We start from the raw sequence: 288,358 nt of genomic DNA on the forward strand, positions 1-288,358 counted from the left end.
ATTGCATGTAATGAGAGTAGCAGAGACCACACCACTGCCCTACAGGCTACAAGAGTGCAACTCGGCATGAAAATTAGGACTGGTGATGTTGTTTTCCAGCAGGTATTAATTTGCTGGCTTTGGGTGGTTTGTTCCTGTGAAAAATGTCACAGGTATAAATACTGTTACCTGGAAAGAAACCATCAGGCACAGATTTTTTTTTTTTTTTTTAAAGTATGTGTGTTAAGGCTTCAAAGCTCCCTTAGTCTGCTGAATGGCAATCCCTGAGAATGGATTAGAGAAAATCTGATTACGAAATGTATTATTTAGTTCTGAGAAACCTGATATAAAGAACACCTCTCCTGAGCAACGTAGAGAAAGGCAATGACTCCTTTCTTAAGGAAGGTGAGATACCTGTATGAGGAGGTCACAGCTACCAGTGGTGCATGTGGCAGCCTTTGTTTTCAATGAACAGTCTCCAGTTACAACACTACCCCTCTGGGTATAGTGCCATGCAAATGAGCATGTGTCTTCAATTCTATGTGGAAGCTGCTTAGGGCAAATCTTCAATCAATGCTTTTGTCTTTCAACTTGCTGAAATGGTAATGGTAAATAATAGAAACTATCTGTCTTTCCAACAAATGCATTAAAATGTCTGCATTACAACTGGGTCTGATATTGACTGGGAGAAGGAATACTTGAATAACACCCTGTATCAGACACGGAAATAATTCAAAATGCCTGTGTTGAAGACAGCTAACCTTACTTTTAAAAAGCTGCAGTTAGAACTTGAGCAGTGAGAGATCTTTGAGAAAAGCAGCTCCCATCATGCCATTATTTTATTGCTGTGAAAGTAAATGACTATGAATAAATGCACCAGTAAGTACAAATGTTTTGAACTACATCCTTTTTCTTTTATTGCAAAACAATTGTTACAGAAATCTCAGAAAGTTCTACTGTAGTAATTGCCAACTTCTGCTTTTTATTACATATCTAAACACAGTCTAAAAGTGCATTGTGAATCCAGTAGACCTTTGGAAAGTACCATTTTCTCTAGTGATACACATTTAGACAAATCATATTTGAAAAGCTTCATATAAGTAGGAATTTGTTTAAAATGATGTTTTAATCATTTTTCTCCCTTTATAAATGATTGTTATACACTTACAAATGATAACCCAAATAATAAATGATTAAATAGCTATTAGTATAGTATATTGCAAACACTGTTCCAGACAGCAGTAGCAGCATATAGACTCTCCTCATGTACAACAACTGCAGTGGTGGAAGAATATAACTTTAATACAATTTACTCTTGTGAAGGCATAAAATTGTTTTTCATAGCCAATTCCCACTTCTGTTTCCTCTCCCTCCCTACCAAATACTAAAATAAACAAGAATTATCACTTCCCTGCAGCAGAAACAGCAGCAATTTCATAATCAAACATTTTTTTTCCTAATAATTTCTTAGAAATAAGTACTCTGTGGCTCTGTGACAGATCTGAAAGCATACAGCAAAAAAATTAAAAGGTCAAAGACTTTCACAACCAGTCTGGCTCAGTCACGAGACTGCCCACTTGATGATGATTTAGGACAAGCTGTGTCATGACTCAAAGTAATATAGAGATAGAAAAGCAGGATTAATCCATTCCCTGACAAAAGTCAGAGTAACTCCTTTGAAATCACTGTTTTTTCTTTTCTGCAGATTTTCAGCAGCAGTGATAAGACCATAACTGTCGTCAGTATGCTGTGATTAGTTACACAGCTGCACAACTCTCACCAAGGTGCAGAAAGTTGGTCCCCCCACATTCATTCAACACTTCTGCCTTTACACAAAAGTGTGGCAAGGCCAGTGAACACCATCTAGAGGAACAAAGGGTTTCATTAGATAAGCAGATGCCCCAGTGCTTTACTTTTGCCCAGTTCGAATGATACTGTTCTTTGAAGTAGGCGAGGAAAAAATTATGCTGGGAAGCTTTCCTATTTCTTTTGGAGTACGTGATCTGAACATATCTTTTAAGACACTGAAAATGTGACCTTTTTTTTCTTTTTTTTTTTCTTACTTTCTTTCTTTCTTTTTTTTTTTTTTTTGTGTGTGTGTGTGTGCCTGTTTGTGCAAACATGCAAATATACTATTATTTTAAGCAGGGGAGAAACTAACGAATACCTAGGTGTTCCTAGGGAAATCCAGGAACAACAAGCTTGCATCTTCCCTTCTGGTGATTATCAAATCCTCTTAAGTACATAACCTGAGCAACTTAACAAGACATTTATGCTTGTTCTTAAAATTTGCACCATGAGTTAACAGAGAATTTTGTTTCACTGGCTCACTCCAAGCTCATACCTTCGACAACTTCTGCTCTCAGGACAGAGATACTCGTTTACTCCGACTGCAGTAATTGGACTAAGGCTGTGTGCTGCTACCAGCACTGTTTTTGAGCAGTTATTTTTTAGTTGCATTTTCTACGTGCTGACAGTTTCTAAGAAACAAATCATTTTCTTCTCTTACAAAAAATATACCTAACTAAGATATTTATCCCCTGACAAAAGGTTATCCATTCCACAAAAGTACAAATCTTTTTTTTTTTTTTTAATACCAAAAATCTATAAATGGAAAATGAAAAAAAAAGCAATCTATAGCTGGAACCCAGTGGGCTTTTCTTATGTGCATGAATGGATATTTTGGGTGTTCGTTATATTTTTAAATTATCCCCACACTGCCATTTATTAACTGGCACTTGTGCTAAGAACAATTATGGAGCACCTTATCTCTTCCAAAAAAGAGAGAGCCAAATGTCTGAGGACTGCTGTAGGTTCGCATTTTACATTGAATATTTCAATTTCATAAAATACAATTGTCATTTAAAAATAATAAAAAAATCACTTACTTTGCTAAAGATCAAACATAATGGAAATAATGTAAACATCCAAAAGCTTGGATTCATTCCTAACTGGATTCATCTTTACAGACAGGCAATAGCAAAATGCTAAGTTTCATAGCAGTCCAAAGAAACTCATGGAACAATGCATGCATTTTCATCGACACAAAAAAAGACAGGACTGTAAGGAAGAGAAACTATTCCAGTCATACCACAAAGTTATTGTGAAAGAATAATGTGCTATTATCCAATACCTAGGACAAGTGTATACCCCAATTGTAGAATAGCATCACTTAAACTGGAAACAACAGAACGGATTACTATAGGAAAATATTTATAAAATACTGTACACTGCTTTCTCAGTTGGCCAGCATATGTAAACAAACAGCTAAATTCAGTTGAGTTTCAAAATATTATTAAAGTTCATTTATCTTATAATCTTTTGCATAACATGCCAGTTCATCTTTCACGCTACCACAACTCACCTGTCACAGCCCACAGTGGCTCATTAGAGGTTTATACAGCAGCTCATACAGACACTTACGTGGAGCTATACAGAAAAATGTGTGAAACACACCAAACTTACACACTGTGACCAGAAATGCATATTCCATACGTATGCTAATAATTGGAAAGTGGAACTTAATGCTTGATGCAACATGTGCTAGTTTATTGAATGTTACAGATTTACAAACAAGACCTTATAACGTGATAATAAAATTGTCCTGTAACGTTCACTAATATTATCACATGTCACAACTATACTGTTTATACATGGGAGATATGTATATATGTGTAGATAAATACTTCAAAGCGCTAGCCTCTGATACAGAATATGTCATATGGCACATGCTATAGGTACATGGCATAATGGATGATAAGACTTTTACTCTCACTAAATGGTCATATTAACATTGGAAGTGGAAAATCTGGTCCCATTGCAAGGAATGGGTGTTTGACCACCAAACTGAGAAAGAAGCAGTTTGATGCAATATGTCAAAAGCAGGTGAAGATGAAATAAACTAACATCCATCATATTATATTCTATAGACACCACATCATAGAATAAATGGGAAACATTCAGGAAAAGTAGTCTTCTGACATCTTGCAATCACACTTTTAACATTTGAATTTACATTTTATATATAATGGCAAATTTTAAGAGGTAAATAAAGTGTCCTGTTTCCTTTTTACCTGGAATGTTGCTCCAGATCAATAAAGTGCTGTATCTTAAATATTTATACAGCTTCTGGGTTTGGCAAATTCCTTTACACTGACAACTAAGCAATGAAATCTACCCCAGAGAAGAGCCCTATCCTTTGGACTAATTCACTAATCACTACTGACAAATTTCTAAATAATCTGAAGTTCCTCTAGAGTAGGCCAATTGTATGGTAGAGTCCACAAATTGTTTTAGAAGACATTTGTAAAAGTAACAAAGAAAACAGAGCGAAAAGATCCCCCTATACTCGTCAAGGACAAATAGATTTGGAGAAGCCTTAGTGAAAGGCTGCTAACAAAAGTTGGCACATTTGAAGCAGATTGTTAAACACAAGTTCCTTTGTCCCTGGGCTTTTTGCTATTGTTCAACAATCAGCCTGTCACAAGCATGCTTCATAATGCACAGAAAGGTTTCTGACCTTTCTTGGTGTTGCCACGTGATCATAATGCTGCACATGGACTGCAAGGCAATTGCATAAGCATGGTGTCTTGGTGGAGTCTAGCTCATTGAAAGCTTGGTCAAACAGAATAAAGAAAGAAACACACTGGTGCAGGAAGTACGAAACACATTGTGCTTAGCATCTCCATGTTGCATTTCTTTATTTCACAAGCTTTCCAACGCAGTGACTCAGTACGTAAAGATTTTCATCTTCTTTGCCTCTTGTCTCAAGCTGGATGATTAGTTTTATGTCTGGATTTGTTGTTGCCTTTCACACTTAACTCTCACATGGTCCTTAGGGTCTCCCAGGGTGAGATCCTAGTGAGAAAATGTCAGCCTACATTTTCAAAGCTGCCTTAGAGATTTGGAAAATAATTCCCATTTAAATAAATGGGAAACACGTACCCTACTTGCACGTGCTTTTATTTAATAACAAAAAGGACCTGATTCTATGCAGGTTTTGGTCACTGTAGAGATGTTTTAATTTTTAATAGCACTAGCTTCAACTCTTTTCAAGCTTAAAAGTTGTCCCTTCATAAAGGATGTGAAATTTTGGTCCAGTTGCCGTTTATCATTTTCTAGTATTTTTCTACATCCTGTATACCCTTTCCCCTCTGCCCACTCAGATATCTTTCCATAACATTTCTGAAGATCCTGTTTGTACTGTGGACCTTTGGAAATTAGGCAGGGTCAGTGGAGTTTCTATTGCCTTCAAACCAAACACCATAGGTATGCTATGGATCAGGTGTACTTTATTCTACTAAAATGTATTTTCTGAAATATGATGCTGAATGGTAGAAGTACACTTGCATCTGATCACTTCGCTGTTAACAGACAGCTCCACGTTCACTTTGATTTTTTAACTTACCTTAAAAGCATATATACTTTTCAGTGTTTTCCAGTATTCTGCCAATGAAGTTTTCCTTTAAGCAACTTCAGTCTAAATTTGTTAATCTGGATTAAGACCAGATAGATCTTGATAAATCTTATATAGTTTGGAATGTTCAAATACAAATACACGTCTTCATTAAAAAAAAAAAGAAAAAAGGAAAAGAAAAAAGGCATACTTTTAGGTGAGGGAAAGATGTAAAAAACTGGCAGCTCAAATGGAACAGCAAGAAGAGCCTGGTGGCAACCCTGTGGGTAAGCCTCCCCAGCTTGTACAATTAATTGAACAGAGCAGTGAGAATCTGACAATATTACTGCACTTTGCTCTGATCGTTCTGTTCTTATTATTCTATCACATCCTTTGATTAAGTGAGGCAAAATATTGATGACAAAAGTAATAAAAAAAATAAATATATACTATTCCGCTTAATTACATTCATCCTGAGCTTGCTCAACTGTGCTAGACTTTAGAATGCCCATTTCATCAGGAAATCACCTGATATTTCAACATGAATTCTTCCTCCACTTATGATGCAGTACAAAAGGCATTTCTGTTCCCTTTCTGCTTTTGAGAATACTATTTTTCTGTGGCACTAGAATTTGATACAAAAGAGACAAGAAAATGTTATGGTTGTTATCTTGTTCATCTTTTTCATTTACACAAGTGTAGGGTTGCAAGGTATTTTGGAGACTTTAGTTTTGTTTGCCACCAGTTCCCAGAGAAATAACAAATGTTTTTCACCAGTCATCACAATGGTGAAACAGGTGAAAAAGAAGTTATGGTTGAAATTGAGGATACCTAATCTGTACATCTCTTTTTGTAGATTAATTCCTGTGTCCTAAGAGCTTGTGAATAATAGATTTTAGGATGCCTTCTATTAGAAGGTAAATTTCTGAACTCAGTTATTACTTATAACTTCCTGTGGGGGTCTTTTTATTCCTATTGTTTACTGAAGTCCCTGTAAATTTTTCATCCCTCCCTTTTTCCTTAAGTGCAAATGTCAACTGGGTCAAGATGCAGTAACTCAGTAGGTGATGCTGAGACTGACAGTGTGCTCTTTTGACCGGTGGCTAATGCCAACTGGAGTTGACATGGAATGTCAATATGAAGCGTGGTAATTTTGCTAAGGAAAATGGACTGGAGAGCAGATGATCTTTTGACTGCCTGCAAGATTTGTCTAGGCCTAGCTGTGCTTGCTTTCAAAGCTGCGGAATGCTCCTGTTCTTGATAGTCTCCTCATGGACAGGTTGTCCCCTCTGCTCTCTGGCCTTGAGGACTTACTCCTCTGGAAAGGGTTTCGCAGGCTTGTTGCATTTCGCTGTCTATCAAGTTTATCACTGATTGAGTAGCTCTTCCGTGTGTGCTGTGCATACAGCATGTTGGACTCCTCTGCAGAGTAGCTGTTAGCCCGCTCTATTTTTGGAAGTGGGATGCTGTTGGTCAGAGTTCTTGTGGCATTGCTGTCTTGAGGAGATAGGGGAAGCCCCTTCTTGTCCCTGGCCTCAGTATCCTCATGATCAGAGCTTGGGTGGCTTAATTCTGCTTCTCTCTCTGGGTGACAGCATCCCAAGTCTTCCACCTTGATGCCGAGACTGCCAGGGAAACTCGCCCTCTCTGCAATGGTCTGGGGAGCACTCACACACCTTGTATCTATACAGTCTGTAATACTTGTGTATTCTGCTGTTTTGACTGGTACGCCAAGGCTGCTGAAGTAACTTCGAGATGGAGAGAACATAAAACTGTGAGATTTCACAATTGGTGTTTCCTCCAGAATAAATGGAGTTGTAGCCAGATAACGACTGCTCTTAGATCGCTCTAAAGTGTGGTACAAAGGAGGGTCTGAATCCCAGGGGATTTGGCAGTCTGTGATTTGTGAATAGTCTGAAGAAAATGCTCTTGTTTCTATTCCAGATGTTTCCTCATAATCAAGACTCCTGCCAGAAATTTTTTCACCAGGTGTACTGCTAATATACGCACAGTTGGCTAAAATGGAAGAGGCTATGTGTGCCTGCAGGGCTACATCTCCAGTACCAAGAATATTTATGGAACTATCAAGAGGTTCTGTATCAGAATGCATCTCATCCATTGCAGAAACGTAGATGTCTATACAAGATGAAGGCCTTCTGGAGTCTGGGGCAATTGACAAAGTGCTGGTAGGGGCTAAGGGAATCTTTCCTTCTTTTGCTATTGAGTGGGAACTGCTAGCCCGGTGCAGGCTTGGAGATCTTTCCTTGAAAATGCTTTCAAACTTTTCCAACCCACATTTGTCCTTCATATTTGTTGCATAGAAAGAGTGGCTTCGCATGCGAGGTGTAATTGTAGGAGAGGTTGGGGACATGGACTCCTCCCCTGTAGGATCTATGCTCTCTTGCAGCTTGTAAGTATTTCCTTCTTGACTATTGAAGCTACTCTGCCTTACAATGTAGGCTGCATCGGTACAGTCAGATGAAGTCCTGGATCGTATCTTGGTTGTCTCCCCTCTCTCTATGCCAGTCAGTTTTTCTAATGCTGTCACCATTCTTCCTATCATATCTTCCAGCTGAGCAAGCCTGATGTCAACAGTCTGCAGAGAGGCCTTCATGCAGTGCTCGCGCTCATTTACTTCTTCCAGTCGCATGGCCATATTCTCCACCCTTAAAAAGGGGAAAAATGAAATAGGTTAATTAATTTCTAAAGCAGTGATATTCAGCCAATAGGTCTTTGAAACAAGTGGAAATAAATATGAGTTAAAATTCAAAAGCCATCTACACCACTTCATTTGCACCAAACTTTGCTAAAAGAAGTTCAACAAATAAAACAGTACTGCTTGCTCAGGAAGCTCTTCTATCCCAGCACAGACTGGGGCTATTAGGGAAACGTAACTATGATTTTCTAATACTGCTACTACTTCTAATAAGGTTGTTCCAAGAACTTACAGCAGATGCTACGTTATATCACTCTCAGTTTTGCTACAGGTAGAACTATTGTGGCTAACTTCTAAATTAAATTAAATCATGGAAGATGGACAACACGTCACATTACTTTTGATGTACCCCCCAGACTGTACCAGTAACTGCTGTGTGGACCTAAGGTAAGAGTTTCCTTGTTCTCTGATTCATTTTTAGCTTAGATACATACAAGAAGTTGATCAGCTACTGTACTGTACTGTACATATTACTGTAAGTAAATATGTAGACAAGAATGGAAGTAACATGGAGGAGGTGAACAACAATTAAATGAAATACAGATGTACAATTGGATACACACACCAAGATTATTCTATTCCTATGTTTGTACTTCATGTAGTCTGTGTTAGTAATTCAGGGATTGAAATGATGGATTATGGAGTTATTTGCTAGCTTCCTATCAAAATATATAAATAAAAAGCTAAAGTACTAATACCTAATTGAAAGTGTGATCCTAATTTAAACTTCTGTATGACTGTTCTACAGTCATTTTAAAATGTTTTAAATTGTGAACTATGCACTAATGCATGCCAGTGGCTTCCAGTCATTTCTGTTTGCTTGTCTCTAAAACTTCTCTGCTGAATTTGTATGGACTTCTCCAATTTCTAACAAGAAGATTGCCTTTAGCACATATGAAATTTATTCACATAATAATTTTCTCTGGTAGTAGTTTCTGGAGTAGACCAGGGACTTCTATTATTTGACAAAGAGGTATTAAAAGTGTCATATTAATATAGTTTTCTTATGTACATGACTTATTTTTAGATTTGCACTTTTGTTTTTTCCCTGTTCCTTTAGACTGAAAAATGAACAGAGAATTGACAAATGGCAGGATTTCCATACCCTTCTGAAGTCTCTCATTCTCTACTTGTTTGTGTAATTTATAAGTAATTTTAATATGCACCTTGTCAGTCATAGCCAGGTTTTCTTTACTACTGGTAGATGAACTTATGACAGGACAAATGACCTGAAAGTGGCAACACTAGTCCAAAAAGAAATCAGATTTTAGGCCATAAACGTGTATTGGGCAGCATTAATGCCTTGTATGTCACCAAATGTTAGCCAGTGAAACACTGAAGTCTGTCCGCCCTGTGGTGTTGAGGAGTACCACCCACCTGCAAAAGAGAGGAGGGGAGACTGGAACTGCTCTCTAAAGAAAGGCTCACATTTGCATGAAATATGGGCTTCTTGTGTTGAAAACCATGAATTTTGAAAACAAAAGCACGGCAAATCAAATGTATAGGTTTGAAGCCTTCTGTGAGTGAGAAACTGCATTACTATCATCAGACTTAAATGGATGAATGATCAAGCTAAGACCTCTGCTAAGAAATAAATGTACAGTTTCAAATATTCTCTTTTTACTCAGCTTGCTATTATTCAAACACTTGTTTACCTCTGCTATCAACTTCCTCCAACAAAAAAAATAATGTTCTTACAAGCACAGGATATAATTCCATAGTAAGAGAGCACTTTATATTAGAAATAGTTGAACTCTCCTTCATGTTATTAGTTATCTAAATTGCTCTTTTATGAAAAATATACTCCTGAAATATTTATCAGCTAATAATTGAGTGCCTGACCACACATTCAGTTTTCATAATAGCTTCTTGATGATGATGATGACAGATATAACTTGACAGTTTTAGGGCTGCCAGACATACTAAACAGTCTGAGTAACCTCGTGCTCTAAAGAACAGTATTTTTTTTAACACAGCTGTAATATTTCTGGACAAGCCAAAGAGAGGTTTCTGGGCTACATGGTCTGCTGTTTGCTATGGAACTAATCACAGATTTGATCACGTCAATAGTAGAAGGAAATTTATCTAGAAATTTAGTGATGTAAAAATACAGAAACAAAGGATAATGACATATGTTCATTGATAGCTGAGAGGTTCCTACATGTATTTATTGGGATGACACCTAGCTATGCAATTTTTATTCATAAAAAGAAAGCTCAAGTAATGGTAATGTCCCTCAAATCCAAAGCTGTTAGCTGACTATAGTCAAGTTTTGTTATATGTTTGACATATGTTCACTCCCAGATTCTTTCTAACAAATATACATGCTTTTAATCAAGGATATTCTTTTGTTAATTTAATGCTCAGTTATGCAGTCACTCAGCACATTGAGGAGCAACATGCTCTGGGAATAATTCTACTAGAGATATGGTATAATCACATCATCCAAACACTAAGGGCATAAGACGATCTGGAGGAGCACAGTCATAATCTGGACCTTAAAATGCTTTAATAAGTGAAATGTTCTTTTGTTCTGTATTCAACAGCAAATAGACAGTCAGAGCTAAGTTTCCTTCAGGAACAGTTTTGAATTAAAAGACTATTTCAAAATAAGAATATTCAAGTTTTTCTTTAGATTTTATTATTTTTTTGTGTGTATTGGAGATACAGAAACCTTTTGTCAAATTTCACAATATCCAAGTATGATACCACGACTGCACCTGTGCCTTTCCTTACAGCAAGATCTATCCAATATATGAGAAGGTGCCAAGCTATCCTAGCAGATGGGCATGAGAACAAAAAAAGAGGAGGCTACATCTAACTGCGTACCCAGTGTTTTTTTGAAGCTCGTAAGTTTCTAATAGAAAACGAAAAAGATTAGCTGAACACAACATTCAGTAACTGGGAAAAACACAAACTCACAAAGATGTTACATCTTATGTGACCGACCTTTTTAATTATGATTTGGGAGATGATGGCTGTTGCTGGCATTCACTTTGGTTACATAATGTTTTACCTCTCTGCAACTATTCATTTAGAATTTAATTGAAGCAGTGATTTAGTGAGAGCAAGATGTTCTTTTCAGAAATAGACCTTTTAACTGAAGCAGACCATTAACTGAATGCTAGAATTAAGTTTGCAAGTACCTTTGTAGACCTACGTCCATTTTCCTGGTATCCTTTATGTCTTCAAAATCCTTTTCAACTGCTGCAAAGGCTGCAGACATTGAAAGTCCCATAAAGTGGGACTAAATAGGTGATTGTAAAATGTTTTTCTCCTTCTGAAAGCAGTTCTCAAGCTTCTAACAGAGTAATGATACTTGCCCCGATGTTTTTTTGACAAGGCATTGCTTGTTTAAGTGGCAAGCCACTTTTCCCTGGCATGATGGTTTCAGTAGATTAAGGTTATCAAGTTGTCCTGGCTGCTTTCCCATCTGAAGCCTAAGATCTCCAAACTGTGACTGCAGAGAGACACAATGAAATTCACAGATCTTTCCTAGCCCTGCTTTGCATCTGTGATCTGATCTAGTATTGATCTTTTTATCAGTTCTGATCTGTTTTTGTGCACTTCAGTTTGCTGTATGGATGCCATTAATGTAATTGCACTGAGGACTATAAAGTGTTAAGAAGCTACAGTACTGAATACCATACAGTACCAAAGATAATACCATAATGTCCACTCCAACCAGTTTATGTGATTTTGAATATTATTGGAATGAGAACTTGCTCCCTTTGGAGTCAACAAGAGGTCAAGTCTTGGCCATAAGGGAAAAATGCCTGCCAAAGTGATTGTTTTGGGGACTTTATGCCAAATTAAGAAACACAGTGTGGTCTTTTTGATCATATTACATATTATCTTGTCTCTGTGCTGGTCAAACGTGCCACTGAAAGTGGCACACATCACAGTGATTAGTTTTCTATAGAAAAGTGCGATTCTTCTGTAGCATCAAAGTGAATTAGTCCAACTTTGCTTTCCTCTCTGGTCTCCAAAAGATTCTCTAAGATTTGCCTTTCTGACAAATCAGTTAAAGACATCACCTTAAAGTTTTCTACTGCTTCATATATTTCGTCATAATCAATCACTTCCACTGATGTGTCTTGTTAATACAGAGAGTTAATACTTCCATGTGTCCGTGTAAGGTTGTGGCTACCAAGGAAGGACAAATGTCAAGAGTGGTTTCATGTTTTGATCTTGGAATGTGAAAAGTCAGGTAAAAGAGGGGTTCTGTGTGGTGGCACCAGCTCTGGAAAACTCTGTGTAAGAAAACTGGAATACTCTGCAGTAAGAATGGCAAGGCACTTGCTGAATCCACATGGATCCCATAGGATGTCACGGTGGACTGTTCCAAGGTGAGAATGTAAGTTGTTGCATGTTTTAGGTGGCAAGGTACTGTGATCCTGACTCAGCACAACCACAGAGACTGTAGCTGAAATTGCTTATTTACATCCAGTCCACTACAGCAAGAAAAAACGTATCTTGTTCTTTCATTTTCCTGAGCTCCTCCTTGTCTCTGAGACCCATCTAGGCTGATCTTCAAGGCAAGACTATTCCTGTCTCCTTTTTCCCTTCCAGTACTAGCTCCCTAATCCTTCTTCCAGGCTTACTGGGCTTTGCACCCATGGCATGCAGCTGCTCCTCCTTCAGGTAGCCCTCAGGGCATGCTGGTAGATCCAACTGCAGGTAGAAGCTGCTGAAGGGAATGTTGAAAACATTCCTGGGAGCTAAGTGGATCACAGATGCCTGGAAGAGGGGGAAGGCTGTGAGCAGTCTGAGTACAGATATGTAACTCAGGCCTTGTCCCAGTTCCTATTTATCCTCCAGCCTAACAGCATCCTCAACTTCCTACAAAAGGAAGTGCAGAAAAAAACACACAACTTCTCAGGATATTCTGGCTCAATTTTGCACCGTGTAAAGTTGAGTTAATTGGCTAGCTAACTAAGATGATGATCTAATGACTATAATGTAGGTACTGTATTTGCTCTAATAATACAGGTTGAAGACAGGATGTTGAAACAGAAACCGTAGACTGCACATTCTGTCTTTTTTTTTTTCTTCACATCTTGTTAATTGTACAAATACATATCTATGCAGAAACTATGAGGTTGTATTTTAAATATTTGAATGTTCAATAAGTTGGAAAAAATAAGTTTCTTTTTTTAGATTCAAAACACTTTAAGGGATACCATAATTGCAGGAAAAATATCAGATCTGTGAATGTGGTTCTTAAAATGCACGTTATTTAGGACATTTTTTAATGAATTATTTCTCTTTGAGTCTCACATGCTTGTTTTCATTTAGGACTCATAATCATGAACTCTCTTCTGAAATGAGGTGCTTTAAGTCATTCCATTTAAAGTAAAGGAAAGTGCTCCCATACTGTAATAAAATAGGGCCAAAACAAAGTGCAAAGACAGACTGTTATACATTTGTTTTTCAGTACTAAGAGCACTTGCCTAATGTAGAGAAGGTCCCAGGTTACTACTTATTTACAGAGGCTTCAAACGTACCTCGTATTTCCTCGGTCACCAAAAGTAAAGTTATGACTGAACAGAGATCTGAATATGCAATTACCATGTTCAGCTAAGTTCTCTCATTTCTGGTCTATCAGAACACAAGAACCTCAAACCACAGATAAATTTAGCTCACTGTCTTTCTCTGAAGCATATGTAATTTTTCTCCTTTACATTCTCCAGTCTCCAGCCATTTTCAGCTTAGATCTCTGTAGTCCTTACATCATTTCTCTTACAGAGGTTTGTCTAGTCTATGTTTTAATCAGTGAAGACTTTTAACTGACATAATCATCTTCTTTTAGATCCCATCATTTTCACTCTGTTCTATTATTTACTTCATAAAGAAATCACGTTCTCATTTATTTTGAACCGTCTTCTGCTAGATTAATCTGTTGCCCTCCTATTTCTTGTTCTTGTACAGACAGCAATTGATTTCTGCTCACCCCCTCCTTGCACTCAGAGCTGCTTAGGCCTCTATCAATTCATTTCTGATTTGTCTCTTCCAGACAGAATACTGTTGGATTACTTGGACATTCCTTATAAGAAAGCTATTCCATGCTTTATCACACTTCCTCTCTAATACCTTTCCCTAAAATCTGAGTCTGGAGAGTGCTATTTTCAGGAATGCAGATGATTATATTCTGATTCCAACAGAATTCATTCTTCTTCAGCCTGGGTGATTATGTTTGCTATTATACAAATATATAAATAAATATAAATACATTTATAATATAAATATATTTAACAAATTAAAATTATACTCTTTTACCTCTAGGAAACGTATTTCAGGCAAAGCTGCATGTACTAGAAGATTACAGGTAAGCAGAAGAGTGTTACACCTATGTATTCAATTACAAAGACTACTTGCCTGATCAGATTTAGATGCACTCAGGATGAAGTAGAGTATTCAGAGTATAGATTATTCAGTGGTTCTCAAGTTTTATGAATATCTGACAGAGTATTACCCTAGTATATTTATTGGCAGCAATGCCATGCATCAAACAACAAAGTCTGTCTTCAAAATTTAGTTCTGTTGCTTAGCTGCTATATGACAAAAGGATATAAACACTATAGGAGATTAACAGATTCCTGCATTTTAGGACAGTTGAAGACTGGCAACTTTCACTAAACTCATGTTTTTATTAGTCGTCTCTGTGTTTTACTGGTATAGGTAAAATGTCTAGTTCCTTTGAAATTAACGGCAAGATACCTGTTTCTCTCAAAGGAACCAATTAACTTAGCAGGACTAGCCTGAAACAAGGCTCCTTCACTATCTAAGGGAGTAGCAGGTCAGTATCTCAGTGGCTATCTATAGTTTTCATAGAGGAACGCTCATTTACCCTTCCACTGTGTTCTGACCACCTGTGTCCTAAAATTCTGCTTTGTAAACTGAAATAGACGAACTTGCACTTGTCACACTATTCTATTTGTGTACAATTACAGCTGGTTGAATGTCTTAAAGTCTTCAAAACTTTGAGGACCATTTCATACAGTGAAGAAGAAAAAAAAGAGAGAAAATTTCCCCACCTTGTATCATTTTCTACTTTTTTAGTTCAGATTTATTAAAAACTACCTCAAATGTTTCCCTTTTAAAGAAAAAGAAAGGGTAAGAGTGGCAACGGAAACATATTTCTAGATCAACATATGAGAGAACAAACAAAATGCACCTTTCTGAAGTGACGCGGATTCTTTCATCATTGGAAGAATTGAATCTGTCATCCTTCTCTCTAAAATATTCTTCTATGCACTGCTCTTCAAAATCGTGGACTTTTTTCAATTCATCCTCAGTTATGAAAAGTTCTGTGGAAACAATGGAAAAGAAGTGAATTTGGAAAAGCACAAATGTAATATTCAGGACACTCTTCTCACTGAAGAATCCTGAACTAAATTTTCAAAAGTGGGTTTCAAATTTAACAGGTATTTTGGTATGGCAGCACAGAGATGCAGCCAATTACCAAACTGGTGGCTTAAATTATATATGCTTCTGCAGACAGCAATGCTTAAGCAAGCAAACAGTAGTTCTCTGCTAAGAAGGTTATCAAAATGCTGGGCTTAGCCTTCATCCACATCAAACACTAGATACTGAGCAGGGCAATGGAATGTCTGTAAATTGTTGACATCTTACTTAATCCGTAGTCTCTCTCATCCGGGTCGCTTTCGTGTTTCCGCCATCTAAAGCAAAGGTGCTGGAATATCATAGTCATATGGCTGAAAATGATCAGAGGTGGTGGGAGAACTGGCCTTTCATGAAACGTCATGATTAGCTGGTACCTTTGAAACTTCCATACTTGGTTGGATATAGATTTGACTTCAAAAAATGTATTGCTGGAAGGCAAGAAGAGGAAAATAACATTAGATTGAAGCATTTTTGGGTACTTTGCCAAAAATGAAATGACAGTACCCTAATTATACACATTTCACTAGCAGTGGCAAATGTTTCCTTGTCATGCAGAAAAAGGAAGAACAAAAGAAAAGGGCTAAATAAGTTTGTTCTTCAGTAAAGCACAGTGGCAATCAATCATTTCTGAATTATGTTACTACTGTTCATCCTTGCTCAGTGCAACCAGTTAGCCTTATGACAACAAAATGAGAGGAAAATATTTTTATTCTCATTTTCTATATTGAGAGTGAATGATGCCATCACGGAACTTAACATGTTTGGCTTTTCTGCTCTCACTGTCATCAGGTGTCTGTCCTTGGAAATGAGACAATGTGAAGAACTTGGCATTTCCCTCATTCCCTGGAGACAAGCTACTACTTTATACCTTCTCACTCTCATATCTTCTGAAAAATGGCTCTCATTAGAGTCAGAAGCTCAACTGCTTTCTGACACCACAAATAATGCTCCTGTCCTCCCCAAATCCATTCTTTGCAATGTGTCACTCACTTGAAAACAGCAATCAGGAGGTTCACCAAAAGGATGTTTGCAACCAAGAGGTAACAGGCCATGATGGCAGGAACTATCCACGCTCCTGTCTTGCAAGGAGGCAGCTGGATTATCTTGCCATCTTCTCTAGTTTCATTTTGACCACAAGGAGCTGGGAATGAAAACGCAAAAGAGCGAAGTAGGAATGAATCTTATTTTTTCACTGCTTTATACAGAAATATTTAAATATTTATGAAGGTCTGCCTGCCAAAGCAATATCTTCCAAACAGTGGCATTGATGCTCCCCCCAAGAAATTTGCACTTGCTATAGGTGGTGGTGATCACATGCTTGTCAAATTTATCACAGATTTTACAAGCTGAAGTTTTTGATGCTGTGTGTTATTTGCCATGAATATCAAGATATTCCACTCCAAAATTTCAGGACATCCATCTTTGTGAGTAGGCTGCCTGTTCCATATAGTTAAAATATCTTAGGACTCTGTAGTAATTTGTGGATGTACAAATGAAATGATCAAAATTTTGCAGGCTTAATCCTGCAAAAAGCTACATTAGCTAAAAAGCTACTTAATTTTTTTTTTATGGTGAAAATTCAGTCTTTTTGTTATTTTTTTTATTTGTCTTTCAATAGAGATCTGAAAAATAGCGTAAAGAAAAAGACACATGAAAATAAAGAATACATATACTCCTGTGAGCTGCACTGCTCAGAGGCTTTCTGGGAAGTATTCATAATGGCTATTTGCAAATAAGGACTTTAGACTGCATTCCTAATACAGACTTTTGACTGCACTCCTAGAAACTACGGGGGAAATTTTAAAGTCTTCACTGTACCAGGTAAAGGGACATATAGCAGCTGAGTTGTCACCTGTTTCTTCCCCAGATGTTTTGGAACCGAAAAGACCTCCTTATTAGTGTTTTTGAACAGAAGCAAAGAGGAAGAAAACATTATGAAATGCTTTTCTTCTTTTTGCTTGTTTGCCTTTGTGATCTTGTGGACGATCTACATAGCTGCATTTGGAAGTGTGGGTTCTGCTTATCATCTCCTAGCTTCATGCTGCCCTGATGGTCCTTTGTACTTTTTTAATTAGCTCTTCAAGAAAAAAATCAAAGAAGCAGCTTAGATATACAACCATCTTAGTTGAATTTGCTTAGTGCTGTGGCTACCTCCCCCTTGTCCATTTCCCTCTGACATAATGGACAACAAACCTTGCAAATGCTATATGTTTTGTGAAATCTTATACCATGTCAAAACATCTATGATACCCAGTATGAAATATTTTAATCAAAAGAATCCTTCTGACCTTGATTTAAAGAGCATGGGATTCTGCTGTGGGTGACTGTACTGGCAATCATACGATAGTATTTGAGAGATGGGTGCTTGGTTTTGGGCAATATGTACAGGTGTTGTGTTATTACCAACACAGTAATATGGGACAGAAGGGTACATGCTCCATCAGGTATCAGCTACATCCTGAAGTATTCTACTTCCATAAAAAGAAACGGCAAACCCAAGTATTTTACAAGCATTATCTCTAGAGCTTCTTCCTTACAGAAATAAGTTTTATTACTGGAGCTGTGTGAATGTAATTCATTATTTCTCAGAAAATATCACATTGCAGGTCTTTTAATTTTGTACTGATTTTGTGCCTCCTGCTCTGCTCCAACCAGTGGCTTCTAGACAGAAAACTTCTAGAGAGTCCTGTGGGGGGCTACAAAGATGATGAGGTGCCTAAAGCATCTTTTATGAGGAAAGTCTAAGTAACATGCATCTGTTGTCCTGGAGAAAAGAAGACTGAGAGGGGATCTTATCAATGCTTACACATCTCTAAATGGTGGATGTGTGGATGTCACATGGATGGAGCCAGGCTCTTTTCAGTGCTGCTCAGCAACATGACATGACACGCACAGGAAGTTCCACAAAAACATGAAGAAGAACTTCTTTTCTATGAAGGTGACAGAGCACTGAAACAGGCTGCCCAGAGAAGCTGTGGGGTCTCCTCTGCAGATGTTCAAAACCCACCTGGATGCTTTCCTGTGCCACCTGCTTTAAAGAACCTGCTTTAGCAAGGGGTTGGACATGACGATCTCTAGAGGTCCCTTCCAACCCCTGTAATTCTGTTGATTCATTTAGGCATACAAAATACTGCTAGATTTCTTGGGCTAAGTTCATTCAGCCTTCATCCAACAGAAACTGGGACAATCAACACGGTATTGGCACTCAAGGTGAGGCATTTCTGTTTATGTGGAAACATTAACTCACATGCTGATTCAGAGCTACAAAGGCCAACACGATACAGTAATACAGTACCAAAACCTGTCATGATTTCATCAGGAATGCAGCAATCACTTTACAAGTTGATGAAAAATGTTGTCTTTTTGTCTGCTAAATCAGAGAACAAATAATGTCTTTTGTAGAGATGAGAGAAAATTCTGAAAAGCATATTTTAAATTTTAGGTCAAAGATATAAAAACCTAAGCCCAATGTCTAGATAAATTTTATTATTCCAAATTTCTATTTAAACAGCAACAAAAAAGATTTTCATCTATAAAACTCTCTCTCGACAGCTATTAAGACAGAAGTGATTTATCCAAATTTATTGGCCTACACTGGAGTATTTAGAATGCCACTAATGCATTCCTGTTAGTATACATCTCACAGTGATGGCCACAATACACTCTGTATACAGACAAGCCTCCATCGTCTTTTCTGTACACCGATCAGTGTTTGTGCCGTGGTTTGTAAAATTTTTCTCTCTTATCAGTTCTGTTGGAGAAAGTTATAATAGCAAATACTAATTTTGTGCCTTACTTCATGGAGATCTGAGCCAACACTCAATCTTCAAATCTTAGCTGCATAAGAAAACATGTGATGTGTATCCAAAATGCTGAAGCTTGTGTTCTAATGCATATCACTGAAATGAACATCTTATCCCATCTTTAAATTACAACATTAATTTTAAAGGACAGTTCTCCCACCATTAAAGAAACTGTTAAATATATTCCCAGAAAACAAGAAACAGAAGTTTCTCTCTTTGTTAGGGAAAGAACATGGCAGGTGGCAAAGAGTAGCAATGATATTCTTTTTTGATAATGAAGATGCTTCTTTGCATTTAAAAAATTAGAATTCCACTTGATGAATTTAATTGCATTTTGAGAAATGCAGGATTTTTTATAGGATGTACAATAACATACTGTAATGACAAACCTTTTCAAAGAACAGTTTTAACATGTATGGAAATATATTCCTATCTTTCTACATTACAGACTTGCTCTAGCAGAAGTAGGTAGAACACTTAACCTGGTAAAATGCTTTATTAAAAGAAACTCAGCTAGTATAAAACTACATGCATGCTCCAGGTAACTGAAAACTCCAGGCAGACTGATACCTAAAGGATGCTGGATGTAGGTAGGCCATTATGCTCTGATGTCAGGCTTTAAAAAATGATAACTGGTTGGAATTTTAATTTAAATTCCATGTATTAGATTCACTCAGCTTTCAAATACTGCACCCTGACATCTGTGGTTTTACATAATTTTTGTATCTTTTGTTTTCCGTTTCACAGTCTGCCCCTATGCTTATGTTTCCTTCCTGGCTCCTCTTTACAGTTTCCTGTGTGGGCCCTTCCTGCTACACACCTAACCCTTCCTCTTTCCTGGCCAGCAAATTGGTGCAAAGCAAAAAACAGCAGCCCATATATCTATGTGCTTCAGACTACAGAAATAGCAAAGCTTGGGAAGGATTTGTTTCCCTGGTGTAATCACTTTCACCACATGGGCACTGATCATTTTTACTTTGCATTGGGTGGAGAGCTTGAGCAACAACACTTGCAAATTTTTGTGGCATGACTCTTTCCCCAGCTGCAGCCTTCTGAGGTGGTAGTGGTAAAAAATGGAGACAGGAAAATGTGTAGCTGAACAGTTCTTTTATCAAATAACTTTTTACCTTTGATGGAAACTTTTCATGTAAAAATGGATGCCGCTTTCACAGTAGAATTTCATTTGAAATCATGGAAACTTCTGAATGGGTTAATATGATCATGATTCTTAAGAATATGGAAACCAATAAGTGGAAATAACAAATTAATCCCCACCTTTTTTTTTTAATTATTATTTTTTTAATAAGTCTGGGCATTCTAAGTGCGCTTTCATAGTCCTTCCAATTTTGATATGCATGAACCCAAAGAAAATGAAAGCATTTTATATTTTTTTTATTCAAAATAAAACAGTACTAAAACCTGTCATGATTTCACTTACTAGCTTGCCAAGACAGTAAATGCTGAAAAAAGGCCAAGTGAGCTGCCCAAGTTTCTCCTGTTCTTCACTGGCAGAACTCTGAACTCTGGGAACTCTGAATTTCATATAATTACTCTCTTTGTCAGCATTCAGGGAACTGTAAAGTGTCTCATTATTTCAAGAAAGTCACTTTAACTATGGCACTGTGACCTTAATAATTGCTTCTTGCTTTCAGCCACATTGTAATGACACAAAACATCTCTCCAATCACATGATATTTTGATTATTATGTAGAGTAAACCTCTTTACTCTTCTTGTTCTCTCTAGTGCTTTCTCCCTCCTCCTCCCTGCATCAAAACATCCAAACAAATGGAATCTCAGAGGAGTGCTAGGAAGGGGAAGACTGCTGCAGCTCAGGCCAGAGAGACTCTCAAAACTGTGTGTAGGCTGTACAAAATATTATTCTCTGCCTTTGTATAACAAAGTTAAAAATACTGCCTGTGCTTCAGAGTTGCAACACAGATGAAAAAAAAAAAAAAAAGGCATGATTTATTCTGCTTGTGCAAAGCTGCTCTGATACTTCTAATTCCAGAATGATCCATGTAAGCGACAACTCTTACACAAATCTTCTGTAGAGAGAAACAAAGGATGAAACCTTTAAGATTGTATAGAATTTAGTATAAAATTCTCATTTATGCTAAGGAATCTTTCAGAACTGAAATAAATTCTAGGAGGCTATGAAATATAAGGAATTTAGATAAAAATATTTTGTATTAATTATATTTTCCTCTTAAGATCAAGAGCAGTTGAAACCTATGCATAATAACCTGTCTTTCATATTTTACCAAAACAATGGCATTCTGGTTACTTGGCATTGCTCCAACATAAGCAAGCAAGAAAGGGAAGCCCCATCGTAACTTCAAATATATAGGATTTTTCAATGAGGCACATGGGACAAACACAAGTCAGATTGAATCTCAGATTCCAGATGGCACTTGAAATGCTGTCAACTGGAAAGAAAATCCAGATGCAAATCCGACATGTGAGACAACAGGCACGTCTGAAGAAGAACTCAAACCCCCCAAGAGAGAAAAATCTAACCCAAATCCATGCTGGCTAACAGCACGCTTAGTTGCTACATCTTCTGAGTACAGGAAAATGTGTAGTCTACTGCTGATTTTCTCCAAGTGACCCCCATTTCCCATGTTGCCATTTCTGTCATCTACCTACATTTTCAACCAAGCAAACTAATTCCCTGGAATAATCTTTTCCTTTTCAGTATTTCTATGTAATTCTATTATTCTGCATGGGCAGAGAGCTTGACAAAATGAAAACAGAGTCCTCTGCATGTGACAACAATGTCCAGAAGTTTTTGGTTACTACTGACAGCAAAATGACTAAGTGAGGCAAACTGAGGGTGAGATTTTACAGCATTTATGCACAGATGTTCACAAAATCATCTGGGTCCCATAGGGCATAGGGCAGCACAGTGATATGCCTCACTAAGAAAGACAGCCTAAAAGTGACACAATCCCTGAAATCCAGAAGCTATAACCAGCTCCTGATTCAGACCTCTCTCCAATCCTGAGCTAATACAGCTGTGATGAACTTTCAGTCTGAGAGGAAACTACTTTGACAATGGTTCTACTTTTTTGTTGTTGAATTTGCCTAAAAAAATAAGTTGAGTTCTAAACTTATTATTTTTTAATATATCTGGTTGATAGTCAGGAATCTGTAGGAATATTGTGCTTGTGTACACCGTTGATAATAAACCATACCACTGAATAGCGCACTCATATTCCCAGAAGTGAGGATATAATTCTGTCCTCACTTTTGAGTTGAAGGTGGGATCACATGCTGACAAGACACTAATGCACACTCCAATTAACATATGCATTTTAAATATGAAATGTATACAGACAGAATGGGTAAAACACGTAATTGTACAAGAAATGCATTACTTTGGAGAGAAATTCAGTTAATGTTTTAACAATGTAGTGCATTCAGATAAAAATCAGACCAGACACAGTGAATGGACAGGCTTCCAGCTGATGAAATGTACTGAGACATTGCATCTGGTCAGCCTTAATGGCATGCTTCACAAAACAACAGAATGTGAAAGAAAAGAAAATGAAGTCAGAAATTTTACAGAAACATACTGTTTTTTTTTTTTTTTTTGTACATTTCTCAGAAAGATTAGGATAATCTCCAGTACCGTGGTTTAAAAGTATATGCACTTCCAAGATTAGCATTTTTGCTGAATCCCAGACTTGCAAATAATGTTTCAATATTAAGCACAAAAATATAGAGAATATTACAAACAAAAACCTTTTTAGATTTGCTATAACAGCAAGAACGATAATAATCTGCTTCAAGCTATACATTCAAGTGAAGTTTAGATGCAGCATAACAATTTTTATCTTACTTGAGAAAGTACAAACTCTGTAGTACTCTAACGTGAACACGGTGGCTGATTTAGCTTAGAACAACTTGGAAAACTGATAACAATAAATTTCCAAGGAGTGAAAAAAATGTAACCATCTTAATAAAACTTTTTGTGTGCCAATCAGGTAGTTTTGATTGAGTAACTAACATCACTAGTATTTGCTCTTGCTCCCAGTCTATCCCAGTGGTATAATTTCTTGAGACAATCAAGCCTCAGATAGACATGACATATTGCATATAATTTTGCTGAAAGAGTGGCAGATTCTAATTCCCTGCATCATCTGTCTCTCAGGAAGGAGGAACTAGGTGCTGCTTTTCATTCTGGCGTTACCACTTTCACTGCAACTCCTAGTTTCCTTGACAAAGACATAAGAACAGCACACCTACACTTACAGCTGGGGTTGAAACCATTGGGAATTTTGCTTTCTCTAAGCCTCAGAAGTAATTATCTTGCATCTTTTTCCAAGGTTTAAATGTTGTGTTTCTGAATAACATATAAGACCACCCCTAAATTCTCATGCAAGGATATGGAGCCTGCCACCCTCTTTTTATACTTAAAAACCACACTTCATTCAAAGACACTTTAGTTTCTTAGGTTTTGGGGTTCTAAACTATAATCAGCACTTCATCAAAAAAATAGAACTGCTTATTCAGCCAATTGTCATGTCTATTGCACTATGGAATTACTTAGTACAACATCAATAAATGGCCGCTTGTAGAGGGACAGACAGAATTCTGCTTGTGCATGGGATAAACCCTTACTACTGTCTTATGCCTTTGGCACAGGCTGAAGTTTTAAGCCCCCAACTGTTATGTCTTTGGAATGAAATGAATTTTTGCAAAGAAAAAAAAAAGGATAAGGGATAAAAATGAGGGGATTAGGTTTAGGTGAGAAGCTAAACCTGGGGAGAAGCTGTGTGATTTAAGGTACTTTCATGCTTCTATGCATGTCTTGCTGCCTCTGAGAACAAAGTGTTGAAGTGATCATAAAAAAGAGGCATCATCTGTATCCACAATAATGATTCTGCACTAGCCATAAAAAAACAAACATGGAACTGCTGAAATATCAGATGTGATATGTACACCTCTGTCCATCTTGAACTGAGTAATCTGGGGTAACTCATGGTGGTACAGATATGTTTATTACATTAACCAGTTTGGAAAAAATCAACACCTTTTTCCATTCAAGCTTTGTCAATACTGAACAAAAGATAAATTAAGAAAACACTGCACTTTTCTAAGATGGTGCATAGGAGAAAAACAAATACCTTAAATAGTGTTTTAATAGCTGCCATTTGCTGCTGGAAGATATACTTCTAAATGCTGCTGAGATTTACACACATTTAGGTAGAAATGATAAACATCAGTTACATGTCGGTGTTTGTTAGTGATAGACTGTTCCATTTGTCATCTACTGCCTCATTTCTCATGACCACCCCTATCCTTGGGCATAATACACGGGGCAGCACCAGGAGGTTTATTTTAGATGGAAAACTGGCATTTTACTGATCAGCAGACAAACGAATCCTGAGGAGACAGCACATGAAGTATTGGCTTTTGTTCTGTTCGCATTGATGTGAGCACGCTCTTGCCTTCCAGTAAATAAGTAAAGCAAAATAATGTATCTACTCTCCCCAGAGAGTTCTATTACTCAGTTTAGCATTACGGTGGTGGCAGTGAGTAGGTAACAGGGAAAAGAAAACACAGCGGATTAGTTCTTGTGAGGAGCAGGAACTGAAGATCTAATCTTGTACATTAGGTTTGATGCTCAGTATGAAGTTAGGTAGAAAGCATTTACGTCTAAAATCAAACAAATGGATGAAAGGAAATGAAGAGACATTTTATGTCTCAAATATACCAAAGAATTAATCACAGATATCTGGGAGGGTATCCCCACTATCCAACAGGTAAAAAGGAAACATTTAAAATGTTATTTATTTGCAATATAATTTAGCATTACAGACTTCCGGTTAAATAATTGCAGAGTGATGGCAGGAGTAGGTTCTATAATTGACACTCCAGTATTAGCTGTAAAAATATTTGGTGACAGTTCTTTGTGATAAAGGGTCCTCTATCCTGAGCCATTTATTGAGCACATACACATAATCTAATAGGACATCATCTGATCAAAGTTGGATACCTGACTTTGGTGTATGAGAATCATAAACTTGCTTACGGTCTATCTGGTCTGCAAACACTTCTCCATAGATCATCCAATAAGGCATGTAAAAAATGTTTTTTGCCAGCTTCCATGAAGGCTCCTCATTGGGGAAGAGAATAGCTTGTCTTGCAACACCGAAGCTCATCAGAACCACCAACATGATGATGACAAAATACATCATATCTATCATCTGAATGTCATGAGAGAAAAAGAGAGAGAGAAGGGATAAGAGTTGAATCTATTTGTCTGTATTTCCATTACGTGCTGAAAAAAAAGAAAAAAAAAATTAAACCTTAAAAATAGAACTTTCAGAAACAATTTCTTCTCAGTGTTACACACAGCATTTCATTTTCAAAGAAGGAAAATGGTATTCTTGTGTCCTTGGTTTTGCCTACTGTTGCTTTTACGAGCAATTTAAATGTTATGAATAGACTTGAAAACATGAACTACCATCTGGTCACACCAGTTGCCTGAACAATAAATAATACAGGTTTACTGGCATCAATAGCCTGGTCAGAGTAAGGGTTGCAAGTCGATGTATTGTTTATAACTGCCTACTAACAACTGTAGTAAAACAAAAGGGCTGAAATGGATTATTTTATTTTCTGGTACTCATTGTCTTGGTGCAAAGGAAGGAAGCTGCATATAACATAAGGACTAATGGGTGGCAGAACAGCCTGTTATGGCAACATAAGGGACACCACAGTGGTAACCAGTGAGAAAGGAAAGCTACAGGCTGGATGAGAAACCAGCCTGGTGATGGGGACTGACAAATGCCATATTACCAAAAAGAAAATTGCAGCTAACACAGACACTCAGACCTATTTTTCTGCATTGTTGAATACCTCATTAGCATACACACAACTTTAATTAGTGCCAACAAAAAGTGTCTACCCATTCAAAATGTTCCTGGAAAAAGTGGGACATCAGTCCTAGGAGGTTCTGAGTGGAAGCTGAAGATTAGAAAAGCAGCTGTGCCAGCAGTATCAGTAAGGCCCTCCAGAGGGCAGAGCAAAGTGAGGCCCTGGGCATCAAACAGGTACAGCATAGACAGGACCTACTGATTGTGAAAAAAAATGTGAATCCTGTATGGCCTCTGCTAAGCTCCCTCAAGAAGTTATAGTTACACATTTAGTAACAGGCCTTTATTTATAACAAAATTATGACAGAGACTTTTTTCACAGTTGTGGAAGTAACTTTTGTCTCCAGCCAAAGTTCAACCCACAGGGCTCTAAACCTTCTGAGTCCTAAACCCTCTGGCACTGCTGCATTCTGAGTGCCTTGCAGGGCAGGCAGGTGTGCAACCCACGTGCATCTCAAGTGGTGGTGGCCTACAGTCCCATGCTGGGCCTGCTGCAGCTTGAGAGCAAGCTGGCTCATTTCATCTGGTGGATGAGGTGGGGGACTCTTTCAGCAGATGGATCTGCCACTGTTGTGGGGGTACTTCAGCTCTGAAGCACAGGGAGGGAGATAGGAGATTGAAGAAACACTGGGAAACAGCCCAGTAGAGAAAATAGAGGAAGGAATATTCTCATATTAAGAGAGAGACTGGAGAGAAAGAGACCCGCAGAACAGGGTCCTGCTGGAAGGGCCTTAAAAAGCCAGAAAGAAGGGACTGGGGAAGGTGAAAAGAAGCAGGGAAAAATGAAAATATAGAGGTACTTAAAAGAATGCAGGAAAGAAAGACAGAAAGAAAAAAAACAAAACACAACTAGGGAGATGGGAGAGGAAAACAAATGCCTTAAAGAAATATGAATCATATACATTCCTATGTTATTCAGGGCATTCATCTTTCAAGAAAACCTGATTGAAGAGGAATTCCAGATGATTTTATCTCAGATGGCAACCTGAAATGGGAAGCTGCATAATTACACTTAGTTCTTACTGTCTTCAGCAAAGAAATATAGTGATGAAACCTGTATCCTCCCTTCTTCTCTGATGTTTTCAGGTTGAAATATATGATGTAATATGATTTAATAAACATAACAATTATTTGCTGAAAATTTAAGAACATTTCTTACATGCTTCCAAAGTTTTTGAGAAGATTTGAATTCACATTGCAAGACATTAAATTTTCAGTGTTACTCTTTTTTTCAAGCATTTTATTATCTTTTCCCCTCCTTCAGTGTATTCTCTCTCAAAAACTTCACCATCTCAAAATCTGGTGAATTAGATACTTGAGTTTCCACTGACTGTAATGGGCAGTGTGTAAAGCTCTTTGGCCTGCAGGGTAAAATTACAATTGCTGTTTTAACAAGGCAATGTTCTTTTCAGTCATTTTGTGGAAAATTTTAGTCACTTATTTTAAAAAGTGATAAAATAAGGTGCTTGGTATAGTTTTATTAACAAGTTGTCTCTAATTCTTCTTTTTAAAAAAATCTTTAATTTTTTTTTTTAAATTTTTTTCCCATAGAAACAAAAAAAAGTAGGCATTCCCAAGCAGGAAGAAAACTGATATACTTCTGACTCTCTTGGCATGCCACAGTGGTCGCATTTCATTCCCAATAGAAGTGAAGTAAATATACTGTTGTGCAGAGATTAGAAGAGCACAGCATAATAAGCACATTCTGCAGCTGAAATTAGTTGACAATAATAAACTTGTCCATTAGCTTTCTCCTCCTCTCTCAATCTTTACTTCTAAGCCTCTCAAGCCCATTTGTGCCCTTTGCATATTTGTTCATAATGCCCAGAGGCAAAACCTATTATAGCTGCCATATTGGGTGCAATGGAGAGGCAGGTGAAGGGAAAGTTGCTGAAAGAGGGAAGGAGTCATCTGTTCTCTCCTGAGTCTAAAGTTTGTTCAAACAGAAGTCCAGCATACAAGCTCAGTCTGTGGATTGCGTTAAGTATAGTTTGCTGAGGAGCTCAATAGCTGTGATAGGCTTATTCTGAAGAAATATGTAGAAATTGATTGTCTCCACAGTACTGAATGGTACTTGCAAGATGATGAAAAAGAAAGAACCCAAGGAGGTAGATGGGCATGTGATTTAAAAATAGGCAGTGCAGCAGGGAGTGAGCAGGTGCAACTCCCAGGGAAGTCTGTGCGTGTTATAAATGGGTTGGCCATAGCACAGGGGAATAAGATGGCCAGAAAACAGATGTGAGGGGCAAATTTATGTAACTCAAACCAGCTGGGCATTGCATGTGTGGGCAAAGTAGATGTGTCAGAGTTGCTGAGTGCATGGAAAATTGGATGAGGGATGGAAATCAAATAACAGGAAGGCACAAAATAAAACAACTTCCCTCCTTTACAAATGCCCACACCTTCACAGTATTCTGGTAGCTGAATTCAAAACCTTCTGTGTGGGTACCCAAACCTACAGGGGCTAATGATTTTCCTACATTTGTTTTCCAGTGAAAGTGGAGCAAAGCTTAATTCATGTGAGAATGACAAAGGGATGGAAATTATTTTATTTTGCTGTTTTCAACCATTTCCCTTCTGTGTTGGCCACAGGAGAAAAAAAGCCACTGTTTATTCTACTGGGGAAGCTGGGCTTCTATCAGCCCTCCATAATTCTGACTGTTGAAAGGTTGTTATCCATGGCCAATCTGTTTAATATTGAACTGGTTTTTGAATGGCCTTTGCTACCACCACAGCTCTGAAACTTTTGGTCGTGCCATTTGTGAAAATTACTGCACAACAGAAAGATAAATGTTTTTTCAGGAGTTTTATACATGGTGTGCTGTGTAATTCCTAATGACCACCATATTCTCCGATGAAGACACGTGGTGCAACTGGGACAGAAAAGAAACAAACAATAATGCAGTGGTTCCCCTGTGGCTTTGGTCTTGTCACTTGTCCCGCTGTCCTTTTCCAGTAATATATAGCAAGAACTCTGGAGTGTTTTCTCTGCTGCACTCTGGAGCTCTGCAAAGCCTCTCCCATCAACAAATACCTGCTATTACTACTGAAATATATTTTTATTTATATACATATATATAAAGTAAAAATGTATATATCCAGCATCAAATATTGTTTGATTTCCTTTACATGAGCTTACTATTATGTAAATTATTAATATTCCTGCCACACTATATAGATGTGATATGGCCAGGGGATAGAGGCTGCAGTTAGGCACATTGATTTCTCACCTCACAGTGATACACAGGGATACACCTGAACAGGCAGAGTGCAAGGACATGTAGATATGGAACAAAATATAGAAAGGTCAGTCTTAATCATAGCTATTACAATTCTAAACATACTACACCTACAATAACACAATTTCTTTGAGAATCTCGAAGTCTAGAATCTTTTTGTCTTTTAACCTTAATGAAGTTAAGAGTTTGCAACAAATTTGCAGTTAGTTAAGAGTTTGTACCCTTTGGATTTACTGCAAATGAGGCACTAAGATGTAGGATGGCTTTGGTATTCAAGAGAGATCCGGTAGAAAGATAAGCAATATATCATTAAATACAACAAGAAGTGTCTAATTGCCAGTTTTGGGGGATCTGTGCAGATGACTTGAATCAAGAAGGACCTGATTTTTAGTTTACATGGAAATACTAATCTGTAAAAAAAAAAGTGATTTCACTGACAAATTCCAAAGACATTGAGTCAAGAACATTATTGCAAAAAATAGAAGCCAAAAACCAAATTTCCTTACCATTTTTCCAATCATCATAACATATGGTCCCAAATACTTGTTTACTCCGAAGATGTCTAGTAACCGTATGTACCAGTAAATGATGTTCACACAGTATATCACCCGGCCATCGCTCCGAAGTGGCAGATCTTGCAAACGGAGGACCATCCCAACAGAGAACAGGAGGATAGCTATGAGATCTGTAACATTCCAGTACTCCTGCAGCCAAACTTTAACTTTTTGTAACAATTTTCCAGGCTCTGACATCAATATCTGAAGGACAAAGGACATGGAGAGGAGCCAGCTGAGTTGTCTTAATTTAAGCCCGTATAAAGCTAAAGTAAACAGATTGGTGCTACACAAACCAAAATCAAAGCTGATAGCCTCCTAACACATAAATACCTTGTATAGTCTTTGATTTCTTTTGTGAAAGCTGTAACATGAAGCTCAAGTACAGTATAACCCTGTAACTGTATACACTACATATAACTTTTTTCTATAAAAGGAAGAAAACCTCAGTTCCTCTGAAATCCCCACAAAATAAGAAGAAATTTAGGTTTGACTTTCTATTTTTCAGATTGATCTTAATTACTCTTGGAATAGGGGGAAAAGCATAGAAAGGTACTTAATCAATAAATTCACTGTTAAAAAAGCTTTTGATTTAAAGAAAATTATTCTAAGATGTCTGTGAAACTATCAAGAAATAATTTACGACCATAAAGATCTTGATTTTGCATTAAATTCAGTAAAGATTAGCTCCTATTTGGATCAGTTTTTGAAAATTCATTTCCACAGCTGAGAACATAATTCATAAAAATAATTAATCTTACCTTATGAATTTATCATCACTCTATTTGCAAGATCATTTGGGAGAGCTGATTGTTCCCCTGAATTACTGTTGAAACTATTCCTAAAATGATTTCTATGAATAATTCCAAGCTTTCAGTTAGTTAACAAGCTGTTTGTTTTCATTTTCTATATTTAGCCCAAGAACGTTTGAGCAGACTCATACAGTTCCTTGAAGAGAGGAATGCCATTCTTACAATTTTCTTACAGTTCATTTCCAGAATGAATTTCAGGCTCATTTTCCATGAACATCTGGTTAGGAATCCATTCCCACAAAAGTTCTTGATAAACTTTTGTGGAAAGGAGAATTTGGGGTGAATATAAATGGGGTGAATTGGGATGAGATATAAACGGCACACATGATTCCTGCTGGCAGCCTGCCACCTATGGAGCCAGGGGCGCCTTGATTCCATCAGTGCTGCGGAGCCCTCGTGTGGCTGCCGCCTCCCTCTTCCATTTTCTTTCTGTTACAGATACACAATTAATGTATTTTCCTCTGCTCCTTTTGTTTATAAAGTAGTATTAGCCACATGGTGTTTGAAACCTACCTTTGGAGTCTAAGTGGCTGTTGAAGGAGCATTTTTCCTCTAGTCCTCAAAAACATTTGCTGCAGACTGGACACACATAGATGGCAACAAATTCAGCCCAAGGGTACAAATGTGCTGTTTCAGTTGAGGTCAGCAGGACTCGCACCCACTCATATCAGGGCTGAATTTGGCCTCTGGTGCCTTTGTGGAATAAATGCACATTTGGCCAAGTGGAAGTGGCACAGCTGTAGCTGCAGGTTGGAAAGACAATGAGGGGCAGGGGATGACAGAGCTCTATCACTCTGCTGGCAGATCGAGTGCCACGTTTAAATGCTCCTTCTGCTCTACATGCCTGCTTAGCATCTTTAGGGAGATGCATTCTATTTCTTGACATAATTAGGAAGAAATTTCAAAATTAAAAGGGGGAAAACCTATTAGAAATGTGCTGCAATATTCAGCACGGATATAATTTTTCCCCCAGTTACAGCTATTTTTATTGCAGGCCTTTGCATGAGATACTTGGGCAGACAGAATAACTGTGAATTTTGAGTGAACTGTGGAAGCAGAGTTTTTGGTTGGTATATCCCCATGTCTTTGTGCCCATTCCATAATATTGTATCTCCCTTCCCTCTCCCTAAAACATACTTCAGCTCCTGGACAACTTTTCAAGGATACTGGCCAAGCTTTAAGATACATCAGATCTCCATGCCATATTTGTGAATGCTATTTAACACTCCTCATGCAGAAATCTGAATAGAGAAATTCAATGGAAGAAAAGTTTTTATACAGATAAGAAAGGCACTCTCAATTTTTAAATGGAAGAAGGTTGTCAGAGCTATTGAAAAAACCTGAAGCACAATGGTCACAGCGAACACAGATTTGTGAGGGGAAGGTTCTGATTAACTATTTTAATTTCCTTTTATGACAAGGTCACCCATCTAGTTGACTAAGGGAAGCCAGTTAATGTTATCTTTTTGGATTTCAGCGAAGGATTTGCTACTGTTTCTCAGTATCCTCCTGGATAAAACATCCAGTATACAGCTAGAAAAAACATAATTCTATGGGTAAGCAATTGGCTGATGGGTCAGGCCCAAGGGTTTATAGTAAATGGGGTTACATCAAGCTGGCAGATGGTCAATAGCGGGGCTCCCCAGGGCTCCATTTTAATGCTGGTTCTCTTTAATGCCTTCAAAAATGACTTGAATCTAGGACTAGAAGGTGTTTTGAGCAAGTTTACTGATGAAACTAAACTGGACTCCATCAAGGATAAAGAGGCCTTGCAAAGACATCTAGATCGAGTAGAGAGCTGGGCAATTACCAACCACATGAAGTTTAGTAAGAGCAAGTACCAGATTCTGCACCTGGGAAGGGGCAACCCCAGCTATACATACAGACTGGGACATGAGACATTAGGGGTCTTGGTTGACAGCAAGTTGAATATGAACCAGCAGTGCACACAGGCAACCAGGAAGGCCAACTGTTTCCTGAGGTACATAAAGCATGGCACTGCCAGATATTTGAGGGAAGGGACAGTCCCACTCTGCAGTGCATTAGTGTGTCCTCATCTGGAGTACTGTGGGCAGTTTTGGCACCATAGTGCAAAAAGGACATAACATTATTAAAGAGTGTCCAAAGGAGGGCTACAAAGATGATGAGGGGTCAAAAAAAGATGATGCATGAGGAGTGGCTGAGGTCCCTTGGTTTGTTCAACCCAGAGCAGGACAGGCTAACGGGAGGTCTCATGGCAGCCTTCATCTCCTCACAGGGAGTGGAGGGGTAGTCCTGAGCTCTGCTCTCTGGTAATGTGATAAGAGGCAAAGGCATGGAGCTGCTTCAGAGGCGCTGTCTTATATGGTTGGGGTGGCTTTACCTCTCTCATCTTCTCTATTCCCAGAGTGAAAATGTACGAGATGACAATCCATTCCTGTGTGGATGGCCAGCGATCCATCTTCACTAACACTATATAATTGAACAGCATTAAGTAGCCTATATATGCCAGCTGTAAAGAAACAAAATGAAATGAATATCAATAGTCATCACATTTATACAAGCAAGCCAGTTCCTCTTTTATGATTTGATATTCCTAATTCCTAATTCCAGTGTACTCAGAACTTTAAACAGACAAAAGAGAAATCAGAGTCCAAAAAAGGTTTGTGCAAAAAAGCTCACATTAGCACACACAATGTGGAATCTGCAAAGTATACGCACAAATATCCTCTTCTCTGGCTACATCCATCTCTCCAACAGAACTGTATTAATGCAGTCTCCTCAGATTGTCCCATAGTAACAGTCCTGTCACATACCACGGTGCCAAACACCAAACACTAATTTACTAAGTTACATATGTGAATATTTCTTCCTCATTTACTTTCTAACACTCATTATTCTGCTAGCACATCTCCTCTGTGTTTCTTCTCCTTGTTTGTTTAACTTGGACTCACTCTGACATTTCACATCCTTTCTGCACAATCCTTGCCTGGCACTCAGAAAGTTCCACATATTGATAGACGTGTCCTCAATCAGTGCATTGCTGCCTTAATTTCCACTCTGATTACGCCCCAGAAACTGCTACTCCTAAACATACTGATGCAGCAAGTAGCCACCATAGTCATTTATTTATTTGCCTTACATTTTCTGCAAGGTTTTGAGTACAATGGTGTTTTTTTTTTTTTTCTTCTCTGATACATCTACCTTTTAGCCTAATCTTTCATCCAATTGTAAACACAAATTAAGACACTGGTTTCTTTGTCCATTCTGAATATAGTCAAATGGTTGGTCAGAAAAAGATAAGATGAGCAAACTGCATCATCAAAATCATGAAACTCACAGAAGCCCAGGTGTCACACTGGAATGTGGGCTATAGCAATTCTGAGTTTCTGTAACTGGGCTCTGTGGTGGCCTGAATCTAACTTCCTGTCTACTTTGCCTTTCAAACAGCAGCACTACAAGAGTGTGTATCTAAAGCCAAATTTAAATCAGAGAAAAGATGATTCAGTTCCATACATGACCTTTTTATAATTGCTGTTGCAGAAAACTTACTGCACACATCTGTATTTCAATACAGCTCTTTCTTGACTGCACATTACTCACAGTTATTAAGTGTTCAGTATTAGACTTCAGATGAAACAGCCATAGAAAGGCTTGGGACTTTCAGGGTAGGACTACTTAAGCAGTCAACTTCTCACAGAATGGGATTAATGGTCTTCTTATGTTGGCTTATGCTTTGTGTAAAAGTCACAGAACTCTTGCTTTCCTTTCAGTTGCTGGACTGAAGGATACATGGGAGAATTCTTTGTGTTGGCCATCAATATCTGTACAGATAGGGAAACCAATTGAATCATGGCTTCTCATCCACATAAAACAGAGCAGGAAGTGATCACACTGGTCCTTCTGTTTGTGAGTGATGATAAATTGCAGCTCTGCATAATCTGGAACTATCTTGGTTTTTCCTTACCACTCCTGAAGAAAACTGAGAGCAATACTGACTTAGGTCAGTATCTAGGTATCAGCTGAGTCAGCAGGAACTCAATTTGGGTGGGCAGAACTGTACATGCCTGACTAGCTGAAACAAAACCTACTACACTGAAAAAAGAACACCAAAAACCAACCAAACAAAAAAAGACAGCGTCACACAACATACCTCTTAGAACATGTTTATTAGATCTGATCGATAAACACTTCACAGCAATCTTATTAATTCGGTCTGACTCAACAGCCTTTGCTGAGCATTTGTAGTTAAAAGAATCAGGACACTAAGGTGACAGAAGCCATAGGAAACTCAATGTAAGCAGAAGCTTTTCATTTTTATTGGGTTTCATGTGAGCTTTTGTTGTGACTATTTTTTTTAATCAATTCATATTTACTGAAAATTATTGAAATTTTTTACTTAATAAAACAATTATATCTTGATTTAAGAATGAAGTGATGCTAGAATCACATCATTTTCACCCCAAGAAATCAGCCCTGCCGACAAGGGTGACATCTTCCCTATCCCTCTCTAAACCTGTAAATTCAGCCTTCCAGAAGCATGTTCCAATCTCACACTGCTGTCAAACCTCACTGCAGATTCCTATAGTGGTACTCAAGGTTTTTTGAAAGTGCTACTAATGCAAATGACTGAACCCCCTTTATCTTGCTTTTACATAGAGCTTGGGGTTGCCATCTTCACCCTTGAAGCTAGTACATGAAGAAACTAAGCAGAAGAATACTTGTTAAAAAGTTTCAAGGATTTATTCCTCCCTACCTTCCTATGGATACTGTCGTATTGTGTATACTTGAGTACACATTACAATAAAGGACAAACCTGTATATTGCAAGAGAGTTCTTCAAGAATGAGACTACCCTCCACTTTTCTCACTGACTGCAATAATTAAATGATCAAAAAGTGAAGTGGTCCTAAGATGAAAAAATTGGGACAGAGCTGTTCTGATGCTTAGAAGATGACTTTTGCTAGGTGTTCAATGCCTCTTTTAACTCCTCAAGGAGGTAGAAATGTGTCCTCTTAGATCATGCTAGCATTTCAATCTAAAGCTTATATTTAAATGGGGAAAGTCTTCATCTTCTCGGGCACTCTGTGGGATGAAACCTGTGAATCAAGTCTCTCAATGCAACAGTTACAAAAGAGAATAGAGTTGTTGACTTTTGAAACTATTGCATGACAGAGAGGAAGACAAGAAGTTGTTTATAAATTTTCTTACTTAGTACTTACAAAATATTTCTTACTCAAAATCCCCCACAATTAAACCATTCTTGTGTATTTTAAGAATGAAGGTGGATATCAAGACATATAGAATAATAGTACATAGGTAGATGTAGAATAATCAAATTATTTTAAATGGCATGCAGTAAAAACATAGTCACACCTTCCATTTTAGGCTGTGAGATGTAATATTTTGAGGACTGCTTTTGAAATCTAGGATTAACATTTCTGTCTATGTGCTTGTGAAAAGGGAGTTAGGCTGTGCAACTCTAATGCCCATTTGAGTTATTTTCCTCTTGCTATTCAATATAGCCAACTGGTCAAGAACTATAACCTTAATTTGCTCTTGAAACACAGGACAGCCAAGATCCACCTTTAATAAGTGACCTTGGATGAGATCTGCCTCAGGACATAAAACTGTAGAAACAGGTCTAAATGGAAACACAATATTGATCTCTTTCTCCTGTTTCAGAATTGAAATAACAGGGAAAGCCAGGATGCTTCTTTTTGTTTACAGTGAAAAGACTTTTTTGGTTATGCATAATACATATTGCAATTGATAATGAGACTAAGCTGCTGATGAGCAGTTTCTAGATTCATTGTGCTTATTAACATTTAATGGCTACAGTTCAGCATGTAATAACTCCAATTGCTAAACTGGAACTATTTGCTAGAATAAGCAGTCTACCACAGTTTCATCTCTGTAGATGTGAGTTGCTCCTGCTGTCTGTAGACATATTGTTTGGATTTTAGTAATGCATTTTTTCTTTTAAGTCATCTTCAGAAGGAGGGAGAGAAATGCATTATTTGTGATTTGCTGTGCATTCAGCAGAATGATTGAAAATTTAACTGGGAAGGACCACTAGAAATCAACTAGCCAATTCCAGACTACCAAGGTGGAATTAATTGCAATGTGCCATACTGGACATATGTTTTGATAAGATAGACTTAGAAATTACTAACAATGGAAAATGTACTGTTTCCTTACACAGTTTATAACAATATGTCTCAGAACAGGTAAAAGCTGTTTCCTAACATTTTACCAACAACTGTCATGCTGCAGCCCTATTTAGCAAGAATTCTATTCCTCTTTTCAGCAACTCCCATGTATTTGAAGGCAGAACTTCTGCAGTCATTTTATTCCTAAAGAAAATAACCTCACTTCCTTAAGTCTTTCCCCTTATGTTGTATTTTACAGACTTCTGGATAAATTTTTTACTTTCTTTTTTGTTAGTGGCCTTCAAACCAGTCCACATCTGTCATGTGATGAATAAAGTGAAATGGTTTACAGTACTCTAATTAAGTAGATTGAAAAGATTCATTTCGGTGTTTGTTTTACTTTTCGATCTCGTCCTTCTATAATATAGAATATAATACAGTGCCATGTGCAAAACTTCATAATTGAAGTTTTGAGTGAAAATATCAGACAGCACCTGATGTAGGAGAGACCCTAATGGAATCCTTTCCAGTCCATGATTCCAGCTGGATAGCGAGTCATTGATATATACTCCTGATGACCAATCAACAAAAGGCTTTGTATCACGTAATAACTTCAATATGGAAATGATAAGTTTACCTATGAGATTACCTAGAAAAGTTTTTGACAATTTCTTGCTATAGTCTTGCTTAGTTTTTTTTTTTTTTTTCCTCCTATATCATGTGCATTGTCTGCTTCTTTATAACACAGGGATATTGGACTGGTTAGACATAATTTAATATATACTGACTGCTATTCATACCGTTGTTATCTTACGGCTACTTACAGCAACACTTTAATTATAGAGAGACATTTGCAGACTAGTAAAACAACAAAGCAAAAATGTCCCAAGGAAAGATATGCTCTGCTGGTTTCTTATTTTCATCCATCATTATCTTATCTGATACCCTGATTAAAATCAGCCTCCTGCTGGGCTTAACATTGGGAATTCTCCTATTTGGAATTCCTTGGGAGCACTGACTTCAGCAAGCTACTTGTACTTGAAGAATAACCTAGAGTTAATCATTAATTTCATGAATGAACATTTAAAACTCCTAGGTTAGCAAGTGCTAGATGACCACAAAAGATTAAGCTCTTTATGGATAAATCCTCCAATGCAGACAGATGAAGACTCTCAAGGAAATACGCAATATGATCTTAATCCAAGTGTCAGTACTTGTCCATTCTGCCCAATCATAGAATCATAGAATCACAGAAACACCAAGAAGCAGCAGTATAACAAAAAAGCTATCTTACTGTGTAAAACCAAAATTTAACGATGGGAGCATTGTAGAACTCATAAATCTTTCTTCCAATAGGAATCAGTCTGTGCCTGCTCTGTACTTCCTCTTCTTCTTTCTTTCTTGAGGATTCTCCATTCCCTCGTCCAAGCATTGCCTACAAAAATGGACATTCTTATGTTTCTTTATTTCTGAAGGATAAATTAAGCTATTTTAAAAAGAAAAAATTAAAAAGGAAACTTTTCAAAACTTATCTGATTTCTTATCTTTAGACAAAATCTGATGGCCATCACTACGTGCAAAATATTTTGTTCTCAGATTATCTTTTATGGAGGCAAGCTACTGTTTAGTTCCTTCTAAACTGCAACAGTAACACTTTAGCAGTAGTGAACTCCTTGTCTAGTGAACAAAAAATGAGCTGTGGAGAACACTTCTCCTTTTGTATAGACAGAAAGATTTTTTACCTGACAACAGTTTCTTATGTACAATAAACAGATGCACACAGAAAACAGATAAGTTTTGTTTTTAAACGAAGAAAAGTTCAGAAGGTTGATACTGAAAGGGAACAGGAGGAAACATGAATTAGCATTTGCTGGACTGGGAACAATGAAGCTAAGGATTGTTTTTATGTTGATCATAGGATCCACTGCAGTTCATGATCCCATGGACCATGAACTTCACATGGATGTAGAGGACTGACCAGTTGATTTTAGGGCTTTAGATCAAAAGATCCTTCTATATCACCACGGCTTCTTCTATAATGAAGTTCCAGTGCACTCGTGTACTACCTCTGGTTCACCTGACTTCACTGTAACCACTGAACTTCAGCCTTGCTGAAGATCTACAGGGATCTATGGACTCTGTGTTCACTCTTAACGTCTTGTCCAGCTTCAGAGAGAAGTGGAAGGAGTGACTACACTTCATGCACTCTGAAGTTAATGATAATAAATGGTATCACTTTGTATTTAGAGTACAGATTGATCTATTAAGTATTCTTAAAAGCAAATATTTCGTGAATAGTATTGTATAGTGGATTTTAGGTCATTCTGCCCTGAGCAAGTTCTTACTACTTAGTTTGTGGCAGTAGCTATAGATTGCAACACTTCGGCACATGAAAGCAACTGCTTGAATCGAGAGGCAACCACCCTAAGTATGCAGGGATTGCACCATGATGCTTTTATTGAAATGCTTTTCTAATGCTTTTCTACATGTAGATCAAATCATTTTTTGTACATTTATTTTAAATGAAGTAAACGTTCAACATCTTTAAAGGTATGAGTGTTCTCATCACAACTTAAAAATGTGGAAAATTAAGTCACTGAAAAAAGAAATGAGATGCCAGACAGATTATCCTGTGGGAACGTAAGAAAAAAGTGTTCAGGGCAGCAGCTGTGGAGCAGGGGGAGCTGCTCGGAGCAGCAGCTGCAGAGCAAGATAAGCAGTATCAAGGACACCTTTTGTAGAACAAAGAACATCTCATGGCTCTCATTGGATAAGGTTCTTTGTGAACGATTGAAGAGTTTTTTTTTTTTTGCAGAATGCTCTGCTAACATGTATAAATAGAGTAGTGCTTAACAATAAAGTAGACTAATAGCTTTTAATCACACTGGTGTGCTGTTATGTCTCTAGCGCGTCCTGAGAGTCCAGAGACTTCTCCACATTATCTTCCAATGAAAAGATCTCCTTCTTTTATCTTACTCTGTGTTCTCAGATTCAACAGGATATTCAGTGCATTCTCATGTAACTAATCAACTTCAGTTGAGCTATTTCATCTGGTTCTAGTACCCTGCAATTCTCAATTCTCACATTTTTAAAAGTAAGAAATGTAAGAATCGCATCACGATCTTTCTGTTTTTTTTTTTTCTTTTTTTTTCCTCTTTCTTTCTCTTTCTCTTTTATTGTCTTTCTTTTCCCTTCTAGGTCTCATGTGAAGCAATTCATACAAGTCTTTGGTCTCACAAAAGAGCAAGTTGTAATGATAAATCGATTAATTTTTTTGTCTTTCTTTGTAGGTATTTGTAACATTACTGAGACTATCTATGATCCTAGACACCTGCTCGCTACTGTTTCCTTTTCATTCAAATATGCAATTAGTTTTCCTCACTGCTGTTATTACTTTCCGCACAGTCTCTTATATACTTGAAGTTGACCATCAACCTATGTTGCCCTTCAAACTTGTAATAAAATAGAATAAAGATTCATGACACAAGTATATAATACTAAAACTACCATGTTTTGATTAATTTACCCATTTAATTTACCTTTTTATGCCTGCACTTTAAAACCCTTTAAAGACCATGGATATTTTTGTAAGAAAGGAGAAAGATGTATCTACTTAGAAGGAAAGTACTCATTAGATGAGCAGACAGTCTGCAAGAACATGAGATGTACTGTGTATAACTGTAGTAACAGAGGCCATACCACCTTCACAGAAGCCCAGGTATTATTACCTGAAATCTACAAAACCAAACTGATTCCCCACTCTATAACAAGGATTGGTTATTTTTTGTGGAGGAAAAAAAGTGCAATAGAATCCAAATGTTTTGAAAATATTCTATCCCTAAGAAAGCAATTTCCTTGCTTCTCTCTACCTCCTGACACTGTTTTAGAGAAAACTGCCATCTGGTGCTTCAGATATTTCTGCAGCTTTTCCCAAGGCTTTGTCTCTGCTGTCCTCTGGTGCCCAAGAATTTTGCAGGAGAGTGAAAATAAATGCTGGCAGCTTAAACAAATGAGCAGTGCCATGCTTTAGCAAAGGGGATTGTTTTACAGTTCCAGACCTTCATAACTATATATATTTACTAATTCTGAGAGTCCCTCAGTTCTCACTGAAATGAATGAGTTGTGTGTGATTTTAGGATAACGTTCTGTCAGTACATGGATTTATGCACATGGATGCTGATTTCTTGTTTGTCACTGCTTTCTTGTTAATAAATGATGCTCTAATTTTATCTATTATGTTTTTGAATTAACGGCGTACTGTACTGTACTAACCTCTCCCCTCCTCCATGCTACAGATGGGGAATTGCTCTGAGATGGCCAGGGATTAGATTTGACCTAATGTCTCTGTCTGTTAATTATATCACCGTATTAACAATTTGAAAATCCTCCCCAATTAGAGACACACAGAAATAAATTAAGTCACCGTGTTAACAGAATAGCTGCAATGCCAAATGTGAACAAATGTGTTTCCACTCGGAGGAGAAAGCAAGAGGGTGGGAATAACTGAAGACACTGCTCTGCATGGGCGGCATCTCTTTCTCTAATACACAGTTTTGTTCATGATTCAGTATGAGTCATGCAAGGTAAGCCTGACAGCAGTGTAACAGTAAATTACTGTACAACTGCATCACTGTAGCCTGAGGGGGTTGATGCCTGCGTACTTTTTACATGGAGACTTTCTAATCAGGATGCTGGTGGGTTTGTTGTTGTTGTTTCCTCCCCTCCTTCTCCCTTTTGTTTCATTTAGTTTAGGACTGATCGTTGACAGAGAACCAGGGCAGTTTTGGGTTCTGCATTTTTTGCATTAACCTATGTTAATGATCTAGTGATAATTTAATCTTCTTTATAATTAAATAATGGGAGTTTCAGGCCAGCTATTATGACCACAAGCTCTTCACAGTTTATCCTTAGTGAAAGGCACATGCTGCACATAGACGTAACATGAACTCACAAAGAACTGGTGTGGAAATAGTACACAGCTGGGTGGATATACCACCTACCTCTCCCTGCACAACACCTTGTATCCTGCGATGTGCAGCCTCCATGCTAATTGCTCCAGAGCAATCATTCTCTGCACTGAACTACTGGCAAGAAAAAGTGTTTAGTGCCTTAAAGTTATAGGTTTTTCACCTGCTCAGTGGTTCTTTAAGATGAATAGGGAGAGGAGATAAAGCACCAGGAGCTCAGTCCTCCTGAATGCTGACCACAGCAAAAGATGGAGAGTGCTGGAGCAGTTGCATGGCAGAGGCATGTGAAGCTTCTGAGCTTAAAGAGGAGGAAATTCCTTGTTACAGAGAAGGCCAGTGCTGGCCCTTCTGCTGCATGAGCCCCAGCACTTTGCACTGCTGTTTTTCATATGGGCTGCAGGGGTGCCTCACTTCTTGCATGTGAGATGCTACAGCATCACTGTACCCTGATGGGTGGGCCAGCTGGAGGTGGCTTGACTGCACTAGTGTTCAGCCACTCTTAGGGTAAGAACCACTGATTAGATATTCATTTAGTTCTTGCCGTGGAGAAAAATCTAAGCATACATACTATGGGTAAGATACATGTATGCCCAGAGGCCAACATAACCAGCTTTCCTGCTGATAGTCTTGACTCGAGATTGTAAGTGCCCATGGAAATCCAAAGCTTCTATTCTCTGCAGAAAATTAGAACAAATAAGCAAATGAAATATCTTCTAAAGGAGTTTGATAAGTTATTCTGTATTGTGAAGTAACACAGTTTACTGGGAAAATACTGTGAGGGAACAATTAGGCCAAATAAGGATTATGAAGCTTCTAGTTACTGCTTCCAGAAACTGTCATTTTGGGATGTGGCTAGACCACTAGTGTTTCTGAATAGTCAAAAAGCTAGCAGCTAACCACAAAATGTCCCTGCCCTTCAGATTTTTGTGCCCCTCTGCTCTTGTAGGTCTTAATATTCAGGATTAATAACCGGTAAATCCATCCATAAATTGTGGTAAATTGCTTGGTGCTGAGGGAGTGGTGATGAGAGCAATATTTGAGATTGGTTTTGTGAGTAGCTGCTATAAGGAAAGCCTGTTGCCTAGCATCTAGGTGTTAAAGAAATGTGTGCCCAGCACTCTCAAATATCTGCGATGAAGCTAAAAGCAGGTGTGAGTAACAAGTAGTTTATAGTAAATAAACTATTCATCTTTACATAATATAGCCAAATGTTCACCTACATATCAGATTTTTTGAGAGGAGCATAAAATAAACACATACTCTACACCCATGTGGGGTCTTACTTCATTGTTGCTGTTGTGATTGCATTATTCTGTTCAAATGAAGTGTTAAAACAGTGAAAAAAATCACTTTACTTTGTGTATACCTCATCTACACTGCACAAATGCAGTCCAGATGAAGCAAACAAAATTTTAGTAATCTCTTAAAGAATCTAATTGTTAGTCCTGAAAAGGAAAAAAAAAAAAAAAAAAAAAGAGAAAAAAAGAGAGAAAAATATGCACTTTATTTTAAATGCAACTGGTCAAAATTGAAGTTAGTCATCAAACCAAAAGATGAGTTATTAAAACAGATTATCTTACAAATGCTTTGCAGCGGGTGTTACAGATAATCTTAATGGACTGAGTATTATTACCATGGCGAAAGTGGGACTTCCCAAAAGCACTTCCCAAATGGCCATTGAGAGGCCTTTTTATTATGGGACGTCAGTTGGACAGGTAATTTGATTAAGGCCAGGACAACTCAAGTTTTACTCCACTTGCTTTTTTATATGTAGAACATGCTAGTAGGAAAACTCTTCCTGACATAGTTCCTTAAGAGAACTAAGTATCCAACAACAGAAACACATGCAAAGGTCTCTGATTGTTTTATGTACCCCTCCTCACCATAGCTGGTATTATATCAAAACCCATGTGAAGAAGTCTACACTACAGATTATACAGGGAAAATAAAAAAATAAAAAACCATAGGTAAGAAGTGTTCCAAAGATCTTGTTTCTTTACGTTGTGAACATCATGACAGTATTCCTTACATTTACAGAATAAGGTGGGTCGCCCTGAAACTTCACTAGAATGATGCAACAAATTCAAGGGAGTAGAAGGGCAGAGTCAAGGATAGGAAAGAGCAATAGAACTGTGTCAGAACATTGAAAGAGGAAGGGAGGGAAAATCTAAAATTCATCTGGCAAAGAATATACAGTTTGGTGCATCACTTCCTTGTAGCAGGAGTCAGAAGATAAAAAGGAAGACAGCACTGAAGACAAGAAACCAGGAGCTGGGTTAACTGCAGAGAGATGGAAATGAATTCCTCCCCAAATCTCTCCCCAGTGCCAAGAAAAAAGGTAGTTTATGAAGTGCTTATTTGATTTGAATAGGCACTTCATGAGTGGATCAGAAGCCAGGGGTAGTAAATTGCAATAATAGCTAATGAATGCAGAACAGCCCATTGTGGCTATTCTGGCTTCTGGTCCTTCCCAACAGCCAGATTCTTGCCTGCAAACGGGTCCTGCAGGTGGGTCTTGTGGGCTGCTCCTTCAGCTTGCCTGTATATTGGGTCCTGTAGGCAGGTCCTTCTGCCTGCCTGCAGACGGGCTCCTGGGGGCAGCTCCGGCTGTTTGCCTGTGGGAAATAGCCTTTTTTTTTTTTTTTTTTTTTTTTAATTAACCAGGAAAATCCCTTCTACTTCTACTCCTTTATTCTGACCTCAAAAGACTAGTTTAAAGCCTGCCAAAAGACATCACAATCAAAATTAAGTAAACCAAATCAAACTAAGGTGAGGCAGGTCTGACAACTCTCCATAGCTGTATAATTTTCACTCTTGATAATTTTAACTGCTGATACATGTATAATTTTCAGAACTTTAGTTATCTGGTCCTTTTTGTTTTGTAAATCATTAATCTAACCTTCCTTGCAAGGTTCTTCTGAGCTACAGAAACTCTTACCAAGTGTTGAGCTGTCTAGCTACTTGTCAGTGTCTTCAGTTGATTGAAAACTGAATGTCTTAGTGTGAGAGGCACTGACTACAAATTCATGAAGAATTTTGAAAAATGTCTTCATGACCTTTCTTGCCTCTTTGCATGCTTGCTCTCTAATTAAGTTAACTAAAAAGAATAAACAAATCTCTAGTTTCCACACGATTCTGGGCATTTCCATCTGAAAAATAAATGGCGTGCATCATTAATACTAGAGAGGCCCACTCCATTTATCATGGTTGAGTGCTGAAATCTCTTGAATTTATTTCAGACAGTACAGCACCAAATCAAATTATGAATATATTACATTACAAAGTGATGCTTCAACATCACCGTGTGTTGCTGCAACATCAGGACACAACGATGTTTGATTTGCACCACAGAGATGGGAGAGTTATGAGTGACCATCATCTGCCAAGCACATTAAATGACCTACAACACCCACGGAATAGCAAACTGAGAGCAATAAGTCTGGCGATTTGTTGTCAGCTCTTACTGTGAGTTCCATGTCCTCTTCTTCTTTTTCTTTCACTGGCTTTTCTGGTTCCTCTGGCTCCTTCTCCTGAAGATGAATTTCATTAGCCTGAGACATGTAAGGCATATCATCTTTGTTCTTGAACTCCAAGCTGAGGATTGAAGGAGGAAGTAGAATTCCTAGAATTACCTAAAGCAATAATAATAATGACAACAGTAATCACCACAGTAAACAGATTACAATCATGATGTTACTTAGTGTCAAATGGAACAGCTCCCTCTGGACATGTGAGATGAGGAATACACTAGCGAATGTGAGTTTCTATGGCAATAGAGTATATGCCACTTGGGGTAATGTTTTCAAATTTCTGTAGTGAAACAAAGCGTGTAACTTCTATTAACACTAATAGGAGTGCTATGGCTAACTGCCTCTCCTGAATATCTGCTTTCTCATCAGATGTGTATTACACATTAAATGCATCTGCAAAATACTTTCTAGGGTAAGTGACATATGGAACCATGGGTGTGTTCAGACCTCAGAATTGCAGATTTCTGCGTTTTATGTAATAGGGAATGTCACTGTAAATGACATGCAAGAATTTTTCATTTCTGTAGAGAGGGTTAACGCATCCATGTTTAATGTATGCAGGTAGTGAAGGCATAAATGTGTGAATCTGAGGAGATGAGGCACAGCCAGTGATAGCAAATGCTGTTGTACTCAGCTATGCAGTCCCCTTAGATTTGGCTTCACTAGCCTGGCAGCCCACATTATGCTTACGCTAACGTCAGCTCCTTCTTTCCTGCCTTGTCTCTCTTATGCAGAGGGAATGCAGAAGGCACTACATTTCCCTTGTATGGATATATGCAATGAACAACACTTGGCATTAACTCTGTAGAAAAACTGAAGAGATATCATAACAAGAAGAAGCGGATGGTACACACAAGTACAACAACTTCTTCTGTTTATGCTGTTATCTCAGGAAAAGCAATTTTATTATATATCTCTCCCTAATTGACAGTGAAACCAGATATCAGCTTGTCAGCAGGTCAAGGGTGGTGATTGCACGTGCAACACTCGCTGACTGCAGTTAGAAGAATGCAGGCCATGCCCTGCTGTGGACAAGCTGAGTGCTGGGTTACCCATTCTGCTCCTGCACCAACTCCTTGCCAAGGAAGCTTATGGCAGAGCCAGCTCCTTGGGGGATTCAAAAAGCCTCTCCCCTTACTGAAGGTGCTGCCCCTCCCAGTGGGACTCTCAGGAAACAAGGCTCTTGCCTTTTGCCAGTTTCAATACGAGAAAATTGTTTGTGGGAAATAGTCTGTGATTCATGCTTGCAAATTAATCTCCTTGCTGTGCTGCTTTTTGTTCATGTAGCTTGCTTTACCTTTAAACAAGCTCTGCTAATGAACTCTAGTGAAATAAAACACAGACTGTGGACTGAGTAATGGATCCTTTTGAGGCTCTCCTGTTATGACAAGCCAAAAGGAGCATCTGTTACCTTTGGTTATCCACTGTGAGAGGAAGGTCTGTTTTATGGCTTCAGAGCTAAGAGCTGTAAACATGAAAGCATGCTGCGGGAAATGAGGTGCTGCTGGGACTGTACCTGCCCAGGTGGACTATTTATGAAGCTGAACATGAACCAGAGCAGCAGACCCCAGTGAGGGCACAGGGCTTGTCAGGAAAATAGTAAAGATGTCTCCAAACATAAGAATGTTTTCTGTCTGTAAGCAGAATGACATCTAAACACACCTCCAGCGGTAGTGCAGGGAGAATCCTACTAGTCACACCCATTCATAACTGTTACTGGATTAGACCCGGAATGATAATGATGCATGCACTTAACAGCACTCTCACCATTACCGAACAAACTGACTGAGCTATTACCACTTCTCACACACAAATCACGTGGGAAAGAGAAGCCTTTTCCTGAAAGCTTTTCTCTATCAGAGGAAGGAGGAGGCAATTCCTGGCTTTGTGCTGACTGATGAGCACAGCACATTGGTGAAGGTGAAAGAGGCCAGTTCAGGCTTCTTCTGGACAGAAATTTACTTCACAGAACCCACCTTGCTCTGTTAGCAGTTTTGCGGGTGGAAGTAAAGCTTAAGCAGCTTTAGAAATTGGATTATCCTCCAGATCCCCTCGGGTAGTCCCTCTGGGTCAGTCATCAGGCAGAGCAGCTGGGGACTGCAAGAACACATGCTGCTTGCTCTGGCCTCTTCTGTGGAGGGCTGCTGGATCAGCACCTTTTGCTATCAGTTAATTCACTTTCATATCCTTCTTTATTTATGTTTCAGAAGCTTGGCTAACTAACAGCGTATTAGCTGTTTTCTGGCTCTGTTTTCTTTCTGGTAACTCTGACTTGGGAAGGGGTACTGAGAAAGATAATAAAAACCTAAATAATGAACTTTGAGATTGGTTTAGTGACAAGTTGTTTGGTGAAATGATGAACACAGGAAGAATATATTCTGGTTAATGTCGCTATGAATAAGCACCCCAAAATAATGCTCATTAAGACAGTTATTACTGCAAGCCCCATTATCATCTATTAGAATTCCTCTGATAATTCAATTTTAAAACAGTGCTGACCTTTAGGCCAGAATTTTTGCGCATCCGGAGACGACCCATCCACATGTCTGTGAGCAGCATTTGGCTGCAAGTATGAGCAATGAAGTCCCTGTGCTTAGCAGCCACTGCGAGCTGCAGGCATGTGGCGTTGCTCCAGTTCTTCAGCTCGTAGGTCAGCAGTTTCATTGCCAGTTGCTCGTCCTGTTTGTATGACTGGTCCAGCAGCTCCACTGCCAATTGGCCAAAGTCCCTGCAAAAGAGGGACGTCCGATCATTCCTGTTAGTTCATGCAATTTGCTGCAGAAAACACCCCTCAATAACTGGCAGCCTCTGCAAGGGATGCATCACCATCACGCAAATCATGATGTTGACTGCACACACATTAATGGTAGGGATATATATATAAGTGGCCCAGCTTAGCTGTGCTGAGCACCCACACCTACCAGCTGTCTGCTCCCACCTTCCTGCCCACTTCCCTGACATTTTTTGGTTGAAATCCATTAGTTATCTGCAGCCTGGAGAACTGCTTCTCTGCTATTTGCTCATGATGTTATGAAAGAGCAGTGACCAACATCTTTTTCTGAATTCTCACCATTTTCAATGTCTCAGACTTTTAATATTAGAAAGAATTGCTTTGAACTTTAGTATGTCAACTTGATCACCTAAGTATGAGCTGCTGGTTAATCACCACCTCTCTCAGCATATGATGTTCAGAACAATTTCAACAGTTGTTCTGTTTGGGTTGATCAGAATGCCTAGTGAGGGCTCAGAGAGAACACATGAAATATAATCACTTAAGAAGTTATACTGCTAGCAACACTGCACCTTTTGCAGACAGATTGTTTGAAAATCAATTAGACTTTCTCCGAAGAGACTGCACTTTCCCTATAATTTAAAAGTGAAAGGCAAGATCAGCAGCCTCTCACTTTGTTTATTTTATATTTTACTTCACCTAGAAAAAATGTCCATGGAAGAAAATCTACCTCGAATTATGGTTCAGCTCTTGGGATATGTCATCCACCATGTCATTTTCTGATGCTTCATGGGCCATAGCTTTGCAGAGTTTGCAGGCCACCAGTGCTTTAGCCATAGCCTCCTCTCCATGCTGCCAAAAGAAGAGAGCCATCTTCTGGCGCTTCATAAGCACTGCCCACACCATCAGCTCATGGAACGGAAACGGAAAATGATTTATCTCAGGGTCATCCAAATCAATATCAACTTCTTCTTCTCTTTTCTTAGTTGTTTTCCTCCCTCGTCGTAAAGGGACATCGTCCTGTGAGAATTGCAGAGAAATTTTTTTCCTCAGGGAAGGAATTCAATCTATGCACACAATATTTTGGAGTCAGTACAAGAGATGTCAAATATACTACCTGCAGTGCAATCCCTTCAGCTTTTTTTTGGATAAAAAATTCAACACCATAAAACAATGGCTATAAGTACAGATTCATGCACAGTAATTAAGAAGCCAATAATCCTATACCTAAACTCAGGGAAAAAGAACTTTGGACTCTGAACTGCCCTTACTTCCTGAGTACATTAAGCACCATTGAACAATGCCCAGAGACATTTTGAAATAGCCACAATTAAAATAAAGTTAAGCATTCACTTCAATTACAACATTACAATACATCCACCTTGTTCCTCCTCTGGACAACACATATCCAAGGGATGTTCTCATCTTCTTAGAATTTCCTACTTATTCCTAGTATTTTCTCACTTTATTTTCTCAGCAGAGTCAGAATTACCTTTCAACAATCCCATTTTATATTTCTACTACATGTTTACCCCTTCTTTCTCCAGTTCTACTTTGTTTTTACAACTAGACTTTATGCTTTTGTTTCTATAACATTTTAGCCAAATTGGACCATTCATGGATAAAGAATTTGTTAGATGGTTGTAGACAGAGGGCTGTGGCTCTGTGCCTAGATGGAGGCTGGTCACAAGTGGGACTGAAGCTTCAACATCTTTACCAGTGACTTAGACAGTTGGATTGAGTGTAGCCTCAGCAAATTTGATGACACCGAGCAGAGTGGTGCAGTTGATATAGCAGAAGAAAGGGATGCAATTCAGAGGAATCTTGAGAAGTGGGCTCATACGAACCTAATAAGGTTTTAAAAGGTTCAAAAGCCTGGGGTATTGCACTTGAGTAGGGGCAATCCCATATATGTCTATCTACAGGATGGCAGAAGAACTCCCTGAGAGCAGCTGTGTGAAGGACTCAGGGGTTCTGGTGGATGAAAAGCTTGATGTGAGCCAGCAGTGAGCACTTGCACCCTGGCAGGCCCACTGCATCCTGGACTGTATCAAAAAAGGGGTGGCCAGCAGGGTGAAGGGAGTCATTATTCCCTTCTGTTCTGCCGTTGTGAGGCCCCATCTGGAGCACTGTGTCCAGGCCTGGGACCCCCAACACTGGAAGAATGTAGAGCTGTTTGACAGGGTCCAGAGGAGGGCCACTAAGATGATCAGAGGGCTGGAGCACCCCTCTTAAGAAAAAAATTTGAGGGAATTTTGCTTGTTTAGCTTGGAGAAGAGAAGATTCTGGTGAGACTTCACTGTGGCCTAGTACTTGAAGGGAGGTTTTAAGCAGGAAAGGAGAGATTTTTTACCGTGTCCAAAATCAATAGCACAAGGGAGAATGATTTTAAACCAAAAGAGGGGAAGATTAGGTTAGCAGGAGGAAATTCTTTACTCAAAGGTGGTGAGGCCCTGGCATAGCTGCCCAGAGAAGCTGTGGTGCCCCATCCATGGAGCTGCTCAAGGGCAGGTTGAATGGGGCCCTGGGCAGCTGAGCTGGTGGGGCCAGCCCTACCCATGGAAGGGGGTTGGAACTGGGTGATCTTTAAGGTCCTTTCCAACCTAAGCCATTCTATGACTATGATTTTAGGCAGTTTTATTAAACAAGCTGGCCTGTTCTGTGCCACACCTGCAGACAGCAAAATGAAAGTCATAGTACAAAATAAATAAGAAAATACTGCAATCTTTGAACCATCAGATAGTTAGAAATGCCAACAAAACTGATGAAAATTTGGCCCATGTAAAGATTTCTGTCTCATTCAACAGCTCTGAAATCCTTTTTAAGCTACCTAGTGATCTGACTGAAATGTGGCAGAGGCTGACAGACTGTAACAATTTGTTTAATCTTCACCAGAAAAAAACTGATCCACAGAGGGCGTAGAGCCTTCTTTCCTTTTGTCTACCGGCTAGAGTTCTTTTAAGAAATATTTCTAAATCTGAGCCTTGCATAATCAAGTTATCTGGATGAAAAACATAATCAGTATGGCACAAATCTCCTTCACAACTTGAAAGCAGCTATGGGTGCTTTCATTATAGCATACCTAAAAATTATCTTTATTTAACTTAGATTTGTCAAAGAAAGAAAATACATTAAGATTTATCACAGGTTCACTTACCTCCATTCCCAACAGTTTCAGAGCTTTTGGCTGTACAAAAAAGTTAAAAAAATGTTATTTCTCCCAGAAGGGTGAAGAAAAATTACAATTGCATGTGTATACATATATGCTTACGTGTAACATGTAATTAGAAGATATAGGGTATATAATACACAATATATAATATATAATGAAATACTCTCAATATAATGAAATATTATTCAATACAGTCCACACATATAAATAATTTAATTACATGTATGTGTTTAACTCAAATTTGACTCTATTTCACCAAAACTAACAACAGAAAACATACGTTTGGAATCTAATGTAAATTTGGTCAGTTTGGGGGGCTGTTCTCGTAGAAAGGAGACAGGAATTACTGCTAAGAGTCACTGTCACGAGTGAATTTCTCTGGAGTGCTTTAGTATTTTGGCCATTTCCCTTGCACGCCTTTACTGACTGTCATGAAGCTGCTCTGCATGTTGTGCCAGTGTCTGTGAAGTCTCTACTGAAATGATTATCGTGATGGAACATGGAAGTCTCTCCCAGCAGCTACAGTAATTATCCTTACTCTCAATAGTGAAGTATGAATATGTGAGACAAAAACAAACAACTCTTTTCTCATGTGTTTGGCTGCAAGCATTCCACAGAGCTGTTGCTCTTTATAGTATTTTAGGATGGTATTTACTGGTATGTGTTGCTAAAATCTGAACTGAAGCATGAAATGAAAATGTGAAGCAAAAATAGGCTAAGAACTGCAAATCTTACTGGCAACAGTTATTCACACTTTGCTTCAAGCTGAATTGGGTCAGTGGCATTACGGTGACAACAAATACCTTTGATGTTTTTGAAAGATAAAAAATTTACTTTGGATTCACAGTATTGAAATCTATCAAATAAGAAAACTCCAAAAATGAAAATGGTATTTTTGCCATGAACCCAGTGTCTTGCCTGATGTCACATGCAGCCAGTAAAGCCTGTTTTGAGTTATATGTTTCTTTGCCCTCATAGTTTCAGGCCACAGTCTGGAGGATGAGTCCCAAGATAATACATGCATCTCACAAAACACAAGTTTTCTCAAGTCTAACTCTGTTAGTATCCTTTGGCATTGAACCAAAAGACTCTGAGTCTTTCAAACGCATTTGTACAAAGCCAGAGGAATGTGCCCTGGTCTCATCAAGGCAGCAGAACACCCCAACCCAATATTTTTTTTTGTTAAGCTTGTTAAAAAAGCTGATTGACTGCAGTGCATTGCAGTGAAATAAATAACTAGTGGAAATCAATCTGCAGATAGAATAGTGTATGCATGTGGATTTCCTCCTAAGCCTAGAACCATCCAAGAAACTTCTGCAGCTGTTGCAAACAGGTGCAGTCATACAAACGACAAAAAATTGCCCCTTACCCTCTTAGGCCCAAATAAATTGTGGTACAGTGTTCTGAATCGCTTTCGGGTGTAATTGCAGCGATATGCTCCTCCCATCAGGTACTCTATCACCAAACCAATATCAATCAGGCTTATTCGATAATCAGGAGGTAAATTTCCCTGTAGCAAAAATAAGAGGGATCGTGGGGGAGGAAGAGATGATTATTGTTATCATTGTTAAATGCATTTTATAATGATGTTAGAATAAAATAAATTAAAATAGTTAAAAATAGGAATGTATTATTATGCTGGTTAATTAATTCACCTTAAAATAGATCCAACCGAAACCTGGATATTCTCGCTTGGAAAGAAGACATAAGTTAAATAAGAAGGTGAAGAACTTGTAGTAACAGAAGATAGCGTCAGTACACAGTACTCATATTCTTCAGCTGGGGAAACAAGGAACATGACTGCAGAACAAAAAGCATGAGGATCAGCGCACTGGAAAGGTCAGGCACAGTTGCTGAGCTCTAGTCTTGTCATACAGCACCTCTGCTGCACCATCTGTGCTCCACACCTCTTGTCCTGGCATTTCTCGTCTCTGCTGGCATCTCCTCTGCACTGCTGAGCCACTGTGAAGTGACATCATGTGATATTGATTGTTCACAAGAAAGCAGCTCTTGCAAGTGACCTTCCCATCCTCCATATTCCAGGAAAAAAAAGATGGAGGAGAAGAGACTTGTTAACTACTCTAGAGGAATTACACATTTCTTCTGGGAATTATGTACAAATAGACTAATATATCATTGCTTAAATTTCACAGTTATTACAAGGAAAGCACCTGTATATACGAAAGTAAGTATGAAAATTGGAAAAAGTAAAACATCTCTAGTTAATTCCTTGGGGTTTTGGTTGAAAAGAAAAGTATATGCCTAGCAGGTTTCCTAGATGAGCCCTCCTTGAAATCCCAGAGTATTTTACTGAAAACTCTGCCACGTACAGTAACTCTGCTACCTAATTTTCAGCATTGCCAGAGAGTTGTATCCCATAAAGGAGAATTGTGATTGTGGCAAGGGTCATTAGCAGGATTTTTCAAAATATGTCTATTTATTCACTCTTCAGTTTCTGTTCCTTTCTATCAAATAGAATATGAATATCCAGTGACTTTGGCATGCACCTCTATTTTTGAAGGGAAAAGAAACTGTAAATATATCTATGTCCTATTGTCCTCACTCTGTGAATTGCCTTGCACATAACCCTCCCTCATTTTAATGTCAAGCCTAGAAACAGCAACACTAAAGGTATAAGTTGTCATATATATACATGGCTTGCTAAGCTCTGAAAAATACCTCAATAACAGATTGCCTCTTCCTGCATCTTGGCCCAAGTCTGCTTCTGAATCAACTGGACATTTATGTTCTCCAGTAACAGTAGGTCTGACAAGACACTTGGCAGGTGAAGTGCTCCTGGGCTCTCTGATGGCAGAATAAAACCCTGCTTGTTCTTCTGTTTCCCTGTGGAAACTCTGCAAGGGAAACTCTGATCCAGTTTCAGGAGAGAGCTAATGGGAAGGGATTGCCTTCAGGTAAAATTTCCCTTCTTCTCTAAGTCAGTGCTGAATTATTTGGACAACAGTTCATAGTTCAGCAAGCAGTTCCCCATCAGCAAAGAAGCCACAACTTAGAAAACTGTGAATAGGTCACCCAGATCTGCAGATTTCATTAAGGACACTGCAGATTTACAACTCCGTCAAATATTCATTGTGCAAGAAAAGTGGCTACAAACTAAAGGTGGAAAGAGAGGTAAGTTATCCTTCTGTGAATCATGAGTGACAGCTTTGGAAAGATGAGAAAATAACTCTAGTAAAAAAATTAACTCAGTTGTACAGTCAACATTGTAGAAGGACTACAAAATTGTAATTTTTGGCTAAAGAAGTTCAGTCCACTTTAACAAAATAATCACATTTTCTGTAATGATATACAGCACAGATTACAGTTAGCCTATAGCTGTTTTTATGTGATCATCAGAAGAAGGTTAATAATTCACATGGAACAATTTTATGGCAGCCTTGTCTTGTTGGAAATATCTGCGTGCCTGCCTGGCTTCTCTGCAGATTTGCTTATTAGATTCAGAGCAGAGAGGCACTAATGGAAAGCAGATGGCACCTGGCTCTGTAGAAGAGATGAAATGGATGCAAAGATTCTCCTTCCTCATCTACTTCAGCCAGGAAGAGAAAAACTTATTTCAGTCCCTGCAAGGCTCTGGCAGCATGCTGAAAGGCTGAGGATGCAAAGGGGATGCAGCGCCGTGATGCCCTGGCACTGGCACTGGCAGTGGGCTGGAATTCAAACGGATGGAAGATCAAGCAAATCTAGTGGCAAAAGGTGAGCTGCCAATTCCATTTCAGTGCTGTCCCTTGGCAGCACTTCACCCCCTTCCTAATCTTGGCCAGTGTGATGGGGCAAAGAGCACTATGGTTAGCATATGAGACTAGCTTGTTTGAACGCGGTCATTGTATTCTAACCAGTTCTATGAAAATTCAAGATAAATCTAAAAATTAAACCCTGTTTGTTTTTTTTTTTCTAAAATGTTCTCCAGTTTCCAGAATGTTTAAGGCATTTCATCAGAACAAGGCACTGGCAGAAGTGGGAGTAACCAGGAGAGAGCTGTAGTTCTTCAGCTATAATGTGTGACTTTCTTAATACAGTCATTATGATTTCTAAGATTTCATAAACGCATGAAAATACAGTTTTTTCAATACAGTAACTTTAATGGAAGACCTGCCTAAACCTCCTTACTACAAACACATGAAACACCTTACCATAAAAATCTCCTAAAATCACAGCAGAAATACATGGAAGTGGCGCTGTGCATGTACCAAAATGTTTGATACACTAGCAAACTCTATGAATGACCCCAATAGTGGTGGGCTGCCTGTAAACAAAACTCAGTGATGCAAGTGGGTCAGAACACTTCCAAGAACAACAAAGATTTAGATGGGCTAATTCTAGCACAGACGGAGTCGTCAGGAAATACAGAGGAGAAGGTTGGTTCAGGGGTGTGATTGGTGCTACAATTAATAATAAATTAACCTTTTAATGCTGAGACAAACTTTTTAGTGGTTATACATTATTATTTTCCTGGTGAAACTTCAAATTTAAAATATAATCGATCAATTATAATATTTTAATTCAGTTCACACGCATTTTAATTTTTGATGGATAAAATCTCCAATTTTGCATTCTGAGGAACTTTCAAAATTCTGTATAACACCTACTAGTTCTCTGAAACTGCAGACATTCTGAGGCAGTTCAAAATAAAGGACTTAGAAAAAAATGCGTCAACCCACAGTGAGAATAAGATATGTTTATTATGTGCCATTTTTGTATTAGAGAAAGAATCCATCTGTTAATTTCTGCTATTCTTTACCTAATTCAGTCAATAAAGGATTTTTTTTTTGTTGTTTTTTTGTTTTTTGTTTTTTGTCTTTTGTTTTTTTAAGCAACCTGTAGAGGGCAACCTCCACTTACAAAACGGATTTCAGGCACAGCCACTACTTTCTCCTTTCTCTGGGTACATCGGTTTGCGCAATGAAAGAAAAAAGGCAACCCGTATGCTAAATTCTGTGCCCTTCGCAGATGATGTCACAAAAGTCAGGATACAAATGATGCGGGCAGATACGTAGACATGGAACTGAGAGGATCAAAAAGTGAGATGTGCTCAGTCCTCTCCAAAGCAGAGACATGAAAAAGTAATTTGCTTTATTGACACATCAAAATTTACGCCCTCTGATTACAGTAAATTATTTAAAAGTCTTTCTCCAATTTACTCTCTGACTCTGCAATTTACTTCCAAGGCTAGCAGTCTTCACAGCAATTTGGATGCAGAAATCCAAAGAAAATGAAGTGTCCATGTGTGTGTACGTATGTGGTCGCAAACAGGGCATGGGAATGTTACTTCTGTTGTGCAACTTGGTGTAATTTCGTTGCAGTACTCAGCAGACAGGGTTGTCATTCAAAGTAAAAAGCCTCCCATTAATTTTTATAACCATGTAATACAAGGATAGTACATTGAATAATATTCCATAATTTGTAAGCATACATTTTCTATTTGAAAATGTGCAATGACTTAGATGCAAATAACTTCTATAGAATACACTTCTGTGCATACTGTAGATTTTAAAATTGGGATGCAAGAATAATGGACATTTGGTATGCATGACCATTAAGTGTTGTCTCAAGGTGGCACACTACATGTCTTGTATTTCCATTTTGTGATACTGTAATTAAATCTGACAGATTAGTTATTTGGCTTCAATATTTATATATAATAGGAAAAAATCAGCATCAGAGGCAAGGTGTGGTTTTCATGCACAGTGGGTGACTTAACTGTCAAATAGTGATGCCTATTAAGAAGTTATTTCCAAGAAGGTGTTTTTATTTAACCTGGTGTCATATCTGCTGACAGATTTACATCTTGGTTGCCTGGTGAGGGATCTACTGCTCAGGTGTAGGGCTCTGGTGAACTGACACACTTCTCCTAGTGAATTGTGTTCTTCTTCATCACAGAACAAATGAGAGATGTGGCCACAAAAGTGCAGTTCTCTAATCAAGGTGCTGGAGGGCTGCCTCAGCATGCCTGTTTTCATAGCCCCTAATTGTATTCTAATGAGAGTGCTTGTTGTCTTCATATAATGGGAGTTACTGCAGAGTGGATAGAGGGGAAAAAAAAGATGCATTTAAGGAGATATAACAATCATCTTATATTTAGCAATTAGTGTGGACACATACTGTCATTAATGTAAAATGTAAGTACATTTAGTGCCAATGTCTATCATTGTGCACCTAAAAGTAATGATCTTCTTCAACTATTTTCAGGCCTCTTTTTCCCCCAAGAACTCCTTAAAAATTATTTCTTTCATTATGGACTTGGATAAAGATTGATATTACTAAGTTAGTCAATATAGATATTGCTATATCTTTGAGAAAACACTTGGAAAGGTGATGCTGGAGGTGGAAAGGAGTTCTAAAAATCTCTTTTAAAGGAAAGAGACATTTGTTTCAAACTCGTAAGGGCACATAAAGAACGGAATGCTTAATAACAAAAAAAGTCTGTTAACTTGGGCTTTAAAAGAAGCAGTCAGTATAAATGCACTCTAGCTTTTCTCTTCTCCAGTAAGGAGATGTGCTCATAAGAACAGTTTTGATTTCCTCTGTAGACATCTCATATCTTCTGATGCCATTGAAAATACTACATGTAAGTGAACAACAGCACTGCCATGTAACACACCAAACAACAAAAAACATCAGAACCTCCCTAAATGTCACTACTAATTATTCTGTAGCATTATTTAATAGAAATAGGATTTTGTAAGCACTGCCATTCCCCTACCCTATTTTCTTTCAATTCTGGTCAGCTGTAAGTGATAGAAGAAATCACCAAAGTCTGTACTCTTGCAAAAATTCTCCATTCCCTTTTCTGTCTTCTCTTGAACTATTCTCACATACAGAAATCTGCCTTCTCAAGCATGCCAGGCTTGAGGTCCAAGTTATGCAATGATTAAGACTGAAATCTGCACGTGCTCAGGGAGAATATTCAGGATGATGAGGTCAGTTGCAGGGTCAATCTCCTTACTTGATCCATATATTGAAAGGATGAAGATTTTCATTTGTTGCTGCTGCTGTAATGCATTTAATCCCGTGGAACAAATACCTAGAGGTATTTGGAGTCTCCCTGTCACTCTACCTTCCTAAGTTTCTGTCCTACAGTTCTAATGGCTTTTTATGTAATTAAGATATTCAAAATTAACTTGATAAGGGAGCAGAGGAGACTTGTGCTATCTCTTTCACTATGTTTCTTCTCAGGAAGACAGCTACATCATACCACACAACACAGAACAAAGAACCGTTTCAACAAACTATGATCCAACACAGGGGTAATAGCTATTTCACAGACTCAGAAGTTAATTAACAACATGGAAATTAGCACTGATGATAGTTGCAGGTATGGAAGAATACAGATAACAGCATAAATCCACAGGGAATATAAGAGCCTACTATTCTGCTAGCAGAAGCACTATAATCCAAGCATATAAAATCACAGCAAAACCAAGCCCAGTAACTTGCTAATTGTGCATTGTATGCAAAAAGTTAATATTCAGTACATACAAACAAGACATTCTGTAATGGCAGGGGAAGGAGAAGGTTCTGACTGAAAGCTCATGCAATACAGAGATTGTATCTAGCTACAAAAAGCGATCACAACATTCTCTCCAACCTACCGTCTACTGGACTCTTACCTTTTTGACATCCCTGACTAGATGATATAAAGTGTTGGATGGTCCATGTCTCTGCAAAAGACAAACATAGAAGAATACAATAGTTTTGCACTGTCCAGAGGCCATGCAAGACCAAAGACGGAAAAAGCTGCCTTGGTTTAGTAGTTTAAAAATCAGACAACCGAGAACACTTTAAATATGCTGCCATCAATTTTTAATTGAATTTGAGAAATTAGTTTCAAGAGCAGTATTTCACTTGACTTCTTCTTTGTGAGAAAACCACAAGAACTGTCATACTGCCTCAAAATTACAGTCCTGTATAGAAGACTTAGGCACTAGCATGATGTGTAGAGCTTCTGTGAGGGAGTGGTAGGAAGAACAGCATGAATCAGGCTTCCTCTACTCCTTGTAGAAACTCATTTTGTTGTGAGGCACATGTCATCTCTAACAAGAATGCTCAAAGACTTTCTATTCTTAGTATATAGATGTTATCTGATTGGCAAATTTTAAGATAACCAAAGATTGGATGGGATGATCTTACTGTAGGTTGACACAGTTATTTATTCCTCCAGATTTTCTTCTCATATCTGATATTTCTGAAAAACTGACTTCTGGTCACCATCAGTATAAAACATTTCTGGGTAACAGCCCATTGTGGCAACTTACAACAGCAGGGCTTTGAAAAGTACTGGCAAAACAAAAATGTTTTGTAAAGGCCTATGCACTATACCACGACTTCCTTCCTGCGGACAGAACTCAGAATCCCAAGAATTAGGCAAAACTTGAAGAGTTTTTTTTCATACCACTGTGCCAATTCAAACTCTTTGGTTTCTCTCAGAAGGCAATTATGATCTGAATGTTAGAATTTGCTCTTGAGTTGACATATCAGATGTAGTTTTGTATTTATTATAAGGGCAGAGATAAAACTTGGAAACAAATTCTTAGAAGTCAAAACTATAATTTTTGGAATATTCTACAAAAATACATGGAAATCCTGTACTGAAAAGGCACTTGGCCCTCTGAAATCATCATGTTTCACCTATAAATTCAGAATGTTATCACAGTAAGTGTACTTCTAATTGTTTACTACTGTCTGAGTTTGATAAATGTTTGCAAGATTTCTGAAACCAAAGGGGCTTATATCTTCAGGAGTCACGTATCACAATCATACAGGTCCCAGCTTACTAGTTACTGTCTCCCAGACAACGCAACCTGCCTAAACCTGAGATCCACCCTATTGGAATTACAATGACCAGAAATCAGTCAATTTTGTGTGAGGTTTAATTCAAGTTCATGAAGTACATACAACAGATTATGTGGGCAAGAGACACTGTGTTCCATTATGTGAGAGACAAAGCTAAGAGGCAATGTAGACTTCTCATGTGAAAAAAAGTATTCTGCATCAGATGCTGGATGCCTTGTTATATGAGTGGGAGGTAGAATAATGAATATATAGAGAGAAAATTTGCCTTATGTGGCCCTACCGTATTGTACAATTCCTCTAGCCGGGAGATGGTGAGAAAACGATGCATGCTTACTCCATTTTCTATGAGTAATTTCACAAAATCCACTCTGTCCAACACCAGTGCATCCAGCATTGCTTGCTCAAGGGAGCCCACCTGCAAAGCAAGTGATTAATTCAGGGTGTTCCTGGGCACCATACACCATACCCTGCTGTTCCTGACACCCTGGCACAAGCAGGCAAATCTTACAGAACTCTGAGGATTTATTTACTATGCTGAGAATAAGATAATTACAATTTTAGCCTATATTGGTTTCTCAGATTTAGAGCAGCATTCTGGAAATGAGTGTCAGAGCATTAAGATGAACGTGCTTTAGGAAACGCATGTTTGGACAAAGGAACTGAAACATATGAGACTAATGATGACACTTCCACACTATTCACTATCTTATTATCATCCTAATATCTTGCTTTCCTGAAAAAAAATATTTTTACATTGACTATATCTGTCATGTACAAAAATACTCACTTTAATTCTGTTTTTACTAGCTTTTTCCACAGCTAGTGATGTTGAAACTCAGATAAACTCAGACACACAGGAAATTGAAATAATTTCACAAATAGAGTTTCATTTGAAGGTCTAAACGCAAGAGGTCTTCTTATGCATAACCTCTCCTTTTACATCTCTTTCAGTTGGGGGAGAGATAGAGGGATGAGAGCATACTTTGTGCTTCCAACTTCTGGCTTGCAAAATGACTTGCAGTATTTATGCTATTTTGCTATGATGTAGCAATAAAGATAAGAACAGCCTAATACCATTTAAATCTCTGCTATGTTGTGTTGCATGCTTAGGCCGAGTATTGAAAGTAAGGAAAAAAGTCTTATTTACTCCATAACTTAAAAGGTAAATGTCTTTAAAACTAGACTTCAGGGGCAGCAACCTCTAGAAACTATATAATATGAACATTTAAGCAGAAGATGTTTCCTTGTTATAATTTTCTTGTGAGGAGATGCAAATGCTCATGTAAAAATGGGACTAGGATATGAATTTTCATGACAGTGACAAAACAACTGTCACAGGAATGAAAACTGATCTAACAAAAACTTCTGAATGGAGATGTGGGTTTTAAGGGTGAAGATAGGGTCCACCTGGTTTTGCTGGGTGACTTTTACCACTGTAAAAACTGCATCACAAGTTGGGAGTTATGACATTGGAGAATGCTCCTCCACTGCCCCCCACAGAGTTCAACATCCCCTCTTTTTATGGCATTTCTAGAGTAGCTCTGTCCATGGAGGCCTGGTGGACAGTGCTGGTCCTGGACCTCTCCCCACAGCTGGTAGCTGAAGCATAGGATAGGACAGCTGAGAAGCCAGCAGGTCAGGTGGAGCAGCACTAGGGACAATATTAGCACTGCCTCAGAAGCCACAGCTCTCCTGTGGTAATGTCACCTCCCAGTTCTCACATTCCATGTGATGACTTACCACACCTCTGCAGCATCTTTTTGATGTCTGCTCATCATCAACTTCAGTATTTTTAAGTGAAAGACTATAGGATGAAGAGCAGAGATTTTAGTTTACGGCTTGATAATTTAACATGACTGTTAATGGATACTTGTTTTTCTCAGCTTGCAGAATGATTTCTTTATAGTATCGATGTGTTGTTTCCTGTTTTTCTAAAGGTGTGGTTTCAGTGTTGAGGTATCATTAGGTGTCACCATTGCCTTGAATGAATACATTAAAATGTCTGCAACTTTGTCTGTCTGTTGCTGTGTTTGGGAACTTTGTGTTTGATTGGGAACATGATTCAACATAATCCAAACTGTCTTAAAACCACCATTGCCATAAGAATGGACTTAATGTTATGTAAGGTTTAAGGTGTTTTCTGTAGAAGATGTTGCATGTATATACTATACCGGCCACTGCTGCCCGTAAATAAAGATCTGACTGCGAGCGATGTCTACTCTGTTCCAGGCTAAAGCCAGGCTCAGCTGGTCGGGCGCAGATGCGTTAGCTCCTGTGTATACAGAGGGAAGTGTGGGGAGGAAAGGAGGAGACAAAAAAAACAAGACATATTTTAGACACAGCCAAATGCCACCTTGGTAATTCCTTTAAATCAGAAATCTCACAGATGTCACTTCTGCAACTGATCTCATATTAAAATAAAGCCAAACCTTCCCATTATCCCTGGAATTAAATCCCTATTCTCACACCTAAATCTCTCTCTCTCAGATTCTCTCATAGATCTTAATAAGTTCCCTGCAATCTCCTTGAGAATTTACATTTGTGGTGCAGTGAACTGGTTTTTCTCATCTCAGTTGGAAAGCCAGAGAAGAAGCCAGGAGGGATACTGACCTGGTATAGCAATACACATACACACCTACACCCGCATATGTACACACGCACACACTCACGTCCAGCAGTTACAGAAAAGTTGAAATCACACAGGCCAAACCAGTTTAAATAAACATGCAATTTAAGCACCTTTTTAATGCATCCCTGCCTGTATAAGCATAGGAATTCCTCCTCAATTTGGACCTTGGAATCCTGGTGGGACAAATTTCCCTTCACCCAAGTGATATTCTTGTAAAAGAAACCCCACTCAATAGAGCTGCTGTCAAGGCATATCACAAATAATTAGGAATCTATGCAGATGGGCTTGGAGTCATTTGTTTGTGGGAGGGAGTGCATGTTTTCCCCTTAGTTTTAATGGACACTGTGGGACTTCCCTGTCCTGCTGTGCTTTTTTAAATGTTTCACTAAGGATTTCAATGTTATTAACTGATTTGTAATAATAAAGCAGTATTTGTGCTTCAGTGTCACAGTGAGAGCCGGCCTGAGTGAACTGATCAACTGAAAAAATAAGAGGCCCTTCCACTTTAACTACCTACAGGCTCACAGAGATTAGGTGACAGGCTCACTTTTTAAAGGTGTAATACCTCTGCCTTTCTCTTGCCTTCATTATATTTTATGCATTTCAGTACTATTCAAAATCATGTACTGTTCTAGCAGAAAGAGGATTGAAATCAGAGGCATATAAATATATAGCATTATGATACAACTGCTAAAATCCTCAATGTAAGATCAATTCAGCAGACCCTATGGAATCTTAGCCTACGCTTTAATTTCTTAGCTCAAAACTTTTCAGTCAGATCACTTTGCTAAATACTTTGCAATACTTGAAGGAACTACTTAGTACATGGATCATTTGCATTTTATTACAGAAATGAGCTAAGAAGGCAGGTGATGCAAGAGCAGAAAGATAAATAAAAATGAAGAGAAGAAAAGGCAGTGAGAACAGTAAAACACTTTTCTGTGATCAAGAAGGGACAAGAACATCCTTTGGCTAAGACTGAGCTTCAAAAATTCTTATGGGTGATGTCAGTGATATCCAAACCTTCTTAGGTTTCTTATGTAAGTAACATACAGCATTCAAAAACAGTTAATTTGCTGTGGGAAAGGCAAAGGCGTACAGTTTTATTTAAAAAACAAAAAAAAGGGTAAAAATACCCCAATTGGGCATAATAGTATAAAATTAGAATAGAGAGTAAATAATATTCTCCCTCTTTCCAAAGCAAACAACACTACCTCTCAAAACATCCTTGAATCTCCTCCTGCCTGTCTGCATGCCTGCACAAGAAGGGAGCACCTTGGCAGGGTCTCAAATAAGGTCTCTGGAAAGTAGTGGAAGAAGCACATGGGTGAACACCAAAACCCAAGTGCAGTGATGGTGATTCCACCAACCATTCTGCACATATGATGGGGGAGTTCACCTTCTGACTTTGCTAAACTGACTGCATGTTACAGTCTGGGTAGCCAGGGATCCTTCAGGCTTAGAAACCATTTAGAATTGAGAGTGGGTCAGATGGATAGGGAAGGATAAAAGCAGCTCCTTATAGTGTCCTCACTTCAGCCAAAGCTAAAACCAAATCACAAAGACTGCAGGTGAACTTTCTGATCCCCAACAGGGAGCCATCCCCAGTCCGTGCTGAGGAACTTCTGGACTGTTTCATGCTTTAGGAAGGACCCAATTAAAGGATGAGCACAGGGCCCTCTGATGCATAGGAAGGCAGAATTGGCATGAGATACATTCACCAGAATTGCCTTTTTTTTTTTTTTTTTGTAAATGCTTATCAAAGTCCAACTATAATGAGAGAGCAGAAAGCAAGAAGGTGCATATGTGAAATCAGAGGTAAAACTCTTCTAGTTACCGTGGCAGTTCACTTCATGTCTAGCAGAGTGCTGGAAAGATCTAAAAGTTGATAAATACATGGTTTCTCAAGGAGATTTTGTACTTCAGGTCCAAACCAATCTATCAGAGTAGAAGCTGGGGAGTATGGGTCAGGGCTCTGCTCTTCTGAGTGCGAGGTTTTGTTGACAAAAGACTCTTATATCTGTCTCTGTTTTCCCATTTTCCATATATCGTTTTCAGGTCAGTGTGGGTGGTATTAGTGTTCCACAGAAAGAGAATCGAATAAATGATGTTAAACGTTTATACAGAACACCTCCCTCATGGGCCGTGGATGATTGTTTCAATTGATTTTATTTCAGAATGCACCAATGACTTCATCCAAATGAAAAATAATGTATTTCAGCTGTTTCAGGTGAAATTCCACGCAGCGTTTAGAAGTAAAAATAATTCCACTAATAAAAGAAATGCTCTGTTGCATGAACATGAGTGGTACTTTCTTAAAATACTGCCTCATTTCAATCATCTTCACGACTGCATTTGGTGATCCAAAGCATGGATTTGAGTAGGTAAGAACTCCAAAAGTGATTTTGTGAAGATTCGTCTTGGTCATAAGTACCACTGGAATGCACTCAAATAAAAGCTAAAAAACATTTAGGAAATAAAAAGTAAAGTAAATAACATATGTCAGGGGAGATTTAGATTAGATATAAGAAAAAGCTTTTTCTCTCAAGGAGTGGTCAGGCACTAAAAAGTTGAAGAGGCATAAAACTTATCTATATTGGCAGATATGGCTGTTGGAGATTCACTTCCACAAAGCTTTCAAGCACACCAGTGCCCTCTTTGAATTATCATTTAAAGAAAAGAAGTAGACTAGGGGATATAGCAACACAAATTAGCTTTCTGCTCTGCATCTTGGCAGGTCTTAAATTGTCTTCTATCTCACAGACACCAACATCTTTGAAGACAGGGCTGCTTTTCCTGCAAGCACCTTCCTGAAATCTAGCAAATCAATTGGCAGTAATAAAGCTGATAGCAAGAATAACTGTGGGGACAATAACCAGACATTTGGCCTGACTCTGAAACATACTGGACTGAGGTAACATTAATCCTTCCGTGTCAGAGATTTCATGGTTAACAAACTATCATACAATCTTCCAAGACCCTATAATGGCTGCTCAGTGAGCATGAATCATGACTTATTCACAGGCTGAAGGCATCCAGAGACATCAGCTCTGCATTAGTCTAACAAGGCTTACCTCAGAAGGTTACATATGTATACCACAAAGCACCTCTTTTCTGATATTAACGCAACGAAAAGGGTTCTGGAGCACAAGCTGAAATACGAGAGGTATGCTTCAGTCATTGCAACAGTCTCATGGATTGGGATCTTTGATGCCCTTTCACAACACAGATATTTCAGCACTTCTCCATTTGCTGCCTTTAAATTCCCTATCATACACTTTCTGCTCAATTAGCAGGACAAAATACACTACCGTTTGAGTTCCATCTGCTCAAGATAGCACAAACAGTTAAGTTGCATCAATAAATACACTTGCTACAAAATCATGCAATCAGAAATTTACTTCCCACATTTGCATGTCTTTCCAAATGAAAAAAAAAAAGAAAAAAAAGAGGAATTCACAAACCATATGCTGTTGTGACATCTATGCAATATAAATTGATAATCGGTTTGCATGCCATTTTCTGGCTTACTGGAGTTCACTTCCAAGAAAGAGAGATCTGCTGACAAGATTAAACAAGTGACTCACAAAAACAAACAAGGAAATAATCTCACATATTTAGTTCAGAGTCTGGGGCTTGTGGAAAATCTGGGCCAAGAGAATTCCTGCCTTGGCAGTGTGCCTGAGTCAGATTTAAAGAGAATATTTGCTCATTGTATATTTTACACAGCAAGCAGGAAATGATATTATGTGCTTCCCAGTCTTTGTCCTCCTCCTATTCCCTGAACAAATCTCTCACACCAGGGTGGGATCAGTATTGTGTGTCATGAACATAACAGCTGGCAAGAATTGCAAAATCCTCATCAGACTGTGAGGAAGGAACAAATAATCACACACCAGTTTCATGCACCCTTTTCAGATGGTTCTGGAAGGGTGAAAGATATTAATTCCTGAATTTAAACATACACAAATTTCAAAATAATTCAGGTCCACTCTTCAAATCTGCTTACCAGTAAATCAATATGCAAATGGCTCAAAACTGCCAACTCGGATGCCTTGATTGGATGAAAACTCCAACTGTTTATCACCTTGATTTTATATCTGACAGGATATACTCACAGAAAAGCAAGATTTCTTTCAGGTTAGGCCAGAACTTTTGTACAAAGACCTGGTATGGATGAGGACATATGGATTGTCTAAAGACAAGGGATTTCACCTCTGCACACACTGATTAAAAAGTTTGATGGACTTTCATTCCCTGTGATCAAAAATCTCACATTAACAAAATATGAAGTGGAATCTGAGAAATACAATCTTCTTTGAGAAACTCCATAACCAGAAAGTGCTGAGGAGCAGGGAAGAGGAGGCAGGAATTGTAGTTACACTGACTTGAGCAAGATGCTGCTGCCATCAGCAGATTACAAAATCAATTCAGGCAAATATCAAAGGAGGTGTCAACATCACTTATACATTTCCAGGCTCCTTCTGAGATAATATAAGTTCCCTAAGATGTCTTGCATTACTATTATGAAGACAGAAGGAGGTTTGTTTGTTCTGTTGGTTTTACTAAGGAGGAGAATGAACCAGTCAGTAGCAACATGGATACTACAGGTAAGAGAGAACCAGTCACAGACCCAGAAAGCAAACTTAATGCAGCTGCTCATCCAAACATTGCCAAATAATTTTTTGAACAGAGAACAGTCCCTTCAAGGCCTATGATGCTTTTCTTTCAGCTTCCTGGAAGACTGCTTTCAAGGTGGTAAAATTTTTCCAGGGATGCATTTGAATGCTGGGATTCAAATGTTGAGAATATACCTAGAAAAAGTGGAATGACATCTTTAATATAATCTGTATCTGTATGTAATAGGAATCAAAAGCAGTGGTTTTACTGATTGCCTTAAGAACAAATGGCAAGGGAATATGCTTTACATTGAGGATGGCAAAGTAAACTATATTTAAGATAAAGATGAAATCTACAATTAAAACATTTCCAGTGGTGGAAAAGACAAATTTGGTGATGGATGCAATTCTTGTTCCCTTATCTGAATTAGTTCGTTTTTCCTTCCTTCACCTTGTTTTATACTGCTTCTGTGTCAAGACATCCTTCAGATTTAACTACGCAGATGGCTAAAACATATTACTACAGAGTAGCAGCAAAATAGTTGTGTTACTTACAGGCCAAACATTGATATCTTGATCAAAACGAACAAAGAGGAGAAAGTGATACTATTGAAGCCTAAAGAAATAGAAGCCGCTGCAGTAAAATCATTCAAGTTTATTTCTGTGGTGGTATCTATCAGTTTGCAATTATATTTTTAAGGTGGACGGTTCTTGTTTACTCTTCCCATTTAGAATTTTGAGTTAAATGTTTGAAGTGCAATTTTAGAAATGGGATTAAAAATGTGTAAAAGGTAGAATAATAATCTTTCCCCTGGTTAAGTGAAAATTATTCAGACCTTCTCTCTTCTTCTTTTCATAAACTTTTTACAGCTTTCACTGGAAGAAAGTGAGAAGAAAACAGAGCTTTGGAATGAGTAAGATTAGTTTCCATTACCACATCAAAACTCAGCAATTCTATTATTTTTTTGTTATGACTGAAATTCAAACCTGCCACATGGCAGCATGTACCCTTTTACTCCGGCATGGCGATGTCAGCAGGATGATGAAAGCTGCTGAAGAGCCTTGGGAAGCACAACTTTCCCCAGGTACCTTTTGATGTGTACTCCCTAATGATTCTCAGAATGCTTTTTAAAATTGCTTGATATGTCTTGGTCTCTGTTGTTAAAATCAGTACAGCTCGTGCTATGTAACAGAAAACAGTCGACACAACAAGATGACTATGATGACTGATACTTGTAACATGTGGAAATATCATCTGCAGAAATACCATAGAAATAGTTGGGCATGTCCTCCCTGCTCTAGCTTAGATGGATAATCTTTCATCAGATAAGGATGTATACTCCAGAGCTTTAAAAATCTTACCTTTTTCTGTATTTGCACCATGTGATAATATCGTATGATGAACAGAGCGAAGCTAAATGGCATAAGGTTGCCTGACCAGGGTCTATGATGAACTGTGATTAGGAAATATTTTAGCAACAGAAGATTCTTTGTAAGACAATGTTTTAAGAGCATAAATGTAACACTTAACGGCTTAGAAAGCCATCTGAGAACATTAAGGGCAAAATTACTAACACTCCGAAAGCTGAGTTCTCAGCTCTATTTATGGAGGCTGGAGGGAATTCCAGAGCTTCCATACCTTTCTGGGATGACTAGAGATAACATTTTGCAATAATGGTAGTTTTGTCTTAGGAGATAATTTCCACCTGTATTTTCCATTAGCCATTGGACACTATAAACCTGAGAACTTCCTAGACCTAGCTTGTGAGCGCTAATCTTCTGAAGTAACTTCTGATGGAAAACACATTTCTTGTGACACATCAGCAATTGCAGGTGTGAATAAAGACTGAGGAAGGAATAAGAGTAGCTATTTAAACATTAATAAAAGATCTAGATTTGCAGAAAGTGGTTAGAGAATAAAGTATACTTCAATTTCATGGTAGAAATTTATCATCTTGATATGGTACCTACTGCCAATAAATGCAGGTTCCAGCACAGTAGAGACACAAAGTTAATCCATTTGGATTGTCACAGACTCACTGTGAAGTGAAACTCCATTACCTTTCAGTAATGCTGTAAGGATAGCTAAATCAATATCCTGGTGTCCTTCTGATCCCATGCGAAATACTGTGATCTGAAACATTAAAAGACAATACCATTATTGAAACCACAGTAACATTTTTAAGCAGAAATTAAATGAGATCTACAAATCTCAAAATTTCCCCATGGCTACAAAATCATTATCTTACTCAGTTATTTCATGAGAAGCTTGTTATGTGGATTAACATATAACTTTTTTTTTTTTTTTTTTTTTGATGAGATAAAATTCACTGAAGATAAAAGTTGTATTAATGGTCATGTGGAAGAAAAAATTCTCTGTAATACTTACGGGGTGAAATCAGAGATTGTATTTGATTAACATTAGATTTAATGTCCCCACTAGTAGGACGGATTAGGTGTGTTATAGGTTATGGATTTTTACAGTGTATGGCACTGAACAAGATATTTTCAACAAAAAAAATCAACAATCAACATCACGATTCTTATAGCAGAAAGTTATGTACATAATCTGTGCTTCTAACATCTTTAGGCATATGTGGTCAGTGATAGATATTATATATAAGCTTTGAGGCCGTTAGGTAAGATACACAATTCATGAAGAATGAATTTTGTGGGATTGTTCTTTCAAGACAACTTAACTCTTGGTTAAGACTACTCTGAAACATACACAAGTGTAAATCCCCTTGCTCTTTTTGTTCCTATGCAATAGATGCTCCTGGGCCTCTGCTTCTAGAAAGGCAACCAAGACTGCAGTCTTTTGTTACTGTCTTGTCTTTTCTAAGGCATCCTATGTTATCATTTTGATCAGAATAACTGGTAATGTTTTCTCCTTTTGTCATTGTTGACTGCTTCCATAAATTTTTAATTAAATGATACGCTTAATTAGGAATCTTGTAAACATATTTTATACACATATTCAGGAGCATCTGTAGTCCCTAAATTCCTAGATTTCTACTCATTCAGCACCACTGAATTACAGCAGCATCTGTTGGCAACTATCAGTGCACAAAGAACAGTAGAGAGTAATAGGGAGAGAAAACACTGAAAGTGGTCAAGCCTAAGTTTCAGTTTATCGGCTACAATGTTCCTCCAGATTATATTCCAAGAAATTCAGTGCAGCCCTTCTGTTGCACCTATGTTACCTTCATGTGGCCCTGGGAGCCCCACGGTGTTCAGAGGGATGTCATAAATTTTGGCATCGGTGCCTGTAGCACAATGTGCTGGAAACAGATAGGCAAACTGGATACATGGAAACTGTCTTAGATCACTTAATCAACTGATTTAAATGCTGCCTAACATAGTGTGATGCATTTACATCAGGTGCCCTCTCCAGTTCAACTGAACTGGTTTCAAATTAGACTTGGTTTAACCCTCGAAAGAGTTCCTGAGACAAACCTTAAATGCCACCAGTGATATCAGTCATACTTTAATTATTTGCTTTCCTCTCTCCTCCAGAGTCTACAGATGTTTCTGGCTAACCACTTGAAGTCTGTGTTCCTATCACAACTTTTTTTCACCTCGTCAGTGACTGGCAAGAAAGTTTTCCCTGCAGTGCAGTCAGGCTGCTTCTCCACAGTTAGTATGTGAAGAAACACACATTTTTTTCTAAGTATCATCTCAGTACACAGTAACAACATGAGCTGATGAGACCAGCATCTCTTCTGTGTAAGCAAGAAGGAGGAACATCTTCCCTCCCACTGGTAGGTCTGGCAGCTGAGGAAAATATGTGAGCACAGTGTATCCACATAACAGATTGAGTATCAAATTCCTCATCATACTTTGCAATTTCCTATACTATTTTTGCAACAAGAGGCATCTCCATAGCACTGAAGGGATGTGTGGCTGCCTGGCAAGCTGGTGTTGGAAACATGTTGTTTGCAGCTCTGTCCTCCATGGCATCAACACATGGCAAGATGCCCTGCTTGTTCTTTAAGTCCGTATAAAGGAATCTGCCTGTCAGGGCTGAAAATATTGAAATAAGGCAGTTCAGAACATACAGTGGGAGAACAAAATAAATTTCAAACTAAACACGTGCTCAGCGAACTCCCAGCTTAATTAAAAGGCTGCATATAAACTGCAAACACTGAAGAGCTTATCATTACACTAAACCTAAGGGAAGAACTTTGTGTGTACTGGACCATATATAGAACTAAATTTCCAACTTCTCTTTCATCTCTATTCACTTCATCCCTTCCTCCCTCTCAGAAAAAGTCAACCTGCTCTAGCAGAACAAATTGCTGTGGTATGAAAAATAAGATAGAGCCATAAAATTTATTTAAATTTGAATAAAAAAGGTACCTTTAGATAGTAATTGTTACTTTATTAGTATGTGTAAGAGATCTAGCAAAAACCCAAAGGGTAAAATAAAGAAAAAGAAGATAATTAAATTAGAGATGAGCATAGAAAAAGTGTTTGGACTCAAACTAGAGTTCTGATCATTTTGAGGCTTATTCCGAAGACTCAAACAGAAATTAAATCTTAACCAAGGCAAAGTCTCATAGTTATTCCTTTCAAAATGCTCAAAGGTTAGCAGCTCAATGAGTCAAATGATGTCACGGACTTCAGCCTGTTCTGAAAGCACAAAATCTTTCAGGACAGAAACAAGTGTGCTCAGCCTCTCACAGTGGTTCAGGGTAACTCTCCCTCTCCACAACTGCTTTCTCTCCTGTCACAGAACACGAAGAAGATTTATGACAACCTGAAGCATTGTGCTATTCTTATTCACGCACCTTTATTTTTGCAGAAACTTCTCACAGCTAGTTATCTGTCAAATTGTCCCACAGCCTCAACTCAATCTAGAATTTACAGGCTTATCTTTGCCCTGTTATGTTTTCCTACAGTTTGGAGAAAGATTGCTTGTTTCTTCTTTCCACTGTTGTCCTAGAACTTCACCCATGTGTTACTACATTCACAAAGTGGAGAATTTAAAATAGAAACTGCACTGTAGTTCAACAAGTACTGAATTTTCTCACGCATCTCTGAAGATAAAATTTTAATCCTGACCTGCAGTGTTCTTTAGTTACAGTCTTGTTCCCTTGTATCTTTGGAAGTAAATGTTGGAAAGTATTCGAGTTGTCATTGTCTTTGGAATAAATTTTGGAAGATCAGGCTTATAAATTGCAGCATGCTGTCTGATATACCATTTGGATCATCACCACCACTTCTATCTTACCTGGCATAGCCATACTGCTGAAGCTTTTTATTCTTCAGTATCAGGCAGAATATCAAAGCTATGTTTTCAGCCCCCGAACACACTGGAGGAACCCTCAGCATCTCAAACAGACCTGGAATGCATCTCCAATTGAAGCTTTTCACCTGGCTGCTGTCATGACATTCACTAATGAGGAGGGTTGTGTCTGCCCTCTTTCTTTTCTCACAACTTCTTTTAGAAACACAGCCACAAATGCTGCCCCTCTGTTTTTTTGTGTCACGTTTAAACAGAGATAAGCAGTAAAATAAGGAAGCTTTGAAATACACTAAGAGAAAAAGAAAAGTGCACTGCTGGATATAATCCCAGTGTCTAAACCCTCTCTTCACTGTGCCATTGAGAAAGCATGCTTTTACTTAGGAATTCAGTAAGTATGAAGAGACAACAACTGCTCCTAAACCACAGGCTTACTTCTATACTTATGTACCCTTTCTAATTTTTCTAGTGTTCTTTATTTCTTCTAGTTAGAGGAATAAGGATACAGGGACACTTTGTAAAGTATTTATGCAGACTTTGCACTGAGAAATGTTCAGTATCTCCAGGACTCATAAAAAGTCAATCTGTCCCTCGTGCTTGAGGCCTGTTTTTCTGGCATTTTTTTCCTGATTGTAATTTACTCATCTAGTTTCAAGAAACATTAATTTACTTGACATCTTCTGGGTGCCATTTCCCTAAACACTAGCGGATAAATCACTGTTGAAACTGAGAAACAGCACATTGATGCTGTTAAGCCATTTACTGGGGCCATGTTAGAACAGTTTACAGGTGCTACTGCACTAGTGTATACAAAACTGCTGTGCTAAAGGAAAATATCTGGGCCAGTAAACTGAAACCCACTTGATAACACTGAAAATAATAAAACTTTTCATCTTTAAAGAAGAGACATAGTGCCTAAGAGCCATTCATGTTGAAAAAAGATCTGCTTCATGTTTAAGCCAACTGCACTGCTGTTTGAGCCTGTTGTAGTAGCTATAGCCTCCAAAGTATCTTACTGAAAAAAGCAATATAAAAGGCAAAAGAAGACAGTAATTATGCATATGAAATTCAGACCATTACATTATTAAAAACAAAACAAAATACTAAGGCTAAAAAGTAATGTATGCTTAAAACTTGCTTGTCCTAGCAAAAGAAAAACAGAAAAGATGCTGTGGTAGTTAAACTAACGCTAGCCATTCTTTTGCATTGATGTGAAAAAGGGAAGATTAATTTCAGCTCATAAATGTTCTTTACGCTGATCTGATTAAAACTGTTATCTATAAGATAATTTCCTATTTTTTTAAATAGTAATAAAATTTTGGTAGAAAGAAGAACTACATTTGATTTTCTGTTTTTTCTTTTGAACCAGAAAACGATTTCTGCTCAAAGAAGAAAAAACACCCAAAAGTGAAGTATCCTTTTTTTCTCAAGTTTTGGGCCATATTATTACTTCCATGTTGCCAGTAGTTTCAATAGTTGATGCTGAATTCAATTATTTTAGAAGAACATTTTTTGAGAATTGGCCTTTTTTTTTTATTTCCATTTTCCTCCTTTTCTTCCTCAGTGTTCACGCTATTTATTGGCTTGAAATGAGTTTTTCAGATAACTGCCTGAGGCATCTGAGTGAACAAGTGTGACTTCCAATAGCAGCACAAGCATTTTTTAAATATATTTTTTCCTCACATCCTTACAAATACAATAAGGTGATGTTAAAACCCCTTACAAAGAAAAGACTGTTGCACTGTACTGAAGAAAGGGTTAAATCTTAAGATGAAAATGCAACTGAAAGAGGCAAGCAAAAGTGGCTCCAAGTCATTAATAAAGGCTATCTCAACAAATTACAAAAGCAGATCTAAGGGTCATCCAGATTCTTGCTAAATATAGCTCTAAAGTTGTCTTCCTTTTGGTCTGTCCATGGTTATCTATAGGTAAAGTCCAGTAGGCAGCAGACACTTTGTGCTCCTGTGTTTGTGTGAGGCTGAATTTCATATTTACAAGAGAGGGGACCCTCCCGTATAAGATAAGTATGGGAGGAAGATGGTGAACTGGGAGGAGGGGATGACCATCTCTGATGGGCTTCTCTCAGAAGGAGGAGGTTAAGATCCACCAGGCAAAATGTTGTTTTAGTTCTACAATGGAAGGAAAAAGTGGAGGTACCACCAATACAGGAGAAAGCCTCTCATTTAGCTCTGCCAATTCTGCCTCTGTGAAATGGATTTTCCGTTAAAAACAGGAAAAAGACAAAATCAAAATAAAAACAACAAAAATTGCTGGGAAGGTCTTTCCTGTATCTCATTTCTGATTTTATTGAAATACCTTAATGTGAACAGGATTAAAATCCAGGAAAAAACAAACAAACAAACAAAAAAGCAAGCCTAGAAGTGTCCTCATTTTTCCTAAGATAATGTGGTATAGGAAATCACTGAGCTAAAACAGACCTTCTTTGCAAGCACAGAGACTGCGGTACACTGTGCTCCATGTCAGCAATAATTACAGTCCAGCAGGGTAGTAACCTAATTTTCGGGCAAGGCAGGTAGAAAGCAAATAAAGAACCAAAAGAACAAAGGAAAAAGAAGCATGACAGAAAGTGATGGAAAGTGTGGTGAAAGATCAAAAACAACAGATTATCTGATCTGAAACTTCATTAAAAGCAGTCATTAAACTAGCTCTGTTGTATATTTAGTATCATCCTCATTCTCATTTGGCAGATTTCTTTGAATTTCCCTTTTCCTTTGCTCTATGCAGTTTCTTTCTCAGTACGGTCAGTTTAATCTAGCATCATGTATCCTCTTTTTGGTTTACCTTCATGGTGTTATAGCATTGCACTTCTGTGACACAACCAAGCACTACTATTTTAACTAAGAGTGGTAAATATGAACCAGACTTTCAGAAATGAGTGGCACATTGGGAGACACAGATCTTTTACTGACATCCAAGATTTCTCAAGTTTAGTGTGCATGTAAATTTAGAACTTTAGAAGTACAGATCATAGCTGTGAGTATGCAGGTAAGCACTCTTCTCTTGTCAGGCTGGACTGGGCTCCCTGATTCAGCTGCAGGTGTCCCTGTTCATTGCAGAGTGGGACTCAATGTTTTTTAAGGTTCTTTTCCAACTTTAATGAGTCAATGATTCTATGACACTATGAGTATATACATAAGTATCCCCTTAATGGGAGTTGCAAAATCATAAGATCAGCTAAGAAAATATGTATCTAATAGATGCTGAAAATGGAAGATGTTGTCAAACAGAAGTACATGAAATCATAAGTAAGACAACCGCTGGAGGGGTGTGGGCACTGAGACGCTTGGGAGGACATAGATGTGGGTTGTGATGTAGGTTGTGATATCCTAATTGTGAAACTTCTGAATTCTTAGAACCTGGTCCCCCGCCCAGTTTCTGCTGAGCACTGCTTGCACTTATGTGCCTTACAAATTTGGATGAAGCAGAACTATAGAGTATACAGAGGGCAAGACAGTGTGAGGCAGACAAACTGAAGGAAATGAAATCTGACGAGCAATTCACAGAGACCCATGGGCAAAATCCTTGGCACTAAGATATGCTTTACTTTTTATATTCCTCGTTAAACCAGCATTGCTCTGCCATAGTTTGCTGTTTTCAGGCTTAGTTGGATACGTAACTGATAAAACTTCCTTAGTATAAACTGCTATGCACAAACAGGTTCATATTCTGACTGTATGAAGCTGATTTTACCTCTAGAAGGAGAACTAGAGCTGTAGCTAGAGCAGCAGTCACTGTCATCATTAATTGTAAATCTGGGTCATGGGAAGGGAATTCATCTCAAGGAAATTCTTTGCAACTGTTCAAAACAGGATTAGGTGAAAATAATCACGAGATATAAAGGTTATTCCCATCTATCAAAGTATTTGCTTCTTCTTTTAAAGCTTTTTCTAAACAAAAGTAAACCCTCTCTTCCTCGCCCACCATACCACTTTTTTCTAGGACTTATTCTGAAAATTAAACAGGACAGTATAAGGGTCGAGGATTGAATATTAATGGTTATACATCACCAGGCTGCTGTTAGTATTTTAAAATGTACTACTACAGTGAGCACTTTTTGTACAGTAAGGTTAATATCAGCCACTTTAGCTGACTGATGAGAATTAAAATCTGAAATATATACAGGTTTTGGCATTTGTTTGGAGAGAGAGCTAGCAACATCAAATAAGCAAGGAGAATGCACCATTACACTGAGAAGCATTTTACTCCTCTGTTACAGAGACAAGAGATAAAGAAGAAATATCATTCTCTACACCTCAGACTGACAATGCCTGTTGACTAGACAATAGATAGCTGAAGACAGAAGAAAAAGCAGGGTGAGAGTGATGAGAAGAGAGAATGCAGCCAACAACTCTCTCTTTACTTCCTGTATTCATAGCTTCGTCAGAATGCTGCAAATTATTCATGCTTTTAGAGACAGAATTTTTCCTCACTGTCATCTTACTATCACATCAGGAGAAAATACACCATGATTTAAAACTATTCAAAGTGACTTTCTTTCCTTCTATCACCATACAATTTTTGGATGTCCTTCAATCTTACCTACGGTAAACACACTAATTGTTTGTAAGCATCTGGATCAGAAAAAAACACCTCTTTTTCTGAAAAACAAACAAACAAACAAACAAAAAACCCCAAACAAACAACAAAAAACAACCCAAACCAACCAACTCAACAGATGAGGTTATTAATATAATCTGAAACTCCCCTGCTTGAGTGGATAGGTTCAGCAAAACATGCAGTTACTTCCAGAGTATATGTTAACATTTCTAATTTAGTTAGGCCTACCTGAATGTTTTCCCCTGAAAACAAAAATGAATCCATAGTAAAACAAAACATTAAAGGAGGTCAGTTGTTCAAAGCGACAAAACGGCTCAGATAATATGGGAAAACATTTATTTCTTTCTTGCAGTTAATAATCCCGTTTGGCTTTGGGGAAAAGCTGCCTGATTTGGAGGCATAGCAAAGATCAAAGTGAGCGGGTGAGTAGATGGATAATACTAAGGAAGAAAGAGGGTGGCCAAATTGGCTGGCCAATAAGTGAGGAAAGCAGAGGCCGCAGAGACATGAAGGGAGAAGTTTGAATGTGGTCTACAAAGTTTCAAAACTTTTACATTTTCTACTGCTTTGTGGCAGCACTGCGATATTTTACATTTTTCTCTGATCCAATAATTTGTCACAGACTCATTGTCTGGTAACAAGCAAGGAATAAAAAACATCAGCTTATAAGAAAGGCAGCAATTCTGCAAATGAGGAGCCACGTAGGTGCACAAGAAGTCATTTGACAGAAATTACTGTTAGTGTTTGGCTTTCTCTGTAATTGGTAGTTTCGGGCTTTAGTTTCAGACTGAGACAGCTCTGTCAGCCCTTAATGGCTGACAGAGAATGCTATGGAAATGTCAGAGATTTTCCCTGGGTGAAAACTTATATACTTCTTAAGCCTTAAAGCACTGTCAATCCTTTGGGATGGAATATGTTTATTTTCCAGTAGAATATTGATTCCAAGTAGGTTTCGGCAGTAAAAATATTGAAAACAAAGGTCTTTCCTTGTGATTTCATACTGCTGTTACATTAGGCCATTCATCACTCTGTATAGGCAGAGTACCAGTTCCTGATTTTAAAGTTGAAGAAATATGAATAAACATAAATTCTAAGTCACAAAGAATATAAGAAGAGGAATAGAACTTTAGATATCTTCCTTTAGGTTGCTGGGCTGTGCACATCAGCAGATTGTGAAGATAAACACAGATGTGTTTCCACGCAGATTTGCATAGTGAGTACTGTCTGAGAACAACCAGGAAAAAAGAAATGCTTTTGGATGATAAGATGATTGTCATTTTCGTTCACAAATTGTAATCCAACTCCTCCATCACGCCGACCCAGCAAAGAAATGTGGAGTAAATGTCACATTGATCACTATCTCCATCTCTTCTACAAACCAGTGGGTCCTTGATTGGCAAGACACCATATCAAACTATCTTTATAGACTTCCTTCAAAAATTGATCAGTGACTTTTAGGCTGAAAGGGACATCAGTAGTAGAGTGAATAAAACAATAAAGCTTTCTTGTCTAGGTTTTGTTGCCTGAATCCCAAATAGTAGGACTTATGTCAAATTGAACCCTAGTATACTGGAGCATACTGGAGTATACAGGGTCCCCCTTGTTATCCCAAAATTTTGATCCACTAGTGATACAGGAATTGTGCTTCAGTTTCAGCACATACTAAGGAGAAGCCTGAATAAAAAGTTTTTGAAGTGCTTAGCTGCCATGTATACCCATAAAACAACTATTTCTCCCAGAAAGCACTCTTCTTACAAACAGACACCCATGCCATGGACTAGAAAGATGAGAGTCAACTTCTGTCTATGCCTGTGTCTGAACTACTGAGAGAGGCACACACTGGTGGATCTATGTACTCACACAAGTCCCATTAGCTCATTCTGGGAATTTAGCATCAGAAAGCTACTCACAGCCTTATCTCACGTTACTATTGAACTAATATGCCTCTTTTGGCACCTAGCCTTGACTCCGTAGTGTCTTTGCTCTCCTACTAAGCTAACAAGCCTTGGTAGTACAAGTTCTGTGCAAAACATCCAAGTAAGCCAGTGTCATTCTGGGCTTTGACTTAGACAATTTAATGCATAATCCTTCTCTTGCTCAAAGATACTAACTACTGTAAAACTGAATTTTATTTCAAGACAAAGTTTAATTAAAAGCTCACCGCTGAGAGGGATAGATTTAATATTCCGTTTTTTTAAGAGAATGAAATTCCAATTTGGCCATTCCCACTGCTCTATATACTGAAAAATTATGTCTTGCAGGTTATTGCCTTAAACAACATTGTCTGTAAGACATACTCAGATATATATTCTAATGTTAACCTTAAAGAGAAGTGTAGTGATTTGGCTGGATAACTACAGCATTAAGGTTTGGGCCTCTTGGTTCATTTTAAATTTAAATTTCTTATTTTTCTGTGCAGCATCTTCTCAACTGGTCTGACAGTATGTAGGTTCCCAAGCTGCTTCACTATAAATGATGCATGTGTATGCCTATACTGTACTCAGGATTACAATAATATTGTGACAATACACAGAAACCAGGCAACAAAAATATCCATGAATCTTTAGTTTTGCAGCTGGCTTGCTTCTAATACAAAGCAGACAATACTTGGAAAAGGCAGATCAGTTATTATATTTGTAAAGGATGGTAAATTGGCAGATGTTGCTATACGGAGAACCTCCATCTCATGAGGTGAGCTCCTTGTCTATGACTAAGATGTTATAGCAGTAATTAATGGTTCTGCACGCTCCACCTGAAGCTGCAGAAAGTGAAGTTAGAAATTCTAAGAAAGGCAAAAGAAATTACAGCTCCCTAAGCATGACAGAGCTGGGTGGTGAAAAAGGCTAAAGAACATTACATGGTGTGCATACACTGCATTGAATCCTTCCAACTTCCTGATTGCATAAATTAGTCTGTATTATCTTGTGTGGAACTTGATGGTCACATGATAACTTTCTGCCTTGAGTTTCATTATTAGGGTAATAGATGCTTCCACAATCTTATATATTAAGAAGGAAAGAAATGTATTGAATCTGCAAAAAGTTGTAAATTTAAGTAGAAAGTTACATTAGTATCTACAAGATAACTCCATGTGAGACAATTGTGCAGGCAGCATGCACCAAATAAATGAGAAAATGCCCATTTACTGAATATAAATGTAAATAACAGATTAGGAATTTTCTGCAATCCTCTAGATGGTTGATATTAAAAAAGATAGTTGATCTTTGCAGGCTTGTGTGGAAGATGGCATATAATTGTCCAGGATGGATCAAATAACCAAATAATTAAATTGCTTCAACAGTTGGTCTGACATATTTGCACTTTCTGTCTGTAGAAGACCTGCCTCATCTGCCAGCAGCTGAAAAGCAGCTGCTAGGATCAAAAGCTTCCCAAGGCTTCAGTGCAATGCAACAGCTACAACAGTTGCCTTAGTCTTTTTATCTATCTATCTATCTATCTATCTATCTATCTATCTATCTATCTATCTATTTGAGGTAAGTAACTGTTTTGCTTGTTTGTAATTGTTCTCAGAATTTCTAAAATATATACTCTGGCCCTAGTACAGATTTAGTTATCGAAGGAGTCAATGACAAAGTGCAAATAACTTCAGCCGCCTTCTTGGCAGCTGGAGAAATAAAATATGATATTGTCTCCTAAGCAAAAAGGAATCAAATAAGACTTATAGAATGCAAAACTACCTTGTATAATCTTAACACTTACAGCAGAGGTTGCCCTTCATTCTTGTCCAAAAGTGTTGACTCGAAATGACTGGACAGGAGATTTAACTTTCATCACAATTAGGAGAGCTGCCATAGTTTCTGCTGAAGAGGCATTGCCCCTCCATTTGTGCTCAGAGGACTAATAACCATCAGGACACTTCAAATTGGAAATCTCACATAATGTTTGAGAGTTGTTCCAGCAACCTGCAGACTATCAGCTTCTTGATGCTCTGCTGCTCCAGGTACTTACTGCCAAATTACATGCTGTTCACAGCAATTATATGCTTGCAGGAATAATGACTTTTACTGTTTGACAAGCTACCTCTCCCTTTTCTACCTCTTGTATAAAAAAGACTTCATCAGCATGACAAAATCTTAGCCAAAATAATTTGTTTATGAAACTTGATTTCTTTAAAAAATGGGCTAGAATGAACATTCCAACTGTCAAGGACTAAAAAAATAAGGTGGAAATATGCCTGTAACTTCTTAAAAGTCCATTTGATTTAGTTGATAATTAATTCAGAACATATCATATGTATGTTAAACACTTGCATAAGATGCTTGACTAGGATATTACTAATTCTCTGAACCTGCACATCCTGATCAAAAGCGCAAAAGCACGCTGAGTTTTGTAGCCAGTATAGAGAATTGTGAATCATCTAGGTTGGAAAAGACCTTCAAGATCATCATTATTATACAAAATATCTTTTTTTCTTCAAAGTGAGCAACTGTTTTCACAATTCTTAGTACAGAAATTAAAACACACTAGATGATTTTCATAATTTCAATTTATAACATGACCAGGGTAAGCTTTCTCCAGAATCTTCCATAAACATGGACAGGTTTGCGCTCCAGGCTTTTCAACCAGATAAAATAGAAACCCTTCTAGATGAATAAGTCTGGTTGTCAAAATAGAAAAGGAATTGCTAAATCTCTCACTAGCTTCTCAGTATTTTGAGTAAGTAAGCAGGTAAGCTGAATTAAAGCCCTGACTAGTAAGATAATACTAGGGTAAGAATGTTAGCCTTTCAACACAGGTTGCTCATAAACTGCATCTTTGGACTTTGGAGAATTTGGTTCCATCTGTAAAAGTAGCTGTCATGTTCATCACAGTGCACCAAAGCATAAAAATAGCAGAGCACAGAAGAAATGAGGAAAAATTCCCATTACTTGATAACTAGAAACAGAGATGGGATTTTCTTGTTTCTTTTTTAGCAAGAAACTACAAGATCTACACAGAAAGTGATGTCTCCTATTTATTATGTTAGCCCACCATGTCAGAGGTTGACATTGGTGGTATAGCAGTAGAGGCTGGACCTTCCCATCAGTATTCCACTACATGTTATTGCTGTGTGACAGGTGGCAGCAGAGGGGGACTCTGACAGAATGGTTTCTGACATGGAATTGTGTGTGAAGCAAAGGTGTGGAATTAAATTCCTCCATGCGGAAAAAATGGCACCAATTGACATTTACCAGTGCTTGCAGAATGTCTAATGGAGACAAAACAGTGGATGTGAGCACAGTGAGATCACAGGTGCTGCTTTTCAGCAGTGATGGCAGCTGACATCAGAGAGGGGTACCTCTGCTGGTACAGGTTTTTCCAAGTGTGACATGCAGGCTGCTGTACAACACTGGTGAAAATGCAGAGCAAATGGTGGGGACTATTTTGAAAAAAATGTGTTTTGTAGCTGAGAATTTATTATATACCAAAGAGTGTTACTGTGCTCTCAGTAACTGTTGCAGTTTCCAGGGAGACAAATAGAAGGCTTTACCTTCAGAGCAATCTATGTCAAATTGCGCCTGTGGGCTCAATGGATAAACAAGCTCCAGGAATTCACAAGTGCATGCAAACCTATGTCCATTGTCAATACATTCCTTCTGCAAACCCTTGTTGTAATGCTTCTATAGACAAGAATGTTAGTTCAGTTAATGTAAACAGTGAACCTTAAAATATTTAGGGAAATATGTTTAGCAGGCAATTGTCATGTTAACAATAAGAAATCAAACTTAATCAGCATGTAGCACATAGTTAATGTGGTGTTTTTTCATTACTAAGGTATAAAGACTGGACTTGTCTGTTAACTGTCACTATTTAGGAAGCATTAATCTTATGAAAAATCTGTATAAATGCAACAAGTGTGTTTGTTTTCAGTAACATGTACCTTTCCAGCTTGCCAAAGTGTTTTTTCCCCAAAGCCTGCCCAAACAAGCTTTCCTCTTTCTATTCTCTCTGCTCTCCAGATGGACCCAATCTGCTCAATGGAGAGTACATGCTGACTTTTGAGAAATACACATCGTGACTTGGGAACACAGCACTTGAGCAATATGCCAGTCTAAGCTTCAGAATGATTCAATGCTCTTAAAAGAGTGGAGCACCATGTCTTTGTCAGGTAACTCAGAAACCAGAATTACTGTTTTCAAGGGCAAATAGTAAAGCTAATTTATTTATTGAAAGACAGATACTTGCACAGCTCGAAAGAGAACAACAGCCCAACATATTTACAGAGCCTATCAGGTGAAACAAATTTTTTACTATCCTATTCTTTGAGGGATTGCCTCCCCAACTGCTGAGGCACAGCAGAGTCCTCAGGTTGCACACTCATCTGCTCTTTGTATTGCGAGGGGTAACTTCATAACAAAACAAGAGAACAAAACACACTCTTGAAGACTGTCTCTTTCTCCTCTCCTCCTTCTTATTTTAATAAATACGGAATCCAATTTCATTGTGCTTTTGGACTAATGGGTTGTTTTAGCTTCTCATGAGCTGCAGCAGCAGGCTCATAGTACTTCTTAAAAAAAGTGTTAGTTGGACTTTAAAACACTGTTTCCTGCCCCCCTAGGTTAAGTAAGCATTCCTGCTCCTATTTTAGGGACTTCTCTGGGTAAATATTTCTAAGAGTAACAACAGAGAATTACATGCAAGCCATTTTCCTGTCTTTGTAACCTACAGTTATACAAGTCTACTTTACTTGAAATAGATTTTTATACTGTATATATTATTAAGCACGTTGTCCAAATATTTTTCTGAATACAAACTCAGATGCACACAGCACCGACAGCTAAGCTTACAATCTAATCAAAAGTACTAATTAAATAGACTAGTGGAAATTTCTGTCTTGCAAATCCAGGCAACATTGATCTCTCATCCTCTATGGTCTCTTTGCATCATATATCTTGTGTACTCACATTTTTTTCATCAAACAAACTTACTCTTCAGTAAGTAAATGAAATACTAGACATCTAATAATGATGCTCCCTGGGCATACAATTAATTCTTTAAGAGTGAAGTCCAAAATGTCAGAACTTGAGAAGTCTGATTTCCTATAAAGCATGCAGTTTTTCTCATGATTACATTTTTTCCTCTGGCTACTACACTTCTGTCAGATTAAAAATTAGATTGCTGTCTTTCTGTACAATCTAAGTAGGTAGAGTAGGAAAATTTGTTTGCAAGACAGCTTTGTGTCCCTTTTCAGAGACTATATTATGTTTTTTTTCTCCTCTTTTCACATTTTCTCTCCACATCTGCAACTTATCTGTCTTTATGTACTTTACTGTAAGACCATTTTCCTGCCTGTATCTGTTTGCACTTATCTGTTTTGCTGCATACTATAATACTTTATCTGCATACTACAATATTACCAGTTGCTCTCACAGGGCCTTCTATGATGCCTATGAGTTCAGTAGCCTCCAGTCCAGCAGTCTGGCACACAGAACCCATGAACTTAGGGAAACGATCAGTTTCATAGCCATGATCCCGAGCTCTCACAAGAGACAGCAACCTCCACCAATCACATTTCAGACGTAAAATCCTTCTAGCACAATGCTGTTAAAAATAACATTGTGAGTAAAACCAAGATATCAGAGAGGAATATTGTTTTCATGTGTTCTTTTAAATATGGCTGGGTTTGTTTTAAGAAATGAAAGTTCAAAGCACTTAGGGACAAGTCACCCCCTGGCTGATAGCTCTTCAATGACATATGGGTAAAGAATATCCTTATATTATCCTTATCCTTATGCATAGTGAGATAGGTTACATGTCTACAGATAAACTTGTAACAAAGACACAAACTTGCACAGGACAAAATTATTGAATGCAACAGATTAAAATTTCATATTTAACTTTATAGGAGTAAAGGTTGTTCAAAGTCTAACATGTTCTTGTTTAGATGCCTGGAACAGTCCAGAACTGCATTCTTCTCCTATAGATAATTTCATCTCGCTCACTTTCTCTCCTTCCTGTCTTCCTCTCTTCTTCCCTTTTACTCTCCCTTCTCCCTTATTCCAACCATTCAATTTCAACTGAAACTAAAAGACAATGTTGAGGATGAAGGCACAAAAAACTCAAATGGTTTCAGAATACCAAACTTCTGTAAAAAATCCTCACATCCTCTTGTTACCCTACAGAACAAGTTGCAAGCTATCATCAGCCTGGAATTCCAGGAAGCTGCAATAAGAACTGAAAACAAATCTCAGAAGGATTAAATTATAAAAAGGAAGGATGATTTTTCAGATAGTTTGTTTTACTACTAAAAGTATTGGAATTCAATCCCAGTAACTTTAAAATGTGGTTTTGCTTTTGCTTCTACAACAGTACCTTCACAGAGGTCCTGGAAATTGTTAAGAGATCTTATCTTCCGCAAGCAAGTATAGATATGTGTAAATGGACACTCTTGCCTCTGCAGAATAAGAACTTTGGATACAAGCTGTTATCTTTTACTGTCATCTCCGTAATAGAAAAGTAGCCCCAGAGATATTTTACAGTAACTCTACAGTACCCTTAGAATATGGTCCCAATGATATATAAATAATCATGCTTTATTACATTTTCTGTAGTTCAGAAGGGTCAAATTTTAATCACAGTATGTCTAAGGATGACTGAGAAGTAAAAATATTCCTACACTATTATTGGTCATATGCCATATTTTGCCCCGTCAAAGTAAATGTAAGGGAATTTACAAAGTGAGCAGATTTGGATTTATCACTTCAACCAGGAAGTAGATTAAAGCAAACAAAAATCAGTGTAATATAGAATACTATCCTTTAGGCATCAACAGATTGAAGCAATTCTTCAACAGGCATCTGAAAAGCTCAGTCAAACCAATACATTGAACTCTATCTTTGTCCCTTTGTAATGTGTAAACGTACCAGCTCCTTCTTCTTCATGCACTCCATGAGGATAATGAAGAGGTGCTGTGCCTGGGTTCGAGTGTATGTGAAAGTCTTCTGGATGGTAACTAGCAACTGGTCCCGCAAAGATTCATTAATAAGTCTGAAATTAAAAAAAAAGGAAAAAAGCAACTGAATCAGGTATAAGGAAATATTTTAAACTTCAGTTAAGGGTGAAACAAACAGGAGTTAGATAACAAAGTATCACAGGTTGTTTTCGTTGTTTGGGTTTGAAGGATAGGAATTGCTGAAAAACAATTCCCTAGAAAAACACATAGGCCATGTAGGGGTCTCTCATCTCCAAAGTTTTTCTTTCAGTTCCCACACAATGAATGACAGGTCATTCAAGTGATCAGCTCTGTGGGATTTCCTAACAAAAACAAGAAAAACACACAGACAGTTTAGATTTGAGGGAGACTAGCACTTCTTGGCAAACTGTAGACCTCTTCCCATCAGTGAATTAGCAGAAATAAACTCACAGTTTATTCTGTGAAACTGGGAGCATTACTGTTGTCAACATTTTTGATGCTACACAGGACCAGCTAAAAAAACACACAAAAAGCTACTCTATTCCTGAATCCACTCATAGAAGTCATTTTGTTTTTGTGCATTCTGATCTTCCAGAATTTTAAAGAACAACCACTTTTATGTTCCTTCTCAGTGCTAAAGTTGCAAAAATAAAGGCCCAACAGCAGAAAGAAAAAATATCATCTGGAATATTAGAACTTGAACCACTGCCCTTAATATTGGAAAGTCTATTCCTCAGCACCACTCACTCTTGGTGAACTATTATAGTACTTACTCTCTTACAAATTAGTGGGGTCTAATTAGAACATTATCCTTTCATATACGAAAGTTCCTATACTATGGCAGTTTTCTCAACTAAAAACTTCACAATTTTGAAAATTTACTGTTTCTAATTAGTAGAGTTAGAATGTTGTAGAATATAAGTCCATGTTGATCATCTGGTGGAAAGAAAACCAGGAAATCTTCATGCCTCGTATTTTATGATAGAAGTTAAACAAAGATTTAGTTCTGCAGCAGCTGAAAAGAACTACTAGACGTATCACAGTATGTAGAAGTACTGACATAGCAACTGCTTTGGGAGAACAACCAAACTCATCTTTAATTCATGCTGTCACAAGTATGGGTCACTTGTACCTTTCTGGAGCAAAGAAGTGATAATGAGAATGCAGGAAATATTTTATATAGTTGAATTTGAAATACAATTTAAATATCTAATTTTTTCTGTCTACTGAAAATGTGTCCTTAGATGGGATAATGAACAGGAATTGAAATGGGAAAGGAAGTGGGAAGAGGGAAGAAGTAAGAAGTATAACATCGCACAAGAGAATACAGGGACCCTGGCAGATGGTGCATTTGTTCTTCACTCTCTGAATTTGACACTAAGTGTATCTGCTGAGGAGGACTTCCACTCCAAAAAGAAGCAGGCAAGATATATATTAATTCGTATGAATTAAAATGAATTAACATGGCTTTTTAGACGATACTGTGGATTATTGTTCTGTCTACACCTGGTTCTTCCCACTGTCTCTTGCTCTATTACAGACTCCTCTTGAATGAAGAAGAGTCTATACAAATACTTCCACTTTTCATTGAGGAGCAATATGGCCATAAATGTGTTACTCCCTGTGATAGTGGAGAGACAGTAATAATGCATTTACAGCTCAGTGTGAGCATTCCTTCCCCCTGCAGTGTGACCTACTTCCCTTACAAAAAGAGAACATACGATAATTTAAGTAGATACAACAACAGTTTTGGTGGGTAGAAGTGCGAGCCTGTAGCAGGGAATTTTATATCTGGGGACATAAGGAAAATAACCTGATCTTCGTTATGCCATAAGGGATGTTACAAGCATATAGGAACACAAAATAAGATGTCAGATCACAGGCAGAGATGTCGATTCTCTTCATGTTAAAGAGAATCAACTTGGAAAGGCTGACACTCTGAAGATCATTCCTTATAGTTAAGTTAGGTATCTTCAGTCTAATGTATGTTGCAGATTAGTAGATCACATGTATGAAAATTCTGAAGTCCTTCTGTTTTTTTAAGGGTTTTTCGAAAAAAAAAGCAACTAAAACTCACTTTAGTCAAGATTGCTGATCTTAACAAAATGGTGCAAATATGAGCTAACATTAAATGTAGAAATGGCTCAGTACTGTTCAATTATCCTACCATCAAGCTAAAGAAGAAGAAAAAAAAAGAGTAATCAGAAGAACAAATTACCTGAAAATATGAAGTGAAGAGACTGAAATGATATGAAGTGTATGAAAAAACCACGCACTTGGAAATATCTGAAATCAGAGTCTTGCGGCATGAAAGAATTTTACAGAGCATTTCTAAAGATGCTGGGATGAAACTCACATCATTTTCTCATGGAAATTTAATTTTCTTTTAAAAAATGTGTAGAATCCAGACCTGAATTTTTTTTCATAAATTAGCTTTCTCTCAATCTAAAGCAAGACAAATTTACTTTCATAAGCATTGAGTGAAAGATTAATTAGGTCCTCAGGACTTAATTTCCTAAGCAGTCATTATTTTTCTTTCCTGAATTAAAGCTAGCAGATACCACCACAGTGTAAGTTTAGATGGCACATAAGGCAAACTTCATGTGAAAGCTGTGATTAAAGTTTATTTTTGAGTTTAAAAAAAGGTATTAATAATGGCTCCCTAACTTCAGTTGAACACATCTTTCACAGTACCACTGCTCAGAAACTTGCTGATGTCATTCAAATCTTCCCAACTTCAGTGGTCCTCAGTTCTAGAGCAAGTTCTAGACAGAGATCTTGAAGTAAGTATCCTGAAAAAAGCACATGTAGCTAATCTGAGCTTTGTGTAAACTGAAATTGATCATACTGCGTCTATATTTCTTTCATTCCTTAAGGTCTCAAATAAAATATTCCAGTTGTCTTGTTGTACTTGCTCTTTTTGCGTTTTTTTGACCTGGCTAGGCTGGAGAGTTGGGTGCAAAGGAATATTACTAGGTTCGGTAGGTGTAGAGTTCTACACCTCAGGAGTAAGAACTGCATATATTTGTACTTGTTAGGTGTTGAAGTGACCTACTGGAAAGTAGCTGTGCAGAGAAGCATTTAGGGGGTCCTGGTGGACAACATGTTGGCCATGAGTCAGCAGTGTGTCCTTACAGCCCAGAGGGCCAGTGGTATCTTACAGTGCATTAACTCGGATCACCAGCAAGTTGAGGGAGGTGATCCTCCCCCTTTGCCCTGTTGAGACCACATCTACAGTACTGTGTTCAGTTTTGGGCTTCTTAGTTCAAGAAAGACAGAGATCTACTGTACACTATCCAGCATAGGGCTATGAAGATGATTGGGGCCTGGAACATCTCCCTTATGAGGAAAGGTTGAAAGACCTGCGACCATTCAGCCCGGAGAAGAAAAGGCTGAGAGTGAATCTTATCAATGCTTATAAACTTCTAAAGGGCAGGAGTCAAGAGGATGGGGCCAGGCTTTGTTCAGTGGTGCCCAGCAATAGGACAAGGATCAATGGGCACAAACAGGAGCACAGAAAGTTCCATTTGATGCGAAAAAGAACTTGTTTATTGCAAGGGTGATAGAGTACTGGAACAGGCTGCCCAGACACGTTGGATTCTCATTCTCTGGAGGTATTTTGAAACACACTTGATCATTTTCCTTTGTGATCTGCTGTAGAGAACCTGTTTTTGCAGGGGGGGTTGGCTAAGGTGATCTCCAGAAGTTCCCTTCAACCCCTACTGTGATTCTGTGACTCTGTGATTCTATGATTCTGTGTCAGGCTAATAAAATATATGTAGATGGGATATGTACACCAAATCCAATGCATGTAAAAGAGATAATTTCACAGAACATTATGAACAAAATAACGGAGACTTACAGTGATGTGCTGACTTAGCCACAGAGTAAAGAAATTTCTGTTTGGTATGCATACAATATTATTAAACACTTCTGGAAATCACACATTTCTAAGAATACGCTCAGGGGAGAAGAGATGGCTTGTGACAAGGACTCTAATCTGGGATACAGGAGATTCTCAAACACTGACTTGGGAAACAGTATTTAGTAGCCTCTGTCATAGATTATGAAGTCTTGATGCCTAACATTCCCCAGTCTATCAGACTGAAACTCTACAATTATGGCTTCCTGCAACGTTAGCACACTCTCACCTTAACAAAAGCTTCAAATTTAAGTACAGGTAGTGTCAGAAGAAGATAACATTTTTATAATCTTTCTGGTAGGCTTCAGTATAGAAAATATATTGCAACATATTGATAATGTCCTGCTAGGAGCATCTTGATGGTGTAATTCCCCAAACTTCACATTATTTGCCAAGGCAGTAATGCCCCATGTAAGCTATTCTTGTCTTCTCAAAACACCTTACAGACAATTTGACTTTTTCTCTTACTTCACTCCCCACAGAGGTAAAGCCTGTTTTTCATTCCTTAAGTACCTAAGATAATTTTCAGGAAACAGATACTCGTGTGTTTCTTCCAGAGAAGCAGGATTGCTTATATAACTTATGTTTTGATGGAACATACATTCAAAAATCTGGCAAGAAGCATATCTACCTACATTTAATTTTAGAAAAAGAATTTGCTTATAAGGGTGGCTATGAGTGATCTTTTAAAAAATTTTCCTAAGGAATACCTAATCAATATTAGTTTTGATTTAATAGATTATCAAACCTGATCTTTATGATCTTATCACAGGAAAAAAAGGAGAAATATGTCTTGGATCCAGAGAGAATACAATTAAAAATGTTGAAGTGACAAAGTAAATGAAGTGACATTCTAGTTCTGTTCAAGATATGCTGGAATATTAAACAGCAAAGCAGAACTTCCTTCTTTTGGCTGATCCAGAAGAGAGAGATGACAGCATTTTGGCATTCTCACACCTCGTAAAGAAATTTTTTTGAAGTCATGTCTAACATATGAGGAGATAATAAACACTGTCCTCAGTAACATCACAGTCTTTCAGCCTTGTGGAACGTGATTTTGTAGCGAACGCTGGAGGAGATTTGAAAGATCTGGTCCATAGCCAGCTCCCTAAATTATTTAGTCTTTTCACTCCAGAGCTTTTTAGTACTGAAGTTGTACAACATACTAGCATAATTTCTATCACCCAATTTCAAATATAAGTTCATTATAGATTTTTAAACTTTTTGTAATCACAGTGCTTTGAAATCCTCTAATTGATACACTTCCTTTTCACTGAACTTCACACCATCTGTTTCTAGCTTTCCATTTTTGTGAGTTCTTCCTTTTTTTTATTATTCCTTTTGTTAAAGATAAGGAAAATATATACATAAAATATCAATGTGATGTGAAAACTGCTCCCTGCTGTCCTCTATGGAAAGTCAAAGAGATTTTCTGTTTTAATTATGGCTAGCACTGCAGACAATCACACCATATGTTAGAAACATGACCAGGGTCTCTGCTGATTTTTTTTTCATTGGAATTGCAAATAAGATGCAGTAGTGCATGGACTCCATGGGACAGACTAAATTTCTTATACCTTCTAAATCCACATATTTTGTATAGCATTGCAATGAGAAGAGACAGAAGATAAATATAATTATTCCTTCATTCTATTCAAATGGGGACAATATCTGGGTGTTTTCATAAGGAATCAGTGTTACTTGCAGCTCTCCATTGGTGGTAGTTCTTCTACACCATTTTTCACTGATTGTGTTTATTGAATGGTTGCCCTTTCATCTGAGAGATGGTTGTGTTTCAGGAGAGAAATGATCTGCTTCTATCCAGTTTTGATCTGTAAGGAGCTTTAATACAAGAGAACATCAATGACACGAAAGTGTGCAATGTGAAAAATTTTTTACAAAATAACTCAGATGCGACAGTAAACATCATGAGGGACACAGAAGAGTCACACTGTTCTTCCATTATGATCCTTTATGCTTAAAATATCCCAACATTTTCTCTACTCTCCACTAGAAAGAAAGGCATTTATGTCACATACTTCAGTTATGAAGCCTAAAAGCTATGCCACAGTGAGACAGATCAATCCAAACACAAGATTTAATGATTCTCTTGTGAGGCTGTTCATTCAAAATAGAGAGAATCTTTTATCTGTTTCCCTATGAACATTTGGCAAGAAGTACATTTTTGTGGCACTGAACTGAATTCCTTAAGGGTTTCATACTTGCAAGAGCAGAACTGATGAGTAGTTAATATGCTGTAAACTCAGCTGGGAGACTACATTCGAATACTGCAAGTAATTCCTATTCTGTAAGGAAATATTTGCCTAAGAAGTGATATAGTTTTAACCTAGTGTTTCATTTTTCTCCTTTTAAATTCAGCATTTAATTTAAAAAATCCTTGAAGATTAAAAACTACTACTAACTACTGAATGATTCTATAAATACTGCCACTGTTTTACTTCCAGTTAGTGAAAAAAAAAAAGTTAAATGAGAAGGCATGCTTCATTGTGCATTCAAAAATACTTTGGCGTTATGTGAAGGACAGTTATTAACTACTAGGACACTGTCTTATATACTGTGGGGGCTTTTGAGGAGGCAAATTTTCATGCTTATAATTGTTCCTATTTTCCTGACCTTCAGAGAACTTCAACACATTTTCAGTGTTCCAAAATTTAAGAAATCGAGTTTTTCAGGGACTGTAGAACTTGACCTTTAAATCAGTGAAAACACCAAGAAGTAGCCAAAAAATTCTTCCAAGTCATATCAGAGGGAAGCCTGCAATTGAGCCTTCCTTTAGGTTTTCTACTGTATATAATTTGTAATTAAGATGTAAAAGGTACTGGGAACTCACTAGGTTTATTTGCTTGTAGTGATAAAATGCTCTGAAAAAATATAGCTCTTAAACACTCTGTTCAATGCTTTTCAGACCAAGGTAATATGCAAATGTTGGTATTATAGTTAAGGTAAACTTAAAAAACATTTTGCACTAATACTGTACGACTAATATCTATAATGCTCAAATCTCAGTTCAGTGGAAACTTTCTATCTGCCTTGGCTTCCCCTTGATATTTTGATGGACTTTTTTTGAGAGATGTGAGACACATTTACATAAAGTTGTGTATCACTTAGGGCTGAGTCTGCTGCTACCATGAATGTGCTATCATCTTAGCACATCATGAAGTCACAGGAGCACCTCCTGCACGTCAAGGCAGGCACAGCAATCTGTGCTGTTCTGGCAACCTTATTTCACTGAAACTCAAAGAAGTCTTGCTTGTAGCTACAATAGGCACCCAACGTCAGTCTTAGGCTTGTGGTATGTACACCTCTTCAGGAAGAAAGCCTATTATCAGACTTAAAAACAATGTAGACCCAGCTTTCTCTTTCTTGTCTGCTCAAGGATGTGCATTGACATCCTTGACAATTGACAAAGGGATACTGGACCATTACTCATATCAAAAATTGTTTCTGCTTCTGCTAAGTAAAATCAATTAGAAAGGATAAACAATGAAGAGGGAAGGCAGACACACCAGAACTCTGTGCGACCCAATAGAAAGGGCCTTCTGGGCAGATGAGCAATTGCCCAACACTTAAGGATCTTTCTGAAAGGATGGATTGGTGCTGCATTGATGGAAACTCAAGCAAAGAGCTATATTTCATCCTTCTTCACCTCCAGATGCAGTGATGCCTTGAAACAAGTTTGCAAATGAACTTACAAATGTACAGACATGCTTAATACACATATACATGCATACATACTGTATATGCAGAGAATGATTCCATTTCTTGTCTGCAGTGAATAAAATTTTAAGGTAGTGAAAAAAACTGTGATAATAACAGCACCCAAGGGCTGAGTCTGCTGCTACCATGAATGATGTGGGTTTTGAATACTTTAGATCAGACATCTAGTGCACAGCAGTGAGAAGATATGCTGGGTCTTGAAGAAGACTAATTTGCAGCCAGAAGCTGGAATTAAAAAAGACTTCTGATTGCAAAGAGGACTTCAGAATTAAATTCTGGACACAAATTGGATGTGCTACATTCATTTTGCGTGTATTAGACACAGTTCTGTGTAACCTACTTAGATTCTATCTGAAAGAAAAAAGCTAGTAGCTACAGTCAGTGAATGTCCCAATTATTCTGTATTCTCCTCACATTTCTAATCACTTTTCAAATCTAGGTTAATATAAGCAGAGAGGAGTGAGTGGGGAGACATATTCAGTTTGCATGTGAACTGCAATTTATTTGGGTAGAAAAGTTTTATGAATATACATATTATTGATGTTTTGCTTTTGGTATTCTTGAGAATATAATTGCACTTAAGAGTGATGTTTTTGGAAGTGGGGCAAGTACACAGAAATTGCTTTAGAGATTTTCTAGCTTGTGCATTATGTTAAGTGCAGAGTGAACAAAAACAAAACGGCTCTATTGCAGGAATCACCTGAAACAGAACCACAACAGAAACAACACCTATGGTAAGTGAGAATAACATCTTTAATGAAGCAGGACTTGAGTGTCTCAGGTAATAAATGGTTTGCTTGCTCTACTTCTAGCAGCCAGTATTTGTTTTCACTTGTTTTTCTTATATGTCAGAGTTTGTGATGATGAAATAAGTTGCATTCATTCTGTTATAGCTGTATTATTTTTTCATGATGACATTAGAATACAGACACGGTATATAGAAACTGCATTGGTTCACATTACGCAAGGAGATAACAGGTGTTTGAGTAAGGTTACATTAAATATATTAGTAGAAAGACCACGGAAAACAGAGAAATAATTTCTCACAGATTCAGATGAAAAGTAATCTGCTTCCAATGCATGAACCTGAATACAAAACTTTTCAGTATTAATATTTCACTTTCATTGGTAGCTTTAGGTTGAAGAAGTTCATAATCACATTAGTTTTCAAGCAATGCAATATTGTTTGGTCTAGATCTTACTGTTTATGTATTTATGTTTCATTATTCACATAACTATGGTGGGTGTGAATACATATCTTTACTAATACATATCTAACACTAAAAAAAAAAAGATCCCCTTCTCACTGAATCTTAATCAGATTAATGCAGCTAATTAGAGAAGAAGCATGAAATAGCTTCTAGTAATTAGAATCCGAGGGGGATTTGGTGCCACTTTTATGTTTTGTCCTAAAATTATTAAATCTTGTCTTGTTTTCTTTTTCTTACTGTGAGCAGTAATCTCTGGGTTCTGCTTTGGAAACTTCTGGGGACAAGGTCAGGTTCATCAGAGAAACCTTCTGAGGGTATCTGTTGCTCCAAGTAAAGACGCCTTAAGGGAGTCTACAAGGGTGTGGGGCTGAGGAAGTTGTAGATTATAACCACTGAAATGGGCTACTGCTGACCCACGGTGCCTGAAAATTTTGTTTCAGCTACCCCCTGCTACTGTATGTGGAGTGTCAAGCACCCTTTTGGCCAGTGCCAAGGGGTCTATAAGGGACCTAGGGCAAGAACATAGCTCCCAGAGTACTGCCAGTAGACACAGCAGTGTGTCCAGTAGGTTGTAAAGAAAACTGCCCAGGTGAATGTGTACCAGAACAAACAGTCTCCAGTATCGTAGTGACAAATTCGGTTTCCCCTTTGAAGACCCAAGCAGGTCTTTCAAGACCAAGGTCTTGAAAGCAGCTGCCCCTCCCAGGGAAGAAGTTTTCATGCAGCAAAAAGTACTGCAGCTGAGGAGAAACAGCCCCAGATACCTGTACATGCTGGAGGCCTCCCAGATGAAAAGGAGCCTAGCAGAAAAGGTTCTGGGGGTTCTGGTGGTCACCGAACTGACCATGAGCCAGAAATGTGTCTTTGCAGAAAACATGAACACTGTTCTGCGCTGCATTAGGAGGACTCCTGCTAACAGGTCAAGGTAAAGGGGTTCCTATCACTCAGAACTAGTGAGACTAATCCTGGAATGGTGGGTCCAGATCACAGCTGTCTAGAACAAGAGAGACACAGGCATACTTGAGGGTGTCCAGTGAAGATGCAAGAAACTGATGAGGGGACTGGAGCATCTCTACTCTGAGCATAAGCTTTAAAAGTTGGCACTGTTAAGCCTAGAGAAGTGAAGGCTCAAGATGATCTGAACCACAAAGAGAAGGTGCAGAGAAGATGGAACCAGACTCTTTTCAGTGGGACTCTATGACTGTACAAGATGCAGTGGGAACAAACTGAGACATAGAAGGTTTCCTCTAAATATCTGGAAATATTGTGAGGGTGATGGACCACTGACACATGTTACCCAGAGAACTGTGGAACCTTCTTCTTCAGAGATGCTCCAGAGCTGTCTGGACATGGTCATGGACAACTGCCTGACCAGGGGATTGGACCAGATGACCTCTAGAGGTCACTTTCAGCCCAACAACTCTGAGATTCTGTGACTGCATATGTAATTACGGGGCAGGGGAGAACAAAAATAAATCAAAAAACCCACAAAACAAAACAAAACAAAATTCAGGCATAACATGCATGTTAGAAAGTATGAAATATACTTTAAGCTTCCTTCAGCAAAAACACACTTGAATTGTCTATAATAAGTGTTAAATACTATCCTTGCTGCACTTCGAGTCTGCAATGAAAAGTGGAACCGTGTGAATCCAGTGTACAAGCAGTTGTGTGAGTACAGGCAGATGTGTAGAATTATGCCCAAAGGGCAGCGCAAACACAAACTAGATTATATGAACATTTGGTATTTACATGCTGATTTATGTAGGACCGAATTAAATGTGAGGATTGTAGTACACTGTTACAGAACTTCTGGAAGCCAGTTTTGAATAAAATGAAACTATGCATGTTCTGTGAATCTCTTGACCTGCAACTTCAAGATAACATGTTGCACTTGTCCATATGGTACATCTCATGGCACATAACTATCTGAACTAGCGAATGACTTACCCTCCTTCTTCAGAGTATTTGTGACCAAAGGCAAGTATGTCAGATGCCCGGCCACTGCCATCACATATCACAACAGGAACAGGAGGAGTGTCTCGCAGGTACTCCAGAACGATAGAGATAACATTGGGACCTCCTTCCACAATGAGGGCCACCACTGGAACTCCTTGACCAATTCCTGGAGTAAGAGAAAGAAAGAAACAAAAACAACAAAACAAAACAAAACAAAAAGAAGCAAAGCCAGCAAAGCAAACAAAAACAACGGAAGACAGGAAAAAAAAAATCAAACTGAAATTACTGGACAGTGACTGTATAGTGTCATATTAGAGAAAACGCCATTCAGAAAATCATAGCTTTTAAGGTCAGAAGGGATCACTGTAGTCATCTGGTCTGTTTCATTACATAAAGAAGATTTCACAGAATTATCTTTCAAATGCCATATTCATGGTTGAAATAGACCACACATATTTTACAGAATCAAATCTTGGTTTGAAAACACAGAGAAGTTACCACAATTCTTCCTAATATACTTGAATTGTAACATAGCAGTTTACTTGTAATCTAGATTTTGCATAATATTGATTTCCAATCATTGGTTCTTTCTGTAGCAGTTTTGAAAACACCTCTACCATGGTATTTCCTTACTGGATGCATCTGAAGGTTGCAGCTGGATAGCCATGTAACCCTCATTTTGACAAAATGAAAATACTTGTTGCAAGCCAATGGAACACTTATTTTCTAATCCTAGCTGGTCTCACAGTCTTCTAAATCTCTTCCACTTGTGAAGCACATTCTCTGAGCTGCAGATCACATGCTGGACAGTGCTACTGAGAGTTGAGTTAGTACTTAACTAGAGGAGAAACATACTTATTTTCAAACTGTATTATAATTAGGTGAGCCTCTTCTGCAAAAGTTGCAAGAGAGAATTTGCCATGAAAGTCTTAAGGACTTAGAGAAAGACAATTTGACTGATGTTTAGGTGACTAACAAACTCTTATGCTTGCCACTTCCTGATGAGACAGAGATATCCCAAAGGACTCAGGCAGTAGAACTAGCTGAGAGCTTTCTACTAGCTTTTCTTGAGAATACAAAGACTATCTTTTCTTGTAGACTAACTTTTCCTGAGTATAACTATATGACACAGTATTTTGATATTTCATTGAAAAATAGAGTCCTTCAACCTGCCAATAGTTGGGTAGGCAAGTATGTCTATATATGGTGCTGGACAACCTGCTTTAAGTGCCCCTGCTTAAGCAGGAGGTTGGATCTGATGATCTCCAGAGGTCCCTTCCAATCTCAACAAGTCTGTGATTCTGTGATTCCATAGTTCTAGCAATCTGTGAAAGATCACAGCAGTAATATTCTCCACTGAAACACTGTTTATTCTAAAATTCCAGATTATCGTTCTTAGGAAAGAACAATATGCATTATAGCTATTTGCAAAGCCTTGACCACAGGTGGTGTTTCCCAAACAAATAAAAAGGCAAATCATTTTCAAAGATCTAGATGTTTTTCTGTTTCAGAGAAAGCAGTAAACAAGATACCATTTAACTTTGCAGAGAAAAGCTCATAATCTTTTAAATGTCTAGAAAATTGTGGTTACATGGACGATTGCTATTAAGTTAGCTCAGTTTGGTTTTCTTTTTTGTGGCATTTTTTGCATGAATTTAGGTTGTAGCAAATCATTTGCCTTTGTCTTTTGGAAGGAGAAAGAGCTTTGTTGCCTAGTAGCATGTACATTCAGACGTGAGAATGCTGAGTATTGTATAAACACTACAAGGTTTATTACTGGGTTAACTGCACTCATTTCAAGACAGTAAAAATTGATGAAAACCAAAGGTCTGTCTACTCAAGGATAGTCACATATTTTTTTTATTTTATGCTATTGAAAATAGTTCAAGAGCCAGTAAGAACATTTTTCTCAAACTTTCAAAGGAAACATCCAACCTGTATTCAAGAGCAGATGCAAAGCACCTCTCACAAAGTTGCATATTACTATTTCTCATTTAATAAGATCTCCATGTCATACTTCAAATTCCTATTCTCCCTGCTATAAATACAAAAAGAAAGACAGTCTCTCATGACCTAACAAAAAGAAAACAGAGAGAACAGCATTTTTATTTCCATTTCATACACTGATTCATCCAAAAAGAAGAAATAGTAAGGAAGAGTTAAGGTCAGTTCTTGGAGGCTCATTCCTATCCTAATTTCTAAAACAATAACTTTTATTTAGTGAATTACAAGTATAGATTTTTGCAGAGTAGATTAAATTGGTGTTTCACAGAGTCATTATGTATATGGTTGGAGTAATATTGTAAATTAAACTGCAATATCACACAAAAGATTTATACAATCAACCTAAAGGTTTATTAGTGTGTTATTGCCATTATTACCAGCAACAGAGTCATTGAGATCCTTTCTGGCAATTGTGATTCCATGCAGGTATGTATATATCAGAATATTCATTCTGATGTGCACCACTGGCAATATCTAACCACTAATGTTATTATTCAGAAAAATAATCCTATTTTTCTCTTGACACAGCGGTGCTGCATGAATTTGTGAGTTAAAACAATAAACTGGAAGAAATGAATGAATTTGAAATTGGAAGCAAGAAAATATTCTGCATAATGACTGTGTAGTGTGAAAAGAGATTTTAAAAAATCTGTTTTGCACAAGCTTGGCATTATTTTCCCATTTCTTGGAAAACTATTAATATTTTATAACGTGAGCATATTTATAAATAATCTATAGCAGTCTTATAAATTATTACCGGTTCTTTTTATGTAAAGCTAAACATGAGTTACCCATTGCTATCTAGACCAACAAATGAATAAAATACCTCATTTACTACAAAATACATTTACTACTCATGTATGCAAGTGTGCTTATAAGAATAACTGTAATACATCAGAAGGTTATGCACTACTTATAAGTAGTGCAGAGATCTGTGCAAAAAAGCCAGAGGCTCTAGTTCACTGTCTGTGACAGAAATATTCTGAGCCTCTGCATCTTATTGTGTAGTGGCATATACAGATGTGTTGATAATTTGATTTCTAACTTGCTTATGTCCTGAAAGAGGTTTACCATTTGAGGGCAATGGCTGTATTTCTATCTGCAAAATTCTTTCAAATGCTTTTGAACAGGGTAAACACAATGCTCTTTTTTTTAATCATCTGACAAGCCATAAAAACAACATCCAAAAATTTAAAAATTTAAGTCAACAGACATGCATATGATAACGCCTCCAAGTGCTTGCAGCTGTACAGTGCAGTCAGAGGCATGCATATAAACCATATTGCACAGATTGCTTGCAATGACCACATACATCTGAAAATGAAGCCTTTCTACTCATTTATGTGAGGCTGAAAAATTAGTTTGCATGCAAAACCTGACAGTTTTAAAACTATCCCATAATACACAGTTTTATTCAATAAGGGTCTTCATTTTTTCTAGATTTTCTTCCCTTCTTGCTCCATTTTATAGATAAATCTTTAGGTTGTTCCAGCAAATAGAATATGTTCCTTTATTAAAATATATGAATCAGTAATATTAAGAAGAAATTCTCTCTGACCTTTACTCTTTTAATTCCTTTTATTCTGAACAAGTTTCCTTTGTACATATGACAAGAGGAACCTCATGGCATTTATACCTCTGCAGTAAAAAACTGCCTGAATTCCAGAGTTGTTCTGAACATCCTGCACTGATGTCTCTCCCTTGGTAAATTGCTGTTCTTGCTAGCCTGCAAGTGCTCGTGTTATTCTGAGGCATGACCCAATCCCACCCTTGGCTGCAGCCTGATCTAGAATTTATAGGCCCAGATCGTGGTGAAGAGCTGGCCTAAGTATTAGTCAAATGTAACAGCAAATGTGAAGGCAAATAGTCAGCATAGTAAAGTAAGTAGGAGTATGTTTTCTTTTCATGTACTGGAAGTAATCATCCCTCACCTTAAAGACATGATATCTCTCATACACATTCACACAGGACTACAGGATATGATGAGCAGAATGGGAAACTTCAAAAATACAAGGGCTTAAAATGGTAAGCAACTTATACTTCAGGTAAAACTTGGATCCAGATATGTGTCTAATCCTAACAAAATGCACTCTGAGCATATGCAGTACAACTCTACATCTTGCATAATTTGTCGAGCACTGAACTACTCATCTGGTTTTGGTTTTCTTTCTACAGATGTTTCACATATGAGACAAAACTGACTGCATTTGATTGTCATGTGGATGAATACCTACTACTTGAAAAGAAAAATTCATTAAACGTTCATGAAAATACCGATTTATACATACAATTCTAACTAGGAATATAAATAAAAATTAACCCAGCAACAATGAGTCTCTAATCCTAACATCAGTGCCAGCATAACAAGTCCACAACCATGTCAAATAGATGATGTGTTTCCTATAAGACTACTTATGTGACAGATAAGGTTTCAGTTCAAGACTTTTTAATGCAAGGAATGTTTTTCAGTGACATTAGTGGAAATTCCATTTAATTCTGAATGAAAGACTCATCAAGTACTGTGAAGCTCAACAAAAATGTCCTTGTGGTCAGGGACTTCTTGACAATTTTGAACTAAATTTTTTAAAATCTGATCTTAACTTAAGCCTAAATATGTCAGAGAAAGTATGATTCTTTACTGAAAATCAACTAATAACCTTTAATAATTTATGTCTGAAACAGAAAAATAAGATCTCTTATTTTTTGCACTGTTTTAGGCTTTTGGAACATTGAAGCTTAAGTTGGAACCTCTTTTCTGAGAACTTACATAAAGAAAATTAAACAAAGCACTCAGTTCTACAAAGAAATCAATCTTGGAAGGTCAACATCTTGCTCCCACTTCATGGGGTTAGCAGAGTACGCAACACTGTGTTGCATCAATAAAGATGAAAGAAACACTCCACATGAAACTTGTGGTTCTCAGAAGCATGTTGGACCAAGTATTTGCAAGTGCTTGGACATCACAGTGAGAGGTACTTACACAGAGTAGATAAGCAAATATGCTCTGGAATTTTAATGAGCAGGAGTCCACTCGGCATGAGCTTAAGAGTTTGAGGGAAGTAATTTTAAATTTCTGAACTAATATTTGCCTTACAGAAATACTGAGTCAACAGACACTGCTTTTCTTTCACTTGTTAATAGAGCATCTAACCACAGAGTAAATACTGTTTAAACAGATTTAAAATGGTATTGGATTTTAAACAGTCTTTTAAAAGCTTGCCCATATAAACAAATATGCCTTTCTCACCTTTAGACTTCTCTGTGGCACTGTGTATGGCCCTAATTGCCTCAAAAAGCTTCAGTGATAACAGAGAACATCCTGAAATAATCCACATCCTGCCTTTTAGGTTAGTTTTAAAGCACGGTTACAGGTTTTTTTTTTTTTTTTTCTTTTTTTTTTCTTCAGGCTACAGTTTTCAGCCTTCAGGCCCTCTGAAAGGCCTGAAAATGCTTCTAGATGTATATGAAACAATTTGGGCTAAAACTCAGTATCATAAAGATCACCTGCATTATACAAAGATCTACTTCTCTCACCTCTACAAATCACAGCAGCAGGCCTTGTCACTCCTAGGTCTCCAAGAACCATTAGTTTAAAGAGGAGCCTTTCAGTGTTAAATCTGCACATAAGATAGACTAGCATTTTTTGAGTTTGCCCTTCCTCTATCTGCTCCTTCCCACAATCAAATCAATTAGATTATTAGCTATTAAATGAACACGACTGGAAAAAAAAAAGAGCGTAGCCTTCACAGGATGATGGAGAGGGATACTGGATCTTACTATGCAGAGAGGCACAAACATCCCTTAGCTGCTATACCCAACTCAAACTTAATTTCACATAGCTGCTCTTGTTGCAGTGAGCTCTCCTTTTCCCCCACCACTTATTTCTGGAATCCTCCCCAGGTGTTTACTTATTCCTGTTAAGGTAAAGACGAGACAGATTTCATTTAATCGTCAAAAGGACAATAATGCAATAATGAGAGCACATACAACTAAAGACTCTTTTTTTTTTTTTTTAAAGAACACAAACTTGTAAAATTCTATCCGCTTCTGCACAACTTTAACAAATTTCTATTATAATAAATTAATAGATCTTCCACTTGTCTGGAGATTCATTACATATCCTATGTCTAGAGAAATCAAAGTAACCTGGTAAGCCAATACAACAAATTCTGAGAATATGTGCTATCTTTCTCAGATTCGTGAAACTAAAGGATTATGTGTAATAGTGTAAAGAGAACCACTGTTTACAAAGGAAAGGTCAGAAGCTTTGACTTATTTTTGCTTTTCAATTTATGTTTCGTCTCTTCTTCAGCCACAGTCTCATTCAATCTCATTTGTTATCATTCACTTTTTCATGCTTCCCAAACATATTTTAAAATAACTAATACAAATTTTATTTTGTTCAGCTTTATGGTTTCCTTTGTAGTTTGCACTCATTCTCCTTGTTTTCCTTGTTTTGGTCACTTCCATTTTATGTTACCTTTCTAATTTTCTTTTTGGCATCCCTTTCACATTTTCATCTTTTCTCTGTTTCTCTGTGTGAAATACATTATCCCCTTTTATGTCCTCTATATTTAATTCTCCTCTTTATTGATAATACGATCTCATCTCATTTGTCCCTTCTTCTGTTCTTCTTTCTCTTCTGTCCTCATTTCATTTCTTTCATTCTCAATTGTCCAGTGCTCCTTCCTCATCAATCTAAACATACTTTGTGATATATATGTGACATATATAAGATACATGTGAGATATCTATGTGATGCACTAGTAATTATTTCCTCATTAATTTTTCCTCATTATCTCCTCAGTAATTTTTTGTCTGTCTCCACTATAGTGTTCTTTCCTCAGGATCAGACTTGCAGCTAGATGGAAAGAGAACCCTGAAGGCTTATGTACTGATAACTGCTTCTTGTTACAGGTACAAAGAAGTTAGTAAAACTTGTACCATACAAGCAGCTACACCCCCAAAAGAACTTTTTTCAGTGGGAAGACATTTTCAGAGAATATGTATAGTCTCCATCTTTATGGGCAACTGAGCTAGATTTCAGAGAATTATTAGATAGGATGCTTGTAGGTCTCCTCCTCTAAAATTCAGTACCTCATAAATAGTGGGAAACATGTTCCTCATGCAATATTAGCCATTTTGGAGAGAAAAGCAACCTGGTGTGGAACAAAATCAAACACTGTCATAGATATCTATCAACCTAGCAGATGTGGCATTGACAGACAAGGCTGTGAATGGTCCAACATCTGGACCATACCTTCATTTAACATGGGCTTGATTCTTAAAACAGACAATAAAATAGAAACATTAAAAAATGATGTAAAATTTGTGATTATTTATTTCCCTTTCCATTCTGTCTTTGCAAAATGACAGAAAGCTTAGTAAGTCCTCGAAACGGGCAAGACAGTGAAACTAAACCTTCAGATTTCTGAGCCTCACAAGCCCAAAACAACCAATTTGGTTACTTTCTGCTTTTTTTCAGGATGGCAATAAATATTTCAAAGTTGACATTAAGTTCAAAGATTTAGAAAAAATTACAAAAATATCAAAATATATCACATTTGTTATAGAAGCCAAACGTTCACTAGGCCAGTACTACAGGATCTAACTTGTTTCGCTCTTCTAGGAGCTCATCAGCTATAGGTAAGGGCCTACATGACTCAAGAACAATTGCAATTTGAGTAATTTTCACATTGTCTTCTCTTCCCTCAAACTTCCCATGGTTCCCTTGCATATAATCATCATCATGTATTGAAGCCATCTCTTTATAAAAATAATACACCAGCATAACCAAATTTTTCACTATGTCAGATTAAAGACTAGATAGTTTTCCTCATTATATTTTGCACATAAGTCTGTATGCTGGACACCATATAATCTCAGAAAACTCTCTCTCCTTTCACACTTGTTCTGGAAAATAAATAGCAGAAATTCCGCTTTTTGCTTTGTTCAATGTCTTTGTTCTTCTAATTGCAACAAATTCAGTGAGTCTAAAATCTCTAAATGCTGTAGAACTGAAAAGATCAATTTGCTCTTGCTTGTATATCAATCATGTGAGAACACACATGTTTTCAACAAAAACGCTGAATATAAAATCTGTGAGAGGATCATCCTTGTACTCTATCACTTGTACAAGAAGATTATCTTGTACTCTATCACTGCTTATGTATCTGTGCCTCAAGAATAGCTTTTTACTGGTATGTGTTTTCTCAGACCTTTTTGAAATATTTTTTGGCTCCAGTGCCTCATCTACCAACACGAAAGTTTCAATGAAAAAGGCTCATTTTTCTGACCTCCAACAAACCTCAAACCAGTAAATCTTCAAAGAGTTCTGAGGTTTCCTCAGATTTCGCCAAAGATTTACAGCAACCTCCCTCCCTCAGAAAGAAGCTTGTACCTACATCTTCCTAGCCATGCAGTTATGGAAATGCACCTAGAGCTGAACAGAACGTGAAGGAAAAATCTGAAACAGATGAGAATTCCAATGTATTTGATGATGGTGCAATGATCAAAGAAGATGCCAGTGATGACAGTTGAACGTCCCTTTGCCTTCCCAGCCCCCTTCATATATTCTCAGGCATAGGATGACAAAGGGAAGTCCACGGGTCACATGAACAGACACTGTTGACATATTACCCTCTCCAAATTGCCTCATTTATCCATCAAACTACCCAACCTTTTGATCAGTTCCTTACCAAGGAGTAGTCTCTTCTCACAAAACTCCCAGATCCAAGGGTGGCATCTACCAACTCAATAAGAATGACACGAGCCATTAGCAAAACTGCAGTAGAGAATTTTTCTTTTTTTAAGAAAAAATGCTTTCACATGAAGATGAAGCATAATGTTAAGTGTACAAGTCTGTGAGTCTAGATGATATGCACCTCAGGATTCTGAAGAAATCAACTGATGTGGTTGTTAAGCCACTCTCCAGCATATTTGAAAAATCATGGCTGCTGGGAGAAGTCCTTGGTGACTGGAAAAAGGGAAACATCACTCCCATATTCAAGAAAGCGAGAAAGGAAGATCCAGAGAACTACAGGCCGTCGTAGTCTGTGCCTGGGAACATCATGGAGCAAATCCTCATGGAAGAGATGTTAACACACATGTAAGATGAGATAGCCAGCACAATTTCACCAAAAGCAGATCATGCCTGATCAATTTGGAGGCCTTCAATGATGGAATGATGGTATCAGTGGACAAAGGAAGGGCAACTGATGCAATCTACTTGGACTTCTGCATGACCTTTGACATGGTCCTGCACCATATCTATACCATCTCTAAACTGGAGAGACACGGATTTGAAGACTGTACTATTAGGTGGATAAAGAATTGGTTGAATGGCTCTAGCCAGACGGTTTTTGTCAATGGCTCTATGTCCAAGAAGAGGTTAGTCACAAGGGATATCCCTCAGGGGTCCATCTTGGGACCAATGTTCTTCAACATCTTTATCAATGACACAGAAAGAGGGATTGAGTGTACTTTCAGCAAGTTTGCTGACACTAAGCCAAGTGGTGCAGTTGACACAAAAGAATGGAGAAACATCATTCAGAAGGACCAGAACATACTTGAGAAGTGAGTACCTGAAAATCTAATGAGGTTTAACAAGGCCAAGTGCAAGGTATTGTACTTAGGCCAAGGCAATCCCAGATAAAAGTACAGTCTGGGAGAAGAACTCATTGAGAGCAGCCCTGTGGAGAAGGAGTTGGGACTTCTGGTGAATGAAAAACTGACGTGAGCCCGCAGTGTGCTCTTGAAGCCCAGGAGGCCAACTGTATCCTGGGCTACATCAAAAGAAGAGGGTTCAGCAGGATGAGGGAGGAGATTGTCCCCTTCTGCTCTGCCCTTATAAGGGCTTACCTGGAGTACTGTGTCCAAGCCTGGGGCCCCAGTACAGGAAGGATGTGAAGCTGTTGGAGTGGCTCCAGAGGAGAGCCATGAAGGTGATCAAAGGGCTGGACCACCTCTTCTATGGAAAAAGGTAGAATTGGGCTTGTTTAGCTTGGAGAAGAGAAGGCTCTGGGGAGACCTTATTGCTGCCTTCCAGTACTTGAAAAGAACCTTCAAGCAGGAGGGAGACTGATAGTGACAGAAGCAGGAGTAAAGGCTTTAAACTAAAAGAAGGTAGATTTAGATTAGAGGTTAGGAAGAAATTTTTTACTTGGATGTCAGTGAGGCACTGGAACAAGCTGCTCAGAGAGGTTGTGGAAGCCCCATCTCTAGAAGTGTTCAAGGCCAGCTTGGATGGGCTCCCGGGCAGCCTGATCAGGTGGCTAGCAACTCTGACTACAGCAGGGGGTTGGACCTAGATGATCTCTGAAGTCACCTCCAACTTTAGCCATTCTATGAATCTATGATCATGTAGGTAACACTTAAATGTTAATGTTACAGCAAAAAAGTAGAAAATGAAAATTAGTATTGAGGATCATTGTATGTCTCTGTTGTGTCACGTTTAATTTAAATGGAAGATTTACTTCAACATAATTGTACAGCTTGTCCTTCAAAATACTACTATTCCAGGGGGGTGGCCAATTACATGTAAATCAATCTCTTCTGTTCTATAATCCATACATGGCTTTGAAGAAGAAATCACTTTGTCCATTTTTTGATTCTGAAAGCTTCATACGTGCTAAAAGAGTGTGCTGATTTAAGAAGTTCATGAAAGATATAAACCAAATCTGTCTACTCAAAACATTCTGATTTTGGGATCCATTTGCAACCATTAAACCTCAATAAAGGATTTATAAAGGATTTTCCCCTTTATAACAGTTCCTGAAAAAGAAGCTAGAAGGCACCTTGTTTTAAGAAGAATAATTTCCACAGTGAAAAATATCATCCTCTCTCTTCCTCCACTTCCCTACATCCCCCTATAAAAGGCTAGTCTCCTGCCTAGTTGACATAACACCTTCACATTATCTTCATTCTTCATGATAGTGAAATCCTTTTGCCTTATCACTGCTTTTCCCTTCCCCAAGGTTATATTTCATGCTGCAAAATGGCATATGTGTAAGTAGTCCAGCCTGACAAGCAAATAAGCCTCTAGTAAATCATTAGAGCAATCAGTAGACCTTTTGCATTTAAATTCTTGAGGGTAGCTGTTAGACCTAATTAGAACACTATTGCTACAATGCTTAGGCTCCATCTATTTCCAAAACAAGTAAAATCTCTGTCAGATAGAGAATATACTACTACTACTAGTCTTCTGTTCAAGATGTAAATCTTTTGATAAATGAAGTTTTCAACATAAGAAAGATGTCTGGATTTCGAAGAAAAATGACACTAGCACAAGATCAATATGCTTTCAAGGCTATTTGTCAAATTTGCAGATATCACACAAACCTCTTATTCTGCCCTCTGAACAACTACTGAGAACACATTACTTCTTCCACATGCTGAACACAAATTTGATTGACACGTAGGTACCGATTCTGCTAACAGATGTATGTTCTAAAGAAAATCTGAAAATATTCCTAATTAATTCACTACCTCTTTCATGAATACTTTTAAATAGATTATATTTGATTATTACATAGGTATAAATTATTTGTAAATACCTTTCTCCACTCCTCCAACAAGTACACTTATGTGAAGGGAAGCTGTGCATTCAAGATAGAAATGCTTGGCAACCATGGAGAAAGCTCTTTAAAGATTTAAAGCTTTAAAGGTATTTCAGTTAGTAGTAATAACTCAGTTAAACTACAGTTTAACTGTACATAATTCAGTTAAGTGATTCAGTAGAAACTAAACCATAAAAAGCTCTTAGTGTAAACAGCAGTAATGAATGGTGTATTGTGTATCTGGAAACCTTAGTTCAGACTAAAAAGGGTGAAATTTGAGGTAGGAAATTTGAAGAGAGATTCTGTAAGCATTAGTGTGTAATCTTCGTGTGTAATATGAATTATTTTTATCTTTGATGATAAGAAAGTATTACTCTATATATTCACAAAATGGGTAAAATTAATTGCATGTCTATCTACTATAGTGACTTTTTGCCTGAAAAAGGGTAAAGCCTTCAGCTCAGGCCTATTACCAGAATACTTTCCAGCCCTCAAAGGCAGAAGGAAATGAGTCACATATGGGATTCTAAAAAAGTAAAAACACACTCAATATTTTAGAAGAAACATAGAACCCTATTTATTCTAAACAAATGTTGATGTTGAAATTTAAGCTTTAAAATGATTTTTACGAAGAAATAATGTAGGAGCTTGAGGGATGCAAAATAATTTTAGAAGAGTAATAATTAAATATGAGCAGTACAGTATCATAGCAGAATATCTGTTGAGGACCAACGCCTATTAAAAATAAGCAGTAAGGCTAAATTTATATAAAATTTTGAAAAAGAGTAATCCAGTATCTGTTTACACAAATCTAAAGGGGCATTACAAAGGTGTTAGAGTCAGACTCTTCTTGCGTAGTCCCAGCAATATAAGATAAAATGGCCATAAATAGCTGTCTGGAAGCTCTTGACATCAAAGAGGGTGGGGAAGGTCCCCACACACTTTTTGCAGAAGCTCAGATAGGTGGTTGAGTACTCATTGTTGGAAGTTTTCAGACTCAGCTTGACAAAGCTATGGATGAGCTTATCTAGCACTGCTGATAATCGACTTTGAAAGAAGACTCATATGCAGAACCTTCAGAGGTCTGTTCCAGCTCATAACAAATCATTCATTCTTCAAATATCTATAATCTTTTTGTGTTTAAGGCAGTGAGAAAGAGGTTAGTATTTTGAGCACTTCTAGAAACAGAGAATCAGAAATTAGTAAACTGAGCAATGAATCAGCAAATTACGACAGACTGACATACTGTAGATTCCTGTCTGTCAAGAAGCAGGAGTATAAGCAGAGCATCGTGGCTGGAGTACAGCTGCTGTTCACTAAGTAAATCTTGAAAAACCAAATATTTTGAGTGGCGAGATGTTATTATGCTTAAAATTTCTTCACTTCCATTACAAAGTTTTTGCAATATTTTTGAGCTAGGATGAACTGAAAGTGTTTTAATGTCATGTTTCTATGTAAAAATTTTTACAGAGCTGTCAAATGATCCATGTAATGCTGTACAAATAAACTATATGGCTGAGATCACCACAAAAATATTTTTCTTCTGTACTTTCCAGAGTACATTTTAAGACCTTCCTACCTTCAAATTCCAGCTAGAAGTCCAGGACTCAAACACTCATTTTGAGTGAGCTGAATATGAGAAACATTTCTGTTCAGATCAGTTTCAATATTTACTTTTGAACACAAAGCAGTTTTTGAGAAGTTCAACTTACATTTATCATTTCTTACTGCACAATGATTCACTTTGAAACTTTATGCTTCGAGAGAAATGGTGGCTCACTGTAAGCAGCAGTTGCTGAGTTGTGTTAAGGTTCTCTTCACTTGTGAAAACAAAGACCTTCTCTAAGTGCTGAACTGTCAAAGTGACCTCTAGCTAAATGACAACTGGGTTACTCTACTGAATCTGCTAACTCAGACTAACCTGCAAATGCACTCTCTGCTTATCTGGGAAGCATTTTTGATTTTTGGGGGCAGAATCAGAGCTATAGAAGTGGTAGGTATAAGTTGAATAGATAGAGGGGAAACAGAGATTTCAATAAATAATAACAAATAATAAATCATCTTTCTTTTTCGCTAGTGGTCATAAATTCACAGGGATATAAGCCAAGTTTTTATTATTATTATTTAACAGTGACATTTATTCAGTAAATTAGATGCTGTTGAATGACTGCAAGTGATGCCATATTAAAAACAGTTTTTTAAGAATTGTGTGGGATATTTACTGGCCTGATTTAAACTCAGTTTTTATAAGAAGGGAGACTGCTACTTTCTTAATCTATTTTAGAGGAATACAATTTTGCATGTCTTTTATAGGCAAGTAGTAAACTTGAATTTTCACGAATAATGCATGATTCCAAACATCTAGAGAAACTATAATTGTACTGAAATATGGCACAGTTGAAGCACAGAAAGGGAAATAAGAAGTGACAAGCCTGGCATGCAAAAGTCAGAGAGGCTTAAAAATAATAATAAAAAAATCTGCTTTTAGCAGATTGTCCAAGGACAGGCTGTGAAATAAGAATTTACAAACTGTTTGTTCCAGAATCTCTTTTTTTCTTTCTAGTCTATTCACTTATCTATCTATCTATCTATCTATCTATCTATCTATCTATCTATCTATCTATCATCTATCTATTTATGATCATTAATGAATAATTATACTTTCCCAGCCAGAGAACAAAAGTTTGACGCTGCCAGTGTTTTAACTCCATTTTAATGCTTACCACTGTAAAACAGCAAACAAGGGCATGTATGCACAGACACAATCCTGTTCAGATAAATATCCCATTGCAGCATTGACCCTGCACACACGAGACCAAGAACCTCTTCTGCTCTGCTAGAACCAAGGGTAAGGAAGGGCATCAAAAAGTGACCATCTGTTTGGCTGACCTAAGAGGACAGGTGGTCCTTCTCTCATCCATATGGTCACCTTTCCATTAACTAGAGGCAAAACAGCACTAAATCACCTCCTTTAAAAAGAGAAGAAAGTGAAACAAGGCATAAACAAAGAACTTCCTAATCCTTGCCGTGCTAGTAATTTTGCTTGCTGAAGCTATAATGTCATTCATAATAGAAAACATAAAAATTCTGAATGTCACAGAGACAAGCTGTACAAATATCACCTGCAATCCTCTTTGTCTGCAGTTCTTTCATTTTTCTGATTTTGAAGAATTGTTGAGATCTGAGTATTTTTGTATTTACAAGAGAGTGATTTGGCAGGAAGAGGTTAAATGCTAGAGTCAGTCTGTCGCATGGGAAAAGGCAAAAGAAGAGGAACACACATACTCTTGGGCATGGGACCCAATGGGGAAGGGGGGGTTGCAAAGAGAAATCAGAAATGAGAAAGCCTTCCTTTGTTGTAGGTTTTGGATGAGGTCAAGAGTGCTAACAAGATTTGGAGTTTAGCCACTTTTCAGTAGATAAATGTTTCGCGTAAGTCTGAATTAAGTTAAATCTCTGAAGAGATTTATTTTTTTAATATGAAGCTTCTCTCAACAACAAAAAAATTATGCTGTGAACCACATATGCTGACAATTTTCTTATAAATGTCCCATTTATAGTCCATTTTCCTACAGTTTTACAACGTCATATATACCATTTTCAAGTATGAATCTCCTGTTAGCCTAGGCTTAGATCACACTATCTCCATCTGCTAAGAACTCACAAAGACACAACTTAGAAAACATACACACTTGAGCATACTCACAAACTACTGAGAAAAAGAAATTTTACACTGATATCATAAAACTAAAAAGCCTGGACTGCTTTCATTTTGATTTACTGCTGCCTCCAATCGATTCACACAGTGGCGTTAAAAAATCTAAGTAGAACAATATTTTAGTTTAAGCAGAGTTTGCATTCATGATACAGAAAGCTTTATCAAGCCCTGCTGAAATGCTAGTTTTTGTGCATCATGTCGTGCCCGCCTATAATTCATTATCCTCTGATACCTGAGTAATTAGATGTGTTTCCTAATCTTGTTCCAATTTCAAGTATTTGTTTTACAAAAAATATCACCTTTTTTAGCCTCAAAATTGCACGTTTATGGAGAGTTTTGAAAAAAAACTGTTATAGTGCCACTTTCGAAAAATGAGTTCTGTTTTCATTCCTAAAGGTACTTTATGCAGGTACAATGCTGCTTGCCTGGACTGAAGGTCTTTTCCAACCTAAATGACTCCATAATTCTAAGACAGAAAGAATTCTACCTGTCAACTGTGGAGCTGAAGATTTACTCCCTAAGTAAGTACTAACTTCAATTTACAGAACTGATCCTTTTCTCTTTTGCTAGCACTAAGTTTGTACTAAGTAGAAGGAAATAATTATAACAAAAATAAAAACATCCTAAAAGAAGTAAATGTCACATCTAAATTAAGCTTTTGTAACATTACAGAAAGAATAATATCAATATTGAGACATTATATTTTATTTATTTACAGGATCACCTGGTCTTATATTCTGTCTCTGGCTGTAGTCAATGACAGCTGTCTAAGAGTAGTAAATATAGTGCAAACACGGAGTAACACTTCACAACTTTACAGGGTAACACTCTCTGGCTCTAAATATTGATGACTCTGGGCCTACTTGAGTTGTACAGTCATTTCTCCTTCAACTTTTCTGTGTACCACAGAATTTTATACGTCTGTTCATCTACAGACATTCCAAATTTCAAAGATTTTGTCACAAAAAGCTCTTTTTGTCACTCTTCTCTCTATCTTTACTGGATCGCCTCAGTGGTCTTTTCCAACCATAATGACTCTATGATTCAGTGATTATGAAATGAAGGGACCAGAATTGCATATAGTTTTGAGGAGATGGGGGTTACCAACCATTTAAGTCAAATCAGAAGAGTTTTGTCAAATACTGTTTGAAACTTATCAAAAACAAATTCATTTATATTTTTGTGCTGCAATCTTGCATACACTACTCCAAAATCAAATTGTATTAGCTTTGTTCATCATTACTTGCTCATCCATCACATTAGCTAGTAGATAGTGCTCCCTGAAATATACATAAATTACTGCCTATTTCTAATTATTTTTTTATGTAATTGTAATTATAAAACAGTATAAAGAAAATGTTACTCACGTGTATTTATCTTCTGAAGTGAAATGTGCTTTTCCAGCTGTCTACGAAGTTTCACCTCTGCTCCATATTTGCCAGTAGTGCCATTGTCAGCCAAAATGAAATGTGAATGCATACTGTTGAGTACTGTCAATTTACTCATGGGATTGGACATTGTCTGGTATGGTCGGACCACCTGCAATTTGGAGACAGAGTGAAAAACAGTACTAAACAGAAAAGGTCTCTGAATTGTAGGAGTTATCACACGCTAGTTGACAAGATGATAAAAACAAAATTGTTTGTGAAAGACCACTGAATTTTTGTACTTGAACACTGCAGTCTTCTTTCTGCAAAACAGAAAATAACATTTGCACTTAAACCTTTCCACACTTACAGTGGCAAATGATGACCTTTTAGATGTAGACACTGCTTAGAGAGTTTCCCACTGTAATCTGTTTCACTGGTATCAGTGGACACTGTTCTGGAAGCAAGTCCAGCTAATGAATTCCAAAGGTCCCTATGAACATACACATGATGTACACGCTCTTTGCTCCTGCTTTTCAATAGTGCTTCCATTAGTCTTCTTGTCTTCCAGTTGAGGTCTTTGATTCTTTCTTCATAGGTCCCAGAAGTACTATGTCTCTGTTATAGGTCACTGAGAGCCACCAGCACTGGAAGCCGTTCACAGACACTCCAGAATAGGTGAGTGCCACTCTTAAGAGAGGTGTAGACATGACATTACACCATATCTTCAATTTCTTTGTGGAAAAAAAAAAGACAGCTCATGACAAGACAGTTAACTGCATTGACAGTAACTTCATAAAGTTTTGATTCAATGGAGAATCTGCAACACTTCCTTTGATTAATTTGTGTCAGAAGAAGCTTTTTTGTAGATAAGCAGATTAAATTGCTGCAATTCTATCCTATGTATGGCTTCCAGTCAGAACAAAGCTGGTCTATGTTTGGTTTTCAGCTACCTTCGTGGATTTTCAGTGACATGTATAAGGATGCACTAATGTGACTTAAGAATTGCCGTTGTGTAGAGGGCTTATGGCTGATCAGTCAAAGACATTTGATAGAAATACATTTCTCCACAGTTTTTACATGTCTCCATTTTGAAAGACAAAATTCCTTGCAATCTGTAACATGAAGCCCTGGCTAAAGAAATGCTGACCTGACATGTTATAAAACTTATCTCTTCTATGCTTCTTCTGCAAGATATTTTCTTCAAACTCTAGCATTGTACTTTAGGGAAATCTAAAAAAATCTTATCCTATTCAATGTACAAAACTATTTTATCATATTTTGAGAAGAGACTACTTGCAGACAGAAATAAATTAACTTACTATTTTTTATAAGATTAGATCCCATTTTGTTGTTCAAAAGAGTTATCTAATTGAGAAATAATTCTTTATAAAGATCATGTATTAGATATTCTTTGGTCAGAGATACCTTTCTGTCTGTTTCACTTGGGATTTGTTGCAGCACATTGGTCAACTCATTCATGGCAAGGGGAAATAGACAGATATATCCAAAACTGTTGCACTCAAAATACTTACTAAGCTATCTGTCCTGAAAAGGCTCTGAGAAGACAAGAGGGCAGCAGCAAGGCTGTGTGCTCTAAGGCTGCGGGAACAGGTGTTTCTTTTGTACTTTTTCTTTTGGTATCCCATTCATAAAGCATTTATTCTACAAGGCAGTACAGCTTAACATCTATCAGTATGCTGTTAGAAGATGCTTGTTAACTAACTTCTACACACAAAAACCATGTCTCACATGCTACCATCAGAAAGATGAACCAAAGGTTCTTTCTCACACAAACAAAATCTAGCTGAAACAATTACATGCTAAGCAGTTGATACCTGCTCTCTCAAAACGGAGGGACAAGGCAGCAAGATCTGGCAGAAGAGGAACGACTTGAGTTGCCAGTTTATGTTTCAATCACACTAAGGACAGTCAGCTGCTATGAATATAGTTTTACTGAAGAGCTGTGTTTTTTCCCCAAGAGCTATGGCTCAAGATTTTATACAGTATAGCTTGACTTGATTTTCTAATGAGCTGCAGCACCAAAGACTCCACATACTGACTTAGTAATGCTCCTTGAGGGCAGAGTAGAAGGTTTTGCTTTGGCTTTGTGTTTGATGATTAACTGCAAGGTGAATCTTATTTATAAAATCTATTGATTGGAAAACAAGAATACAATTATTTTCAATTGATCTGTTCACAGCATGTATAGTTGAATAGCTGAAAATCCTTTTTTAGTACTGAAGTTCACAAACCACGTGATCATGATTAAAGGATAAGTAAAATCCTCAGGAAGGCAACAAAATCTTAAGCTTTGAGGTAAACCACTTTACTGAAGCACTCAGCAGACTTTCAGTTTCTCACTCTTGCAGTTCCCATACGTTTGTTCTTTCAAATCTCTTCCATTTTACAGGCAAGATAAAAGGCTGGAAAAAGTTTAACTTTAATCTCTTCTCATCCTCTTTGCAGTCTGAGAAGAGAGAATAATTTTCATCCTCTTTCCACATGAAGAGGTGGGAATAATGTCCCCTGGCAATTTTTCTGCAGAGTTAAAGGAAGCGTTTATGCTCAAGACAACCCTTCTAAGAACAGGATAACAACTGTGAGAGCAGCATGCTGTGATGCAATAGCCACACTGCTCAAGGTGAGGACTCATTCCCTGTGCTGTCAATAGTTGAGGAGGTGGACCAACTGCAGTGCTTGTCTCTGCCTCCTGAGGAGACAATAAGCTTGGAATAAAAGCACTAGTACACTTCTTTTACATTTCCCACAGGCACATGATACTGAGCATAGAGACAGTGCCTTCAGGTATATCAAAAGGGACAATGACAAAAAATGTAATACAGTAATTAGTGGCGGAAGAGAAATGAATCAGGTGCTGGGGGGCCCAAAGTGGGGGACAAGGGGAGTCACTGATATTGACTGGTAACCTGATGCAGTAAAAGACTCCCCTGCTTGTGTCTTGGCCTGTACCACACCTCCTAACACATTTCTCCATCAGTGTCGAAGCATGCATGTGTCATGCAATCCAACACACAAATCTAGATGCAGATAAGGCATTTACAACAAACTCAGTATGTTCAGTATAACGGTGCAAGGAGAAAGAAAGATGCAAACTTTGCTTCTGAAAGACTGAGCAGGAGTTGTTCAAATTATGCTTTTTGTGATGCCCCACTGTTCTGGGGTACTCCAGGGAACAGAACAGTTCTTGGTTTAATTTAAAGGATCCCAGGAGAATCCTTGTCCAAAGCCTCTGTATATGCTACAAATATTACTGTCCCCAGCTTTGCCTCAGGCATGCTTCTCTCACTGTAGTTTGCAACGAGAGCTGAATCTCCCTTCCCTACACTTTTCCTTAGGGTAATTATCTTCTGGCTCAAACCTGACATGAGAAAGAGACTCTGATGCTTTGACACAAGACAAAAGTCATAGTGAAATGAATTTGTAAACTACTGATGGTTACCTATAATCTTTTTCCAGAATTCTATTTAACTACAAGTAATGTATTTCTTTAAAAATAGAAAAATTATCTACCAAAGTAAGTCAGATCTTGCCTAAAATTTGTAACTTTCACTGTTATTCTGAAATCTGCAGAGTAGTTAAAGCAAAGATGAATCTTCCTTATAGTATAAAACAGAGATGTGTGAAAGCGAAAAGGAAGTCTCATGCTGTTTAAAAGAGTTTCATGCTGTAGTCTAACATTATTTTGCAGACGTACTAAGTAAAAATGAAAACATGTAACCTCTTTAATGCATAAATGAATATTTTTTTCTGATTTAGATAACCTTTAGTCATCTCAAGGAAGATGGTGTTATTCTGAAAATGAAAGGCACTTGGTTCTGGCACAGTGGTACTCAGCTGAAGTTATTTATAATGGGGTATTTACAGACGAGATCAGTTAGAAAGGAGTGAGCAGAACCTGGTGTGATGGTGAAAGTAAGTCTTTCTCAGTCAGTCTGGCTTAAATACCTAGTAAAGAATCCCAGGTCTGTAAGTTTTCCACATCAGACACATTTTCTTCATTTCCAGTTTGCGCTAAACTTGTCATATAACTACAGACATGCCTTACCCATGTCCATTGTTATACAAATAAGTGACTCTGTATGTTGTATGGCAATCTCATCTGTAAATTCCAACATAATTCTGAAAAAGCGTTCTGTTATTAGGCTGTAACTTTCAATAATTAAGTTTTAAACTTTCAGTAATTTCCTGGTGATACACTACAGTAAGTAGTCTTTGTCTTTCCTGAATAAGCTGCCCAGTCAGTTAATTTATTGTCCCAGTGATTTTGAGAAGTTCATAACACTTGACTTCAGACACTGTTGTGATGCAGCCTTCCAAAGTGCACACAACCTTCCAGCTTTGAAATATCCTCTCTATTCCACCATCCAAATGAATGCTGAAAAACTTAAAATATTAGCAAGTAGAGCAGGACTACTGAGATCTGCTATACTGTTTGAGCACTCTACAGAAGACTTTGTTGATGACATGCTTTCACATCCAGTTAAAGTTATAAAATCCAACATCTGTGCTGATATAAAAAATGGTGGTTATGAAAGTACAGTTTTTAATAATTCTAGACACAGACTGAGAAAGTCAGGTTCTATTTTTTAGCAAGATAAATACGTAAGGTTGGATTCAACCAAATATAGGTCCAATATAGGCCTTATATGAAAGGAGACCATTTTTACTTTTCATTTTTATGATGTCAACTGTACAAGAGAGTAGACTTCAAGTAACAGAATACTCACTTGTGTACTTTTTATTTTGTGCTTTTTTTTCCCTTAATGTTCTGAACAAGTCCATAAAGAATATCTACTAGTGACAATGATGCCATTGTAAGCATCTGAATTCTAAAGAGTAAAAAGTATAATTTATTTTGGAACATGAAAATGGTTGTATATATATATATATATGGTAATATTTGGTAGAGTGTTATGTACATACGTAGTAATCTGCTGTGTGAAAGTATTTTTCTTTCTGTTAATACATTTTTGCTTAAATACAGTACTGTTACTTATTTATGCTACAAGTTTAAAGAGAAGGCTTGTATTTTGCATTGTGTGCTCTGCTGCAGAGATTTCAGCTGACCACAGATACTTTCTCTTTACTGAGTAGAGCCTTTGATAAAAATTATAAGTATTCTACCTTCTCCAGAACCTCTGGTGAGTTTCATTTTGTGCCATGCACTCACTGCTGATATTCAAATATATCTCCTCTGATATTCAAATATCAGAGGAGAAATATGGGAAGAGAAACTCATAACTCACAAATGAAATGCATAAAAAAAAGGTAGAAAAATTAGGAATTTCTTCTTACGTTAACCTGCTGAATCTACACATGAAGAGATTCTTATAGCAGGCATGGAAGAGTGGGTAACAGGTTTTGGAGTGATTTGGCATGGCAGCACAGGAGATCAATTTTACCTTTTAATGAAATCAATAAGAAAAAGGCTTTTTGTTTTCAAACCTTTAATCACTAATCCAAGGCATTCTACTTGAGGTCATATACTAAAGCACTGCTAAAGATCAGTGACATATCATATTGCTGGGGAAGTTTTTTTCTTCACTAAGTTAAACAGTAAAAGCATATATTGATTTGAAACTGAAATAATAGCTTCTCTGGACTAAAAAATGAGACTTAGTTGACTTCACAGAGCAAACAGCAAGTAATGAAATCAAAGCACTCCTAATCCAGACACTGTTCCTACTGTGGTGATGAGCAATTAAAGGGCTGAACAGACTCTGCAAAGGAAGACTCAGTGACATGCACACTACAGAGACTCACAGACTGCGTTTCTTTAGATGGAAAAATGGCTCCATGTGTAAAGGGAAAAATGGCTGTAATAGATTCCACAAGATTAGCAAGCAACATTACTTTCTCAGCTTTTGTATTAGAAAATTGGAAATAAATCAACAGTCTAACTTTCTTTTGAGTGCTTTGTTTTTAAATTAGAATCTAAGTGTGTTAAGCTAGGCACCATTTTCTACTGTTTTGCTTTTACCATATCAGAGTAAGATTAGTCTCCTCTGGGACTTTTAGCTGTCAAAATAACAAATAACAAACAACAGTAATATTTTGCTTAATTTACTTGCCCATTTATCTTCATGAGTCTGAAGAGAACCCTTTGGCTACCCAAGAGGTGACTGATTTGGCTGGTAAATGTAACAAAACTTCTCAGCTATGACTTCAGTCATGACACAGGCCAGAAAAGTGTTGGAGAATTAGCAGAAGCACAGCTCTGCTGATCAAACCTGTTGTGCCACAAAGCATGGAGAGGCAGCATGTAGTGGGGCATGTGCACTGGCAGAAATAAACTCCTCCTCTCCACTAATATTCCATGATTATTTTCTGTATCTGATGCTGTTCCAAGCTGTGAGGGTATGCTTTGACAACACCCCAGTTTTGATCATAATTTAACCAGACATAGAGCATATAGGCATAAAGCCATGTTGATGCTGAAGTTCAACAGGCATTTCACTATTGCCTGACAGTTTTTTTCCCCCATGCAATCTTTTGTGCCTTGTGTGTTTTGCTTAATGACAGTTCATTTTATATTCCTGTGGTAATTTATATTCCCTCTTCTTGGTTCATTTCACAGCATTCACCTCTAATGAGCCAGTCAATACAGTGCACTTTGATTTTCAAAACACTTGCTCACCAAGTGTTTCAAAAGAAACTGCATACACTGAAAATTCTTTGAGGGTTTAGTAACTGGAAATTATAGAGAAAAGGACGGAAAGTGTTATGAAGGAAAGGTTATTTTTTGCAACAACTAATCACTAAGAAGATTTAGTAACAAGTAGCCTACCTCAAAATGAGTCATGTGGAGTTTTGAGGTTAATGAGTGCAAAAAGCTTGCAGACAATTCAGTGATCTATGAAGAGTTTTATAATGTAGCCTACGAGATTATAAAATTGAAGACGAAATGCAATATTAGTAAGCATAAAGCTTACATGTCTAATAGAAAGCAGTAACACTCAAGATGCCTCAGTGTTGCGTTATTCCACCAATCAACCTTTTAATGGAAATATCAGGGGTCACAGAGCTCAAAGGAAAAAATTCTATTTTGTCCACCATAGATATATTTTAGTACTGTTCTTGTTACTGGTGATAACTCTCTAATTGTAGCTCCAATGATGCAATCATGGCTGCACTCATGGAAGACTTTACCTAAAAATGTTTGCTTCACTTCTTTTTTTTTAACTGTTATTCCTTTCTCTATGATGATAACACTAAGTATTTTTGATTTATCAGAAGCCACTTCAAATGAAGGTAGTTAATTTTTCTGAGTGACAGAGAGATGGCCTGTTAGAAGGTAACTGGTGTTATGATTCACTGAGGTTTGATCTCATGGCCAACATTTATAAGATTTTTCTCAGTTGAGGTAATAAAAAGTAATAGGATGGAATATGTTGCATGGGAGACTGTCAGTAAGCATGAATATAACCAATACATTATAATACCGCTGCAAAATGGATCCGACTTCAAGCTTTCCAATGCATAATGATTGAAAGATGAAACTTTAGTACATTTTCTTTGTGATTTATTTTAAAACAAAATATATGTTCTAGAAGGTACTGCAAATTTCTATTTCTTGACCTCGTTATTTTTGTTGTTGCTATGTCAAAATTGTTATTACCTATAGTGGAAGCTCTGGGTACCTACTGATTTTCTGTTGTTGCAGACATTAATTCTATAAGAAGTTCAGGATGGAGAAAAAAGGAAAATAACTGCAAAATTTATATATATTCAAGGTTATCTCTGTCCACACAGGACTTACATCTTTGCCAATCAGATCTTCTTGATTTTCCACGATCCCCCAGGGAGCTATACCAATGGTGCAGATCTTCCCTCTGGATTTTGAGGCATGATCTTTCAGTGCATCTCCAACATGTCGAATGACTCCTGGGGGAAAAGGCATAAAACAGAGATTTAAAAATAATGATACTTTTGCTCATTTTGGTATGGATTTATATGTTATGATATGGTAAGCACCCTAGGGATCTCCTATGCAACGGATGAAGACAACTTAATGCTTGTCAGTGAAGATATGAATATTTTTTCACTGATAACTGTTAAAGAAATATTATATGTTTGTTTTATCTAACCTACAAAATTATTAAATGAGGTAGCAGGAAAAATATTTACGCAGGCCTAGAAATAAAAAGAGAAACAATGAGAGCTGACTGTAACTTGCTTATCTGTACTTGTGTTCACAAATGCACATGCACGCAAACAGACTGTGTATCCTTCCCAAACATAGAAGCAAGCACAACAATGAAAAAAGAAAAGATTGCTTGTATGCTTTTGATGCACTTTGTCAGTGTTCCAGATGTATCCTAGTGCAAAGGACATAATCCATTCCTCCTTCATCTCCACAAAATCAGTGTTTGATCCGCATATCAATAATTTATTTGTTTATTTATCTATCTGTCCATCCATTTGCTTATCTGTTGCTTCCAAACGCACTGCGGCAGACCTTTGGATTTGCTCTGGTTGTTATCTGTTACTCCGTCTCTCCATTTGCTTCTTTTTCTGATTCCATGAATTCCAAAATAACTGGATTGTAAATGTAACAGTCACACAGTAGGTAAAATTCTAGTCAAGCTTATCTGCACTTTAAATGAACCATATAAAAAATAAAGAGACAAAACATTGAAGTCCTTGAGCACGTTTCCTTCCTGTGGTTTAAAAGGAAAAAGAAGCAACCACTCTCTCCTAATGAATCAGCTATAATTTAAACTATAAGCCAGAGTATAAGAAATTCAGCTATTTAAGATAATCAACTTTCAATATAGGATGAATATTCTGAGCAGCTTGTTGAAGTTATGTACTAATCAGGTTTATAGTTAGATAAGTACCATCCCTGGCACACTTATTCACAACATGACGGAAGCTTTTCAGGATTTTTCACTTCTCCTTGAGAGAAACCTGATGTAAAAAATTCAATGTGAACAGAACTGACTAGATAGAAAAAATCTTAATTTTTTACAATGTCACATAGAGATAAAACACTTAATTTTCACCTATGTAATTTTAAAACCTAGACCTGAAGCAACCTGGTATTCTGCAACGTGATTCAGAAGTAGCAACCGGAGGTATTCAAGAACACAAAATTATGCCTTTTTATAATAACATATCACAACTTGAAGTTAATTGTTTTGAGTAGGTTGCTTTAGATTACACGAAAAAAAATTCAAGAGTGACAATGTTGACATTTCTGATTTATTTGCACTGTTTTGGCATTCACAACTATGATGCTTTGAAAAATTAGTATTATGCAGTCATGTGTTTGCTAAATGCAAATGCTGTATTTGGTTCTTGCTTATAAAATTTCTGTAGGATGATTTCCAGTGTTTATGTGGTGTGTATGCTGCAGTGATTGTACAATTTCTACAGTTTTCTAATATGTTTTTAAATTAAAAACTTGTCTGTCTTTGCAATGTCATCACGACAGTATTGGGCAAATAACACAATTATCACCACAGTAAAGTGGTAAAAATTTAACCTGATTTTCTTCCTTGTTCTGCAGAGTCATGAGGGATGTTGCCTATACGTGTATAACACAGATATTTATTTATCTAACAGACCAAAAATTATGTCTCTTCTTTTCTATTTATATTGCTGATGTTATAAAACCTACTATTGTTTTAAATAGTAAGCTAAATAGCCCAAGACTTTCATTTAGCACACATATTCAAATACATAGCATTTGATTCCCAGAGTATTAAAACTAATGCATAGAGTGATTACAACATATTCCATAGACAGTAAGAGGATACACTCTGTGGGATTCCTGAAGTAAAAATTATAGTCTTGCTGTAGCAAATAAGAATGGCAAGAATTGACAAGTACATCAGTCCTGGCTCAAAACTTTTTGCACTTATCTTTAGCAGAAATCTTTGTTTTTCTCCTGACTCTCTTCTCTACTCTGTCTCCTTGCAGGGAGAATAGCTGGGAAGCTAATTCCCAACATTTATTTATCTAGGGAACTAGGTTTAGCAGATTATTCCCCAAATTGATGTGCTGTCTCACAGAAGAGTTGAGTCAGCTGCTATCTTGGGTTCTTAGAAGGCCCATATGGTATGTTACAGATGTATTTAACTTTGAATACAAATGGCAATATTATCTCCCTTGCTCCAGGGGTAATAGGAAAATATAGGTCTGCAGGAAAGGAAAAAGTAATACTTATTCACAGTAAAGTTTTCTATCACAACAACATTTTTTTCCTTTAGCATTTCAGATCGTCTTAAAACAGAAAGTGAAATATCTTTTCTGGACAAATGTTTTTTGTTTTATGCAATATAAGTTTGGCTTCTTGAGCTTCTGGTTAGTATTCTGTCTCTGTAGGTGACTGTTGATCTTGTCAAGTCTTCACTACTAATATAATTGCCTTACAGGAGGTTTTATTTTCATCTCCCCAGTGTGTTTACCTGCTTAAGTAAACCTTGTATTCCTTGGTAGCTACCAGACTGGTATAAACTTGGCATTTTCATATTTACACATAGTACCATCAGCACTAATAAAATAAAACATGCCATGTTTACCTAATCTGATCAACCCTATTTTTTTTTTTTCATAGATGCCACTGTGACTTCATTTCAAGGTTGCTGTTACCTGTGTTTACTCCTCCAGTGAATATCCATGCTCCAGTTGTCATAGCAGCCTTAATGAGGCCTTTCCCAAAGACTTGCTTGAGCTTTGGCTGAAGTTCAAAATTCTGAAGTCCCCCATGCACAGAGATGAGAAGTTTTGGGAGCTCAAGCTGCCACTCTTTGGTCATCAGGTGCAGAAGGAGGTCAGGTTTTGTGTCAAAAGACACGCGTACATACTGCAGAAATAAGGGCAGTAGTAAAGAAAAAAAAAGACTGGTTATACTGAGTGATGCCTAATGTATATTAGCTATGCTCAATAGAACACAGAAAAAAAAGGCAAACTTCATGATAAAAGCATTAACTAATTGCAAAGTTGGTAATTTTTGCAGATTTTTGTAGAAAACTAGGCTACTAGGAATAATGGAACACTCTCAACTCACAGGCTGGATGGTTATCCTTTTAGGGAATTGTATCTGTATGCTTAACATTTAATAGGTATATGTCTTGAAATTAATGATTCAGAAAATGGAAATATTTGAGTAGTCTGACAAAAACAACCCAGTCACAACTAAATTTGCTTGTATCTTATTTTGAAATTAACGAAATCAAACACTCAAAACAGGAAGTAACAGAAACAAATTTGGTTATTCAATTACATACAAGTTTAAACTGAGCAAGACTATGAAAAATGTACTTTTCAAATGAAAAAATGCTGTCTTATGACTTACAGACTAATTTGCACATATTCAGAAATTTGCCTGACAAAGCATAGGCCCCTTAAAATTACTCTAAAACACACTTAGACATTTCCAGATCTTGGCTCTTCTGTATTGCATCTGCATTTTATCCCAAGGGAGAATATGTCCATCTGTGTGCGTGTGCTCAAAGGTAGCAACTGCCTTCAAATTCTCTATAGTCCCACTACAATGCACACAGACCGTTCTCTGCCTGGTAAGCCCTTCTCTTTTGGGTTCTTTTCCTCACTCTTTCCATTGCTGATGTATGAATAGTTTCACAAAACTTGTACCACAGCAGATGCTTTTTTGATTTTTTTTTTTATAGAGCACCAAAGGCTTATAAAAGATGATATAAAACCTTTCTATAGCCTACAAGATTTAGAAGGGCCACCTTTACCAAAGTAGGATATCAAAAGCCAGTAACCTATCAAATGTCTCTTTGAACCAATACGTATAGAGTTATTTCAGGATTCTTTCCCCTGATGGTTTGCACAGCCATCAGGTACATTACACAGGGACCTTTGTTTTCAGCTGTAGGAATACCCAGATTTATATTACTCATTGCAGCATGACAAATAACATGATATCCACATATATATTGTAATTCCTTTGTCCCTTTTTATCACGTCTAATCATATTTATAACCATAAGATTGTTCTGCTTCAGTAAGCACATGTTAGTAAGGTGGACATCTTTCCAGTTGAGTAAGAAATATGGACTCAACTTTTTTTCCAGAAGAAATTGATAATATCCAGGTTTCTTTGCGAGAAAAAACGAATAGCCATTTTCTGCTTCATTTCTGGAAGCAGAAGCCTATTTGTGCAAATCACCTGAGGAACGCAAGTGGGACATAGCAAAACTGAAAGATGAATATGAACTTGTGAATCTATATTTGTCCCAGTACATCAGTAATGTTTTCTGTAATTGTCATGCACATTCTTAACAGCTGCAAGACAAACAGCATACACTAATGATGTTTGACATGGTGTATGGTACTCCTGAGCTTCTATACGCTAACTGTACCAGCAGCAGCTACCCATACAACTACCTTCATGGGAAAATCTCACTGATCAGATCAAATGGTGAGAGTAATGGTTTTGATTAGGATTCAGGGGCTGCCAAAATTTTAACACACGGGAGAGGTGTTAAGTGACTTAATCCTTATTCCCTTTGCCCTGACCCTAGGGACAACCAACCCTGCAAAGTGCTACTACTCATTAAACTGCAGGCACTGACAGAGAAACATCATCTGTGTACAAAAACACTATCCTGGTCTAAGTATGGAGATTATGTTGTGGTATCATTGCCACTTCAGTGTGTTTCTGGGAAAGTCAGACTGTGAGCTTTAAGCAGGTAATTAGACAAATTGAATTCATATCAGTAATGACCAAAAGAAACTTTTGGAAAGCACAGGTCACAGCGTCATTCTGTCTGCTACTAAAACGAAGGTACCAGTGACATCAATTGTATATTACATAATCCATCTAGTAACTGCTTTTTTGACTTTTTAGTGTCTTTTTATACCCTGACAGACTTGACTGATGTCAACATATGACCATAAAATGAAAGATCACCATGTTTGTCTTGCCCACTCAATACCAAAACTAGCATTGAGGCTGTCAGCAAGAGCACCATTTAATGCCAACACTTGTTTCTTTTTTTTATCACATTGCTTCTTGAAAAATAACCATGCCTACTGCCCATCAAACAGCCAAATGTTTGCAAGTTGGACTCCAGTGCCTTAGGGTAAAAGTCAAGGTTACTGAGTGGTAAAAATATGACTGTTACTCAAGAACTGCCATCTTCTGAAAGTACATGGTGCATAACAGCTGATGAGAGTCACAGGAAGGAGAAAGATTCAGAATAAAGCCTGATTTTATTTTATTTCATCAATGAAAATATCTTCAGACAACATTCTGTGATCTGGCAGGCAATCACACACTGCTCTTCTGGTTCTCTTTGATGCGAGCAAAGACTGGGTGGATATTTCCCCTGTTTCAGATAAGATTCCAGCACTGCAGGTAGTTCTACAAGCTAAAGATTGATCTCTCAAAGTGTAACTTTCACAGAAAATAAGTCTGACCTTTTTCTCACTAAATTCAACAGCAAAACTGTAACTTAGAGCAAAATCAAACTGGCTCCTTGTAAGTTAATTTTCTCCTTAACATCTGAAGGCTTCTCTAAGTTTCACTAAACAGCCAGTGGAAGGAGCATCATTGATTTACATGGCCTTTGAACAGACGTCTTTCTGTGTTATTCTCCATTTTTCTTCATATATGACACCATCTTTTGAATTCTGTTAAATGCCCTTTGAATATAAATTCAATAACAAAAAAAAAAAAAAAAAAGCTTGGTACTTTTTTTCTGAGTTACACAATTTAAAGGATTATCTCTACATTTTCACAACACTCATGGCTCTTAATGTGCTTTTTACACAGCCTTGACAAGACTCAATACATTTGAAAAGCAAAAATACACATTTATGTTGTTGATTTCTTAACATCGTTATTAAAGTATATGTGTGAAAAATCCATATATAAGAAAGTCTATGAGAGAAACATATGCTTCAGAATTCTATTTATGTACTTTAATGATCCTGTGATCCATAAGAAACATTAAGCCCAAAGTATTATTGGAATGGATTTGATTAGGAGGAAGTTATTAAAAAGTACAATGAAAGAATTTAACTCACTGAAGTTCTTCAAACAACCATCTTCTAGGTAACCTTGAAAAACCATTTTAAAGGAATTTTAAAGTTATAAGAATATTATGTAAAGCTGTTTTTTTTTTTTCCCCCCTATGGAAGGGCAGGTGCTAACTTTTAAGAACTAGTTAAGTTTGGTCATAGGTTCAATGCAAAATGCATCACAGCAAAATAGCCTAAGCTAGTGAACTAATGAGCAGAATGTCTCTGTTTTGAAATCATTCCAATTATTACCCATAATTGGAATGCATTCTGTCATGTCACTTTAATAATTACTCTCAGAATCAGGGTAATAAATTGCTAATATATGGTTAGAGGAAATCATGCGTGCTATTTCTTAAACTACTAACTGCCAAGTGATACAAGAGGATTAGATTTTATTAATCACTTTTCTCTCTCATTTCTTTTAAATTGACTGATTTATTGCAAAGGCTATTGAAAAGGTTTGTGTATCCCCATATCTTTCTCTGTTCTCACCTGTACATGAAGATAACTTTTTACAGTTGCCAGAACTGAAAGTTGGCCATAAAACAATGAAACATGAACAGCAAAGTCATTAAATGTTTTTCTTAAAAGTTAATGGGATGAGCCGCTTGTAAAGAAAGCAAGAGATGATTGATAAAAATCTTAAACTCTTAAAATTTTTTGCAGGATCATCCGTATTTACAGGAAGTCTGAAAGAAAGGCCTCTTCAGTAGCTGATCTCATTAACAAATATTATCAAACCTCTGCTATATGCTTATAATCTGTTGTACTCTCATCTGTTTATTGATTTAAATATCTTAGTGTAGTCTCTCTGGAGATTAACAACTCAATTGTATTAGCAGAATTCATTCTGTTTGAGAATTTTTGTTTTATATGTTTTCAGAATCAAAATCAATGGCATAGTCAATCCTACTGGCAACAGCAATCTGAAATTCTCTTCACTGTTTCATTCCAATCTATATCTGATGTTAAAAGTTTTTCCCAACTAGAGACATTATTTTTAGTAGTCTGGTGTCAATTGTTATAAGTTTGTACTGCCCTTTAAGCTTGAAAGTATGTGTGCAAAGTAATATATTTTAAATGCAAAAAAATGTATATTTTCCATCAAATTCATATATGCATTAATAAAATCCAATTCTATTATTTTCAGTGGAGGAAATAATTATCTGTCGGTCTTATATCTACTGACTTGTTGCATGAATTAACTATGGGTACTAGTTCCCAATTGCAAATTTGAGGTTACGGTTGGTTCTGTTACAAAATACCATCTCATTTCTTGTAGCCTTGATTCAGAAAAAGCTACTAGATTTGCTCTTTACACAGAACAAGATGGTGCTCTTCTGTTCTGTGTTTATCATGCTTAAAAATTTCAGGTATAGGCATTCATTTCAGGATAATAAATAAATAAATTTCTTCCCTGAAGCTCTGCTTGATCTTGGTTATCTTGCTAAATCTTGCTCATTTATAAGTTTATTCTTTTAGGCAATAGGCATATAATTAACCTACTTCTTAATGTGAATATTAGGAAAAATCAGCTTTTATGCTATAGTGATATTTGATATCCAGTAATTAGAAAATAAATAAGTAGTCTATTTTTAGAAAAGAACAAAGATTCATTTTTCATGTTGTGTTGCGTCCAATCCTTCCCTCCCTCCCTCCTCCACTTATGTTCCAAGTTTACTGCTTTTGGGTTTTGAAATGTGGACAGAAAAAACATTTGTTTGGTAAGTTTGTTGCTTATTATGGGAAAAATCTTGTGTCCAGCAAATTCAGACAAAAGTCATCTTTTTTTCTGTTAATAAAACTGCAACAGCTAGCTAGCCAGCTCCTTGACTAAAATCTAGCCCACAATAATGTGTGTGGTACTGAAATTATGATTGTAAGGACATCTTCACACTATTTTTAGTGATAAACACATTATAATATAACAAAGTTTGATTTTTATTAATATTATTATTATTAACCAATTAATTGTCATTATTGTTCATTATTCACTCCTTATTTGTGCTTTAGACATCACTGATGTTACCCAAATGGGATACCCTCTCAGAGATTTTTAGTGAATTGCTAAATTTGAAGCACTTTTCCTAATATCAGAATGACTGAATTTCTGGAGCTTTTGAAGAGATACTTAATTTACGAAGAATTCTGTTCCTACACTTCAGGTGTAGGATCATAGATACAGCCATCTTCCTGATTCTAGAACTATTAAGATAAATCCAGAGTTTTTCAAGCAATAAATGTTTCATCTATAGCTTTCCTTGAATTTTTAGTTATTTAGATCTCTGATACTTTTAACCTGCTTCTCTTCTCTTTTCCAAATACTTCATGGTCTTATTTTTCTTTGTTTGAAGTCCTGACTGCACTCTGCATCAAGGTTTTTCTGTTGTTCACATTGACTTTGTTTTATTTCAAATATATTTGTTTGAGCACATGGCATATACCTTGAAGCATCTCCCGTTCTCTTATGGTACCAGAATCCCAACAGACTGTAACACAATTAATATCAACACCTTCCCTAAACTCCTGATTAGTACAAAGCTACTCTAAATGCCTTGGACAGTTTGTTGCTTTAAAGAGCTCTTCATGTATATCACTCAGAAAGTTCTACTGATTTCTCTCTCATAAAGCACTTATAGTAATGTAATCATATACAGATAATAGCATGATGGCAACTACTTCTCTGAAACTATCTCAGTTTTTTTGAAAAGCATTCTGTTTTATTCTCAGTCTTTGTGAAGATACTAACAACATAGTTTGTTTCATATTGGTGCCAAGGAAGTTGTCAATTTGTTCAGTCTAAATGTTATTTGCTCAATCATATTCTCTTATTAGCAACAGCCTTGCAGATTTTTAGGTCATTATTTACCAAGTGAACATAAGATGTCTATGATACTTCCAAAAAAATGACCTAATTTGCTATTTGTTTCTTAGGTCAACAGTGTTTTCTGGTTTGCAATAGCAGAATCCATCCATTTGGGTAAACAGAACTAATCATCCAAGTAATATTTCCATCTCTATCCACCACATACACATCTGAGCAAAATACCAGGCTCTTCATAGTGCAGTATGGAGCCTGCCATCTATCTAATCCTTCTAATTACAACAGTCCTGAGAATTCTGCAAGGAACTACTCACACAAAGAAGATAGCACCAGGTTGCTGGGCAGGTTATTCTGGAGAGCACCTGTGGGTTCTGGCTCTCTGCTCACAGCTGCCCAGAGCTCTGTCTCAGCCATAGTATGCTAGATACAGCCTTGCTTTTGATTCCCAAAGCCACAGGAACTGCAGTTTAGTTCTAGCCAGATACTTCTTTTCATGTAATGCTATGTAGAAATACATGCATAGGTCATTGTGGACCCTGCAAACTTCTCTCACTTAATGGAAAAATGCATTCAGAATAACTTATAACTTTGTATTACTTCATAACAATGTATTAGGAGTGAGTCACAATGCAGACCTCCTTGATCAAGGAAACTTGTAGCAGAAAAAGTATTTCTCAGTTCTTTGCTTAGACACTGGTAGGCCTCTTATTTCACTGAAAGATAAGCAATTAAGTCCAAATGGTCTATCCTTCAACATATGTCTGGAGGAGCTCTCTGGAAATCTATCTCAAATTTGTCAGCCTTGCAGACACACCCAGCAATGGGAAGCCACAGCTGAATTCTAAAACATTCAGAAAAAGTTAGGTAGGGAGTCACTGAAAGAAAATTAAGATAGCTGCATGCTAGCATGTCTTTAGTTATTACAAAAGTAGCCCCTTTTATGCTGCCCTCTAGCTCTTACAGCTCCTTCTGTTAACCAGTTGTTTGGAACACCATACATAATAACGTATCGTGTATTCTAACACTAAATAATAATTCTAAGTGAATTATTTGTTTAATATTTGGGAATGTTTTTTTTTTTTTTTTTTTTTTTTTTTTTTTTTTTTTTATAATTCAGCTGGCAGCGTTATTTATCTAAGAGAAAAGCATGATTACCATGGCTTTATTGGAGTGGCCTCCTCCTTGGAACTCAATGGTTCCAAAAGCGTCCGTTGGGCTGAGCTGCGTGTGCTTGCTGATGGACCACTTCTCTGACTGGATGTCATTGCGAGTAAACCTGCTCTCATTTTTCTCATTCTGGATAACGGAGATACTTGGAGTCAGTCCAACATGTTGACCGATTAGACGCCCACAGCAACACCTATGATATTAAACAAGCAGAAATCTAGTATCACATGCACGTATACAAAAAAGGCATAATAAACAGCCTATAATCCCCTTAAAAAGCCTTTCAACTCTGCTGATCTCATTTTTGCTATCCCAAACAAATATAGTACACATATGAACATTTCTTTCTATATTTTGTTTGCATTATCATATATTTCAATAACATTTTCTATGTCCTAGAGGACATTAGGTCATCAATAGTCTTTTGCATGCACTAGCAGATATTCAAAATTAGTAGTTCACCACAATTTTCTGTATATATATTTTTGGCAATATTTTGTTCCAAATATTTGAAGAAACAGAAGGTTCTTTCTGAAGTTCAGGAAATTCCTGGAGAGAATGGCTTCAACTTGCACAGGAGAGATTCACATTGCATGTTAGGAAATATTCTTTTCTGGGAGAGTGGTCAGGTGCTGGAATGGGCTGCCCAGGGAGGAGGTGGAGTCATCGACCCTGGAGGTATTCGGGGGACATTTAGATGTTTTGTTGAAGGACATGGTTTAGTGGGAAATATTGGTAATATCCACCAACTAGATGATCTTAGAGGTCTTTTGCAACCTTTGTGATTCTATTATTCTAAATTAAATACAGACACTGATGACATTTCACGTCTCTTTTTGATGAAATATGTTTTGAAATGTAAAAAAAAATAGTGCTCATAGGAATCCATCTTTCCATCTGTAATTCAACCAATTATTAAATATCACATTATGAACTATTTTTATCTACATACAAACACATGTGTATGGATAAGACACTTCCTTGTAACTGACTTGATTTTCATGCAAGTAGCATGCAATTACCTATGGGGGTCTTTGGTGCTGGGTATGATATGAACACATTCCCTCTTGTAAAAAGCTCTTTCTATCCATGATTTCTGTGCCTAAAAAGAGAGAGAAAATGCATTAAGTTCTGTTTGCTAAACACTGCTTACAGTACCTTTAAAGAGAAAATTTAAAACATAAAAGGTAGCTGACTTTGCATTGATGTACACAAGTACACAAATGCACAGTACACATGTTGCACGGAGTAAGCACTTTCTACTAAACTTGTGGTTTCCTCTATAGCACTCAAGAGAAGGTCTTGCATTTTTTTCATCTTCGCTAGCCAGTTGACTTTTATGCTGTCAATGATATTCTCATAAGGGCAATCACTGGAGGAGAATTCCATCAAACTGTAATTTTGCACAGGAGAGACAATCACAGCTGTTTATCAAAAATACTTTTTAAATATAGTGACACAACTCAAATAAAAAAATAATCTTAGAAACTAGAAAAAAATCTCAAAATAAAATCGATAGCACCATGATTCCATTGTGATTTTTAGTATCGGCACCAGTGTGGCTGTTTAACATAGAGCTAGAAAATATAGTTTAATACATGGACATTCAAACAGAAAAAAAAAATCAAAACCCAAAAAACAACAAAAGAGATTCATTTTTAAAACACAGTACAAAAAGCTCTGATAAAGTAAGAGAATACATTAAGAGTTAGATGACCAGTTTGTGTAAGTTATGAAACTAAGTTAAAAGCAGCTATGTTGGTTAATTCCATGTCCTGATCTTGCCCAGATACTTTCAGGAAATTAAATAATTTCCCTCAGCTCAGTCTCCATTGTTAAATTATTTCGTTTAATAAGCAGATACATTGGAATATTCCTTTAAAAATTTATTACAAAAAAGGAGATTTTATAAAATACATTTAAATAATAAAATTACCTATTTAATTGCACAGCATAAACAGAACTAGAGGAACTATGAAGAAGCCACTTGGGAATTAAGAAAAGTGAAATGAGATCATTTAAATGAAATCTGAGCACCTGCTTTTGTGAAAAAATACAACAGCCTTTATAAAATTCCACACCAACTATGTAACATTTTTTTGTTAGATAGATCTGTAGCCAACTATCATTTTTAAAGACAGAAGCATGTTTTTCTGGGATTTTTGGAAATCACTGTGAACTGTGGAAAGTTTTTGGAGTCAATTAACACCAGTAGCATAAAGTACCACACTAACAATTCATAACTACATTCCTTACATCTCAAACATGGTACATAAAAAAATTGATAACTCATGTTATATAACAATATTTTATCTTCTCTCAACTCTCACCTTTATATGAAAAGTCTGCTCGACTTCATATTTTGCAAGAAAGGCAGACACCTTAGCATGAAAAATGTCTACTAAAAATATTAAATAGAGCCATATTTGACTGTTCTTCCTTACTGTAGCCAACAGAAATTTAACCTGTTAGAGAATGATACAAGATTTGTATCATGTTTTAGCAAAGGACAATTAAATGAAAATTCTAAAAAATCTAAAAAGTCACAGTATGCCCAGGGAAGATTACCTTGAATTTCAAAATTATCATAACTTCAAAATACTGGCAAGCCTATAGCACTAATAACAATCACAACACTGCATACTCTATTGAACATTTTTTCAATTTGATAGTCTTCAGGCAAGGAAAGGCTTCTTAAAAACTAATTTTCTAGATTTGTCAAGATATTCAGCATGGACTTCAAGAACTTGACTTAACCTCTTACTGGAGAACATTTGAAGCTACGTGGGAAAACTCAGGTTTTTATTATTCTACTGTATCGTACTGTGTATGTATAGAAAAAAGGAAGTTACAATTATTATTCAAGCATTATAATGCTAACAACTGAAATTACATTCTTTCCACCTACCTACCTACCACCTATTCTTGAAATTTCCCCCTACTCTCAGTTTCTAGAGTACACAAGTGTTCTATATTACCTTAGGAAGGCAATGCTAAGAAACTGCATACTTATGAATCTCCTTTGTTGCATGAATATAGTAACTTGATGAGAAGATGCTTATTGATAAGCCAACTTAGCTTGTTGCATGTTTGTTTTAGCAGTAACTACGTGCTTATGACATCCTTCATCTTCTCTAGGAAGAATGAGCAGTCTTTATCCAAAAGTAGAACTTCTACACCATGATTCTCATCCATGTTGCAAAGACTCCATGAAAATGTCCTTCATTAAATGTATTAATTGAACACCTTTCTCTGCAGTTTACCTTGGTGAATTTACTTGCTACACAGACCTAATGCATCATTTTAAAAGATGACCACTAACTTAATTTATTTAAACATCAAAAGTATTTGTAGAAAGGTAACATAGGAGTTGCACTCTTTCATACTATCTGTCTATGCAGAAAAGAAACCCATATCTGCCTAACGAAATAATTGGAATCTTCATCACATTTCTTCAAGTGAAAAATTAAAAAATAATAGCCTGATTTAAAAAAATCCTTTTTTTATGTCAAAGGAAAAAGTCTTCTTGGGTTTTAGATTTCAAAGAATCTACCTGACAGTTAAAGCACACCAATACATGATTTTCTCATTTCAAAGTTATTTCAAACTAAAAAGAAAGCATCTAGTTTTACTGCTCCATATCAGTTACTGTTCTGTCATGGAGAACATTTGCAATGAAATACAAGGCTCGCAGGTATAATAAATTTTGTCACTTCCAGTAGGGACTTCATAGAGGAATTAGAATAATTTGAGGAAATTAACAAGTTAATTATGAAACAATCTGCATTAAACTCTTGTTTATCATTTGAATTAATAAAGCAGTAAAAAAAGTTTAGAAAAGTATTTGCACTAACAGTAGAATAAAAAGCTTATCTTTTGTATCTGCTTTTTCACAAGCATGCCTTCAACATTAATTCATAAAAAAATAAGTCCACAGTGAATTCCTGAAGTGTATGCCACACTTATATTTGGATTTAGTTTACTTCTAGCTTGGATCTCTCAATAAAATACCTCTGTCAGATATGTGTAAAATCCCACAGACATCATTTTTGCCCCCCCTTTTTTACCTGGTCATCACGCTTGGTGTCTAAGTCTATCCCAGAGCAAACTCTGTTGTAGACATTTTGCTGCTGCTGGTCATTGCTAACAAGACTTCTGTGTTTGCTCCCTGAGCAAGGCGTTCAGCCTGTCTGAAAGGATGGCAGCAGAGTGGAGCCCTTGTGCCCACTCATTGCTGCTTGCAATGTGCTGCTGTGGGATTAGCCTTGTTAAGGGTCTGGTGGACATGCGCTCACGGCCCCAAAACACCCCTTCATTTGAACATCTGATCTGACGCCAAAAGAAAAACAAATCCCCTGAGAGCTTGGATTCGACTGGCACAAGCTGTGACAGGCTTTTTTCCTCTCATCGTTCCCCCTCAGAAAGCAAGCTTATGAAAGTGTGATAAGGTGCTCCGAGTCCTTAAAGTTCAACCCAGGAAAATAAATCCTTCAAAAGAAACAGTGTACTAAGCTAGAGGGAACCTGAGCACACAAGAGGGATTGTTAATCTCCAAAGAATGAAAGCAGTGTGTTTACAGGGTAACTCAGAAATCCATACACAGCTGAAAGATATTATGATTAATCAACAGTGGCAGTTTTCCAGAGCAGCCAGGGTTTGTCACTATTTCTCACATTTGCTATACTGTAATGAACATAACTTTTCAGAAAGTTACAAACATAAATCTTTGTCTTTCAGATACAAGCATTGCTTTCAGCTTAATTAAAAATCAGTAATATAAAATACAACTTAAACATACAAAAATTCAGGGATTAATTAAGTGACCCACATGACTGAGTACCCGTAAGTACCCAAGTGATATCAACTCTGAAGAGCATTTTTATATGAAAAGCATTTAGTTTTTTTTTTTTTTTTTGGAAGTAATTTTACATTTTAAATCAATGACTATTTCAAGCTTTGAACAAAAATCAGTATTTTTACTTTTTTTTTTTTTTTCCCCTGTAAGTTTGGATGAATTCCTTTCTACTTCTACATGTCCTCCTCTCCTTTTCAGTGAGATTTCCATCTCACACATATAAAACAAGCTGTCCACCTACTGCACAGTTAGATACAAGCATTAAAATATCCTGCGTGAGCTCTTGTGGACCCAGGATGCGTGAAGCTGAGTAGATGCACAGTGGTGTAAGCTTAAAATTTGATATAGGTTGAAAAATGGTGTTTTGTAGCTGATAATTGGCTCTATGGAATTGTTATTGTGCTCTTTATATCTGCTATTGATTCCATGGAAACAAGGAGAAGACATTGCTTTTGGAAAACCTATGCACATAGACATCTGTTCCAACAAAACTATGACCCACGAGTACTACTACTGCACATCATAGAGCAAGTGAGTATGAAATGCTTCCAAGCACATCCTGGATGATCTCTTGAGCAGAGAATCAGATCAAAATGGTTTGTGTAGAATGTAAAAGGCAGAGGAAGTTGCAGCGTCAGGAACACAGCTCATAAGCAGCTTACTGAGGTAGAGAATGTAACTGGGGAGTCAGCAGAAAAAGACTGCTAGCATTTTAACACAAAGGAGTTGGGTTTGGTTGGGAGAATAGAGAAAACAAGAGGGGAGAAAAGACTTCAGATAATTTGGATAATTCAGATCCTACTATGAAGTGAAATGCTTGGGATAGAAGACACCTCTTATCTTCAGAAATTAACACAAGGAATTCATTTGCATATATCACTCAGCAGCATCATTCAGGATGCTGTCACTGATCGCCATTGATTTGCAGGACAACTGTCTTTGACATGGTACTTTTAAAACTGCTTATATAATTCTCTTTGGTGATGAAAATACTAATACCATAGAAACACCAGTATTTTGATAGGAAGTAAAACAACAAACAATAAGCAAAGACAGTTATGTAAAGCAAAGATAGTATATTTTCCTATATGGCATGACCTAAAATATGGACAACACTTTTAGAGAAGTGGATGTTTCACATTTAATTCTGCAAACTTACGAATTATTAACATATTCAACCCAGATCACTATAAATGAAACGAACTGAAGCAGTAGTAGGAATGAGTTCAGTAGTGACCCTTTATGCTGGAGAGCAAATATTAGAAATGAATACAGAAAATAATTTTTTCAGGAAGATAAATTCTAGATATTTAACATGTTTTGTAGCTGGAATGCTTAACTGCTGACCTCTGAATTAAAGCTATTTTAAAAAAGAATACTCTCTGCTCTGCCCTGGTGAAGCCTCATCAGGAATACTGTGTCCAGTTCAGGGCTCCTCAATTAAAAAAATACAGAGAACTATTGGAGAGAGTACAGGGGAGGGCAACAAAGATGACTGAGGGACTGGAGTATCTCCGGTACAAGGAAAGGTTGAGAGATCTGGGACAGTTCAGCCTGGAAAAGAGAAAGCTGAGAGGGGATCTCGTCACTGTTTATAAACATCTAAAGTGAGGGAATGAAGTCAATGGGGGCAGACTCTTTTTGGCAGCATGCAACAATAGGACAAGAGGCAGTGGGCAGAAACTGGAACACTGGTTGTTCCATACAAACATGAGGAAGCACTTGTTTATTGTGAGAATGACAGAGCACTGGAACAGGTTGCCCACAGAGGTTGTAGAGACTCCTCTGGAGATATACTCGTAACCCACCTGCACACTTTCCTGTGCAACTTACTGTAGGCAATCTGCTTTAGCTAGGTGATTAGACTCGATGATCTCTAGAGGTCCCTTTCAAACCCTACAGTTCTGTGGCTCTGTGACTCTGTAATTTTAGATGTCTTTGCTTTTTTTCAGTAGGGCAGAAAGGGGGTGAGTTCTAACCCTCTGCTTCCCAACTTTCTTGATTTCCAATTAACCAGGTTATAAGACAGGTTTGGAGTAAGAGAAATGTTGCAAGCTACCTCACAGTGGGGCAGAGCAGCTGGACAGACAGTGGAGTATTACTGTGCTACTGCAATCTAATGTGATTAGTATACTTTAATTAAAAGGGTACTTTTGGAAATCTCGCTGTCTCTGAGTAAGGACCCTTTATCAGTAAACTTTTACAGCTAGGTTAGTGGAAAAGACAGCGATGCTTCAATACAGACTTGTTACTAGTTGTGCTCAAGCCAAAATTCTACCCTTAATTCCAATTATGAGCAAATTAACCAGTTCTGTGTCTAGCTTCAAGCATTATGATTTGATCTCTCTGCACAATAAGCTATATGGATCATTAGATTGCCCAAAATATTTCTGTTTCTAGCAGCTGTTTATTACTAGTGGCATCTTACAGGCTGTATATCAAGTCTTAGACCAACAGAGCTACATTTATATGCAATTTGTTTTTATGATTACATGAACATTTTATCACCAGAGTTGTTCCGAGAACTGTCTTGAAAATCAAGCAGTATACAGTACAGAATGGGAGGACATAGAATGCTGTCATTTGTTACTACAGACTGATGTTACAGAACTGAACTTTTTCTTTATTTATTAGATGTAACTTTTGCACTGTACTTAGAACAAACAATTATCAAGAACTTTTCATTCAATAGATTGTAATTTTAACCATTCTATTTTTAAGCATTCTTAGCAGAAGTTAATAAAAAAGTGTACATCTTTACTAGCAAATATGTATTTGTGCTTTGTGTCTTTTAAAAATATTATATATACCAAGCATATGTGATCAAGCATCATTATCATGCTATTGGATAAATAAGCAGAAAGATAAAATATTCTTCAGAAATACCCATGGAGAATGCTTAGAATCACAGAATCACAGAATTGTAGGGGTTGGAAAGGACCTCTAGAGATCATCGAGACCAACCCCCCTGCCAAAGCAGGTTCCCTACACCAGGTTGCACAGGTAGGCGTCCAGGTGAGACTTGAATATCTCCAGAGAAGGAGATTCCACAACTCCCCTGGGCAGCCTGTTCCAGATCCAAGTTCTTAGATCCAAGAACTGATGTAGACATCCAAGCTCTCACACACTTCTTCAAGACCAGCAAAGTCATGGATGTTCAAGAGGAAAATTCTAGAGAAAAACTGATTAAAATGAAGAATATACTATAAAGAGTACATTTGAAATGTTTTCTATTGCCTTCTTATGGCTACTGACATCTGGAGAAAAGAATTAAGCCTATTGAGTTTATTTATGATGTTCCACTGGAAAAATACTTAAGATTTTACCAAATTTCTCATGAGGATAAAATTATTTAAATAATTAAATAAATCTTTTTAAGCAATAGCAGTCCAAATGGATCACATAATGCATTTCCCTGACCCACTGCTGTGTCACTTGCAAATACCATATACAAGATCTTGGCAAATGTATGTAGAACTTTTCCTATTTATCTCTAAGCTAGCAAGTATTATTTTCCCTACAGACTTCTTGCATTATTGCGCTTTCTATGTGTTACATTTGCTTTGTGGGCACACACGTCTACTGATTGATGCAAACTTTCAGCATCTATATTGCCCTCCTCTCTGCTGTAAGTGGAACTGTCTCCTCCTTTTTGAAAGGAAATGCTCATCCATCCTCTTCATGCCAGTCATAGTTTTCAAAATAACTTTTTTTTTCTTCTTTTTTTTTTTTCCTACAGATGAAGCATTTGTGAAATATTTCGTCTCATGGAAGCCATTTATTATCTTTTACTATCCTTGCCGTCATTCCCCAAATTATTTCAATATCCTTCCTTTTGGAAAGAACAACTATGTAAAAACTGTAAACTATAGATTGATAATGTGCAATGTGGACATTCACTGTTTTGGTATTTACCCCTTTAGAAATAATTTATATTAAAAATATACATGGTTTTCTCGACCACCACTGTGAGTATTGAGTTAATGCTTTCACAGAAGTATCTAGCATAACTTCAATATTTCACTGCAGTGTGGTGTAGAATTCATAATAGTAATTGTAAAAACAGCTATAAAGATCAAATTGTTTAAATCAAAATCCAACAGAAAGCATCTATATATGCAACTCCAATTTCTGTGAAACACAGACTAACATATAATGAAAAATGGCATCACAGTAGTCTGCAAGTGCACACATACATAATTGGAAATTGATATATATAAAGAATATTTTTATGCCAATTTAACACATGCCAGACTATCTTTTAAACAGTAATTTTTCTGCTGTCTTCTTGAAAAGTGTGACACTGTTACTAACATATCAAGTTAAGGAAAGAGAATAACCTTTATATCAGGACAGATCTCACAGCTCTGTAATGAATACACAGGAGTTTAAAGTGCACATGTAGGAGTTTTGTGCTGAATCTAATTTTGATCTGAACTAATCATTCTTGATTTCTGAAGTTCTCATTGTACATTACAAATACATGACAGCTATAATATTGACTGTTTTTCAGATATAGAGAGTGAGGCAATTTTGGTAGCCACTCTGTGGGGGCTGACATGAAGAAGCAATTAAATTGTACATAATTGTATGAAAAGGCCTGAAGGAATGGGGATTCCACATGTTCCCCAAGCCTAGACATTCATAAGGACCAAATCTATGCCACTGTTCACATTTCATACAATCTTTCAGCCCTGCAACAATTCACAAGTCCCTCCTGAGCTCCTGCATAATGCATCCCTACCGGAATTCTTCACTAGAATGCCTTGGTGTATGTTCCAGTTTCATGATTCTCTGGCTTCGTCCAAACACAATTTTAGAGAAATGGAACAGGAGAAAAGCCAATTATGTAAAACAAGAGATGAGACAACATTGCTGATTAGCTCTTCTGGCTGTATCCTGCTCTGCTGAGCCAAAGCCCTAATTTTCTCAGATGCTATTGAGAGAGATTCCCTTAGCTGAGAAGTAAAAAATTGAGTCAGTTTCCTGAAAGAGGTATGGAAAACACTCAGAAAGCAAAATACCCTTCTGGGCAGAACAGCATCCTTTTCTCTATGATCTTCTGTGCTTCCTCACTGCCCTCCCTTCTTCTAGTGATCCTCACATGCAGGTATTCCCTCCTAGTCATTTCATTTATAACCATTTTCACTCACCAAACCAAGAATAGTATGATGCTGCTTTCTCTACATCACCTTATTGATTAACTCCCCTTGGAACAGCATGAGTAGACAGAGAGCAACTCTATGGGGGAGGACATGGGGCAACCTCTGAATGAAAAGCTCGATATGAGCTAGCAGTGTGTGCTTGAAGCCCCAAAAGCCAACTGTGTTTTGGGCTGCATCGAAAGAAGCATAGCTATCAGATCGAGGGAGATGACTATTTTTTTCTACTCTGATCTCCTGAGACCCACCTGGGGTCTGGGACCAACAGAATAAAAAATATAGGGAACTGTTAGAGTGGATGCAGAGGAGGACCACAAAGATATTCAGAGTGCTGGAGCATCTCTCTTATGAAAAGATGTTGAGAGAGCTGGGGTTGTTCAGCCTACATGGAGAACAGAAGAATCTGAGGAGAACTTACGGTGGCTTTCCATTATTTAAATGGGGTCTACAGAAGAGGTGGAGAGGAATTATTTACAAGGGAGACAGAACAAATGGAAATGGCTCTAAACTAAATAAGGTTTAGGCTAGATAAAGAGATGGAACTATTTATAATGAGGATGGTGAAGCACGGTACAGCTGCCCAGATAAGCTGTGGATGACTTTCCCTGGAGGTATTCAAGGCCAGGTTGGATGGGGCCCTGGGCAGTCTGAGCTGGTAGGTGGCAGCCCTGTCCATTGTAGGAGGTTGGAACTGAATCATCTTAAAAGACCCACTTAACCCAAGCCGTTCTATGATTCTGTGAGGGATTAAGATGTGGGCTGCTGGCATTAGGAAGAGACATGCCAGCACCTTGCCCAAACAGTCACGAAATGGACACAGACAAAAAATACAAGGAGAAGCACTTCTCACCATGGCAGCATACTCTGGTGTAGCAGTGATTTTTCTTAATCTGAATAATGGGTGGCAGTTCTTAATTCTGCTTTTAATTAGCATTTTGGAATTATGTGAAACTTGATGTTGATTTGGATTATATGAGTCCTTACTATTCAGACACAATAATGTCACTTGTCTGGTAAAGAATAAACTAATATCACTTTGCTTTCATCAGCTGATAATCAGACTGCTGAAGCTGCAATTACAGGAATGAAACATATAATGATTTCTGGTTACGTCACATCACTAAGCAAATACATTAAAATGGAATTTGTATTATTAACTTATAAAAAATGAACCAGTCTTAAATCACATAGGAAGATTTAACTGTACAGTCTAAATCCTATTACCTCCTTGAACTAATAATTTTAAGTGGACTTCAACTGTAGCTGAAAGACATCTTGAAGCATGCACTTTCTGTCAAGACTTAGCTATGTAACCATAGCTCTTCTCAGCCACAGGGAAAATTTCAAAGATGCATACTTAGCATAAGTAGAACAATCAGATTAACCAACATCGCATCTAAACTAAGGAAAAAATACTATGGAACTATTTCAGGTTGATAATTATGAGGTTTTTCTTTAAAGTTCTCCAGTGGAAATTTAACTAAATGGTCTACATTTTAAAGAGAAAACAAAGCCACTGCTGCAGGTTTTTTTCTGAGCCATACTAGACTAATGTGACATTTTCTGAGCTATGCACGGTTGTTACACGTAGTCTGGCACTGTCTGTCCAAGTTGCGCTTTTTTGCGCAGTTTTTGCACATCTATGCATGATAGTTCATTGCATATGCAGTAGGATGAATTTCTGCAAGGAAAGAAACTAGAAGAGACACATTTCAGAAAAAGCAAGTACAAATACTGAATATTTAAAACATTACATAGTATTAGATTTTAGTGAGATATAAAATTACGCTAGAATTCCAAAGCATAAAATGAAAGAAACTTCTTCATAGCAGATGACTTTCCTGAACAGTAACATCCTTTATACTTTTCCCCCCAATAATGCAATAGATGTGCTTGTTTTTCCAAATGTCTGTTAATAGCTTTATAAAGTTCTTGTGAAGATGTTCTTGATTTACTATAATAAGCTGTAAACTGCTACTGAATGAATTGAATGCTACTGGGAGAGAGCAGGACAGAAGAATGTGGGAGAGATAATTATAGATGACTGGTTCACAAACAGGGTATAATAACTCTTCAACTGCATTTATATCAGTCAAACATTGTGAAGGAAAAAGGGCCGAATATTTCATGAACCACAAAAATTACTGATGTGCCTTCTTTAAATGATGGCAGTCTTATAGTTTCCTTACATTTATTTCTAGTGCTAATTAAGAAAAGGAGAAGAATCTCCATGTGTATGAATTGCACGTGAGTAAGAGACCAGAAACACACTGTCTGAATCAACTTCAGATTGCAAAATGCTAGTAGACAGCAATGTGAGATGGCAGAAATGTCTACAGAGTTCAGCACAGATGTTCAGTGAAGCCCTTACTGTGACCAACAATGACCAACAAACTGTGGTTTACGCTGATTCACTGAAGTCTGGTGCTAAATTAATTCAGGTCTTGTGTGAAGAACAACATGGCTGAACTCACGGAGATTAACTTCATGCCACTAGTCCTCCATTGTGGTGTGGATGCAATGCATTACAAACAGTGGTTGTTTAGTTTTCAGATTTTCCTTGATATTCGCTAAAATCTTGTGGAAACAGAGAACAGGTGATATTAGTGCATGGAAATTGATGATTAGCACCGATATTAGAAATTACTCAGAACACATACATACATAGCAACCCTAAGTTTTGGGACTGAAATATGGTTCCCAGTATGCCAGATGGAGAATTTTCTCCCCAGATTTTGCCAAGACTTCAACTAGGATTTCTAAGCTGTTCTTGTAACTATCATTGTTCCAGATTCAAGGTGTTGGAAGATAGGATGGTCTGCTCCTTGAACTTTCCTCTCAAGTTTCCAGCTTTATTCCCCAAAATAAGAGGTTTAAATGGAACAGTTGCTAATTTCATGTTTTATAACCTGCATTTCTTACTTGTACAAGAGATGCTCCAAAACTGATGACTCCCATTTTATTATGTCAGCCCATGGCATTAAAGGTGGATGCTGGTGGCATAGCAGTAGATGTTGAATCTTCCTGCCAGTATTCTGTTATGTATAGTTGCTGTGTAGCAAATGGCACTAGAGGGGCACTCTGACAAAATGGCATCTGGCATGGAAGTGCATTTGAAGCAAAGGTGTAGAATTTAATTCCTCCATGTGGAAGAGAATGCACCAATTGATATATGTTTGACCCTTGCTGAACGTTTATGGAGCCTAAACATTGGATGTGAGCACAGTGAGATGGTGGGTGGTGCATTTCAGCAGTGACAACAGTGACAGTGGATCACATTCACTGGTGCAGATTTTTATGAGTTTGGCACGAAGGCTCTTGTTCATTACTGGGAAAAATGCATAGTTACTGGTGGTGCCTACACTGACAAATAGTGCTCTGTAACTGAAAATATGCTCTATCAAATAGTGTTATTTTGCTCTCTGTATCTATTGTAGCTTCTACGGAAAGAAATAAGAGGCATTACTTTTGTAGAGACCTATGTATTATGTGGTAAGCTGGAAAGCTCAAGCACCAAACCTCTGCTTGCTGCCCTTGGAAATATCAAGTGAGAAATATTTTAGGTAACTGCCTAGCTCAGTATCATTTACAGTGTAGCTAAATAATGGTATTGAAAGCAAAATTGAAAGATTTTTATATGAGCTTGCTTATTTATGTTCTTGTAAAGAGTTAGTGAATGTATTCTGAACGAAGTTACAATAGCACTCTCTCTAATTTGCTATTCAAATGAAAGTTGAAACAGCGGGTCAAAATTTTGCTCACTACAGGTATTATTTTGCATTATATGATCATAGATTTGTTAGAGTTGGAAGGGATCTTTAAAGTTCATTTAGTCCAAATCCCTTAATGAACAAGGACATTTATAGCTAAATCTGTTGCAGCCTTTTATTACAGTGATATGTGGAAGTGAAATCAAATGTACTACTTTAGCTAAACGTTTAGTAGATGATGCCAGTCACATACTACTTGAAACCAAGCTGGATAAAATGTTAGTGAGCCTTGATTCTGATGTCAGATAAACCTAACAAAAACATGTCTCAGCAGATTGGGTCAAAATGGATATTTGGACTGTGGTTCATATTTTTCTTTCACCAAGCACACAAGTTGATGTAGAAAACAAAGACAAGTTATTAAGCTTTTGAGCTCACTTCTGTGTCACAGCTACTAGTTGGAAGCTTTGAGTACTAAGCAGGTATGGGAAATTATTCAGACACATAATGTATTGCAAAACGTAATTACTTCCTTTTTGTTTTTTGCTGTTTGTACCTGCCCATATTTGTTCAGAACAAAGCGAGAAGATGCACTTCCAGGGAGACGTTGAAAGCGCTGCTTGCCCTGCAGTGATTCTGTAGTCATATGACAACTTTCCCTCCAGGTTGTACTTGGAAGGTTTGGATCCTTCCACACCATTGCACAGATTTACTCCTTTCTTCCTCATGCAGATCCTTCTTCTTTGCTTCATCTGAGGTTGTGCAGTAGAAAATATCTGAGAAAGTCCTGTGCTGCCTGACAGATCTTCATCCACACAACCTTCAGGAATTTTTGTGTGAGGGGTAAAGACAAAAAAACCCCACAACTTTTACTCATAAGAAGTAGTCCATGGACAGTCTCTTTAGCCAACACTGAGCAAATCCAAAATGGCTATTACAAGCCTGTTTCTGAGAAAGGAAACTTGTTCCCTGAAGTAACATTACACTTCTTTTAGAAGTGAAGTTGGACATTACAGTATTTCATTTCCTACAGATTTAGGCATTATAATATTTTGGCATCATTAGAGTCTAAGAGAATGTGGTTTAGGAATACAGTTAGTTCTTTTTTTTTTTTTCCTTTCAAGAACCCAGAGATTGTTGACATTTGATGTTACTAAAAGATAAAATCCAAGTTTCAAGTGTCAACCTAACATAATATTTCAGTCCAGAAATAAATACATAAGAAAAACAGAAAGAAAGTATAACCTAATAATGAAATTTCCAAATTCCTCGGGAACATTACAATATCTTATAGATATTTCTTCCCCATAAAAACTTCTACAGCATATTTGCATAGCTAATAATGAAACAGGTGAAAATATCACAGGTGAAGAAAAAAATCTTGAAAATATAAGCATTTGTTCTGCCTTTTAAGTGAATGATCAATTTGAAACACTGTCAGATAAACTCTGATATAGATTTTGAGTATAACTGTACTTTAATGCACTTTCCGTAAGTTTTGAGCACATAATGTTGTTATGGGCAGAGCGCATGTAATTGTGTAATGATGCATGCAACATATTTAAAATGTCATAGTTCAGCAATTCTGATACATTAGATGGTTCCTCACAGAGCTACGCAGTTTTTATTCTTGTTTTTAGGTATATTTCTACTCCATTTTTTTAATGGCATTATGTAATTTAATTTTTTTTTTTTTAAAGGTGCACATCAGATGTTTTGGAAACTCAGTGCTGCATCAATGCAGGAATCAGTCATGCAAATAGTAGCGGCATATTTATGGACTTCTGATATTATTTAGCTGATTAAAATTCTATGCCATGCACACATCTATAAGGGTCAGGAGACAAGTCAGTATTGTGCCGTGGAATTTTCATTATTTTTCTAATAATTGTGACTCAGTCAGAATCATAACTACACTGGAGAACTCAAAGACCTGTGTTACACTAAAATCTTTTTCATCCATGTTGTATGCTTCAGTTGTTGCTCACGGCTTATTTACTCCTTCTGTCAATGAAACTTTGCTTTTTTTTTCTTTGTGCTGCCTGTACTGACTTGGCTTCAATTAAGAAGCAAAAATGACTGTGAATTGTACTACTGGCTCTTCCCCTTTTCAGTTTAAAGGAATCAGACTTTGTGATCCAAGAACCTTACAACGTTCCAAAAAAGGGGACATTTTGTAGAGAAATTAAAAGTGCGTAACTCCACCGCTTAATTTTTGAATGCTACTGTAGATAAGCACGTGATGCAGGATTTTTTTTATCATGTAGCTCCATGAATACAATAATAAGCATTTGTCCTTGCAGCCTGTAAAATTTCAGATTGTAATTTGCTATGCACTTTTTTAATTGGCAAAGAAAGTAAAATACAATCATGTATCCTCAGATGTAAATGCATTCATTCCCAAATGTTCAGTGATTATGATAGCACCCTTTCTTTTTTTTTTTTTCTTCTCAAGAGGCATGTAATAAAGGCCATAGCATAAGATTCCATTATGCATTTTTTCTCCCTGATGTTTGGTCCTGAATATGTGGTTATACTAAAGTAAACATGTGGTATTCTTAAATAACAAAAAAAAAATTACCAGATATGTAAGTTATGTTTCATGACTTCCCGGGCCAAAGCAGAAGGCAAAGGATAGTTTTGAGACAGAATTTCTTATTAAATCAGAGAGCTCAAAAGAAAATCACAGACAATATAATTTAAGTAGGTTCTTTCACTGTTTCTTGTTTGATCTGAACTGAGGGTCTAGCTTTAAAAGGACTTGAAAAAGTCAGCTGTTATTAGACTCAGGAAGTCTGAAACTTGGTTCAATCTGAACTCAAGCAAGAGACATAATAATACAAAATCACAAGCAGGATTTTACTTTTAATTTCGTGTGTATTAAATAGATTTAAAGATTATCTATATCAGAATTTAATCACATTAATCATCACTTGTATTAACGCATAATTATGACCTACAATATATATAATAGAGAATACTTCACTGGCTTTTTCATCCTTTTTTAATTTATGGATTTAGCTTTGCCTGATGATTGAAAGGTTTACTGAAAGGCATTCTTTCAACCTATTTTGACTGTGATTTAAGAAAACTATTAAGCCAGTTCTATGATTTGATTTCTAATCCTTGAATTAATAGTGGGTTTACTATTTTATAGTGAACACGGGTGAGCCTCATTAAATCCAAAATCCTTGTAAATTCTTCTATCTGGACAACCCACATGACTGGAAAATCTGATGGACTGGAGCCTAAAACTGAGAAAAACAAGCCCGAGTCTTTTACACTGCTGCCATATTTGAGAGACAGACAATAATCTTTGCGAATGTATAAAACACAAATGGGGCTTGTTGAGGGGTGGGGTGGGGATCTATATTTCCTCTGTCTATAAGTAAAATGCAAACAAGAATATACAAGGTGAATATTTGGAAAGAAACTCTGATCCCTGGGTGAAGGGTTTGAACCTTCAACACAAATAATCTTCCTCTCCAGAACTGTGAAATGTACAGTTGTGATAAAGGCAGTTTATGATATCCACCTGCAGATGCCTGAGAGTTATTTTAGTAAGTTTATAATTATTGCACCATTACAGGACATTTGAACACGAAGGCAGGAAGAAGAAAGCTCTCTATTCTTTTTAGTAGATTTTATCCTGTTTTTATTTTTTTTTATTAGTTTATTTTCTGTTGAATCTTTAAAATATTTTTACATGAATGGGCACATTTTGTAGAATAACTTTCTACAAAGTATTGAAACATTTCCTAAGGGCTAGTCAATCCTTCCTCCTTCTCTCTATTGTAGGCTGGATGGCTTTCTTATGGAATACATGACCTCAGCTGCAACCATTAGGCTCAAGAAAATGAGTTGCTATGCAGTTGTCACATTTGGTAGTCACAGCTGAAAATGTATATGAAAAAAAGCACAGCTGAGATGTAGGACACAGTTTAGACCATGTAATGTAAGACATTAATATCACTGGAATTGGAATTATAATTTCAATTCTATCATCCCACAAAGACTAAGGTAGAGCTCAGTGTTACTGAGTGGTAAGAGAGAACTAGCAAATGGATGGTCTGGTTATCCCCAGAAATCGAAGTTGGAATTTAAGTTCATACAAAGAGGTTGATATGAACATTCAAAATGGACAGCAAATTGGTTGATATGGACATTAATAATAGACAGGGGTAATGTTTTTTTATTTTTAACTTCTGCTTGCTGTAAGATCTACACAGAAGTTTCCAATGACAACAACCAGAATTTATCCATGTATGAAGACCCTTATTTTGAGCTGAAACTACTTGAGAAAGCAACATGGCATGGGACTTTCATTCAATTTATACCACTTGAATATTTTCTGTTGAATGACATTACAGTGCTAATATTAATCACCTTGAATTTTACAGTGTTTTTCAGTTCTAATTCCTCTCAAATGTACACATGTACAAATTAGGATAAAGAACATTACTGCTCTCCAGCACTGTAAATTAGACAGTTTGCAGTGCTACCAAGGATTCTGGAAGGAATTAAAAAATGCTAATTGAGGCTAGAGAGCCAGAAAACATGTGCTTAGCCCTACTTTTGGCAAACCTGTATGATGAATGTTATTCACAGGATGGGCAAGTCATTATAAATTTCATTCTTGTTTTGACTTGACTTTTCAATAGGGATTTTAAGGTAATCTTTTAGAATATGTGGTTCTGAGTATGCTGGATATTAAAATCTAGTTGGAAAAAAACCCCACAACTTTCACTACAAACAGTTCTGGTCTATTCCTTCCCCCCTTCTGCCCTTCCGCCCTTCCCCCCTTCCGCCCTTCCCCTTCCCTTCCCCCCCCCTCTCCCTTCCCCCCCTCCCAATCCCCTCCCATTCCCTCCCTCCCCTCCCCTCCCCTCCCCTCCCCTTCCTTCTTCCCTTCCTTCCTCCTTCCTTCTTCTTTCTTTTCTTTCTTTCTTTCTTCTTTCTTTCTTTCTTTCTTTCTTTCTTTCTTTCTTTCTTTTCTTTCTTTCTTTCTTTCTTTCTTTCTTTCTTTCTTTCTTTCTTTCTTTCTTTCTTTCTTTCTCTTTCTTTTTCTTTCCTTCTTTCTTTTTCTTTCTTTCTTTCTTTTCATGTTAATGTCATGGAATTTGATTACACAGCGCATGCTACCCATCTGCTGCAGCAGGCGGCCCTGCTAGCAGGACTGGCTGATTACTATTTATGCATTGGTTCAATGTGAGCCTTTGAGGGATTTCATTTAACAGAGATTAGTACCTTTATTAAACTGTGGTTAATTGAAGCCTCTGAGCTCTGTTAAGCATTGTTCAGTGAAGTGGATTAATTGTTTTAATTTGTTGCTCTCTCACAAAAAAACTCCACCCAAACACTGAATTAAATAACTACCTTTTCCCACTGAGCCATTAAGGGTGACATTATATCAGGGCTTGCAACTTACATATCTTCTGATATACAGTTTCCAAATTTACAGATGCGTAGTGTTCAACAAACTTAGAAACTGACTTGATCCTCAGGTACTCTTTTGGGAAACTGGAGAACATTATAAAAGTGTAGAGAACAATCTTGTACTTACTACACACTGGGTAAAGCACTAATTTAGAAGAAGATTTTTTTTTTTTTTTAAATTTTAGATTCTAAAAGAAGATGTCAGTCCCATTATTTTTCACTGTTAATTTCTTAGGAAATAATAATTTAAAATTCAAGTGAAAATAATATGTCCTGTAGTTGTTTCTGTCTGTGACTGATTTGCACTGAAATTACCTTATTTTAAGAAAAAATCTAATTCTTAGCTTGATCTGCAAAAGGAAAGAAAAAACTTGTCAGAGGCAAATGTATCTAGATCATCTGGAAAAATATCTCTGCTTCTATGAAAGAGATGTGCCAACAAAATTACCCTTGCTTTTGCCCAGCAGGAGTTCCTACTAAACTAAGAAGAAAAGTGGGGAAGAGCAAAGCACAGAGTCATAGAGGCATGCCTATGGCTGCTTTTGTAATGCAGAACTCTCAGTAGATTTGCAAATTTGTAAGAGTGGAATAAGGTTACTGTAGCAGCTGCACACTGCAGGTATAGTCTATACAACTGTATTTGCATAAGTTCTGCACTTGGGTTGGTGTATAAGTACACTTTATTCATGGCTGTTACTAATTGTTAAACTTTGCTTTGTTTCCTATATCCAAAATTATTTAAAACAACTTGCTTTATTATAGCATATAATTATATATATATAAATAATATTATTTATATTTTTATTATATATATATATATATAATTAAAAATTTGCAGTAGTGATTCCTGATATTTTACCTTTAGGTAGACAGTACAGTGGAAAATAAACATTTTAATAGAAATAAATTAATTGAATTTAGGAGGCAAACTAAAGATTTTACTTTCATCTTTTGAAACAATGTGAGATGAGAACTGTATTCAGCCAGATGTTTAGTTTCTGACAGGCAAAACTACTAAAATTAACAGTGTAAAAATGTGATTATCCCCTTTTACTGTACTGGACTGCTAATGGGCCACCCAGCTTCTTCCATTTCATTCACACACACAGAGCTAGCTACGTTTCTAAGAATTTCATTGTTATTGCTCTACTTCCACTACAGCTTCCTCATTACCATCTCATACATCAACAGTAAAGGCTGCTTCAGTGTTGTGGGAAAGTATAAAGAAACAAAGAGGAAAAGAGGATATTTTACAAAGAGATATATGTCCAACAGACTTGTTCTGTAATAATGTATTTGCAATTGGAGAAATTTGTTCTCAGTTAATCTTTTCAACAATGTTATCACAAAGCACATTTTGTGATATTAACATGTTAGCTAACAGAGGTGAAAACTTTAAAATAATAGAAGAACACAGTAGCAGCATTTTTGGAGATTACTGTTAAGCAGACTCTCTCTGTGACAACAACTTGATAAAAGGTTAGTTCTGTTAGTACAGAATAGGTGCTGCTGAATGGTGGCCCTCTACACATATATATGGCTATAAAAAATGACCTCTTTCAGTTCCTGCACTCCAACCTGAAAACAGCCACATTTGCAAACATGCCAGAGCGATCTTTCAGGGCCAAAATCCTTTAGCTAAAAGCACAAAACCAGAATCTCCAGAATTTGTTTCTGCTAACCTGGGATGGAGTTCATCTCTGGAAGGCAAAGCAAACAAATCCTGTACTTGCCTTTAAACCTTTACCCCAAATGCTGGCTCACCAGTTCCCATCTACCCCATAGCAGCTGTTCATTGAGAATTCTGTACTTTAGAGGCAGTGAACACTGCAATTCCACCTTCTCTTTGGTGACTTGTTTCTGAAATCACTGTCTAGTTGCCACTTTTACTTCTTAGATGCAACAAAGGAGCTACATAAAGATGGATGCCTATTGCCACTGTTGTGAGCTTTTCAAACTGAGTCACAGAAATAATCTAGATGCTCGCTTACATTTTAGTTACACGTTTTACCTGTGCTAATATTATAGAGAAGTAAGATAAGGCATGAATTTTAGTAACAAAATTTGTGTCCCATGGTATGTTTACAAACAACTGCTATGTAGATTTCTCTGATTATTATTCATGGACTCAACTTCCCCCTTACTGCAACAATACAACAAGAACAATTCCTCACAGTGGTGTGATGAAATCTCAACCTGTTAAAAGGCAAGAAATGATTAAACATACATGCCTGCACACCATAATCATAAATATCAAACCCACTATTATTCCTTTAACATGCATCATTAACTTTGATCTGTAGTTACACTGTACTTTAAATCAGTAACTTGTAGTTTTTTAATTACTTTGTTTCTCATAACTTCCATAGCTCTGTACAAATATAAACGTTTCAAATTTCAACACTAGCCTCACATAACAGGATCTTAAAATTGGACAGTCTGTCTACTTGATTCTTCTTAATAGGAATGCATGCAAAAAGAAAACCATTAAATAAGCAAATAATTAGAGATTTGGAGAACAACATTCCTGCCCATGTATGTTTAGCTTTGTTAGGACTGAATAAGATATTATTGGTACTCTGACACTTATGATACTTATTTCCACAGAAAAGTAAAGTCTTGGGAGAAGATAAAGAAGACCATCTACCTATTATAATAAATGAAGAATCTTAATCATATATATATATATATATATATATAATTATAATTAGCTTGTAAATAGAAATTGCATTGTTTAGCCTGAAGATATTTGGTGAATATTCAACGGCAGAATGCAAAGTTTGTGAAACTCCACAAGGGCTGTGTCTGTTTAATGCAAACTCCAAGAACCACTTAAAAGCAGTTAATTTTGCCACCAGGGTGAGCAATTTCCAATAGACTTCCACAGGCTGAGAAAGCGTGACTAAATACTGCATGTGGTGTTTAGGGCACGTTCAGGAGAAAGATCAGGGCTGTGATTACTGTCTGAAGATGTCTGCACAAACACAGCTGTACATTACAGGGTTGACCACCAGCACAGGTTAAAGGTGGTTATTTATTTCCTATCTGTTACAAGCCTTTGCAGACAATAGCGTGAAGGAGCTTAACTGCTTCATGGAACAAAACAAGATAAATACTAATCAATTTTATATCTAAAAGGAATTTATTAATGCTTATTATTTTGGATCCGTATGAAATCTCCATACTGAGATTCCACAATTTTTTTGAGATTGTAGCCCACGGGTTTAGGAGTAGTGCTTTAAATTTCAGTGGTCCTGAAGTTGTGAAGGTTTGTAAAATGTTAGAAGAAATAAAACAAGTACTAGTAGCATGGAAGATGATAAGATGAATGTATTTACTAGAAATTGTCATCAAGACGTGTAGCATCTCCAAATGCAGAACAATCTGTAACTTTTCCTATTATCACCACAGCATTTTCAGTTATATTCCTGAGAAGGGCTTCTTAGTAGGAAATCATTGCCAGAGCATTATCTATATGGCAGCACATCGTACACTTGCACAAAACTCATGAATGTTTTTTTGGCTTTTGCATATTCATTGCATCCACATTTAACCACAGGTGACAGAACTCTACATTTCCATAACATTAATGATCATAGATATCAGTGCACAAGGAAGGCAAGATTCTACCATCTCTCAGTTGCAAAGACATTTCCATTTCATTAAGCTTGCAACTTATCACACAATTTATACTCAGTGATTACTTGGGACAGCCTCAGGCTATCACTTCAACTATTTTAATGAGTTATCAATTTCACTGCATTTTAAAAATATTTAGGGTAGTGAGTTGAATCTAAGCCATACATGAAATGTTTAAAAAACTTTAAATCTCAATTCAGTGATGATTGGAAAACATGGAAGTGCTGGATACTGCTAACTCCAGTTTCCAAAACAAAGACAACTTTAAAGTAAGAATCAGTCAAAAAGCTGAAAAAACTATCTGCAGTCTTCAATCACAGTTTTTCCTTTGTAAGTGTAAATGACTGACATCTGGATCTAAACATAGTGAGTCAAACTCAGCTTCAGTCTCTGTCAGCTGAAGTGATATGTGTGCACTTACATCAGAGGAGAATTCGATCCAAAATAAACAAGAAACAACTGTTTGCCCAGACAAGCTTAAAATCTTGCAAAGTTAATTTTCATTCTAATCAAATCTACAGTGTTCTTCCCACCGTATTAAATATTCTAGGTCTTGGCTACAACATGAATAATTTATGCCGCTGTTGTACAGGATTTTCCAGGTAATTTGCTAGGAATAAGTAAATAAATAAATAAATAAACATATTTATTCTAACTGCAGTTAGAAATCAATGATCCTTGCTTGTGGCAACGCAGAAAACTGAAGGTAATTTTTAAACCTTCATAGCTTGTTTAATTATGGGGTAGATTTCTCTTTCCCCTAGGATTTTACTTGTGTCAAGGCTGTTCCAGTATTCCATAATCACTGGGAACACACTTCCGTATGTGCAATAAAAACATTAGCACCCTTTCAATACATTGCCACAGAGATCCAAAGGGAATAGTGGAAAACTGTGCTAGAGAGCAACTTGAACACTGCAATATCTATAACTATCTTTGGGACAGAGATTGAGTCCGTTCATTCAAAATGATTAAAAATAAGAGTGCATCCTTAACTGAACCTGGTTCAATATTTCAAGCAGCAAAACAGTTGGGATATTTTTGTTCAGAACTGTTACTTTGGATTATTTTTTTGTATATTTCTGTGAGTATGCTTGTATGTGCATGTGTACGCAGAAGTTTCTGCTGCCATCAACACAAACCATTCTTCTGAGTTTTCCAGAAATCACATCACTTAGAATTAGCTTTCTTTCCTGTATCATTTCAAAAGCAGCATACTAAATGCAGCTCACACACACACACACATACACACACACACACAAACCCAAACAACTACCAAAGCCTTCATTCTGCAGTGGTTCTTCAAAAAGCTATAGACTTCAGATCAAAAATCATGCAGAATTTGTGGAGAACCAAGATGATGTAGCAAAGGTTCTATAGCTGTTATTACAGCAAACTGAGCGTGTTACCAGGATTAAGGGAAAGAAATTTTCCAGTTATGCAGGATGGTTTGCAACCTACCACTGACTTCTCAATTCTGAGTAATGTGTAAGAGCGCTGAAGGTCTTGTGCTCTCCTGATCTGTTGCATTGTGCTGAGCAGTGAGCACTAGGACTGGGAGCTCTCTTGTGCTCCAGAATGCCAGGTGAGGAGGAGTGAAAGTTGAGCACTTTGCTCGGTGAGAAAGGTTAGGTAACGTATTTCTTCTGATAGGCTGAAGTGCTACTTCAGGTATTGGAAGGGATGACGTCTTATGCCTTTGTGAGAACAGTAAGATGATCTGACCTCACACACTATACCTCTGTTTAGTTTATCTGTTCAAAACTGCTTTGTTCATATCTGAAATTCCTGCTCGGGTATATAAATTTAGATAAGTAGGTTGTTTCATATTCTGCATTAAGATTAATTCAACAGCATTTAAGACTGTAATAGATACCAAGTCCCTTCTGGTTCCCTCCATTTTCTTCCACAAGCCTACTCCATCCTACAGTAATGTACTAAGTAAGCCACAGCCCACATCCATTTCTTCTACTATAAATGAACTGCATTACAAATCATTTTCTGAAAGCACTAACACTAATGCAATTACAGTGACATGATCTACTACTTTAAGATTTCATTTGAAATAATAACAAAGACATCTCACATGGAAAAGTCTGATGATAATGATGCTTCTAGAGCTATGTACAAAAAAAAAAAAAAAATCAGGGGTGTATTGTAATTAATTCATCTCCATTTTAATCACCAGTGCTTTATGGAATCACTATAGGTTTTATAACACAGTTCTGTTATTTATCTTATTTTATCAGTCCCACACAGTGTAAAAAAATTGTGTAGTCTTCTCAGATCACATTACTGATAGCTGAATTTTTCCCCATAAAGCCTGAAAATTTATTATAGCGTTATCCTTTTGAGAAAAGGAAATTAGAATAAGCTGAGAAATAATATTAGCAATTTTGCTTATAATCCTGGCAGCTGGATGCTTTATTTAAAGTAGTTAGTACCAAATTCATGCTTGTGAAATAAATAGTCAAAAGAGCAAAATCTCCTGTCTGTAGTTTTTCTGGTTTCTATAAAGGTCTGCATTACAGTTTACCACTCTCACCCTGTGAAAAGGAGACCCCACTATGAACATTAGAAAAAAAGCAGTAGGGAAATAGTGGGGATTACAGTATAACTACTTTTATCCATTATCATCTTCTCCTTATATATATATGAAACAAGATTGTTTCATATAGCTTCTGCAAAAATTGAAACAAATAATTGTGGGCATAGAAATTACACTAGAGTAAAAGAAAAATTAAGAGGGAAATGAAAAAATCAGATAGGAACTGAAAAAGTCTAGTGCAGAAACGAGGTTTTCTTTCTAAAAGCTGCAAAATATAGTAAATAATGGAGACTATGAAGTACATTTCTAGAAAATTTAAATGGGTTATTAAAGATAGATATTGATTGAACAAACCTATTAATTTTTCTGGAAGTAATGAATTTGTCAATCTTGGAAAGATAATGTGATTATTGTGCATATAGTTATAGGATGCCAGAAGCTTTTTTTTTTTTTTTTTAAACAAAAGCTTTGCTAGATAAATAATAAGCATTAAGAAGTTCTGAGCATGAGTCCATTCTAAATGCTTAAATATTTTAGTAGATCACTAGGATGCATTGAAACTTAGAGCAAAGAGAAGGAAAAGACCTTAATCAGCAAAACACAAATTAAGAAGCACCTGAGAAAGCTTCAGACATCTAAGTACACTCATTAAGGAAAACTGAAATCAAGACCACAAGAAGTTTTGTTTTTACTGCTCATCTCTCTTCTGCAGTTGCAGTTTTTCCATTAAGTTGCTTGCACTAACCAGTATGTGAAAACTACTTCATTTTTCCAAATAGGTGTTCAAACCCCCTAGTTTACCTTTCTCAATCATTCTGAAGTCAGCCTCTACATTCAGAGGCTTTTGCCTTGTGAAACACCGATATTAAAAGTCTTCACATGACATAATAGTTCTTTCTGTAAAGCCATTTTAGGGGGAGAAGTGACCGTATCAATTGTGCAGTTGTAGGTTGCAAAATGTTATTTCAATGGCCTGCTAGGAGAGTAAGATGAGTCCTTTCTAAGTAATGTCATTTCTAATACATCATAGCAGTAAAGAACAACTGAATAGCTTACTTCCCACAGATATTTTCAAAGTCTTATACACTGCCATTTGAACAACCCCGTAATTATGAGGCTGCTCCAAAAGTAATTTCATTATCTTGGCCTACAGTGTCAGAGGCAGATGGTGGTGGTATGGCAACAGAGGTTGAACCTTTCTTCCAGTATTCTGTTACATGTTGTTGCCGTGTGACAGATGGCAGCAGAGGGACACTGACACAGTGGCTTTTGACATGGAGTGCATATGAAGCGAAGGTATAGAACTGAGTTCCTCCACGAGGAAAAAACTGCATAAATTGACATTTACCGACTTGCTGGATGTTAATGGAATCCAAACATTGGGTGTAAGCAGACTGAGGTGGTAAGTGACACTTTTCAGCAGTTGTGGCAGGGATGTGAAAGACAAATCATGTTCTAGACAGCCATGCAGATTTTTATGTGTAGCATGCAGGCTCTTGTTCATTACTGGCAAAAATGCATAGTTAATGGTGATGCTTACATTGACAAATACAGTTCTGTATCTTAGAATATGCTCTATCAAATAGTGTTACTGTGCTCTTCGTATCTACTGTAGTTTCTATGGAAATAAATAGGAGACATTACTTTTGGAGCAACCTATGTACATGAATGCTGTAGCTTTTCCATGCCTCATGGAATAAGATTTCAGCTCTGACTTGTTCTGGTGTGACACTGCTAAGCCAGCCCATTGGGCTAGGTTGCCATCACCCTTTTGAGGATAGAATACGGACTGAACTGAATGAACTGAAAAGGACCATAATGATCATCTAGTTTCAACCCCCCTACTATATGCAGACTAGGCAGCCCAGAGCCACATCCAGCCTGGCCCTGAATGCCTCTAGGGATGGGGCATCCACAATCTCATAGGGTCATTTCATCTCCAATGAAAATCCAGAGGACATGTAAGGAGATTGCTATTCCACATGCCAGGTGTGCAGATTAATTTCTTGTCTTGTCTTTGGCAGAACACACAGACTTGCAGCTTTTCCTTTGAAAAGTAAAAACTTTTCCGTTGAGTCAAAGACAATTCTCAAAATATGTTTCTTAGGCCTTCATTTGATAGAGAATTTACACATACTCAAATTCAAAAGTTGCACCTTATTTAATCTTAACCTAAATAATTTGATGAATTTTATTTAAATACTTTCCTAAATAGAGATTTTTGATAGCTTTCTTGAATTAAGGTGTCAGTCTGCCAAAGTAATTAAACAATACTGTAAATACAGACTTGGATTCTCTAAATTGTTCAGCTCTTACAATGCACTGCTTAGTTACAACAGGAGAGAACTGTGTTATTTCAAGAGGGAAGCAAGTATTCTTCGTAGACAGCAGAATAATTTAATGCCATAGAAAATCTGTTATTGCCATGGAAAATGTATTTATTTATGCTGAAAAAACCCACTGCAATAAAAAGTGATGATGTAAGTCACATAAGGAAACAAAAAACATTCTTTCTTGGGAATTGCTCTTTAGTTTTTTTCAGAACAACTTTGGCAAAGCTTTGCTAGGTAATCTAAACCTGACCCAACATCAGCTTGCCTAGCAACAAGCTTGCAAAACAACTGTACTATGGGAAATCATCAGAGGAGCTGGAGTAGCGTGCTGCTAAATAATAAATAAATAAACATCTCATGACAGTTTTCTTTTTAGTGTTGACCTTTTTCCCTCCTCCTGGTTTTCATTCATTCCTTCCCTATTTTAATAGATCATACTATGTCATCTCTATGTGGACAATTTTTATCCTCTCAGATCATTACCTTTACTTGTCTTTAGGTTGCTCTGCCTATCCCCTCCTTTCACTCTTGCCTCACTTCATCTGTTTTGCTCTTTCCTAACTTGCTTTGCCAGCCTCCGAGTTTGCAGCACAGGCAGCTCCCACCTACCTGAGCAATGGCCTCAGACAGTAGTCCCTGGTCATGACTTTCATAAGCTGCTGGAAGGGTAGGAGGCTTCACTATATTATAAGGACAGAAAATAAAGCTTTAGTTAATGACTAGCACTAAGAATGGTAGTATGATATGATCATGGAGAAAGACCACTACTTGACTGGTAAGGAAGCTCTGCATTATTTCTAAGGTGAATCCTTACGCAAGAAGAGAAACAAGACTGTAAGCAACCCTGTAAGGATGTACTGAACCATTTTGAGGCTAAAGGTCCTGGATCACATCATTATCAGTGATAAGACGCCATGTTACTATTATGAGTCAGAGACAAAATGGCAGTCCATGGAGAGGTGAATGCAGCCCTCAGTGGGTGAAATGATGTGCACTGCCTTTTGGGACAGAAAAGTGGTGATTCTTTTGGTTAAACTAAAAGAGTGGAAGGGAACTGAATGGTCTCTGAGGTCTATTCTAACCCAAGTCATTCTATGATTCTATGATTCTGTGAAGACTTCCTGGAACTCAAGCAAACCATCAACTTTGACCTTTACATCATAACTCTGACTAAGCTGAATGATCAAATTTCCAGAGTCAGGCCAGAGAAGAAAACAACCTTTTTGCTGCAAAGTGATAATGCCAGGCCCAATACCTCTTTGAAGATCGTGGAGCACATTGGCAATTTTGCCTGGACAGTCCTACCATAACCACAATATAGTCCATACTTGGTGCCTTCTGTCTTCCATCCATTTGTGCTGATGAAAGATGGACTGCACCAGCAACCTTTTCCTAGTGACACTGTTGTTGCAGCAGCTGAGAACCAGTGGGTCATTTCCACTGTAGCAGATTTTATGACTGTAGCATGTGTGCTTTTGTTCTTAGCGGTGAAAATGCATAGCTAATGGTTAGTGCAATTGTGCTCTTTGTAGCTTTTGTAGTTTTCCACAGAATAGGAGGCATTACTTTCAGAGTGACATGCACATTTGCATGGAGAAGATGCCTTCCTTAAAATAGACTGATAGTGTGGTATTAATTACTACTAGCTTTTAGTAATAGATATTTATTCTTAGAAATCATAAAATTTAGGAAATTTAGGCCTTGGAAGCTTTAATCTCTGCTTGATTCAGCCAAGACTCTTACCAGAGACTGTGGGAATGCATACACAACCACAAATCAAGACTTTGGGTTCAGCAAACAGAATCAATTATATATAAGTGCATATGAAATACAGTTTCTTTTATTACAGGTATATGAAAATGAATAAGCACAGTGAATGATCAGTGCTGAATCATCTCTTTTAACCAAGAGTTTAATTGTCTTTCTTTGCCCCCGATTGCCAGATTGCAGTTCTTAGCTTTGTATATGTGAAAATAAGCAGCGCACGAAGAGTCTGTTTTTCTCAGCAAGAAGCTAAAGGACTGAACACATAGGCTGCATTCTGTTTGCATTGTTTCTTTTACATACTGTTGGTGAGGGAGTTATAATTTGAAATCCATGGCTGAAGTAGCTTGGTGCATAAGAGCTTTTGTTCAGCGTTATCAGTTAGAATCCAAGATTTACAATCAGTCTTTAAAGACTTTCAGTAGGTCAGTGTAGTTCTTCTGTGTGAGAGGACTATCTGTTCAGACAAGGCCATCTCTAAAAAGGATTATTATTTGAAGAGTATGTCTACGCTTAATTTCAGCTATCTTAAAAACTTTCCATCTCATCTTTAGGAGAGGATATCTTCAAAAGTACTTTTAAAGAAAATTTATAGCATCCAAACAATTTCAATTTTTATATTGTTTTTATTCAAACAATATTATTTTTTAACATAATTTTTAACAGCATTTGTCCTGCCACTTTCTCTCTTCTATTCTATAAAATTTAAAATAAATCAGACATAACATGCTGTCTGTTCTGCTAGAGTGTATAAAAAAATATTCAGAATTGCAAATTAGATATTTGCAGTGGATATTTACATTCATCCTTTGCTATGCCCCATAATTTGTCTGCATTTTAATAATGTTGGCTGCTCTGATTATTTTCCCTAGGATATTATTTCTGGGCTCCTGGTTATTTGGATAGGGGACAAGCTGAAGCCTGTTTTGATAGTTCAATTTATTTGATGCAATCATCTACTACTACTTATTCACCCTGGTTTGTCTTTAATTCCTGCCAGGTAGACAGTCATAAAAATTGTAGGTTTGTGCTGCTTTTGCTGTCAGGTTAACTCTTTTCATCTGTAATATTTGACTATCCCATTGTGTAGATACTAAACAGCATATTTCAATGGGAAATTGTCATATCAGTGGTTCTACTGGTTTTCATGACAGTTAGCATTCCAGTTAGAGTAAAGAGGTTTTCAGTCAGGTTAATTCATTTCAGAAAAAAACAGTATTTTCCCTTGGTTATTACAATCTATAAACAATAATTGGATTTAAACTCTGCCCTCAGATAAGTCCTTTCCCCCAGGTAGGGACTATCTTGCCCCCAGTTCCCAACATAGTACTGCTCTGCCAGAACTGCACTGAAAAGTTTCACAAGTAAAGAATTTGCCCTCTTGTCTAGACTGACTAAAGACTGATCTGTCCTTGCAAGCACTTTATGCTTTGTAGTGCATTCTCAGCCCCCAAATTATAAAAAGTGACGCATGGCCTTTCAGTAACAAAAATGACTTATTAGATGTTAGGAACAACTTGACTTTTCATCCTTTGTGGTTGTGAACATCCTTGCATTTTCAGCAATCTGATGTACTGAAAGGGCTACAAGTTTGACAAATGGGATTTATCAATGAGAAGGGCAAAGGCAAACAGTGAATAAGGTTGTTTTTATCCTTTTTGTAAGGTCCAACTACGTGTAGCTCCATAGCTAACAGCAGATTGGATTTCTTTTGCTTCCCAAGGCCTAATTCTTATCCATAGAAAAATATACCCAGCTATAATACAATATAAATGATCTTTTTTTTACAAATAATAGGATAATCTACTGTCAACCTGTTCTCCAACCTCAGTTAACTCCTAGATGTAACAAAAGAAATCTAGAAGACATATTTGACATAATGTGATGATGGTAATTTAGTGGACTATCATTCAAGAAAAGCTTTCCCCCTGGACTTCCTTAGGCAGAAAGACTGAGAAGCAATGCTATATAAGAAAGAATTAAGAATATAATAAATAAAGCTGTTAAAAAAATCTAGTAGCTTGCCACATGAAACTTCACCATCTGCTACGCAGGTGATTCATTTTTCAAAATTAAGGTCTCATTGGCTCTTCTACTAAGTATTCCTGACAGTTCACAGACATTGTCATGAGCACTGTAACCACTTTCACTCTTACAACTAGCCTCTCTTAATACATCAACAGCAAAGTGTCCTCCTAAGGAATTCTGATTCAGACAACATCACACTGTGAATTGAAGACAGTGGAAACTGAATGACTTCTATAAACCAAAAGTATATACATATATAAGAAGCAATTGGAAAATAAGGAACTATTTCCCTCACACACTACTTGTTTTGATACGAAAACAGGAATCTCTGTAAATAATATATTTTTTTGGTAAATAAGAAATAAATTATGGTGGTAAATATCACCAAAACTTAAGTTTTAAATTGTTCTTAGAAGCCTCTTGCTACATACTGTCAGATGGCATAGCACAAATTCTCTATCTTCTACTCTGTGCCCATTTTACTTGTTCACTGCACAAAGCCTTTATTATTGAAAAATCAGGAAATTATTCACTTGAAATATCTCTCATTTCTTGATTTTGATCACTGAGTGATCATTAGTTTCTACTGAAGTACTGCCACCCTTTTTGAGTAAAACCATATTTATTTGCATTGGAAAATTATTTAATTCCTGTCTTCATTATAGCAGTATTATGCTAATGTCATGGAACTAAAAAAAATTTAAGATCCTACTCTTCTTACTGTATATAAAATAGTATTGCATTTGCTGCCTGACTAACAAGAACAACAATATACAAACAACAAAGTATTGAAAACTGAATAGGAGAATTTCATATATTTCCTTCTCTGGTACTGGCCTTAGTGAGCAGAGAATGCTTCTTTTTTCTTCCTCTGCATTTTCATTAGCAAATTCTATTCATACCCATATCTAGAGATGACAGCAAAACTTAAATTTATATAAATAGCTTAAGAAACCATCTATTAAAACTTAGTGGTTTGGAGCTATCGGTGCCTTGTTTACTCGGTTTCTATAATGATTAAAAAACAAATGGCATGACACTTTGCAAATATCTTTTGGAATTTGATTTTACAAAAATAGTTTAATAGAAATTCCTTGCAGAATTTGTAATAATTTTTCCTTCAGTTCTTAAAGAAACTTCCTCAGAAAATGAGGAAGATTCTGTAAGAGAAAACATCTTTACACAGGATCACAGAAACACAGAATGGCCTGGGTTGGAAGGGACCTCAAGGATCATGAATTTCCAACCCCCTGCCACATGCAGAGCCACCAACCTCCACATTTAATACCAGAACAAGCTGCCCAGGGCCCCATCCAATCTGCTCTTGAACACCTCCAGGGACGGGGCATAGACAACCTCTCTGGGCAGGCTGTTCCAGCACCTCACCACTCTCTCTGTAAAGTATTTCCCTCTGACATCCAATCTAAATCTACCCTCCCTCAACTTAAAACGATTTCCCCTTGTCCTGTTGTTATCAACCCTTTCAAAGAGTTGATTCCCATCCTGTAGGCTCTCTTTACGTATTGAAAGGCTGCAATGAGGTCACCCTGCAGCCTTCTTTTCTCCAGGCTGAACAAGCCCAGCTCCCTCAGCCTGTCTTTGTAGGAGAGGTGCTCCAGTCCACTGATCATCCTTGTGGCCCTCTTCTGGACCCTCTCCAGCAGCTCTTTGTTTTTCTTGTACTGAGGGTTTCAGATCTGGACACAGTTCTCCAGATGGGGCCTCACAAGAGCAGAGTAGAGGGGGAGAATCACCTCCCTGTCCCTGCCAGCCACCCCTCTTCTGAGGGAGCCCAGGATACCATTTGCTTTCAGAGCTGCAAGAGCACACTGCTGGCTCATGTTAAGTTTTTCATCCATCAGGACCCCCAGGTCCTTCTCTGCAGGGCTGCTCTCAAGGACCGCTCCTTCCTGCCTGGATTCCTCCGGTCCAAGTGCAAAACCTTGCACTTTGCTATGTTGAACCTCATCAGGTTCACCTGGGCCCAACTTTCAAGTCTGCTGAGATCCCTCTGAATGGCATCCCTTCCTTCCACTGTGTCAACCGCACCACTCAGCTTGGTGTCATCAGCAAACTTGCTGAGGGTGCACTCGATTCTGTCATCGATGTCATTGATAAAGATCTTAAAGAACACCGGTCCCAAAACAGACCCTGGGGAACGCCTCTCGTTACCGGCCTCCACCTGGACATAGAAACACTGATGGCCACCCTCTGTCTGTGACCTTTCAACCAATTTATTATCCATCGAGTAGTCCACCCATCAAATCCATATCCCTCTAATTTGGAGATAAGGATGTGGTGGGGGACCAGGTCAAGGGCCTTGCTCAAGTCCAGATAAATGACATCGGTTGCCTTTCCCTTGTCCACCAATGCTGTCACTCCATCATAGAAGGCCACCAGATTGGTTAAGCATGACCTTCCCCTGGTGAAGAACTATTCTTTAAGAACTGTTCTATTTCCCTTTAACTGTTTTTCATATTATCAATTTAAAAAAAACCTACAAACTTCTTATTTTAAAAAGAGATTTGAAATTACGTAACACTTTATTCATCATCACCATTTGTAAGACTTTTGTGAAAGTTGAAGACAGTCTGTGATGATATGTCTGGTGATACTTGGACTTACAGGAACCAAATGCAGTGACTTATGTTAATGTAATTCTTTAAGAATCAACAAGACAGAAATGTAGATAGAAAATAAAAAGAATTTCCAACTCTTCTTACACCGTATCAAATCTGCAGCAGACTTCTCAAGAATAAATAAAAAGCAGTATCATCTGAAAAGCGCGTCTCTTCTACTTGCCCCTGACACAAATGTGTAGGAAAGTAGTCTTCTTGACTGATTTCTTGTATTACACTGAGGAAGCCAACTCATGTGTATGCATCCATTTGTTTGCCAGTAAACTAAGGATACTTGAAAGCCTTAAAAACAGGAAGTGTAATGTCTGAATTGTATGAGTTCAGCTATGATATATTAATAGAATTATTAATAATTTAGATCACACTGACCCCTCAGATCACCATTTGAAGTCAGTTTAGCTGTTCCCAGTACTTCAAATACAAATTAGTGAGAGTCAGAGCTTAGTCTAAACACCCTAAACAGTGTGTAAGTGAAAATGCAAACAGGTGAAGTTGGTGAAAGGGAACATGCTTTTGTACTTGCAGTACCAAAATGAATACTGTAACTCATTGTCCATCTTTCTTTATTGACATTCTATTTAAAAAATGTTATTTTGCCACTTGGTTTCTTTGCTAACAGCCAACATCTATTTTGAACCACAAATCCCCACCTCAAAGTCTCCCTTAGATCTACCTTTGCTCTCTAAATTTATTCTAATTGCAGCTTGCTTCCTGCTTTCCAATCTCTCTATATTTGGCAGTTGTTTGTTGTTACAGACATTCACCCCCTTAACAGATTTTCAGTCATTCAATTTATTTCTGAGTCTCTCACCTATCCACTGGCTTGGCTGTAGATACTAGCTCAGCCTTCTTACACCAAGAACGATCTTAAGTTAGTCAGAGGCCTGAGGTTACAGTCAATTTACATGACTTCTAGTATGATCCTTATATATCTTTGACATTTATGTCCTGAGAACACAGAAACATTACACATTCTTTTTCATTTGCTGCCTTACTAGAGCTCTGCATAGTGAGAGTTCAGTCTAAAATGGGAGTCTCACTGGTACCAGCATATCCTTCATGTGGATACTTCAGACATTGTGGAGTCTCACATTATGGGAGGCACATCAGAGAATGTCCCTACATGAAATACATGAAATATTCACTGATTTGGATGGTGTTTGTGCAATTTGATCTTTTTTCTTTTTTTTTTTTTTCTTTCTTGAATACTAGACAACGTAGTCATTCAAAAATATCTTAATAGACCTTGCATGGTTTATGATAGCTACTGTGAGAGAGGAAAACTTCCTAGTAATGTCTAACATTAACTGAGTCCCATATGACATCGTTACATCAAGTAGGGTCTAGAATGGGTCCAAGAAGTAGTCTGTTTACATGGCTCACTGATTCTTTGAGCATCTTGTTATTTTCAATGCCTCTAGCAAAAAGCAATCTGTTTTCTCACCTGTTAGTTAGTGTCTCCTGTAAGTCAGTAGGACTCCACTGCTTTAAAAAATTAATGCTGCAGCAGATTGCCACTCAAAAGTAGAGCCTAAATATGTCAGTTCAGTATTCCTTTCAGTCTTCATGCTTCTTACAAGGATCAATATACGGTATATTAATCATTTTCCTTCATTATAAGAATAAATCTGAAACCCCAATACAGCCAGAATTTGTTTACAGATGTTGTACATGTAGCATAAATGATGTAATCACAAACTTCATACTCAAGGGCATTCACATCATGCTTTTTTACTAACATGAGTTGCTTTTGCCCTATAGTCATTTCCTTTCCCCATACGGTGTACATGCCACAAAGATTCCAGTGATCTGAATTGTGTCTCAATTGCATAATGCAAAGTAACATTCATTGTTCTCATATGGTGAATCACTTTCTCGGCAGCACCAATCCATTGCTATGGTCACTCTGTTTGAGGAGAAGGGTTGAACAAGCTGATTTCATATAACCATGGAAACGTTTGAATTGGAAGAAACCTTTAAATGTCATCTAGTTCAACTGCCTTGCAGTGTAAGCAGACACCTACAGCTCAAACTGATTGCTCACAGCCTGGTCCAGCCTGATCTTCAATGTCTCCTAAGATAGGGCTTCCACCACCTCTCTAGGCAGCCAGTTTCAGTGTCTTACCACCCAGACTACAAAAAACTTCTTTCTTATGCCCAGTCTAAATCTCCCCTCTTTCAGTTTGAAACCATTACTCCTTGCTGTCTCACAACAAACGCTGCTAAAGAGTCTGTCCCCTTTCTTAGAGCCTTTCTTTAGATACTGAAAGGCCACTACGAGGTCTCTCTGGAGCCTTCTCTTCTCCAGGCTGAACAGCTCCAGCTCTCTCAGCCTGTCCTCATAAGGAAGGCATTCCATCCCTTGGAATGTCTCTTCTGTACTGAGTATTCCACGACTGGATGCAGTACTCCAGGTGAGGTTTCACCAGTACAGAGTAGAGGAACAGGATCACCTTCCTCAACCTGCTGATCATGCTTATTTTGCTGTTCCAGAGATCTCTTACAACTTTACCTATTTTATAAAAAGCAAACATTTCTATTTCATTTCCGACTGCTGGTGTTTACTCTCTAGTATCAATAGGCTCATAATCACCAAAGCCAAACTAAAGCATGAACTGAAAAGCCATTTTGCACTAGGCAATTCTAAGATCTACTGGCTTGACTTCAGAACTTGTAGTTAGCTGAAAGCTAGCTTGGATACATCAGCATGAGTTGAATCGGGCTTTTTATTACTGTATGCAAATTCGTCCAATTGTATTTGATATTTGAATCATAGGTCAGCAATTTTCATAAACTTTCTCTTCCAATTCTTTCCAGGACTAATGGCCAGCTGTAAGTCAGCAGATTTAAAACAGATAAAATGAATTAATCACAAAAAAATCATCACAACAGACCATTTGTTGCACTTTACTATCTTTTTTTTATCAGCTTTCCATTGCAAAGCTGCTCCTTACCAATTGATTATGCTTAGAAAGAATAATAATTTTAATATAAAACAGAGTGTTGCAGGAGATCCTTCAAAGGAAGCAAAACATGTGTCAAACTGGCTTTGTGCCAGTACTTTCACATTCCCTATACAGAAACTCCTGATATTTCATGTCTGTCTCTTAGTACTGGAGTTTTTTCTAGGTCACTGAATCTGGACAATGCAGGGCTTTGCACTTGAAACAATTATCTAAATTTTCTTTGTTGCCCAGATGAGTTCCTACTCTTCACCAGGCCTTTTAAAATCACAGTACATTATTGTGGTAGAGAATGACTGACAAGTTTGGTGGTGGGGATTACAGCCATTGAACGTATGTGAAAAATCAGCACCATTAAAAAAAATATATGTATTATGATCCTAAATGAGAGCTCAGTTCTAATCACAATTCTGCTCTTTGCTAGCCTTTCTCTTTTCTCTGAAGTTACTGGATCTCATTTTACCTTCAGTTATCTAAAATAATGAGTCCAGAACTTTCATAAGGGAGCCATGAATGAAACTGTTCATATCTATTTTTCCAAAGTGCAAGAGCAATTTAAAGGAAACATTAGGAAGAAATAAAAAAAAACATAAATAGGTCTGAGAAAGCATAATGGAGTTCAGTTGTTGATTTTATGTTGCTAATAGTTACAAGCTTTTTTCTCACTGCCAATGAGGTGTAGTAGGAATTCGTAATACTTTTAAGAAAAGTGGGGGAAAAAAACTGAATAAGCAAGAGTTTAGTTCTGTTTTTCCGTTTCACCAACTATCTTTTAGACCACTAAATATCGACATTATTATTTATGTGAAAATTAAATTATAATTGTGGGGTGAACACTAGCTGTGGTGCATACTGCATGTTTTCACATTTGCCCTGATGAATTCAAATATAAGTCAATTCAGAGCCATAGCATCTGTGTTTCTTTTGTCTGAATATTAAAAAAACCAGCATCTCTCAAGGTGTACAACAGGGGAATTTCCTTCTTCACAACAGCACTCCTTCTTTGTGCCTGCAGAATACAGATCTTTTCTGAAGATGAAAAAGCAATATACAAATATTAAATAACATGTTTTCAGTGCGTTACCAATGGACGGATTTCAGTATTGGGTCTTTCAGTTTATAAGGAAGAACATCAGATTATGACAGTTTCAGAAATACCTTTCCTGTTAGCAATATCAACAGAAATAGCCCTTGGAAATTCATAATCCCAATGGAATGGCACCCTCATAAGTTAATTTAAAATCCTTCCAATATTGCATTTTGTTTTCGATTTCATTAGCAAACAGTGAGCTGACCTCTCTCAGTGTGGAGAAAGGCTATAAAACAGCATCTAATTATTAAATTTAAGAATGTATTTTTTTTTCTTCTAGAAACACACACTATTGAAGGCTAGCTTTGCAAACATTCCTCAAAAACAAAAGCTAGGCACATATTCCTCATTTTGAGACATATATTTTGACAACTTCAGCATTTACACCAGCAGTGAATTTCTGAAGTAAATCCTCATTATTTCTCTCACTAGATTTGAACATCCATCACTCTCAGAGAGTATGGATTTGATTCCTTTTGGAAAATATGAGATGGGGAGACCTTTTCTGCATGTGTGCCACCTGCAAATGGTGACACTGGGCCGATAAGCAGCTAAAAGTCATCCAGAACTATATAGGAGCCAATGGAAGGTGTTAAAGCCCTCCACAGTCACTACAGACAGCTGGAAGTGCTTTGTATACACAACAGCCGAACTATACTATTTAATTCATATTTCATATGATAATCTATGCTATCTCAAGCTCTTTGTAGGGCCCAGATCTCACAAACATATAAACATAGCAACATTCTTGCTGTGCCTGCCCACTCTAATTTCTCTTGCCATCTCAATAACTCACCTATTGTAATCCTACACTTTTTATCAATCTTCCTTTTACTAATGTTTCCCTGATGGCAGTGTCAGTCCCTTTGTTCTGCTGTGAGATACAACTTGTTGCTCTCTGTGGTTCTAAGGAAAGTAATATTTATAAATATGTTTCAAAGGAAGTTCTAAGGCTTTGGCAAGATGTAAATCTGCTGGGAATACCATACAACCACACAAAAAATGATCAGCAAAATCCAGGAAAAGGAATATTATTTATCTGAAGATATGGGACAACAGCCATGTTCTGGAGATGTGCCCTTACTGTTGCAGTTTTGAATATACCTTCCTGCAGAAGCACACCATCAATCCTGCTGCTTGCTTGGGTGCTCATATCCCTGTATTCAGACTCATTGTACGGGAGAACCTGGAGGAGGTCTCATCTGGGGCTTTTATTAGGATCATAGAATTTCCCAAGTTGTATGGGACCCATGAGGATCATGGAGTCCAGCTCCAGGCTTAGCACTGGACCACTCAAACTTAAAACTGTGACAGTTGCCCTGGGAGCCTGTTCCAGTGCCTGATCATTCTGTGGTGAATAATTTTTTCCTGATATTCAGCCTGACCCTCCCCTAATGAAGCCCCATGCCATTCCATTGGATTCTATCCCTGTCACCAGAAAGAAGACATCAGCACCTACTCCTTTGCTCCTAGAGTACAGTTCAGTGGTGCAAAGGTTTCACCAGTGAAAGCATCTTTCTTGATTACTACAGAGAGCTACCCAAAATTTTATAAAAGAGTAGCAAAGGTAAAGCTCTATCTTTTGGCTGAAGACTTCACCTGTGCTGTTCTACATTTAAAAACCATGAACACAGCATCGGATATTTAATGTCACAGGGACAAAGTGGTTTCACCTGAGAAAACTCATTTGTTTCAGGCACTGAGGCCTGTGTCAAGGCAGCTACAGAAGCAAAGGCTCTCAGACATTGTTCAAGATTTTCTTGCGCAAAACAATACTCCTGTGGAATAAGGTCTATTAATTCAGTGTGTGCTTCTGTTATACCTGCAGATTAAGATACTGCCTGACTCATTTTTTTCTGCAGTATTTTTCTTTGGTTTTCTCAGAATGAGCAGGAGGTTGAAGCCAAAGGCACTATGGTGTTACTTTGAAATAAGTAGTGACAATCAAAAATAATAGGAGAAAATATACAGGAACCAAAATAAATGATGCTATCAAGTTGCAGTGACATGCTGACATCATCTACAGAAGATGATGGAAAAGGTAGAGTGGTATTTCTTGGACCTCTCAGGCTTCACAGTGAGGAGAACTATATTTCTTCTGTTAGTTTCAATCAAATTTGCAACAGATATATTCAATCCAGGGGACTGGTCTACAGTTTGGGTGAAGTAAAAAGTCCAAACTGCACTGATTGCTTCAGAAGTGGTTCAAAATTTAGTACAAAATTTTTCTTCCTATTGTAGACATAGCTCAAGGGGAGACAGATCTCTCTAGACTCATGATAATGAAACACTTTCTTTAGTCATTTTAAACTGCCTATTCATGCAGAAAGAAAAGAGAGACAAAATATAAAACAATTTTTGAAAAGTTTCACATTTTCCAATTTACTGTATAAACTATTATGATCAAAATGTATAGAGTACGTGTGCACATTCATCTATGTAAATTGCTTCCTTCTTAAAAAAGCTTAATACAATTCTTCTTTTTCTTGTTTTAATTCTTACTTAAAATATTTGTTAACAGCTGGTGATAAAGCAACATTCAGCTAATTAATGAAATTCCAGACTGAACTATTTCCTTAAGTACAAATACACAAGATTCCCAGATACTCAATTACTACCATATGCCCATTTGTTTTTAGAGGAAAATCAATTCAAACACTTCTCTAAACACAACCATAAAAACAATGATACTATGTTTTGGATCCATGACTAGTTGCGATAACACAATAATCCTTTTAGCTGTAACAGAGCAGGTCTTACACAGAATCAAGCACTCTTTTGCTCCTCACGCTGGCCTGCCAGTGAGGAGGCTGGGGTTTCATAGTAAGACGGGAGGCATATAGCTAGGACAGCTGGCACAAATTTACCAAACAGATATCCCAGACCATATGTTGTCTTCTCAGCAATGAAAGCTGAAGTGAAAGAAAGAGGAATAGAGGAACTTCTGGAGTAATGGAGTTTGTCTTCCCAATAAAGCATAGAATCACAGAATCACAGAATCATGGAATGGCCTGGGTTGAAAAGGACTTCAATCACTAGACCAGGCTGCCCAGAGCCACATCCAGCCTGGCCTTGAATGCCTAGGGATGGCGCATCCACAACCTCCTTGGGCAACCTGTTCAGTGCTTCACTCTGAATGAAAAACTTCCTCCTAATATCTAACCTAAACCTTCCCTGTCTCACTTTAAAACCATTCCCTCTTGTTCTACCACCATGCACCCTTGTAAACAGCTGTTCTCCCTCCTCCCCCTCCTGTTTACATGCAAGTTAAGACGTATATGATGAGGAAATGGCTGAACACCTGCCTGATGGGAAGTAGCAAATTAATTCCTTGTTTTGCTTTGCTTATGCATGTGGCTTTTCCTTTACCTAGTACATTGTCTTTATCCCAATCCATAAGTTTTACCTTTCCAATTCTTTTCCCCCACTCACTCAGAGTAGAGTGAAGAAGTAGATTTTTACGAACAAACAATTTTTGGTTTGTTTGTTTTATGTCTTCCTGCAAAATACAGGGAAATCTTTGTTTTTTTAAACTTCCTGCACTCATTTCATGAATCAGAGTACCTTTACTGGCTGTGCAGGCACAATATGGATTTTAAAGTAAGGAATGTGTCTGAAAAGACAAGCCATACAAACATGGCAATAGAAAAAGAGTCAGAATAACTTTGAAGATGTGTTGCTTCTGAAAAACAGCTATATACACCACAAACTATAAGCAAGCACCTTTTTAACTAAGAAAATATCATCATTAGAAAAATCTAACAATAGACTCAGTAAGCTTATTTTCTAAAGCTTATTTATGCATCTGCACATTAAGTAAGCAAATACTATTAACTACAAAAGTTTCTAAATATATTATACCAAGATCAATGATGTGACATTTTCACATAAATAATAATTTTGACTGGTAAAATCAACTATAGTCTTGTCAGCTGCTGTTAAAATTAAGGCTTTTAAGTAGTTGGATTTTTTTTTTGTAAACTTAGTTGGCCACCACAACAGTACAGGCTGAATTTAAAAAGAATGGTATTTTCTTTGGCAGAACTCTACTTTACTTTATTAATTTGATGGAAATTTAATTAGATTAAATTGTAGTTCCAGTTTATTTCAATTGAATATGATATGTAGCATATCAGTTAAAGATTTTTTAAACTATTGTTCTTAGTTGTTTATTGTTGGAAAGTTGTTGGAAACATAGTTACTAAACTAGTCCTACCATTTTGCCCCAGTAGGCTTAGTTAGAAAAATCTGGAAGTAGAGATAAGAAACTTATTGGTGTGACAAATTCTTTCTGATGATCCATTTTTATGGATCCATGAGCAGCAAAATGGAGTATTATTTCAATGAAAACAACTGAGCAGCAGGCAGGCCATTTTAACTAGCATCACAAAAATACTAAGCTCTGAAAGAAAAACAAATGACAATGAACATTGCTGACACAGCCAATAAAATTAGCCATTTTGTTCTGGCAAAATGCGTTGTAACAATGCTTTAATGCTACAATTGTTCATAGATATTTTGTAGTAACTTCTGCTGGCAAAATGTGAAAATGAATCTCCAGTCCAGCAGGTGATGGTAGGAAAAGCTGACCTGAAATCTGGCCAGCTTGGCACAAATTCACTGATGAACACAAAAGAGAGAGCTTCACAGCTTTCACTGCTCTTATTTCCCTTTGTCTCTCAAATCAAACATGAAAAGGATGTCAATGTTCATTGCCTACCAGAGGAACTGGGACATACATGCCTAGAGTTCATGCAAGTATGCATTTGGTGAGTCCATGTCTGGTGTACTGTGTCACAGTAGAGAAAGAAAAAAAGACAGGGAAATGCTGGAGAGATTCCAGTGGAGGGCCACAATGATGATGAGGAGCACCTCCCATATGAGGAAAGGCTGAGAGATCTGAGACTGTTGAGTTTGGAGAAGGCTGAGAGGGAATGTTAATAATGCTTATAAATGCTCTAATTTAAATGCTCTTATTTAGTGCTCTAAAGAGTAGGTGTCAAGAGGATGGGCCCATCAACAGAACAAGGGGCAACAGGCCCCAAGAAACCAGACACAGAATGTTCCATACAAACATGAGAAAGAACTTGCTTACTGTGAGAGTGGGGTTGGACTTAATGATCTCCAGAGTTCCCTTTCAATCCCTACAATTCTGTAATTCTGTAATGATTCAGTGATTTGCTATCTTTATGGAAATAAAATACATATTTCAAAAAGGGATTAAAACCAAGATCCAGAACTTCTAAATGCCTGTGAGATCATAACACAACTGTTTAATCAGACTGAGCAGTAAGGGCACCACTGAGTTTCACGTGGAATCCTCACTTCCATAAGGCATCAGCATATAGAGATTGTCCCCAAAGACCCGTCTCCACCACAGTTACTGATCTATCTTTGTAAATACAGTTTGTGACTTACTGTACCCCTTCATTCAAAATCTTAAAAGACATTATTATATGCTATCCATGATCTTTCTCTTTTCCTCATGCACTGCAGGAGAATTTCTAACCTCAAAATGGTATTACAATTGTAACAAAATAGACAGTGTGTTGTTTTCTAGTTTTAGAACATAAGTATTTGCAAATTAGGCTTATAACATCTACTGTCCTTTTAGATGCTTTATATGGTGTACTGATTTCTAGACTAATGTACTTGCTGTGACGCATCCTCTGCTTTGACACTTTAACATTTAATAAAAAAAGAGTTTACAGATGTAAAAGTCCAGAAAATCGATTAATTTAATTTGTTGTCAAAAAGCTATAGAGCTATTCTTCCCAATGAAGAGAAACTTCTATGCTTAAATAGTAAATGATCTCCAGAGGTTCCTTCCAACCCCTGTAGTTCTGTGATTCTGTGTGATTATGTAATGTTCTTCTTTGAGAGTATCCTCTTTGAGAGAACTGCTTTCCTTATATACACATTCATCTAAAGTGTTAGATTTTTATATTTTTTATCTAATCATTAGAATTAAACAGAGATTGCAGTGAAAAAAGAAAAGCAAAAGAATTGATTGAATCTGTAAGTCCTTCATTAAGGTTCAAGTATATCATCTAGCATTTGGGTACATCTCTCCATTCTTGTTCTTTGGAGCCATCAGCAACATTTTTCACCAACCTGAAGTCTGCTTTCAAACTTTTCCTAGCTACTGATAAAGACCTTCAAAGTTGATCCCACAGGAATGAAACTATCATTATTTTCAGATTTTGGAAATCCACTAAAATATGCCCCAAGCACCTTTAGGGCTATGCTATGCACCATTTGATGGGAACAGTTATTGTCACCTTCTGACTAAGAGGCTGTGAAAAGGGAGGACACCAGTCTCTGCTCTGCCAGAAGGGCAGTGCCCACAGTCAGACTTGCTCTTTAATACCTGATGTTACACTGGCTGTTCTTCGTTCAGGCTGTAGCTATATCATTTAGAGGAGAGATAGGGATGGAACATCTCCCTTGTGAGGACAGGCTGCGAGAGCTTGGGCTGTTCAGCCAGGAGAAGAGAAGGCTCCAGGAAAACATGATAGTGGTCTTTCAGTATCTAAAAGGAGGCTCTAAGGAAAAAAGAGACAGACTCTTTAGCAGGGTCTGTAGTGACAGGACAAGGGGAAATGGTTTCAAACTAAAAAGGGGTAGAACTAGATACAAAGAAGAAATGTTTCACAAACAGGGTGATGAGGCACTGGAACAGGTTGCCCAGAGATGTATAGTGGTTGCCCCAGCCTTGGAGATATACAAGGCCAGGCTGGACCAGGCTTTGAGCAAACAAACAGAGCTATAAGTGTCTCTTTCCATTAGACCTTTTATGGTCCATTCCAATTGAAATGATTCTTTGATGATTCTCTGATGATGAGTGTGAGGGTTATGGAAAACTTAGACACAGACTATTTATTTGAGGTAGAATAGTGCTTTAATCTAGCATTGATGATAACAAACAAACAAACAAACAAAACAATAACCAAATGGACTAAACCAGTTCATATAAGAAACTCACACAAGTGGTAGACAAGAAAACCAGGCATTTTGAAGAAATCACTCACTGATTCACATTGGCCATTTCCTTATAAAACTACAAGTGGAATATCAGCAAAATTAAGTTACAGAAAGCCTTTTTCAGCTGATTAATTTGAATCACTCTTGTTTCATATCAATTCATGTTGATTTTATTGTTAATTACACTTTTGCTACACAAGGCCACTGAAGTGACAACCTTGATGCAGTTTTAAAAATGAGAACCATCATTAGGTAAGACAAAGTCAAGACAAGAACAAAAGGGTAAGGCAAAAAGATAATACTTATAGATAGGCAGGAAAGTATGTGGTATTTGTTACTGAGCATAGAAAAGGGCATATGGAGATCTCTGTTCAGATACCAGTGGGTCATCACTACTTTTCAGCAGATGGCAGTACAGTGCTAATGTTGGACTTCATAACAAAACCGTGCACAAAACACTTGGACTTTTTGTACTGGATTGTCTCCTTGTTTATGCATCCTGCTTCACAAAGAGATTTCAACACTTCATAATTTTTGAAGAAACAATGGCTTAAGGTTGTCAGCCAGAACTTCCTCTACTGAATGCAGATAATTCTTAAATTGTAGAAGTCAACAGATGTTTACTATCATAAACAAACTACCAAATATTCTGAAAATGTTGTCTGACAATGCTATATGTTAGATACATTGTGAAAATAACAGTGACATTAGATAAATATTGCTAGGCATTTACTAGAACACTGAGCTATCAATCATTAAAAGATACTAGAGAAAGAATAAAATCATTTTGGTATCTTGAATACAAAGCAGATGTGAATTGTGGAGATTGTCTCAGGATCTTACAAGAAAGATCATTTTTAAAAATAACATTAGAAAATTAGATCAGGTAATCTTCAAAATCAACAAGGGAGGCATAGATGCCTGTCTGGTATGCCCCTATGTTGACAACACTGTATTGCAAAGTGCCTGTGAAAAATGTTGATGCTAGTGAGCTTTATAACAAAAAGGATAGTTTTATAAATTCACTCTCCATAACACAGAATTACTGTCTTCTCCTACTGTTATTTCAATCTGTGTCCTCTACATCTTTTCCTGGCAGTGGGCACCACTAATGAGAGCTCTGTTCTGTCCACTTTGCATGAGAGTCCTGCAAGGCCATTTCTCCAGACTGTCCACATTGCTCTTGATGGAAGTTCAATTCTTTGGGAAATCAAGCACACTCACTTTTATGTCAAAATAAAATTTTTTGAGGGTGCACTTTGCTCCATCATCCATATCAATAATGAATATGTTAAACAGGGTAGGATCCAGTATGGTGGCTCCCAACTAGACTTCAAGCCACTGATCACAACCCTCTGAGCTCAACTGCTCAGCTAGTTTTCAGAACACTTCACTGACTGCTTTAACAGCTTCTCTGTAAGGATCTTGTGGGAGAAAGTGATGAAAACCATATTGCCCAGACAGTCAACATCCACGGTTTTCCTCTCACCTACCAAGCCAGGCATTTCATTGCAGAGGTTTATCAGCTTGGTAGAGCATGACTTCCCCTCAGTGAATCCGTACTGAATAATTCTAACAACTTTCTTGTCTTTTTTGTGCCTGGAAGGGGTTTCCAGGAGGAGGATTAGTTCCTCAATCAAAGGATAAAGAAAGTGAAGAATTTTGCTCTGAAACACTGAAGACTTCTAAAAATCCTTCTTTACAGCAGTCTGTATGAATGTCTGCATTCATACCTGAGACAAAGTCTAATTTCAGGATTTTCCATGGAGTTATTAACAAAAATTAAGAAAGAGATTACCTGTTGAATTGCATCAGAACATAGAATCAAGTTACTTGAGGACCACATTTGTTTTCAAAAAACAGATTAAACTGATGGGAATAACCTAAATGCAGATTACAACTGCTATTACTTTACTTCATTTTCACTTTTTTTTTTTTCTTCTTTTTTCTTCCTGGTGCCACTTTCAGCCTAAAAATAGGTATTTTTGTTTGTCTTGTGCAGGAAGCAAGATGTCAATTTATCTACCTCATCACTTAATTTGTAAACAGTTTTATAGATTTAACCAAGCAGTTACTACTACACTACAGTTAACCATATGAGCTATTCAGCATCAGTACTGTTAAGATATCTCTTTACACTCCCATACTGTTTTCTTTACCATATTTCACAGTCCAGCAACCTCTGCTACACTATTTTAAACCCAAAACTGCTGTTAAAATTTCTCTACCATGAGTGAGAGTTCTGTGGCTAGCTGCCTATGGGACACAGCTTGGAACAAGTGCTGCTGATTTTCTATATATACCAGCTAATCTAAACAATAAAGGAAATAAAGCAATTGAAGCAAATGCAATTCTTCTTAGTATTTCAATACTAATTTCCATTGCGCATAAAACTTGAGAAAGATAACAGTATGAACTCTTTAAAATACTTGCAAAATTTGTCAGGTGAACAGTTGCTTGTCACATCAGCAAATGTGTATGGTTAGATCATATTTCTTAAGCCTTAGTCTGGGCATTGTTTTTTCTCACTGAGGTAGCATAGCATAGATAAAGCCAGACAAATGAATACTCTGCTCTTTCAAACAGTCACCTTCCCTGGATTGCTTCAAAATTACAGCTTGCTGCCTTTAATTATTGTATCCTGTTTTGTCCAGTTCCTAATTCACAAGCTAGATCAATAAAATTTCTATTGTCTCAATACTAGCTAAAAGGAAAGTTGAGATCCATTCAGTGCTATAATTTGCCTAGTAAGCTGCCATTGTGAATTATGTAATTCACATTATCTTCTACATTTACTTCTTATCCATTTTCACACAATAATGCTTTATCCTATTTTAAAAAAAGTTTTAGTGCTTTTCTGCCTGCTAGACTGTAAAGTCAGGATGTAACAACATTTACTCATTTGTTCACATCACAGCTCATTCAGGTATTTTTGTTACCCATAGCTTGAGAAAACATTGTTAGCTCTTCACTAACTGGATCACTACCTAAATTACATATTGTGCAATGAAAGAACTCAATCCTATAAGGCATGTATTGCACTCAACTCTTGCCTCAGTGACCTATGCTTAGCTGAAAGATTATGCTCAGAAATGGTAGCTTTTCTGATGTGATAAAAAATAATATGTAGTACAACAGTCGATTTTCTGTGTGGATCTTTAGATATATTCCATTTCTAGGCTCTGTTTGACCTGAAAAGAAGTTCGCCTCTACCTTAGCAAAACATAGCAGTTATAAAAAGTACTCTTGAACACCACTTTTAGACACGCCAATAGAAAGGGGACTCTCCACAAAATAACATAAAGGGGAAAATGCTGGGTCACAAGTCAACGTATTTTAAATAATTGTGCAACCATCTGCAAACAGAAGAAAGTCTTTTGGGTTACATAAGCTCTGCCATGTCTGTTTCGTGAGATGCCAGGAGAATTATGCAACTATCACATTTTTTAAATATACTCTGGATGAGGAGCTGCGAGATATGGTTTAGTAGCTTGTGGTAGCAATGGTAATGAGAAGACGGTTGGACTAGATGATCTTATAGGTTGTTTCCAACCTTGTGATTCTATGATTCTATGATTCTACTGCATTTCTTCTGTGTCTGTCCCGTACATTTGGTAAATAATCAAAAGACTGTTTCCAGTTAAATCAAAAAGTACTGATCTCAATGCCAGCAGAGATTCCAACACAATAAAGATTCAGGCCAAAATTTGCATTCCTTGTTGAAGGCTTCCACTGGTCAACATATTAACCTTCTGGAACTTACCACTACAATGTCTGCAGGCATATTTATAGTTTTTCCTGCAAAAAACTGCTTATTTGCTTTGCCTACTTTTTAAGATAATGAAAGGAATTCTGTAGTTACTTCTGGATAAGATCTGGTAGCTGGAAAGGTCAAACAACAACACTATTGGACTGCCCTATCCTAATTCAAGGACAACCAGTAGCTGTTAGGCACTTCTGCATACTCATAGAAGAAAGACTTTCTCTTACCAGCTAAATATACTTAAGATTTCTGACACTAGTAGACAAGATACAGTAGCCATTCCGCATTTTTTTTTTTTTTTTGCTCATGAATATTCCACAGAGCCAAATGTGAGAAACATCCAGCAATATCTGTCCAGCACTAATATTTTCTTTCACTCTCTCCCTTTGTGCTTTATGGCAGACAACACTAGATTTTTCTCAGAAAGTATCAAACCCATTGTGCTCTGTGGTTGCATTGTAAATCAAAACACTATTTTTTTATTGCACTGAAGAATGTTGAAGGCCCCAGCATATGGCAGCTGGGTAGACAGACCCTTGCAATTTACATAAACATACCTAGGCTGTTTGCAGGATAGTCTCTGCCACAGGTTGCTTAGGCTTTTACAACACATCACTTCCAACTCGTGTGCCTTACAATCTCAGATTTAGCATCATACATAAGTGATCTAACTTCGGGGAAGATCCTTAGTACTTGAAAAGGATTAGGTGGTGACTTTTTTTTTTCTGGAAAGATAGGAAATTGTTGAAGGGGAAAGAAGACTGGCACTATATACAAATACTTAGTACAACCGCTAAGGTAGAGATGATAATACATCTGGGAAAAGAAGGAAAACCAGGAAACCAAGTTAACTTAAAAGAGTAATAAGTAATTTTTAAGTAAGAGCACAATTATGAAGTATGCAAATTAATTTTTCCTTATTTTTTAAAATTATTTACACTTAATTTACACTGAAATTCTTTGCACTCTATTTCTAAAGCTCATTTTCCAAACTTCAGATGTTTACCAGTTTTCCTTTCCAACCATGTTCTTTACTCTTTTGTCTGTTATTAAAATTATCTTTCATCTGTTATTTAAAGCTATCTGTGTCTACCTCCTGATGATAACTGATACAGCTCTCCCTTTTATTTCAGTGTTCTTCTCTTGCAACCTAAGCAATAGAAAACTTAGCTATTTTTAATTCAAAGTATTCTATATCTGTTTCCACTCAGCTATATAAGATCTGTTAATCTGTTGCTGTTCTATATTTACTGATTTTAGCTTTCTTCCACAGAACAAGATTTAAATGCAATCTTCAGAATTTGCAAGGAAAGGGGGTAACACTGGAATTTAACGTTTGCATGCTTACACTTCAAGGCCTCATCTTTACTTTTCCTACATATAGAGAAGTTTCAACTGCATCCAACACACTAAATCCTAAGGAAGCTGCAATACTAAAACTTAGCATCAATGTAATAAGTTACCTGTTTTCAGTTTTATTTTAATAAGAATAAAATGCTCTATCAGGGAAAAACAAAAACTTAGCACCATGCTTGTTATTAACGTTTGAATTATACTCGAGAAACTCTTAAATACATTTTTTTAAAACAAAGTAATTCAGCAGCATACTTACAATACTGACATATGTATATAAAACCTGAGAAAGTTTTTCAGAATTGAGTTAAAGTCTTATGGAATTACAGGATATGAATAAAAATAGGTGTAAAGCAATAGGAAAGAAGATTCCTTCTGTCCAGGCAGAAACTCTGCCAGAACACACTACTTGACCTGCACACAAAAAATTAAGTATAGCTGCTCATGGTCCTCACTGCAGCCAACCAGTTAATAAGTGCCCCATCACGCTGATTCTAGATGCATGGTCTTGAATTTTAGGGAACTCAGGTTTTTCCACATTAGGAAAGTTAGCTAGTATTTTTTTGCCAGTAGTAAGGACAATGGAAGATACTTCCATTAAAAGGGTAATAACGAGAAGTTACTCTGTTCATAAATGACTTCTACAAGATGAAGAGGGAACGGATTTTACAAAACAGAATTACTATGTAAATTAGCCTTTCGCCAGAAGAGGTGGAATTGAGTCAACAATACCTAGCCAGCACAACCTGAACCAACATTACTCTTGCAGGTCATAAATTACTGGTGGGGATTGGGCTATTGGGGTTGGGTGACTAAAATGCAGAATTTGGAATCTAAAAGCCTGCTGTGCTGCTGATGATTTTGATGTGAATTGCAACACTAATTACAATAGATAAGTTCATAGATTTATATATAATAAAGTGTAAAGTATATATGTTTAAAATATAGTACCTGAAAAATTTAAAAAATTGTTTTGAAAATCCTTTTTCTTTGAATGATTAATGAAGTGATCTCTAGTTGCATAAGTAGAGTACATTCTGGTGAAAGACACTCAAAGCTGCTTAGTCTTTTGGTATAAGAGGGAATTACACCGAAATAAACATCACAGAGCAATATTTTTTACTGATTCTCAAGTTATCTGTGATTTTTATTGTTAGCTAATTAATATTTAATGATTTAGCTAATTCCTTGGATAACTTGGGGTAATAATTTTGAATAAGAATACAAAGTACTTCTGTAATTAAGAAAAATTTTCAATTTTCAATTCACTGTATATTTCCCTGTGGTAATTTTGTATGTCAACATATACATAAAAAACAATAAAATAAACCATGGAATACTTAGTATGATCAAGTTGCTCCTTGTAGAATGGAGGGATACTGTGCTTATAAGAAACTCAACCAAAAAATGAAGAAAAAAAATGATAAAGAGAAAAATGGTACCACAGAAATATGAACACTTTTTTTTTTTTTTAATACCAAAGTTATGTATTTGTTTGGTTTTTCTTTTTTTTTTTGTTTATTTTTTTGTTTATTTTTCCATTTTGTTTATTTGTTTATTTTATTTAACTTGCAAACCTGTTTATTGCATTTTCTAAAGAACATAAATACAGACCGCAGGCAGATGTGGTGAATCACATTTCCTGCCTTCTGAAGGAGTGTTATTTACCAGAGTGTTGGGAGCAGAGTTTTTCCATCGTCTCTAGCTGAAATAATTCCTCTCTGCACATGCAAACTGTCATGTAGGATGGAAATGCAACGTTGTGCTTGCAGCAAGTATTTTCACTGATATTCAAATATTTTTCCTGTTGCTCTTAGTATTTGATACTTTGTTAGTCATGGACAACATAGTCATAGTCATGGACAAGTCTGAGTCAAGACCTAAAACATGGAGACAGACAAAAAGGGTTGGAAATTTCCAATTTGCAAGTTTGGTATTTAATTTGCTTTGCATTCTTATTGCCAGCAATAACATATTTAATTTTTATTTAACATTTATTTTTTTATTTAATATTTTTTATTTAATATTCAATCTCACGTCTAATGGAAAAATTTCCTTGTCACAATGCCTTTTTTTTTTCTTCTGCTTGTAAAAATGAAAAAAAAATTAAGTGATGCTTAATGGAAACATTTTTTAGATAAATTTTGGTGAAACCAACACTTTCATTTTTGAGATAATTAATTCTCCTCAAATTAATGCAATATATTAAGCTTAACAATGTTATATCCAAATTAATACATATACATCGATTAAACACAGCGTACTTTCAAATACTGACTTTTTGATATTTGCTTAGTCAGAACAAAGCAGTGATTATGGAGGGAAATTGCTCCTACTGATAAAGATTTCATTTATACTGGTCTGATTGATTTGCTTTTATTTTCCTTCAGAAAAATTTTTGGTTGATAACTTTCATATTTTCCTTCTACAAAAGCTATTTTGAAATCATAGAACTTTCCTCAGTTTTTCTTAAAAATACAATTGCCACCACTGAAAGCTAAGCCTTAAATGCTCATTTTTCATTAATATTATAGATACTACATCGTTTGCAGAACATTTGTGCATGTGACAAAACGTGTTTAATTTCTACACTCAGAAGACTTTACTTAGATATAACATATTAAATAAACTTAATCACCAGCTGCTTCATATACTCAAAGTCCTTTGAAATTAGATTACAGCCTTGCAGTACAAGCACAAATAATTTCTTATCTTCAGTGTATGTTATCTGTCCTATTTATTTGTTTTGAAATGCATCTCACTTAAGTTTCTACTACAACAAATATCTGTGATAGCAGCTCTCTTTCTAAACTCTACTGCAGTGACTTTTCCTGGATATACTGTCAACAGAATTGTTAACTGTGTTCGTAAATAATTGATATATACTGAATATTTGCAATATAAATCAAAGTACTTGTTAGTACTTGGGAGGTTCTGATAATTTCTACCTTTTACAGAGAATTTTCTGTTCAAAAAGAATTTACCAGAATTTACAAGAACAAAAGAGTTTACAGTTCAAAAACTGTTTAAAATAAATCACTGAAAATATTTCCTATGTTACATATTACAAGTGTTGGAAAGTGCTCTCTTCTAGTAACTATCCTGGTAAATTTATTTTTAAGTAAATATTTAGGTCTAATAGTTCATACATTTGTGATGGTTTCTCTTCGTAAAACATTCAGAGCTTCCCTACTCTTCCCTACTTTCCAGCACTGGTTAAGACATCAAAATGTTGTTTTGCCTACTGAATTGTCTGCAGTTTCAAAAGCTGAAGTTAATAAAAATTTAATCACAGACACATTAGGTACTATAAAATATAGTTACAAAGACAAAAGAGTTGATACTGTGTAATAAGCTAACCTGAGGGTGTTTGGGAAAGGGGAAAAGACCCAAAGCTGTCACACTATGGGAAGTAAGGAACTGAGCGTTGTGTGCCAATGGTACGCACGTGCTCATCTCTCACTGGATAACAAGAAGGTCCTGCCAGTTCATTTTTGATGACATCAAAATACCAGAAGATTTGGAACATTGCATTTCCTGGTCTCCTGTTTCGCAGACCAAATTCTAGGGTTTCTTGAAACAGCTTGAGTCTTTATAGATTCTTATTTGTATAAACAAGTATCCAGGATTCTTATTTTAAATTACGCAAAACAATTAAGTGCATAGTATAAAGGGCCAGATTTCCAATAGGAGGTTCCTACTTTTTCACGATCTTTTGCAGATTTCAGCCTTCCTGCTCTGTTAATTTCCTATGTCGCGCTGCCTTTCAGATGGCAAAGAAAAGAAAAGCTAAAAAACCTTTTTTTCTTTGTATTATTTAGGCCCACTAATTAGTATCCCAAAGACTTAAACTAACAGTTAGGTCTGACATCCCATCAAGATACTGGGGAGAGGTTCATTGCCATAATGGATTAGAATTCCCACATTCATCTGGAAATCTGAATGACCCAGGAACGCAGGAGAAATTCAGCAAATATTTTTGTTTAACAGGAGCAGAGAAATGTTACCAAGTAACTCAAGAATAGGAAATGAAGTGATACAGTAACACTCTATTTTATGTCAGACATTCCAAGAGCCGTAAAAAAACCCAAAATATCACTCTCTAGGAAATGGTGTAAAAAAAAACCCCAGTATTTTGGGTTTTTTTATGCTTAAAGGTTGCATACCACTAGTTCCTTATGGCTATTAAGAAAAACAGCTTTTGTAAAATACGGAAATTGGATGACTCTAGACATATATACTTTTGGGGGTACTCAACAGATGCATGCCTGGTCTTGTGTATAATGATTTCTCATCTTAAATAAGCAATATTGGCATGATTTTTTTCTTGGAACATCAATGCAGCTGCCAGGAGAGGCGGTAGGGGACAACCTTGCTCCCTCTGATATACACCTTCTGTCTAGAGCTCTTGCTTCTGAATACAGCTCTGACACGATCCAGAGATCAGGCAACACCTCCCTGTTAACAACATGGCCACCCAGAAGAAAGATGGAGCCATCACAGCAGATACTTTCTATTTAAATATTTGCTTATGTAACATTAGCTGCAGCTAATTTCCTTTGGATATGTGCCAGCTGCCTGTAGACACAAGAACTCACATCTCACCAAGGACAGTTCGTACAGCAGGGCTCTCACGCAGGCTATGCACATATGTTTCTTCCTGTAGGCTTCTTGGGAATGCACAGAAATGCCAAGAACCTGCAGATTTTCAAAACATTCCCTAACTTTACCGCCATTTAGAAATCTCTTGCAAACCTTACAGGCAGAACTCCAATAACATCTTGCTTCCAAGAAGCTGGCGCCCAGTTAGGACTTGTTGCAGCAGAGCTGAGATGGCATTCAGGGGTTACACGCTGTCTCTGAACACTGCAGCTCACTCTGCCATTTAACTATGAACTTGTACAATATAGAATGGTTGGGAAGTGGAAGATACTCCTACTCATAACAATACTGCAATATCTTTCCATGCTTAAGATAGATTCCTTCAAAATAATAGTATTGAAAGGAAATCACTTCTTCTCATAAAGCTTTTTCAAACATACACATTGTTCTTTCATAACTTAATGGAAGATATTTGATTAAAAACGGAATCATTTGAGAAAAGTAAAAATTCATCATAAATGAGAGGCTAAAAGCTTAGATCAAACTATATTGTTACAATTTTACTAGCTCAACCATAGTTACAAAACTGAAAAAACCTTCAAAAATTCCTAATTTCTTTTCTGCCAGGTCTTCAAGCTTATCTAACTGATTATTATTATTCCCATATAAATTAAGTTCAGAAAAGGAGTATAAAACAGAATATCAGCAATTAATGCATTTTGTGGAAATTTATTAAAACAAAATTAATATTTTGGATATTAAATTCAACACAATGAATGTTTGGCATTTGACACAACCAAAAAACCAAACTTTCTTCCTACTTCTGATATAAGAACTACTAGGAAGTGAAATATTGCTAAGACTAAAGAATAGTCAATATTGCAATATTCAATTCAAAATATTAACATAATCATCTGACAGAACATCAAATAAACATTTCTTTCTTCAATCTTATTTTAGTGGCTAGAACTTTCATCAATTCGATTTTGTTTAATACCCCACTCTCAAAAACGGTATTTTCATCAGATGTGCATTAGCTATCTTATATAAGAAGGGATATGGAGAACAGCTAGTTTAGTGTTATCCATGTAATATATAATGTAACACAATAGAGATGTGTAAGGCATCACTTAAAGGTGCATTAAAGTCTATTTTGTTGTTGTTGTTTGTTTGTTTCTTTTTTTTTTTTTTTTTCTGCAAAACTACATTTCGTTGTGCACACTCTCTCTCCTGTTTCAAGGCTCTCCTGATTATGGCTGCACAGTTTATATATTATTAGTGCAAGTAAATTATTCAGCTGCTTTTAATGGCAGATCAATTTACTTTCAGCAGTAAAACAGAAAATCAGTAAGACTTTCAGCTAAATTAAAGAGACCACAAATGGAGATTTCTTAAGCAATGGTCAAGAAGCCTGTACCAGTGGCTCCTGATTAAAAAGAAACAAACAAACAAAACAAAGCATAAAACTCAATGTGTTTTAGAAAGGTGATCACTCAAAGCCATTTCTTGCGGATTACGAGAAAAAAAAATTCCCTGACCTTGCCAGTAATAACATTATAATATTGACACAGCGGTACACTGAGAATAGTGGATGCAAAAGACTATGCTATTGTAAGGATTCATCCCTGTATGCAGTCAGGGGGTTATGTGATGAAACATCTGTGATAAAAACATGACCCCTGAACAACTGGATGCTTGAGTCATTGGCTCCTGTTGCCTGATGTAGAAAACAAATGCACTGCAGTCTTACTGGAGGCAGTTGCTTCTCATGCTCAAGTGGTGAGAGAAAAACGGGCACCTACTACTGGCAAGTCTTGTTAAAGCTGAATGCTGTAAAGCTTTTCCAAATCTTAATTGTAGTGAAAATCAGTACTAACCAGACTTGCAGATTTGAAGGGGCTCTTCAACCACCAGCTCACCTGCAAAGCCAAACAGCAGTTTTGTAAAATGCTATTCGGCAGGGTAGTTCAGGATTGTTACTTTTTTTTTTTCTTTTTTTCCCCACCAGCAGAGGGAGGTGTGTGAGAAAGAGGGAGAGATGCTGAGTGAATTTTGTTTAATTGTTTTATTTTTACTTTGTGATCAATGAGCTTAGGTGAAAATTGTGAGAATTCAGAATTCTTAAGTAGATTTTCTTGAGTGACTTTGGGCCAGTGCTGTGCAATGCCATAGAACAATTTTGTTTAATTGAATTGAAGATGCCACCAAACGCCTGCAGCTCCTACCATGCTGTAGCTGAGAGCTCTTATTACTCAATTATGCGCTTTTACACTCATATGTTATTTCTCCTTCTTCATTCATCACACTGCCTCACCTCATTTTTTACTTTCTGGATTTTCTCCTTGGAATTTCTCTTGCAATCTGTGATCTTAAAATCCACTTCTTCTGTAACTGACTTTTCTTTAGTTAATTTGTATGTTTTCATGGTAGATTACAACTTCAGCAAAGTACAGAATACTAATTAATCAAATCTCAGCCCTAGTATCTGAGGCATCTACCGCAGTGAAGATGATACTTCATGAACTTCCCTCCACTGCCTTCAAAATACTAGTATTTTTTAATGCCAGACACAGAAATCTGGACCAAAACCAGTAAGAACATGGTCTTTTGTTTCATATTCATATCTACCCAAATCTTATGCTGTCATACTTCTCTCTTTATAATACTATGGACTGAAAAAGAAAATCACAACATACATTTTAAAAAGGATCTTCATTTTTTGAACATTAATCTTTGTGATACAGCTTTTGCACTAATACCGAAGTAAGAGATCCTTCAAGTCTCTCACAGCTTATATAACATACTGTTTACTTTTTTTTTTTTTCAAAAGCTTTTTTCTAAAGTTGCATATTTTCTAAGGTCTTACTGAACTATTCTTCCTGTAGCAGATAACATCATAAAATCATGGAATCATAGAATTGAGTTGGAAGGGACCTTTAAAAGCCATCTATTTCAACTTCTCTGCAATGAACAGTGACACCTACATCTAGATCATGTTGCTCATAGCTTTGTCCAGACTGGACTTGAATGTCCCCAAGATCAGGGCTTCTACACCTGTCTGGGCAGCCTGTTCCAGTACCTTATCATACCGATTATAAAAAACTTCTTCCTTATACCAAATATTAACGTCCTCTACTTTAGTTTGAAACCATTTTCCCATGTCCTCTCACACGTGCTAAATAATCTGTCCCCTTCTTTCTTTGATCACCCCTCTAGACACAGAAAGGCTGCTATCAGGTCTTTCCAGAGCATTCTCTTCTCCAGGATGAACAGCTTCAGCTCTCTCAGCTTGTTCTCACAGTGAAGATGTTCCATCCCTTGGATCATTTGCTTGGCTCTCCTCTGGACATGCTCTAACAGGTTGTCTCTCCTGTACTGTGGACACCACATTTGGATGCAGTCAGTAATGCTGGTGAGGCCTTACCAGCACAGAATAGACAGACAGGATCACCTTCCTCGATCTGCTGGCCATAATTCTTTTGATATAGTTCAGAATACAATTGGCTTTTCTCTGGGGCAAGAGGGCACACTGCTTGCCATCTACCGTTACCCCCAAGTCCTTTTCAGCCAGGTGTGCACTATCCTTTCATCCTCCACCTTGTGTTTTGCACATTCCTATTTAGTCTTACTACTATTATTTCTCATTCCTGTCCCCCTCTCTTTGTTCTATGCATGCATGGGCTATTTAAACTCCATTCTTAGAGCAGGAAATCTCCTATTTATAACTTTTCATAAGACTCCTTGTGTTTTGCTTAGCAAAGTACTATGGTGAACACACAATACAAATTTGCTGCAACTTCAGATGCTTTCCATTTGCCTGTTTCTCTTTGGCAACACACTTAAAATACTCAGAGCAAATAGCTGAATCTTGTCATTTTGCAAAATCTCCCCATTTGACAAAATGGAAAAAAAAGAAAAATAAACCACCAAGGAACACCCCAGTTGTCCTTCCCAAGAAGTTACAATTCTTCATTTCTCCAGGTTTTTTGTTGTTGTTGTTTTGTTTTGTTTTTTCCTCTCTGTATTATTAATTGATGGGATTCAATCTTGGCATCTCTCCCCTCAGCATAGTGTATATATCTATATAAATATATAAAATTGCATTGTTGGGGAATTTAATAAACAGGTCCAAATATCACTGGGAGGAAAACCTCACTATGGGTTTACACGTAATACACTTAAGCACAGACTGAAGTTTTGTCCCTCTCAATATGCTGCTCTATCCCTTTGAGTATTATATTCTGTAAAAAGAAAAATAATGTATTGCAAATGGTTTATTGATTAAAAGAATCTTCAGATGTTTAAGACAGAAAAATGAACATTTAATCTGTCAAGTAAAAGATTGCTTATCTTTCAGTAAAAGATTGCTTACATTAATCTCAGTGTTTTTGTACTCTAGGAAATTCTGATCTCCTGGTTAATTACCCTTGACTCATTACCAGAAAAACAGATGCAACATAAATCATTAACTTCCTTTTCATATTGTATTCTCTCTGTTCCATCATCTCTTTGCTGGTACACAAAGGGCTCATGAAGGTATGCCACTCAGTAGATTTTACTTCCATATTAAAACACATATGAAATATGTATAGGAATTGGTGAGTAAAGGCTACTTACTGGCAGCTTATGGCAGAACAACAATAACAAAAACAAAGCAAACAAACAAACAAAAAACAGGATACAAAAGAATTGTGGGTACTTCAAAGCATGTACTCTTTCAGTTCCAGAGTTCTACACTCTCATTCAAAGCTGGAAAAGCAACATGATCCATCACAGGGCAGGACTCTTGAAGTTTGTTGCATAGACTTTTCTTTCCCCAGTGAGTCTCATATGCAATGTGCTAATAACACCAGGAACCCAGAGGGGAGCTTCAGTGAATCTAGCAGAGCACTCGTGTTGAACGTTGCAGAAATTGAAGCTTTTTACATACTTCATTTAAAAGCACATCTCACAGCTGGGATACTTAGATGTATTACCAGAACAGAATCTCAAAAAAGGAATTTCCAAGCATATATAAGAGCTACAGATATTCCAACAGTTTGCAAAGTAATAAAGCAAAGAGACCTCAAAATACAGCTTTCTGTATAGATCAATAACTTGGTACTTCATAAAATGAAGTAGACATGCAGAGTTCAGAAAGCTTTCAGATACTTAGACTGCAAAAGAGCTACGTGCAGTGATCTTGATGAAGCTGTAAAAGAAGAGGCAGCTCTGAATCCAGTCTTCCTGAGGAAGCATATTAACATAGCTGAGATTTCAGCAGGTTGCTTCAGTCTTTAAATCTAGAAGTAGTAGTAGTAGGGTGCACTGCAGAATTCTCTAACTTTTTCACCTAAAGAGGAGCAGATACTACCACAGAAGAAAAAGTATTTCAACCACAGTCATGGAAGGAAAAGTGAAAATACAGGAACAAGCTGCTGCCCACTCCAGCACAAAAAATATTAAACATCTGACAGTCTGGAATTACTTGCTTACTGTCATCTACTAACAAATTTTTGCAGACAAGCCAGTCATCAATCAGTCCTTCTACATGTTCTTCTGGGCACATCAACAGCCAAGACTGCATAAAGTTGGAATTCATTTCATGCAATCTCAGTTTTTTACTAGCAGGGACAGCTGTCCACATCAATCCTTGGATGTAAGCACACTTCCCTGGCAGAACCTAAATTTACAGACTACTGGAACCTTTGATGATGATGTTGTTTATCATTGTGGGATAGTGATTTCAACTTTTTCAACACACTGGCCTGACATACAAATCAATATTTAATATCACAATTTCTCATTCAGAGCTAACAATTTGCATATTCACAGCACTGCAGCCTCTAGCAAAATGACACTAGCAAGACAATGGAAAAAGGCAGGCAGCAGAAATATCCATTTGGTCCTGCTGTAACTCAGGTGCAGAACAAAAGTTGAGTATAATTTCACCATATTTTTACATGCCACACTCCACTGGAAACAGAATTCAAATATGATAAATACAATATATATGTCAAACAAAGTATCCAGAACAGGCAATGATAGATTCGGAAGTGAAAGATAAATCAGCAAACTGTCAAAACTAAGATATTATTTATATCTTTGACTTCATAAAAGCCCTAACTATCACCTTGCAAGCCAATGGAAAAAAACAAAAACAAACAAAAAAAAACAACCAACAACAGCCTTAAATCTATCAAAGTACACATCTCCAACACTTGCTTTCTGCAGCTTCCACCACAGTGAAGCCCTCTATCCTCCCTTGAGAGGATACACCCTCTACAGTCAGTCCAGAAAAACAGATAAATAGATTGCATGAAAGCAATTATGACTCCAGAGGTAAATGGAGTATCTGTAATCTCAAAGAAAACAATTAAATCATCAGTGAAAATAAGTAGACAGAGACAAAAAAAATTGATCAAGAGCATCATATCCATCCTTCCCAAAACCAACAGCAATTATTTTGAGAGAAATAGGAATGACAGAATAGTTCATATAACATACATTCCCAATGGTACAACACTGTACTACAGTCCTTCACATATGTGAAATCTTTAAGGTCAAACACATTCTGTTCTTTTGAATACCTATATGAAATGTTACTAAAATAAGGGAATTAATAACAATGCTAATCCTCATTTAAATATTTGTTCTTAATTTCTTAATATGTTCTTATGTTCTTAATATATTTTTGAAGGTTACTATACTCTGTAAGAGTAGGTTAACATATTTTAAGTGCTATCCAGGTATTGCCAATTACAGAAAATTTACAATCTGAGGGACTGAGATATTAAACTCACTAGTGAGTCAACATTCATAACATAGAGACACTAAGAGTGCTTCAGACAGGTTTGAGCTACCTACGATAGTTTTCCATATGAATATAGCATATGAATGGGGAAATAACTACTTAAAACTGCTGGAGACTTCTGAGAGGAATACAGAGACATTCACCTAGCATGCAGAGAAAGTTTAGGAAAGACAAAGCCCAGCTAGTACTGAATATGGATAAGCTTCTAAAGATGATAAAAAAGAGACTTAGGGAAAATATGGCCATCTCAGCTGCATGAGATGGGGTACCTTGGAAAAGCCTCAGATACCAGAGGGCTTTTGAAGGACTGAAAGAAAGCAAACAGCACTACCTGCAAACAAGAAAAGAAGGGTGGCCTGTGGACTTACAGGTCAGCCACCTTCCCAATATATATAGTCCTAGCAAAATGAGAGAACAGCTAATCCTAAATACAATTTCCAGGCACATGGAGGACAAGAAAGTCCGCAAGATTAGTCAGCATGGATTCAAGAAGGGAAGTCACATTTGGCCAACTAGGTAAGCTTATGTAATGAATTCTACAATGACTGGCTTGGTAGATAAGTGGAGAGCAGTGGATATTTTCTACACAGACTTCAGTAAGGCTTTTAGTGCTCTCTCACAAGATCCTTACAGAGAAACTGTTCAAGCATGAACTGAATGAGAAGACAGAAAGGTGAATACTTGAAACAGCCAAGGTCAGGGGATTCTAATCAGTGGTTTAAAGTCCAGTTGAATTCAGTGCCAGTAACAAGCCTGTGCATCAAGAGTAGTTCTAGGTCCAATCCTATTTAACATCTACCTTGATGATCTGGACGATGAGGCAGAGCATACCCTCAGGAAGTTTGCTGATGACACAATACTGAAAGGAGCATTTTATATGCCACAAGGTCATATAGCTATCGGGAAGGACTTCAACAGGCTGGAGAAATGAGCTGTCAGGAACCTCAAGCAGTTCAGCAAGAAGTGCAAAGTCTTGCAGGTGGGGTGGAATACTTCCAGGCCCAGGTACATGCTAAGGAGCACCTAGCTGGAAAGCAGCTTTGCAGAAAAGGACCTTGAGGTTCTGGTGGACATGAAGTTAAATGTGAGCTGGCAGTGTGCCCTTGACAGAAAAAAAGGCTAACAGAACCCTGAGCTTCTTTAGGCAAAGTAGGTCAAGGGAAGTGATCCTTCTTTCAGCACTGGTGAGATTGTCTCTCTGGAGAGAGTTTTAGGGGCTCTCTATAGAGTTCAATGAAAACCCATAAAGATAATTAAGAGATTAGAACATCTCTCCTTTGAGGAAAAGCTGAGAGAGCTGGTACTCTTTAGCCATGAGAACAGAAGTCTCAAGGGGAATCTTATCAATGTCTAAAAAAACCTAAAGGGATGATGATGGAGCCAGGCTCTTTCCAGTTTTTCAGTGATGGAACGAAAGGCAGCAGACACAAGCTAGAGCATGGGAGGTTCCTTCTGAACAGGTGAGGGTGACTGAGGACTAGCATAGGAAGCCCAGAGAGGCTGTGGAGTCTCCTTGGCCATTTTCAAAAGCCACTGGACATGGTCTTGGGTACCCTACTTTGGGTGGAACTGCTTGAGCAGTAGGGCTGAAATAGATAATCCCCCAAAGAATCTTACAATCTCAATCATTGGAACGAGACTGCATTTCAACAGTGATGACAGTGACAGTGGGTCACATCTGCTGGTGCAGATTTTTGTGAGTGTGGCACGAGGCTCTTGTTCACCTCTGGTGAAAATGCATACCTAATGGTGGTACTGATGTAGACAAACAGTATTTTGTAGCTGATACACTTTATCTTGATAGTGTTATTGTGTTCTTCGTATCTGTTTCCATGGAAATAAATAGGACACATTACTTTCCAAGCAATCTACATATACAAATATACGCCATCATATAAATTTTATCTTTTTAAAGCTATAAATATACATGTGGGCATTCTGCCTAAAGATAAAATATGATTCATAATATTTCTTATGAGAAGTGCTGTCATGTTTTCATACACTCACTTTTGTATAAACACACCAACAGAAAACAGGCATTTACTGTTAAAGAAATACATGAAAATAATCTTTCAAAACTAGTCAACTGTGTACATTCAAAGTGTATATTATGTATAACTTTTTTTGTACAACTCTTCACTGACTGGCTTTGTGTGGCAGAACTTCCTGGACAGCAATGGTGATTCATGTACAGTCAAAGATATATGTACAGAACTTAAATGCACAAAGCCTATAGTGTACGAATTATTTTTCAGAGGGTATCACTATCTCTTTACAAAATGTTGCTCTGAAAACAATGCTTCCTATTTACTTCAGTGGAAACTATACAAATATAGAGAGCACAATAACACTACTATGTTCTTTTTTACGGTTCGATACTTGCAAAGAGATATTTGATAAATTTGTCAAATTCATCAAAATTCAAAATCTACATTTTTACGCATTCTTAAAGAAATCACTCTGTTTTGATTTGTACTGTATCTTGTATAAAACCAGGAGTTTTGAAATCTGCACTTTTCATTTGTATGTGCACATGTAATACAACCTTGGGAACACTTCAACTTAATCCAGTAGATAAATCTCTTATAATCAAATTGAAATAAAATCTCAGATAGAAAGCATAGAAAGTCAGTTTTTTGGAAGAATAATAAACTTTCTATATCCTTTTAATTTTTAAATTAAGGAAAATTTTGGAGGCTACCTCTATCCTTCCTCTCCTCTGTTTTCTTTTTTTTTTTCCCCCCCAAATAAACTTTCTGAGGAGTATTATACACATCTAACATATAAAAAAGTTTGGCTGTCATTCCTACTTACAGAATATATAAATAAAGCAAACCTTTTGTCATACTGGTAAGTAAGGGCAGTTATGGGAATTGTTTTTGGAGTGGAGAACTTGGCTGAGAAGCATGACACAACACATCACACTATGTTCCCTCTAAGAAAGCAGTTTTTCAAGTTATTTTTATCAAAAGTATGTTGATTGTAATACAGTTTCTTCCCACACATGAAAAAGAACACAAGATTGAAGATCTTTCAGTGTTAAGACACAAATGTCACAATGTTCCTGCCACTTGCCTAATGTGGAAAAGTCATCCAACCACTGAATCTCACAAGTGAAGAGACACTTCGCGTGTTCCCTTTCCTGTAGCTCTCAGCAAAAGCCTTCATCAAAAGAAAAGATGAGAGATCTAGAGAGTTTTAGAGATGAGAAAAGAGATTTACTTTGGGATGAACTTCCCAGTGTAACTTTATACTCAGGTGATAGGCTTCCATATACCCTCCATCTACATTTAAGAAACAGTTATTGTGCATGACCATTGGGAATGGTCCTTCTCAAAACAAAACAACGATCTCCTCATCCCCTTTGTAATCCTCAAGACCATATCCTTTCAGATTGAGATATACACCACAATTAAATAAATAAATTCAGTAGTTGCCTGTCATTTTATTTAAGCATTTTTGCAAGCTTTTAATTTGTACTTCGCACTGTGGGTGAAAGACAACAGCAAATAAAACTACATGGGAATGTTGCTAACTTCATATGCACTTTTGCAAAGGGCAGTAGCAGGGAAGTCAGTGACAGTGTCCAAAATTTGTATTTCTTTCTTTCTTTATGACTCTTCTAAACAGAATCTTAAATGACTCTAAGCAGAATCTTAACTTTTTACTTTTGCTAATTGTTTTTAAAGCCCATGTTTATGTGGGTAGACCTGGCCAGATAACATTCTGCCTTCGTACTTGCATGCCAGTGTTTCTCATGTACTCTCTGTTATAACTGGGCAGCTTTCAGGCACAGATTTACCAGTCAGCTCCTAAGTTAAAGTCACCTTTAACTGAAGACATGCTTGATACCTTGATACTCACACCTAGCATGTGGTGTGCTCTATAAGACTCATTGCTTTCGTAATCCTGCAGCTCTCATCTCTGTCAGACAGGACCAATGTGTCTTTGCCTTTCTCTTTTGCACACTATTAGTTTCTACTGCCTTTATAGCATTTCTAAAGTGCAAGCACGGAAGATCTGAAAATCCTCAAGTAGCAGATTATTTTCTATATACTTAAAGAACACTTCAAATAACCTTCTAACAATGCAAATTGAAGTTACATTATCCACGCTAAGAAAGGAAAAGATAGCTGTAAGATAGATAACAGAACACAGCCTTGCTGAAGCTGAAGGACTGTCAGTAGTCACTATTCATTTATAAAGCAAAACAAAACAAACTGGTTATACTGTGACTTCTTTATGTTACCTTTAACATTATGGCTTTTAGAACTGAAGTGATGTGTACTTGGCTAAAACTGCATCATGATTCACAATAAGAGAAAAAAAAAGGCTCAAAACACACAGATTAACTGTTCTGTTTGCCAGGCACAGATAGAAACAGAAAAAGTCTTCTTTCCTAATGGTTAAAAATCACTTTGAAATGAATATTTCCTCAAATTCAAAATAATTGAGGGTTAGTAGAATCCTAGTAGTTTTAGAAATTACTTTAGAAACCCCAGGGTTTTAGAAGAGCCTGAGCTACAAGAGAAATAGCAAATAAGCAAAGAGAAAAAGAGAAAGAACAAAAGCAATTACTACTATCTTTCAATCTCATAAATGTTTTATCAACTTAGCTAAATAGTACGCAGTTATTTTGTATTTGTAATTAAATAATCTTTGTGAAGTTTCTTAATTTTATACTCACGATACCCAAAACAAAGCAAAACTTAGTTGCAATTCCTCTTTATGGATTTAATGCATCTTTCTTCCAATTTTCTGCCCTCTCAAATTGCTGGGAAAAAAAAAGAAAAGCCCACAGAACCAAGCAAATTCAGATCAGGATAATACAATGGGTAACTCTTTAAAATCTATTCATTCACATTAACAAGAATTTCAAAAACCAATTCTTGCCTGTAAGTCCACAGTACAAACCTGGGAACATTTCAAGGGTATATTAGAAAATAAAAGGTTAATGTACAATAAAGTTCACTAATATTTTTCTCAGACCCTCTGTACATATTAAGTTACCTGCATTCAGTTCTAAATTTCTAATAGGTGCTAATATTGTAATATTAATATAGTTATATGTTAATTAATATATATAACATTACATATATATTATATAATATTAATATCTAATAGTATATACCTTTCAGAGAGAGTATGGTACAGTTCTTAAAAAAAAGTATAATCTATATGCATTTTGTACGCTAAAAATGTGCAAGTTTTTCAGAGGATATTGTGAGAAACTTTCATGAGAAAGCTGAAATGAACACAGTTCATCCATAACAACAGGTAGTCTCTATTAAAACTAAATACAAAAATTAGCAGCCTTCCATTAGGAAAAAAAAAAAAGAGTATCAGTAAGAAATTTTCATTCTCAGACTTTAAAAACAAGCAAAGCAACCAAAAGAAATTCTCTTTAACTCTTTTTATCATTATCCTTCTTTCCTTACTTTCCTTACTTCCCTCCTTAAATGAGATGACAGATGAGATGAAAAAAAGGGATATTATTTAAGATCATCTTGCATTCAATACACAATTATTTGCAAGGATAGCCATTATGGCTTCCATATTTAACCAGCCTACATATCAAACTTTAATTACAAATAAACGTTATGTAGTTTCCTTCATTTACTTGTCTCTCTGAAACTTTGAGTACTTCATTCGGTTAATTCCTAATTTACACTGTTGCTAGGGAAAGAAAACTGAGACTCATCAGCATCACCAAAAGACTGAATTAAATACAACATTTGTTCAAAACTTCTCTTGAGATGCTTTTTGCCTGAAGCGAAATTCATGTTTTGTACTGACACTCACTGATCTTATAGAGCTATTATCCATTTTACAGAATTAAAAATGTAGGCACAGCACACCAACTTTTCAAATTATGACTGCAGAAAAAGTGCCCTTCTTCAGAAGATGTTCTTCCAGTCAAAGAGCAGACATGCATGAAACTTCTAGTATGGTGCTCAAAGGTTTTACACAGCAAAGATTCGTTATCATTTCATTGGGTTTGTAATATTTATCTTTTATTCAAGGCACAAAATGAATTATCTGTGTTCATCTTCATAAAGACTGTCCACACCAGTAGATCTGATTTGGCACACAAGTGCATCTTTAAAACAGTACTGTAAGCCCTCTGGAACTAAAATTCATCCTTACACAGGCAAGACTCCACAACATTATTCTCTCACTGGAACTGAAAAATGAAACTAAACTGAGCAAAAAATAAAAGCTGGTTTTACTATTTTTTTAAGCATGCATCTACAGCTAAAACTTCTCTAGAAATGAGCTGAAGGAAACAACTTTCCTTCTCATAACGGAGTTCTCTGTGTTGTATAAAATGTTGAAATTAACAACTACACTTTAGAGGCAGATTAGATTTGCCTTCATTTTCACCAACACTGCATTACACCATTAATTTTACCAAAAGTATTCTTAAATTCTTTCATGGTTACTAACACAGAATATTACTGAAATTTCTAGGCAATTACCATCATTTCATAGTTAACAAGTGAAAAAGATCCAGTGTACACCTTCATAAGTTATTCCTTGAAATAATTATTACTGCCAAGACAATATTGTCCCATTTCACCATGAGAATTTTGCATTTAAAGCATGGGTAACCTGAATCTGTGCAAGTACAATAAGTAAAACATTAAATCTGAACAAGTAACAATTAAAACCTTTCTTTTCATAAGTATATAGGCAAAACTGACATTTCTGCTGCAAGAGATTACTGCATGGACAATGGACTTCAGGGAGTTCTCAGTGCAATTGCTAAAGCAGCACATACATACAGTCTCTATTCTCATTTTACTTGATTCAGCACAGTGAATATCCAGCTGCTACTATGAAGGCAATGACACTTAGAAACACCCATGGAGTTAGCAAGAAAGCTGGGAAATTTTGCTCCCTCGCTCTGTTTTATCAAAGTTTACATTGAGTCATTGACTGAAACTGGAGAGAAGGAGATGACAGATGTAAAAGGAAGCATTTGATTGAACTGGAGATGAGGAATCCCAGGATGAGATGGAAATTTTTAGGACATTTTCTAAAATGAAAAAAATAAATGTGGAATCACATTATATAAAAAAATAAAAATATACAAATAGACATATGAAAACTATTTCCTTCCTACCTTTCTTAAAATTTCATGTGTACTTGTACATGATTCCACACAATCCTTTTTCTTGAGCTCTACTGATTTGAATCACCAACTCAATTAACACAAAACAAGTAGACTGCTAAGAGCATGTAAAATGGCTGTTACTGGATTACTGTTTGATTGTTTCTGTCTTCACTTACACACTGCCAAAAGCTTTCCATTAAAAAAATAACTGTAAAATCTTCCTTTCTTCAGCTATTTGTATTTGCCATTTTTAATGTCTCCATAACATTCCCTGTCATCACATTATTTCTTTCATTAAGCTTTTCTTTTATTATTTCCTTTTCTCTTATTATTCAATTTTCTTGTTATTCCATTTTCTCAATTGTCTCATTTCTTTCCTGTTCTAACCTCTTCCTGTCCATGATTTGCTCTGAACTCAGGATGTTTGGAGATGGAAATAGAAAGCAAGCAAATTCTTTTATGTTTTTGGATTGTAGATCTACTCACCTACAAAAACATCTGTTTAGCATCTGACAGTGGAGTATATCACAAACTTTCATGCTCGAGCATTGGGTCACATTACCTAAAAGTAGGTAGAAGTTCACCCCCGAGAGGAAAGCATCTTCATTAAAACATCATTATTTTCACATCAAGACTATGTGTGCTTTGAAATAGTCTTCTAACTTAGGTAATGGGAGAACTGAAATACATCATGCATTGATATCCAATCTTACAGTATGGTAAATACTATCACCTCAAAAATAAAACAGCAACAACAACAATAAAACACTAAATATTCTCGTGTCTTTAAGAAATTTGACAATTGCTGTCAGATGAAAAAAATATGCACAAAGTCTCACGATGGCAAAGTCACTTTACTCCTCTAAATGAACAACTCAACGTCAATTCCCTCCTGTGAGAAGATCTGAATCTAAATTTGTTATTGATTAACTTTAGGATACTATGAGATCAGAGATTCTGGCATTTATAAATGTTATATTCATAGACACATAGATGTTCACTGAAGTCAGACACTCATCTATCAGGTGGAAGAACTATAACCACTCAATCTGATACGTCTTGCTCACTATCTAGTCAAAAGCACAAAAGGATAGTTGCAAACTGGATGAATTACTGATTCTTCACTGAAGGAAGGAATGAACACCCCTGAAAATCTTACTAAAAGAGGGGAGATTTAGATTTTACTCAGAGGGTGGGGAAGCACTGACACAGCTGCTAAGAGAAACTGTAGATGCCCCACACCTGGAGGTGTTCAGGGGCAGGCTGCATGGGGCCTTGGGCAGCCTGAGCTGGTGGGGGGGCTCTTCTTACTACTTTTATCTTGGCTTCTTAGACTTATATAGCCATATTTTCCATCCCTCACCTATAAGACTTTTGACTATAGTGACTTGTTTTATCCAAAATGGTAACGATAAAACAAGTCACAGAGAAGTAAGGGAAACAACCTGCAAAGAAGAGAAAAATAACCCATAGGTGTTGGTAACAGCAGTAAACCTGCAGAAGCAGTGCACACATTACTTGATTCAGTTAGTCCATGTGGAAAAAGAAGAAAAAAAAGACAAAGTGTTAAATGCCTTCAAAACACGAAAAGTTTGAATTACATTTTGCCTCACTGTGTGACTCAGGAAAGTCACTCAGGAGAAAAAGACAGATCTGGGAAACCAGTTTGCCTCTGCTGCAGAGACATTTATTAAAATGATGTTTTTTCTAGTAACAGAATGAAAGTCCAGAGGGAGATGAAAGAGCAGAAAAATTAAAGAAACAAAATGGGTTTACCTCAAAATATGGACATCCCTGCTTCAAAACAAGTCAGTTATCTAACAACAAAGCACTTAAAAGTACTCCATAGAGACTTACAGTTGTACAGAATTCAGAATGTTCTAAAAGTGCTACATTTCTTTGTCAAAATAGTTTGAACCTTCATTATATATACAATGACTTTCTTCTGTCTAAACGACAGTTCTTTTAACACAAGTACACCATTCACCTCCCTGAAGAAATGCACTGTGGTGGGAAGAGTTCCAGAGGAGATCCCAGAAGACTTCGAACTATTAGAGATTTGAAAATCAGTGATGGGTAAGCAAAATGATCTGCTTACTTTTTATCATCAGTAGCTATCCTCACATTGTCATTCTCTTTTCAGTTTGATGTCTCAGTGCCAAAGTTAAGTGGGTAAAGCTCAAAATAGACTGACATCATCTAGTGTAACAAAGAGTGAAATGAGGCAGAAAAAGCTCAAATAAGATTCTTTTTCATGGAAAAAGCTAGCTTAACAGATTTCAAAAGTGATCTCTAACCCCAGTTATCAGAAGTGCAATAAAGATAATACAAGCATAAGCATCTCTACTGTCTTGTTGAGGCTTGGGAATGATTTATGAAATTCCTTATCTGCTTTGGCTTCAGCCAGAATATAAGACAGTGGGATTTTTGCCCATCAGATGTACATTCAGATGAATGGATATTTCTTTAAAAGCATTTGTGAAGGGAACTATTTATTTTAGTGTAAGTTTTATGATTTCTTGTGAAATTGTATTTGCTTCAGAAATAATATTAACAATATATTTTTACTCATATTTATTTCACTTATTAATATGAATATTTAACATTAATCTTAAATTCTAAGTCGCTCATTTTAGAATGAGTCTTGAAGTCTGCACTGCTCAGAAATTTAGACAATGTCTATAATAGCAAGTAGTGCTTGCTCGCAGCAGAAGATAGCAGTGTAACTGAGGGTGATGCTGAGTTGTTGCTGAGGGTCCAATGTCCACAGTGCATGTTTTTAGGAGCGTATAACTTTGGAATTGCCCTACTTTACTACCAAGGAATGAATGAGCATTAAATGATCAAGTACAACATGTATGTTCTTGTCACACATTTTCCTGTTTAGTTTCAGCTGAAATAAATTCTGATGCTGTGCACTGAGATCCCTCTAGGATGAGACCACTGTGGTAACTGGGGACGATCAGGAGGCTCTTTCCAAATACTTGATGTCTACTTCTGGAGAGGCATTATTAAGGATCCCTAAATCCTGCCTGCTGAACCTTTCTATTTTCCTGAGAAATATGCAAAATAAAGAGGTAACTGTGAAGCTATGTAAAGGTCTTAGGAGCACTTCCCTAGCGTTATTTCCAGCTTTCAGCATTGAAAAGAAAAAAAAAACAAACACACAGAAAAGAACATTTGACTTAAGTATTGTAATTGCCAGCCAACAAGTAATCCTTAAGTAATTCAACTTTGTTTCTCCCTCATTTTCCAAATACCTCTTTCTTTGAGTAATAGTATCCATCTGATCTTCCAGAATTAGTCCTGGAGTAACACACCAAATTCCAATTCTTTCCACAGCATGAGCAGAAGGAAATAAGCACTGACATTTATCTGATTGACTCTGATAGGTTGCCCTGCTTACTTCTGAATCTTGTTTCAAAAAGGTGTTCATTAATATAGGATGGGTGCATCAGACTGACAATGGCATTCCGTGAGCCTGAATGTTCAGTTAAACACTAAATGCATTTTTTGTATCGAAAGCATTTTTGACACATGCACAAATTTAGAAACTGTTAGTAGAATTAACTGTTTTGATTTCTTTTGTGAAAGACATACCTCTTTTCACATAAAGACAGCATTGGTTGTTACATTCCTCCTGCATTTTTGCACACGCAGCATAAAAAGTCTGGTTGCGTTTATTTTCTCAGTATAACTATATTTCACTTTTTTCTATCTATGCTGAATGTGGTAGTTGTTTTGTTTCTATACTTGTTTATATTATGTGCAAGTAAAATGCACCCAATAAGCAGACAGAGATATCAAACATGAGGTTTTCATCATGAAAAATTATACTGATGTGTCAAAATCACAGCTTGGAGTGAGCCAGAACACACATATGCCAACATGCTGGAGCAAACTCAGAGTGGAAAGTTTTTTTTTTTTAGACTATTCATAGTAATAGTAATATCAAGAAAAATGTAGATTTTTAGAGAATGCCTTACAAGTTGCACTGGGAAACAAATGGAATAGTGGTCATTGGAAACATTTAGCTCTACATTTGGACAAACACTGGTCGGGGTGTGGAGCGATGCTCAGTTCAATAGTGGAAAACATTCCTGTGGATTTAAGCTCTTCAGGAATCAGAGAGTTTACTTAAATATTTACCATATTTCTAATTATTATTATAGCCATGATTTTGTAAGACAAATTCAGATGATCATTATTTTTCCTTTCAAATACAGACAGCTAACAGAACATTATGTTAATCATGGACAGAGAAGAGTTATTCATAGAATCACAGAATCATAGAATAATAGAATGTCGGACCAAAATTCAGATCCAATGTCTAAGAGTGCTGTCCAGACCTTTCTTGAACTGCAGCAGCTTGGAGCAATGCTGACTGACCTGGGCAGACTGTTCCATATCCACTGCCCTCTGGTGAAAAACCTTTCCCTGCCACCCAACCTGATCCTCCCCTTACACAGCTCCATCCTTCTCCCTCCTATCATATCACTATCACCAGAAAGCAGAGCTCTGTGCTGCCTTTCTGCTCCCTGTGAGGAGCTGCCATAAGGCCTTGCCTCAGCCTGCCCTGCTTTGGGCTGAACAAACCGAAGGACTTCAGCCACTCTTCGTATGTCTTGCCCTCTAGGCCCTTTACCATTTTTGTTGTCCTCCTTTGAATGCTCTCTAAAGGTTTTATGATCTAATAGTGTGGCACCCAGAACTGCATGCAGTGCTTGTGGTGAGACCACACTCAGCAGGGCAGAGGCACAGCCATTTCCCTCAGATACTGGCAGTGCTGGGCTAGATGCACTCCAGAGTATGGTTGGTCCTTTTTGGCTTCCAGGGCTCACTACTGACTTATATTCAATTGGCTGTCAGTCAGAATCTGTAGATTCCTTTCTGCAGGACTGCTCTCCAGCCTCTTCCTCTCTATATGCAATCTGCATATATATCCAGGGTTGCCCACTCTCAGGCGCAGTCTACCCTAAACAGTAGCAGACTACTTGCTACTTATGGTAGTTCTTTATGAATATCTTGCAGGCAGTTCTTACTCTAAAAAAGAAGAAAACGTCTAAGTTGAGATAACCAATGTACTTAATACTGGACCTTTATTTATGCCTGCTGCTAGGCAGAAAACTTATAAATATTCTAAGAAACTTAAGTTTTCAATTTCTCAGTCTGACTCCGTGTAGACAAAACATCATCAAAATCTGTCTCTTAAACTGCAGGTCATAAAAAGCTAGCAAGCTGACTGGCTCTACCTACAAAGCGTGAAAATAGTTTTGAGGTGTGAGCTTAGTTGTCAGACATGTTTTGCAGTAGAAGAAACAGACTGATTTGGGACTTTACTCCAAAATGGCAAAAATTAGTCTTTCAGGAAGGAATAATGGACCAAATCTACCTCCAACCTATGAGTGTAAGTCACCATAGCAGAGAGTATCATAATAACAATTATGATTGAAAGACATTGAGATTCTCATAGATAAGGCATTTAAAGCTTAACCTGCAAAGAGAGTTCAGTCAGTATCAGTACATTTTTAAAAGGACTACAGAGCTTCTGCTCTGAAAAACTCTTAGCTCTGTCAAATTTAGATTGGAAGTCTGAATTTTTGCCCTATCAGCCAGCTTTGAAAATGTAGGCCAGGTAGACACTCAGATCAAAAGTGGAAGAGTACTTATCTAGTTTCTGGCAAATCAAATGACTTGAATCTCGACAAATTTGGTGGCTACCTCCACAGAACAGAGTCATTTATTTTTTTGATTGAAACTTGACATTTATCATACTATTTAGACAGATTCTAGTGACAATTACAAAAGACATTTGCTGGGCTTTCTGTCAGTATTTCGTGTCAGCACAGAAGACCTCATTAACACAGAACAAGAAAAATCATCCACTGAATATGAAAGAGAGTTAAAAGAATTTAATTTTAATTAACTCTATAAATTTTTCAAAATGTTTTCAATTCAACACGAGACATGAAAATCTAAAGTAGTGGTTTATATACTATTTACCAATGCTGACTTTATAGGAAACTTGAATGAGTCAGCACATTTAATACAGCAGCTGTTCTAAGCCATTGCATATAGTACAGCAAAAATTTCCAAAAATTTTTGATCTACTTCACGTTTCTTTGATTTTCCTAATTTCAATTGATTTAACCTAATTTCAATAAACAGGGAAAAAATATAAGTGAAGCACAGTAAGTACCAATGTTTATGTGAGTGGTCTTCACACAAGCATAATATAACATCTGTAGGAAGAAATCAGCAGAAGTACTGAGCGTATCAGAAAGAACAGAATGCAAGAGACATCTGGTAGCAATGCTTGAGGGTTTGTTCTATCACCAGAGTATTTTGGAAAAAAAATACTTTCTTTATATTACTTAGTGCAATGTCTGAAAATCACTCATTTCATCGGAAAGTATTAAATTCCAGAACATCATATCACAGAATTCAGCATCTTAAAAAATTAGGTTCAAAGTTATTAATGTTTGTCAGACTTCATGTCATAGCTCTTTCAATTCTAGCTAGGACGTAGGTGACATTCAATATTCAGACAAACCTCAGGATATTTAGTGAGTTCAAACAGAAATGATAAAAAAGTTAAAAAAAAATCTCATGCTTGTTGAAGTTTTAGGATGTAACTATCTTAAGAAGATTAGTTCTTTTTTGGGAATCACTAATTTTCACTACTAAAGAAAGACCTGCTGTATTAAAAGGTGAAGGTCTTCCATATATTTGAAGGAGAATAAACATTTTTTATTATAAAGTGACGTCAAAAATGTTACATTACATTGTACAGCACTGCAGTACTCCTTGTTTATTATACATGAACATTACTCCTGCAGAAATATATCAGATACGCATTCACATGAATGACTGCATATGTAAGTGTCATATCCCTGAAGAATAACAGTACTATCAACACATAAACCTCTCCTCTCCTTACATTTTTTGCCCAACTGCATGTTGTCACAACATCCACCGTAATATTTACTTTTTAAAAAAAGATCTGTCATTGTTTTCAGGGTAGATATTACAATTCTTGTTCAGATCATTAGATTTTAATGGAACTTCTAATATAAATGAAAGATACAACATTAAGTTCTGATGGTACAGATTTATAATGATTTAATCCCCTAGACCGTGTTAGGAAAAGAAGTTCTCTGCTTTACCATGAACTAATACTTTGCATACTCTGATTATATCTTGTACAGAATATTCTTCCTATCTCAACTTGTGTGCATTTTATTTAATTAAAAACAAAAAACAAGGAAACAAACATTATTAAAAAGACACCTTGTTGTTTTTTTTTTGTTTTGTTTGTTTGTTTGTTTGTTTTTAAGAAATCTCTAATGTCTAAGGACATTGCTATCAGGTTTATATCTGGCTATTTTTACTCTCTGTTAATTGCCAGTTAAGTACTGTAGCAGTATTTTTCTGGCTTTAGACAGGCCGTTATCTGACTCTCTGCTTTTTCTCTGGAGGAAGTAATCTAAGAAGCATCAAAGTATCAATGAATAAAAACAAAACAGCAGTTTCCATTTTATTGGTCTACAAAGTTCTCCGTAGGGTTTGGTTATAATTCTTAACTTACTTTAGTTGCACCATGGCTTTTACATTTTTTACCTTTCAAAACATTTTGTATTTCTTGGCATTTGTGTCTCTTCTGACAAGAAGTTCATGAGAATGAGCAAAACAGGAAACTGAGATGATATTTTCTAAAGCTGCTATTCATACACTGGATACTTTCAAGTATTCTAAATTAGGCCAGTGAGTCCACATACATCATAGCTATATCAAAGCTCAAGATACAATCAACCTATTTATAAATCAAAGCAGTCTTTTTTGGAGCACAGAAATCAGAACAGCCCAAATCTGTTCTATAGCAGGGAATTCTGGTAATTACTTCTCTTTTTCTTTGCTTTTACCACTTCTGACATCATTTGTTAATTACACATCTACTGTTATCTCTGACAATCACAGAATCATAGAATCACAGAATTATAAGGGTTGGAAGGGACCTCTAGACATCATTGAGTCCAACCCCCCTGCAAAGTTATACCTCATCTGTTCTGTTCTTTTATGACCAAACTGTTTATTAGCACTGTCAATTTATAAGTCATATTTCCATGTACAAATGACTTCAAAGTATAAGAGAATTATTAACAATGGAGAAGTGTTCAGCAGTACTGCTGGGGCAGTACTGTTGGAAAAACTTGTCTAATACAGTTGGAGATCAAGCAATGAAAACTCATGCACTTTCACAATGAATCGAACGTGATGACTGTGACATAACCCTGTATCAAGAGATAGAAATGTAAATCAACTTCACTGTACTTTAATCATCAACTTCATTTTAAGCTGTTGTTTCATCCCAAACACTAAAGAGAATTGAAGAGGTGACCAATTCTGTATAAGATCTAGATTTCAAAACTTTTGGTGCAGAAATGGAGAAAAACTAAATAAAATAACAACTGCAAAATTAATTTTGATAAGACCAAGTAAAAATGTACACAGATCAGAAGGTTCTATTTCCACTATTAAATTGATACTATATGCCACAGTTTTGTGTTTTACTATACTTTAAAAAAAAAAAAAAAAAAGAAGTATATTGGACATTACTACTATTCTTATAAATATATGAAAATGTGCATAGAACTATTAGAATACTATCTCTATCTTCATCATATCATGCAAGACATGAGCCTTCACATAATCTCTGAAAAAAATAGATTAGAATGATTTATTTTATACCTCTAAAGTTTCTGCCTCAGTAGATGGAATTAATGGTTTCACACTTTGCAATTTTTTATAAAAATTCTAGTACGTATTCTGTGAATGTATCTGGATGGAAATCTGAAATGTATTTGTGATCTGTGAGAGAAATCGTCACTCATTTGGGGAATTGAGGGGAAAAAACACAGTGTCTGACATCGAAAGAGGTAGCGGTGCGTGCTTTGACCAGTTTACATAGGAAGGTGGTGAATTCACATTAATACCAACTTCTGGTAGCAATTGTAAGGTTTTGCTTGGGCAAATATTGCTTCAGATTTATTTGTTGCTATTTTGTGACAGAAATGAGTGTTGAAAAGGCTCAGTCCTTTAGCCCTGTGCTCTTAGCCTTTATGAGAAGACGGATTATTATTTAAATACTTAGAGCTGCACTAAGAACCTGCCTTTGATCACCTCTTGAAATACTGCTGAAATACTATGAAACACTCAAACCTTGCAATTGAATTAAGACAATAAGAGTTCTCCTTCATTTTCTTCAGTGGTCTGAACTAACAACTCGATTATTTTCTGATGAAATATTGATGCCCTAACACGTCATGTCACTATGTGCTGTAGTCTTATTAAAAATGTATTTAAGAAAAGGTAATGGGTTGTTATTACTTTCATTTTGAAAAATATCATCAGAGTTGTAAGTTCAATATGCTTTGCTGAGAAAGTTGGCATAGATTAGGATCGTAGGATTGAAAGCATGCTTGTAGTTTGGATGTTAGTAAACCATTATGAACTGCTCAAAGGAATTTCCTTGATATAACTAGACATTTACATAGTTCATTGGAAAGATGTGCATCTCAGCTACTGTAAGTGTACACGTTAATCAGAAAGGAGATTGAAGGGAACTATGCTCCACTGCTGGAAAGGGTTGTCCCATATACTTTCAAAAGAAAGACTAGTGGGTGAAGTTGTGTAAGCATATAGGTCTAGGGTCAGGAAGACAGACTGCTGTGTTTACAAAAGAAAGAGAGAGAAAGAGAAACATGAAGCAGAGCAGAGATCAGAGTCTCAGTAGTGAGAAAAATGTGTCTGGATAGGTAAACATCCTGCAGTGGTACCTGGGGAAAAAAAAAAAAAAAAAAAGGAGAAATAGGACACAATATTCAAGAAACTGCATCTATTACTGGTTTTTTATTTTTTAATTTTGAGGGAAGTAGAATGGCTATTTTTAGACATTAATGCCGTACAAGCAAGCCAGATTCTTTTGAAGTTAAAGAAAGACCAAATAAAAGTTTAAAACTTGTTATCCCAAAGCTAGGTATTTAAAAACATCTCTAAATTTTGAACAGTCAATCACAATGTGTTGCAAACACATAGTGCTTCAGAAAATCAAAGCTTTTTTTAAATTAGGAGTGGACATGTCACTTTAGTGCATAATTAAAAACAGTAAATAAAACTGAAAATTCACCCCCTTTGTTTTGCTGTCTCAAAAATGAAAGGCAAGGTATGAAAAATCAAGGTACACCAGCTACAGAAAATCTTCCAAAAGACACTAACAGAACACCTAGTCTCACTTTATGGCCCACCTAAATTGGGGTCACATTTGAGCTATGAGCTCAGAATCAGCTGGGTCTTTCTACATTTAAACTGTCGTTAAAGCATTTAGAAAGCAGTACCGAAACAGAAGCACAATCATAGTGCCCCATAAACTAGAGCAAACAGCCCTATACATCTTAAATTTCGGATTCTTGTAGCAACAGAATTCACATTAAATATACAGTACTAAGTGACTCGAGAGGAAACAGGCAAGAGGAAAGCAGTATCCAAATAAACGAGTATCACAAGTTAAATACGAGAACGAGATGTCTTAAAAATTATTATGGAAACCTAAAATAAGGTAACAAATGTGATCTAAAAGCATATGAGTTACCTGCTGAAATAAATAAATAAATTACAAATACACAATTGGTTTCTGTATTTGTAAGTAAGACTATTTTAGACTAGTATAAAACAGTGTTTTCAACATAGAAATCTATGCAGGTTATGAAACAAGAGCCCATAAGAGGATCTGTTTCCAAAGAGGAGGATAATTATTTAACAGCCTTCTCCTAGAATATGTTCCTTTTTCTCTAAGTCTGCCTTTACTTCAAAGAAAAGCACTCTCCAGAATTAGTTGTCAGACATCATGGAGACAACATGTTAATTAGATAAATTGAGAGGGATTGCAGTATATCGTGCAAATGGTGGCTGCACCAAACCTTTAAGAAACGTCTGGATCCTTGCACAGATGATTACAGAATATAGAAGCTTTGGTTTTTGATTTTGTTTTCCCCAGAATCCATCCATAACAACTCCAAGGAACAAAATTACCTAGGTTTGTCCAAGATCAGAGACAGTACTTTGCAATTTCAGAACCTGGCTTTGCTTCTGCTCAAATTAACTGAAGGAGACACAGCCACTGACTTTGCGTGTTTGGTACTAGTAAGTGCCAAATACAGAAATGCAGCCAAAGGCCACAAAAATAAAATTTTATTCATAATTCTGTAGAAATGTATTCAAGAATTTTCTTGTCTGTAATAAAATCTGCAGTACCTTCATCTCAAAAATCAGTATGAATTTGACATACTGTAGGTGGTATTATCAAAAACCTAGAACTGCAAAGCTATTTAAGGAGGATTAACTAAATCTCTGTAAAGCCTTTGCAAACTTAGCTTTGTTATGGTAATATTTGAAGACAGTACCACACAATTTCCATGCTACTGATTCCTTCATAAACAAGGTGCATTCTAACTTTATGTTATATCCTGCTTTTATCTTTATGTTATATCCCGTCTGTTCATAAACCAAATGCTTAAATGCAAAGTATTACTGATGGTAAAATTATATGAAATAGTCTATTTTGACTTTTTTCTTCCTAATTTTTTCTAATGTCAACCATGTGTCAGTTTGAGAAACAGATGAAGAAGTATGGGCTACAGTGGCATTTTGTGTACCAGTAAATCATAAAACAGAACTGACAACTACAACCACTAAAGGAAATAAATCATCAATCATTCATCTACTGAGACAAACATCTCACACATTACCTATCTGAATATATTTCTCAAATGTTATTAATTGATATCTTCAGCCTCTCTGATGTGGCCACAAAATGGAATCCTAGTTCAGTGAAGTTAGTAAGTTTGTAACAGCAGTAAGTTGCAAACAGGATGCTCATTTTCATAATCATCATCATATTTGGAAATGTTATGAAACTGGTGTGTTTGTGATCAGTAACAGGGCAACTGGTAGAAATTTTAATGATGAAATATAGTAAGTAAAAGGGTAAAGAAGCTGTATTGGAGTGAAATCAAGACAGCTTTGGAGATAAAAATATCTCAAAAATATGGTAGTGTTCGGTGACAGATTCAAATAGCAGGTGGGTGAGCTGATAGTGTCTAGGAATGTTGTGGGAAGTTATAACAAGTCTGTCATGAAGCCTCCTAAAGAAAACAAATTGTCATGGGAAGAAAGGGAGTCACTTCATTAACCAGTATGAAGCAGGCATCACAATGTGGGATAAATAGCAGGCACTGTGAACAGTTTAGTATATGGGTAAATGACCTGAAAAAGGGGATGCTACCCAACATGGAATTATTCAGAATATGCAGTGCTAAAGACAACTGTAGGAAACATGGATATCTCCTAACACTGAATAATTTGGCAATAAAATAGTAAACGTGATATAAAAACGTGTACAGTTACACCAAGAAGGAAAGAATATGCGTGACTTCTTAATCAGCAAGACCCTTCTGGAAAACATCTTGAAATTGTCATGGATAATTCACTGTAAACACCATTTCAGCAGCAGGTGTAATCAAAACATCAAACAGAAGCTTAAACGATACTGGGAAAGGTTTTGAGAATAAAACATAAGGAGCTCTATGGTTTTACCTAGTTTATTTTAAAAAATATATAGTTTAGTTAGGAAGAAATAGAGAATGACAATGAATATTATTACAAGTATGAAATACTTTTATCTAGGGTAAGAAACAAGGCATTTCCACCTGAAATAAATAAAATAGTATTATCAATTGATAAAGACCATGGAATGGTTATCCTATATTTCTTGTAACAACAGGTAGGCACTAAGAATTTTGATGCTAATTTAAACACAAAAAAAACTCTTTCAGCTACAGCAGAAATTGTGTAACACAGTGTTACAGTGCCCTAAAGGAATTAATTAAAAATGGATGAGTTAAAAGATGAGTAAAGAAGATAATTCAAAGAGAGATCATCAATGTCTTTGAGCAAAGTGGCTAAAACAGAACACTTTCCTCACCCATCATTAGGCAATTCTATAATCCTGAGGGTTATAAAAACAAAAATATTTTGCAGTTACTCTTAACATATTTTACTGTGCATCTATTGCTGACTACCATTCTTTCACAGAACATCCTTCTTGCAGATATTTAAAGGTTTTACAGTTCTGCCAATTATCACACAAATGGAAATCAAGACATTTGAACTTTGTTTCTATCTCTGATCACAAGCTCTCTGCACAAAGGTCTCATTTGCTCAATCAGCTCATTGGGATTTGTGGGCTGAGAAGTGCATATGCAGTTTTTACCTCTAACTCATCTTCATACATCAGTTTGTTCCTTTGTTTTTTTCTCTGCTTTATCTGGAGAAGTTAGTACAATTCAGTGTAAACCACAGGCAGTGCATAGTCTCCAAATTATAAGCACATTAAGATGTTATCAGGTAGAAAAATCTACTCCATCAGCTCGAGTTCAAGAGAGGCTTGTACTATCCTGAAAACCTTTCCATCCAGTAGTAACTAGGTTCAAGTTCTAAAATAGCTAAGAATAGTTACTGAACAGCTATAGGCTTTCTTTACCAAGGTTCACTCAATTCAAATGGATTTTCTTTTTGCATAAAAAGAGATTAAAAAAACAATGAGAGGCAGATGATAGGAAGGTAGAGGTAAGCACAATGTGGGGTGGGTGAATACATTCACTTGTTTCTGGAAGTGCAACTTGCTGACTGTACAACCTCTCTGGGCAACCCATTCCAGTACTCTGTGACTCTTACAGTAAAAATGTTCTTTATCATGTTCAAGTGGAATATCCTATGTTCCAGTTTGTGCTCATTGCCCCTTGTTCTGCCACTGGGCACCAATGAAAAGATCCTAGATCCATCCTCTTGATCCTTGCCATTACAATAATTTTAAGCATTGAAAAGATACCCCCTCAGTCTTCTCCAGACTGAACAGTCCCTGGTCTCTCAGCCTTTTCTCATAAAAGAAGCCTTCCCTTCCTTTCTCTGCCTCCACTGGACTCTCTCCAACAGTTTCCTGCTTTTCTTGAACAAGGAGCCTGGAACTGGACAGAGCACTCTAGATGTGGCTTCTTCAGAGCACAGTACGGAGGGAGGATCAACTCCCTTCACCAGTTGGAAACACTCTTTGTAATGCACTCCAGGAGGCATTTTTAAAGTAGTTCTGTGTAACTACAAGGATCATCCAGGATATTGGATGATCCTTGTGAATCCCTTCCAACTCGAGGTATTCTACAATTCTATGATCAACACTTGGACTTGGTGATAATTTGTGTCTCATCCAAACTATTAATACCTTTGCGAGTCACAGCAATCTCAAATCAAGTCTGTGGGGCTGTGAGCCTGGAGTTGGCTCACTTCTTCTCCCAGCTTGAGAACTAGGCAGACTAGAATGATCCTTGATCCTCACTGCCGCTGCTGTCAGCTGCCTCTTTTCTCCTGGTGTTGTGGTCATCTGTGGGCAGGTAGGAGAACTTCTGCTAACTGGGAGTTATCTTATGACTTATTTTAAGGAGATTAAAAGTAAGAATAAAATATCAAGATATCACCTGCAATTGTGAAGTAGTTTGAAAAAGAGTTCACCTTTATTTTAGATAATAGCTCAAAAATAGTTTCTATACATAGAACTATGCATATGCAGCTAGTGTTAACATCTAAAACTGATTTCAAATAATTCTCACAAAATTAGTATATTGTAGGAACTGAGAAGCAATTCATTATTCATTGCTAAAATGTATTTCCTCAAATGTAGCAAAGCACTTAATTAACTGGTAGGCTAAATGGGACAATGAGATCATAAACCATTATTTTTAGCTAGAGAGTATTATTCAGTTTTAAATGTCAGAAATGACTAATTTTCATAAGGGAATAAGTAAAATTAATTTTAATTAATTAATTATTCAAATAACAAATGTTGGGGCAGGAGGAGTGACAAGTCACATATGTACTTTTCATACTTGTTGTCTATTTACATAGCTGGATTATATGCGGATAAAAATTGAGCCTTATTCTTGAACCTGTTAATTAGAATGTATTTATTACCCTTATTTTTATATTGCAAAGAAGAAATGTTTTGGATGAAATTAAAAGAAACATGGAGAAAACAAATACGAAATATTCCATTTTAAATGATCTCTTCTGTGACCTGTAAAGTTTTAAAGTTCAATTAAAATTTTTAACATATAGTACTCAAAATTGCTGTATAGATTCCTTAACAATTATTTAAAATAGAAAGGCAAAAAGCTGTCTTGATATACAGTGTATGCTTCTCTGTGCCTGAAAAGTCTATTAAGCATTCTCTACTGTTGCCTTTAGTACAAGATTTTTTCTCCTACTTTAACAAGCTTCTCAAAACCCATTTACATCTAACTTCAGTAGTTGGATGTCTGTAAACTGATGACTCACATATCTGAAAAAGGTATCAAAGAGATCTTGTACTTTCATGAAATTATGATATCATCTGACCACAAAGATAGTGTAGGGCAAAAGAGATGTCAATGTTGTAAAGTGGTGTACTGTCTCATTTTGATACTGAGACATCAGAGAGTTCTTCAGGTTACAATATCTTGAGAGACAGCTTACTGCTCATGACAAAAATCTACGTTTACCAGTGTAAAACTGATTCTTCAAAGAGTAAAGTAGGATCCAATCAGTTTCAAGAGTCACACTGGTTTATATTAACCTATTTGCTGGGTTTTCTATACCCAGAGAAACCATTTTCTTGAAAAGTCCTGTACTTCCTCCAGAACTGAAATAAAACTTGTAAATAATAGTAGAGGTGATGAAATCAGTGTAATATTACCAAATCAAATAACGTACTATTATTTCAGTCAGAATTAAGGTGATTAAAACAGACAAGAGAATTTATCTGAGTAGAAAATACACTTCAAATATCTACAGTATCAACAGATTAATCTTACTTTCAATATAGATCAAATCTCTTAACTTTCAGTTTGGCTAAGGGCTGATTACTCTCTTAATGATACTGACAGATTTACAACAAAAATGTTTCTGAAAGGAAACCATTTTACAACACAACTTTTGGAAGCCCTTTTATAACTGTGATAATGATTTCCTTGAAATTCAATCTTTTTTTTTTAAAAGGTGACTCTTTGCTCCCCTCTGAGTATGCACTTTTAAATGGAAGATGCGTTTGAAGTGAGTTTTCCCTAATTCACTATAAATGATTATATCAAGTTTTTTAGGTAACAACAACTACAGCCTGTGATTATGCTTCTTCTCTGCCATTATAGTTAATGTGCCAGCATAAAATAGAATAAAACTGAAGGTTCCTCATGTACCAGAGGGATGAGATACCTAAGAGGTCTCAAGATCATACCTGATTTTCCAAAAGCTAATATTAACTGTTAATAACTATTCACAATGCCTTTACAAATTTAACATCTAATTAAATTTTTACGATTCATTCACTTTTATTAGTTTGGAGGAGCTAAACAGAAAATGCAATTACTTGCCATTATTTCTGTAGTTATAGAACACTAGCTTAGACTTCAAAAATCAGCTTTCTCCTGGGAGAAGAGCAGCCATTTGAGCAAGGCCATCAGCAACATTACACCAGGTCATGCACAGAGGTACACTGTTTTTCTGTTTTGCTAGATTGTGTTTCATTATGCTCCTCATTATACTCCTAATTATATTCCCACTAAATGGCTGATTCTTTTATTTCTACTTCCTAAATCCTTATTGTAATATGTTCCAGTATTCAAATCATCCCAGTATTTAAAGGAGGCCTATAGGAAGGATTACAAGAGACTGCAGGAAGAGTACTGACAGGACAACTGGTAATGGTTTTAAACTAAATGAGTGGAGATTTAGATTAGATGCTAGGAGGAAAGACTTCACACTGATTGTGGTGATGAAGTAGAACAGGCTGTTCAGAGAAGCTATGGATGCCCCACAGTGTTCAAGGCCAGATTGATTGGGATCCTAAGTAGCCTGATCTGGTGGGTGGCAGCTCAAGGCAGGAGGTTAGAACTAGATGATCCTTAATGTTCCTTTCAACTCCAGCCATTCTAATGCATGCAGACATGAATGCATAATGCAGTGCCTGTAGTCTCACAGTTTGAAAAATCCCACCCTGTTCTTACACATTATACAAAAGGATGCAGGTTGCAAGCTGGCCCTAATTAATCTCCCCAGTATGCAGTCAATTTTTTCTCCTCCTCCACATTTCTATAAGATTATGATGTAAATGTTTTAACAGCATCATAGAGTCATAGAATGGTTTGGGTTGGAAGGGACCTCAAGGATCAAGTTCCAATCCTCCACTGCTAAATCAAATACTAGATCAGATTGCCCAGGGCTTCATCCAACCTGGCCTTAAACACTTCCAGGGATGGAACATCCATAACCTCTCTGGGTAACCTGTTCCAGCATCTCACCACTCTCTCAGTAAAAAAAAACCTTCCCTGACATCTAATCTAAATCTTCTTTCCCTTAGTTTAAAACCATTCCCCTTGTCCTGTCAATATCAACCTGTGTAAAAAATCGATTTCCCTCATGTTTATTTACTCCCTTTAAATACTGGAAGGCCACAATGAGGTTTCCTTGCAGCCTTCTCTTTTCCATGGTGAACAAACCCAGTTCCTTCAGCCTAACACGTTCAACAAAATGTGTGAAGTCTCCAGGCACGTAAAGATGGAATTACTGAGAAAGTGAATAAGATAACTGGGAGGGGAAATTCAAAAAGGACTTTCAGGAGCAGGAAATAAATATTACACATCCACACAGATACACTTTGCCATGTGTAATTGATTTTGTGCATATTAAGTCAAGTGAGATGTACTCAGAAAATTTAAGCTTTGCCTTGGTTGCTGTTTGTGGTACTGAGAATGAAAACATCTTGTTCACCAAGGTGGTGAGTGTCCTTATTTATCTGTTCTTCAGTTTGAATATTTGAGCCTCTCTACTGGAACTCTAGGAAGAAAGGACTTTGAATATGAATCATATTTGAATATGATTTTCATTGCATGACATTCAGTCTATGGCATATTGAGTTCACATTGTTACACAACCTATTGCTTTCTTATCATGAAGCCTAGGAAGTTCTCCATCCTCACCAGACAAAAAGTTTCACGTGTCATCCTATGTCAGCTCATGCCAAATTCTAAAAATCTCTCTTATACTTTTAGTGTGAGAAAGAATTTACTTTGCCATCCTAAAACAAATATCACCACATTCTTTGTCTCTTTGCAACTGCACTGCAACATGTCATGCAAGGTAACTTTCTGCCATTACCCTCAGTGATGGAGGCCTGCGTGTTTTGCCAAGTTTTAGCAAGTTAGTTTTTGATATATGCTTCTAATGACAGATGATGTGTATCTCCTTCTCTTAGTGATGAATATAGCCTTAGTACATACCTAGTTTATGAAATGCACTGACATTTCAGAGGATAAAATGTTCACTGTGAACACAGAATATTGCATGCAACATTACAGTGCTGTCATGACAATTATTGGACTTATGTTACTACTACCTTGCATGCAAAAATGACTATTTTTTTTTTGTGAAGTGCAATGAGGAAAAACTTCTAGTCTTGAAGAATAGATTGGGTTTGCAGACAGAAATAATCAGTGCACACTATTTGATGTTTATAACTATCTTCATAACATAAACAGCAGAATACTTTTATATACTTCCTCGAGGATATTAATCCCCTCCAAAAACAAGGGCATTGATTTTTGTAGTTATGTATACAAAAGGAAATAACTAATGAAGAATGCCTAGAAAAAAAATTGCTCAAATTCTTTAGTGCAGTTAAACACAGGGCAGCAAATTCTATTGTCATTAGTGCAAACTAGTGGGAACCAGAAAAAAAAATAATAAAGCAACAGATAAACAAATATAAAATGTAAAATATGTTTTTCCTTGCTAGTATTCACCTCTTCAAAAAGAAATTCAGTCAAAGTCAGAAAAGCAGTTCAACACTCCAACAATTCTGAAAATCAACTAAAATAAACTATATTGAATTAAGTAGAAACAAATACTTATTATTTGTGGCAAAATTCCTCAAACCTTACGAAAAAAAAAGCTAAACAAAATTCTTATTAACAGCTCCTTCTAAATGTGAATTTAGGTATTTAGTAACTTGAATATGCAACCTTACCCTCTTGTTTTTACTATAAAAATTAAATTTATGATATTGGAAACTTTCTGGAGAGCAAAGTGTTTTTCTAGATGCTGAGCTGAGATAGTAGGCTTTTTGATAAAGTATTGTCTTAGAGATTCAGCTATTCAGTTGAAAATGGTTAGTCTCTTATAAGGAAATTTCTACCTTTTAAATAAAATTTACAAAAAAAAAAAAATCAGAAGTACTTTCTACAAACAAAAGAACCTATTCCATCAGAACCAATATTTTCAATCATGCATTTTTTTCTGTGAAAGAAGATTCTTATTTTTAATTCACTGTGAGATAGAACATAATATTAAAGTTCCAACTGGAACTGGGATACAGTAGAGGAGTTGCTGGCAGGTCTGGAGCCCCCAGTTCAAGAAAGACATTGAGCTTTCTGAGAGGATCTAGAGGAGGACCACGAAGATGACAGGAGGGCTGGAGTAACTCTCCAGCAATCAAAGGCTGAGGTAGCTGGACACATTCAGAGTAGAGAAGACTCCAGGGGGACTTCCTTGTGGCCCTTCCAGTACTTAAAGAGAGCTTATAAACAGGAAGGAAACCAACATTTACATAGTCTGATACTGATATGAAAAGGCGGAATGGTTTTAAACTAAATCAGTGGAGATTTACATTAGATTTTAGGAAGAAATGCTTTACTCAGGGGATGGTGAGGTAGTGGAAGACGAATAGTTTGTCCAGAGAAGCTGTGGATGCCTCATCCCTGGAGGCAATCAAGGTCAGGTTGGATGGGGCCTTGGGCAGTCAGATATGGTGGATGACAACCCTCTCCTTGTCAGAGAGTTGGAACTAGGGGTCCATTCTATTATTCTATGACTCTATGATTCAGCAAAACAAGAGGCAGTATGGGCCAAATGGACACTTTCTTGTTTCCTCTCTCAAATGTAATTTAATTTCAAGCCATATACTTAATTGCTATTTATATCATACAACTCAAGTATCCTACAGTTCAAACTGATATGTTGAATGATTAGAGACTAAGAGAATGATTAACTTGGGAAATACTTTTTTAACAGGAATATATGTTACTAACTGAGTTCTAGCATTAGTTGGGCAATGAGCAATATCTTAGACCTCAAAATATCAGCTGCGGCATAAAGAAAAAAAAAATTAAAATGTAAGTCTTTTATCTCAAATAAAAGAAAAATGCCTGTGAATGTTAAACTTCAAATAAACAGCTTGATGATGTTTCATCAGGAGAATTAATGTGAGCTTTTCTCTTGCTCTAAAATACCAGAATTTTTTTTTTTTCTCTTGTGTTCTACAACACTTTTCTTTCTTACAATATGCAGTTTCAGTCATCAGTTTTCTGTGTAGAGAAAAAGTACTAATCATATTTTTTTCACTAGATTACATTATTGTTTAAGGATCATGTTATGCTTCATGCTGTATGGAGAACTTCTCATTTTGGTAAGAAAAAAAAAAATAGATTTCAGGACACACACATGATCTGGAGACCTGAATAAAAGGAAGTTGTAAAAGTATTTAGCAAAATTTAAAGGAGTAAAAAGTCGCTATGGCTGTACTATTTCTATTTGATTTTGTGAATATCTGTTCAGTGAGCTGTACTTGAAGAATTAGACAGTATGTTTAACCAATTCGGAATGAATTTATTGACATATGTGATCTCTTCCAGTCCACATTTCAATCTTCACTAAGTCAATTTTTGTTTCCAAAGTGGATATGAAAATAGTGAAGTTTCAGAAACAAAGAAACAAAGATACCTGAGGAATATGCACACAAAAATATCCGTGGGCTCATATCATTCATTTCATTCTGAAAGATTTAGGAAATTCTGAGACATCTGTTGAGAGTATAGTAGGGCTTTGGACATAGCTACAAAACTGTAATCCATAAACTATGATCAGCAGAGATATAAAGTAACGATTGCAACCAAGGAATTTATATGTAGTACTCATGCCAAAGTGGATTCAAGGGTATAATCCACCAAACAGGTTTTTGAACAGCATGTATTTTTTGAAATCAGTCTTTCCACAGAAGACATTCAGAAAAAATTAGGGGCTAAATTTAAGTCGTATATACTTAGATTACTTAGATTATATAGCCAAGGGAATGAAAACAATCTTGGAAATAAGATAGGTCTGACCACTGGATGTCACCCTTGACTTAAACTTGGTCATATTAACAGTGTGCTTTTGGCAAAAGGAAAAACTTGGGGGGTTCTTTTGATATGTACTCAAAAAGCAATATGGCTGGACATTCATAGAGACAGTGGGAGGCTGAAACTCTTGCTGTTGATGACAACTGGATGACAATGGCTGGGGTAAGCGTTCCATTTCATCACTAACTTCATCACTGAAGTGCAAGTGACCAAATTCATTGCAACCAGAATCATGTAACATGGACAAGGAGCCAAAAGTGAGGTGAAGCAGGGGAACTGACTATTCCTTTCGTGATTCAGCCAATATAGAGAAATACCAAACGTATCAGAAAGCTCTACGTTACCTTCTATATACAAAAGCACCGAAGTTGTTGAACACTCCATTTAACATTATCAGATGGATGAGCTTGTTTTTCCTAAGATCAACCAAAGGACTGATTTTAATCTCCTTAGAACAGCAAAGATTTCCATCATGGCTCATACTTGGCTTTGAGAGCTCATGTAAATTCTGTCAGTGAGAGTCAGACTCCCGGGCAGTAACACAGTTATGTAGATACCATTTGGATTTCTCCAAAATGGCTGAAAAATTCTTGGTTTCTGCCTGTGTTGCAGTGTCTGGCCAATTACTAAAACATGGGAAGGATCTGAGAAGCGGCATGCCCAAATTTTGTAGGTGGCTCTTGCGCTGGATGTACCACAGCTTTCTCAAATTCCTCACTTGCATGTCACCTCTAAAGAAATTGCATCTGCTTGATGTAAATCCACTATTCAACTGAACATGTAATAAATAAATATGAATGCTAAGTTCTAATAATACTGTTTGTTTTCCACAACCATCTATCATAAATAAAAATATCTACATTTGTGCTGTTTTCTATTTGCTAGTGTTGTTCATTATACGACCCATCCTTTTCTGATAGAGCAGAAGCTAAAATTCACCATATGCTGTGCTTCAGAAAGTTTAATGGTTGTGGTTGGCTCCATGAAATTTCATTTTAAATAAATATTACACACGTACCAATTGAGGAAATGAAAAAGTCATAAACAGATCATCAGAAAGCTCCTCAGTGTTTTAAAATGCAAATGATAAAATGAGATGTGACATGAACAAAACTGCTAAGCAGGACTCAGAAATGATGGTAACAGTTATTGGAGAAGATTTAAAATACATTCACTGGTTCTACACATTAGTACTCTTGTATTTAGTGAATTATATACTTTTCCCTGCCAGCTTCTAAGTGGGCTATATTGATTTTATGTTTGCAATTATTTATTCAATACCAAGTAGGCATGGAAATAGAATTAGAAGAGAAGCAGGATCAGGGGATGTATGAAGAATTTGAGCATAAGTGCTGGCTTTCCTATTAGTGTCATCTCAGTTCAGCTCTTAAAACAAAATCAAATTAAATAAAATTATAGCATGCAGCCTATTTTATGCCTATCAGGAAGTTATTAGATAACTTCTGCATGAATTTAACATCAAGTAAACGGCCCAAAATATATTTTTGATTAAAAAAATTCTTTTTAGAATGTATCTGTCATTTTTTTCTTCTTCTGGCATGTTTATTTGTTGCAGAACTTATTTTTAGGAAGGAAAATTCATTTTTTCTTTTCTTTAGGCTACACTAAATTTTACCCTAGTGTTCATGGTCACTTTTACTCCAAAGGATATTAATTATATAACAGTATCAAATACCAGCCATCAAATGAAAAATTATCATCATTATCCTCATCAAAAAAGGCATAAAAAGAATAAAATTAGAAACAAAATACACATAATTAGCATGAAAAGCACTCGTCTTTTCTCTGATTGAAAAAGTAAGGATTTTGGTATAGATCCAGCAGGCATTTCCACTACTAGAATGGAAGAAATATACTTGTCCTACAGGTGAACTCTTGTACTACATTGTAAAATCCAATGACCAACATAGCATTTCTTCATGCAGTTAAAGTTCAATGCACCAAGTTTCATGCAGCTGGGAGAGGCTCTGCCACAGCCCTGTCAGCCACCGCTTGACGCAGGCTTTTTGTTTCTTTTAGCAAGTATCTTTCCAAGAGACTGTAATGGACTTTTAAATTTAATTCTTAGTAAATAACAGTCACAGGAAAAATTGGTGTTTTAATATACAGCTACTTTTGAGTTACATGCACAAGCAGCTTACAAATTCAGGACATATCCACTTTCTTCACAAGTTTCTGAATGGACAGTCGAGCTATGCTAATGGAACTTTTACATCTATCTTTGCTGATATCTGGGAGCTTCACAGACAACAGTTTTCACAATAATTGTCTGTCAGAGGCAGATTCACGCAAACATATATTCTGATTTTGGGCACCCAAATGAGCAAATTACATGTTGGTTTTCATTTCTTTCTTTGTTTGTTTGTTTTTGGAGCACTTCACATCTCAGTTTTCCTATTTAAAGCATTCATTTTCTTGATTCTAAGGGCTGTATATGATCTGCACTCCTAGCTGACAGACCCTAAGTTTTCAAGGCAGGTAGAGAGAACTGCCATTCAAAAATGACCTCCTCTGCTGTGGATTTCTATCCCAAATACTGTTACACACAGGAAGCCAACACACAGTCCCCTTGATTTTAATATTCAGTATTATCAGTCCCGTGGAGTGAGAGTATGTAAGGAGAAAGTACTAGTAAGACGGCACCACAGAAATTTACTAAAAACCCCTAATGTTCAACTGCTGTTTCTGATAGGAATACTGTTCCCTTTTCATGTACGAAGAATTATCTTTCAATTTGAGTAAAGCAAATAAGTTCAAGGAAGCAGTTCATTAAGTTATTCACCAATTCACTTGATGTCAGATGAAATTACACTAACAAATTCTCAAGCATGATTTCATATTGCTTAGTAAATGGACTCTTGTATCAATGAGCACTCAGTCAAGACCTTTTCAGCTTGGCCCAAAAGAATGCATAAATTATATTAACTACGAGTTTGACTAAAAATACTAATTATCAACTACTGAGGACCCTGGCATGGTTTGCCTACTCAACATCTGTTCTGTTAGATTGAAATGTTCTTAGATACATAGGCTGCTTTTATGCCTTATGCAATATTGACTAGACTGTAGTGCATGGTTAGCAAATAAGCAATGTATGTTCTCCTCATTCATCACCGCAAAACAGTTATCATCATAGGGATTTTTTCATCCTTTTGTTTTATACAGCATTATAGATAGGAGTATGGTTCTGCTGTTAATGTTTAATCGGAGAACAGTGATTCTAAAATCTTTATTGTCATGCTTTTATTTTTAAAATCTGGCTTAAGAACCAAAAATGGCTTATCTTCAACTGCATAAAGTCTGTTGAGATTCAACTGAAAATCTTAAAAAACCTCCTCAGTTGCAACACAATTCCACTTACTTTTTATGTTTTTCCGTAAGAGTAACTCTTCAGAGTCAAGAAAGAGTCAGGCAATGTCACATAGCTAGACAGTGAAATAAAAATCCTTTCTTTTTTTTCCAATTTTTTGCAAGCACAAGAAGGAAGAGGATCTCTGTTAGGTGTAGACATGGAACAGAAATTCTGCTGTTCTTTACAGGTAGAATAACGAATTAGGTAGTTCCTGTTGGGAATATAGTTATGACTAAAATGATCAACAAATCTGTGTATACACGAACAGGCATGAGAGAGAGAGAGACGGTAGGTTGGGGATGAAGGAATTTCATTCAACCCTACCTTAAAACAGACCAGACAAGCAGCCAAATGATGGTTCCCTGGTTTGATATGATCTAGTCCTAAGTGACTTCTTCAGCCTTGTGAGTTATTGGAGGTAAAGAAAAGATAAAGGAAGCAAGAAACATGTTTGGCGCTTTGCTATCTTCTATACCCAGTCACTAATGCAATCTTCTTGGTGCAACGTGTATATGTATGTAAATACCACATTTTATATTACACAAAAGTCATATACATCCACCCCTCATTCAGAGGTTATTAATATTGTTTAAAACTGAAGTATAATGAGAGAGAAAAATGTTGGGAAAGTTCCATAATGCTATGACTTAGACTTGAGACAGAAACTGCTACTCCTGGTACTTCCGCTTCTGTTCTTTTTGCTTCTGTGTGTTACAGTCTAGCAATAAGATCTCACTGATGGCCACCTTACATCATTACCTATGAGCAAGGAAAACATTATAATCCACTGAAAACCACTTTTCCATACGCTTTGCAATCTTACAAAAATAAATTAAAATTCAAGGTACTAAATAAATGTGCTTTGTAAGGAGCATCTGACTGTTCTTAGCTTGATTTTCTTTGTTCAAATTCAAAGTAAATTAACTGAAGTTAGATGTAGGCTCTTTTCTAGATTTCTGGACTGTTTCAGATGAGGGCTTAATTATCTGTAATCATATGAAAATTGTAATCATATATGAAGACTGTACACTGACCTAATGGTACTTGCATCAATCAGCTGGCCTAGAAAGTGTGAGGAGATGCTGTTCCACAGAAACTACTCTGCTCTTCCACCTGGGCTAACTATTCTATGTAACACAAGTGTTACAGTTAGAAAAGAACTGCTTGGTATGGTCATAGACCTCATGAAGCAGGAGGAGCAGATACAGCAGATAAAACATGCATACATATAGGCATAACAGAAGATGCAAGTGAAAAACTATGAGAGGAAGAAGAAAGAAATGAAAAGGACAGCTTTTTCCTTTTAAAATCAGTGTTATCTGTGGCTGTAAAGGATACTTTCTTATGACAGTTTTCGTTTTTGCTAGCTAAAGCAGTAGTGACAAGGGATCTTTATATATAGCATTCACATAAATCTACTCATCCACTAAGGTAATTTCACTGCAAGGAAAAACATAAAAAGGTCACTAGAGGTGCATATGACAAATAAGAAATGCATAAGAGAGTTGATTTTTTTTTCAGTCTAGAAAAGGTTAAAGGTGGAAGATAATTGCTAAATTCTACTACTTAAAGTGTCTTGTACAAAAGGTAGCACTGGGTCTAGTGTCAGACAGTGAAAGGACAAGAGCCAGTCATCACAGATAGCAATAAGCACAATTCCAAATGGAAATAAGTTAAAAAAAAAAAAATTAGGGTAGTCAACATTGGGACTTATTGCCCAGCAAAGCTGCAATATGACCATCTTTGAATACATTTCACAATTTAGCTGATCAACCTGGTCTAATTTTCAAATTTTTCTCTTTATTAGGAGTCTCGAGTAGAAGACCCATACAATCTACATTTTAAAAACTATTTTCTTTAAGACAGGAGAAGGTCACAATATGTAATGCATGTAGACAACAAAGACCTCTTTTCTCATGATCAAGAAATCAGACAGAGATAACCTTCCTCATGCACAGGTGTCCAGATGGCTGAAAAGAACAAAGTCTATGGCCTTAGAAGAAGGTAGAAATTGGAATATTGGTGACTTTCATAGAACAGCAATGAAAATGGATGAATAGAGAAGATGTGCTATATGTTTGACCTATGAGATGTTTATCACCAGATGGTTTGAAATCCAAGCATACCCAACACACAGAAGCTCCCTGTGGGGGGCATCAAATTTATCTATAGCTTGTCCAGGGCAGAGCTGGGACAACATGCTGCTCTTGTGGATTTGGCAGGAGCCAAGACGCCTACAGATACACCAGTAAGATTGGAATATCATGATTGGTGCCGTGTGGGTGAGTAGCACTAACCATGAGGAAAACAATTTTTTCCATTCTGAAAAAAAACAAGCCAGAAAAAATAATCTTTAGAGAAGAGTAATGACATTAGTTAGACCACTATAGATCTAAATGAAATGTGAGCACTTACATGCAGATAGTACCTCAGACTTTTTGGTGCTAACACATTTTTTATTCAGTGTTCTATCTTATTTTAAAGAAAAAACAAACAAACAAACAAAACCTCATGAAAGTTATCTCCACAGGATGATAAACATATCATAGGATGATAAACATTTCAGAATGAGCATAGTCTACAAAAACAAACAAAAAATGCGCAACATTTGTTTCCTTATGGAAGATATGCTACAAATATAAATTTGGCTTAAATGTTTAACTGTATTTCTGATTATACCTAATTGCATTTTTAAAGAATAGCAACTGTATTTAACTTGCTGTTTATTTTTTTTCCCTGCTTTATTTCTAAAGACTAACACATTCCTTCATTTATTATTTTGCTACCAATCCATCTAAGACTATCTAGTAGTCTTCTGAAGGGGAAAGACCAAGCTTTTAAGCAATTACAAGAGTATCACATGAATCAGACACTGTTTTCAAATTTCCCACGGCAGTAACATTCCCCTACAATTCAAACATAAGCAAATACATTGTGGATGTTTTTGTTAGTTGTCTCTTCAAGCAAGCAAGCAAGCAAGGAAGGAAGCAAGCAAGCAAAGAAAGACCTGAACTGATTGGAAAAAGAGTGATTTTTTTTTTCTCTTTTTCTCTTCTGTGTCCTTACTCTGAGCAAGATTAAAGACTAACATTAAGTCACTGTCCTGTTTTCCAATCCCTTGAGTATCCTACTTAAGATAATTCAGGTACTGAAAGTGCACAGAAAGATTTTAGACAAATTAAATGAACTGCTGTTTAGTTAATAAGGATGGAGAAGCTTAATAATTTTTAAAAGAAATCATCAGCTTTGATTTTCTTTCTTCTTCTAGGTAATTCTAGAAATGTCACTATTCTCTACCCCTTGTAATGAAGGAAAGAAGTTTTGGAGGAAACTGAAACAGTAAATTTTGAAAGAAACACAGCTCCTCAAAACTCATTATCTCCCTTCCTGCTGTCATAGAAACCAGCAATCCAAGGAGACACAAGATCTACTCTCCCTCTTGATTTAATACCAGCTGTGGTATACAGACATGGTACAAGATATGCACTTTATCGCCATGAACAAAGACACAGTTAAAGGTAGCAAACAAACAAAAATAAACTACAGGCAGAACATTTTATTTTTATTCTTACAGTGAATACTATTGAAAGCAAAACAAAGGTATTAAACATAATTGAGTAGTATTTAAGTTTTGTAACCTTTTGTAATCATTTCAATTGCTTATGTTTCTTCTCTTAGAGACAAAAACCTTTTAATTTTTTTCAGGAGAAAGAAGTAAATTAGTTTTTACTTTCCACTTAATGTTATCCATTACCAATTGCAATCATTCCTTCCCTTGCAAGAGCATTAAAAAGATACAGGAGAACCACTTTCTAAAGCCTTTTTAATGCCAGTTCCATTCTAGGCAGTATAATGACATTAAAACTCTCTGATACACTGCGAATGGGTAGAGATGTACTGTGCTTACCCTGGCTACCCAGGGAGAGTGAAAGCAATACAATATTGATGAGGTGGGGTCTGGCAATGAAGAAAATTCCCTTTTTCTGAAGCAGCCAAGTGTTACAAACTAATTCACAGAGCTAGCTCTTCTCTGACAAGTTCTTTCAGTGTAACTTCCACTGACAAAGAAAGTGACAGGCTGAAGAGCTGTGGCTCCAGCACCACCTCTATTAATGTTCTCATGGGCTACCCTGACCGAATATAAACAAAACATAAGCAGTGACCAAGATTAGATGTTATTTAAACATCCATGTCAAACGCCTATACCTACAACCTTTCATGCACACAGCTGAACTTTTTAATTATTATCATTATTTACTTTAAATGGGGAGTAAAATTGCCTTATGGAAAAACTGGGACCCAAAAAACAGTGGTGGCAAGATGTTCAGGAGTCCCAGAGGAAGATGTCTTCTGGGAGCAGACGGCAGCTGCTGTGCTGACAGCTACCGAGGGCCCTTTGAGCTGGCAGCAGCCCAGGAGTCAGCAGGAGGTCTCCAGTGCTCCCAGTGCCAGCTGGGAATGAGACAGAGACATTATCTCCTCCAAACAGCCTCCTGCACAGGCTGGATAATGAGCTTTAGGCTACCTGTTCTTCAGTTCAGTTTAATTTACGGTTGTTCCTGAATGCAGAATTAAAACAAAAGAACAACAACAAGAAACAAACACAACAAAAAAACAAAACAGAAGAGGCTCCACAAAATATCAGTATTGCTGATGAACTAAGTATGGAGTAGAAGTATTGTATGTAGGGAAGGACTGAGTACTAGAACTGCTTATTTTGAAGAGGAGAGGAAATTAACGTAAGTGCTTATGAAAATTACAAATTTTAGAACTGAACAAAAACAGGGATATTAATAAACCTAAAAGATGAAAGTAATTTGGGATAATTAACCTAAATTTATTCTTTCCACATATATGGAAAACAAGAACTAAATTAGAATTAAAAATCCTTTAAAATATTGCTATCATTCACAGTTCTGTTAGATAGGATAGCTATATATGCAAACCCTTATGCTTATACAAAAAAGCCAAGCATTTACCACTCTAGGTAAAGCTGAAACTTTTCCATATGTTCTGTAGGATACTTTGAGCTTTTGTATAAAGCGGGAAGTTATTAGAACACTGTCCAGAACTTGGTATGGGTTTATGACACTTGAATCATGGTACTTTAATGTGTAAAACCTCACACATCTTTTTTTCTGTTCACACTCAAAATACATTTCAATTCTTCAGAATATACGTTGCAGACACAAACTTTGTTCACAAGAGAAGATATGCATTAGCTTTATCAAAGAAACAGGATTAGCATCATCAGTAGAAGATCTGAGAAACTTAAGCCTCTTTATGCCCAGGACTATCTAGGGCATTTATGCTGTACTTTCATTCCACACTCTAAGCTTTCAACATTCACTTTGCAAACAGGTGGGACAAATATTTTAGTGACATGAAAAAGAGAAAAAAAAAAAGGAGAGATTTATGATCAACCTTTCAAGATACATATATATATATTCTAAGCAGTCATCTCCAGAAATGTGTAGAGGAATTCTCATTAATATCATGAACAGCTACCTGTAACACTTCCTACATGGACCAGTGATCCCTCTGGCTTTTCTGAGCTGTGTATACTAAGTGACATTGTAATCCCCTTGAGCCTGGCTTTTGTTGATGTATATGAGGAGATGATATTCACTGACCTTTCACATCCTCCAAACCCTGTAAGCAGGGTAAGCACCAGTATACCAGCTCCATGCAAAATGAAAAAAATAAAAGCAATACAAAGAAAGGACAATGTACCTTTCCTCCCTGTACATCCAACAAAGCTGGTATTTCTAAGGCAGTGCTTCATCAGTGAGCAAGGCAAAGACGCTGCTCCAGTGCATGTGCACTTGGTGTGAGGAATGGCTGCCTCACATAGAGATACCCAAGAATCCCAGGTAGCAAAAGGCTACTAACTCACCTCACACACACACACATATGCATCCACACCCTGTGGCCTTCAAACCAGAGGCTGCCCTGTAAATCTGTAAGTGCTATGTATCACATTTTTTTAAAATGGGAACTGATATTTCAGACAGTATTTCACATGTCATATCGCATTTGTGAGAGCTTCCCTCCATGGATGGCGTTCTCAAGGAGCTGGAGGCTAATCCTGTTTTTGCAGTCAGTGATTCTTATACAGGGCATGTTTCCTTTGGAGTTCAAAATGTTGAGACAAAAATTTCATTTGAATGTAAAGGTTTTTGTAGTGGGAAAAAATGAATGAAGGTGTAAAGCACATTTTGCTAAGATGCAGAGAATCTTGTATGTGATATTCAAAATGCCATAAAAGAAGGAGAATGAAACTCTGTTGTAAAATATTTACACAACACAGCTTGTCTAACAAAAAAGAAAGAAAAAAAAAAAAAAAGGAAAAAAGAAGATAGGAGTGATGAGATCAGCAGAAATGGTCTGACTGAGGGATGTGTTCCACTATTGCTGGCTGCTATATGCTTTGCATGCTATGAGAGATCATGAAAGATGCATAGACTTGCATGAAGGTTGCTTTTGCAGAATGCAGTGTGTTCACTTCCAAGTCTATCTACTTTTATATATTAGTTCTACTTTCAGTTTTCAGTCACAAAGCAATCTTTTAAAATGTCTTTCCTAATTTTCCTCTTTCTAAAGGTCCTTTAAATATTTATTACCTTTTAATTAATTTATTTATTTTCAACTGGGGACAAAATTGTCAAGAATTCTATGTTGCAATTAAAAAAATATATATTTTCTCTAAAACACACATTTATATCATGCACTATATTTCTCTACTTCTGTGAGAAAAAATCATCACCTTTCATAAGGGTGAAAGAATAGGGGGCAGGAGGAATGCAGAAGCAAGAATTTCAGCAGAGAGGATGAAGGAAGAATATAAAAACAGACCTCAAAAGCAATTTTTGGCTAGAAACCTTGGAACTTCTTTTATAGCTGGGAGAAAGCTAATATTCAGTATGTTTTCTTCACAGTACTGACTTGCACATCTAGTTTTATTTCCTTGTACCGATGATATAAACCTAAAGGTTCCTTGGGTCTTCCACTTCAATTCTACATTCTCGTCTTTCCTGTAGTTCTCCCTTGTACCCTCTTAAAAAATAATCTTTGACATTTCTTTCTTTATCACTTTCACACTGTCTTCTTTTGATGATCCTGGATTTCACATACTTATTCTATTTTTTTTTTTTAATATAATTTTTTTTCAGAATGGCAATGGTATTTCCTATCTAACAGAGAGATATCAGGGTCTTTATTTTGTCATCCTGACCTAAAAACTGTTATCTTTCCACTATAACATACCATAGCAAACAAATATTTTTTACAACACAAAACAGTTACAACAAGAAATTTGATAGTTTATGGTCTTTAGAAATGTATTCTGGCTTTTGGCTCCACTAATGCCTTAGATCACCTGGATTTTTAGAGCTGGTTGTCTTCACAGATCCTATCCTTTCCCCATCTTGCTGGAAGATGCAAACATACATTTTTGAGCTGGACAGGAGTGGAAAGATTGTAGATATTTCACAAGCGAAGTTCTTAGCAGGGATAACATTGAGATACTGTTTTACAACTTTTCAATATAATAGAAATATCATTATTCTGTCTGGTAGGCATTAGTTAGAATAACACTAAGTGCTAAATTCTAAGGATTATTAATAACTATGGCTGTAAGACACTGCACTGCAATTTTGCCTGAGATTAATTAGCAGACAGATTTGTAATAAAGAGTACAAGTCAATTAAATAAAAATAGAATTTCTTTTGACAGATGGAAGCAGAAAGATTTGTGCATGCAGAAGAAATAATTTATGGGATATAATGAGGAAAATTTTCCTCTATTTTCCAATTAAGTAGCTGCTTTTGTCAGCAATCTCTGTTCTTTACTACTGCAGCAGAAGTGGTTCATAAACTGTTAAGAAGAAGGTAAGCAAAGGAAGATGACCATTAGGGATGAGGAGTTCTTCAATTTAAGCAAATTTTCCATTCCCACTGCATAACTACTAGACTGCACTTTACTTTTCTGGAAACTGCCTGCCATCCTCTCTGTTCCTGTCTTTGTTGCTGGCATTTCCTCAAACAGACACAGCAGTAACTCACCGTTACACGTACAAAGCATCAGACTGGGTTCAAAAATGATTTCATCTACGCAATGTGGAAAAGATCCAGTAGGAATAATTGAGAGAGACCTTTGAATAGTCATGCATATAGCATTTGCAGCTCTCAGCTAGGATGGTAGAACCTGACCTTCTTTTCCAGTTTAGGCAGAACAGGGACTGAATTGTCAGCCCGAATACGCAATATTTTTCTTTCTTTGATCAAAAGTACTTTCCTGTAAAAGATACTAAATAGTTGGAAAAAATTGATATGGGTTTTAATTAACAAAGACTTTTCTTTCTTTCTCCTTTCCACCATGCAGTAATTAAAAATCAGAAAATGTGTGACCTGCCCAGGATTACAGTTCTCTTGCAGTAGAAAATAAGAAACAATCCCTTTTAATCTGAAACCTACTTATGCACTATTCAAAGTTTTTGCTTGATTGGTTTGTTTTTCACTTTCCTTAATTTCCACAAAAACAGTTATTTTTGGCAGAGAGTCAGTTCTTATGTTCGCACATTTAAAATAAAATAAACTAAAATAACTGTTGGATTTACAAAGTAGCTCAAACATCATTACTATAGATTTTTTGCTACACAAGAAAGAGACTGGTGACCTTTTCAGTGAGACTAGTATTTCTATTTCAATGGATATTTTGCATAGTTTATGTGTTGCTGAGAACAGTGAAAACTGTTCTAGCGTATTATTGATCTCAGTGAAATCATTATTCGAAACAGAGCTATTTGTTACCTACTGAACCGAAAAAAAAGCTCATAATTTGGGTACACCTATTTCAGAATTAATTAAATTGTATCTAAACCCTTTTCTACTTATTCTGCACAAACAAAACAAGAACCCATAAAATCTTGTTTTCTAGTTGTATGATAAAGTTGTAACCAAGTATTCAGAATAACTGTTTTTTTTGTCATCAAGTGACACAATGACAGTCATGATGATATCTGTATACTCTATCACTCGATTTACCTTTCAAAGTGAGTGCTGCATATTAATAGTCTTGAACTGAACAGTTTAAATATCAAATAGTTTTTTCTCTCCTCAAAATGCTGGACAATAATTCTTCCACATTCTAGTGGGTGCAATGTGTCTCTATTTCATTTATTTTCAGAATACATCCTCCCTGACGCATGAGCACTTCTGCCTTCTAGCACTTCTGTAACTCACTCATCCACTTAGAAGAAAGGGCAGCTGCTTGGGAAAGAAAGTAATAGAATAGATCTTGCACTTTCTTATCAAAAAAGAGTACTCAGGTGAGACTATCTAACATCAGTTGTCAAAATCTCTTAAACATTAAAGAAAGTTCGATGGGATTCAAAGAAAAAAGTATTCATCAGGAAAGTCTGAAGAAGTGGAGACTCAACAAGTTCAAAATACCACACAGTTCTGAGAACACTTGTCTTTTTTCCATAGAATACTGATGCACCACAGTTATACAGAAGTTACTTCATGAGGGGAAAACAATAACCACAACAAAAATACACAAAAATGACACAAATCAGTTATATTCAGAGAAAAACTCAAATAACTTTATAGAGATCCTGAAATTATTCGGTGGAAGAAGAAATCCTTGTAGATATCTTACAAAGAACTTACAAAGAAGGCACCCCTCATGTGATTAAAAATATTTAGAAAGAGCATATCCGGACAGTGTATGCTAATAATATGAATATATATTTTTAATAAGTATTTTAATAACATGTAGTAGTAGCACAGTAACAGTAGCAGCTGTTACTTTAATACAGCATGAAATTTTAGCTTAAGCCTGCATTATTTTAAAACTAATATGATTTGTCCTAACTGTTAGATAAACCCTTGTTTTAGAACTTTCAAGAGAACCAGTTCTGCATGCAATCCCAAACTTCACAGGTACCAAGTACAGGAATTCTGCCTGAGTCAGAAGTCACTGAACTCCTTAAACAAGGGAAGCACCAGGCCATCAGTTGTGCTGCTATAACAAACTTTGAAGTTATACAAAAACTCAATTTCTGTATTGATCTCTGCTTATTTCTTGAGGTTTCAACTGCAACAATTTTAGACTGACTCATATTTCATATTTCTACAATGCCCACCACAATGTTCTGCTGAGTTGCAGTCTTACTGTATTATTGCAGTGTCCATGTTTAAGAAAACTAGATAACAAGCAAAATTGCATTTGAATGCTTTTAGCAAATGTAAGTTACAGAGTTCACTGTCAACCATATAGAAATAAGCTATTATAACACATAAACCTGTCTTGCTGTTTCTTCTTTCTCTTCAAAACAATTATTTCTGCCCAGGGTTGCTTAAGAAAGTGAGGTTTTTGTATTCACTGTTCTAACAGAATCATGGTAGCATCTGTTATATGCTTACTCATTTACATTAGCAGTGCTGCTGATCCTTCTACAGGTCACAATTTAAGATGATTTAAAGACAGAGAGAAGCATCTGTTTTCCATTTCTTATCCAGTCTTAGTCTTGTTGATAATAAGATTTTCAGTACTGATAAAAGGCATAGAGAATAAATTACATTTACATATTGAACTTATTGTAGATAAAACACATAGTCCGTAACTGTGTGCCCACCTCCCGTCCACAATAAATAAGAAAGAGTTTGAAAGAAAGGTTAAAAGAAATCCTGTGTAAAACTTTCCTGTTATTTTGAAATTCATTTGATTAGATGTATTTGTCAAGAAGATACACTACATTCAAACACACATACCAAGTGTTTTTGACTTTCTAGCTGTGTAAGACCAATGTAAGACAGCAAACAATCTGTCCCGTTAGGCTTTATGTTTTCAGAAGAATTTGAAAGTCAAGTCAAAGCTATCATCACAATAAAGAATTAAGGTCTACCACAGCAATGTGCCCACTGCCCCCCTGACAACAGCTGTGACTGTTGTTGCTAGGGAATGCAAAAGCTCCTATCAAAACACGCATTATTAGACCACAAACATTTTCAGGCATAGATGGTAAGGAGCTCTTTAGACAATTATACAGTTAGTCAGAAGAATATAATTAATTTAGATAATAAGACATAAGAAAAATGCATTTTCATGGAAATTAGTGCATGCTGATGATGGCAATCTAAGGCAAATTGCACACAGCTAAGAAGTACAATAATTGGAAATGCACTGCCCAGAGGATCTCATTGCTAATATGAGTATAGGGTTAAGGGGGAGGTTAAAGGTAAAATATACTGAAAATGAAAGTAAAGTAACGTAAAAATGTTCATATGAAAGGAGAAAGGAAGGAGCTAATTTCAAGCGGTTGCTGTATTGTGCATTTCAACAGAAATCTGAATAATCTGCCATGAAAAGAGTAAACATGGAAAGACACACAATAAAGTTGTAGTCATACAGCTTCTCTAATGTGGTAAAAATCTGAGCTACAGCCAAAAAATGCAGCCCCTCTTTTCTCCTGTCCCAAGGAGATCAGTCCTCTTGCCTTCCACTGTGCTGACAAAGTGGAGATCTTTTTGAGCTGGATCCCATACTGCCCTGCTCCATATATGGCCGTATCAAAACCGATGTATGAGGAAAAAGCAGCTGGAATAGTAAAAGTAGCAGAAGTCCTCCCCTTGAAAAAGCCATTTAGCTTTTGCCAGATGAAAATGATTTGGCTTGAAGCTCGTATATAAAAGAAAGCTGAAAAACGGAAGTAAGCAAAAACAGGATTAAGTTGTATGTTAGGGCTTTGATGAAATCATCAGTCTTTGAATCAAGACAGAAATCTACATCTGTCCTTTTACACTTTACTTTTGCAGAAAAAAGGTTGAACAATTGTTCAGACATGCAAACAAAATATGTAGTCCTTCGTAAAGACTGAGAGAGATGGCTTCCTCATTACTACAAAATGTGTCATGGACATCTGGGAAACATTCTCTGATGCCATATTCAAAGCATAAGAGCAGAAAGGGTAGACGGACATCCAGTATTCATTTCCAAACAAGCAAACAAACAAAACAAACAACAACAAAAACAAACCCAAAACAAAGATTAAATGAGATTGTTCCTAATTTAAAAAGTTATTTCCCCACAGAGGTTGGAAACTTTTGCCATCTGATTTGAAAGAGTGAACTAAAACATGTGCTCCTCATTGGACTCATCACCATCATCACAGATGCTGACCAAGATGAGAATGTATACATAATCTGAGTGGCAGAAAAAATAAGCATCTATGCGTCATGCAAGGCTTGTGTAACATTCTTGCGAACTCCTGAGACCTGGGTTCTAAGGGATTAAGCTTAACTTGGCCCTGGAGTACTGATATGACCAAATCTTAACTTGCATTTAGCATAGCATGGCACAGTTCGGTTAGAATGGACCTTCAGAGATCACCAAGTCCAATTGACTGACCTTCTCAGGGCTAAGCAAAAGTTAAAGCAAATTAACCAGAGCACTGTCTTAAATGCCTCTTGAACAAACACAGGCACAGAGCATCAATCACCTCACCAGGAAGCCTTTTCCTTTTACCACTCTCACAGAAATGTTTCCTAATGCAGTCTCATTCTTCCCTGGTGCAACTTTGTGCCTTTTGCATGCATCCTGTCACTGGGGAGCAGGGAGCAATACCCTACCTATTGCTTCTCCTGCTCAGAGAGCTGCAGAGAGTAGTGAGGTCGCCTCTCAGCCTCCTCTTCTCCAGACTGGACAACCCAAGTGTCCTCAACCCTCACAGGACACACCTTCTAGACCTATTGCCTTCCTCTGGACACTTTCAAGTACCTTAACATCTTATTTAGACTGCAGAGCCCAGAACTGTACAGAATTTAATAAATGAGAATTTTCATGTTTAGAAATTGGTGAAGGTCCCCTTAAAAAAAAAAAAATTGCTCTTGAAAGTAGTTTACCTCAAATAGAGTAAAACATTGGTGTTTGAGACATTTAAAATTTTATAATATTTTTTCCTGATTGCTATTTAAGCTGCTCAGTGACTTATATAAGAACTCTTTCTTTTTAAGAGAAAAGAGACTTTATCCAAAAACCTGACCCTGTTACAATAATATTAAAGAATAATACATTCTATTAAATAATAGTCAATCTACTAAAAATCTGCTGAGTAATCATTGGGAATGTATAATTGGCTAATTATTGGAATACATAGTAAAGAAAGATGATATAATAACTTAATATTCACTAGAGGAGATTCTGAACTAAGGTTTCCTATGTCTCAGGAATGACTAAAGAAAGAGATGTTTTTTTCTATGGGATGAAAAAATTTATGCAAATCTCAATGCTTCTGGCAGGATAAGGAAACAGTCTTCTGTTCAGGCCTACTGAGGACTGCAACAGTAAGAGGTTGCCTAGTAGAAAAATATCAAAAGAAAAAAAATGTCAGAAAATATAAACAGAACATATGCGCCACAAGAAGGAGCCAAATATTTTATACTCAAATACAGCTCATCACATCTGACTTATGCTCACAAACAACCCAGTTTACTAGATGAATATTAATATTTGGAAATTGAAGCCAAAAGAGGCAAGTTTCAAAGACAAAATGATGACCTGAAGAAGCTACAATATTTCTATCACAACTAAACTATGATGTGAGACCAAAGACAAAAATCTGCCTTATATATCTCATGCTATATAGTAGACAACTGGGAACATCCCAGTTAGAGGCCTTAGAAAGAGAAGAAAAAAAAAAAGCAAACTGTGAATGTGCAACAAAGTGCATATAACCTGAAAAGACAAGTCATCCAGTTGGAAAAGATGCTCTATAAAAGTAAACCATTCTACACAAAAGCAAATTCTGTACAATAGAAATTTGTGCATTTGTAGAGATTTGCATTCTTACAGCAAGGACAGCAGCCAACTGTCAACTAATGTTACAAATCACAGAATCACAAGATTGCAGGGGTTGGAAGGAACCTCTAGAAATCATCAAGTCCAACGCCCAGTTCAAGAAGGTTTCCTGCAGTAGGTTGCGTGGGAAGACTCCAGATGAGTCTTGAATATCTCCAAAGGAGAACCCACAACCTCTCTAGGGAACCTGTTCTAGGGCTCCATCACCCTCACTGTAAATAAGTTCTCCACATATTTATTTGGAACTTCCTATGTTCCAGTTTTTGACCATTGCTCCTTGTCCTATCACTACACACCACTAAAAAGAGTTCAGCCTTGTTCAATTGCCTTCTGCACTTTCGATATTTATAAACATAATCTTCACATCACGTGGTCTTATGCAAGATAATCAAATAAAAATGAGCTTCTTCAAGAGATACCTCATTATGGTCCGTATGGTGATAATAAAGAAGTCAACTGTATCTTCAAATGCTATATGCAACCCAATGAACTGGAATCATTGCAAGCCTCCAGTGCAGCATGCAATTAGTACAGCTGGGCTGTCAAGTGATTTGAGCGGAAGCACATGTCTTGTAAATGTGGTGCATTGAATAACCAAAGACAGCACTTAGCCAGCTGTGATCAGCAGCACTGTATCTGGCCTAGACTTAGGGAAAAGAGAACTGAAAACACATAGGTTACTCACAAAAATTGAGTCACGCTGTTACTATCCTGGAGGTAATGCATACCATTCTGGATAATGATTGCTTCGTCCTTTCCACAGCAATGTGTCAAGATCAAATGAAAATTACAGATTACACCACAAAGAAAACATAATTTTTATTGGAAGATGAAAATTCAGGTAACTGAATAAGTAACTGTATCTAGTATGTACTGTACATAGTAATACAAATTACATCTATCAAGCAAAAATAATCAACCTCACAGTCAGAAAAAGAAGCTGAATCTGCTTTATAAGAATCAAATTTGCAATCTGACAGAGTATTTCCTAATCTGCATTTGATATTTTATGTAAAATTTGAAGATGAAGTGTACATTTACTATATGAAGAATGTATATGTTGGTGTTTATAGAGGTACCACATGTAATTCAGCATTGCTCTTCTAATCCTTCCTTCTACAGGGTGATTATTTTACCTTAATTTTAGCAAGGAATTCTTCAGCTACCAGGAGGAAACATTCCAGTTTGCAATGAATACTGAGGTATTCTTAAGCACATTAAATAGGTACCAAAATTAGGTACCATCAATTTACTGTGATTATGATCATTATCATTACTACTATTACTATGGTATTATTATTATTATTATTGTGTTACCATTGCCTTCTTTTTAAGAAATACATTGCTGCTTATTGTTGAGTAAATACTTTTGTGTTATGTATACATGCACAAAGGAAGGCAACTGATAGATCACTTGTTATGAAATTCGCTATCTAATTAAAAAAAGAAAAAGATGCAACAAACAAGAAAACACATTCCTTCCTTTGGTGTCAGCCCTGAAATCTGCACTGTACTATGGCTTCACTTTCATTTCACTACTCATATTTTTTCCAACAGAATTCATTTAATAGACTTATATTGCAATAAAATATTTGTATCATATGAGGAGGTCTACAAAAGGGATAAAAGAAAAATTCTGAGCCAGAACACCCTGAATTTATGCTATATAATTATATAATTTCATTGTGGTATGCTGAAAAATGAAATAAAAAAAGATTACCTGCTACCATGAACAGCCAAGAATAGTCAAGGCTATAAGTTATGACAGTGCATGTTCTCTGATAGGAGAGTTCTCCATGCTGCCTGTACATGCCTGTCAGTGAAGTCCCTTGGGATATGGAGTAGGATTCGGAATCAGGATATTACCACTCATATTGCAGTAATGTAACCATCTCTAACACCAGGTCATTTTGAAGAAAATGACTTATTTTTCCAGTAATTGTTCGCAGGGCAAAGACTTTAGGTTAACTTCGTTATGTTCATACAGATTTTTTTGTTTGTCAGTGCAAAAATACTGGCTATGGAACACATTTGACAGGTTGGGTCTATCATCATACAATTGCTGCAAAAATTAGGAGAACATAGATATTTATTACTATTGTTTTATACACTGACAAAAATGATTTAATAAAGGCTTTATAAATATGTATATCATGTTCACATTTTTGCTACTATTCTCTCCTATATGTATAAAAATCCTTCATTTTCCCAGATATGTATTAATATATTTGAAATAATTTATTATTACATTCATTCTGCTTGGCCTTTGAGACAGTGACTTGCATTTACCATCTTTCACCTTGAATGTTCCAAAACAAAGGGTTAAAAAAATTAAAACAAAACAAAACAAAACAAAAAAACTGAACAAAGAACAAATTTGCTGCCCAACATGTTTTCCGTTAAAAGAAAGCATGAGGCCAATGCTGGAATATGCAGATGGTTAAGTAAACTTTCTTACAGACCTGAAACACTACTAATTCTAAACTGACAAATATATGCCCACTCTAAATTCATACAGGTGATGTGAAATTGCCCATGACACAGTTGTGGATATTTAATGATTACAGGAATGAGCTTAACCTTGATGTCTATTCCATCAGAAAGGGCAATACAATTCATCTAATACTGTACTGAAGTACTGGTCCAGATCACTGTCTCACAACTAAACTATCACCTATTGAATCGCTAATGTTCCTACTTTGTTCCCTTTAATTCTCTTTGAAGATTTCTTAGCCAATTTGTTGGCTCACACAAGGTGAAAACATCGCAAATTGAGAAGATATTACTCTGGGGTCCAACTGCTTTTCCTGATTATAAATTCAAACATGGTTCTGTAAAATATTGAGAAGTTGGTAGATGTTTCTTGGTATCCAGTTGTCAGTGGGAATAATAACTACTGATATAAGGCACATCATATTTGAACATTTGAATTATGTAAACAGCAACTTCAATTTGAATCCAGGAATGTTGGTGTGGAATTTTTTTTTTTTTTTTTAACCTAAACTGTAGTAAAAGGTCTGTACTTCATTATACAAAAGACCACGTATCTAAGAAGAAAAATAATATTTCTTCAACTTCAATTAAAGCCATTCAGAACAATAAATGACATGGTCTGACCTTCAGATTATAGTAGATCATTATTCAGAAATTAACTAGATAACAATGGTTAACAAATATTCAGTCTTCATAAATCTCTTTGTCATATGTCAAAAGAAAGAAACTACAGACCTCAAGGCATTACCAAGATCCGAGGCCTCTGAACTGGTGAAGAACTGCTATACCAAATGACTAAATACGGCTGCACAAAATTTACAGGTAAATATTCTTCTCTGCTTCAGAAGTAGAAGCATCAGACTGGACCTTCTAGCTCTAGAAAGAAATGTAGATACTGCTACTTCAGCATGCCAGAAAGGATCTGCTAGAAACTAGAGAAGTTGGCCATGAGTTAGTACTTTGCTTCCAGGTGCAGTCACCATCTCATCTGTCATGGAAAGGAGAAGACAAGGAAAACTTCTGGCCAATTCCAAGTGAAGATGGAAAGAAGAGAAGGGGAAGATAAGTCTTCCAGAGCATCTGAAACCCTCCTGCATCAGAAGGCTTGAGTTTCAGTATCTCTATACAGAGCTATAAAAAGGATGGAGACTGATAAGAATTCTTTACTGTGCAAACAGTGGATATAAATTTTATTTTTGTCATTCTCCTGAGGCAAAATTAATACCTGTAATTTTGAACTCTTACATCACCTTCTTCAAATTTAATACACAACCATTATAAGGCACAAAGTACAGATAGTACAACAGTACACACAGATAGCATCATGACTAGGAGATGTACAAAAATATTTATGAATACATACAGCTCAGCCAGAGCTCAGTGATTCCTTCACAGTAATTGTTTAATTATACAAGTAGGCCTAAAAGAAAACTACTTCAGAATATGGAATGTGTGACAAACAAGGAGGGAGGAGGGAGGAAGGGGAAGCCCATTCTACAAGCTAACACTGATAAGCTCTGATACCAATACTTCAGAAACAATGCTTACTTTTTTTTTCAGAAAGATACTGTATCTCTTTGAAAAGAAATAGCAAAGTTCATGGAAAATACTGATTTGTATTTTCTCCGCAGCAGGAAAAATTTATTTTGTACACATCAGTAATCACTGCTTCAAACTCAGTGATGACAGCCACAATCTAATGGTGTACTAGAATCTAATTAATCCTCACATTTATTCATATCAATACATTCTGCAAGAGGGATTATTTATTCCTTGAAATATTGCACTATATACTTTCAGTGAAAATTCATTGTAACATATAATTCAGTTCTTACAAACTTGTTTTTCCAGAATACGCTTTACTTGAGTGCATACATACAATGGGCTGTATAAATAACAGGATCTACACTGCCTAACAAAAGAAAATGAGAAAGATATCAGGGAACTGATGAAATGTTTTACTAAGTTGTTTTAAGTTCTTATATGAAGAAAATGTAGATAAACAACCAATTCAAATGAGACTAGAAAGAGTCTCTTCAAAATCTGTTCCCTCCTTCGAAAAAAAAAAAAAAAGAAAGAAATACCTTTGATCGCTATTGAATCTAGATGCAGTTTTTCAATGGCCCTGAGCACATCCACAAGCTTTGATTGCCCTGACCCGCCTGAAAACATCTTTCTGTGTAGTTCTCCACTGCAGCTTTTCCACAGCTCCTCAGGGTTTGGCTACCTTTAATCAGGACCAGCTCTGACAGAGGCAGGTCACAGCCTTGCAGTCTTTTTTAACACCTCTTGCTCCCACAGCGAGCCCTGTCTCTAAATCTTCATGTGCAAACCTGGAGCAGTTCTCTGGGTACTGTGACCTTGTGTGTGTGGTCATGGTCACAGTAAGAAGTATGAAGTTGTTTGTGAAAATTGAATGGCAGCAATGTTCCCACAGTAGCTCAGGTAGGATAGAGGCCATTTCACTAGAGATGACCACGACTAGCTGGGAGATCTGAATCCAATGGTTTCGTGGCCTCTGCATTTGCCCAGGAGGCACCAATTCCTACTCTGCTGTGACCTACATCAGCCACTGCCTTTGCCACCCAAAGAGAATCTATGACACGTGAAGCCCCAGGTGCCTTCACCCATCTCTCTTGCTGGTATAGCAAGCAGTACATCCTTATTGTTAACACTACAGAAATCAGGACCCCTGCGCTTCTCTCTCTGGGAATGAAATAGCCAGAGCCTGAATACAAAATCCTGCTTGGGGGCTTTTAGGGTTCTTCTCTCTAGCTCTCTCCATATAGACTTATCAAAACCAGTTCTGCCAAAGAAATGACTAAAAGACCCTCTGTGCAACACTGTGCATAAAGAAGTATTTGATTAGAAATGAGCTAGGTCACAGATAACAAACAGCTTGACAGCAAGTAGCTTATAGAAATTGCTAGCTCAACAGTTAGCATGATAAGGAGTAACAGACACAGTGACTGTGTGAACTTTCTGAAAACTACCTGTTGCTGTAAGTTTCTACGATCATGATGCCATTAGGATCCGAACAAATTTATGATGCTCAGCTGCAAAACAACTACAGCAAAAACAACTTTGGAACATAACCACAAAGTAATGTGTAAGTAGGAACTTCTTCTCTCCCCATTCATAGAATACACACAATGATCGTCACTCTCCATCCTGGTGTACTTGCTGCCCCCACTCACTGGGAATAACTTCAGAAGACCCTTCTGACAACTCCTGTATTTCAGACAGGCCTCTGACAACAGACTAGCACTTGCAGTGCTGTCCAGCACTACTTGAGAAACTGTTTAAAAACACATCTCTGCTCACATTTAAAGCATTAGAGATGCCTGCAAAGCCAAGGACATTTGTTTTCATGATTAATGTTCTTTACCCTCAAAGAGTGGTCAGACACTGGAATGGCCTGCCCAGGGAGGTGGTGGAGTCGCCGTCCCTGGCAGTGTTCAAGAGGTGTCTGGATGAGGAGCTGCGAGGTATGGTTTAGTAGCTTGTGGTAGCAGTGGTAATGGGAGGACAGTTGGACTTTCCAACCTTGTGATTCTATGATTCTATGATTCTATACTCCATTTTGCAAGATATATCAAATCTGGAAAGTGCAGTTCACATGTAAGCTTCAGTTATGTGTGGCTGCTTAGGCTTCAGTTTTGAGAGCCTTCATGAACAGGGAGACTACAGTTTCTTCATATAACTGGATCTTTACCATTGAGTTCATTACCTCTTATTCTGACACTCTTCCTCTCAGAGAAAAACCTCTGAGTTCATGTCCTCTGTAGCCTGCATACAGAAAAATAGGAATAGGATTTCCTCTCCACATTCCCTTCCTATGGTTGAACTCCCTCGCATGTCATCTGCATCAGCTCTCTGACCAGCCTCTGCCACACTCACTCCAACACGCCCACGTATTTCATGCTTGGGAGTCCCTGCAGCTGGATACAGTACCCAGATGTGATCTTATGAAGGAGGAGTTCGCTTCCATTGCTGACTACATTCCTGATCCAGTGCAGGATGAATCTGGCCCTCTTTGCTTCAAGAGCCCACTGCTGAGGTCCTTCCATTAAACTTCGCTAACCATCATAAGCTCCAGTTACCACCATTATTTCTAAAATTGTCAATAAAATAGCGAACTGGAAGGCACGCATATACTGGCTAACCAATTTCAACTCAGATCTGGAACTAGTAATCTTCTATCTGTAGAGTGATATTAGAAAGGAAGACAGCAAACAACAATTCGTAAGAAGGATGAACTTGATTGGAATTTGAAAAAAAGTCCAGAATGAGAAGTGACTTACTAATATATAACTAATTCAAACAAGAGGGATATAATAATAATTGCTACTTTAAGCATTATGCATTTTAGCATTTATGTATTCACAGAGTACTCAGATCACATATCAGCTACCTGAATTAATTATGGGTATTTCATTCCTTATTGCATGCTTCTTTTTTTGCACTGAACCGAATGCATTAGGTTATACTACCCATGGCCTCCCAGTGAGCTAGAAAATGCCCCCCATAGCAGGAAACAACTGTTTTAATGGCAGCCACTTTGAGTATCTGAGGAAGATTTCAAATCTGAGAATCATAGCTTATTGCATCATGGAAGCACAATAGGAAATCCAGAAAAAAAGCTAAACTGTAAACTGTGCAGTTTTGGTACAGGCAGATTATAAGAGTTACATTTTAGCAATTTGGGGTTTTCCAGCTGTAGGAAACAAGCCAATGGGCTTTGACAGACTTCTATTTACAGAGAATGTTGCCAGAGCAGTTTCTGACAAATTAATCCACAGTGGGAGAATATTAATTTTGATCACATAAAAATAAAGCATTATAAAACAACTTTGAGAATATTAATGCTAGTTTTACTCACCATGATACCTAATAGATATTTCCAAACTGGGATTTTTATACTGCAAGACACTATTTTGTAGACAGCACACATACATCCACAGCATTCTACAGAGTTTTTGCACAAGGAAGGTGTGCTATGGTAGAACAGATATGCCAGCTTAGTTCAGATGGTGTTGCACTAATAATTTTGCTTTTGCTAAGGTCATGGAAAAGACTACATCCTAGAACCAGAGTCCAACTACCATATCAGCTAGAGATGAGCCACAGTTGTGACAGAATTGTTCCCGATGTGAAATGAACTCCGCCCTTCAGCTGTGTTGAAACCAATGTTCAGAACAGAATTAGGGTCTAGATGACTGCCACAAAGAATCTGGAAGTAATGCCGTATTAAGTGACCATATAGGGAATGAAATAAAGCATACTCCACAAAACAAGCTTAAAGTAGAACATTTCACTTTGCAGTTCCAAAGACTAGGCACATAAACATGGTTTAGCTGTAATTTAATATTATTTGTTGACTACATCCATTCAACTGCCATGAATCCTCAAAGGAAATGAAATAAACATTTGTTTCTATGCTATTCTGCTACTCAAGTTAATTAACATTTTTTCTTCAGTTACTCTTATTTATTTTATGATCTTAAGTAGTTTCCTAGAGCTTTTTGTCCTCATCAAGCACTTTAAGAGGAGTGTGGACTGAAAGATTTGATATTACAAAAAATTAGCAGCATTAGTCATACACACAACTATTTGCAGCAGAGATGCCTGAATGTATGCCCAGTTTTAAATGAAAATAAAATAATGTACATTATACACATATTGGATTATTACAGTGTTCCTGCTTCAAAGTTCAAGTTCTGATATCTAGCAGGTAAGTTTTGTGCCAGAGAAAGTATTTCCATTGACTCAGTGGATTGCAGATGAGTCCTAAATAAATTAATGGGAATTATATGTGCTAAAATATTTCAAGGTTCCGAGATGTTAATTTGATGCAATTTGCTCAGTTTCAGAACTGAGATTTCCTCTAGTAGTCACCTTTCTGGAAAACCACAATACTGGGTGAATAAGTATTTCTTCTAATTTCTTCCAACTCTAAAGACATCTATTTTATCAGGGGATTTTTCAGTAATGCTTAAGAATTTTTGAACATTAAATAAAACAAGAAATTTGCACTACTTTAGAAATAAAGAGAACCAAAAGAAAAGAATTCATTTTTCTATGTTAGCAACAGAAATCAGCAGCTTCTTAGCAGAAGCAATCCTCTGAACAATTTTGTATTCTCATCTTGAATAAGCTAAAGCTCCCACAGTTATCATTAATAAGTAACTGCATAGGATGTTTTGGACTTAATAGATCAGATCTTTATCTTTAAATTATTCTTAAATAATCACATATATCAAGATAATATAACCTGATCATATTTAATTTCCCACTAGGATATCTGTGAAAACCACTTTTTTCCCCTTTCAAATTCATGTTAGAAGGATAAAAATCACCTTTTATTCCAGAGCAATGCATGGATATGCTGCATTTCCTCATTTGTATGTAGTAGAGGTAGAGTATGTATACTTTAAGTTCAGTGTCCTAATAAGGCCTGGAATGTTGACTTTACCCCACACTGAGTTTTAAAATTTCTTTCCTAATGAAACAATTTAAAAACATTGCTCTTGTTACTATGCAAAGAAACAAAATGAAGAGGTTGTGCCACTCCAATACTCTTCCTGAAGACTGATTGTTAGTTGGAACCTTGTGCTCTTGTAAAATCAGATAAGGTTTGGTAGGCAATTTAACAGAAATGTTACTACTAAACTATCCACTTTCAAACCAGCACACCAGAAATATTGAAAAGAAAAGGCTGTGTCCTCTGTGTTTATAGTGGATAAAACAAAGAATCACAGGATTTAAATGCAGTAAGAAGGATTCAGGCAGATAGTCAGAAAAATATTTGTGATGGCATTCTTAGGATCATTATAAAAGATTGACTTTGTGGGTTATGCCTTTAGAAACTTAAATATCTGTGTGAAATAACATATATTGCAGCAGTCCAGTCAGTGGACAGATAAAGCAAGCAACTTTTGGGGATCAGTCATCAGACTACAGGTGGCAAATTATTTATCCTTATTATTGCTACTATAATCTGTCACTACCAGTAACCTATCACTACTGTTGCCTTGATGCATACAGGCTAAGCAGTTCAATGCTTAGCTAGTTGGGAATCATGTAGTTCACAAAAGGGGCTAGGAGGGAGATGGGCAGAGATCTAAGGAAAAACAAAAACAAAAACAAAACAAAACAAAACAACAACAACAACAAACACAAGAAAAGCAGTAGGATTTTGTTTAGGTTTTTACATGCTAACACTAAATGCACAGGAAAAAAAAAACAACAACAAATACAGCATCCTGCATAAGACATTATAACTTGAATTACTGACTCAAAAAAGTTGAACATAACTCTATTTGGAAGATGCATTCTGTGATTCAGAAAACTTCAAAACATGCAGTCATAAAAAAGCAAGTCTGGAAGATCCCAGGATATCCCATAATTAGTTCCCTCAGCAGTAGTTTTGGTCTCTTTGTCCAGCTGTATGCAAAGATGCACTCCAAGCTATTGTATGGGGAAACTGAAGTGTGATACTGCATTACCACAGGCCTAGCGGCAACATGCCATGACAATTTAGCAAACCACAAAGAAGGTTCCAAAAATGGCATCATTCTGTAGCAAAATGTGTTGCATCCTCCATGAAGTCTACTTACAATGAATCTGTAAGATATCACATCTGCACTCTGCATCTATCAACAACAGCCAAAGAATGATAGCTAACTGAAAGACAAAGCTTTTGCTGCATAACCTTCTCATTAACATAAAATCAGCTTGACAGTTGTTCTAATTAAAGCATAAGAATCCTGATATTTTCTTTGCTTACTTCCTTGGCATCCCTAAAAGCACTTTGTCAGGTTGTTTCATGTCATCATACTATTCGGGAGGGATAAAAAATATTTTTGATGAATTGATTTTATTCTAAGTTTTATTACCAGCTTTGACACAAATTTCCAGAGCCCCAAAGGCATTTCTTTTTACACAGTAGCACAGTCTTGTTAGCAATTCAGGTGGAATAAAACCACTCAGCTTTCCTTCGTAGTCCTGTGGCCTGAATTGCTCACATGGCACCCTTTCATACATATGGAACGGTACTGCAAAACAACATTAAAATCTTACATTGTTAACAGAGGATTTTACTAGCACATTAGTATTTGCAGCATATTGCTTGCATTACTTCTGTACCCATTAGCATTTACAGTTATTTTTTAAATAAAACCAATAGTTCAGAACCAGATTTTTTTTCCCCCATTTCACTGATATACATAAAAATGCTAATTATAACTTTTAAAAATATTTCTGGAAGAAAGAACGTAACAACATCTCTCATGCAGATAGAAATTAGGAAACTTCCATTTACTTTCAGATATCTGAATCTACTGCAGTGTTTCATGCATTCTCAATTCTTGCAAAGGCCAGTGGGAGCTGCAGCCATTTGACACCTTCTATAAACGCTCAAATTTGAAAAGATTGTGCCCCAGAGAAAGCAAATATCATTTAAGAGTCAACTGCTTTAGTAGGAAATGTCGATCTCCTTTGATCAATTCTCTAATGCCTCATCTTCTTCACTTGGTCCACTGGCCAAGTAGTATACCAGAAGGTAAAAACCCACTGTATTTTCTACTATTAAGTTAAAATCACCAATAAAGACTGTGTACTCAGGGAAAGCACTGTCAAACAATACTAATGAAAATCTAGCTTTTGCAGGATCCTAATTTTTAAAGAGATAAATGTCTCTGTACCCAAGACTGCAAACTTAACATAACTTTTTCGGTCTTTTTGAAAAGGACTTGTCCAGTGGTGATGTATGTAGGAAGGAAAAAAAACACTTTTTTTCTCCTATACTCTTCTGGTTTTAAAGAGGAAACTGCATTCACACAGCCATTTCCATGCTGAAAATCTTAACCACCTTTTCTCCATAAGAACTTGGTAGATTACAGCTTCCTTCAAAACTGCACTAAGTGCACTCTTCTGCATGTGGGCAGTCCTCTGGAAACATGACTTCTCCTGCAGAGAGAATGGACTACATGTTCTGTTTCCATCTCTCCCTTTCTTTTATCTTAACTGGGATAAGACGGTTTAATCAATAAGGCAAACTGCCACCAAGCCTTGTTTCATCTTAGATCATGCAAAAATGAACTCAATATCCATGAATTAACCATACAGAAGTAATACTTTTGTGTATAAAAGAGAAAGAACTTCAACATTTTCTTTCTTTGAAGAAGTGTTATCTGTAAGTTACTCTTTACACATGAACATGCCCAGTCACCACGGAGAAGGATTGGATCATCTCACATTTGTTGAGATGACTTCAAGCAGTAAGATGTCACTGAGAGCAAGCAGACCTCTACAGCATACTATCACTTCTTCAGCCCCTGCGCAAAAATATCTTCACCATGAAGACATTACTTGCTTGAAAAAACGCAAAGTTCTAGAGCCACAGCTAACAGCTGCATAGCAGGGATGCAAGCACAGCTGTGCAAAGGTAGCCTGAAGCTACACTGCAATAAAATATATATACACTGCAATAATAGCTCAGAATTTTCTTCCACCATACTTAAATGATGAAGCTGATGGCACAGGAGCATAGCACCTGACAAAAAGCAGGTTTTTGTTAGTTTTTTTTTTTTTTAGCTGGTGATGTAGGTTTGGGGCTTTTAAAGACAAATTGTGGATTAGAATAAAAATATCCACATCAGTAATAGGTATAACTACAACTACTAGGTATAACTACTTCTTGGCAAGAAAACAGACGGTTGATAACAAATAATTCTTTTTGGAACAGAATTCATATGCTTTCTCAAAACTCATCTGTCTCCTGCATCCCACCATACAGAGATGTGTGATTATATTTTCCATTTACAAATTTACAAGAAAATTGTTATATTGACTGACATTTTCTACATGGTTGTCTTTAAAGCAGTCTGATCTTAAGGACTGAACTGTCATTACTTTCCAGAAATGCATCCAATTCTCCTGAAGGAATTACAGGTGGCAGCTCGTTCTTTATTACAATTTAAGTCAGAAAAGCAGCTGAGCGCAAGGCACAGGTAAGTTACTGCCTTCATTTTACAGCCAGTATGGTGCATATTACTTTCAGAAACACTTAATGTGCTAACTCACTCATGATATCAGTATGCATTAGAATTCGTTCCAAGTACCTCAGTTTTCCATTGGGATTTTGCAAAGTTGCCCTCTCATTTTGTAGTGGTTGGAAACGTGGATATGGTAAATTAGCTGAAAAGATAACCTGAATCAATTCTTAAGTAGTGAGAAATCAGAAGTGCCCACTGCCAACTGGACATTAGGGGACTGGTTAACAGAAAAAAAATCTTTACAATTTGTCTGCCTTTGTGCTTTCTTCATTGATAGTGAATAAAATAGCAGAAAAAGCCAGCCCTTCTATTTCTTAAGTGTATAATGCAATCTACAAGTAATACTACTGATTCGTCAACACAGCATATAAACTCACTTTAAGGCCATTTTATAGAACTGTTTTCTTATCAAAAGCACCTTTCCTGATTAAAGAAACTATTTTGTCAGCCCAATAGCGCTATTTTCCTTTCTCTTTTACTGTGACAACTTCTTACAGAGGAGTGTTCAGAAGCACTGTTTCACAAAGAACACATTTCATTCTTCCATCATTCTGGAGAAGTAAAGTGTTTGTCCACTTTACCAAATCAGATTTTTTTTTTTTAAAGTACCCAAAAATTAATTTGGCAATCAAAAAGTGGTGAGATTTTTGCACTTCAGCTTTTTTGTTTTCTCCAGTCTCCTGAGTTACTTCATGAATTCCTGTTAATTCAGTGAAATAAAAATAATTGACAAAACCAAGATACAACTTCTCATTTCATAGGATACTTAGCATCTGATCTCTTCAATCTTTCAGCTGTTTCTTGAGCTGAATGAGGATGCTGCCCAGGTTAAGAAAGGGTTCTTTCTACTTACTGGATAGAGCTGAATAGTCATTTTTACTGAGCCATAGGCTGGCAAACATTAACCAAAACATTTTCTCCAGTGTTTCTTCTGATTCATTTTGTTTCCTTTCAAAGCCCTTCCGGATCTCCTGCTTTCCAAGACTACTTACTGACATGCGATTATAATTCCCTATAAAAAACTTTAGTAGACTTATTAATGAAAATAGGGTATGATAATACATTGGTAATTTGTTCCTATCTGAATGTTCAGCACAGTACTTCTACATAGGCACTTCTCTAAATCACTGGTGTTAAGTACATTCAGTCTTGTCTACTATGCATAACTCACTCCTTGGTCTCTTGACATGTATCATTAAGTAATATTGTCTCAAGTAGAAATGCAATACTAGGAGTCTCTCCTAGGGCACAGATAGACTTCAAGTGAAGTCTTCAGTATAATATCATTCATCAATTTTTAAAGAGGATACAACATTACTCTAAAATGTCTGTTTTCTCTAAATCCTTCCATTTGGACTTGTCTTCCTTCCTTGTGCAGCCACCTCTTCTTCTGAAACTCCAAAACTCTCGTTCACCATAAAACAAACAGAAATGTGACTGACAGAGCTTTCTGCAAATGGAAAATGGTACAAAGTAGAGCAGGACTCTTGTCACTTCTTAAAAAATAAATGAGTAAAGGTAACAAGACCTGGGCCAAAAAACACGGAAGAAAGCTGGAGAACTCAACTCAAGTAGAGGAACAGAAGCCTAATGGTCACTATTGGGAAGACCCATCTGGAAACTAACCTTATCGTATCAGAAGAATGTTGCTCCCTCTCTCTAAGACAAAATCAGCCTCTAAGAACAGGTCCTCCAGCCACTCCTTAATCCTCTTATTTTAGATGGGAAGGCATTATACATAAGTTAGTATGCCTTTAAGCATACTGAGACAACCACAGAAAATACTAGAATGGAATGTGCTATGGGAAAGAATTATTAGGGGAGAAAAATGGGACTGGTGAAGGATGAGTTGATGACACATGTTGTAAAAACGATTTCTAATAATTTGTTTCAATCTGTACTTCAGATATAACAGCTCCTATTACTCTGTGTGCCTGCTAGAAAAGTAAATAAATAAACAAAACCACTGAGAAAATAGGATTATAAAACCATTCCTAAACATGAGGGTATTAGTGAAGCGGTTTAAAACAGAAACACATGCCTGGAAGAAAAGCATAGGGAATTGAGTTAAACAGCTGCCGGGCCTATTGGCATCTGCAAACAATCCTACTTTATCTACATCAAACCAGGCCAGACAAATCAACTGTCAGCTCAGGCAGCTGAGCACTGCACACCAGCTCAACAAGAAGGAAGGGCGGTACTTACCTGTTGAATATAACTTAATTTAAAATGTTGAATATAACTTGATTTAAAACAGTCATTTTAAGACAATTTTAAGACAATCTTAAGGCAATCCTATAGATCTGTTAGTAATATGAGGTGGGAGGCCTCCACAGAAGTCCTCAATACCAGTGTTCATCTAAATACCTCTGTTTGAAATCACAGATGCTACAGTTACTACATATACTTTAATTTTCTTATTCAGAAGACATGGAATTAATTGAAAAGTTCTTGCTGTTTACTGCTGAGGTCCACATCATACCACAATGATTTTCTCACATGTAAGACCTCTGATATTTCTCATTTATTAGAAATTCAGATAAACGTGTATTCTTGAACTTCATGTCATATACTTACTGAAAGAATGGAAAAGTCAAAGATATAATGATATTTTATATTCCTCTACTCTAAGTAAGTTTCCATCACATAATGAAATAGAGTTTGGCATGCGGAAGTAAAAGAGCTAATAAGAAAATGTGCCATTACATATCACTTTTTGTAGTTTTTCTTTCACTGAGAGATCTGCTGGACATCTACTGAGGGGATATTGCATTACCCCTTAAGAACACTAAATCCACTTGGAAAACAAGCAATTGAAATGAGCTAAGACCACACTTGTTTTTCCTGTGTTTGTGGATTCCAAGTTATCTTTCATCTAGGAGAAAAAGAAAACAGAAAAGGCAGGTTTCTGGGGTTTTGTTTGTTTGTTTGTTTGTTTGTTCTGGGTTTTTTTGGGGGGAGAAAGACACAAAAGGGAAAGGAATACAGACATCCTTCTGACAGGCTTGAACACAAAGAAGTTTATATACCTGGAGGAGAAACATGAAAATACTTATACTGCTTATCTGGCGATTCACTACCACTGAAACCATTCTTTTTCCTTACCACCTATTTGAGACAGGAGAATTCTCCCAGTTCAGCTTTCGTACCTTTTGGGGAACTGGGACAATGAGACCACATTCTTAGTCGAATTACTTGCTTTAAGCACATTAAATAATAGAAGACAAAGATAAAAGAGAAAAGATAAAAAGATATGAGAAGCTTGGGAGTCTTGAAGATGCTGTTATGTGCATTTCCCTTTCTAATCAATTAGCTCTGCTCATGAGCTCAGGAAGGTGCCGGACTATCTCCTTACTGTGGTCTCTCCCACTCCTCAAATAGCTCTCAATGCCTATCTCTGGCTGTTTGCCCTGCTCTTACTCAATCTGCAGGCTCCACTCCCTGACTGTCCCCAAAGGGTTATAGCAGTAGCTTCAGAAAACCATTTTTAGTCAGCTCTTTTAATAATTAATCATGACGTTCACCCTTAAAACATGTGCAATGAAGAGAAACCATACACAGGGGGCAACATTCGTCTGCCAAAAAAGAAACGTTGCAGACTTTTTTCTGATATTGAAGATGTTAATAAAATTCCCACATCTGTGTTCTCACCCCCCCCACCCCCAGAAAATTATGTTTTCCTATATTCATCTGATTTGTAAAATCTGGTTATTGCGATGCGTGCTTCTGGTGCAGAGTGGAGAAGAGAGAAGGATAGAGCTGGGGGAAGGCATTTTCAAGAGAATCATACCACCTTCTGATTTGTTCTGTATTACACCTCAGCTGTATTTTGATTTTTCAACAGCCTAAGTTATCTCATCTGCACTTTGGAGCTGCTCACAAATACCTCCGAGCAGCCATACACCTGGCTTGGAAACAGCAGTATTTTTCTGGGCTAGCCCCTTCCTATTGTAGCATGACAAATACTTGTTATATGCAGCATGGTCACTTGTGCACCACAAACACAATGACTGTAAAGGTAATCCTAACTGCACTACCATACAGTGCACTGCTGTGCAAATACGCTGCATTAGTAAGGACTGACCTAATTTTGAAGCTATCCACACAAAATCTAGTGGTTATATCAAACACTGTGTTCTGACACACTACTGGAGCAGCCATGTTTTACCTGGCTGTATATTAATTCCAAAGCCAATTAATTCCAAAGCCAATTAATTCCAAAGCCAATTAATTCCAAAGTCAAACTATCAAGATGAGAGGGATAATAAAAGGCATGAATCAGGCATTTTAACAAACATACTACTGGTGCAGAAGCCTAAAAATCCTGACTACACTGTTTAAATTTTCATTGTATGATCCAATTAATCAAGTAGTTCCAAGAACAAAGAAGACTGAGCAGTTTAATGCAACCTTTATTTTCTTCCAGAAGTTGATTCATGATATTCTGTGTTCCCATTACAAATGCCTTCGGATTAAAGGCTTCAGTGGGATGTGGAGTAGTAGTGACACTTTGTGCTAAGACCTGGAGCCCTGCACTGTTATACCAAATAATTTTTCAAATAATTGCCATCTGAGAAAGCACCTTCTTTCAAAATCGCGTCACTTGGTTTAAGCAAACAAACAAAATCATCATCAGAAAGTTTCACCATTTCTGTCTGCGCTGTTGATTTTTGACTGACCCTCTTCTTATACAGTGCTTTCAACCAACCCAGGTTACTGTGTCCACTCACACAGTTGCGGGTTGGTCAGAGAGGTGCTGTCTATTTCTAAGGGGGTAAGTACCCAAGGAGCAGACTGCATTAGACTGCTCACAAAGGAACACGCCTTAGAAATGAATTCCCACTCCTTCCCTACAAGTTCACTGCTTGGTCTTTCTAAGATAAGGCAAATGGAAGCTCGGATGATACCTATCACTACTTGCTCCCTCTCCACCTCCTCCCAAGCCTTTTTCAGTAGATAAAACGTGCTGGAGTACAGAAAGGCAATTTGAGCATCTTCAGGTAGTCGCAAGGGGTTGTCTAGGTAGCAAAGGAAGTAATTAAAAGGAAAGTTGGGACTATTGCTGCAGTAAGTTTCCAGCAGCATCGCCTGCAGTGCTCCGGACAGATGCTGCCCGGCGGGCACCGGCGGTCCGAGCAGGGCGTCACCATACCTTGAGCAGCCGGACGGACGGCAGGAAGGCGGCATGGCACAGCTTCCGTATGGTCCAGTTGAGCGGCCGGGGAGCGTCCGTCTGATTCATGACCCCCCGCGAGTCCCGCCGGCGGAGCAGCCGCACAGCCCGCAGCGCCTACCGCGGCAGCCGCCGCCGGGGCGCGGGCATCCCACACGCAGCCGCCCGCGCCCGCGGTGCCGCAGGGCAGGGCAGGGCGCGCTGGGCGCGGGCAGGGGCTGGGCGGGCGGCTCCGCGCCGCCACCGAGCCTCCTTAAGACAGCGGGCTCCTGCGTGGGAACGGCAGTGCTCATGCATACCAAATGCGGCTGGATGGAGGCGATCGGCCCGCCGCTCGGGGCAGGCTGCGCTGGCTGAGCGGAAAGGGGCAGCCCGCATAAAAAAAGAGGCTGCGGGGAGAGCGGTTGCTCCTGCTCTCCTCCTCCTGCCCTCCTGTAAGAGCAGCCAGGTTAGCCGCTCCCAGGCGAGCGGAGCCATCCGCCTCGCCGCTCCGCTTCCCTGAGCGGAAAGCTGAGCAGAAAGGAGGGAATTTAAATACAGCGGGCGGAGGGGTGCTTGTACTTTCTTCCCCAAAGCATTGCCTGGAGTGGGAAACCGACATGAGGGGAGGGGCCAGCACTCAGGCAGCTAAGACTGAGAGGGGAAAAAAATTAATTCACTCTTGATTTACTGATACAATGCACCTAGGAAGCGTAGTTTCATCGATCGCGCTCAGAATGGGTGCACTAGCGGCGAATGGCAGCATTTAGAAGCTACGCTACAGTCTGAGTGTTGGCATGAACATCCTGGTGAAAAAAGTTCAGGTCAGCGTTGTAACTGAATTTACACGGAGAACAATTCTTTTTGGAGACATGTGAACATACGAGGTTATACGAGGTTATTGAAATGTGGTAAAGCACACTTCCATGTGGGTGGTACCTGGCTTTCCCAGATAAAGAAGAATTCTTAATGCCGGCTTTCTACCTAAAGGAGAAATACACTTTCCTACATTTTTTTTTTCTTTCCTGAAGGAAGAGTTAAGTACAAAAAGAAATGTCCTGCAAAGCATTGCCAATACTTTATTTTGCCTGTAGCAACCAATTTTTACTAAGAAGAAAAAACTACCACTTCTCAGGAGAGTTTTAAATCTCTCATATCTCAGGATATAAAACATGGCTAGAAAATGTACTTGGCTAGATTTCACTGATCTGCAGTTTTTATTCCCCGTTGTGCACATATTACTTCTCCATTTATGATATATTCTCATTAATCAAACTGTCTAACATGAAGCAATACTCTTGGTTCAATTTTTAAGGTTTGATTATGGACAAACAACTCAGGAGAGAACAGGTAAACTCAGCTGCCAGTGCCATCAGGTCCTCCAGGGTAAATGGAGGATCCTAAAAACACAGGAGTTGTATGAAAAGAGAAAGGTAAGGATTGACGCTTACAACTTAGTGAATCCCTCTAGATGAAGTCTTGCCTTTGCACACAGATTAATGCTCTCCAAACCCAAGTATATCGGGGTCTGTGTAGAAGGAGCTGAATTGCACTAAATTGGATGTGCAGTACCTATATGCTGCTTTTCAATACATGCATCCCAGCCAGCCCCACAGCACCATACCCTCTCAGGAACTCTTTGAAGGCTGTTATTTGACCCCAGTGTCTTTGGCCCAGAAGAGAATGGTCCAGAACATGGAGCAAGACTGACTATGTAGCAGAGATCACCCACCCATTCCACCCAACATACATCATAAAACTACAAACTTTGAATCTTGGAATATCTGTGGAACAGAATGGATAGAGCACCATCTGATAAAGTCAGTGTCAGTGTAGATGAGCTTCTGGTTATGACTGGGCAGCTAGTTTACATTTCTTCTTACTTGAGCTCTCTAGATGTATTTCTTTTATAAAAGAAGGAAAGAACTTTGTAAAAAAAAATGAAACATGACAAGGTACATGATTTTCTGTAACTATTCTTCTAAGTCACCAAGGTGGAAAAATTAAGTAGGCAGAAAAAAATATTTGTGACTTTAAGTAGCATGTGCCTTAAAATGTATGCAGCATGACAACTTTATTTTAATTGTAATAATTTTCAAAGATTAAGCTTCAGGGGTTCATAATGAAAAGAAAGAGAAGGATTCAGACAAATTGGAAACAAGTACTCCCCAGACTATGCCTTCTTCCCTCTGCCTCCCTCTCTTCACTCTCTAGCCACACTGATAAATTTCCTTTTACCCTTGAAGATCAGTAAAGAGTTTCTTGATAAGGACACCAGACTCAGTATTACCTTGACCAACTGCTCTGCATTAGACATCTACCACAAACCAAAATGTTAGTCTTGCATGCCAGAGACAAAGGAGGTGGAGAAATCATAGTGTGCTGCTCTTCTTTCCAAAGAGTAGAGTAACAAATCTCAGAGGAGACTAGAGAATTGAGGACAATAATAAAACATAACAGATAGCTTTAATAAACTAAAAATAGTGAACTCAATGTATCTTAGCTTCCACAGAGCATCCTGTCTTTGAGATAGAGCTCTGTCATTGCCTTCTTATGCAAAGAGTACCTTTGGGACAAGAGCTGTTATGTGATGCAGTGCTTAATACACATCAGCCATGGCCGTGTGCCTTGCCTAGTCATCTGTATTTGCAGAAAACGAGTGTTAGAATGCTAATGTCTCTCAGTGACAGCTAGGAAGCTCTGACAGACAGGACACTACCATGGTGTGGGAGCTCCACTTCTAACTCACAGTCCCTGCGTGATTTTGGATAGATCATTTAATTCCTAATTGACACTAATTTAAAATCATTCTAACTTAATATGCGTCTCTTACCTACAAGGAGTACTGCAGTGAGTTTGAGGTTTTCTTGCATGTAAATTTGAAAAAAGCCAAGCAAGATTTATTTGTCTATGCAGCAGCCAATACCAATTTTCAGCAAACATTTGGAAGAAAACTGGTATGGAAGAAAAGAAGTCCATTCTCAACAGCTTATTTTAGGTGTTCACAACAAGTGGTTAAAAAGCCTAGGTACATACTGAGGAGATGTTTACCATTTGCTGTGTGGGGCTTTTTTTTTATCATTTTAATGAAAAAGTCAGTGTTTTAAGCTCTTGTTCTATTCTGTTGGAAAAGCAAGTGCTCAACTCAGCTCTTCTGCAGTCCATTAGGAGACTGAAAGTTGCAGCAAGCCCACTAGGATTATGAGTTCCTACTCCGTTACAGATAAAAGACAGAGCTGCTACTTTGAGATTAAAATGCTTCTTCCTTGAAGTATACTCACTGAGACTTCAGTATTCACATTCTGTTCTTTGTGTTTTGCAAAGAAGCACCTTTGGTAACACAGAAAGTCATAGTAAACAGAAGACAAATTCAATTGCTGCCTGCATACAGAGTTTTCTACTCTTCTTAAAGCTATTGTTAATGATGAGCATTTTTAAAAGCACCTCTTGGTGGTTTCCTGCCATCTAAGATGATAATAAACCTACATTTAGAATGCTCTGATACAGTAAATTTTAACACCTCCGGGAATGTTAGAGAATGAAAAATAGCTGAGGAGTGTCCAAAAATCTCTGAGCACGCCAATAGCATCCAACACATCCAGCCTGAGAGTTAGTGCTTTTCAGAAGGATATTACTCCCTAACCTAGCAACTACTCTCCTCTTATAAGCCATTCAGCACAAGAAAAGCACCACATTTGCTTAGGCTGTCCATACGTAAACAACATAATTTAGACAGGGTCCAGGAAGGCTTTTTTTTAATCCTGTTTAATTAACAATTCTGTTATGAAATACAAGATGTTGTGTGACTGAAATAAGCAGAGAGGGCAGGAGTAGGAAACCAGGAAAATACATTGCTTAGCATAGTAGAAACCTCTTTGTAATACTGCAGCCCAACTAAGGACAAACTTCAGGTGGAGGCAGGTGAATTTTTGTGTGATACTGCACATGATTTTCCTATGTATACTAAGGGATGTGTGAAGAAGGATACATCTTCACAGTGCATTTATACACATGCTTTTCTAAGGCTTCTTTGCTCTCAGAGCACCTTTCCGGCTTTCCTGAGGGCTTGCACAGCCCAGCAAAGTAACAAATATAGGAGAAAATAGAGCTACCCATGTGTCTTTTTTGCTTTTAGCATTCATTTCAGAAGTACTACAGTGGCAGAGGTCATAGCTTTTCTTAACATAGGTTTTACATGTAAGTCTGCCTCCTAGTCTTGTGGAGGAGACGCCAAGAGGGCAATAGAAGTAGTTCAGAAGCCTTCATTTGAAAATCAAAAATAACAATGCTTTCTGCAGATACAGTCAAGCGGTTTCAGCCATCTCATTACCCAGTCACTTTGCAGGTTTTTAGCTTAGCCAACAATGAAGAGTGTAGCAATGAGCAGTAGCCTATATTTATAACAAAAAACTGTGTTTTTTTTTCCATTATGCTCACATTTTTATTTATTTGTCTTCATTATGTGTTATTTCTTATAAAAATCAGCCAATAGAAAAATGAATCAATAAAATCTGAATAAACTATAATTAATTTTATGCCCATCTTCTTAATGGGCATAGATGTTCTTCAAGCTTAATGCAATTGATACTTAATTCACAAAATTTCTCTACTGCTTTCCCATCTTTTCTATTCACAGCATGCCTCAGGTAGCTTCTTTTTTCTCTCATCTTGGCTGAAGTATTTCACATATCTGTCACATGTTCATATCCGCTATATCCACTAGTTCCTCTCCTTCAGTTGCAAAAAATATTAATGTAATGTTTACAGTGTATTAAATATTAATTAACTAATTTATCTTATGTACAGGCAATTCTGTTTCAAGCACATACATTAATGGTACTGTATGTAGCTATAAATTATGGTTTTAGGCAACTGACTAAACAGCTAGAGGAAAAGGTATTCCTTCTGTTTTATTCTTCTTCTCACACATTCTTATATGTGTGTGCCGTAATGCCAAACATGATGAAATTGTTTTATAAGCCTACTCACTGTCACTTTAATGTCACCTTTAACTGATTCAGAAGTGTCTTTTCACTGGGAAAGCACCTGGCTGGACCAGAAAAGATCTTGGGAATACTGGGTTTACCAGCGCACACCGCCACTGTAGAGAACCAGAGAAACTGGTGAGACAGTAGGGGGTCAGAGCAAATCAGGCACAGTCAGTGCTCCCTATGGAGATGCATATTTTCTTAGAGATACTGTTTGATGGCCCTTTTCCTCAAAATGAGGAAAGGGGGCTGCAGATTCAGGCTAAGCTCACAAAAATTGAAGTTCCAGTTAATGAGGCACAAGCAAACTTCTGTGGTTTCATTTTTGTATCTACTGGAAGAGAGTTTGATGATTTGCACCATTTTACCTCCAGTTGCTGAGTACTTAAAAATCTGCCTACACGTAACTTTCAAATGTGTATCCTCGAACACTGTTTCTCTACACATTTTTCTTTAATTGCAGCCCGCAACCTTTCTGCATTCATCTTTGGAAAGGATTAAAACACTTGGGCATATAACACCTTTATTTTAGGACTAAAAATGTCCATGATTGATTGTTACTTAGAAACAAAGAGTGCATTTTAAATTACAATTTTCTTTCTTTAGATAGATTTTCAAGCTGTTACTTCATCAACCTCTATAGCATACAACAGAAATTAGGCTGCTTCAACTTTCAGATTTCTGATTATTCTAACAGCTTCTCTCTAAGTTAGTCATCGTGTACCAATCTGTACTGTCTAACTTTGTTTTAAGCCTCTATTGGTTTTGATCTGTAACCCCATTTTCTCTATCATATACTAAGCTCAGATATCAAGTTAAGTATTGAGTATATTAGTGCAACATTTCACTACAGATAAATTATAAACATTTTCTAATTTGTATCATCTAAGTAAATAAAATACAGAACAAGTATGAGACTTTATTATAGGATATTCACCCTGACTATTAGGTATTTCTTGAAAGAATCAGAACATTAACTACCTTGCAATGGAGCACTTCTCTTCATTTGCTGTAGATTGATGTGGTATATGATGAGAGTCTTTCTCTCTTAGTCTTCCAGAATGATGATGTATGTTTGTATTCTTTGAGTATCGTGGAAAACCACAAAAATTTAGAATATTTTCTGCAGTGAGGCTACAAATAACCAAAACAATCAAATGATATTTTCAGCATGTACTGCATATCTGCATGCATTCCCTACATCAGATTTACCTTCCTCCCAAAGACAAAGGCCTTACCGTACAGTGAATGCCATCTCCGAAATGGTTTCCTGAAACCACTTGGCTCACTCTTGTAAAGCTGAATACATGTGGTGTTTCATTACTGAACTGCCTGTTTTATTGAGGATTCCCTTCCACCATGTTTGTATTTTCTATAGTACTTCCCATATCTGCTCATTTAGCTGTGTAATGGTATCCATATTGCTTTGCAGAAGTAATCTGGCTACCCAGTGCTTTTTGGCCAAGGGTGTCTGTGGATGAATGGTTCAGTCACCAAAACTGAAAAGGCTGTACTCAAGCACCACAGGCTTGAGGGAAAACATCTCAGTAATGGATGGTCTAGAACAGATGAAAAAAGTGGATAACATCACAGAAGCATTTGCTGGTCTGATTATCAAATCAGTAGGTGTTCTACTAGCAGCTAAAAGCAAACACCTCTTGGTAAGAGCAAAAATGATGTTAATTACATAAAACTTATTCAATAACTAACTGTATACTTGAAATTTTATTAGGAAGTCCTTCACAGAAATTCAGGCTTATTGGTCACGAATTTCACCAGAGGATAAATCTTTTTCCCTCACACATTTTGTGCAGCAATGTCTTCTACCAGATGACTGGCTTCTGGAGGAGCTGTTTCTTTGTATTCCCTGTGCAATGGATGGTTTTGTCTTAAACACAATGCAAGGAAAAGTGTAAGATTAGGGTTTTCATGAAATAAAATTGAAATAGACATAATTCAGTTAAGATGTGGAAAAAAACAAGTATTATTCAAATCCACTTAAAAAGCAAAAACAACAGCACACTCCTATGTCTACTTTGAAAATGACAGTGGTCAATTTCAAATTGACTTCATTAAGTCTGTTTTTAGCATCTTTCATGTCTGGTTGTGATTTATTTTTAAATTCACATTCCAACTCCCCATACATTCCTTTTATACCCTGGGATCACACACACGCACTATTTTACACCTATGCTTTCACTCAGATATTTATAAGCACATCTGGACACCAGCCTAGCTGCACGGTAAAAGATACGTGTGCTTTCCACAACATCTGTTCCATTTATTACCCATTTGTATTTGGTAGCACATTCTGGAAAAACACATTCTGGTAAAGATTGGGACCTTTTACACTGATCACTAAACAATGCTGTAGTAAAAATTCTTAATGCCCTGTAGAGATGGCAATCTAGTTTTGTACCAAACACAACAGATGGGTGACAGTGAAGATGCCAGATGAAGGAAACAGTGAAAAGAGCATCAGCTGTATCAAATAAGCTGTAGTCTCAGCTTCCACTTGCTTAACCACTGCCTGATGATGCTGTTTTGAAGGCATGGAGGCAGATGTGAGTAAAAATTAGATAAATGTTCTGCACTAACTTAGTAAAAATCCTTCTATCTCTAACAGAAGATTCAAAGTTATAAAGAACATGTCCTACCATTAAACATGACATTCTCACAGTGTCTTATATTATAGACAGCTTTTAGTGTGATTTGACATTGTGCATAAATGAGAGATTTCTTGAAATCCAATGACTGCAGATCTCTAGGAAACTACTTAGGGGAAAAAAACGTTTTCATAGGGAGGAAATACTCTCCAGTTATGGCTTTTAGGAAAGGTGGAAAACAAACAAACACAAAACAAAATAAAGAAAAAAACCTTTCATTTGTATTTTTTAGAACTTTTTTTTTTCCCTTTACTTTTTGTTTTAGGATTTAAAACAAAGTATTTTTAAAGGTGTTTCCTACTCAGGTATAAATCATAGTTTAGTTCATTCCACAAACAAAACCGCTGAAACAGAAAATCAGCAACTAAATTCAGATAGTTATTGTTAGAATCTTTAACTCAGTGTCATGGTTTACAGCTTAATTAAAACAGATTACTTGAAACTGATACTACTGATATTACTGTCATTGATAAGGCCACTCCTGGAGTACTGCATCCAGCCTGCATATGGAGATGCTGGAGAGAATCCAACAGTGGGCCACAAAGACAGAAGCATGGAATCACAGAATCATTAAGTTGGAAAAGACCAATGAGATCATCTAGTCCAACCATCCATCTTCCAACAATATTGCCCACTAAACCATGCCCCAGGTACTACATCTATTCTTTCCTTAAATACCTTTAGGGACGGTGACTCCACCACCTCCCTGGCAGCCCATTCCAAGAGGGGCTGTAGAGATTCCTCCCTGGAGACCTTCAGAAGGACATGGACCTGGGCAGACTGCTCTGGGTGGCCCTGCATGAGCAATGAAGTTGAACCAAGAGGTCTCTTCCCATCTTAGCCATTCTGTGATGCTGCAAATTCTTGGCATACCAGACAAAACTGTACAATATTTTGGGGTGCTTTTTAATTATTATTATATATTTTTTAAACTCTATCCTACAACTCTCAAACCAGATAAAAGGATGGACCCAGGATATAAAATTGCACTGTAGAATAAGCTCTTTTTCCAAAGCACAATTGTAGTATTATTCATGACAGACTAGCTACTCATTTATTTAAGCAGACAAGCTGCCCATGCTTTTGCACATCTCCAAAAAGAATGTACGCACCTATCCAGACATTGCAAAAGCAGAACCCACAGGAGCAAGAAAACAGAGCAAAAGAAAAGAGGATTTTTTTCCTTAAGGTGTCAGTCAGTTATGTAACTGGACCCTGCAACAGCCTTTAAACATGCACTTTCTAGTTCAGCACTATTCTTATAGCTCCTCTATACAACTGTACAATTCTCCTTCTCAAATTATTCATACCAACATTAAATGGCAATACAGAGCTGATAGAAGAACCTTGGAAAGTTCTTCTGACATACCTTGCAAACCGTTGTCAAGTTTATGTTCTCATTACAGACTGCCTGTAACAACCAGCAGACATAGCATATACTCCCCAAGACTATGATTTCAATCTTTCCTTCATGTTCTTATTACTTTCTTAGAAATTCCAGTTTTGTGATTTTTTGCTTTCTCCGAAAAGGCAAGAAACCACATTCCTCCTGATTTGTTGGCATGAGACCTTACGCTGTTGTGTTATGTATAAAGTAACTGCTATATTTATGACACAAGTTATGCATTATGTTTTCAGGTCCACATTATTATTTCAGACTCTTGAAAAGAATTTTCAGATTCTTAATGGAACAGAGCATCTATGGACATGATTTATGTATCATTTTGCTACAGCTCTTAAGCTAATTCTGAAGGAAAAAAATAAAAAATTGACTGTGAAAAATGGACAAATATAAACAAGTTAGAAATTATTAAGTGAAAGACAAAAACAGTGAGGAAGAGTTGTGTAAGTATTTATATGAAGTTCTTTAATACCTATTTTCCAAAATTATAATTTGATATAAACTTCAAATAAGACAAGTCTTGGGAGTATGTTGCATTATTAATTGAATAATTTTTCTTTTTTTTTTTTTTCTTTAACTGAGTGTTTCTGAATAAAAGTACTATGTAATTTCTACATATGGTCTGTTTTTTTTCATGACAGTTCACGCAACAAGCAGGAGATTAATATTTATGCACTCTTGGAAGAAACATAACTTTCTAACAAACTGTTAATACCTTGTGTTTAGCCTATGAAAATGCTCTATTCTATTTAAGAGGTTTGCTTTGATGTATTTTGTTTTGCTTGATATCAAAACACACCCAGAGTGAGAATTCTTTAATAAGAGAGCTTTCCACTGTTTGCTTAGTATTTGCTTAGTATTTGCTTAGCATACTTTTATTTTATTACTGTGAATTATTTTCAGCAATCCATTTTATTTTATTTTTAACTTGCACATTTATCTTTTTTCTTTTTTTTTGTCACAGGCAGACAACTTTCTGCTTTATAACCAATCAAGAGTACTGAAAATTATATATTAGGGCATTCCTGCACACTGCACATACAGTAGAGAGCTAGGACCAAATGTGATACCAGAAGGTATCTACTGATTTGAAAGTTCCATGAATTATTTAGCTTACTCAGCTATGTTTTATAATTACTGTATCCAGCTTTATGACTGGGAGAGAAAAATGCCAGCTGAGATATCTTTAGATCTAAAAGCACTGCTGGACCCTCTGATAGATAAAAAGCCCAGTATTCTAACTGGTGGTAATATACAAATTCCACTTCAGGCATATTGGGTACAAAAAGGGGTCAAACAGGTGAGAAAAAGCCCTGGGCTGACATCAACCATTTTGACATCCACATAAACCTCACTGCTTAAAAATATTTTGAGATGATGACCAGTAAGAAAAAGAAATAGTATTTAACTGCAATCAGAGTAACCAATTATGACCCTAGTTGTATACCACATCTTTTTTTGGAAAAAAAGTCTATTTTTATGTACAAAAAATAAATTGTCAGACTCATATTTATAAAGAAAGCCTTGTCATATGTGTATCCATGACAACCTAGATTTATATTTTGAGCACCAGAAAGTTGTTTCAGCAGAGCTTACATAAATTACTTGATAGAATATAACAAGATAAGATTTTTTGCTGTCATAGGTATTTCATTTGGCAAAATATGTAACATTTCAACTATATTGAAGGATACAAAAAACCCCAAAGCATTGTGTAGTGGTTTGAAACCTGTCTTCTTGTAAAGTAAAAGAAAAAAATAAAGGAGAAAACATGGAAGATCTTTAAGACAAAGCACAGTGGATATTAAAAATCCATGAGGAGTTAGTAATTGAATATTAGCATGTACAGCTAGGTACTTGAAACATGCTATGCCTGTAATAAATAAAACTCCTCTCATTTTCATGAGTGTGCTGCCTACTGGGATTCCATCTGGATGGCTCTAGACACAGACGATCTTTTTTCTACCTAGGAAAAAGAGTCTGCCTGCACTATATTGAGCGTTACTAGAACTGCATTTCCGCTATGCGTACTTTGTTTTTGTGTTTGTCTTGAGAGAGGCTAGTATATAATTTGTATAATAAACACAGTAGTACATTTCCTAAGTGCAAAATGGAAACAGTGAGATGATACATCATGAGATTTTCCTAAGTGAACATTAGCATCTTCCATACCATTTAATTTTCAAATATGTATCATCTATCTTAGAAAGAGTCTTTGACAGTAGAGAGATGCAATCATTTAAATAATTGCTTAATATCTACTAAGGATTCATGAAAAGTATTCTGAACAGAGCTTACTGCTTTAGATCACAATCCCGGGAAAAAAAAAAAAAAAAAAAAAAAAAAAGCAGGCAAGTTTAAAGCAGAGTCTTTCCTCGAATTCTATTTTGAGAGAAAAACATCTTGACTTCAGTGATGCAGTACTTGTACAGCACGTTAATGAGCAGAGCAGCCTGCTGCTAGGTAGATTCATTACTTCTAGATAATGGTAATGGAATAGCCTAAGATGTGTGGACAGCGCTCCTGAACAAAACCAGCAAGTAAGAGGGAGGTTTATGTCTGCATGTGTTCACAGTTGGTTAGCCATGATCCTCTGTGGCCTGTTGTCTCCTCGCTCATCTAACGGATGGAAAATAGCATCTCTGTGGCTGCCCCTGCCTGTTACAGGGGGGTTGGAGTTTCATGATCCTTGAAGTCCCTTCCAACCCAAGACATTCTGTGATCCTGTGATTCCATGATTCTGTGACTCCTTCTTATCTAGAAAAATAACCAAGATGTGAGATATAAAACCTGAGGGTGTCTTGACAGCTTTTTCTTTCTTTCTCTTGAACTTTCTTAGGGCATACTGAGAAATAAGTGTTTGTATAAGCCAAACATAATTTTGGTCACTCATATAAGTATTTCTCATCACAGTTTGTGCAATTCAAGAGTACTAACTACTATAATAGCCTTAATTAGACAAAGATACTACTTTTATGGGAAGGATTTTGAATTAAAACATCACTGCAAGTGTATAAAATGCTCACTGAATTTATTTATCTGTTCTTTTTTGGTATATTGATGTGGTAGATTTTACAGCCCAGTTCTACACTGGAACAGGTTGCCCAAGGAGGTTGTGGATGCCCCCATCCCTGGAGGCATTCAAGGCCAGGCTGGATGTGGCTCTGGGCAGCCTGATCTAGTGACTGGCAATCCTGCACATAGCAGAGGGTTTGAAACTAGATGATCATTATTGTCCTTTTCAACCCAGGCCATTCTATGATTCTATGATACATTTTATTTAATGAAATATCATTTATTGACACTACATAAAATTTGACTAATATAGTAGAAACTCAAGCCTGCATTCAATTTTGCTCAGTTCTCTAAGGAAAAACCTGAAGTGTACAGCAGAAATGAAATCTTGTAATTAGGAGATTCCAGCACTAATGGTATCTTCTGAAATTTTGTGATAGTAATATGCAAATTAGTAATAGCTTCCATGATGTATAATGCAAAGACCTGAAGTGCCTGGCTTACCATAGAAATATACTGAATATTAATTTAAAGTTTTGAGACCGCTACTACTTCACACATGTGTATCAACATTATCTTGAGAGCCTAGTATCCTACCCTGCCCCAGCTTGACTGCACTAATTACTCTCTACCTAAAATGGAAACATTATCCTTTCCGAAGATGCTATATTAAAAAGTATAAGATAAGGCAACAAAAGGTAGTATAGCCATATTTAAATGTGCCATTTTTTTGATTGTAATCCTAAATGGTAAAACTCTACAGCGCTAAGGTGTTCAGTAAGCATTATATTAGAGGAGAAAATTAGAACATGCTCATTCAACTTGTATGTCTGATGTTTTAGATGGTAGATTTATCCTAACTGGTTAAACAATCTATCCTACTGATATTTGCTTTTTTTTTTTTTTTTTTCCAGTGGAAATTAATTTGTGACCCAATAAACATACTACCTAGCAACCAGAATAACTGACATATTGATTTTGTGTAGCTAGCAATGGTTATGACCTGTGTCAAAATCTAGAATCGATGTCACACCACACAAGTGTGATGCTCAGTAAAATTCTGCATAGTTAAATACATAAATGCAATTAAGCAAGCTTATTCGATATATACTTTTTTTTTCTGGTTTTGATTATTGACAGTGTCAAGGAAAACAGCACTTATACATAGAGGAGTGGGAAATGAATGTTTAGTACCAACATTTAGAACTGTTTCCCATAAGATTTTTCCAGGCAGGGGGTCCCTGAAAAAGACAAAGTCTCTTCTCCTGAAGCCCTAGTTTGTGATCCCACAGTCCCCTCTTCTCAAAATCTGAACTCCCCCTTCTCACAATTCCTACAGTCATGGATGACACTGACCTTCACATCCCTGACAAATCTATCCTTATTTGTAAGTAGGAGAATCAGCAGTGTTCCTTCCCACTTCCCAGCTTTGGTTCCTTGATTACTTTTGCCACAAAACTGTCACGAGTACTCCAGTAACTTCTTGGATTGTTCAAGCCTTGCTGTGCTTATGTGATACAACTTCCCAATGAAAATCATGAAAACATGAGACTTCTTCCCATTATCTGAAAGGGATTTTAGCTAATTCCTCTTCCGATGGTTGTTCTCATTGATCATTCCAGGGATAGTACATGGTGAAAGAGACATTTAATGTCATGAAGAAGAGCATGGGAGCTCCATAATTTTCCTGATTGTTGCTTACCAACGATTAAAACTGACAAGTAATGGTATTTATCCAGTTGACATAATACAAGGAACGGATGCCATGTAGAAGGACCTTGACAGGCCTGAGAAGTTGGTCCATGTTATACTAGTAAGATTCAAAAAGACTAAATGTAAGGGAAGGATTGGAGGTTGTGATGGATCAAAATGTGGACATGAGCCAGCAGTGTGCACATGCAGCCAAGAAGGGCAACAGTATCCTGGGCTGCCTCAGAAGGTGGCGGCTGGCAGGGCAAGAGATTGTTGATTGTTCCCCTCTGCTCTGTCATTGTGAGGCCCCACCTGGAGTACTGCATCCAGACCCGCGGCCTCCAGAGCAGGAAGCATGTGGAGCTGTTGGAGTGGGTGCAAAGGAGGGCCATGAAGATGATCAGAGATCTGGAGTACTGTTCTATGAAGAAAGGTTGAGGGAATTGGGCTTGGAGAACAAAAGGGTCTTGGAGGGACCTCACTGTGGCCTTCCAATAATTGAACAAAGCTTATAAGCAGGAGTCATTACTTTGGGGGCAACCTATTATCATTGAGAAGCTTCTTCTGTTTGCTATTCTCAGCTTCTCAGTGAGTGTTTTATTTTTAAATTAAAAAAAAATTTCCTACTACATGCTGGTTTGTGCTTTTAAACAAACAAGGAAAGGGCCTTTATACTGCAATAGCTGCCGAAGAGCTAATATATTGGAATGATTCTTTTATTTCACCACTCCTTGAGAGCTATATACTGCTCCTGTTATGGGAGTTAGATCTCAAGTCAACAGAACTATCTGCATTAGTACAGCCATGTCTGGTATAGCTTGCAGAGCACTCGTGGATTTTGCCTGTGTAGTCCAGCTATTTCTGTTTGCATCATGTACCCACTCACAAAATGCCTTCACCTACTATAATCCTGCAAGCAAGATTCACACCTCCATTTTATTTTTCAGTTGCATTCAGGCAAGATCTTATTAGCTGAGAAATTTGGGGACAAGTTATAGGAGCAAGATTCTTATATTAACCAGCATTAATCATTTGATCCTTATGTGGTAAATCAGTGACAACTGCTGAGATAGTTTGCAGCTTGTACTGCTGTGTACAAGGATGGAACACACAGAGCCAAGTCAGACTCCAGGGTGTACATACTGTGTGGGAAACAGAAAACATGGAGCCAGCAAAATGAGCACTGTGGCCTTCACCATTTTAACAGTGACCTTTTCCACATACTTATCTGTGCTGTCTCTCTGTAACTTATATGACTGAAATGAAATATATATACACATATTTCAGGATTTAAACTATTAGAGTAAAAAAGATACTACTGAAGACATATTCAAATAGTAATACGCAAGGGTTACTCTGAAAGTAATGCTTTCCTATTTCATACCCAAACTGAAACTAAGAGGAAAACTCCCAACTTTTTTCTGAGTGGCTTAAAAACATTGCTAATGAAAACCTTTCTGAAGATGTCAACAGTACACTTCGATTCCTCCTTGCGCAAGCCACAAATGCCAAGAAATTCCTATCTCTAAAAAGAAAGAACAGCTGATAGACAAAAATATTTGAGGACTGAAAGCATTTATTAACACCTTGGCTCAAATTCATAGCACCTGTCAAAAATGGGTTTTCAATGACAAGAAAGTGGCAATGCAGGATAAAATAAGATATTAGAAGTAAGAGGACATCTTTAAAGAGCCAAAGCCTTGTTTAAAGAAGGATAATAAAGAGGGTTGTAAACTCTGGCAGGTTCAAAAGACAAGAAAGCAAACAGATAATTTGTAAAGCAGCTTGCAAAGGGCATAAACATATATATGCATATTTAAACACAGGAAGGAGCAGGAATACTGCCAAAGAGTTTGAAGGGCCAGAAGATGACTGACAGAACATTAAAGATGTGTGAAGATAAGGTCATAAAAGAAATTACATGAATTTTTCATGGCTGTGTTCACCATGTAGAGCACAAGGAGGTTTCTTATGTCGACATCCTGCTTGAGGAACTCCCTCTGCCTTGAAGTGAAGACAAATGGAATATAAAATACACTGATAGAATGAACAGTAATATATAGCTAGGGAAATATTATGTTCAACTTATATTCAGGTTGCTTAAAACTGCTTGCGACCAGAAAATAGGAAAGTATCAACTGTGATGGCAAAACTTATAAAGGATTTTAGAGGAGTTTCAGGGAAAAGTCCATCAGAAAGTCTCAAATAAATGTGAGCCAATCTACTCAAGAACAGAGTCCTCAGAAATAAATGCCAAAAATAAATAAAATAAAATAAAAATGACAGGCTTCTGTATGAAAGTCATTTCTCACAAACACAGAAGTTCTTTGGAATATCTAATATGCACATAGACGAAGAAGGGGAGATTGATACAGCTGGTGTTATCAGAAGTCACTTAAGAGAGTTATCAAGTTAAAAATTCCTTATGTGGGAAATAAGTGGTTAAGCTACTTCAGCAACTGAGCTGAAGGGCAGGTTCTCGTACTAGAAAAGATGGGCAGCCACACAAATATAGTTTGTTCATGATTCATTAGAATCATAAATGTCCTTAAAAAAAACAACCAAAAAACAAAACAACAACAACAAAAAGAAACAAAAAAGAAAAAAAGAAAAACAAAACAGTGACAAGATTTTTTAAATATTTGATATTAGGCAACAAAATTAAAGATGATGCCTTAACATGAAAAAAGGTAGAAAGACCTTTCGACTGATATTACTGAGGAAAATGATGAACTTTCATGTACAAGACGTAATGCATACAAATAACCCCAATACTAATTTTATATACATAATGATAGTATCAAAAGTGGCTTTTACCACTTAGGAATGAGATTTTTAGGAATATAATAAGTAGCTTGATTAAAATGTCGTCTCATTGCTCAGAGGAGATTAAAAAATGTTTTTTTTTTAATTTTATAATACTAGAATGTATTAGGAAAGGAAAAAGCTTCATAGCATAATGGCATTTTCTACTATGTAATTTCATAGTACATCTCAAATGGTTGGAGTTTGATTTTTTATCTTAAATATACTGAAAACGTTTGAGCAGGTAGAGGGAGGTTATCCTCGCCCTCTGCTCTGCCCTGGTGAGACTGCATCTCCTGTACTGGGTCCAGTTCAGGGCTCCTCAGTTCAAGAAAGAGGTAACTTCTGGAGAGTGTCCAGCAGAGGGCCAGAGGTGATGAGGGGCATGAAACATCTCCTGTAAGAAGAATGGCTGAGAGATCCTAAGTCCTAAGAAGTAGATAAAGCAGGAACAGGTATTGTAGGAAGTCATAACATTGCAAATGAAATACCGAAATTGATCAATAAGATATTCTTCTTTTTTTAATATTATTATTAATTTTATTTCCTGTATAAAAACTAAGAAATGAAAATGAAATGGGTTCTGAGCAAACAAAAAGCATTCCTTCTTTACAAGGATCACAATGTTCTGGAACATTGCAGATAGGTAGAAGTCACCAGCTTACCAGAAGAAATTCCTGGGATAAATAAAATGTCCACCTATACTGTCTATTAAATGACAGGAAGAAAGAAAAAAAAAAAAAAAAAAAAAAGTTGTACCATTTTATTAGTATGCTTTTCACATCAGTCAATTCAAAACAGTAGAGAAGCTGTATTTGCTGCAAAACTTTTGAGTATTTTTTGCAATATTGCTGCTTGGTTTTCTCCCCATTATTCTCTTGTCACACCAGTATTTGTGAATAGCACCACAACAGATATGAGGAAAAAATAGGGAACATAGATAAGATTCCTACTGGAGCAATGTAAAGCAGTGTCTGTTTATCTGGGCACTAAGAAAAATTAACAAAAATGTATCAGTGTACTGCAATAACTTTTCCTAACTTTTATGATAATCACCTAAGACTTGTAAAAATGTTTGCTCACATGCTTTCCATTTGTACTCAATCCAAATTCTACATCAGTACAGTCCATATTATAACTTCCAGATATTCAGAGAAATTTCACTTTTAGCCATATTTTTCTCTCATTTTTTCTTGTATATCACCTATTTTTTCCCCACAACAATACCTTGCTGTGATATATCAAAGACAAATTGTCCAACAAATTAATATGGCATTTTTTTTTATTATTAGAAGTTATTTAAAGTATCAAAATACTATGAATGTGCTAAACAGTCAACTTGATTACTCTTTCTTTCCATATTCTGAGTAGGCATCTTCAAATAATGCCAGTGTGTACACAGGCTCTACAAACACTACAACATTGAAATATTACTGCAGTTTTACTACAATGCAGAGCATGTCAAATTTAAAAAAGAAAACAAAAAGTGGGATTTCTTTTTCTTTTTTTTTTTTTTTTTACAAAATCAAGTATTTACATTGCAGACTGGCTGAAGACCATACTATTGCACATATAATATAAAGAACATCAGAAAAGAATTGCAGTCAGTCCAAAGTTTCCTATCTTCATCATTTATTAAAAGCATGTTTTGTAGAAGAGTGTAAGAACAGGGCAAATGGTGAGGTGTGCTGGTGTCCTAAAACCCACATATTCACAGATTCCAGGGCTTGGGGTCGATTGTAAGTCTTTACCAACCATGAAGGTGGTTTTGGTTCTGTGAACATTGCCTAGTCACCCATTGAACTCACTTAGCCATTTTGTGTCAACAGCACACTGGAAAATGGTTTAGCAGCTTCAATACAACTCAACTACTGTCTTGAAAACATACAATTTCCATTTTTCATGATTTGGCTGGGAGGTAAGTTAGGGAAAAACCTGAACAATCTTTCTGTGAAGTTGAATAATGTTCAGTGAATTATCTTAAAAAAAAAAAAAAAAAAAAGCCTCAGCAAAATTTTAAAAAATCCTCTAAAGAAAAACAAAATGGTCATGGAAAGTCACATTCAAAGAGTTGAATGGCTTAGTGTTCAGGTGAAGATCAGTGACAAGTAGTGCTCCTTAGAGGTCAGTATTGGGACTGGTGCTATTTATCATGGCCATGTTGGTGGCATGGACAGTAGGTTCGAGTGCACTTTCATCAAGTTTGTGGATGACATCAAGCTGTGGTTGTGTAGCTGACACAATGGAGTAGAGGGATTTCATCCAGAGGATCTTAAAGGCTCAAGAAGTGTGCCTGTATGGACCTCATGAAGTTCAACAAGATCAAAAGCAAAGTCCTGCACCTGGGTCAAGACAATCCCAATCACAAATACAGGTTGGGCAAAGAATAGATTGAGAGCAGCCCAGAGGAGAAGCACTTGGGGTTGCTGGTTGATGAGAAGCTACACATGAGATGACAGTGTGCACCTACAGCCCGAAAGCTGGCTGCATCCTGGGCTGCATTAAAGAGGGATGGCCAGCAGGGAGAGGGAGGTGATTCTGCCCCTCTGCTCCACAGTGATGTGATCCCCATCTGGAATACGGTGTTCAGCTCTTGGGCCACCAGTGTAAGAAATGGACCTGTTAGAGAAGGTCAAGAGAAGAGCCACAGAGGCGATCAGAGGGCTGGAACACCTGTCCAGTGAAGAGAGTTGGGGCTGGTCAGCCTGGAGAAGAAAAGCCTCTAAGGAGACCTTGTCACAGTCTTCTAGCAGCTAAAGGGGGCCAACAAGAAAGCTGGAGAGTAACTTTCTACAAAGTCATGAGTTGAATAAGTAAAGGAGTAATTACTTTAAATTAAAAGAGGGTAGATCTAGATTACAAGGAAGAAATTCTTCACTATTAGGGTAGTGAGGCACTGGAGCAGAATTCCCACAGAAGTTGTGGACGCGCATCCTTGGAAGTATGTGTTTACGCCAGGGTGGATGGAGCTTTAAGTACTCCAGTTCAGTGGAAGGTCACAGAATCACAGAATTGTAGGGGTTGGAAGGGACCTCTAGAGATCATCGAGACCAACCCCCCTGCCAAAGCAGGTTCCCTACACCAGGTCGCACAGGTAGGCGTCCAGGCGAGACTTGAATATCTCCAGAGAAGGAGACTCCACAACCTCCCTGGGCAGCCTGTTCCAGTGCTCCGTCACCCTAACCGTGAAGAAGTTCTTACGCACATTCGTGCGAAACTTCCTATGCTGCAGGTGTTATTGCCCATGGCAGGGGGATAGAAGTAAATAACCTTTAAGCTCCCATCCTAATTGAACCAGTTTATGATTCTGTGATATACTCAGATATGTCTTTACATTAAACATAATGTGTAATGTGTACATTATCTCAAATCATTTATAATTTTTAACTAAAATTCAAAGCTTCATAAAACAGTGAAAAATTATGTGTCATTTCTTATTAATAGTAAGAGATTCTGTGAAATGAAAGTTCTGCTGAATAAACTATAATGCTATTAAGAATAATTTACAGCAGCTTACCCTACATCCCACTGCTGATTACATGGTTTCAGAACATAACTGAAAAGAAAAAATCGAAAGGCCAATCTACAGTTTTTTGAAGCTGGGGGAGTACTCACTTTGATTTCAACAGATATTAGAAAAGACTTGGAAGGAACATCACAGTTCAGAGAACCTGTAATTATAATTTCTTCTATATTCACATTTTGGAAGAAAAGTGTATTTTCAGTTTATCTTGATACCTCCAGCAGTTATGAAATCTATCTTAATGTTATAAGTCAGCATGATAATACTCAGGGTTCTAATATTTGTATGCTATTCCCCAATTCTTTTTGGAGTTAAAATTTACAGACATCATGTTGCACAACATAACTATTTCTATGCAAAGGCCTCACTCTCTTCAGCCCTACACCTAGACAATTATCATAGCACTGACTTGTTAAAAATAGTGTAAAATCTGCCATTATTAGCTAAGGACAAATTAGAACCAAAATAAAACTATGAGAGTTCCCCCCCAAAAAACACTGATGTGTGAATATTCAGATCCAAATTGGAAAATAAAATTGCAGCTCTTGAAAACCTCTGAAAACAGACTGCATCTGCTAAGGAGCTTTTAAAGCCATGCTGAATATGGAAAAATTTCTTGCTGGCATTATGTCTCTGGAAGACAGTATATGCCATCTTTGTTCTGTGATCTCACCAAGTTTCCTGCTGCTACCTGAGTGGACTTTAAGACTGCGACCCATAAAACTTGGAAAAGCTTTATACTTTTCTACTAAAGAGAATGCTTCCTTTTCCATGTCATATTGCCATGGCCACACCCTTTGCAGAAACCTTTCTATTTCTTTCCCACTTCATAAAGAGAGCTGCTGTTATGGGGTGCTACAGAAAGGAATCTTTGCCATGACAATAAGAGCACATTACACAGAAAGGATCCTTCGGGTCACTGAGTCTATTCCTCTGCTATCAGAGGTCCAGAACTGCTTCTTTTAACAGAGTGCTTTGCTCTACTCAGCATATGAATCATTGGCCATCCAAATGTACTGTACTTGCATTGACACTGACAAATGGGTTAGGTGGCTGATAATGCCTTCTGAGCCTGTGTTACAGACCTTTAGAGATTTTTAAGTCTCAAGACTAGAGACTGACTTGCAGTAAGATGGGAGCACTGCTGCTTTAAGAAGGCAAACCTTGTTTGGACATTGTAGTATGTCACCCTCTATTGAAGTTATTAAAGGTTTATATGAGTTTATAAATTATAATAAACAGAGAAGGATGCCATAAGACAAGCCTGCATTCCCTCTTCACAGTTCCCTCCTCATGTAGTTTAGCATTGGTGGTGAGGAGAAATAGAAATTACTTGGGGGGACTAACAAGTGCACCTGAAGCTAGGAAATATTTCATTCTCCTACATAATTCTGTACCTCAGACTAGCATGTTCTCTTCCTATTGGATTGGTAGTTACTGGATTGTGTAGTCACAGCTGCACCAGTACAAACTTGTTATTTCATACAAATACAGACTTGTAAGATTGCACAGTTCTCTGGCATTTAACATCTCTGTAAGAAGTGCACAGGTTGTTAGCTTGACCCTGAAAGATGCAGTTGCGCATTCAGTGTATGAGCCTGCAGAATCTGATTTTCCCCATTAGAAACCTCTCATCCCAAACTTATGAAGTATAGGTGATGGGATTTTCCAAGCTATGAGAAACATCAACATACACTGGATTTGACTTATGAAGTATTAGTATTTGCATGTGCAAGAATGAGAAAAGCTTATTGGATTCATCTATTCTTCAAGAAAAGTATTCTTGTTCTGCACCTCAATGCCCAAGTAAGCTAAAACAGAAACTAAGCATATAATAAACTGACATCTGAAGTTGTCCACATTGTGTTATGAAAATGTATACAATGGAAATTGTATTTGAGAATTCTGGATCACTTAAAATCTACTACTATGAATATGCTGTGTCTTAAATCAACACAGTACCATTTTCTTATTTCAGCTCCAAATTTGCAATTAACAGAACATTTTGTCTCTCATGTATTTATATCCTTGGTCTCAAGCAAGGGTTGTCAAAATAAATGGATCAAAAGATTTTTTTTTTAAATGGAAAGCAATTCATACGTAAGCTTCCCCACTCAGTCATTTCTTTTGTGTTAGATATAATCAGAATGTTTTCTTATTCTTTGTTAAAAATCTATCCGATTTTTGGCACATTATACACAAATGTAGAGCAAAGAGATGCTAGGAGGCTCAGTTCTTCTCCTATTTTCATTTGTGCTTAGTAACAGAATATGAATTTACATTGCATCTCAATAGAATCCTTCTTGAAATCTTTTTTTATGTCCCTAGACAGAAGAGAATACAATGACTCAGGAACACCAACACAAAACTAAAATCCTAGAGTATTTTTGTTCTCTTTCTCTCCTGATTTCCTGATTTCTTTCCTGAACTAGGAAATCTGTAGCATATCTAATAACAATATTAGATCTTCAATGCAAATTAGAAGGAAAAAATATTGCATTGGTGGATTTTGTAATCTCAATTTTTACTTGGATAAAAGAGTCTAAGAGGACTTCAGAATGTAGCTTTAAACACCATTTATTCTACAGGAATGACTCAGTTCATTTGTTTCAAAGATGTCTTTTGTACATATGTATATAGACTTTATATAGAAATATAATTTCTACTGGCAAATTGGAATGAATAGAAACTCTCCCCTGAACTTCCTTCGGATAAGTGAAATCTTATTTCTTTATTTCTAGTCTGCGTCTAGTTCAGCCGACATTTTGTTTGAAAGTTGTTTCTTATTTGTCAGGTCTACACTGCCTAAATTTCCTTTAAATTTTTTAAGAAGAATCTATCTGAAAGTAATTAATAATTGATATATTTAACTTTCTTTGCTTTGGAGATAGAATACCATCGCTGAAAGGCTGGCTGAAGCAATGTCACCCTGGCAGCTCTTGAAACACCTCAGTTTCTCTGAAGAACAGGTAAGGTAAGTAAAATCTCAATAGAAACATCCATTAACAAGGGCTTTCAGGTTTCAGAATATATCTAGACATATAGTTACATTGTTCAGATGTTATTTCCGTGCCACATTTATTTCCCCTATTACAAAACTGCTCATGAGTTTGACAAACACAAGGATGATTAAAGGTATGGACAGAAGAAGATATTACGACAAAAAGGTCTATTTTATAGTAGATTATTCCATTACAATGTTCCAAAAAAATTTTCAAGATAATCATTAATCTTTGCTTAGATTCCTAGTGAAATGGAGAATCTGATACAAAAATAGACTTTTGTTGGTGCCATTCAGAGCAGATACTAATGCCAAAACCCCAGAAGATTCTGGTCCCAAAACCCAAATGGTGGACTTTGATTGTTCTGGACTGCAGTTTTTTAGAGTATTTACAACAAAACCATGCCTAGAGAACAGAGCTCTGCACTGTCTTTTCACAGGGAGGTGTGCTAAGGTTAATTTCCCTGAAGGTCTTGCAAGGTTAAGGAATGGCTACGTAATTTACTGATTCAGTAACTGGAACAGCCACAGAGTGCCACTGTAATGACTTCTGGTGTTTGCACCCTCTGAAGGATAGAACCTCATTAGGTTTATTGTTTAAACCAAGACTGGTGTAAGATACAGTACTCATGTTCCTGTATAACATGTAGGGAGGAACATTCATGAAAGAAACAAGAAAGTTCATTATATACGGATAGCAATGGTGAAAGCAGTAGAGCTGAATCAGAACTAATGATTCTCTACAGCCTCTGAGAACTCTAAATTAGACTTTAGTCAGTGACATTATAACAGGTTATCTCAAATTAGAAAATAACTGAGGTCTGAAGTTGGGGAATTTTAGACTGCCCACACATTTTGTTGCTGGAGTGTACGTAAAGGATAAAAAGATCTAGTTGTGTAATAGTAGTAGATTTACAAGTAACATCAGCACGACAGAATGCAGTCAGTAGATGGTTTTATCAGATAACCTCGCATGACACTCTGTGTTTTACACAGACTCAGTGGTTACCATTTAGAAAACTACAACTTGTTTCGGATGTCAGGGGTACAGTGGGCATACATTAAGGCTACTACAGTTATTTAGCCTGCACAACACAAATGTAAACACTGCCACAAATCCTGTGCAATGGAGGTTGTTTGCTGGGGGGAGGTTGCAAAGAAATATCTGTGGAATCTGAAGAGAAAGGGTGCGGGTGAGTGCTTTTCCTGAGGGCACCTTGCAGCATTTTGTAAAGTTCTAACTCTGCAGCTATCTGCCAGCCTAAGCAAGGCAGCTGCAGCACATCTCAAGCATCACATGCATTCCCCTGTGGCTCGGGTGGAGCGCTGCAAGAAAGGGTTGGAATACCAAGCTGATGGCTGAAAGACAAAGCAGCCTGGAAGAACAAGAAACAGCATCCCAGAGAAATCTGTGCTTCAGCCTTTAAGGCTAAATATCTTTAGAACTTTCCTGTGTTGTGAACATAACTTTTGCAATACGCAGCTTATGTATGAACATTACACATGAATTTTCTTTAAATAACATGACAGTCTTGTCATTTCTATAATAGATGCCATTGAGATAATTAGAATTTTAAAGATTTCTTTCTCATGCACTGCTTTTGGAAGGTAAATCTGAATTTGCAAGATGAAAAAAATAAAATCCTAATATCAATCCAGTAGTGCAAAACGAGTCCATTTCTGAGACCAAGAACATTTCTAGTGTATTCCAGATAGAGATAACACTTTACTGCCTGTTTGGAAAATCTCTGTATTGTATGTCTCTCCGTTTCTCAAGCCCTACTTATTTTTGTGTAAAATTTAAGATTAAGCTATCTGCAGCATGAAAAATGTGGTAAGTAAAAGACTCTCCAGTATGCATGTCAACAGTTCTCTGTTGTTGTTTATTTTTTCCATTCTCACTGCACATTAATGTTGCTGTTTTTTCCTTTCATGAAGCTGTAAGACTGTTTGTCCAAATTGCAGTGGATCATATCCTTACATAGACACTTGAATGAAGATTCTACTATCTACCTGTCTTGGGAAAAACACAAACACTCAAAGCCATAACCATTTGGTAAGCAACAAAAAAGAATAAACAGTCTGTGAATATAAAGGCAAGAAAAGGAGTTAGAGAGGAAGAGGCATAGATAGCATTGACAGAATTATAGTACGATTCCAAAATGGAAAGTTATACTATAAAAATCCCATGTCTTTCTTTCTAGCTCAAATTAGTCTCATTAAACTGTGACAGAGAGTGAAGCCACCGCTGGAGTAACACACTCCTTTATATGCCCACCACATTACAGAATCACAGATTGTCAGAGACGGAATGGGAACTCTGTGCCCACCTGGTCCCACCCTGCTCCAGCAAGGACATCAAGAGCAGGCTGCCCAGGCCCACATCCACACAACTTCTGAAGATCTCCAAGGAGACCATATCACTCTGAGCAGCCTGTGCCAGAGCTCCACATGCTCACTGCTTTACTTGCATAGTAAAGAAGTGGATCCTGATAATTAATTATGTCTAAATACGGGCTAAATGTACCTGATCATGAAAGTCTTTCCAGCACCATCATTTTTTTTTTGAAATTTGCAAGATCTGTTTTTATGCAGAATCTCAGCTATATGAAAACTGTTGTGTGAAGAAAGAAGACTTTTGGACAGTCTGTATTTCAGCCATGACATTATTCTACTTAAAATTAAATTGATTGCATAAATATCTGCAAAAAAAAGTTACACTCATGTCATAACAACTGTTTTCAATTTTAATAGGTTTAGATATAAAATGAAAATATTCCTCTTGGACAGTATATTTTGTGAGCCTCTTGTAAATAATCTCAGCATTCTACTGAGAAGAATAATTATTTTTTTTCTCCGTAATCTTTTATATGAAGCCATGGAGTTACTATGGGGTACTGTGTGCCATATTCTCTTGAAACAGAGTTGTACATGCTTTCAAGTAAACTGCCTAGACCGAAAAAATTCTGATCAGAATTGCATAGAACATTGTACCAATGCCCTGCTATAAATAAAAATTGGTGCACTTATTTTTAAAACATAAAATGTAATAATGCAGGAGTTCCTTTCTGCAGGGGAAAAAAAGTAAAATACTTCAAAGCTAAATAAAAATATCAAGCTAGAAAGAAAAAAAGAATTCTGGGCAATGCAATATCAGCTTATTTGCAGATTTCATCTGCTGGAGCTAGAAGCAAATGCACTTCCCCATTTTTTATTTAAAGGGAGAGCTATTACCGTCAGTCTCTGATGGGAATGGAATCTGTTCACAGTTGTAATTATTTAGAACACTCATCCATCCATAATGAATCCTTATCCACAGTGTTTTATTTTAACACTTTCTCTAAGCCTCTTTTTGCCTCCCTGTGTGCTCCGTTCCTAACTCAGATGTTTGGAGTTGTTCTATTGTTCCTTCCGAGGAAACATGCTAGATCCAGACATCAGGAAATGGCCAATCCCATTTCCATTTTTTTGCACAATATCCCAGGAATCATGCAAAATTCACCTGAGAAAAATGCCAGTTTTTGTTATTCCATAATGAGGATTATCTGTAATATTTTGAAGTGATAAGAATACGTTTGATTTTGCTTGTTTTCTTGTAAGAATATCACATTTTACTCTCAATGAAATTTTCCTTGCGTCTCCATACCGTTACTGCATATATCTCTAAGAAATTTTTCCTGAAGTGAAGACAGCAAACTGAAACAGCTTCAGAGGAAAACATTTCAAATTCCAAGGCAAGAGCTAAGCAGCTCTGTATATTATTTTTTAAAGTATAACCTACTTGCTTTCTAGCACTCCCAAGTGGTGTTAGGATTTAACATTGATATAAATCATTGTTCTAAGATCTCTTATTTATCAACAGAAGATATTAAATTTAGAGATTTAGACATTATCTTTCACCTTTAGTTTGAAGATTATAGTATGCTTGTGATGCTAAATATAGTTTGTTAGATATTTTCAGTTTTAAATGCAAAATTATATCTATTACAACCGTGCTTACTAACTGCTTAAATGTGGTCATATTTTCTCTCTGAACACTGAAATTAAGGAGGACTACTGTCAATACAACAGTCTTATCTACTTACAGTGAATTCCCACAATTAATAATGTACCAGACAAGCTAACTGCCTCAGTAATGTTCACTAAGAAATGAAAACAAATATTGACTAGAGATACAACCATTGATCAAATTAAAAGCATCAAATGGACCAAATTTATCTCCGGTATTAAGTATTGAGAAGTATTCTACTTCTCAAATGTTTGTGTTTAAGCAAAGGCAATATCTATGAACCAATTAAAAAATCTTCAATCACTAACCTAGACTAAATATTTTAATGTTTCTCAGCTATACTCTTATGAACATCTTTTTTGACAGAGAATTCATAGCCAGAATCTGACTTTGGTTCCAGTTGCCAAGCTTCTGTTCATTTGCACTTCTACCCATCAACCTGCCTTCAGAGTATCGCCACATTCATCTTCTGCTAAAACTGAGTAATTAATGTCTGGGTATGTGTGAGAATCCTTCTTTGTTTTTTGGCTCAAAGCTTGCTTCCTGAGGTATTTCTTGTGATAAGACTCTGACTGATTTGTTGAGGAGCCAAATGATGGGTGCTACCCTGTGACAATCAACATCACTTTGGGAACATTTGAAAGTCCCTTCCTCCAGAGCTGCTTGCCCGGGGAAGAGAGCGCTCAGGAGTGTTTACTGGCGGAAGATCTGGCCTGTGACTAAATAGTTCCAGCTTGGTATGGGAAAACTGGGGAATGATACCATCGTGTCCTGTGAAAAACAGGATGCAGATGGGCATCCTACTCCCTCTTATCTGTTGGCAAGGCCCGGAAGTTGGGAACAAAGGAGTTTCTGCTGAGATCCCAGATCAGAAGCTGCCACTCCAAGGAGAGCTGACTGCACCACTTTGGATTTGAGCTGTCATTCCAAAAGACAGCTGACTCGACCACTTTGAAAGCATTGAAAAGGGGCCATCATTGCCATGGTCGTAATCATTGCCGTCGTCGTTGTCATCAACAGAACAACAATGCCCAATGACCCACCACTACTGAAGGTCAATGACTGAACTATGAACCACGCTGGATCCATGGTGGTGACTATCTCCCTCTTGCTGCCTACAAAGACTCCTTCCTCCTTCTTTCCTATCTTTTCTATCGCCCTCCTTCCCTTCCCATTACCCTAATTCATAATAGTGCCCGTCCTCCCTTTCCGCATCTCCCTAATTAAGATTTATAATAAACTGGTCGGACCAACATTTGAGCCGTTGTTTCTTAATCTCACGCTGGATATATAATATTAAAAGAACCTCCTCTCCCTCCTATAAATCGCAGCAAGACAGTATGTTATCAGTAATTATAAATAAATGAACAAGATATGAATTAGCTGTGGACTGAAACAGATTGATTAGTTAAAAACAGAGACTAATGAAAATCTATGAAAGGATATAAGGAATGTTACAGACTTTTCACACAAAGGTAGATACTTGCAGAAAAATTATGTGTCTTCAAACTTAGAATCCTTTCATCCCATCATGGAGGCCCATGCTCAAACTGCTCTTCTAAAGAAAGAAAATGTAGTCATCTAATAAAATGCTTTTTTTTTTTTTTTTTTTTTCTTACAGAGCTTCATATCTATGAACATCAAGGGTATAGTAGTTCTAGTAAATGCAAAATTGAAACAAAATAATGTTCATAGCACTTATAATACCAAGTAATTATGAACACATTACATAGTTATTTCATATATATTTCAGCTTAAACAATAACACATATAAGACGAATGACTTTAAACTGAATCTTTTTTTGAAATTTTTTTCAAGAGGTTCATTCTAGCTGAGAACTGAATGAAGTGATGGAAAAGTATCTATTTCTGCCTGCAACATTAGGCTTATTATACTGTTAAATTAGATTAAGCAAAAAGCTGAATTTAGTGTACTACATGAAAAAAAAAAAACAACTACAAGCACATGACCAAAAGATTTATTTAGAGGAAGTACTGGTGACAAAGAACACTTTTCTGATACTATTTCCAGAAAGTGTTACTTAGCAAGAACACCTAAAACTAAGAATGCCAGAGACTCTTATTTTCAGTGCTTAATATTCTACAAAAAACTACCCAACATATTTTGCAAACAGATAAAAAAATTAAATGTTACATATAGAACAGACTGAAAAGACGAAGAATAGAGGAAGAGAATACAGAGCTGCTTAGGAATATTAAAATGGTCTATTTGTAATTTTAGAAAATCCTTCCATGACCTATTGTAGGGTACCTTCTTTAGCAGGGTTTTGGACTTTGTGATCTCTTGAGCTCCCTTCCAACCACTGCAGTTTTGTAGTTCTGTGATTCTGTGAACACCAGCCTCATTATACTGCTTTGACAATCTTACTCCCCATTTCTATAGTGTGTACTATAAAATAATCACATAATTTTAATCAAAGTTTCCACTTCAGAACTTTGTATCCTGTTTAGTTGATTTTCCTATATTACTTTTTCTTTCTGTGAAACTTTTAAAAAAGGGAAAAAAAATGTAGCTAAAATTCAATATCAGAAATTTTTAAAACATTGTTTATAACTAAATGTTGTCATTAAATACTTTAAATCTTTGAATATATGAAGATACAGCAGTAGTAAAGTCATGAGTAAATCAGTGTTTCTGAGTTTTAATGTGCCTTATTTAAAGTCAGAACATAACACTTGTCATAAAATGTGCTATTTTCACTTGTGTTTTGAAGAACAGAAACAAAATATCCCAAAATAAAATAATAGAAACATAGAAGACAATCATTAAAATGACAGATGAAAAAAATATTATGAGAATTTATAGAAGATTCACATTTTTATTATTTCTTCACAGAATCACAGAATCATAGGGGTTGGAAGGGACCTCTGGAGATCATCGAGTCCAGCCCTACTGCTTAATCAGGTTCGCTACTTTAGGTCACACAGGAAGGCATCCAGGTGGGTTTTGAGTATCTTTTGAGTAGAAGACTACATAACCTCTCAGGGCAGCCTGCTCCAGAGCTCCATCATCCTTACTCTAAAGATGCTCTTCTTCATGTTTGCATGGAACTTCCTGTGCTCCAGTTTGTGTCCACTGCCCCTTGTTCTTTCACTGCACAGCACAGAAAAGAGCCTGGCTCTGTCCTCTTTACTCCCACGCTTTAGATATTCATAAGCATTGGTATGATTCCCCCCAGTCGCCTCCAGGCTGAATAGACCCAGGTCTCTCACCCTTTGCTTGTAAGGGAGATGACCCCATCATCTCTGTGGCTCTATGCTGGACTCTCTCTAGTAGTTCCCCATCTTTCTTGAAACGAGGAGCCCAGACATCAACACAGAACTCAACTGGACACAATACTCAAAAAAAACAAAAACAACAAAAAAACCCCCTCAGTCTACACAATAAACACTTTTTTTTTTTTTTTTTCTGTAGCAAACAGTGACTGCTTAGGCTGCCTGTTTAGGCAACAGAATTCACATAACATTTTTAAAGGTCTCAAGCATGTGAAGTAGGCATTCAGTATCCATGGCTAAAGTAAGAGCTTTACCTCAGGATAAAGCTACATCTACTTGAGAGATAACATACATTTCTCTTATCTCATGCAAGGCTTCCTTCAAAAAGTTTGGACATAGGGTCAATATAACAGGCGGAAACGACAACATCTCAATGCTATGTGTCCTGGAGCAACTATAACAGTATTAACCACCAAGGGCATGTATAAGAGCAGATGTCAATAGCTGGGGTATTTACTGCAATTTGATATACAACATAAGTGTAAATATACTTCAGGAACAGAAGGGTCTCGTTATGCTGAGAAACACTGAAGGTGAAAAAATGAATGAAGAATTCATTAATGATATATCTCACATTGCCCCTGGAAAGCATTTTACCACTTTTTTCATTGAAGAGTCTTGCTCAGATTCTGCCAGTTGAAATTTTCTCTCTTTCTTCATGCATTCCCATTCTACTTATCCATTCTTGACAAACAACTCAGTGTGGCATGAAAATAAAGGTATGCACCTAAAAATACAAGTGCAAGGACTCAAAACTGAGCACCCTCTGAGGAAGGGAATGAAGTTAAGCTTCTGGTGCACACTGTGCTACATTCCTTCTGGAACAGGAGAATCAAAGCTAGATTTTCATTGGCTTAAGCATTCATCTTCTTGGCTTTGTAGATTACACTGAAGGTTAACCAACTGTCTAACTGCCCTTAACTCTTTGGTAATTTTGTGTGCTAGGTTTTTTAGTGTTTTAACAGAAGGTGTGAATACAAGGGGAATATGAAGAAGAATTAGTGAGCACTAGAAAAATAATGTCTGATGGAGAAAATTTTATCAGCAGGCAGCTGTCCATGATTTCTTCACCAGAGAAGAACATGTATCTGACACAAAAGCACAGCTCCTGATGGAGGAAAAGAAATATACTGGAAAATCTATCATGTATAGCCAAGCCTACTATCAACACCTTATATTGAATCTAGTCTTAAGAAAAATACTGACACTTCCTTGCCTTTTCCATACTTCACATATTTTACTGTGTTCTGGTGTAGTGGGCAGAATCAGGAGCTTCATTACATCTAAATTCCCAACCATATATGTTTTTTTTCCCTAACAAGAAGTG

At 36.8% G+C, this 288,358-nt stretch overlaps 1 protein-coding gene across 1 annotated transcript; it reads right to left on the bottom strand.

Moving 5' to 3' along the window:
• Positions 1-891: 891 nt before the first annotated feature.
• TRPM3 (transient receptor potential cation channel subfamily M member 3) lies at positions 892-135,682 on the bottom strand. Its single transcript, XM_085214067.1, has 26 exons — positions 135,675-135,682; positions 131,596-131,800; positions 124,213-124,426; positions 121,376-121,500; positions 113,593-113,764; positions 96,938-97,112; positions 86,067-86,190; positions 69,441-69,513; positions 62,303-62,403; positions 60,412-60,546; positions 58,949-58,999; positions 52,976-53,011; positions 52,690-52,830; positions 51,306-51,335; positions 48,879-49,168; positions 47,917-48,145; positions 45,352-45,519; positions 44,377-44,502; positions 38,215-38,355; positions 33,153-33,281; positions 29,931-30,182; positions 25,303-25,513; positions 16,488-16,638; positions 15,726-15,925; positions 15,268-15,400; positions 892-8,040 (listed from the first exon to the last, which is right to left on the bottom strand). The coding sequence occupies exons 1-26, from the start codon at positions 135,680-135,682 to the stop codon at positions 6,591-6,593; spliced, it is 5,070 nt and encodes a 1,689-aa protein (XP_085070193.1). The 3' UTR covers positions 892-6,590.
• Between the last annotated feature and the right edge of the window lie 152,676 nt (positions 135,683-288,358).

Source organism: Meleagris gallopavo, chromosome Z, assembly GCF_905368555.1.
Source record: "Meleagris gallopavo chromosome Z, MGAL_WU_HG_1.1, whole genome shotgun sequence".
Lineage (NCBI taxonomy): Eukaryota > Metazoa > Chordata > Aves > Galliformes > Phasianidae > Meleagris > Meleagris gallopavo.

Coding starts and splice junctions, on each gene's coding strand:
- TRPM3 (XM_085214067.1), bottom strand. Junction 52,831..52,975: donor TCGGTTGGATCTATTTTAAG/GTGAATTAATTA, acceptor TTTTTGCTACAG/GGAAATTTACCTCCTGATTA. Junction 44,503..45,351: donor AAGAGGACATGGAACTCACA/GTAAGAGCTGAC, acceptor TATTTCCCACAG/GCAAACAGCCGGAGCTGCCC.